The sequence below is a fragment of the Zosterops lateralis genome, assembly GCF_965231275.1.
Source record: "Zosterops lateralis genome assembly, chromosome: 9".
Classification (NCBI taxonomy): domain Eukaryota; kingdom Metazoa; phylum Chordata; class Aves; order Passeriformes; family Zosteropidae; genus Zosterops; species Zosterops lateralis.
In genome coordinates this window covers 1,367,911-1,624,900 of record NC_139769.1, presented here as the reverse complement: position 1 = coordinate 1,624,900, position 256,990 = coordinate 1,367,911, and the positions used below count along the sequence as shown (strand labels likewise).

Genomic DNA, 256,990 nt, shown 5'->3' with positions numbered 1-256,990 from the left:
TTTTTCCAGCCTGTCCTCCCACTGCCATCCCATGATTTTCCTAATGGCCAGAGCAGCAAAACCAATGGATCTGCTCTGCAAAACTGCAGGAAATGCAGCGAATCTGAGCTGCTCCAGCCAAAAGAGAAGATTTGGGGTGTGATCAGTGCAGAACCAAGGGATTGGATCCCTCACTGTCCACATCTGTAATCCCAGAGGACGCTGCAAATCCTGCCCCACAGCTCCATCAATAATTCCTGAGCCTGGCATTTCCATCCTGATGGAAAGGACATCCAATCCCTCTCCTCACCTCTCCGTACTCCCTCCGAAAGCCAAAATCTGCATATTCTGAATGCTCCATCTGCTCCGGCCACTCCTCGGGCAGCAGCTGCTTCAGGGAGGGGAAAAATCGGTACCCGGGGAAAATTTGGAGCAGGGGCCAGTTATTTTCCATCATTTTTCCCTCTCAGCTTCAGGTCAGGTTGTTTTCCCGCACTGAGCCATGAGGGATTGCTGTGTTTGGAGCAAAATCTCCTTGTTTTATTCCTGGCTGAGCTGGAGAGGGGAACATGCAGTGCCTGGGGATTTTTTGGAAGGTGAGGGAATTTTTTGTCAGAGCCACAAGAAGATTCCAGAAGGATTGTCCCTGTGAGGGACACAGGTGTCACCCCGGGGAGGGCTGGGAGGGGCTTTGTTCCAGGAGCTTTCTCCTTGAAAATGTCTGGAGCAGGGAATTTGTGCTTGGCAGGAATTTGGGAAAACCCTGCCAAGGAACAGAGAGAAAATAGGGAACAGGGTCATACCAGGAAACCCAAAAAAAAAAACGGGTTTCAAGTGATGATCTTCACCTCCAGCTCTGCTCTGAAGGGTCTCCTCCACTCCTTTGGCAGATCCAAAAGGATTTAACCTGCCTTTGGTCAAGGGGAAGGAGCAAAAACCTTTGGAATTGCATTTGGGAGCAGCCCAAGGGCAGCCACAGGAGTGACCCAGCACAGTTTCTGTTTCCTTCACAGGGAAAATGTTTCTGTGCCACAAACAATCCCGAGCCAATTCCCAGGGAAGCTGGGCAGTTTGCAGAGAAATGGGAATTTTTTGGCCCTGGCCTGACACTCCCCAGGAAAGGCCTTTGCAGTTTGAACCAGGCAATTTCAGGAACCGTGTGCAGCTTCTGAGGTACAAATTAACATCCTGCAGATTCATTCTGAAGAGCATTCAGCAGTGCAGCTCTTTTATGTAAGAAAATGAATCAAATGTGTCATTTTCCCTTTTCTGTGTCGCTTGCAGCTACAGTTAAAATCCCCCCCCCCTTTTTTTTTTTTTTTATTTTAATCTGGGATTGATGTTTGAAGCAGCAAAAACTTCCTGTGCCAAGGATTTGAAACCTGATCACCTTTAAGGTCCCTTCCAAGCCAGGCCATTCCATGATTCCCTGATTTAAAAGCACAGAAGGGATCAAATACATCCTTCAAATCCTTACCCAGGCCATGATTTTATTGTGGATATTCCAAATTTTGTGTTCCCTGTTGGAGAAAAGGGAATTAAAACGCAGGTTTGTGGTGGGAACTTCTGCAACAGGAAGGATCCCATTCCTCCAATCTTTGCTCAGCTGGGAAAGCAACTTCAAAGTCTAATTCAAACCTTTAATTCAAGGTTTGAATTAAATCTATTTGGGGTGTGCATTCAGGTTTTTCCCTAATAAAACACCAGGATTTCAGCACCTGCTGTTGACAAGGACACTGCAGTGCTGGCACACAGCCCCAGCAACACCAAAATGACCCAAAAAACCCCCAAAAATTCCTTTCAGGAAGAGCCAAACTGTGGGTTTGGCAGGTGCCATGGTGCTCACTAATGACCCCAAACAAACCAAAAAAAAAAAGACTCTGAGAATTGTCAGTGGGGCCTGTCATTAATTAATGACTCCCTGGCAGCTCAGAGCAGGGCCAGGCACTGAGAGCTCTCCTCAGGAAACTGCAGAACCTCCTGCAATAAGGCAGCGCCCTGCTGGGAGGGGATGGATGGATGGAAAAACAAGGGATGGATGGAGGGAAGGACAGCCCGGGGCTCTGGCGGATGCTGATGAAAAGCCGTGGGCAGCGAGCTCTGAGAGCCTGGGAGAGAGAAAGGTCACGGCAGCGCCGCCTCTGCACTTCAGAGCTAATTAAAGGGTCTCGTCTGGCCCTTTAATCACTTTTTTTACACACAGCCCCCCCTTTTCCCCCTTTTCCCATCGTTCTGGATGGGCCCTCTGGGGATGCAAATGAAGCTCCTTTCCTATCCCTGAAAATTGGTTTAAGACCAGCCGTTTCTACCTTCAGATCCAAGAGGGGAGTTAGGGATGGGTGACAAACACAAACCCACCCGGTGCTGCTTTCCCAGCGAAACAAAGCAATTTCCACATGGATCCAGCACTTGGCAAAGGAGAAGGAACAACCTGGGCTGGTGGAAGGTGTCCCGAGGCTGGGGTGGGGTGAGATGGGTTTTAATCTCCATCCAAATCCAAACCATTGTGGGATTTTAGAATTCTGTGAATGGGGTTTTAGAATTCTGTGAATGGATGGGATGGGAAAGCCAAGGAGCAGCTCTCTGTTAGAGCTCCCAAATCCACCCCAGGTGGGCAGGACACGCAGCTCAGGCTGCAGAGGAGCACTCAGAGCCTCATCTCGAGCTTCCAACGATGATTAAAGATCTGGCAGGGAAAGAATTGTTTAATCTTGTGCCTGCCTAATGTCAGAAGCTCGTCGGAGACCGGCTGCTGTTGGCAGGAACAGCTTGGAATCCCTCTGCTCCAGCTGGGCAGGCAGGAAAACTCCAGCTGGATGGGCAGGGGAACTTCAGCTGGGGGCCAGGAAAACTCCAGCTGGATGGGCAGGAGAATTCCAGCTGAATCATCAGGAGAACTCCATTCTGGGTCATCAGGAAAACTCCAGCTGGGTGGGCAGGAGAACTTCAGCTGGGGGCCAGGAAAAGTCAAGTGGATCACCAGGAAAACTTCAGCTGGATGGTCAGAACTCCAGCTGGATCATCAGGAAATCTCCAGCTGGATCACCAGGAGAACACCAGCTGGATGGGCAGGAGAACTCCACCTGGATCATCAGGAAAACTCCAGCTGGGATAGGACCACATCCCTCCTCAGCACAGGGACCAGCAGGGACAGTGATGGACTCGGCCCTGCTCCCCATTTGTGCCCCCTGAACCATCCCACACACCCTGGAAACAGCTCCTGCCTGGAGCAGGGATGAGTCCAGAGGGATTTCTTCCAACAGCTCCAGCTAAAGTGAAGGATTTGGGGGTTTCTTTTTGTTTTCAGTCGACAGTATTTTGAATGTGCTCTGAAAGTAAAAAGATTGGTTTAGGGTGCTGCTTGTCCTGGAGCTGGGGAAGGGTCTGGAGCCCCAGGAGGGGCTGAGGGAGCTGGGGAAGGGTCTGGAGCCCCAGGAGGGGCTGAGGGAGCTGGGGAAGGGTCTGGAGCCCCAGGAGGGGCTGAGGGAGCTGGGGAAGGGTCTGGAGCCCCAGGAGGGGCTGAGGGAGCTGGGAAGGGGCTCAGCCTGGAGAAAAGGAGGCTCAGGGGGGACCTTGTGGCTCTGCACAAGTCTCTGCCAGGAGGGGACAGCTGGGGGGATTTGGGATCTGCTCCCAGGAAACAGGGACAGGAGGAGGAAAAGGGCTACAAGTTACCCCAGGGAAGGTTCAGCTTGGATATTATGGAAAATTTCCTCATGGAAAAGGTTTTGCAGCCCTGGCACAGCTGCCCAGGGCAGTGCTGAGTCCCCATCCCTGGAGGGATTTAAAATCCCTGTGGATGTGGCACTTGGGGACATGGGGCAGTGCTGGCCTTGGCAATGATGGGAAACAATTGGAGCTGATAGTCCCAGAGGACTTCTCCGAGATTAATTGTTCCAGGATTTCTGATTTTATAACTGTGGGAGCCTTTTTCTCTTTTTCCCATCAGCTGGATGTGAAAATAGCTGTTGAGCTCTGCCCTCATCCCTGTGAGGATCCAATTCAATTCCCTGCCTGGAGCTGGGAGAGATTGCTCTGAACCCCTCGGAGCTCTGTGGCCTCTCTGGCTGAAAGAGGGAGCTTAAAACTGCACAGATGGAAATTCAGGAGATCTGAAGATTATTTTCCTGCAAGTCCTGCTTTGTGTCACCTGCCCAGACCTTTTCAGTGGTGACAGCACCCAGAAACACAAGCCAGAGTTGCCAGGCTAAAACACAGAAATGTTTCTCGTTGGTTTAAAAATCTGCTCTGTTTTTTTTTTTTTTTTTTTTTTTTTTTTTTTTTTTTTGATAGGCAAAAAGACAGTGGAACCTTTCCTGCCAATTTGAGATCCCTTTTTTTCCCACTCCAAAAAACCAGTCCCAGGATTAGGGGCTAAAATCTTTATGGCCACTGCTTTGGTGTGGGTTTAGGGAGCTGGTGTTAATTAACTGAGCTCTTTACAGTGAGGAAAATCCCTTCCCTGGGCACTTCCCAGACTCTCCCTGTGAGGGTGGGCAGGCCCTGGCACAGATTTCCTGTCCCTGGAAGTGTCCAAGGCCAGGTTGGAGCAATCTGGGATAGTGGAAGGTGTCCCTGCCCATGGAGAGGGGACTGGGGAATCCCTGAGGTCCCTCCCAACCCAAACCATTCCAGAATGTTTTTCCAGGAGGAATTCGACCTTTAATATCAGGATTTCTTATATCTGTTCACGAGTTGTGTTTATTTAGACAAAATTTTAGCTGCTTCCTTCATCAAATCCAAAGACCTTCCAGCCTTGGCTGTTTTGCAGGATGAATAATCCTGTCAGTGGCTATTTATTCCCAGGATTCATCAACTTCCAGACACAAATCCAGATGGAAAAATTGGGCTGGGGGCAAGCTGTGGGTTCAGAGAGGAGAATATTCCCTCTCAGCACCTCTGAGCCCCGAGCCCCAGCTCCTCCTGGACCCTCCCAGGGTTTGGGATGCTCCCAAAGGACTCAGTGGGATGAGTCAGCTCCGTGTCTGCCAGGCTGGTGCTGAGGGGGAGGAAGAGGAGTCAGGAGCCTGTGCTGATCCAGGGAAGCTGCAGCACAGGAGAAAAGTGACAGAAGCTTCTTCCCTGGAAAATCCCCCTTTTCCTCTCCTTCCTGCTAAAGCCAACACCTGATCCCTCGGTGGCACCTTTGGGGCTGCCAGGAAAGCTGAGGCAGTGGGAACATCCAGTTTTTCCAAAGCAGGCACAAAATAATCCTAATCCACCTTCCACCTGATATTTTTTCTGCTCTGTTCCATGTTTTTTTTTTTTTTTTTCCAGAGCATCCAGCACTTCCCAGCTGTCAGGGATGATGCCCATGGCTAAGGATTCAAGCCCATCCTCCCTCCCTCCTAAAGCCCAGGCTGCAGAGAAAATTGGGAATGTGAGACCTCAGCCTCACATCCCAGGAAGTGCTGCAATGTTCTTTGCTGTTGTCTTTAACCACAATATTTGGGTTTCCAGAAATCATCCATGGAATTACCCTCCATAAATCCATGGGATTATGGCAAACCCTTCCCTGTTCCCATCTCCTGCACCTGCCTGCTGCTTTATGGATGAGAAATTCCAGTGGTTCCACTCCGGCCCTGGCGTTGCTCCAGGGAATTGTCTGCCTTTAAAAACTGTCCAGCATTTCCAAAGGAATAAAAGGATTCAGGAGCTCCATGGGATCCTGCCCTTTTCCTAGGAAAGCTGGTTGATCTTTTTTAGGGAAGGGAGCTGCCTGGATTGGTGGTTTATCCATTTCCATGCAGGATTTGGGAATCCACAGCAGCTCCTGAGAGTGAAAAACCTCATCAACACCTCCCAAAGGGATTTTTGGAGTGGTGGGAAGCACATCCTTCACTGCACAGCTGCTGCTGCACACATTTCTCCCAAATAAATCCCTAATAAAGCTCCAGGAAGCAGAGGAGGGATGGAATGTCTGCCCTGCACCTCTTCCCTCCTCCCTCTCAATATCAAAACCAACAATTCTACTCCTGGTATGAAATGGAGAGAGAAAATTCCATTGCCTGATCCCACCATCTGTTATATCCCATTTAATTCCTATTTATTTGATACCCATGAGCTTCTTCATCTCCTTCAGCTGGAAGGACAGAGGAGAGAGCACAAAGATTCATTAATTCTGCCCAATTAATGAATTAATTCATGGATCTCTTACAGTATCTGGGGTATTTGTCTCTTTTCCCTGTTCCCACCCTGTCCTGTTCATCTCCCAGCAATCCACAGCCTCCCTCAGTTTTCACCTGAATCCTTTTTCCTGCCACCAAGATCTTTATGGAAGAGGAGGGAAGATGACAAAGACATTTGGGGTTGATGAGCTGAGGGCACAGAGAGGGAAAAAAGTCCTGTGAGGAATCCCTGGCTGGCTTTGCTTGGTGTGGGCAGTGCCAAAAATCTCCTGGTCCTCCCTGGAAAGAGGGATTTTGGAGGGGGGAGGGCATCAGCTCCAGAGTAAACCCAGAAAATCGTGGAAAATACCCCAAAATGGTCTCAGTGGAGGTTCTGAATCTGCCCTGGGGGTGAGGGAGGGCATCAATTCCAGAGTAAACCCAGAAAATCATGGAAAATACCCCAAAATGGTCTCAGTGGAGGTTCTGAGGCTGCCCTGGGCATGCTGGAGGCCACAGGAACCAGGAGCCCCTTCTGTTTATACCAACCATTCTCATTCCAGCATTTCCTGCTGCTCCCTTCCTGTTCTAATGGGAAATGTATCCTTTGACAGGATCTCACAGAATCCATTTATCCTGCTCTGTTCCAGCTCTCCTGCCACATTTATCACTCAAGGATCTGAGTGCACTCTGCACAACCACAGACATCTGCCAGCTTATTTTATTTTTTTATTCCCTCTCAGTCTCCTCAGGAGAAAAAAAATAATGAAATGAGTGCAACAGTTTTATTTTAGGAAGTTGGACTTTTCCCCCAGCCTCTCTCCCACGGACGTTGCTTTAGTTTTGGGTTTTGGTTTGTTTTTTTTTTTTTTTAGCAGAGAAAACAAAACCCAACAGTATCCACATCCTCAGGTTTGATCCTGAGACAGTTTTACTTGCCAGAAACAAAGCTGGACCATCCCTCCACTGCCCAGCTCTAGGGAAGGGGTCAGGAATATCAGGAATATTCTTCCTCTCACCAGGCAGCTTTTTGGCTGGAGGATTGGGAATGTGGGAATCCTGCACCACAAATGGGACAGAAATGGGCACAAGTCACAGGGAAATTAGAAAAAGCATCACCTGGAGCAGTGAGAGCTCTGTGCCAACGATGAATCCCAAAAATCCTCCTGAGTTACTGCCTGAAGGGATCCCTGTGCATCATCTCTGTGGTGTTGGCACTTCAAAAAATCATGGAATGGTTTGGGTTGGGAGGGACCTTAAACCCATTTAATTCCAAACTCTGCCATGGGCAGGGACACTTTCCACTATCTCAGATTGCTCCAACTCCATCCAGCCTGGCCTTGGACACTGCCAGGGATGCAGGGGCAGCCACAGCTTCTCTGGGAGTTCTGTTCCAGGCCCTCCCCACTCTCCCAGCCAGGAATTCCCAATCTCCCATCCAGCCCTGCCCTCTGGAAGCCTTTCCCTGTGTCCTGGCACTCCAGAACTCTGGAACACCAAGGTTCACCCACAAACGTTCATCCCCTGCCTGCTTTTGGGATCTTGCCAGGGGAGGAACACGGAGAAAGGGATGTTCCCCTCGTTGTGCATCACCCTGAGAATTCCTGTGTGGAAAGCAGCGGGATCCCAGGTTAAAATTTGGGAAAGGAGAGGAGGTGCCTCCCTGCAGCTTGCTGAGGGAGCTGTCCAGTTCCTGATACCCCCTTTGGTGCTGTCAGAGAAATGCAGCTCTTTTTTTGTTTTGGGCAGCTTCCCTGAGGATTCTCCCAGCAATTGGGGAGATTTGGACAGGAAGAGAAGCTGGATAACCAAAAAACTCCAGGATTTCACAGATTCGCAGAACTGTTTGAGTCGAAAAGGACTTTAAAGACGACCTGAAACATGATCTCGGAGCTCCTGTGTGTGACTGCAGAGTGTCGGGGAGCTCAGAGCCGCCTGTGGGCAGGACAGAGGCGGTGAATCCACAGGAGTGGCCACTGGGAAGTGACCTTTTCCCAAGGCTGGCGGGATCTCAGCTGGATTTGTGGATTTGAAGACCTTTGGCATGGTCAGATCTTCTCCATGGTGAGAAATTGGTGCCTGTGGGTGGCATTTGGTAGCTGCAGCAGGGCAGGGGGTGCTGCAGCTCTCAGGATTCCCTTTGGTGTGGACCAGGAGTGCTCAGGGGCCTCTGGAATATCTCAGTGCCAGGAAAGACTTCTTGGAGCTGGCTTGGCAGGCTCGCAGAGGGAGATAAGAGTAACTCGAGCCCACGATCCGATGGCAGCAGGAGCTCCTTCATTTCACTCTCCTGCTCTCAGCATTCCCTCCTGGCATCCAAACCTCCAGAGGGATGTCAGGGAAGACAGGAGGGACCTGGGAGCTGCTGCTGCCACTGCAAACAGCACCAGCCCCGTCCTTCCCAGCAGGGTGAGGCTGTTCCCAGCCTCTGGAATTGCATCCATGGCTCTGAGTCGCTGCCTGAATCAGCATTTGCTGAGCTCTCCTGTTGCCAGGGAGTTGAAAAGCCTGGATGTGCTGCCTGAAGGCTGGGAATGACCAAGAGCAGGATTTGAATTTCCCTGCCCTTGGAGTCTGGAAGAGCAGAGTTTCAGCCATTTGGGAGTTCTGAATCCTGCCCACATTTGTGTTGTTCAGAAGAGACAACTCCTAAATACTTCAAAGATTTGCCTGAGCCTAAACCACAGGGTTTACACCTCAAATCCAGGGAAGGATTGCAGAAGTGACTTCTCTGTGTATTTTCACAGAATTTAACAAGTTTAACACCTTTGCACACCAAACTCTGGACCAGATTCCTCGTACGTGAGCTGCATCCAAGGCAGCAGAGAGGGACAAAAACTCACCTTGGTTCTCCTCACTGCAGCCCAAAATTTTTCAAGGGTATTGGCATGTTGAAATTTGATTAATAATTATTTTTATATTTTACAAGAAACTCCTGTATGTGATAGAAATCTCTCCATCAATTATTAACTCTTAATTTTACCGCACTGGACAGACAATCTTTTCTCCTCTGTAGGATGATGTGGCACAAAACTCTCATTCAATATTGTTCCTTTATTGCACAAGGAGTGGTTTATCAAGATCTGCCGTGGTCTGGCCTGTGGCTCTGTGGGATCTTGGCCCATGGGATGGGACTTGAGCAAGGATCCCAACACAGCAGCCTTCTGTTCCCTGTTCAGAGCCTGCAGTCATGAATCCCTGGGAAAAAAAATCAAGGGCTGGTGTGTCATCCCCAAATAACCAGTTTAACTCTTCTTTCAGCAGATTTGATAATGAATAGATTTTATTTTTCCCTGCTGGACTCTGAGGTTTTGAGGGAATTGGGGTGGGTTCTTTAAGCCTTTTAAATGCTGCTCTTCGGGCCTGAAGAGCAGCAAATTCCTCTTTTACCACATGAGTCAAGTCTTCATGTTATTTACTCCAGCAAACTTGGCCTTTGATGAGGACATCAAACAGCCAGAGATCTCATGTTTAGGATGAAACAGAAGTGACAAACCACACGGAGAGAATTCCCCTTTATGCGCTGGGTGTTTGGGGCAGCAGCTCCCACAGGTGTGACAAGGGACATGAAGCCTTTGGGGTGAGCAGCTCTGGTTTACCAAGCCTCACCTCCCTCTCGGGGGAGAATTCCTCCCCAAAATCCCATCCTGGGCCAGCTGTGCCCAGAGCTTTGTACCCGCAGCCTCCCCTGGGCGTGGAGTCCAGGGAATATTCCCTGGGGACAGACAGTTCCCAAACCTCCACCAGCTGCTTTATCTCTCCTGCCCCTATGGATGCAATGACATGGATAAATTTTTGTCCAATTCCTTGGAATCCCAGCCCAGTTAGGGTGTGCAGTGTCCTCTGCTCCAGGGAATATTCCTTAGGGACAGTTCCCAAACCTCCACCAGCCGTTTTATCTGTCCTGCCCTGCCCCTATGGATGCAATGACATGGATAAATTTTTGTTCCATTCCTTGGAATCCCAGCCTCCCCTGAGTGTGCAGTGTCCTCTTCTCCAGGGAATATTCCCTGGGGACAGACAGCTCCCAAACCTCCACCAGCCGCTTTATCTCTCCTGCCCTGCCCCTATGGATGCAATGACATGGATAAATTTTTGTCCAATTCCTTGGAATCCCAGCCTGGTTCAGGTGTGCAGTGTCCTCTGCTCCAGGGAATATTCCCTGGGGACAATTCCCAAACCTCCACCAGCCGCTTTATCTCTCCTGCCTTATGGATGCAATGACATCGATACATTCCTATCCAATTCCTTGGAATCCCACCCCGGTTCGGGTGTGCAGTGTCCTCTGCTCCAGGGAATATTCCTTAGGGACAGTTCCCAAACCTCCACCAGCCGCTTTATCTCTCCTGCCCTGCCCCTATGGATGCAATGACATGGATAAATTTTTGTCCAATTCCTTGGAATCCCAGCCTGGTTGGGGTGTGCAGTGTCCTCTGCTCCAGGGAATATTCCCTGGGGACAGACAGCTCCCAAACCTCCACCAGCCGCTTTATCTCTCCTGCCTTATGGATGCAATGACATCGATAAATTTCTGTCTGATTCCTTGGAATCCCAGCTCGGTTCGGGTGTGGGGTGTCCTCTGCTCCAGGGAATATTCCCTGAGGACAGACAATTCCCAAACCTCCACCAGCCGCTTTATCTCTACTGCCCTGCCCCTATGGATGCAATGACATGGATAAATTTTTGTTCCATTCCTTGGAATCCCAGCCTGGTTCGGGTGTTCAGTGTCCTCTGCTCCAGGGAATACTCCCTGGGGACAGACAGCTCCCAAACCTGCACCAGCCGCTTTATCTCTCCTGCCTTGCCCCTATGGATGCAATGACATTTCTGTCCGATTCCTTGGAATCCCAGGCCGGTTTGGGCTGGGAGGGACCTCATCTCTCCCCTCATCCCACCCCCGCCATGGGAGCGGCACTAAGCCCGGGCTGCTCCCGGCCCCATGCAGGCTGGCATTGGGCTGGGTTTGCTGCAGAGCCGCTCCGGGAGCTCGGCTTGGCCGGGAGCCGGCCCGGGGGGGACCGGGGGAGGGAGGGACAGGCGGGCCGAGCGGAGCGGAGCGGGGCGGGACGGGCGGAACCGGGAGCGGAGAGCCGAGCCTGGCGCCCGGAGAAGGGGAAGGAACCAGCCGGGAGGGGAGGGGAGGGAAAGGAGAGGAGCAGGCGGGGAGGGAGAGCCAAAGGAAGGGGCGGAAAGGCGAAGGAAAGCGAGGAGAGGGAAAGGAAGGCGAGCAGAGGAGCGGAGCGAAGGGAAGGCGGGCGAGCCGCCGAGCCCAGCCCGAGGCGCTCCCCGCGGGGCCGGCCCCGCTCGCTCCGCAGCGCTGGGGAAAGGCGGCCGCCGCTCCGCCGGGGCCATGGAGCGCTGAGCGGCTGCGGGAGCCCCAGGAGAAGCGGGGGAGAAGCGGAGGAGAAGCCGCGGGGAGCCCCCGGAGCCGCCGCGGCCGAAGGTAAGCGCTGCCCGCCCGTGGGGCCGCGGCCGCCGCCTGGGGCCGGCGCTGAGGCGGCACCGGCTCTGAGGGGGCAATGAGGTCTTGAGGGGACCCTGAGAGGGCTCTGAGGGGGCACTGAGGGGGCTCTAAGGGGCTCTGAGGAGACCCTGAGGGGGCTTCGAGGGGGCTTTGAGGGGACTCTGAGGGGACCCTGAGGGGCTCTGAGGTCTGAGGGGGCTCTGAGAGGATCTAGAGGGGCTCTGAGGGGGCAATGAGGGGGCTCTGAGGGGGCAATGAGGGGGCTCTGAGGGGCTCTGAGGGGGCAATGAGGGGGCAATGAGGGGGCTCTGAGGGGCTTTGAGGGGACCCTGAAGGGTCTCTGAGGGGGCCTAGAGGGGACCCTGAGGGGACCCTGAAGGGGCTCTGAGGGGACTATGAGGGGCTCTGAGGGGGCTCTGAGGGGCTCCTGAGGGGACTATGAGGGGGCAATGAGGGGGCTCTGAGGGGACCCTGAGGTGACTCTGAGGGGCTCTGAGGGGACCCTGAGGTGACTCTGAGGGGACTCTGAGGGGCTCCTGAGGGGACTCTGAGGGGCTCTGAGGGGCTCCTGAGGGGACTCTGAGGGGCTCTGAGGGGCTCCTGAGGGGACTCTGGAGGACCCTGAGGGGGCTCTGAGGGGACCTAGAGGGGCTCTGAGGGGCTCTGAGGAGACTCTGAGGGACCCTGAGGTGACTCTGAGGTGACTCTGAGGGGACCCTGCCCGGCCCTCAGCGGGTCCCGGTCCCTGCTCCATTCCCGGGGCCGATTGTGGGGTCTTTGCCTGGCCCCCGTTAAGTTTTGTGATGGGAAATCACATCGCCTTCAGAGGAAAAAAAACCCAAACAAACCCAACCCAACAAACAAGGCTTGCGGTTTGCCACAGAGCGGCTGTGCGCTTTAATTGCTTTTTAAAATTACTTTATTTCTGCGCTCTCCGCACCTCCCAGGTGTTTTTTGTATATATTTATTTCCCGTTTATTTCTCCCTGTATCCTTTCCGCCTCCAATTCCTGTCGGGGCGGCTCGTTTCCCCCTGGCCGCGGCGAGGCTGCAGCGCCGTGTTCCATTGGAGCCGCAATTCCCGGGATTTGCTCCTTCCCAGCCGCGGGATGGGGCTGTCCCTGTGGGATCCCCCTTCCCGAACAGCCCGGGAGGGATCCCCAGCCCCAAACAGCCCGGGAGGGATCCCAGCCCCAAACAGCCCGGGAGGGATCCCCAGCCCCGAACGGCCCGGGGGGGATCCCCAGCCCCAAACAGCCCGGGGGGGATCCCCAGCCCCAAACAGCCCGGGTGGGATCCCCCTTCCCAAACAGCCCGGGAGGGATCCCCCTTCCCAAACAGCCCGGGTGGGATCCCCCTTCCCAAACAGCCCGGGAGGGATCCCCAGCCCCAAACAGCCCGGGAGGGATCCCCAGCCCCAAACAGCCCGGGAGGGATCCCCAGCCCCAAACAGCCCGGGAGGGATCCCCAGCCCCAAACAGCCCGGGAGGGATCCCCAGCCCCAAACAGCCCGGGAGGGATCCCCAGCCCCAAACAGCCCGGGAGGGATCCCCCTTCCCAAACAGCCCGGGTGGGATCCCCCTTCCCAAACAGCCCGGGAGGGATCCCCAGCCCCAAACGGCCCGGGAGGGATCCCCAGCCCCAAAAGCTCAGAGGGATCTGCAGCCTCGGAACTCGGAGCGGGATGAGCCTTTCCCGGTGCTCCTGTGCCGGAGACATTTCCTCTGCATCATTTCCCTGCCATGTGCTTTGCCTCCCTGTGTTTTTCCTGAGCCTCCTTTCCCCTGTTCGGAGCCTGGGAGGGAGTTGAGAGTTGAGAGAGGAGCTGGGAGCTGTTTGGTGTGGCTGCACAAAGAGGAGGTTTTTCCCCCCTCCTTGGATGGAGGTTGATGAGTTATAAATCAATTCTGGGGAGGAACGAGGTATTTGCTGTGATCTCTGGGGCTACAGAGTTGTTTTGTGTGAGGCTCAGCATCTGTTGCTACAGGGAACATCCCAAGAGATCCTCCACTGAAGAGGGAATTCTTGGTAGGTCTCTCTTGTAGGAGACTCTTTCCAGCAGAATCCATACAATGCCTTTTATTTTTTTTTTTTTTCCTTCTGGAATTTTTTTTCCATACAATATTTTTCCAGAATCCATACAGTACCTTTTTTTTTTTTTTTCCCTCTGGAAATTCTTTTTTCCATACAACGTTTTTCCAGAATCCATACAATGCCTTTTATTTTTTTTTCCTGTGGAATATTTTTTCCATACAATGTTTTTCCAGAATCCATACAATGCCTTTTATTTATTTTTTTTTTCTGGAAATTTTTTTCCATACAATGTTTTTCCAGAATCCATACAATGCCTTTTGTGTTTTTCCCTGGAATCCTGGTGTCCATAGAAAGCAGCAGTGAATGAGCAGAATAAATTGCATTTTCAGGTCATTAATCCAGTGGAACAGGGAACTTTTTTAGGCCACTATGAGGGAGATGCTCGTTTTGAGTGTGTCTCATTATCAGCTCCAGAGAGGGAGCTGATGGTTAAAAAGGTTATGAACAAATCTGTGATCTATAAATCATCTGGAATAAAAGCTTGTTAGCACAACAAGTGCTTTTCCTGGCAGATTAATCGTTGGAATTCTCGGTTTCTCTTGTCATCTCATCTGTTTTAATGTTTCCTTGTGCCTGCTCAGGTGCTCCAGGTACAGCTGGCTCCTACTTTATTCTCCTTTTTGGACATTTTAGATTCCAGGAAATGATATTTTAGTGCAATATTTTCATGTGAAGGTGAAGTAAAGGACAATATTGAGCCTTTTTGGGGTGTTTTTTCCAAAACCATGTTCAGTTTTTTCTCCACCATTTCTGTATTTACTTCCCAGCTCTCCCCACGTCAGATGGAAACCTCTCCTTATTCAGCATTCAAATCCTGATTTATCCATCAGGGAGCTTAACCCAGATTAGCTGAGTAATCGTCTCTGGGAACACACAAGGCTCCTTTAAAAAGTCATCCCAGTCAAATCCCTGGAATTTCCATCTTTGAAATGGATATCCCGGGTCAGAGCTGGGAAATCCTGGCAGGTTTTATTTGGAATGGTTTATTTAACCCAAACATCTTTCCTTGGGAGGATCCACATGGAGTTGTCCCTGATAAAACAGAAGAAGTTTGAAATATTTGGGAAAAAACAGTGACAAAAGCAGTGCCTGGAAACACCTTTATTCCTTTAAATTAAGTGCTTGTCTTTCCAATGTGTCAATCTTTATCTGGTTCCCTCAGCAAATAAAATTGGATAATTGTGGCAGTGGGATAAATACAGCCTTGGCAGATCTGGGGAAAAAAAAATAAATTGGAAAGATGTAGGACAAATAATGAGGTGAAAAAAAACTCCCTTAAACTTGATTAAACCTGTTGCTAACAGATGAGTGGATATTTGTATGAAATATTGCTTTGAAGGAAAAGGATTTTAACATGATGTTATTACTCATGCTCTGAGTTTTTTGTTGGTTGTTTTTTTACTCCTTTTCCTTCAGTTTAGAGAATGAAAATAATTTGTCAGCTTCACTTTGCAGTGTTTTGGTTTGGGGCGATGCAGGGGGATGCTGGAGCTGGCCTAGGTGAATTTCAGCTGAATTTCTTTAATTATAAAAACAGCTCTCAGCTTCAAGCTTGTTTTGTTTTAAAAAAGGAACAAATTGATACCATCCTGTTGCTGCTAAAACAGGGAAAAAGCCAAACTGTGTTTCCTGAATGTTCCATTCATCCCTGAGCCCAAATAATTCAAGGATATACCCATTACTCAGGTTAGAATCTTAGAAAGAGTTTGATGAATGGTACAGAGAAAGTCAATGAAGAACTTTGCTCTTGGTTGTGCAGCAAAATTGAAAAATCCAAGCCTTTGGTATTTAATTTTTAACTGAATTTTTCATTAGATGTCTAATTAAACCAAGGGCTTGTTTGCCAGGGGGTTCTTGAACCACAAAACTTGGCAAAATAATTTCTGTCAATCCCAGAAGTCTGAGAAACTTTTCAAAAGGAAAAAGATAATTTTCAGAGAACAATAAAAGTGAAATTATTGATTCTTTGTATTTGAAACCAGCCTGAGAGAGGTAAGAGGGAACTTCCTGGGAGAGCAGATTGTTCCACGTCTGCCTCCCGTGGAATTCCTGCACTTTGTGCTGCAGCATCTGGCACTGCTGGCACTGATGAGAAAATAGATTAGAGGATGAGGCTGGATTAAAGCCCTGCTTATTCAGGTGCTTAAAAAATGTCATTTTGTGCACCCCGAGTTTGGCTTTTCCTCGTGTTTGGCCACTTAAGGATACACTTTGTTTATAAATAACTCAGGGGAGGAAAATCCAGAAAATTCCCCTCTTTGTTTCTCCCTTTTCTGTCTGTCCATGTGGGGTTTTTGTAGGTTTTTTTTTTTTTTTCCTCCATCCATTTTCTCTCCTGAATTTCTCTCCTCTCTGGAAGCCAAACAAAGAGAGTTGTGGATATTTTTACCAATGGGAAAGAAGTGGAACCGAGGCAAATCCAAGGCCTGGGAGGAGTTAAGGACAATCTTGGTGGTGCTGGAAATACAGGCTGGGAATTGGGACAGCATGGAGCAAAGATATTGCATAGAGTGAGATATTTTATAGAGCAAAATTAGAGGGAAAATTATAAAACTTGGTACCCTGAGGGCTGAACACCAGAAAAATGCTGAATTATGGTCTTTAAACTGTGAGGGCTGGAGCCAAATGGGCAAAATCCCTTTGGATTGGAGTTCAAACCCAGTTTTCCATTAAAACCCACCGTGGTTCTGGAATTCCCTGCTGGGATTTTCCCCTCAGAATTTCCAGGGAATGTCACAGCATTCCTTGGAAATCCTGTGGGCTGCAGGAGGAGTGAGGAAATTCCAGAATTTCAGTGGATAAATTGGACTTATTGCTGGTGACAGGAAGGCAGGAGAAGCCCCCAGGATTCTCCAGTCAGAGCAGTTGAGGGCACTGATGTCCCCTTTGTTTTTTGGTGTCCCTTTTGTTTCTCAGAGTGTCCTGGGAGAGGAGGGAAAACTTTCCCAGAGTTTTTGTGTCCTGGGCTCAGTTCTGATATCTGCAGATTCAAATGGTGTTTTTTGAGGGATATTTGGAATATTCCTCTGCAGACAGCTGTCGAGAACATCCCACGGAGCTGTTAAAGAGTTAACCCAGCCTCGTTTGCTCTCTAATTAATTTGCTGAGGGATAATACCTCACGTTTGACCTGATTTTGGCAGCAGATTTGGTGGGAGCAGCTGCTGGTCCTGGCAGGGGCTTTGCCTCCTGTGCAGGAGGTGTTGGGGAGCACAAAGAACACACAAAATCTTTCTCCAGGTGCTGCTCCCTCCCTCAGCCAAACCTTCCCGGCCTGCAGGAATTAGGGCAGGGACTGTTGGCAATAAAAAGATGATTTTTGTTTTCACTGTTGAAGGCAGAGCTCGCTGTGCTACAAGCCAAGGTGTGGGAAGAGAGGAGAGGGGAAAGAGAGGTCAGCTAAAATAAATCCAAGGGAACAATCCAGCCTTGGAGACTCCAGACAGCCAGGGGAGCACAGCAGAGAGAGGACAACAAATAAACTGATCACTGGAGGGTTTATAAACCAGAGAATTCACCTGAGCTCTCCCAAATCCAGAGGGAATCTCCCCCTGCTGTAGGGACAACAATCCCCGGGTGGTTTTGACACAGGATTTGCTCCTTGGGATTCTTTGGGATGCTCTGCTTTTGTTTCTGTGGGTCTGAACCTGGGAACAAGAAGTTGAGCTTTTGCTTGAGTAAAAACCACCAGATTTTCAGTTTTGTTTCTGCCTGGGCTCCTCTGTGAGCTCAGGTGCCTCTGGCACATCCAAGGAATCGTGTTTCTTCTGGGAGCTGAGGGAAATAAAGGCACTGCCCGGAGCTTGGGAGGAACCTGAGGCTTGTTGGAGTTTTCTCACTGATGTGCAGGAGTCAGCTTTGGTGCCTAAAATCTGAAATGTAAAGAAAAAAAAGAGAAATCTCCCTTGATGGAAGAGAACCTTTTCTAACCTTGTTGTTGCTAAACAAAGCTCAGCTTGTGAGTCACTCCCATGGATGTGGATGGAATATTTGCTGCCTGCAGGATGGGCACTGAGGGATAAATCCCTCCTGAGCTTTGGGGAAGGATTAGTGCCGTGCTCAGATGGAAAAATAAATTCCTGCCATTGATTTTTTTTGTCCCATTCATGCTTTTGGAATTCAGCAATTGCTCGAGGAAGCCACAGACAGGATCCCACTGGAATAAAGAGCACAGAAAATCCCACAGAGCTCCTGGGAAATGTGGGGGATAAATCTCCTTGCAACAGGGACACTTCCAAGGGTGATTATAAACAGTGGGAGCAGGAACTTGGGGAAGGGAGGAATCCAAAAGGATGAATTCTCGGGATTTGCTGTTTCTGGAAGCTGCAGCTCAAATAGAAGCAGAAAATGATCCAGCAGCACAAGAGCTCTTGAGGAGAAAATCAGTGTGAGACATTTGGGAACCTGCAGGGCCAGGCTGCTGTGTTTGATGGATTCTGCTCAAGGAAAAGCAGAGGTTTGGGATGCCCAGCGTGCTCAGGAATACTGATCAGGACTCTCCCAGGGCCTGTGGGGCTGGGGCTAAATCTATTCCTGCCCAGAAAGAAAAAATATCCCATTTAATGTTGGAAAAGTGTCACTGGAGCAGCACAGGATTATCCCTGTTCCATCTGGGAATGGCTGGTGGTGGTTGAGTTCCCAGGATATGGGATGTTCTTTGGAGAGCTTGGATTCCCAGCACTGCTCCTTCCAGAGGTGCTGCTCTGCCTGGTGGGAAAAGCTCTGTGTGGGATCCTAGGAATCCTCTGGAATCCCAGGAAAAGAAGGAAGTTTGTCCCAGAAAATCCTTGGAGAGAGGCCTCTCCAGGATCTCAGTGATGAGGGACAGGGCAGGAAAAACCAAGTGGGATGTGGGATATTCTTGGAGAGCTCAGATATTCCAGAGGTGCTGCTTTTCCCTCTGGAAAACTCTGTGTGGATCTTTTGGGATCCTCAGAGGGAAACAGGAGCTTGTCCCAGGTTGTCATCCCCTTTTCCATTATCTCAGTGATGAGGGACAGGGCAGGAAAGGCAGAGCAAGATGTGGGATATTCTTGGATTCCAGCCCTGCTCCTTCCAGAGGTGCTGCTTTTCCCTCTGGAAAACTCCATGTGGGTGTTTTGGGCTCCTCAGAGGAAAGCAGGGAGCTTTTCCCAGATGATCCCTCTCCTCTCCAGGACAGGCTTCCAGAGCAGATCTGGGGTTCCATCCTGCTGATCCCAAGGATTCCATGGCAAACTCTTGTCCGAGACAATCCCAACGGAGGCTCCTCACGACAAACTCCAGGAGAATTGTCTCCTCCTGCCATAACTGTGATTATTCATCCCAAATAATTGCTGGGATTCCCTTTCCCACTGCTTCTTCCCAGGCTGGGAGAAGGGATCATCACTCCTCAGTTATTTTTATGTGGCTTTTCCTCTCCCTTCTTTCCTTCCTCTGCATTCAGTTCTCAATTCTGCATTTTCCTTTCTGGAATTCATCCCAAAATTCCAATTCCAAGCCCCTTTCCCTGCATTTTCCTAAGGAATCCATGATATCTCTACCTGTACTTCTGCTGTTTGATTTTATTATTTGTATTTTTCCAGTTCTGGGGGACAACTGAGCCCCTGATTTTTCCTTTTCCCTTATTCCTGCAGGAGCCATGGGAACATTGTGGGGTGTTTTTTCTTTTCCCAGCTGCTTGTGGGTCACTGATGAATCAATTCCATTAAAAATGGAAGGTTTTCCATGCCTTTTTTCCCAGAAAAGCAAGAACAAGGCAGTGTTCAAATGAAGCCAGGCAGAAGAGCTATAAAAATAAACATTTATTTCACCTCATTCCCTTCTGGAGCCATATTCCCAGAAATCCAGTTATTTTTTTTTAAAAAGAGGAAAATAATCCAGTCACAGGCAATGAAAGGAAGTAGAAAAATCTTTTTTTTTTTTTCATCTTTCCTTGTTTTTTAATCACCCACTCTCAGCATAAAAATATTTAATGCAAGACTCTTGGTGTGTAAAATAATTGTAATTAATTCCTGAAGTCAGGACTGTGTAGGAAAATTCAGGGAGAATTTCCCAAGCACAGGAGAAGGGATTTTATTTAGACTCATGAAAAACCAGAGAACCAGCTTTATGATTAAAAAATAATGATTTAGTTCTGAGCAGACTCTCCCTGACTTTTAAAAAGCTTTGGTGAGTTTTCCTGGATGAAATATTGGAATTTTTAATTTTTTTTTTCCGTGATCTGAGGTGTTCCTGGTGTGGATTTTGCTGGAGAAATCGAGGCAGCATTTTGGGGGTTCTTTGTTTATAAAACAGGAACAAGGAGGAGAAATCTCCCTAAATCCTTTCATGGAATGGAAGCCAATTCCCCAAAATTCCCTTTTCCCTTCCCATAATTCACTGTATAATCAAACTGGAACATTTTTGGCTGTTCCTTTTCCCATTTTCCTCCTCAGAGTTGTTGAATTATTCCTTTTTTTGCTCCATCCTGTGCTGTCTCATGGATCCAACTCCAATTTGGTGCTTCCCAATGCACCAATTCCTGCATTTTTGTTGAGATAAACCAGATTTTCCTAAACTTTACAGGCAACCAAAGTTATTTTGGTTTTTTATTATTGATATTGTGCCCTTGGGAGGGATTTAATGCTGGGAATCCTGCAGCTGCTTTGCTTCGGATTTCACATCCACACTTCCATTAATTTTTATTTATTTTTTGGAGTTGTGGTTGCACTGATGGGTTTTTAAAGGGTATTTGTAGGTGTGTAACAACTGCCCTTTAATCAGAGGGATGAAATTCATGGAAATTTGTCATTTGAGATGGAAAAAAAAAAACTTGGAGGCAGCACAAAAATGTTCCCCCTGTGTTTATCTGTGACTTGGTGACTAAAGCAGTGTGAGTTTTCACGCTGGAAATAGAATCAAATCATCATTTCCATGATTTTTTTTTAAAGCATAAAATTTCTGGAGAAGGTTTTTGGTGTTTTTTTCCCCAGTTGGAATTCTGTGGGCTCAGTCCAGCAGAGGAGGGGGAAAGGAGAGTTCTCCATGTTAAAATGATCCTGTGTTTGGATGGCTCTGCAGATGAGTTCAGTTCTTCATTCCACCCCTAAAACTGGGGGATTCAGTGGGGAAAAAAACAGGAATTTTTCATTCCTGAGCCTTTCCAGCTGCAGAAAGTTCAGCTTCTCTGTTGCACCCAAAGGTTTCCATATTTTTGGGCTGATATTTGAAATGGGACTTTTTATTTTTTTGCTTTCAGTGAGCAGGAGACAAGTTCCTAAAAATAAATGGATCAAGTGATATTGGAATTTTCATTTATAAATTCTCTGGGAATCTGCCAAAACTTCCATCAGAGTCCTGCAGTCATTTGTGAGGAGGCACAGGCTGTTCCCAAACCCAGGGAATTCAGGTGGGAGGGATGTGGTGAGGGGGAAAAAAATTCCTGACTGAGGGTAAAGTTGAGATTTTCCAGAGAATATTTGGCTGCCCCTGAATCCCTGGAAATATCCAAGGCCAGGATGGGCAGGGCTTGGAGCAGCCTGGGATAGTGGGAGGTGTCCCTGCCATGGGATGGGAGGGGATTTGAGGTCCTTCCCAACCCAAACCAGTCTGGAATTCTGTGATTCCCTGGGGTCAGGGATGTTTGATCCCTGTGGGAATGGAGCAGGGAATGCCCTTTCCCTGTTCCCCTTCCCTGTTCCCCTTCCCTGTTCTCCTTCCCTGCTCTCCAGGCTGAGGAAACTTCTTCATTTTCAAGAAATTGAAAGGAAAGGAGAATGGGAAGGAAAAGAAGGGAAGGGAAGGGAAGGGAAGGGAAGGGAAGGGAAGGGAAGGGCAGGGAAGGGCAGGGAAGGGAAGGGAAGGGAAGGAAAGGAAAGGAAAGGAAAGGAAAGGAAAGGAAAGGAAAGGAAAGGAAAGGAAAGGAAAGGAAAGGAAAGGAAAGGAAAGGAAAGGAAAGGAAAGGAAAGGAAAGGAAAGGAAAGGGAAGGGAAAGGAAAGGAAAGGAAAGGAAAGGAAAGGAAAGGAAAGGAAAGGAAAGGAAAGGAAAGGAAAGGAAAGGAAAGGAAAGGAAAGGAAAGGAAAGGAAAGGAAAGGAAAGGAAAGGAAAGGAAAGGAAAGGAAAGGAAAGGAAAGGAAAGGAAAGGAAAGGAAAGGAAAGGAAAGGAAAGGAATTCCCTCTGTTCTCTTGAGTAGAGGTGTCTGTTCAGTTCTCCAGCTCCACAGCTGATCCAGAGGAAAATAAAAGGGGCTCACTGTGCTCACTCCAACACCTCGGGACTGGCCTGGATTTGTTGCCTTTTCCTGCCTTTCCCAGCAGCAGAGGTTTCCCGTTCAGACCCCGAGGATGTGCAGTTGAGCCCCAATAAATCAGATTCCAGCTGCTCCTTTGCTCTGGCTCCCAGCTCTGCTTCCCAAGGGCTCATTCCCTCCGTGCTGGGGTGGATTATATTCCAAGCTGTTCCCTGCTCCACATTTGCTGCAGGAAAACAGCTGAGGGCCCAGATCCTGCAGTTTTATTTTGGGCATCTTGTTTGTTTTGAGGGAAAAAAACCCATTTCCTTCTATTCTGAGTTTTCAAAGGGAGGAATATCAGCGTTTCCTTATCTCTGTGGAAGTAGATTCATGAGGGGAGCTCCTGAATGTGGGAGAGAGCTGGGGATGAGAAACCTTTGGAAGGGTGAAGGGAGAGGGGGAAAGGGAGGAGGGAAAAGGGAGAAAGGAAAAGGGAGAAGGGAGGAGGGAAAGGGAGGAGGGAAAAGGGAGGAGAGAGAAGGGAAAGGGAGAAAGGAGAAGGGAAAAGGAAAAGGGAGAAGGGAAAAGGGAGAAGAGAAAAGAGAGAAAGGAAAAGGGGGAAGGGAAAAGAGGGACAGGAGAAGGGAGAAGGGAAGAGGGAAGAGGGGAAAAGAGAGAAGGGAGAATGGAAAAGGGAAAAGGGAGAAAGAAAAGGGAGAAGGGAAAGGGAAAAGGGAGAAGGGAAAGGAAGGAGGGAAAGGAAGGAGGGAAAAGGGAGAAAGGAAAGGAAAGGAAAGGAAAGGAAAGGAAAGGAAAGGAAAGGAAAGGAAAGGAAAGGAAAGGAAAGGAAAAGGGAAAAGGGAGGAGGGAAAAGGGGAAAGGGAAAAGGGAAAAGGGAAAAGGGAAACCCTCCTGGAGTCCCTGGTCCTGGAGCAGCAGATTAGGGCCGAGTGCAATTAATAACCAGAAGAAATCCATGAAGTTGTTATAGTAACTGGGAAGTGAGGCTGGAATTTATGATCTGAGTGACTCAGCTCCGGGGGAAGGGATCTGGGAGCCCACGGAGGGAGAGCTGGAGCTTCCCTTTCCCTGCTCACACTCTGCCCATTCCCAGGAAATGGAACAGGCGTGGACAAGGATCTTCCAGCCCTGAGCAGGAAAACCAGCTCATCCCATCCCTCTTGTCTCTCTGCATGTCTCTTGATCCTGGGAAAGTTGGAGAAACTCCCCAAATAATCAATTAAATCCTGCTGGATTTTCCCCCAGGAATACAAGAATGTCCTTTGGCTTCCCAGCAAAATCCCCCCAAAAAATGAGAACTGCAAAATTCCTCCTCTCCTGATGGGAATTCAGGGAGCTGCGTGGGGATTTCAGCATTTGGGAGTTTTGCATCCCCTTAAATCTGCATTTTTTTTATCCAAAGAAAACACATCCTAAGAATAAAATAGGAAAACCCTGGAGAAGTTGGGTAAAATAATCCCAAAAAATGAGAACTGTGAAACTCCTCTCCTGTTGCTCCTTTGGGAATTCAGGGAGCTGGATGAGAATTTCAGCATTTGGGAGTTTTGCATCCTCTTAATCTGCATTTTTTTAATCCAAAGAAAACACATCCTAAGAATAAAATGGGAAAACCCTTGGAAAAGTTGGATAAAATAATCCCAAAAATGAGAACTGCGAAACTCCTCCTCTCCTGATGGGAATTCAGGGAGCTGGATGGGGATTTCAGCATTTGGGAGTTTTGGATCCTCTTAAATCTGCATTTTTTTATTAAAAAAGAACAACCCACATCCTAAGAATAAAATGGGAAAACCCCTGGAGAAGTTGGGTCGTTCCCATGACTTGGAGAATTTTTGTGTTGGATTTTTATATTTGCAGCACTGGTTGCCCAAAAAATAAAATATTTGGATGTTGTTCTTTCCAAGTGGCCTCAAGTTTGGGTGGAAAAATATCCTGGATTAGCTTAAAATGATATTTTTATGTCTCAGCCTCCAAAATCCCAGAATTCCAGACTGGTTTGGGTTGGAAGGAAAATTAAAAATCCTCAAATCCTCATTATCCCAAACTGCTCCAGCCTGGCCTTGGGCACTTCAGGGATCCAGGGGCAGCCACAGCAAATCTGGGAATTCTATTCCAGACCCTCCAGCCAGGAATTCCTTCCCAATATCCCATGGAATTCCATCCTCTGGCAGCTTTTTCCATTTTCAGTCGCTGCCATTCCCCAGAATTGGGATTTTCCTGGTGAGGCTGGATGGATCCAGGTTGGAATTCCACCCTCCTACATCCCAAAATTTCAGATTTTCCCCTTTTTCAATTCCCTCTGCAACCTCAGCATGGAATAATTTGACCAGAAGAAAGAAGATTTTTTTTATGGTGTTACACACAAGGACCCTGACACGGAGCTGATCCTGAAAAATGAGAATTTCTTGTGGGAAGTGCTGGGATTTTGGGATCAGAGGTTACTGAACAGGGCTCTCCTCATTAACTGCAGCCTTTGAAATGATGGAATTGGATAAAAACTTCCCCAAAATGTTCAGCAAGAGGCACTGCCAGGATCACTCCACGTAATTAAAGGAGTTTTTTGATAACTGGGGAAGAAATTACCAGGAGAAAATGCTGGAATTGCCACTTTCACCTCACTTCAGAGCACTTCATTTGGGAGAAAAATCACAGAATGAACTAAATAATTTTTTTAATTAAAAAATAAAAACTGCTGATCATTCAGCCTGGCATCAAAAATAATTCAAATATTTGCCCAAGAAGCAAAATATCAGATCCAGAAGGAAAGAAAACAACCACAGTCTGAGGAAACAGGAACATCTGCTTTGGCTCAGAGGGAAAAATCCTGGAATCAGAAAACTAAAATGTCTCTTTAAATCAGATTTTTTTTCCCTCCCTTTAATCTCCTGTTATAAATTAGTCCTGTCCAAGATGCCACTTCAAATATCCTGAAATAAAATATGGAAAACACGGGAGCATTTCCACAATGCCAAAAGCTTTTTCCTTTAATCTTAATTTCCTTTTATTTATTGGATGGGCAGACAGAAATTTCAGTCTGGAAATTGCTAACATGGGGGAAAAAAAAACAAAAAAACAAAAAAAAATGAGATAAATCAGATTTTGAGCTGACCACGATTGTGTCATGTCTTGTTTGATATTCCCAGCGCTTTGCCTTTGCAGTTTTTGGATGAATATTGAGGAAAATTCAATTTCTCTGCTCCAGAATCCTTTTTCCTGGGAAGGAGAGAACACAGAGAGCAAGATTTAAACATCAGCAGGAATTTATTGTGGCACAAATCCTCAATTTTCCCCTTTTTATTTGGATTTTTTGTGTGTTCCTGTGGTCAGAAAAGCTGGAGAATTGATCTGGAAATGTTTGTTCTGATTGTCAAGGAATATATTTTTCCTCAGGCACTGGAATTATTTTTTTATCTGGTGTTCCATGGTTGTGTTTGGGAATCTGGGAGGTGAGAAAATCAGGATTATCCTGGACACAACCCCAGGATTTTCCCATTCTTGGCTTGGTCACGTCCTCACCTCCCATTTCCTGGAATCCTGCAATGATTTCTGTTGGAAGAGACCTTAAAGCTCATTTTTTTCCAACTTATTCCAATCCCCTTCCTTACAAGTCTCAGCTTTCCCTTGGTTCTCCAAGGTTCTCCTAAAAAAACAACAAAAAAAGTGGATTTAAAAGGCTAAAAAAATGGGCTTGGGGCAATTTTTGGCTCTGCAAAAATGGAATTTTGGCTTTAAGGACTTTGAATTTTCAGCCTGGAATTCCATGATGGAATTCTGATGTTCCCAAGAGGTTTTGAGCTTGGAAAACCTCAAAAAAAAGTGGATTTAAAAGCCTAAAAAGTGGATTTTAGGGCAATTTTTGTCTCTGTAGAGGTGGAATTTTGAGGTTGAGGAGTTTGGAGATTCAGCCTGGAAGTTCTTCATGGAATTCTGATGTTCTTATGGTGTTCCCAAGGGATTTTGAGCTTGGAAAACCTCAAAAAAGTGGATTTAAAAGCCTAAAATAGTGGGCTTGTGGCAATTTTTGGCTCTGCAAAAATGGAATTTTGGCTTTAAGGACTTTGAATTTTCAGCCTGGAATTCCGTGATGGAATTCTCATGTTCTTGTGGAGTTCCCAAGGAGTTTTGAATTTGGAAAGCCCATTAAAAGAGGATTTAAAAACCTAAAAATGTGGATTTTAGGGCAATTTTTGGCTCTAAAGAGTGGAATTTTGGGGTTGAGGGATTTCTCCCACAATAATCCCATTTCTCCAGGGCTTATCCCACAATAATCCCAATAATTCCCATTTTCTGGGAAGCCCAGCAAAGCTTGAGGATGGTGCTTCTTTCCCAATAAAAACACAGGGGGAACATCAAGTTTAATTTAGAAAAAATCATTTTAAAAATCAATGGGGGGAAAATCAGCGTGGCTGAATTTTCTGGGGTTTGGTGTATTGTTAAATTGATTTTTAAATAAGAATAAGAATAAAAATAAGAATAAAAATAAAAGAGTAATAAAAATGAAATAAAATTAATAAAAATAAAAATAAAAATGAAAAATAAAAATAAAAATGAAAAATAAAAATAAATATAACAATAAAAATAAAAGAATAATAAGAAATAATAAGCCATAATAAATATAATAAGTATAATAATTATAGAAATAATAATAATAATAATAATAATAATAATAATAATTCTGATCTCTGAGAGCTGCTCAGCTGCTCTGAGGAGTGGGAGGCTCAGCAAATAATTTTCTCAAGGAACAAGAAGGAGAGAAATGACATTTTTTTAATAGTCTCATTTTTTCCCTGTAATTACCTTGGAAATCCTGATGTGGGGAACACTTGAACTGAATCCTTTGGAGCTGCCAGAGCTGATTTTTAATTTCGCTTCATTTTGGCACAACAGGAGATGAGCTTTTTAGCAAGAGATAAGATTAAAAATCCCTGACATAATCAGGAAAATGGAAATGATTTTTTTTTTCTGCTCAGACTGTGAATGTTCGTCTGGAATTTTCCTATAAAAACAAGGCCAGTGAAGACTCCAGGGAAAAAAAAATGGGTGAAAATTTGTGAAAATTCTCCCCTCAAAAAATCATGAAAATTTAAAAATCATGTTTCATGGGAATTCTGCAGAGCACGTCAGGCCTGAGGACAGCAAAATATGGATTTTTTTTTAAAATTATAAATTAAAGAAATGAAGAGAAATGACAACCTGCTGGAAATCCAGGAATTCCTGGAATTTCTAGGACAGACTGACTGGGGTATTCCCAGCTTTAATTCTTGAATTGACTCCAGAGGAAGAGGAATTTTTGCAATCCTCTTATTTTGCTGCTATCCTGGGAAAAAAAATCCTAATTAAACTTGAGGCACAGTTTTAATAGTAATTAATTATTTAAAGTATTTTTTTTTTTGGCCCAACTTGGTTGGAATTTTCTCAAGCATCTACAACGATCATCCTGCCTTTAACATTATTTTTTTTTACTGGTAGAAAAATGGGTTGGATTTATTCTTGGAGATAAATTTGTGAGTTTGTCCCAATGCCTGATGGGTTAAACCTGAAAATTTGGGGTTTAAACTCAGCCTGGAAGTGAAGACAAAGCTCAGGGCAGCCTTGGGAGAGGCCAGAGGGGGAAAATTCCTTCTACAGAGCCTTGAGAGAGGCCAAAGTGGAGGAATTTCTTCTCCAGAGCTTCAGGAGAAGCCAAAGTGGGAAAATCCCTTCTCCAGAATGTTGGGAGAGGCCAAAATAGGAAAATCCCTTCTGCAGAACCTCAGGAGAGGCCAAAGTGGGAAAATATCTTCTCCAGAGCTTCAGGAGATGCCAAATGACAGGAATCTCTTCTCCAGAGCCTTGGGAGAGGCCAGAGTGGGAAAATCCCTTCTGCAGAGCTTCAGGAGATGCCAAATGAGAGGAATTCATTCTCCAGAATCTTGGAAGAGACCAAACCAGAGGAAATCCTTCTCCAGAGCCTTGAGAGAAGCCAAAGTGGAGGAATCTTTCTCCAGAGCTTCAGGAGAAGCCAAAGTGGAGGAATTTCTTCTCCAGAGCCTTGGGAGAGGCCAAACTGGAAAAATCCCTTCTCCAGAATGTTGGGAGAGGCCAAAATGGGAAAATTCTTTCTCCAGAGCCTTGGGAGAGCTGAAAGTGGGAAAATTCCTTCTCTAGAGCTTCAGGAGATGCCAAATGAGAGGAATTCATTCTCCAGAACCTTGGGAGAGACCAAACCAGAGGAAATCCTTCTCCAGAGCCCTGGAAGGAGCCAAAGTGGAGGAATCTCTTCTCCAGAGCTTCAGGAGAGGCCAAAGTGGGAAAATTCCTTCTGCAGAACATTGAGAGAGGCCAAAATGGAGTAATCCCTTCTCCAGCTGGATGATACTGGTGGTCACAATTAGCAAAGCTATTTAAGATAAGAATTCCAGTGACAGGAAATAAAGGCTGTGACAGCTCCAAGGGCAAATCCAGCTCATGGAATCCAGCAGAGGAGGGATGTGGAGCTGCTGGAAGGAATCCAGAGGCTGGAAATCCCAGTGAAGATGTGTTTTACGAATTTGAGGATGAATTTAGGAATGAAGATGTGTTTTAGGAATTTAGGAAATAGTGGATTTCACACTGGATGAGCTGGGCAGCCTTAAGGTTCCTCCCAACCCAAACCATTCCATGAAATCCCTTTTCTCGGTCACTTTTCCCCAGTACCAGCCCTTGGTGCTGATAGATGCTCTTGCTTGTATTTTGTAGAGTGCTCTGAAATCTTCCCTGCTTTTTTTTTTTTTTTTTTTGCTGGAGATGAGAACAGCTTGGGTTCTCTGAGGAGGAGGGAATTTCTCAGAGCTGCCAGAAGCTCCACAGAGCACTTGAGCTGTCGCTGCTCACAAGAAACGGGAAAAGGTCACAGAAAAGAACAACATTTTCCTCAGCAAGTAAATAATAAAAAAGGGGGAAATTCTTAGGGAAGTGTCCAGGGAGGGCTGGAGCAGCTGAGGGAGCTGGGGAAGGGTCTGGAGCCCCAGGAGGGGCTGAGGGAGCTGGGGAAGGGTCTGGAGCCCCAGGAGGGGCTGAGGGAGCTGGGGAAGGGTCTGGAGCCCCAGGAGGGGCTGAGGGAGCTGGGGAAGGGTCTGGAGCCCCAGGAGGGGCTGAGGGAGCTGGGGAAGGGTCTGGAGCCCCAGGAGGGGCTGAGGGAGCTGGGGAAGGGTCTGGAGCCCCAGGAGGGGCTGAGGGAGCTGGGAAGGGGCTCAGCCTGGAGAAAAGGAGGCTCAGGGGAGACCTTTTCACCCCACAACTCCCTGGGGGAATTTGGGATCTTATTCCAAGGAATGGGGACAGGAAGAGAAGGAACAGCCTCACAGGAGGGTCAGGCTGGATATTGGAAAACAAATTTTCCCTGGAAGGGTGGAATTGGAATAAGTAGCCCCGGGAGGTGTTGGAGTGACTCTGTCTGGAAATGTTGCAGCCTTTCCCTCCCTCCTCATTGCCCCTGCATCCCTGGAATTGTCCCAGGCCAGGCTGGATCACCCTGGGACAGTGGGATGTGTCTCTGCCATGGATGGGCTGAGTTTAAATCTCCCTTCCAACCCAAAGCATTCCATGATTTCATGTGAAGCAGGAGCCCATCTGTTCCTCCTGGGAGAGCCAGACCTGAGATTGTCACTTTTTTTTTTTTGGTGGCTGTCACCCTGTCTGAGTCGGTGCCTCTCCCTGTGAAGTTCTCCTGGATTTTAAGGAGAATCCGATTTGAATTCCAGCTCACGAATGATGCAATTCCCTGTGGGATCAGACAATCTCCTCCATCTCTTTCCTTAGAAAAGCTTCTACAATAATTCACAATTCAGGTTGCCTGGGGTTTATCTCGGAGCATTTTCAGGATCAGCATTTTGCTGGCAGGGAAAATCCTGCTCCAGGAACGTGGTGGAGGTGAGGAAGAAGCAGGTGTGGGACTGTTACTGGAATTTCACTGGGATTTATTTTGGTTTTTCACTCTGTTTTTGTGTCCTGCCTCCGTGAAAAGTGGGAGGAATTGGATTTGGAGGCTGAAAGGATAAACAGCTCTGCTTCCCCAACTGCTGTTCATCCAGGGAATGGGGAAATGGGATTCTGAGCCAGCCTTGGCTGTGTTTTGTGGGAGAGGGGGATCTTTAGGGCATCAGTCTGCTCCTCACATCCCCCTGGAGCTTTTATCCTGCTCGTGGAGAACCCCAAATGTGTGGAAAAAACACGGGATGGAATGTGGGTCTCATATTCCAAACCTTCCCCAACTTGAGGATGTGTTTTGGGAATTTCTATAAATAGGGGATTTCACACTGCAGTGTGAAATTTTTTAAACCAGTGTGGAGGAAAATCAGGAAAAGCAGTGAATCCATGGGGTTTTATCCATGGGGTTTTATCCATGGGATTTCATCCATGGGGTTTTATCCATGGGGTTTTATCCATGGGTTTTATCCATGGAATTTCATCCATGGGGTTTCATCCATGGGGTTCTATCCATGGGATTTCATCCATGGGATTTCATCCATGGGGTTTTATCCATGGGGTTTTATCCACGGGATTTTATCCATGGGATTTCATCCATGGGGTTTCATCCATGGGGTTTTATCCATGGGATTTTATCCATGGGATTTCATCTATGGGGTTTCATCCATGGGATTTCATCCATGGGATTTCATCCATGGGGTTTATCCATGGGATTTCATCCATGGGGTTTCATCCATGGGGTTCTATCCATGGGATTTCATCCATGGGATTTCATCCATCGGGTTTCATCCATGGGGTTTTATCCACGGGATTTTATCCATGGGGTTTTATCCATGGGATTTTATCCATGGGGTTTTATCCATGGGGTTTTATCCATGGGGTTTCATCCATGGGGTTTTATCCATAGGGTTTTATCCATGGGATTTTATCCACGGGATTTTATCCATGGGGTTTTATCCATGGGGTTTCATCCATGGGATTTCATCCATGGGATTTCATCCATGGGGTTTTATCCATGGGATTTTATCCATGGGGTTTTATCCATGAGATTTTATCCATGGGATTTTATCCACGGGATTTTATCCATGGGGTTTTATCCATGGGGTTTTATCCATGGGGTTTTATCCATGGGGTTTATCCATGGGGTTTTATCCATGGGGTTTTATCCATGGGGTTTATCCATGGGGTTTTATCCATGGGGTTTATCCATGGGATTTTATCCATGGGGTTTATCCATGGGGTTTTATCCATGGGGTTTCATCCATGGGGTTTTATCCTCCCTGGCAGCTGCTTGGTGGGAACCCTTTAATTCACTCCCTGGCTGGATCCCTCTGGAATTGCTGGAGTGTTTTCCTACCAGTTTTCAAACACAAGGTCGTGGAACACGAGAATCTTCAGGTGGAAGTTTGGTGTGAAAAGAAAATTGATATTCCACGTGGGATATAGTCCAGGAAAATGGATCAGACCCACCTTCAGAACTGATTTTTCTTTACAATTTATTAATACAAGCAAAGTTTTGCTTTTGTTCAGCATTCCCTGATCCAAAACTCAACCAATCCTCTGGGATATGGAGCTTTTTTTGGCAAATTTGGGAGAATTTTAGAGAATTTGATGCTTTGGGTGCTGGAGAGGAACTCTCTGCATATAATAAAATTCGGGAAATATTCTTAAACTCTCATTCCTTTGGATTTTTTTCCCCAGAGAATGTGTGGATTGAGGTTGAGTGGAGAATTTGGAGGTGCTGCTGGTTAAAATTGATCCTAAAAATCTTTTTCTGATCTTGATGACCATCAATATTATTTATATAATAATCCTGATCAGCATATAAGTAATTAAAATATAATATAATATAATATAATATAATATAATATAATATAATATAATATGTACCAATATATTATATATTGCTCATATTAATAATAGTTTTTTTATTAATAATATATTCAATACAATAAATATTAGTAACATAATATATAACATTAATTCTACGTTAGAATATATAAACATAGAATTTATATATAACTATATATGTAATTATATATTTATATATAAATAATTATATAATTATATATAATAATTATATAATTATATACCTAATTATATAATCTATTATATATAATTATATCTAAATAATTCATACATATTCATACATCTACATGGAATTTTTATATATAAGCAATATATAATTATATATAATTTATATATTTATCTACATAATTCTATACAATACATTTAAATATAAATATATAGTTTATATGTCTTTATAAATTAAAATATATAACAATTTTTTTTTCTTCCAGGTTGCCCCTCTGAAGAAATTCCATTTACCAGAATTTTTTTTATCCTGGGCTGCACTTGAATCTCAATAATGAAGAAAAGCAGAAGTGTCATGACAGTGACTGCAGACGAGGTGAGTTCCTGCTGAAGGTTTATTTTTCCTCACTTTTCTTTCCTTTTCCTTTTTTTCACCTTGTAAAAACGACCTAAAAAAGTTGATTTTATCTTTGGTAAATATAAACTTTTTTGGCTTTGATTGCTGATGGAAAATCTTGGAGGATTTTTAAATAATGAGCAGAAAATAGGAGCAGCACATGAAAAAATGAACAACACAACCCCTGGGAAAGGTTTGGACGAGTTTTATCCATTTTTTTTTTTTTTTGCAGTGTAGTTGGGCAGGGAGGAGCAGGGAATGTTGCTGGGATTTATGGAATATTTGCTCTGGATCTCACTTTTTAAATGTATAAATATCTCAGTGTTTCAACAGCTCAACACCTGCTGTCACGATGCATTTTTTTATTTCAGTATTAACCTAATAATCCTCATAATTCCCTAATAATCCTCATAATTCCCTAATAATTAAACTCCAGCTCCCATTCCCTGGGGAATTGTCTCTGTTTGGAATAATGGCCTGAAGCTTTCATTGGCTGGTTTGTCTTAGGGCTCCCAAAAAAATGAGAAATCACTTGGAATGTGTAGGAAAGGAGTGGAAAATAAATTCTCCTGAGATAGTTCTGGCTGGAGAATTGTGTTTTACCCTCATGGAGGAAATAATTTGTCTGCAGAATTTAGTTCTGGACTTGTGGAGTTCTCTTCTCTTGGGATAATTCTGGCTGGAGAATCGAGTGTGGTTTATTGTTGTGGAGGAAATAATTTGTTTGCAGAATTTAATTCTGGAGTTGTGGAATTCTCCTGGGATAGTTTTGGCTGGAGAATCAAATGTGTTTTATCCTCATGGAGGAAATCCTTTGTTTGTAGATTTTTTTTTTTTTTTTTTTTTGTAGAATCCTTTGTTTGTAGAATTGAATTTTGGAGTTGTGGGATAATTCTGGCTGGAGAATCAAGTGTGTTTTACCCTCATGGGGGAAATAAAATTTTTTGCAGAATTTAGTTGTGGAGTTGTGGAGTTCTCTTCTCTTGGGATATTTCTGTCTGGAGAATTGTGTTTTATCCTTATGGAGGAAATAATTTGTTTGTAGAATTGAGTTCTGGAGTTGTGGGATGGTTGTGGCTGGAGAATCAAGTGTGGTTTACCATTATTTCATGGAGGAAATAATTTGTTTGCAGAATTTTGTTCTGGAGTTGTGGAATTCTCCTGGGATAGTTTTGGCTGGAGAATCAAACGTGTTTTATCCTCGTGGAGGAAATCCTTTGTTTGTAGATTTTTTTTGTAGAATCCTTTTTTGTAGAATTGAATTTTGGACTTGTGGGATAATTCTGGCTGGAGAATCGAGTGTGTTTTACCCTCATGGGGGAAATAATTTTTTTTTTTTGCAGAATTTAGTTCTGGAGTTATGGAATTCTCCTGGGATAGTTCTGGCTTTTACCTTCAAGGTGGAAATAATTTATTTGCAGAATTTAGTTGTGGAGTTGTGGAGTTCTCTTCTCTTGGGATATTTCTGTCTGGAGAATTGTGTTTTATCTTTTTGGAGGAAATCCTTTGTGGAATTGAGTTCTGGAGTTGTGGAATTCTGCTAGGATAGTTCTGGCTGGAGAATTGTGTTTTATCCTTATGGAGGAAATAATTTGTTTGCAGAACTTTGTTCTGGAGTTGTGGAGTTCTCCTGGGTTAGTTCTGGCTGGAGAATTGTGTTTTACCCTCATGGAGGAAATAATTTGTTTGTAGAACTTGGTTCTGGAGTTGTGGGATAGTTGTGGCTGGAGAACCAAGTGTGGTTTATCCTCATGGAGGAAATCCTTTGTAGAATTGAGTCCTGGAGTTGTGGGATATTTCTGGCTGGAGAACCGAGTGTGATTTATCTTCCTTATCAACAAATCCTTTGTTTGTGGCCCGTGGGGATTTGAGCGGCCTCTCTGTTTGCAGAACTCCCTGGATTACCTGGAATGCGGGCTCAGCAAATCCTACAGCACCTCCAGCCACGCCCTGGCCATTGACCTGTGGAGGGGCCGCCGCTGCTGCTCGGGGAACCTGCAGCTGCCCCCGCTGGCCCAGAGACAGACTGAGAGGGCCAGGACCCCCGACAGGGACAGCAGGACCCCCGACAGGGACAGCAGGACCCCCGACAGGGACATTGTCTGCAGACCCACCACGCTGCCCCTGCTGCCACCCCCCAGCATCGCCATCACCACCTACCACGACTGGTGAGTCTCCTGTAGTTTTCTGCTTTTACTAATTCATTCAGTCACTTTCTGGTTTCAAATTGGCTTTTTTCTCTTTCTATTTTTATTAAAAACACACATCTAATTATCACACACACACACATATATATATATATATATATATATATGTATATGTGTTTCCGATTAATCGACTTCTATCGGTTGTTGTATCAAGGATATAAGTTTGTAAAACAAGTAATTTTTATGTCTTTTTGAAATCTTGTTTTGTTTAAAAGGTAAAATTTAAGTATTTCCTCTCCTGAAAATTCTGATTTGCCTTTAATTCTGCTTTTAGTAATTAATTAATTCACTTGTTGGTTTTCTGGGTTTAAGTTGGCTTTTTTCCCTTCTTTTTTGTTATAAACACACATCTAATTATCATATGTATATATATCTGGTTAATCAACCTCTATCAGTTGTTGTATCATGGATATAAGATTATAAAACAAATTATTTTTATGGGGTTTTTTAAATTTTACTTTGTTAAAAACCTTTGTTAAAACCAGAGGATTTGTTTTCCTAACTTTGCACCCAGGTGAGTTCAGGATGGTGTAAAATCTCCCACAGGGGATTGAGGAAAAGGCTTTGACTCTCTTTGTGGGGAAAAAGGCTTGGAAAAACCCCATTGGGATCTAAAGTTAACCTTGAGATAAATCCCCAAGAAAAAAATCAGAATACAAGGTGATTGCTCTGAGGTGAATCCCAAACTTGGAACTGGGGTGAAGTGCCCAAACAAGGGAATTAATCCAGAGGGAGAGGAGAGTTTTCCTGTGCTGGATTTGGATTTTATGGCAAAATAAGGATGTGTGTCCTGCTTGTCATAGAAATATTGAGGTGACCTTAAATTCTGTGCTCTCAATTTTGGGTTTAGAGTCAGTTTGAGGCTCTGGTTTATGAATGTTCCACTCTCAGCTGCATTTGCTGGTTCATGTTCCCATCATTCTCCCAAACTGGAATCTGGGTTTCTGTTAAACTCAGCCCTTTCTGCATTTGTACAACTGCAGAGGATCCCATAAACTCGAGCTAAATTCCAAAGAAACCATCAGAGAGCTGATTGCAAGGGGATTGCTCGAGGTGAGATCCAGAATGGAAACTGGTGTCAAGTGCCAAAACAAGGGAATTAATCCAGAGGGAGAGAGAAAGACAAAGCTTTGGGTGTTCTGTGCTGGAACTGGATTTTGTGCCAAAATCAGGGTGGGTGTCCTGCTTTTCATGGGAATACTGAGATTGTATTAATTGCACCTTAAATTCTGTGCTCACACTTGAGTTTAGGGTTGGTTTTAGATTCTGAACTTTCCTCTCTTGGCTCCATTTGCTGCTTCATGTTCCCATCATTATTCCAAGCTGGAATCTGGGTTCCTGTTAATCTCAGCCCTCTCTGCATTTGTACAACTGCAGAGGATCCCATAAACTCGAGATAAATCCCAAAGAAACCATCAGAGAGCTGATTGCAAGGGGATTGCTCGAGGTGAGATCCAGAATTGGAACTGGTGTCAAGTGCCAAAACAAGGGAATTAATCCAGAGGGAGAGAGAAAGACAAAGCTTTGGGTGTTCTGTGCTGGAACTGGATTTTGTGGCAAAATCAGGGTGGGTGTCCTGCTTTTCATGGGAATACTGAGATTATATTAACTGCACCTTAAATTCTGTGCTCACGCTTGAGTTTAGGGTTGGTTTTAGATTCTGAACTTTCCTCTCTTGGCTCCGTTCGCTGCTTCGTGTTCCCATCATTATTCCAAGCTGGAATCTGGGTTTCTGTCCAGCTCAGCACTTCCCATTTGAACAGCTCTAGAGGACATCCCCAAATCCATTTGTTCAAGTCCTTTGGAAAGAGTTTTCCTGCTGAAAATAGGATTTCTAAACTGCCCTGGAATAGCTGAGACAGAGGAACTGCAGGAGCTTTTATCCAGGTGTTTCACTGCTGGGATAAATGCAACCAAATGAATTCCCTCAGTTTAATGGGTTGGGAATTTGGGTGATAAAAGGGTTGGTTCACCTTTGTGGGCACTGTGTGAACATTCCCTTTTGTGAGGGCAGGAATTTGCATTCCATAGGTTGGGCTTGGAAGGATGGACTCGCTCTGAGCTTGGAATGTGCCTCTGTCCATGGTTTGGGAGAAATAAAGGGAATTGCTGTGGGTTTATCCTGGATTTATCCCTTGGAACACAAGAGGGCATCGCTGCTCCTCTTTCCCAGCCCAGCGGGATCCGTGGATGGATTTTGGTGCCGCTCTCAGGAGCCCTGACAGCGCTGCTCGGGTTGTTGCTGTTTCTGTAGTGCCCTAAAATTCCCAGTTTTCCATTGGAACTGGGAGTTGCTGGTGTGACTGGGATGGAGCTCTGTCCCAGCTCCTCTTTCTGCATCCTCCTCACCTCCCTGAGCACTTACATCAGCTGATCCTACAAAAACTGGGCTTAAAATTCTCATTTTCTATTGCAGTCCTAAGCCTCACTCACTATCTACTTACATTGGCTGATCCTATAAAAACTGGGCTCAACGTTCCCATTTTTTATTTCATTTCTAATCCTCATTCCCTATCCAGTTACATTGGCTGATCCTACAAAAACTGGGCTCAACGTTCCCATTTTTTATTTCAGTTTTAGTCCTCACCTCCCTGACCACTTACATCAGCTGATCATGGAAAAACTGGGCTTAAAATTCCCATTTTTTATTGACCACTGACATTGGCTGATCCTGCAAAAACTGGGTTAAAATTCCATTTTCTGTTGCAGTCCTAATCCTTACCTCTCTATCCAGTTACATTGGCTGATCCTACAAAAACTGGGCTTAAAATTCCTATTTTTTTTAATTTCAGTCCTAATCCTCACTTCCCAGACCACTTATTTCATCTGATCCTACAAAAACTGGGCTTAAAATTCCCATATTTTATTTCAGTCCTAATCCTCACCTCCCTGACCACTTATATCATCTGATCCTACAAAAACTGGGCTTAAAATTCCCATATTTTATTTCAGTCCTAATCCTCACCTCCCTGACCACTTATATCATCTGATCCTACAAAAATTAGGCTTAAAATTCCCATTTTTAATTGAAATTTCAGGCATTGAGGGGTTCTGGACCAGGTTAGCATTGAGCTCTACCCCATTCCAGGCAGTTCTTCCCTATGGAATTCCTCCCACCCTCTCAGGAAACACAGCCATGGAATCATGGAATGTTAAGGTTGGAGAAAATCATGAAATCCAACAGCTGCAAGCTCAGTGCTTATTAGTGATCCAAACCCCAAATGAATTGATGATTTGAAGGCAAAAATAGAATATAAAACAGGGAAGATGTTTCTGGAGGCAGCCAAAACACCAAGGCAGGCAGATCCCAAAGCAGTAACACAAACCAGCTGTGGTGTAATTATATTTAGTGTGGAAAAGGAATAGAATATTCCCACAAAACAGCTTTTATGGGATATGGGATAGAGATCTCCAGGTGACAGTCTGAGCTGAGGAACCTTCCAAGCTTCTTTTCCACAATTTTTGTCCCAATTTCCATCCAAGTTGTTCAAATGTTTCCCCAATCCTGCTCCATATTTTTCCAACTCCAGCTTTGTGATAAGAAATCCAGGCAGGAGGGAAGAGTGAGGGTGTGAAGAATAAATTTGTAGCTACACTTGGAGCATCCAAAAGAGGTTTTTTTCCCCTTTTTTTTTCACTCCTTATCATCTCCTGGGTTAGATTTGGCATCTGGCCACTCATTTCCACCATTTCTCCACGTTCCCCTCAGGTGTGTGGGGAATATTTGGATATTTTGAAAGGTTTGCAGCAAAATTTGATGTTGAAACAAAAAAAAAAAGGGATTTATGGTGAATCCCAAATCGTGAGGAAGTCAAGGCTTTAAGAATCCCTTGAGGAGTTGATCTGCTTTAATAATAAATATTGGAATGTAATTGGAATGTTTTTTAGGGGTTAGAGAGGCTGGTAAATATTTCAGATATCTTAATAAGTACTTTATTAAAATACAGATTTCCTGCCTTATTTATGGCTTTTTTTCTTATGAAATAATTTTATTGGGGGAGCCTGAAGATGAGAATCTTTAAGGAAAACATGAAAGGATTGATCCTATTCCCACATCCACCTGAAAACCCTCCTGGAATTGGGATAAATCTACTCAATTTCTACTCCTGTAGTACCCACATTGTTCTCCAGATGGTGGTGACGGGCAGCAAATTAAAACCAGCCTTAAAAACAAAATCAAACCCAAATTGGGGATAATTTTGGGTTCCCCCAAACCTTCCTCGGGAATTCTGGCCTCACCCAGAGCCAGCTCGTCCTCCCTGGGAGGGAATTCCCTGTTGGGAATTAATTAAATGGGAATTAATTAGGGGGATTGATCAAATGGGAATTAATTGAGGGCTGGATAAATGGGGATTAATTGAGGGGTAGATAAGGGAAGTTGGGATGATAAAGGGGATGAGATTTGCACGGAAAATTAAGGATAACAAAGAAATTCAGAAGGAGATGATGTTTTGGAGAAAAATTATTATTATTATTATTATTAATAATAATAATAATATTTTTTTATTTTTTTAATTTTGTTTTTTCAATGCTGTTCCACACCTTGTGATAATACCCTGAGAAATTGGAGTTTTATTTCTTAGATAATTTCAAATTCCGGGAGGTAAGAACTGAAGGAATGTGCTGCAAGCTCAGAATAGGAAAAAAAAAAAAAAAAAAGAAAAATGAGCTGGCTTCCCGTGTGGTGTAAAAAAATAAAAAACCTGAAGGAAAAAACACTTAAAAACAGAGGTTTAACTTTCATACCGATAATTAGAATTATTTAAATCACAAAATGGACATCACCTAGTCCAACACATGGATAATTTCCATATAAATCATACTGATAATTAAAATTATTTAAATCACAGAATGGACATCACCTAGTCCAACACATGGATAATTTCCATATAAATCATACTGATAATTAAAATTATTTAAATCACAGAATGGACATCACCTAGTCCAACACATGGATAATTTCCATATAAATCCCATCAGGTTTTTGGGGTTTTTTGGGCTAATGAGGAGGATCAATTATTCTGATTGAACATCCTTCCTGCTCCTCATTTCCGGGGGGCATTTCCTTACCTTGGCAAAGGAGGTCAGTGATGTTCCTCACCACATCCCATCATCTGCAGGGAAATGAGCTTTTAATTATTCCTTGCTGCTTTCTGTGGAAATTTCATCCTGAATCTCAGAATTCCTGGGATTTTTTCCAAAAATCCCAACAATATCAGAGATGTCTTGGGGAAATCTTGGAATGGCCGTGGAGGATTTTCTGCTCTGGGATTTTGTTTTCAGTCTCTGGAAATATTTCCTGGTCTGTTTAGGGCTTTTTTCTGGGAATGAACTCGGGATTTGGGGGGATCTTTCCTCAAAAAAGTGGGAAAATCTGGGAATGTTGTTGGGAGATGAGAACCCCTTTTTTTATCTGCAGGTGGATCATAGAAATTAGAGCTTAAATCTATTTGAAATGCCCAGATTGGTGTGGGAAGAGGAAATTCCTTGGATTTGTTGGCCTCGTTGGTGCCATTTTAACACCTCACAGGGACCTGGGGAGGAAATGAGGATGGAGAATTTAGGGAAAATTCCATAAAATTTGGTGTTTCCTCATGTTTGAGGTGTTTCCACAGGGAATATCCCATCTCCTGGAGTGGTTGGGATGGGTTTATTCCCAATATTTTGGAGTGTTCCCACAGGGAATATCTCAAATTCCTGGTATGGTTGGGATTGGGTTATTTCCAATGGTGTGAGGTGTTCCCACAGGGAATATCCCATCTCCTGGTGGGATTGGGATGAGATTATTCCCAATATTTTGGAGTGTTCCCACAGGGAATGTCCCACATTCCTAGTGGGGTTGGGATGGAGTTATTCCCAAGTGTTCCCATAGGGAATATCCCACATTCCTGGCAGGGTTGGGATGAGGTTATTCCCAATATTTTGGAGTGTTCCCACAGGGAATGTCCCACATTCCTGGTGGGGTTGGGATGGGGTTATTCCGAAGAGTTCCCATAGGGAATATTTCATCTCCTGGCATGGTCAGGATGGGTTTATTCCCAGTATTTTGTGGTGTTCCCACAGGGAATATCCTTGGTTGGGATGGGTTTATTCCAAATATTTTGGAGTGTTCCCACAGGAAATGTCCCACATTCCTGGTGGGATTGGGACGAGATTATTCCCAATATTTTGTAGTGTTCTCACAGAGAATGTCCCACATTCCTGGCAGGATTGGGATGAGATTATTCCCAATATTTTGCAGTGTTCCCATAGGAGATATCCTTGTTTGGGATGAGGTTATTCCCAATAGTTCCCACAGGGAATATCCCATCTCCTGGCCTGCTTGGGATGGGGTTGATCCCAATATTTTGCAGTGTTCCCATAGGGAATATCCTTGGTTGGAATCAGTTTATTCCCAATATTTTGCAGTGTTCCCATAGGGAATACCCATGATTGGGATGGGGTTATTCCCATGTGGGATCCAGGCTCAGTCAGAGCCATAAACCCAGGCCATGGTGCTGTGAGACACTCGGGGGTTTGAGGGGTCACATCTCACATCCCACCCCAAATCCTGGAGATCCTCCATCAAAATAAACCCCAAAAATCCTTTATATCCAAAAAAAACCTGGGCAGGCCGAATATCCCAATGTCACAGCTGCTGTGTCATTCCAAATGCCAACCTATCCCAAAAAAATCTGGGAAAAAAAGGTAATTTTGCTCCATCTGACTTTAACTCCGCTGTTATTTCTCAGCTAAAAATACCCAGAGGAGTGTTTTGTCTGCCTATAGTTAGATTTTGGCTCCTGAAGCTCTTGCAGCTTCAAAAAAACTTTTATTTTTATGTTTTCTTGGAGGTCTAAATAAAAGAACTATGATTAATGTGAGGTGTAGTTACCCAGAAGGATTTTAAGATGGATTAATCATAGGTCAGGAATTGAAATTACGGTTATTTTTTGTCCACAACTTTTATTTCGTTGTTACCACCTAATCTTTTCATTCCCTTCCCTTTATTGAATTCATTGAATTTTTTTACTCGAAATACTCCCAAACAACATCCCCTTTCTGTGTGAATTGCAAGATGATCCCAATAATTTCATTAAGGATGAGCCTGTAAGTTCAGAACTGCACGGTTTTGCCTGGAGATAAAAAATGGTTGAAAACAGAAACACACACACACAGAAAAAAAAAAAAAAAAGGCTTTTAATGATTCAATTTTAATTATACACCTCAATGCTGAGTGCAAAAAGACAGCTTGAGGTGTGTGTGGAAAGGGGGAGAAATGAGTCACTGTTCATCAGCAGAAGACAACGAAGCCTCTGAAATATTTTCTTCAAACTTCACCCTCACTTAGAAGAGAAAAATAAATGAAAAGTATGGAAATAGAGTTGATGGAAAAGCTGAATCAGACAGGAGGTTGACAGGATTTTCTGACTAATGATAACTCATCTCCAAGGAAAGAGCAAAGCTGGTTTGTTTTCACCTGCAGGACCTGCTGGAGCTGGAGCTCAGCTGCTCCAGGACCTTCATCCCTGGAGGGTCCAAGGTTTGGGATTTGGAGTGAGCTGAGCCCTCAGGGCCCTCCCCACACAAACTCCTCATCATTCCAGCGTTGGATTGATTTTGGTCAGGGTTTGGTTGGTGTTGTTCAGGGTTTGGTTGGTTTTGTTCAAGGTTTGGTTGGTTTTGTTCAAGGTTTGGTTGGTTTTGTTCAGGGTTTGGTTGGTTTTGTTCAGGTTTTGGTTGGTTTTGTTCAAGGTTTGGTTGGTTTTGTTCAGGGTTTGGTTGGTTTTGTTCAGGTTTTGGTTGGTTTTGTTCAGGTTTTGGTTGGTTTTGTTCAGGGTTTGGTTGGTTTTGTTCAGGGCTTGGTTGGTTTTGTTCAAGGTTTGGTTGGTTTTGTTCAGGATTTGGTTGGTTTTGTTCAAGGTTTGGTTGGTTTTCTTGAGGGTTTGGTTGTTTTGTTCAGGGTTTGGTTGGTTTTGTTCAAGGTTTGGTTGGTTTTCTTGAGGGTTTGGTTGGTTTTGTTCAAGGTTTGGTTGGTTTTGTTCAAGGTTTTGGTTGGTTTTGTTCAGGTTTTGGTTGGTTTTGTTCAGGTTTTGGTTGGTTTTGTTCAGGTTTTGGTTGGTTTTGTTCAGGTTTTGGTTGGTTTTGTTCAAGGTTTGGTTGGTTTTGTTCAGGGTTTGGTTGGTTTTGTTCAGGTTTTGGTTGGTTTTGTTCAGGTTTTGGTTGGTTTTGTTCAGGGTTTGGTTGGTTTTGTTCAGGGTTTGGTTGGTTTTGTTCAGGTTTTGGTTGGTTTTGTTCAGGTTTTGGTTGGTTTTGTTCAAGGTTTGGTTGGTTTTGTTCAGGGTTTGGTTGTTTTGTTCAAGGTTTGGTTGGTTTTCTTCAAGATTTGGTTGTTTTGTTCAGTTTTTAGTTGATTTTGTGCAGTTTTTAGTTGGTTTTGTTCAAGATTTGGTTGTTTTGTTCATTTTTTCATTGGTTTTGTTCAGGACTTCGTTGGTTTTGTTCAGTTTTTAGTTGGTTTTGTTCAGAATTTGGTTGGTTTTCTTGAATTTCTGGTTCCTTTTCTTCGGTTTTTGGTTGATTTTCTTCAATTTCTGGTTCCTTTTGTTCAGTTTTTAGTTGGTTTTGTTCAGGTTTTGGTTGTTTTTGTTCAGCTTTTGATTGGTTTTGTTCAGGACTTGGTTGGTTTTGTTCAGGACTTGGTTGGTTTTGTTCAGGTTTGGTTGGTTTTGTTCAGTTTTTGATTGATTTTGTTCAGGATTTGGTTGATTTTCTTCAATTTCTGATTACTTTTGTTCGGTTTTTCGTTGATTTTCTTCAATTTTTGGTTCCTTTTGTTCAGTTTTTGGTTGGTTTTGTTCCAGATTTGGTTGGTTTTGTTGAGTTTTTAATTGTTCATTTTTTCATCGATTTTGTTCAGGATTTGGTTGATTTTCTTCCAATTTCTGGTTCCTTTTGTTCAGGATTTGGTTGGTTTTGTTCAGTTTTTGCTTGTTCAGTTTTTGGTTGATTTTGTTTCATTTTTGGTAGGTTTAGTTCAGTTTTTCATTGGTTTCATTCAGGATTTAGTTGGTTCATTCAGTTTTTACTTGGTTTTGTTCAGTTTTTGGTTATTTTACTTCAGGATTTGGTTGGTTTTGTGCAGTTTTTTGGACAGTTTAGTTCAGGTTTTGGTTACTTTCATTCAGTTTTTGGTTGGTCTAGTTCAGGATTTGGTTATTTCCATTCAGTTTTTAGCTCATTACTATTATTTAGGTTATTTCCATTTCAGGTTTAGCTTTGTTTTTGGTTCATAACCCCTGGGGAATGGTCAGTGGTGGACGTGCAGGTGGTGCTGGCTGAGGGTTGGCCTTGCTGATCCTAAAGTTTTTTTCCAACCTTAATGATTCTGTGATTCCCCAATTGTGTGATTCCCCAAGCAAAACTCACCAAATAAATCCCATTTTTAAACACTTTTGGCCAAGTTTCTCCCTCAATTTCCCAAACTCCTCATGGTCCACCTGGCCCTGGGGGTCTCCAATGCCTTTGGACCTTTCCTGAGTGTTTCCATCACCTACATCTGAAATATCTCCAGATTTACTTTGTGCAGCAATTCCCTGCTGGGATATTTTAAACAGAGGCCTGGACAACACTGGGAATGTCCCTGGAATAAACAGAGGATTGGGAATGCAGGATCATCCCGAGCTGCAGCCACAGAGCCTTTTTATCCATCACTGGAGATTTTTATCCCTGTAAAAAAATCCTGGAATGTTTGATTTACTTGGCCAGGCCACAGCCACCTCCTCGCTGACCCTGTTTTTATTGGCACTGGCACCGAGCTGCTCTCGAGGATTTTTTGGCTGTGGATTTATTCCTTTAATTAAACCATCGTGGGCAAAGCTTTCTGGGAATTCTGACCATAAATTCCCAAACAAATCCTGCTCTTTCCCAGCTCCAAAACATGAGGCAAAGCTGGAGTTGTTGAACAGGGAATGTTGTGAGATTTTCCCTGGAATTCCTTAGGGAAAAACAGCTTTAAAAAAATCCACCTCATAAACCTGATTTTGGTTAATCCAAGGGGAAGATGGTCTGAGACACAAAGAAATCAAAATAACTGGAGTGAAACTGGAATTACGTTCTGTAAATCAACTAAAAGTCTGGAAAAGAAGGAGGAAAATACAAAAGCTTTGGATTAATGGTGGGATTTTCTGTTCCTCAGCCATTGGGGGAACAATATCAGAGAAATTTATTGGCTCATGAAGATGATTTCAATCCTTTTGTGGCCAGGAAGAGGAGGATGCTCCAGGATTCCTTTTTTGGGGCTGTTTTCAATGGGAATCCATAGCAGGATGAAAAAATGGCCAAGCAAAGTGGGTGCCTGGATTAATTCATGGGATTATTTGGAAGTACCAAGAAGTGACAGAGAAATATTTGGGGTTTTTTTCTTTCATATTTGTCATTGTATTAAAAAATCATGGGATTGTTTAGGTTGGAAGAGGTCATCAAATCCATCCAAGTGTCACATCCACACAGGTTTTAAATCCCTCCAGGAATGGAGATTCCACCTCTGCCCTGGGCTGGAAACCTCTCTCCACAAAGGAGTTTTCCCTGCTCCATCTCTGTATTAACACAAATTTCTCACCAGGATATTCAAAATTTTCAGGTTTTTTTCCATCAACTTCTCCTTTCTCTGGAGTCACCCTGGAGGTCTCTGCCTGTGAGGAATAAATTGAATTATTTTGGTAATATATTACAAATTATTTGTAATCTATAGCTGTGAAATGAGGAAATAATCACAATTATTACAGATTGCTCTGACATATGGGATTACTCACTCTGGATGTATAGAAGGCATTTCAATGTTCTCTGGGAATAAACCAGGCACAATCCCAAGTTGCTAAGCAAATTCCCTTCTTACATCACACCCTGGTGGCTTATATAATTTGATAATAAAAAGTCGAAATGATATAAATTTATAATGAATTTATAAATATCAATTTATTCCCAGTTACCAGGAGAGAACAGCAGAAATACCTGTGAGAAAAAAAGGGCATCACAGCGTGGTATAAAATTGTATTTTTTTTTTTTTTTGTGTTTTGTGGGGGATTTAAGATGGGAAAAAACTGTTCCAAATCCAGTTTAGGACAAATGGGGAAGGGAAAGGCACCAGGTTTGCTGATGTTGCCAAATCCTTCATGCGTGTTGTGAATGCAAATAATTGTCCTGTGCCAGAGAACACCTTGGAAAGCTCAGCTCAGACAGAAACAGGACCTGCCTGACGTCAGGGATTAATTCAGGGTGAGCAGAGGAGCTTCCAAACACTCCACACTCACAGGGAATATTCCCTAAAGGTGCAAATTGGGGTTTTTTTGGGACTGATCTGGAAATTATTCTGGGATTTCTTGGCTTTGTTGAGATTCTGGGTGTTTTAATAGAGGAAAATTTCTGGTTTAGTTCAGTTTTTGGTTGGTTTAATTCAGTTTTTTAGTTGTTTTTGTTCAGTTTTTTTGTTTGGTTTAGTTCAGTTTTTTGATTGGTTTAGTTCAGTTTTTTGGTTGATTTTGTTCTTTTTTTTGATTGGTTTTGTTCAGTTTTTTTGTTTGGTTTAGTTCAGTTTTTGGTTGTTTTTGTTCAGTTTTTGACTGGTTTTGTTCAGTTTTTGGTTAGTTTAGTTCAGTTTTTTGATTGGTTTAGTTCAGTTTTTGGTTGGTTTTGTTCAGTTTTTGACTGGTTTTGTTCAGTTTTTGGTTAGTTTAGTTCAGTTTTTTGATTGGTTTAGTTCAGTTTTTGGTTGCTTTTGTTCATTTTTTTTGCTTGTTTTTGTTCAGTTTTTTGGTTGGTTTAGTTCAGTTTTTCATTGCTTTCCCAACCAAAAATTCCCTTCCCGAAAATTCCAGGGGTCCCTAAACCTGTGGGAATAAAGATCCACACAGGGTAATTTTAAACTATTAAATATAAAAATAAAACAACCTCATCTCCCAACAGGAATCTAAATAACAGTGGATTGTTATTAATTTATTTTTTTCGCCTCTCAAACGTGGGGAATTTGTCATGCAAACCTGTAATTAGGGATGGATTCCTGTTTCTCAGGCAGCAGGAAACATTCAGGGAAGGAGAAGGAAAATCCTTAAACATGTAATTTCCAGAATTTTCAGAAGCTCAGCCTGTGAGGCAGCAGATGCAAAGGCAGGTGTTTTTTTGGGTGTTTTATTTTTTTCCTTAAAAATTGACCAGCTGAACACCACGAAACCTTCTGCTTTTGGGCTGGAAAGATTTTCCTGCGATTTGTTCAACCTTCTGTTCAAAAGAGATGATTAAGGGAGGCGTGAAGATTTTTTTATGATATAAAATTCCAGACTAGTTTGTGTTGGATTTTAAGGATTTTCTCATCTCATGCCATGGGCAGGGACACCTCCCACTATCCCAGGCTGCTCCAAGCCCTGTCCAGCCTCACCTTGGACACTTCCAGGGATTCAGAGACATTCCCATTATCTCTGGGAAACATCAGCAGCATCTCTTCACACATTAAGGGATGTTCCCAATATCCCAAGGGATACTCCCAAATATTTCTTTGCTGTTCTTTTTTTATTCCTGTTAAACCCTGGAGTTTTGTCGTGTATTCTGGAAGGGGGAATTTTGCTTTCCTGCTCCAATTCCAATGGTGAATTCCTGTTTTTCAGGTGAAATCACCATTTTAACCCCAAAATATCTATGGGGTGTTTAAGTTGAGCCTAGAAGCAGATCTGCTGCTACTCTGGGGGAGTTAAAGTAAAACTGGGACCAGGTTGGAGTGGAATTAACTAAGACTCATCTGTCCCTGATGGAATTAGTGGCAGTCACCAATGGGATGGACACAGAGCATCTCTTGGATGTGATGGAAGGGAAATAAGGGGGAAAATTAGTTCTATTTTGTGTTGTTTCCTCTCGTGTCTTCTCCCTTTTTCTCCCCTCCTGTTGTGTCTCCAGAGCTGCTCCATCCCTGCAAAGGTTCCAGTTCTGTGCCACCAGCACATCCTTCCCTGCAGCTTTGGATTTCCTGGGAATCTTTTCCAGCTTTTCTGCTCCCAGCTCTCCTTTCCACATCCCCTCCACCTTCTCCTCTCCTTCCTCCCAGCCCCTGCTGCCACTCCCAGCCCTGCCTGTCATTCCTCATCCTGACATTTTAATCCATTTCCCCATTCAAGCCCCATTCCCTGCCATCTCCTTTTCCTGCCTGCTTCCCTCCTCTCATTTCCAGTTCCTTGATGTTTTCCTGCCATTTTTCTCTTTGATTCCTTTCCTTCATCTCTGCCTGTCTCCCATTCCCGGGGTTCTCTGATTTATTCCCGGTGCTGGCTCATCCTGGCAGCTGCAGCTGCTGCCTCAGGGGCTGAGCTGAGGATCACATCCCTGTCAGTCCTGTGACATTTCCACTGCAGATTTATTCCCTGCTCTGCTGCTGCCTCTGTAACCCAGTTATTTTCCAGTACAAATGACAATTCCCGTATTTTCCACTCTCTCATTCCCTCTTTTTTTTTCTCTCCAGTCACTGTGTTGGTTTACTCCAAGAAAAAGTTGTTGTTTTAATGCGTTTTTTCCTGCCTTTCCTTCAAAATCTTGTTTTCCCACCTTTTCCCAAAGCCAGACTTGCTTTTTTTCCTTTTGTTTCCTCCTGGGAATGTGCTGTGGCTGATTTCCCTGCCTCCTCTTCAGGCTCATCTCTCCCAGAGCTAATGGAGCTGGTTTGCTCCTGGCATTTCTCTCCTGGAAATCCATCATGGATCCTTTCCCAACCCATTTGGCAGAAATCCACCTTAAGTAGGGACAGTGCTGTGAAATTCCATCATGTCCTGGCCCAGTAATGGGTTGTTTTTTTCCCCCATCAAATGTGGTCTGATTTCAGTCTAAAAGGGATTTTAATCCTTCCCTTGTGCGTCCTCAGCTTTAATAAATGTTCTGGAATTGTCCATCTCTCCTGACATTCCCAATCCTGGGCTTGATTTAAGCCAAGGAAACTCTGCTGTGTGTGAGGGACTTTCCAAGTAATTCCAGAACTAACAAAGGAACAGCCCCTGTTGCTCCAGGAGCACATGGATATTCCATGGATTAAATGACAAATTACTGACCAGCAATTAAAACACACAGAGAGAATCTGTGCATTATGTTTTATAAAGAATAATCTTAATTTTCAGATCACTTTGGAAGTTTAATAAAGATTTTATTTTTTGCTGTGAAAGAGGAATTTCCATCAGCCAGGATTTCGGGAAAGGAGACTTTGTACTTGATTAAAAATACGTTTTCCCCTGGGTTTCCTTGCTTGGGAAAAGAAGCCCAAGCAGCACCAGCAAAGCACAACCCCTTGAAATAATTTCTCTAATTAATTTGCTGTGGGGTTGGTGGAATCTTTTTGGGATGCCCTTGGGATGGATGGATGGAGCAGTGGCTGCAGCAAGGGAGGGGAATTCCTGCCTGTTTTTATCTAAATGTGCTCAGAGGAAGAATTTTCCAATCCCTCTGCCCCTGGTTGAGAGTGCAGTGAAAAGTCAACTAAAAGCTTTTCCTTTGCTGCTGGAGCCTGCAGGACACTGCACAATTCCCTTTTCCCTGGTCTTTTATTCCATCCTGCCTGGGAGGACTTGGGAACAGGTAAATAATGGTGCTGCTAAAGAAAAAAACCAAAAACCCTTGTGTTCTTGTTGCTTAGCAATTGCTCTCAGCACACTCAGGATCAGCTTTTGATGAGGAGTTGCAAGGCTTGGAAATGTTGTTTCCCACCCTATCAGTTATTTTAATCAAATGTATTAAAACTCCCAGCACTTCCAGACTCTTCAGTGAGTTGGGAAGTGTGGATGGAATCTCACCCAAAGGCACTTAAAACTTCTGAAAGTTTCCTTAATTGTTTCCTTTTTCTTCCAAGTGGTCTCATTTTCCTGCCAGGCACTTTCCTTCAATCATCTTTTCCGCCTCCTCAACAATTCCTTCATTCTTCTGATCCCTTTTCCGATGGAATTGTTATCCTGGGCTGCAGACAATAATCTGTGCTGATGGACAGATCACTGCAGTCCTGGGGTGCTCCTGGAGTTTTCAGGGAACAGGGATTTTTACCTGGGAATAATTTTCATTTGTAAACCTGGCCCTGCATTCCCAAGGTCAATCCAGGCTTGGGATGAACAGATGGAAAACAGCCCTGGGAGGGTTGGGAGTGATGCTGGGTGAGGCTGGGCTGAGAGTGAGACCTCTCAGTGAGGCCCCACCTGCAGAGCTGCCCCAGCCCTGGAGCACAGGGAGGACCTGGAGCTGCTGGAGAGTCCAGAGGAATCCATGGAGCTGCTGCAGGGCTGGAGCCCCTCTGGAGCCAGGCTGGGAGAGCTGGGGGGGCTCCCCTGGAGAGGAGAAGCTCCAGGGAGAGCTCAGAGCCCCTGGCAGGGCCTGAAGGGGCTCCAGGAGAGCTGGAGAGGGACTGGGGACAAGGGATGGAGGGACAGGACACAGGGAATGGCTTCAAACTGAAAAAGTGGAGATTTAGATGGATATTGGGAAGGAATTCCTGGCTGGGAGGGTGTGGAAGTCCTGGAATAGAATTCCCAGCTTTGCTGTGGCTGCCCCTGGATCCCTGGCAGTGCCCAAGGCCAGGCTGGACAGGGCTTGGAGCAGCCTGGGACAGTGGAAGGTGTCCCTGCCATGGCAGGGGTGACACTGGATGGGATTTAAGTTCCCTTCCAACCCAAACCATTCCATGATTCCATGAACCCTCCAGAAGCTCCGATGCCCTGGGTGCTCTCTATTCCCTGCAAACACAGGGAATTCCTGCCAGGATTTTCAGATCCCAGCTTTCCTGCCAGCTTTCCAGCTCCAGTGTCTGGTTCTCACCTGCTCCAGTGTCTGGTTCTCACCTCCTCTTGGCTCATCCTGGAGTGAAGCACCGTCTCTGGCCAGAATTCCAAGCTGTAAATCCCTGGAGAATTGGGAGATGTTGGCTGCAGGGTCCTGTGTGTGTGAAACACCAGAATTGTGAGGGGTGGGAGCTGGAATTCCAGGAAAGCTGTGCTGGGATCTTTCCCAGGGAATTCTGTCAGGGAAATGTGGATCCACTGCCACCAGGAGCTGGAATGTGTTGGAAAAATCAGCTTTCAAAGTGCTCCAAACAACCTCAGCTTGGAGAAGCTCCTGCATTCCAACTCCCTGCATGGGTTGGTCTTTGTATTCCCTTTTTTCCTGCTTTCCCAAGGGAATGGAGCCTTTCTTCCTCCTCTCCCTCCTCACCAGCTCCATCCTCTGGGATTTCTCTGCCCATCCCACCACAGGGCCTTGTCCAGGCTCTGGGGCTGCCAGCTCATTACTGATTTATGGGTGGCCAAATGATGGGACACGCTGGAAAATGGTTTTATTGCTTTTAAAATGTGATTTCCCTCTGTTCTCCCTGCCCTCTGAAAAGCTTTAGGAAAAGGCATGGAAATTTCTCCAATAGCAGATGTGTCCTCACAAACCCCCTCCAATATCCCATTAGAGTTAGAAAGTTCATTTTTATTTATGCTTGGAATTCTATTTTTTATTTCTGTTGGGAATCCCAGATTTTATTTCTGTTTGGGTTTCCATTTTTTATTTCTGTTAGGAATTCCATTTTTTATTTCTATTGGATTTCCAGATTTTATTTCTGTTGAGAATTCCATTTTTTATTTCTATTGGGAATTCCATTTTTTATTTCCATATTTTATTTTTTATTCCAGCTCCAAAGCATTTGTGTGGATTTGATTCCACCTTCAGCTCCCAGGTTCCCATTTATCTCCCCCTGCCTGTTGGTGCAGTAACAAATCCCAGCCTATACCACATCAAAATTCCTAAACCATCCAATATTCCCGTTCTGCTGCTGCCTGAACCTCTCAGGATTAAATCCCTCTGCAGTCCCAGTGCCCTTAAGAGAGGCTTGGGCAGATATTTTGATTTATTTTGGTTTTTAATGACTGGGAATAGGGCTGAGGGCAGGTTGGGTGGGGTGTCTGGGCTCTCCTCTGGAGGGGAATTCTCTGGGATGAGGCTTTGCTGGAAGCTGAGGAAGGAACGCTGCTGTTCCTGTCAGATATTTTGGGATATTTGATGGAAAAGCCACTGGAATGGGCAGGGATTTGCTGTGTAATCGATGCCTGCACTGAACAACCAGAGCACTTTTCCTCTGCCTGACTCCTCCTCCTTTATAAACATTCATTGCATTTGCAGTTTTGGTCACCTAATTCTGACCATATTAAAAAATGCCCCTTTTTGAGGGATTTATTGTGCTCTTACACTCTTCTCCTTGTCTTTAACCTCCTCACCTGAACGTTGCTTTTTATCCTTGGAAAAGCAGAACTTCCTTTCATGGTGTTTATATCCAGAGATAAAATTCCTGGGTTTTTTTTTTTTTCTGTTTTTAGACAGATAGACTCTAAAAATCATTGGAATTAACTTGGGAGGGAGCTGCCAGCTCCCCCATGCCTTGATTTGGCAGAGTTTTTTTGGCTCTGCATCCCAGGCCATCCCAGGTGGAGCCTTTCCATGGAGCGGGAATTCCTGCAGCCTTTGTTCCTGCCGAATGGAATCCCTGGCCTTTGTTTTCTGTTCCCTTTCCGCTCTTCGGAGATATCTCCTGGATATCTCCGCTCTCAGAGCCGGGTGGCAATATCGGGATATCGGACAGATCCTTAAAAATTCCGTGGGAACGCCGGGAGGGGCAGCACAGAATCCTCTTGTCAAAATAACCCCGAGCCAATGAGCGCGCCTTGGGTGGAGCCACCGCCGTGCGGGCACAACTAATTCTCAATGAAAGCCTCGCCTGAAACAGCCCCGAGCCGAGATTCCCATCCCTAAAAAAACCCAAACCCTCCGCTTTTCCCACTCGGGGAGGGCGGGATGCTGGAACAGAGCGCGCTGAATTCTTCATGAGCCACCACAACAACAACAACAACAACAACCACCACCACCAACACGGGCAGCCGCATCTTCAGCATCTCCCCCAGGAATAAAAGAGCGTTTGGAGCCGGGGCTTTGTTCGGGAGATGCTCTGAGCCCTGAGCCACCAGCAGCGATGACAAGCAGGGAACCATCCCGGGAAAGCTCCACTGCCGAGGCCGAGGTTTACATCAGGACTTTCAAGGAGCAGATGCACCTGGAGCTGGAGCTGCCCAAGCTCTCCGGGAACAGACCCACGTCGCCAAAGATTTCTCCTCGCAGCTCGCCCAGGAACTCTCCCTGCTTCTTCAGAAAGTTGCTGGTGAATAAAAGCATCCGCCAGCGCCGGCGCTTCACCGTGGCGCACACATGGTAAGCCCCTTGTGGGGTTTAAACCGGCTTTAACCCGGGTTTTACAGCGCTGGAGCTGCGGGGAGAAGGAGAGCGGGTTGTTCCTGGGTGAATCGAGCAGAAAAGCAGGCGGGGGATGGTTCATGCCGGGCCTCCATCGGCCCTTCTCCCGGAGAAATCCAGCCCTTTATTCCCGGGAACAAAGGCTGCAGCAACTTCCCCAGGCGCCCTGTGCTTGTGTGGGAGAGCCCGGGGTTCCTCTGCACAGCCCGGGGTTCCCCTGCAGAGCCCGGGGTTCCACTGCAGGGCCCGGGGTTCCACTGCAGAGCCCGGGGTTCCACTGCAGGGCCCGGGGTTCCACTGCAGAGCCCGGGGTTCCATTGCACAGCCCGGGGTTCCACTGCAGGGCCCGGGGTTCCATTGCAGAGCCCGGGGTTCCCCTGCACAGCCCGGGGTTCATTGCAGAGCCCGGGGTTCCATTGCACAGCCCGGGGTTCCATTGCACAGCCCGGGGTTCCACTGCACAGCCCGGGGTTCCATTGCACAGCCCGGGGTTCCACTGCACAGCCCGGGGTTCCATTGCACAGCCCGGGGTTCCATTGCAGAGCCCGGGGTTCCCCTGCACAGCCCGGGGTTCCACTGCACAGCCCGGGGTTCATTGCACAGCCCGGGGTTCCACTGCAGGGCCCGGGGTTCCACTGCACAGCCCGGGGTTCCATTGCAGAGCCCGGGGTTCCACTGCAGAGCCCGGGGTTCCATTGCAGGGCCCAGGGTTCATTGCACAGCCCGGGGTTCATTGCACAGCCCGGGGTTCCCCTGCACAGCCCGGGGTTCCACTGCAGGGCCCGGGGTTCATTGCACAGCCCGGGGTTCATTGCACAGCCCGGGGTTCCACTGCACAGCCCGAGGTTCATTGCACAGCCCGGGGTTCCACTGCACAGCCCGGGGTTCCACTGCACAGCCCGGGGTTCCACTGCAGGGCCCGGGGTTCCACTGCACAGCCCGGGGTTCCACTGCACAGCCCGGGGTTCATTGCACAGCCCGGGGTTCATTGCACAGCCCGGGGTTCCACTGCAGGGCCCGGGGTTCCCCTGCACAGCCCGGGGTTCCATTGCAGAGCCCGGGGTTCCACTGCAGAGCCCGGGGTTCCATTGCAGGGCCCAGGGTTCATTGCACAGCCCGGGGTTCATTGCACAGCCCGGGGTTCCACTGCACAGCCCGGGGTTCCATTGCAGAGCCCGGGGTTCCACTGCAGAGCCCAGGAATTCATTTCTGTGATCTGTGAATTTATTTCATAGCCCATTAGCCCGGTTTCAGAACCGATGGGGGAATTTCAGGACTTGTGGATTCATGGCAGAGCCCAGAAATTAATCTCACAGCCCATGAATTCATTTCAGAACCCAGGAATTCATCCGAGAGCCCATGAATTCATCTTGGAACATGTTCTAGAACCCAAGAATTAATCTCAGAGCCCATGAATTCATTTCAGAACCCAGGAATTCATCTCACAGCCCATGAATTAATCTTGGAACATGTTTTAGAACCCAGGAATTCATCTCACAGCCCATCAATTCATTTCAGGACCCACAAATCCATCTCAGAACACATTTCTGAGCCCATGAATTCACCTCAGGACCCACAAATCCATCTCAGAACACATTTCTGAGCCCATGAATTCATCTCAGGACCCGTGAATCCATCTCAGAACACATTTCTGAGCCCATCAGTTCATTTCAGAGCCCAGGAATTCATCTCAGAGCCTTCAGGACACGTTTTTTCCTTCACTCTCCCAGCTCAGGGTGATTGGAGCAGGGCACTCTCGGAGTTAAATCCTAGAAAAGGCTTTGAGACAGTTTTTGCTGGCTACAAATCTCCCTCTTTTCCACCGTTTTTTCCAGGGGAATTCTGACTGAGAGGTTTCTTTCCCATCCCCACAAATCTCTCACCCCAAACAGTCGATTTGGGTGCCATTACAGCTGACTGGGGCTGCCCCTGAGGGTCACTTACCCTGCCTAAACCATAAACAACCATCAAAAAAGTCAAATAAAATCCAGGAAAATCCGTCAGGATCTCCCTGGTTCATTTCCTAAATTCACTCTGGATGCGCTTTGCAGGATCCACCTTTTAAATCCCAAAATACTCACCAGTTGAATGTGGGAATTGAACCAGAAAACTTTGAGTAATGTGAATTTTTTAATCCTCCCTCACACAGCCATTTATCCATTACTTCCCTATTCCTTTAGAATTCTGCAATCTTAAAGATTTCTTGATTTATTTTTTAGTTTATTTGTTTGTTTTGGGGTGGTTTTTTGTTGTTGTTGTTTGTTTTTAATTTAAATTCAAGCAGTAATAACAACCTCAAGCTGGTTATGGGCTGTAGCAGCTCCAGGGGGTTCTTGGGGATTTTAATTGCTCGGAGTCACCGGTGTTTGGGGTTATTCACATTAATTCCCTGCAACATCTGTCATGGAGCTCATCTGATCCCAGCAGCCTGTCCAGGGAAATGAGGGGAAAATGGTCCAGCTGGGAATTAAGGGGAAGCACAATGGGACCAGACTCAGCATCTGTGTTGTTTGGTTAAAATAAAAAAAAAAAAAAAATTCAAATATTTCATTTTTGAGATGGGACTTGGATCAACTTGGGAAGGAGGTGAGATTCCTCTGGATGGAAAAAAGGGAAGGTTTTCAACTCAGATTTTAAGGCTTTTTAATATCAGGTGATTTGGGAGTGTTTTAAGCTTAGATAAGAAAGAAATAAATGTAGAAATGAAGAAAATCACTCTTAAGAGGCTCCAAGAGTGTTTGAATGTCAGCACACCCTCAACACAAACCACACACCAAAACCAGCTTTGATTTCATTTAAAATATTCCAAATTTTAATGTTTCCCTGTGCTCCAGCATTTCCTTGGAGTGTCTGGAGGGTGTTCCCTGTGTGCTGTGGGTCCAGCTGAGCCCCTGGATGTGCTGGGGGAATTTTGGGATCGGGATGCAGGACGTGGATCAGCCTCACCTGTGCCCAGCAAAATGTCACTTATGTAAGGTGGCCTTGGTGGGAGCTGGGGAGGGAAGGAATTGCCTCAGGAATAAATAGGAATAAATGGAAATAAAAATAAATACCAGGCACACAGCAGTGCCAAGCCAGGGAATTAATCTGCATTGGATTTTATGGAATCTGTAACTTTTCCAGCCTCCTAAGCAGGGAATTCTTCACTCTGGAGGTTGTAAATCAGCATTTTCACCACATTGATGCCGTTGTTTGAGGAATCTTCTGCTCCTTTTTCTTGTTTTCAGTTTTCTGCCTTCCCTCACTCCTCTTTCCTTTCGAAATAATGGCCTTTTCCAGGTGTTTTCCTGCTTTTCTGACAATACATGGCAATTTCCTTCTCCTGCTGGTGCTGATGGAATCTGTGTCACCACAGAGTGCTGCCATATCCAGTCACATCTTACCCAGAAAAAAAAAAAAAATAGAAAAGCAAATGTTGAGGTTTTGTGGGGTTTTTTTTAAGAATAAGGCCATGATTCAGGTGTTTCCATGATCCAAATGATTCTTTTCCTCAGGGAAAAAGGCTGTTCCCACTGGCCACGATCCACGTGTGTCACCACAGTGACCTCCATCCCTGCCTGCTCCAAGCCCTGGATCCCAAATGCCTCATTCCCATAAAAGAACAGCACAAAACCTCTGTAGGTTTGAGATTTTTGTAGAATTTGAGATTTTCCTCCACCAGAATCCACCAGGCTCATTCCTGTCTTGGATCTGGCAGTTTTGCCTCAGAGATCTCAGAATTCCATCAGCTCCTTCTTCCTTTATTTATCCAAGGGATAATTCCCTTCGTATCCCTTGGTGCATTTTGGGGGATTTTGTGGGAAGGAAGGGAGGCAGAAGCCATGGAAATTCTGGACACGGTGAGTTTCCTTTGGAGTGACTGGAGAGGGAACAACATCTCCTGGAGACGTTCCCCAGCTCTTTCTCCTGCCAACCAAACCCCAGCACGTTCCCATTCCACACCCCACAATCTGCCCTCCCTCACCCCATCCACACCTTGAGGATTCCAAAGGAATAATTTAAAAATATCTTTGATTTTTTTACACTTCTTCCATCTCATTTTTGCCAAGCAAGGACTTTAAATCATCCATTTTACCCCCACAAGAAGGTCCTTCCCAGAAATATCTTGGAAGATCCCAAAATTCAGTGTTTTCCAAATGCACTCTGCAGTTTATAACACAGGTTGCTTTGTTTTGCTGGATTTGGCCTTAAAATTATAAATAATTCCTCAAGGAACTATTGGACAGGCTTGGGATAGTGGGAGGTGTCCCTGCCCATGGGAATGAGATTTAAAATCCCTCTGAACCCAAACTATCCTGGAATTCCATTAATATTTCTCCAACCTAAATAATTTATTCAGCTTTTATTTATTCAGGCTCTGGTGAGGTTTTAAAGAAAGGATTTCTACAATATGATGTTGGTTGGTTTTTCTTAATTAAGATTTTTGTATGGTTTTTCCCCAAATTAATTGACATTTAGCTTCAGTAATTTTATAATTACCTGTTACCTCATGGATGAAGAAACCTGTTACCTCATGGATGAAGAAAATACAGAACAGAGCAGAAATTAAATCTTAGGAAATTTTCCTCTGCTTTTTCTCTTGGTTGTCCCTCAGTGCATCTAAAACACAGCCAGCAAATTGCTTTTCAAAATATAATATCAAATAGAAATAATTTTATTTTATATCCATTTTTTTTTTTTTTTTATTTTTGCAAACCTGCTCTGTTTTCATGGCACACCAATCTCCCTTGGAGGAATTCAGGGAGTTAAATAAGATGGCACAATCCAGTTGAGATTTTTCCAAGCCTGATGAGTAACAACGGAGCTCTCGAATTCCTGGAAGCTGCAAAATTTCGTGGAGGCAAATGGAAATGATCAAATTATGGTGTTGGGTTTTGTTCTGTGATCCTGGAGCCAAAGATGGAAGAGTTCAATGGAGTGGTGCTTGAGAAAGGTGGGATTTTGGAGAGTGTTTGGCTGGAATTGCTGAGGAGAGCAGGAACTGATGAGAGCCATGAATTTCTCCTGAGGTTTGGTGCTGGTGGAGGAGCTCAGATGCTCCTGGTGGGTCCCTGGAATTGATAAGATCCATTAATTTCTCTGGAGGTTTGGTGGTGGTGGAATTGATGAGATTCATGAATTTCTCTGGAGGTTTGGTGGGGGTGGAGGAGCTCAGGTGCTCCTGGTGGCTCCATGGAATTGATGAGATCCATGAATTTTTCTGATGGTTTGGTGTTGGTTGAATTGATGAGATCTATGAATTTCTCCAGTGGTTTGGTGCTGGTGGAGGAGCTCAGGTGCTCCTCATGGCTCCCTGGAATTGATAAAATCCATGAATTTCTGTGGTGGTTGTGGAGGAGCTGAAGTGCTCCTGGTGGGTCCCTGGAATTGATGAGATCCATGAATTTTTCTGATGGTTTGGTGCTGGTGGAATTTATGAAATCTATTAATTTCTCCAGTGGTTTGGTGCTGGTGGAGGAGCTCAGGTGCTCCTGGTGGCTCCATGGAATTGATGAGATCCATTAATTTCTGTGGGCGTTTTGTGCTGGTGGTGGAATTGCTGAGATCTATGAATTTCTCCGGTGGTTTGGTGCTGGTGGAGGAGCTCAGGTGCTGCTGGTGGGTCGCTGGAATGGATAAGATCCATGAATTTTTCTGGTGGCTTGGGTGGTGGTGGAGGAGCTCAGGTGCTCCTGGTGGGTCCTTGGAATTGCTGAGATCCATGAATTTCTCTCATGGTTTGGTGCTGGTGGAATTGATGAGATCTGTGAATTTCTCCAAGGGTTTGGTGCTGGTGGAGAAGCTCAGATGCTCCTGGTGGGTCCCTGGAATTGATAAGATCCATGAATTTCTCTGGTGGTTGTGGAGGAGCTCAGGTGCTCCTGGTGTCCCCCTGTGCCACCCCCTGCGTGTCCCACTCTGCTGGGGTGGCCCTGCCCAGCACTGTCACTCCAGGATCCCAAATCCAAGCTCTCCTGGCCACCTTTTCTCAAGCTTTGGCCTGGAGGAGCTGATTCCTGCTTTTGCCACCAAGCCAGTGTCTGTCACTGGTGCTGGGTGATCCCAGAGGTGTTTCCCCACCTCGGTGATTCCGGGATTTCTCAGGATGTGCTGCTGGAGCCATTTCCACTCCTCTCTGTATTTAGCAGGATGCATTCCCATATCCCAGTGTTGGGAACACCCTTGGCTGTGCTTTGATGAGCTGCTGCTCTGCTTGTGTTTCTCACCCTCTGTTGATGTGATTTCCCAGTTTCTTTTCCCAGTTTGGAAAAAAAGCAGGATGATTCTGCTGCTCCCAGGCTGGGGCTGGGGTTGGACGCGCTGCGTTTCTCAATTCTCCACGGAAAGTTCCAGGAGAAACAAACTGAAGGGAGTAGGGAAAAGGATTGGGGGGGAAAACCAGAGGGTTCCTCACTTTTTTCTCAGCAGAGTGTGTTCTCCCATCTGTCTCCATCTCCGAGGAGAATTCCTCAGCACTTGGAGGAGGGATTGTGAAGGACACGGAGGTGAGGAGGAGACAAACAAGCCCACACAACAACCACAGAACCAGCTGTGCCATCCCTGCATCTGCTCTCTCCAGGGAAATTGGCTCCCAGCCCTGGCTGAATCCATGGAAAACAGAAAGGAGCAACTTCCTTCATCCCCCAGCCACATATGTGGGAAAAGATGGTGATAAAATAGTGCCCAGCTGTTCAAAATCCCAGAAAAAGTCAACAGATCCTTGGATTAATAATTGGAGTTGGATGAATTCAGCCGTTGCCTGGGAAGGGGAGAGAGCAAAGGAGCAGATTTTTTCTCAGAGAAATTATTTTCAGAGTTTTAAATAGCTTTTAATGCCTTTAAATAAGTTTGAATCCCTTTAAATAAGTTTGCAGTGTCCAAATCTTTGAGGAATAAACATTCCCAGAGGATCTGTGGTGGCTGGAGAATCCCTGGCCTCCAACCCTCACACATGGACTTAACTGAAGTGAAATTTTCTGTGGCAAAAGGGTTTCTCCAGGAGGTTTTCCTGCTGGCTTTGGCTTTGTTGGAAGTGTTGCTGTGTGGAACTTCCCCACGTTTGTGTTGTGTGTTTTGGGGATGTTACACTTCCCACGTTTGGGCTCTGTGTTTTTGGGATGTGCTCTTGGCTCCTCCTGGGCTTGCCATGACAGACTGTGGCAGACACATTCCTGCTTTATCATCCTTTGGGCACTGTGGGTTGGCTTCACTGCAGATCTCAACATCCCTTCATCCTTTTGGGGTTTTTTTTGGGTCGTTTTTTAGCTTTTTTGGTTCTGAATAGTCCCAGTGTTTTACTTGGATTGTCTGGTGTCACCTCAGGGGTTCCACAGGGATCAGGGGACTGTGAAATCATAAAACCAGGATGGTTTGGGATGAGAGAAACCTTAAAAATCATCCCACTCACCCCCTGTCATGGGTAGGGACACCTTCCTCCATCCCAGGTTGCTCCAGGCCGTCACCTGCACTGCCCTAGGGGAACCTTTTCCGATGGATTGTGGATCTTTCCATAAAAAAAATTACCCTAAACATCAACTTGGGGCCGTTCCCTCTCCTCCTGTCCCTGTCCCCCAGCTGTCCCCTCCTGTCAGGGACTTGTGCAGACCCAGAAGATCCCCCTGAACCTCCTTTCCTCCTATTTTATTTTTTTTCCCTACGATTTTCTGTATATTCTTAAAATGTTTTGTGCTGCAGCTCCGTTTCCAAAAGCTTTAATGAACTCTCCAGGTAAAAACTGCAGAATGATGGACAACCTCATTAGGTGAAAGTTGCCTTCTCTAACAATAAGGGAAAATTAGCTTTTCCATGTTATTGGAGCTGTTATTCCTGGGCTAATTGGTGCAGCTGAGCCCGGTGTATTTCAGAGCTCATTCCACAAAAATGAGGTTTAAGGGAACTCAGCAACATTCAAAGGCATCCAGGCCTTGTTGGTTCAAAGGTATTTTCAGATTTTTGTCCTTTAAAACATCGTAAGAAGTCAAATTATGTATTATTAATTAGAGTTGTTAATGCAGCAAACCTTGGGAATGTGGATAAGGCTCCAGGCTGGAATTCTGGGGTGTCTGTGCAGGGCCAGGGCTTGGGCTGGATGTTCCCTCTCAAGGTATCCTATGGTTTTATCCTACCTGGATTAACTGTCCTCTTGCTTATCTAGGGATTCTTTTATTCTGTTTGTTCTGAGGAAGGTGGAGAAAGAATGGAAAAGCATCAAATATGAATTGTGGAATTTTGGGAAGGGGTTGACAAGGAGCACAGGACAAGGCAAAGAGGGAAAGGGAGAAGGGAAAGTAAATCCAGGTCTTGTGTGCTGTTCATACATCCTAAAATTCTGGGAAAGGAAGGAAAATTCACAGCATGAGAAACTCGTCTTCCTCATCCTGCCTTATCTCCAAAACCTGGGGATTTATCCTGGTGGATATTGGAGTGCTGGACAGCATTTTATATTTGAGTTTTTTCCTTAGTGACTGACTGAAGGAGGAAAGTTTTGAGAACAAATGGTAATTATAGACCTGGGATCACTATAAATTAATGATGGCAGGAGCTGAGTATCCGGCTGTTTTCCAAAGCTTTCACTTGTCCTTAGGGAATGTGTCCTTTTCAATCTGGATTGCCAGGCTGGCTCCTCTTAACAGACTCTTCTCTGGGGCTGCTGGAGGTCGGGGCTGGGACAGGAGGACAAATGGCCCTGGTGTCACCTCCCCCGTGGACTGAGCTCCTTCCAGCTGGTGCTGGGCTCAGTTTTCCCTTTTTCCAGGAGTTTCCTGTTGGATTAAACCCCTGGATCCATTTGTAAACAAACGCAGGGAGATGTCACAGGGCGTTGATAAATGATGACTTTGGGTTTGGTACCGTTGGGTATCAATTTCATCTGGAGCCTCCACGGGAGATGGATAAAAGCAGCAAATGGATTTCTGAGGCGGAGCCAGGGACAGCATTTATGGATTTGGTTTTCCCCTCAAAGACAGCTGGGAACAAAGGAGGAATTATGTCCTCACCACAAAAAAACAAAAAAAAAACAACAACCCACAGAACCCTCAGACAACTCCACTGTCGTGTAAGTGATATTTAGCAGACAAATATCCATAAATTTGGAGAGGAATCCATGAGGAACAATCCTGCTGCCTCAGGAGATTTCTGTGGGATCCAGGTGATCCTGTTGGGATAATGGCAAAGAGGGAGTGAGAGGGAGGAGGTGGGGCAGGATGGAGAAGATGCACACTGGGATGAAAACTGGGGTGATAAACAACCCCCACTCTGTACAAACCTGATCTGGAAGGGATTTCCTGAGAATCATCCTTCCCAATGTCTTGGCCAGCTCCAGTCTGGGATCCAGACTCAGGTGCTGGTGTTTTTTCCAGCTTTTTCTTCCCTATAAACACAAGTTCTGTTCTCCCTCCCTGCCTCCAACCACAACACCACCACCACCTTCCCCAGTCACCCAGACTGCAGACTTTGGTTTTTCCAGCCGAGGTTGATGGAAATCTGCTCTGCTGCACTCCCAAGCTGCCTCCAGAAGGAAGAAGAAAAGTGCTGAAACGTCTGAAACGTCATCCTTTGCTATTTTTACAGCCTTTCCCAGGAAGCAGCTCCGGCTTTGCCGTCTGTGTCCCCATCGGGATCCGCCAGATCCCGTTATCCCTCTTTGGCTTGGCCTCGTCACTTGTTGTTTTACAGGGAAAAAAAGCTGGTGTAGCAAATTGTAAATGCCTCAGTTGGTTGGCCTGGGGTGAACGGGGTGGGATTAATCCTCAGGAATGGGAATAATCCTCGGGAATGGGAATAATCTGCAGGAATAGGAATAATCCTCAGGAATGGGAATAATCTGCAGGAATAGGAATAATCCTCAGCCGTGCTTGGAATCCATCAGGAGCTTTGGGGAACAGCCTTGGATTGGGATTTCGTGGGTTTGAATTCTGTAAATTACAGAATCCTTGGATGGTTTGAGTTGGGAAAAAGCTCATTCCATGGGCAGGGAGACCCTCCAGTATCCCAAAGATGCTCATCCAGCCCATCCTTGAATAATTTCATGGGGAGTCCACACCGCTGGGATTCCTTGGCAACAAGAACCAGGTCTCCAAGGAAGGTTAAAGGAAAAAAAAAATCCGGGCTCTGTGGGCTGGAAATCCCTCCTGAGAGGCTGTTCTGTGGTGTTTATTTGTATTGTTGGGAATTCACATTTCCCCACTCACAGCCTTGCACAGGGAACACTCGGAATCGCCTCCAGCCGGGCTTGAGGTGGGCTCAGATCAGCTAAAACTCATTAAAAGGGCTCCAATCGATGTTAATCACAAAGCAAAACTTGAAAAATATTGTGAATTAAACTCACGTATCTGTTGTTGTAATAACAGATGGAAAAATGAGGAATTCTCCTCATGGGCTGGGCTGACAATTGGATTTGTCAGAGAATTCCCATCAATCCCAATCTGGATCACTCATCCCCATCACTTCTGTCCCTGGACATCATTCACACTCAAATACCATTCACACTCACATTTCAGACCCATCTTTTTATTAATTTTGCTCTTAATTAACTTATTTTCGCTCATTATTTAAATCTCCAAAGCGCAATTAAATAGAAAAAACCAGGATTTACTTCAGTGCTGGAAGGTGGGAGAGGAACATCAATGGTGGGACTTGATCTTGGAGTTCTTTTCCAACACTTCTGGTTGTGGGATTTTAAGGAGCACGAAATAATCAAGTCCAATAATTAGAGTTGCTTTATTAAGGATGTAAATAATGAGGTTGGCAGCAAGCTCAGAAATATTTAGGGTTGGTGTTTTCAATACTCATTTAGAGTTTTGTGCGTGGCAACACGAGGGAAATATCCACAAAATCTCAAAGAGGTGGAATTTGAGTGAAAAATCTACACAACCAGTGACTGGACAGTCGAAACTGGTGTGAACTGGGAGAGGTCAAGCTGGAGATTCAAATCTCAGGCATTTCATTGTCTGTTGATTGGGTTTTGTATTTATTTATTTATTTGTATTCATTTAGTGCTTCCCACTGTATTTCATTGCTAAAAATCAAATTGTCAAGTTGTTGGGGAAAAATTTCTCTCCTAAACCAGGTCTTGGTTTTTCTGACTATTATTATTATTATTTCTGAGTTCTCTCTGTGGAGGCAAAGAGAAAGAAATGATTTCAAAGCTTCAAAGCAAACATTCCCTGTGCAATCAGCACGGCGGGTGGGTTCACTCAGACGTCCTGGGGGAAGCAGCGATTTGGGGATGAGTGACAGCAGCTCTGTCACCTCCCAGTTCCCTCCTTGGTGACAGGAATGGGGCCAGGGATGTGACACAAACTGGGGATGGCACTGCCCCAGGCACAGCAGCCCCCGTGGCCGGGTGGGATTTTTGCAAACAGAACAAGCTCAGCTCCAATTTTGCTTTCCCTTCCATTCATGGCTCAGGGAAAGGGAAGAGAAGAAAACTGAAGAGGATTATTAAATGTGTCTTTTAGCCCAGGATCACTCCAGGCAAAAGTAGGGATGCCTTAAGGAATCTCTGGGAAAAAAATAGATAAATTGTGGTGTTTAGAGAGAAAAACAGAATATTTAATGTGGTTTTGTTCAGTTGAAAACGACTGGGGGCTTGGGGAGAGCATTTGGCTAAATAGTTAATGAATAATTCAGGGTTACTAATTTAGGAACTCTGTCATATAGATTAAAATCCAGCGGTTTGGGCTGTAAACAGAGAGAATAAACACCCAGCATTTAACTAAACAACAAATTCAGGGGTTGGAGCCTGTGGACCTTTGAAGGGCACCAGCTCTTGGCTGGGAGAGGGACAATTTAATTAGCATGGATTTGTTTTATTAGTCAATACTAAAATCTCTCCCCAGCAGCTGTAATTCTAATTCCATAAGATCATATTCCTAAAGCACGAGGATTAACGGGGAGAAAAGTTGGGATCCAGGCACAGAAGGGGAATTTCAGGAGCTCCATCTTTAGCCCGTAATTCCATGGAATGGCTTTGTTGATCCCATGTTGTGGTTTGAAAGCAAAACGAGTGAGAGGCTCCAAGTCAGAAATACAATTTAATGAGAAGAAAGGTAAAAAGGTAAAAAATAAAATAAAATCAATGCAATAACACAAAGGAGCACTGCCAGAGTCAGAACACACCCTGAGCAGGGTGGTGGGAGCAGTCCAGGTGAGGGGCTCTTCCTGAAGCAGTGATCCCACAGAAAGGTCTGGGAGCTCTGCTCCTCTGGGAATCCAGTGGCTCAGGGCTGCTTGTCCTGTCCCAAATCCCAGATTCTCTCCAGGTGGGAATGCTTGGCTCCTCCCCCTGGGCATTGGGAGCATCTCCCAATGGGATGAGGAGTCGTGCAGTGGCTCCTTGATGGCCCATTAAACAGAGAGAGCTCCTGGAGGGAGTTCCCTGTGAGTCCTGGGCAAGGCATTGATGGGCCATGAGCAGAAGAGCCCAAAGGAGGGGCCTGGGAAAACACTGCCCCACCTGGTTCCAGCAGCTCATGGGGATGGGCATGGAATAAATATTTTTACCCAGGACATCCCAATATCTGAGGCATTTTCGGTGCCAGGCCTGACAGGCAGCTCCAAAACAAAGGCGAGGACGTTCCCTGGTGAGCTCCCAGCCTTAATTAACACCATTAACCAACACAATTACCACAGAGAAAGGTTAAAAAGAGATAGGAGAGATAAAAGCAGATCTCCAAGAAGGACAAGAATGAAAGCAGGGATGTAAATGTTCAATCTTGGGATCAACAGCCACAGATCCGATGCTTTTCCCAGCTCCAAGTGCCCCATTTTCATCCTGGATCTCTTGATCTGTAGAAATTCAAACGCTGCATTTCATTCAAAGGCAGAGGAAGAATTCCTGAGACTTGGAGAACAGAGGACTGTGAGGAGTGTCACTTTCCCTTGGGATTTACAGGAATACAGAAATCTCCAGAAAATGTTTGTTGTGCTTGAAAATAACCCTTTATTTCCCTTTATTCCAGTGTGATCCCAGTGGGAATTACCTGACATTCCCATTGACAAATAACCTTTTATTTCCCTTTATTCCAGTGTGATCCCAGTAGGGAATAATCTGATATTTCTATTGGACAAGTATCTCTTTATTTCCCTTTATTCCAGTCTGATCACAGGGTAGGGAATTTTCTGATATTCCTACTGGACAAATAATTCTTTATTTCCCATTTCAGCGTGATCCCAATAGGGAATTACTTGATATTCCTATTGAAAAATAACCCTTTATTTCCCTTTATTCCAGTGTGATCCCAAGATAGGAAATTTCCCGATATTCCTATTGGACAAATAACTTTATTTCCCATTCTGGTATGATCCCAGTAGGGAATTTCCTGATGTTTCCATTACCTGATATTTCTGTTGACAAAAAACTCTTTATTTCTCATTCTGGTGTGATCCCAATAGGGAATTTCCTGTTGTTCCCATTACCTGATGTTCCCATTGATAAATAATTCTTTATTTCCCATTCCAGGTATCCCAGGGTAGGGAATTTCCTGACATTCCCATTTGCCATCCCCCTAGATTGGGATTCCTGTAGCTTGTGAGAGTTGAGTGGATGGGAGAGCAGCTCCCAAAATCCCACTAATTTTACCTGAGACAAAAATAAAAAGCAATGATTACTTAGAATTTCAGTGCTGTCCCTTCAGTGGCCTTTTTTGAGACAAACATCTCCTTCCAATCCCTTTTTCCTTGATTTTTGCTGCTCCAGCTGTGCCTTTGGGGTATAATTTTATTGATTTGTTTATTTAGATAGGGTTGAGGGGTTTTTTTTTCTGAGGATCTGCTCTTCCATAGGGCTTTCCTGTGGATGTGGGAGCTGGAATTGGGAGGATTTTGTGGTGCAAAAATCGATGTGTGCAGCTCCATGCTCTGAATTAAATTGATGTGAGAACTGTGACTGGTTTTGTCACCACTAATTCCTGCCTCGAGCAGGATATTAAAGAGGACAAATGAATTCAAAACAAAACCACCACCAACCACACATTTTTTTTTTATTTGACTTCCTGAATGTTCAATTAATTGTTGACAAGAGATTTTTATTTTTTTTTTTTTTTTTGAGTAGATTGGGTTGAGGCTGTACTTTAAATTAAGCTTTTGTGGGTTTGTTTTGCATGCAGGGAAGATCCTGCCCGAGTTTGAAAAGGTCACCACCGTTAATCATTTCAGGAAGGCAAGAAAATATTCGAGTAATGACTCAACTGAAAGGAATAACCAAGATTAAAAAGCTTCTTAGTGCTTAATAACTGTGATCTTGATTAGTTCATGTTTCTGTGACAAAGGTTTGATTATTGAGCTGGAAAATATAAATTTTTTTAAGGAGTGTTACTTGGTTTTAGGGTTTTTGGCTTGATTCCACAATTAAAAAATAGGAGATTGATGAGAAGAAGGAACACCAGGTACCTGATGCAGCCATTCCTGGTCTGGAATTGTCACAAATGTCTTTTCCAGGAGATCATTTTGGGGATGGAAAAAATTTGTCCCAGGTCTCATAGGAGCGAGATCCTGTTTTCATTCTCAGGCTGCTTTATTTGTCAGCACTTTTAGTCATCCTTTCAGCACCACTCAGTGAGCTTTGAAAATGAGCCAGCAGATTTCCAGAGAGCTTGGCATTTATGTTAAACAGCATGTAAGGATATCATACAAATAGAAAATTGACCATTTTTGAAGGAATTCAGAGTTACTTGTTCTTGTTTCCCTTCCCCTCACCTCAAAATCTGGGATTTCTGGCTAAATTTAGCCAGATTTCTCATCACAATATTAATTTATTGTATTTTTTATTATCTGCCCTGTGTTTAAGTGTATTTTTAATACACCAAATGATCAGGACTATTCATATTTAGTAAATACAGAGGTCTAGAAGAGTTTCTTTTAAATAGTCCACACTTCCATTCTGCATTTCATTCCATTATTCCTGGTAATACTTTTATCTTTCACTACTCTAAGATGATTTTATTTCTGTATTAATACCTGCAAACAAATGTTGACAATCAGCATAACTATTTTAGCTAAAAGAGAGCTGTTTTCTTATATTAATCCTTCTATATTCTAATCCCACGGGGGCTTTTTTTTCTGCTGTTTTTTTTTTTTTTTAATTTCCTTTCAAACCCATCTGTTTTTTCACCCACGTTTCAGGTGGGAGTGTTGAATTTCCATGCCTGGAGTATCCCTATTGTGCTAATTTCTCCTGATAAACGAGAGAATTTGGGATGCTTCAGACACACGAGCCAAAGAATCCAATTTCATCCCAGTCTCCTGCTGCTCTTGCATCTCTCTAATGCATTTTCCTGTAGACAATTTGTTTAGCTGAGGATTTAATCAGCTGGAACATCTATTTTTGATCTTGCTTTTTTACCAGGCCCAGCTTCATAGGGAGTGCATGAATTTGCACTCGAGCCGAGGTGAAAAATGTCACATTTCTAATCTCCAGTTTAATTTTTCAGATTTATGAGGTGCATCTTTATATTTTTTCAGTATTTTTAAGGCGCTGGCTTGAGCTTTTAAAGCATTTTCCCCTGGTTTGCAGTGCTCTAATCCTTTGGCTGAAGTGGTTTTGATTGGTGTGATACCTGTGGGGCTCCCTTGGATTTACAAGATTAATCTCCAGGTTGGAGTCTCCCGAGGACAGAGCACAGGAATGTTCTGGGCTGGATGTTTTCTGCATTTCAGGGGCTTCAGCAGCACCCGGGGGGTGCCTTTTGTCCCTTTGGAGTCCCAGTGGGGTCTCAGTGTGCAGGGGAAGGGCAGTGCTGTCCTAGTGAGGCCTTGGAATTTTAACTTTTTGATTTTTCATCTCTTTGTCATCCTGTAATTCTTTGCTGTAGAGCTCTAAACCCCAAATAGAGTGTGAGCTGCTGCTTTCCCAGTTTGGTCAGACACAATAATTCCTCTCCAGGCCTGGGAATCAAGGACACCTCAGGCCTGAGAGATGGAAACAAAAATGAGTTGAGGGGAGCAAATTTGGGGTAAATTACTTCATTATTGGGAGATTAACCAAGAATTACTTCATCACCTGTAATTGAGAGATTTACCCCAATCTGCAAATGGCCCAAACTTATAAAAGTGTCAAAACCCAGACCTTCATCCATTTTTGGGTGTAGCCCCTTGGGGAATCTTTGTCTGCCCAAAATGTACCTGAAGGCCCTTCAATAAATAGAACTGAGGTTTATTTTCTTAATTTGTTTTATTTTCTTAATTTGGCCTCTGTTTTTAGGTAGTCCCAAAAAGGCATCCCTGGTGTCCCAGTGGGGTGAGTGGTGACACTGCTCTGCCCTGGCAGGGACAGCACAGAGCTGGAAATGGCTCTTGGCTCCTCTGGGGTTTCATTCCACAGCCTGAGGCATCAGCAGTGAGCTGGGAGATCCTTAAATCCTCCAGGATTTGGTATTTGGGGATTTGGGGGACCAGGAGCAGGAGCTGTGCTCACTCCCAGCAGCTCCAGAGGAGTTTGTGTCCAGAGGGACAACGGGAGAGGACATGGAGCAGGAAAGGGAGGCTGATGGCAGAGGGAAGGAACACACATTAAATATTATTTAAATTAAGAAGAAACGATTTTAAACCATGGTTAGATGGAGTATTGGGGAGAAATTGTCTCCTGGGAGGGTGGGGAGGCCCTGGAATGAATTTCCCAGAGAAGCTGTGGCTGCCCCTGGATCCCTGGAAGTGTCCCAGGCCAGGTGGAGCAGCCTGGGGTGGTGGGAGATGTCCCTGCCATGGCACTGGGTGGGATTTAAGGTCCAAACTTACCCCAGGTTGTGTTTGTAGGGTTTTTTTGGGTTTTCTTTTCCTGGCAAACCAATATTCCAGGGCACCACGCTGTGTTTGAAGCAGGAACAGACCCAATCCAGTAATTACACCCAAAAATGTTTAGGTTTATCTCCTGTCTTTAATTGAGTTTTGGTCCCTTAATAAGCCCCCTGTGGATAATTCTGAGGAAAAGTGCAGTGTGATCACTTTATTTCTTCATTCTCAGAATGTCTTTGCATGGAACCACCACAGCCAAACCTGTGACTGCTGACAGCACTTTGGATTTTGGAGAGCTGGATTTTATGACTTTGGGAAAACAATTCCCAATTTCCTTCAGTTCATGCATTAAATTTTAATGGCTGAAAATATCCATGGAGTGTCCTGATGGAGCACAAGTGCAACTTGTTCCAGTTTTGTTGTTGAAATAAGAATTGGAAATTCAGCCACTCCAAATTCTGAGTCGTTGTGTGGGTGGGGGCATTTGATCTCTGATAAAAACGAGGCTGAAATTCAGGAATTTCCAACAAAAATCCCAATTCTTTGTTTTGCTTCCAGCACAACTTGGCCAAGCATTCTTTTCCGTGCCTATGGGTGAATTTTGAACTCAGCACAGCACAAGAGGAACCTGCAGTTTCATTTTTAAGTTCCTTTATTATGAATGTTCACAGCCATCCCATAAATTCTTTTTGGGATTTCAGCAGTTTTTCCCTAATGGAATTAATAATATTGCAAGTAGGAATTATTTGTATCAGTGGGACTTCAGTGAATGCTCTGGTCAGGATTTATGAGCACTGAGTGTGGCTGGTTTGTTGTTTTCTAGTCCAAACCATGGAAAAAAAGGGTTTTGTGGAAGTTCTCTTTGACCTCACCACAATTGCCAGGCTCTGGTGGGAATGGGAGTTTGGAGAATTTGGAGATTTTGGTGGAAATCGGAGTTTGGCGCTTGGAGAATTTGGTGGAATTTGATGGAAATTGGAGTTTGGAAATGGGAAAATTTGGAGATTTTGGTGGAAATTGGAGTTTGGAGAGTTGGAGAATTCAGAGATTTTGGTGGAAATTTGAGTTTGGAGATTGGGGGAATTTGGAGATTTTGGTGGAAATTGGAATTTGGAGATTTTGAGATTTTGGTGGAAATTGGAGTTTGGAGATTTGGAGTTATGGAATTTGGAAAGTCTGGTGGAATTTGATGGAAATTTGAGTTTGGAGATTGGAGAATTTGGAGATTTTGGTGGAAATTGGAGTTTGGAGATTTGGAGTTATGGAATTTGGAAAGTCTGGTGGAATTTGATGGAAATTTGAGTTTGGAGATTGGAGAATTTGGAGATTTTGGTGGAAATAGGAGTTTGGAAAATTTGGAGAATTTGGAGATTATGGTGGAAATTGGAGTTTGAAGATCTGGAGATTTTGGTGGAATTTGGTGGAGACTGGAGATTTGGAGTTATGGAATCTGGAGATTTCTGCCTCCTCTTGTCTGCTGATCACACCCAGAGTGGGGAATTTCCTCTTCCTGGAGGAATGACCATCCCAGCGCTGTTTCCTGTGGGATTTTGTGACTTCCCATGGGATCTTTACAGCCACCTGCCAGGTGAATCTGCCTCTGTATCAGATCCCAGCCACCCCCTGGAATCTGTGGGGACTCCTGGAAACCAGGAATCCTGAGAGATTGATCTTCCCCCCATTATTTGAGCGCTTTGATGGCTGATTTTTCCCTTTGAGGAGCGTGACTGTTGCGATGATTCACGGCTGCTCTCCCGGAGCCGTTCCAGCCAGGAATCACAATCACAGCTCTCCTCTTGCTGCCTGTTTACCGCACCAAACATCCACGGCACAAATTGGAATTCATTAATCCGCCTGCATCTTCCCAATTAGAATTGTTAAATTAATTTTCAGGGGGGTTTTGGAGTCAAATTTCATGGGGATGATCTCGGTGTGCACATCGCATTTCACCACTGGCCTTGTGCTGGAAGCTTGAGCTGCTTTCATACTGAAATCTTGATTTTAGGCCAGCACAGAGGATTGATATTTTTGCCTCCAGCACTAAAAAAGAATTGTTTTGTGCTTTGTAATCTGTTACAACAACAATTTGCTTCTTCTTGCAATACATCTTTTTTATTTGGCTGGCTGAGCAATATTTTCATTTGTAACCTCTGTGTCCAGAATGGAAAATGGAACACCAGAGCAGCCTGAGGAAACACCCTCAGAGCAAATAATTTGCATTTTCACAGGTTAATTTTAGGAGAAGCTTAAAGAATTTTGCTGTGAAAAAAAAAAAAAAAAGTGTGGTAGACAGGAAGAAGCAAAGCAAGTTTTTCATCAGAAAAAAAAAAAGGCAAAAATAGCAAAACATCAGGGGAGATTTAAAAATTGCTATTATTTACTCTCCAGGCTTTCTCTTAGTTCCATGGAAATTGCAGGAGAAGGAAACTTTTTCCCATTTAGAGCAAGGAATAATTACAAAACCTGCAGCAAGGAAGAAAAATCAGGATTTGGGCACTTGGAAAAGGTTTGGAGGGAGGATGGGGAGGACCTGAGCTCCCTTCCCTGGGCAGGCTGGGAGGTCTTTGAGCCTGAGGCTGGAAAGTTCTGGATTAATTAGGACCAGCTTTGGATGGTGAGAAGAGATCAGAACATCCTGGAAATGTTCTTCACTGGGGTGGTTTTCTGCTCACAGCAGAGGGACAGGGGGAATTCCAGGGAATTTCTGTGGGGAACTGAAGGAATTCATGGAGCAGGTGGGGTTGGGGGATCTCAGGGATTGTCCACCATGGCAGGGACACTTCCCACTGTCCCAGGCTGCTCCAGCCTGGCCTTGGGCACTGCAGGGATCCAGGAACAGCCACAGCTTCTCTGGGAATTCATCCCAGCCTTTCCCACCCTCCCAGGCAGGAATTCCATCACCAAATCCCGTCTTAAATCCCCCCTTTTCCAGCTTAAAGCCATTCCCTGTATCCTGCCCCTCCATCCCTTATCCCAAATCCCTCTCCAGCTTTTTTTTTTGGAGCCCCTTCAGGCCCTGGCAAAGCCGCCCCAGAACAACGTAGTACAAATAGTAAAACAACAGCTCTGAACACAAAAGAACATTTCTCTTTAATACCATTACTCATTTATCTATTTAAAGACCTTTTTTTTTTTTTTTAACGCAGGTGAGTACAAATCTCATTGTACTCCATAAATCCAGGGAAAAGGAGGCTCTGGCAGCAGTGCCAGGGTGTTTTCTGGCAGATGCTCTCCACCTCCCACCTCTGCCTCTCTGGGCTTTGTTGGCCCACACGACTCCAAAGGAATAAAAGCTGCATCTGCTCTAAAAAAAAAATAAAATATAAAGCTGGAGAGGGTTAGAGTGCAGTGGGAAGGGAGGGTCGGAGCAGTCACATCTCAGCTTTGCCTGGAGGTTTTTTTTTCTGTAAAAAATCCATGTTTTTGGTGAATTTGTTGTGTCAGAGATACCCTGCACAGGCTGATTAGTCACTGCAATTAAAGCGGCTGAGCCTCCCTGGGAAGGCAAAAGTCCCCTGAATTCTGTGTGTGCTGTTTGAACTGCGGGTCAGGGAGGGAAATAATTGCTGGCAGATTGATGGCTGCACTCCCAAAAGTCACGGATCCATCGCTGCTCTCTCGGTGTGGGATGTGAAACGTGGCAGGAATATCACCAGGGAGCAGCAGGAAAGGAAAGGAAAGGAAAGGAAAGGGAAGGGAAGGGAAGGGAAAGGGAAAGGGAAAGGGAAAGGGAAAGGGAAAGGGAAGGGAAAGGGAAGAGAAGGGAAGGAAAGAAAGGGGAAGGGGAAGGGGAAGGGGAAGGAAAGGAAAGGAAAGGAAAGGAAAGGAAAGGAAAGGAAAGGAAAGGAAAGGAAAGGAAAGGAAAGGAAAGGAAAGGAAAGGAAAGGAAAGGAAAGGAAAGGAAAGGAAAGGAAAGGAAAGGAAAGGAAAGGAAAGGAAAGGAAAGGAAAGGAAAGGAAAGGAAAGGAAAGGAAAGGAAAGGAAAGGGGAAATTCTGCTCCTCTAACCTTCTCAGGTGAGGCCCCACCTGCAGAGCTGCTCCTCTCAGGACCTGGAGATGCTGGAGAGAGTCCAGAGGAATCCATGGAGCCCCTCTGGAGCCAGGCTGGGAGAGCTGGGGGGGCTCCCCTGGAGAGGAGAAGCTCCAGGGAGAGCTCAGAGCTCCTAAAGGGGCTCCAGGAGAGCTGGAGAGGGACTGGGGACAAGGCCTGCAGGGATGGAGTGTGAGGTTTTTATCTGAGCCAGGATTAATACACAGGAGCCACATTTTCATGTTCAGGTTTGGTGTTTATTATTTCTCATCTATATTAGAGCCCCACGAGCTGTGAGCTCTAACAAACAAGTTAGAGAAATGAGGTAAAATGAGTCCCTCTAACTCTTTCCAAGGTTATTTAAGTACTAATCACCCAATAATGAGATGACACCTATATTATTTATTATAGCTGACACCTATATTATTTATATTATTTATTATAGCTGACACCTATATTATTTATATTATTTATTATAGATGACACCTATATTATTTATATTATTTATTATAGCTGACACCTATATTATTTATATTATTTATTATAGCTGACACCTATATTATTTATATTTCTGACCCAATAATGACCACCCAAGACCCGCAATGGGGACCTTTTTCACCCAGTTACAGAAAACCCCCCAAACCCATGGAGAAGTAGAAGAAGAAGGACCCAGACAATGCTCAAAATCCTCCTTCTTTCCCCATATCTATTACTTTATACTGATTTTTCACCCTAAAAGTCTTATCCCCCTAAATTATATCCATGGTTGTATGGAACAACAATGGAATTTTTTAAAAAATCCATTAGAATTGTGTCTTGTGCAGCACTGGAGTGAGATTGGGTTTGCTTTATTCCAATTATTGAAATGAGTGGTTTGTGAAATCCAGGAAATTCTTATTTAATTCCATTTTTTTTTTTTTTTTGCATTGAATTGAGGAACTGGCAAATGGTGCTGGAATTTTCACCTGTTTTCAGCGCTGGGAAATGGTTCCTGTATCCCCAAATTCTGTATATCCAACTCTGTGATGCCAAAACCCAGCAGGATTTTCCGGGCAGGATTTAATTTGGTATTTCTTCCTTACTCAAATATAAATCTTGGTGTTGTTAATCCAATTCTTTGGTCTCTGAATAGAATAAAAGCAGCCCTTTATGTTAGGCAGGACCTGGATCCAAGGTTAATTCGAATTTTATGGATAATCCCTCACTCTGTTCTGGACACAATTGGATAGACCTTCCCAGAATTTGAACATCACATCCTTAATGAGGTTTTATTTTGTTTAAAAAGCATTTTAGTGGCAATGGATGAATGTTCCCAGTCAGGTATCACCTCAGGAGTGTATTGCCTTGATGGTTTTATTTTTAATTTATTAAGACATTACTTTGTCTTTACTCTTGGGTTAAAAGTTAAAAGCTCCTTTTCTTCCCGGGACACTTTGTCCCTTCACCCAGGAGTTCATTCAGCGAGGGAAAACCATGAAATTCTCTTTTAAAAAAATAGAAATCTAATATTTTATTTATTCTGTCATGCAATTCACTGACCATTTTCAGGCATTCAAACAAAGATTTTATTTTTTTTTTTTTTGCTCTTAAATCCTCCCTGCTGCAATTTTCCCTTCCCTGTTCATTGTTGTGGCTGCAGATCCTTATTTTGAACCCAATTCCTCATCCCCAGATGGGCAGGGCCCCGTTGGAGCAAAGTTCAGTGCCAACAATTCCAGAAATTACTGGATAATTCCCTGGGTCAGCAATAATGGCAGCTAATTCAGGGCACTTTGGGAGATTGAATTAGGAATTGAAGTGGATCCTTTATTAGGAGCAATTTCTGAGGGTCTTCCTTTCCATCCAGCAATAATTCTTAGGGGAAAAAATGCTCCTGACACCTAAAACCAGACACACAAAATGGGATTTTCAGAGCTGTTTTTAACAGGGAGCACTGGGAGTTTGGACCTTTAGAAATACACTTTTTTTTTTTTCTTTTTTTTTTTTTTTTAATATATTTAAATCAAACAAGATTTTTTTTTTCTTTTCTGTGTTGATGTAACATTCATTAAAGGAGGTGCCAGCACCCGGGTCTTGTTCAGTTGTAAATAAATAAGAAATAAATACTAATTTGGGGTTGAATTACCCCAAAGAAAATGGGGAATGCAATCAGCAAAGCCCAATAAAGGAAATAAATGCCTACCACTAAAATAATTCCCTTTTTTAAAAGCATTTTTATGGGTGGAAATTTCCATCCTGTCCTGCAGTTGTCTGAGTTTGACTTTGTGAAATGCTGGATGTGATTCCACCCCTGGAAAAGAGCAGGAGCTGCTCCTCTTTAATCATCAGGAATCAATAGATTTTAGTGAAAATCTGACAATATTCAGTTCTGACAGGGGCTTTTCCATAGGATGGAATTGCTCTTCCAGGTTTCTTCCGATCCAATTCTGCTGGAATCTTAAAACCTGTTTTTGTAGGGATTTTAAAGGTTTAAATTGAGGAAAATGTATAAACTGAGGGTGTTGTTGGGATGTTTTTCCCCAAGAATTTTCCTTGCTTTTATTTCACTTTGCTTTGCTTTCCCTCATTTATGGTTCTGTCGTTGTCAGGACTTGGGAACTCAAGCAGATTTCACCAGAAATTGGGAGGTTTTAAACGAATTGAATTTAAATTTTTAATTTAATCACGCCAAAGTCTGAACATCTTTGGCTGCAGACACATCCCAGGCATCCAGCTGATGATTAAAACCCAAATAAAAGGTGGAAAGGGCAGAAAAAAAAAGACTGAAAACAGAAAGATTTGGGGTTTAGCCTTTTCAAATTCATTTTAATTGGTTTGAACTCTGTGGATTCTGTGGCCTGGAGTAGGTTCAGTCCCAAATCCTTCTCTGTCTTTTCCAATTCTCTGTGACATTTTAATGTCTGTCACTTGCTCATCACTTTAAAAACAGTGGTGGAGGGGGAAAAAAAAAAATAAAAAAACCTGGGAAATAATAGGAAAGCAACGGTTGTGTCAAGAAAATACTCGAAATTCTGCACTTTAATTATTGCCTGAAAGGCACAGGTGGGAGTCATTAACTCCAAAATAACCCCCCAAAAAAAACAACACACCCCAAAGCAGCCTCTTTGAAAACAGATAATGGGGAAATTGCAGGTGAATTCAGTAACGAGAAAAATGAGAAAATTGCATAATAAGGAAAAGATTGACAGGAGGAAAAATTCACTCGGGAAGGAGCAACAGGGAACAGGAAAAGGGGGGGAATGTTTGGAAATTCCAGTGGAGATTTCAGATTGCACACAAAGCCTGAGATAAAAACAAAATGTTGTCAGGGGAAAACCACTGGAAGGGCCAAGTGTGGAGATTCCTGCCTGGAAAAGGGCATTTTATCTGCACTCCAGAGCTTTTATTGGGGTCTTAATCCCAGGAATGTTTGGGAATTCCAATGGAGATTTTGAATTATGAGCAAATATAATGAGGGAAAAAGCACTGGAGAACCCAGGGATGGAGATTCCAGCCTGGAAAAGGACATTTTGTCTTCAGAGCTTTTACTTGGGTTTTAATCCAAGGAATGTTTGGGAATTCCAATGGAGATTTCAAATTATGAGCAAATATCATTAGAGAAAAGCCACTGGAAGGCTCAACTGTGGAAATTCCTGGAAAAGAGATTTTTATCTGCACTCCAGAGCTGTTATTGGGGTCTTAATCCAAGGAATGTTTGGGTATTCTGTGGAGATTTTGAATTATGAGCAAATATCAAGAGGGAAAAAGCACTGCAGAACCCAGGGATGGAGATTCCAGCCTGGAAAAGGGCATTTTGTCTTCAGAGCTGTTATTGGGGTCTTAATCCCAGGAATGTTTGGGAATTCCTTGGAGATTTTGAATTATGAGCAAATATCATGAGAGAAAATCCACTGCAAAGTCCAGCTGTGGAGATTCCTGCCTGGAAAAGGGCATTTTATCTGCACTCCAGAGCTGTTATGTGGGTTTTAATCCAAAGAATGTTTGGGAATTCCAATGGAGATTTCAAATTATGAGCAAATATCATTAGAGAAAATCCACTGGAAGGCTCAACTGTGGAAATTCCTGGAAAAGAGATTTTTATCTGCACTCCTGAACTGTTATTTGGGTCTTAATCCCAGGAATGTTTTAGCAAGATGGAAAATGAGCAGGTTTGGAAAAGAGGGAAAATAGGATGGAGAGAAGTAAAAAAGGTTCAAAGATCTGTCCTGGGCTGGCAGGGGGTGCTCAGTGTCCCCCCAGTCAGGGCCGTTGCTGGTTGTTTTTGTGACATGAAATGGGGGCTGTGACAAGGGAGAGCTCAGAGCCAGCTCAGGAGCCTTTGGAAGTGCTGAGTAACTTTTTTAATAATCAAAGTCATTAAAATATGATGAGAAGGGAAGGGGGAGGGCTCGTCCTGGCTCGTCCTGGCTCATCCCTTTGTTTGCTGCTGTCTGGGGGCAGATTTCCCTTGGATTCTTCCCAGGATATTGAAACATCAACTGCCCCCTCCAAAACCCCCCTGGGTTGGGATCCAGAGTGGGGAAGGGAAATTTCCTTGGGATTCTTCTCAGGATATTAAAACATTGATATTAAACACCAGGATGTCCCAAACCCCCCTGGGTGTGGGATCCAGAGTGGGGAAGGGAAATTTCCCTGGGATTCTTCCCAGGATATTAAAACACCAAATTCCCCCTCCCAAATCCCCCTGGATGTGGGATCCAGAGTGGGGAAGGGAAATTTCCCTGGGATTCTTCCCAGGATATTAAACTCCAGGATATCCAAAACCACCCCTAGATGTGAGATCCAGAGTGGGAAAGAAAAATTTCCTTGAGATTCTTCCCAGGATATTAAAACACCAAATTCCCCCTCCCAGCCCCCCCTGGATGTGGGATCCAGGATGGAGAAGGGAAATTTCCCTGGGATTCTTCCCAGGATATTAAACACCAGGATATCCCAAACTCTCTTGGATCTGGGATCCAGGGCAGGAAAGAAAAATTTCCCTTGGATTCTTCTATTAAAACCCCTGCATCCCCCTGGCTCCCAAACCCCCGGGTGTGGGATGCAGGATGCGAGCCCGGCTCAGCTGTTCGGGCGGGGAGAGGCGAGGGCCGCTTCCTGCGGCATTGTTGTAACCATGTAGTAACCATGTTGTAACCATGACTGCACGGACGTCAGCGGGAAAACAGCGCCGGGAACAGGCACAGAACAAAGCCGAGGGTCCTCGGCGAGAGCGCTGCCATATGCACGGCCCGCATTTGCATAGAGATGAAATGATCCTGTGGAGGGCAGGGACAAGGAGCTCTGCAGGGCTGAGATGCTCTAGAGACACGGGGGTTTATTATTACAGGGGTGGTGGGTAAAGAGGGCTTTGCCTTCAGCCACCAGCAAAGCCCTAAAGAGAGAATGGGGAGAGAGAGAGAGAAGAGAGCTCAGGGGGAAAAACGGGGTAAGAGCAGAGGAAAAACGTGGGGAGAAAACAGGAGCAAGTGAGGGGGGATGGGCCAAGAGAGGTGAGGGAAGAGGGTGAGAGGGCCAGAGGAGAGAGGTGAGGGCAAAAGGGAGGAGAGCCAGGAGAGGAGAGGAGAGGAGAGGAGAGGAGAGGAGAGGAGAGGAGAGGAGAGGAGAGGAGAGGAGAGGAGAGGAGAGGAGAGGAGAGGAGAGGAGAGGAGAGGAGAGGAGAGGAGAGGAGAGGAGAGGAGAGGAGAGGAGAGGAGAGGAGAGGAGAGGAGAGGAGAGGAGAGGAGAGGAGAGGAGAGGAGAGGAGAGGAGAGGAGAGGAGAGGAGAGGAGAGGAGAGGAGAGGAGAGGAGAGGAGAGGAGAGGAGAGGAGAGGAGAGGAGAGGAGAGGAGAGGAGAGGAGAGGAGAGGAGAGGAGAGGAGAGGAGAGGAGAGGAGAGGAGAGGAGAGGAGAGGAGAGGAGAGGAGAGGAGAGGAGAGGAGAGGAGAGGAGAGGAGAGGAGAGGAGAGGAGAGGAGAGGAGAGGAGAGGAGAGGAGAGGAGAGGAGAGGAGAGGAGAGGAGAGGAGAGGAGAGGAGAGGAGAGGAGAGGAGGGAAGGAGAGGAGAGGAGAGGAGAGGAGAGGAGAGGAGAGGAGAGGAGAGGAGAGGAGAGGAGAGGAGAGGAGAGGAGAGGAGAGGAGAGGAGAGGAGAGGAGAGGAGAGGAGAGGAGAGGAGAGGAGGGCAATCCTCTTTTTCCAATCCATTCTATCTCTTTTTGTGTTGAATATTCTAATTTACAATGACCAACAGGCATGAGATACAAAACCTACAGACTTTGCCTGCAGCCTGTGAGAACTACTACATCACCATGTCATTTTATATTCTAAACTCTATAGACTCCTTTCTTATGTTCCCTGATGCCTTTGCAGGGTGGAAAGGCGACATTCTTGTCTTTTTATTTTCCTGTCTCAGCTCATCCCCATCCTCCTGCCTGCCATGCTCACATCTCCAAACTGGCTTTCATTCCTATTTCACTCAGGTTTTACATCTACAGTATTTCTTACCATGCACTCATATTCATAAGTCCTTCCTGTCCCATCTTTCCCAACAATCTCCGAAAAAAAAATAAAATTGAAATTGGAGCTGTAAAATGAACCGAGGGAATGGTGGCAGGGGGGTCAGGAAGGGGATTCCAGAGGGATGTTTTTTTGGGGCAGGTTTGTTCCCAGTGAGGTTTTGGGATCTGCTGATTCAGCAGCTTTGGTGTTGCCCCTCTCTGGGATAATCCTGAAGGGAATGGGATGGGAAAGCATCAAAGTCCTGGGAATGCTCTTTAAATAGTTTCTATGGCTCTGTTGGACCTGTAAATAAAAATGCTGGGAAAGGGGGGACAGGTGGAAAACAGAGAGGGATGAAGGAATGGCAGTAGAGGGGAAGGACCGAGGGGAGGGAAGCAAAAAAAGGATCAGCAAAGCTCAGACAGCACAGCCTGACCTCCCTCCTCTCCCCTGTCCCATCACAATTCCATTCCTTGGCTCCTCCATGCCAACGTTGGGATATTTCCCACCTGGAGGAGCCTGGCAAGGTACAGGGATTGTCCCTGATGGCTCCCGTGTGTTGGTGCCTTAGGATTATCATAAAAACACCGAAAATCGAATTTTTTTTTTGTTTGTTTGTTTTGTTTTGTTTATGCCTCCCAGTTCTGTTCCAGTTTTCCTTGGAGGGGAATGAAAAAAAAAATACTGGGATTATACAGGAATGATCCCATTGGAAATGCCCAAAAATTAAATCCCTCCTTGTTTGCAGGGGAGTTGTTTGGCAGGAGGTCAGAGCAAGGAGAAATCATTCCAAGGTGTCCTTCCAAGGTAGAAATCATTCCAAGGAAATTCCCAGGTGTCATTCCAAGGTAGAAATCATTCCAAAGAAATTCCCAGGTGTCATTCCAAGGTAGAAATCATTCCAAGGAAATTCTCAGGTGTCATTCCAAGGTAGAAATCATTCCAAGGAAATTCCAAGGTGTCATTCCAAGGTAGAAATCATTCCAAGGAAATTCCAAGGTGTCATTCCAAGCTCCCTGGAAATTTGAAACCCACCCCCAAGCAACAGGTTTTTTCCTCCTCCTTGAAAATTGAAAATATACCAATAATTCCCAATTCTTTATCCGTGAAAACTGAAAGTTTGCTGGTAATTAAAAAAATAAATCGGCAGGAAGTTTAATTATTATTTTGAATTATTTGACCTTTTATAAAAGACAGTTATCCATGTTTGTGGGTAAATATTGTTGTCGGAGCTTTTTTGTGCATGAAATAAATTGTCAGGAAGTAAAATTATATTGAACATTTTAATTTCTTGATGTAGTGAGAGGAAAACGAAGTTTTGAATAAATTTCCAGATTTATTTTTTTTTTTTTTTGTGCTGCTCAGAGAAATCCAGGAAAAATTTACTTCAGGGAATAAATTCAGCAGAAATCCTGGAAAATTGAAAAGTTCTTTTCATTCCTGTGGACTTTTCCAACCTAAAAACTGGACATCAGTTTCCCAGTCAGGAATATCCCTGTGCTCAGGTGACTTTCCTGCTCTCTTTTAAGCAAAAAGTGCATTTTTTTCCCAGTTAAATTCAAATAAATCCCATATCCATGGAATACGGATTCCATGGGAGTGCTGCTGTTGGGATTCTCCTGGCTGGAAGGAGCATTTGGGAAGTTTTTCCCTGTGCATTGAGGGCTTCCAGATCATCTCCAGCAGATCGAAGTCCCTCCTCGTGGAGCGCTGGGTCTGACTCATCTTCAGCTGAGTCATCCCTAATATTGAACCATCCTTCAAAGGAAGGAAATCTTGGGAAACTTTTCACTCCTGGCAACCCCCACACCAAAGACTCGAGTCAATAAATCCAGCACAGAGGAGGTGACATCAAAGGATTCCAAGTTTTCTTTGGCAAAACACGTCCCCAGCACGAGAAGGAAGGTAAATCCCTTCCCAGCCATGCCAAAATCATGGATCATCTGCATCAAAGGCATCAAAAGCTTCCTCTCTCCATAATTTTTCCTCACTGGGAATTGTTGCTGAGTTCTCCAGAATTCCCTGGTGCTCCTGAAGGTGGAGTTTGGACTGAGCAGGGAGAGAGGATGGGTGGGATGAGCTCCCCCAGAAATTTGGGAGCAGAGGAAGTGGCTGCTGCAGGGATTTCCTGTGGAGGATTGGCTGGATGAATCCCTGGATTTGTCCAAAGGGATTCCTGCCGGCCCTGGGCCAGCCTGGGAGAGGAGCTGGAGTGAGGAACATCCTGAGTGCAGCTCAAACATGGAATTGTGGAATGGGCTGGGTGGAAGGACCTGAAATCCCATCCCATTCCACTGGGACACCTCCCACCGTCCCAGGCTGCTCCAAACCCCAGTGTCCAACCTGGCTTGGGACACTCCAGGGATCCAGGGGCAGCCACAGCAAAGCTGGGAATTCTATTCCAGGACTGCCACACCCTCCCAGCCAAGAATTCCATCCCACTATCCATCTAAATTTACCTTCTTCCAACTTACAGCCATTCCCTGTGTCCTGTCCCTCCATCCCTTGTCCCCAGTCCCTCTCCAGCTCTCCTGGAGCCCCTTCAGGCCCTGCCAGGGGCTCTGAGCTCTCCCTGGAGCTTCTCCTCTCCAGGGGAACATTCCAAGCTCTCCCAGCCTGGCTCCAGAGGGGCTCCAGAGCTTTGGAGCAGCTCCAGGATCTCCTCTGGACTCTCCAGCAGCTCCACATCCTCCTGGTCCCATATTCTTGTTCCTCCTGGTCCCATATTCTTGGTCTTCCTGATCCCATATTCCTGGTCCTCCTGGTCCCATATTTATGATTCTCCGGATCCCATATTCCTGGTCCTCCTGATCCCATTTTCCTGGTGTCTACATCTTTAAAACGGAGCTGCATTGACTCAAATCCCTTCCCTGGGAAGTTTGGAAGTGGGATTTGTACTACTCCATCTGCTACCTGAGGAGGAGGGCGAGAAACGCGCTTTAATGAGGAGAACTTTGGGAAGACAAACATATGGACTTGGGAATTGGATGGATTCTTTTTTAATAGTTCAGAGCTCTCTGAAATCATTATAATTCCCAGGGAAAAAAAGGCAAAAGGAACAGCTCTTTAATTGGACCTGAACAAGGTGATGTGAAGGGAGAACTGGGAGTACTGAAAGAGCTTCCCGTGGTGGATTCTCCATCAGGGAAGTGGAGTTTTGCAGTTTTCCCCTCCTAAATCAACAATTTAGGAGAAAAACGCCAGGAATTTCTCAGCTGGATTTTTGAAGTGTAACAGGATTGTAGAAATGTGGGGAAATGGAACAACTGGGGACTTGCAGCGTGGTTACAAAACTCACACTGAGCTATTTTTGTTCCATCTCCAAGTGGATTGAGGTGGAGTTACAGAGTTGGGAAACAGAACAGATCCATTGGGGAAGATTTATTTGCCACTTGTAGTTTTTCTCTGGCTTCCACCTTTCCTAAAAAAAATTCCCTTTGGATGAGGAGGTCACACCCAGCAAAGCTGCATTTCCCACCTCAAATTTTCCAGGTTTTTCCTTCCTTTTTCTGGCTTTGCCCCAGAAATTTCTGAGCTCCTTTAAAGCCTTTAAACCGAAATTTTAATGAAATGCAAATAAGGCAGAGTTTGTTTTAATTTAGATTTTAAGAATTCATGGAGTATCCATTCCAAACTTAGGGAATACAGCAGTGGTGTTGCCACAGAATTCCAGTGGTGCTTTTTATCTCTTTATCCTCTTCCAGACCTGTATTTTTAAGGATTCTGATCATAGGCATTCTGAAAGAGCTAAAATTTGATGGTTTGTTCTCTCAGAGGATTTAAACAACTTTGGAAAAGAGCTTTGCCATAAATTATTCAAGTAATAAATATATTTGGGGAGCATTCAAGGTTGGAGGGGACTTGGAGCAACCTGGGGTAGTGGCTGGAAAACTTGGACAGGAGATGGAATGGGATTTAAGCTCCTTTCCATCCCAAATCACTCCACAAAACACAGATTTTATCTTTTCATACCCAATGTGAAATCCATGACTTGATATATTTAACATTTTCCCCCAAATTTCTTACATTTATGGCAAGGTTCTTAATTGCCAGCTCTGGGATTTGGTGGTTTCCTTGAGTTTCTTCCTCAAAGAAATCTGGGAAAATACAGGATAATAATCAGGTGCTATTTTCTTATATAGAGATACATATTAAAAAATACATATAAATATATAAATACAGATGTAAAATCCTGGAATGACAAACACATCCACAGCCAACATGCAGCTGTTTGGGGAAAAAAAAAAAACCATTCCTCAATCAGGGAAACAATTGGGAAAACAAAAATCCTGTGCTGTTTTTAGGGCTGTCTCCAGAGAAGGGCTCATCAAATCTGCATGAATTCCATCCCTGTGCTGTGTTTTCTCTGGAATTTCATGTTTTCTCTGGAATGTGGCACTCTGCACATGCAGGCAGGGGTCAGGGGGGTCAGTGCTCTCACCAGCTCTGATGGATTGGGTTTGGCAGCTCCGTGGCCTCAGGGCTTCCTCAGGAGCTTCCTTGGAAAGCAGCTGGGAAAGAGGAAATCTGCCTTTTGTGTCCCTCCTGCAGCTTTCCCCTGGAAGTTTCTCCTTTTTTTGGTGTGTTTTCATGGATTAGCTGGTGATTTGAAACATCCATGGAAAAGGCAGAGCAGCTGTTCCTGTGAGGTGTCCTTGTGTTCCTCCAGCACCTGGAGGTGCCACCGGAGCTCCTTTGGCTCCTCCAGCCTTGGCATTGGATTTATTCCAGTGGGATCCCACCAGACACTGCCAGGCTGGGAATTGTCACAGCTGCTGGTGCTGAGGGGATGGGGATGTCACTGAGAGCTGCTGTCACCAGATCCCACAGGGATTAAACCTCTGGGCTGGAGAAGGGAAAACTCCAGGGAGAGCTCAGAGCCAATTCCAGGGGCTAAAGGGGCTCCAGGAGAGCTGGGGAGGGACTGGGGACAAGGCCTGGAGGGACAGGACACAGAGAATGGATTCAAACTGAAAAAGTGGCGATTTAGGTGGATATTGGGAAGGAATTCTTGGCTGGGAGGTTGGGGAGGCTCTGGAATAGAATTCCCAGCTTTGCTGTGGCTGCCCCTGGATCCCTGGAGGTGCCAAGTCCAGGTTGGAGCAGCCTGGGACAGTGGGATTGTCCCTGCCATGGCAGGGGTGGAATGGGATGGGATTTAAGGTCCCACCCAACCCAGACCATTCCCAGATTCTGTCTGCACAGCTCAAGCAGGGAATGCCACAATCCTTTTTTGTTTCCTGGATTTTTTGACCTGGAAACCAAATGTGAGCATTTACATCAGGTGGGGATGGATCCTGGAGTTCCTGAGCTCCTGCCTTTTCCTGGCAGAGGTTTGCTGGGAGCTGCCACAGGATCAGCACTCCTGGAATGCTTTTTAATCTCCTGTAATCAAATCCATCATCAACATCATGAATTCCCATCCTGCTCCTCTCCTGGTTCTTGTGGAAAACCATCCCAAACTGCTCAAGCGCTCCTAATTCAGGGTTTTCCTGCAGTATTCCAAGTAATTCTCTTTTGATCCATGTGTTAATCACTAATTTTGATGGCATTTGTTTTACCTGGAATTGCCTTTCCCCAAAGTGTGGAAAAGCTTTGTCAGGGAGTTCTCTTGGCATAAATTTCAACCCAGGAAAGGATTTTCCTGAACTTTTGGTGGTTGTGTTGGAAGTTTCCCACAATCGACTGGGGCTGGAATTTCACGTGAAAACTGAACTTTGCGTTCTCATTTGATTTTCTGATTTTAGTTGAATGCTAATGAGCCTTTAATTATCATTTCTGAGAGTTAATGACTGAGATAATGGGCTCGGGGCTGTTCCCCGTGGTGCTCCATGGGGGATCTCCAGATTCCTGCACATCCCCGGGATGAGCAGGTTGGCTGCAGCTCCAGGCTGGGAACAAACCCTGCATTCCCCAGCTCGGGTTGTTTGAGGAGGAATGGAGGGACAGGTGCCAGTCTTCCCTCTCCAGGGACAGGATCCAGGGAATGGCTGCAGCTGGGCCAGGAAAAGTTTAGGTTGGATTTTGGGAAAAGGGGATTTGGGGGGACACTGAGCAGATCCCCAGGGAATGGTCACAGTCCCAAGGCTGCCAGAGCTCCAGGAGCCTTTGGGAAACAGGCACAGGGTGGGATTGTTGGGGGGTCTGTGCAGGGCCAGGAGCTGGATCAGGGATCCCTGTGGAGCTTTTCCACCTCAGGACACTCCATGATTTTATAATTGTGGAATTCCTTTATCCCTGATGTTACAGAACCACAGAATGATGAGGTTGGAAAAGACCTTCAAGATCACCAACTCCAAACCAAATGTTCTGCTCTGGCACCACCTCATTCCTGTCCCTCTCCACCCCTCCTTGCTTCTCCCTGATTTTGAAAGCACAAGATTCATCCCAGTGCTGGACAAACCCAACTTTCCATCCCCATCCTCACATTCCCCGTGAAACTTCCCCAAACCTGTTGAACTGGGCTGATTAAACCCAAATTTCGAATTCTTTTCCTCAAGACCTTTGGTGCTCGTCCTGCTGTGGCTGCTCCAGACCCCACTCTGCCTTCCCCAAGTTGTTTTCTTGTTGCTTTTCTATGGAAGAAAAAAAAAAAAAAGAGGATTATTCTGGTTGCAATTTCCATGGAAACAATTACCATAAAGTATTGATCGCCCAGGATAGATTGGGAAGCAGGAAAGGATAGAGGTTGTCTCCATGGAAACACGGACATCTCCAGCTTTTTATTCCTTAAGAAAAAGAATTCTTGTGGCTCTCCTTTAAACAAGTTTCTGGTCCAGTTGAAAATAATTGTGTCCTCGTAATTAAAACCGTTGGTGTAATCAAGAATCTGTTCTAACAACGTTCCTAAATTGCGAGGAAAAGTCTGGAATAGCATTTTCCTAAAAAAAAAAAAAAAAAAAAAAAAAATGAAAGGATTTGCATCATTTGCACAGCATTTTTCACGTTGAAAAGTAGCTGAGCCACATCATTGATGGTCTGTGGAAAACGGGGCAAAAATTGGGCTTTTCTTTCTGGAATTTAGAGGGGGTTTTTTGTCAGATTTTACTGTTTTCTAAGATTTTAATGGATTGATAAAGGAATCCCCAAGCTGGGACAGCTGTGGGTGGCACAGGGGGTTCAGCTCCTCAGGTTGGGTTTGGTTCAGGAAGAGCTGAGGTTGGACTGGAATTCCAATTTCAGATCTTTTATTCCTCATCTTTGAACCCTCAAGGCTTCATTGCTGGGGATGTTTTGGGGCCACTTCAGAAATTCCTCCAGGGAGATGATGGGAGAACAGATCCTCTGTTGTTTCAGGAATGTTCAAATCCCAGAATCCCAGACTGGTTTGGGTTGGAAGGACCTTCCAGCCCATCTTGTTCCTCCCTGGGCACCTCCCACCATCCCAGGCTGCTCCAGGACATTCCCAGGGATGGAGAATCCACGACCTCTTTGATTGAAAATTCCCCAAATTCACAAATATCCCATCCTGACTGCCAGCCTGGAAACCATTCCAAGCTTTTCCCTGGATTGTTTGGTATCAGTGGAGACTTTAGAGGGGCTTTTAGAAATCTGGTGGGATAAATGTTTTCCCAGAGGAAAAACCCTTGGAACATCCAAATCCCCGTGGAGGAGTTTGGGTTTGGGATGAGTTGGGCTTGAGGGTTCCTTCCCACATGGAATCACCATGGAATGATTTGTGTGGAAAAGGCCTTTAAACCCATCCAGTCCCACCCCTGCCATGGGAATGGATTTTTTTCTGTTTATAGCTAAATACTCCTAAAAGCTGATTTTTGTTTTTATGCCTTTCTCTCCCTGTTTCTGTACCAGACTCCAGCACTCCAGTTTTTCATAATTCTCTTTTTCAAATCAAAGGTTCAGAGCTGACCTCACTTCCAGATCCTGCTTTCCATCATTCCTTATGTTTAGATCTTAATTATTCCCAGCAAATCCAATATTTTTCCTGCTTTATCCCACCAACCTTTCCTTTCTGTGCTCTGGTTCCCTTCATCTCTGTGAGAGCTGATAAATATTTAGTGTGATATAAATAAGTACCTCGATGCCACATTAAACATTCCATCAATTAAAATTCCTGCTAATTGAAGGCAAAACTTGTCAGTCTGATGGAAAATGAGTCCATTAAGGCAGGAAAAAATGGCTTTGAGGAAGGAATGGAATTGTTTTGGCAGCTGTGAAACAATTGCAGCTTTTTCAGACTATATATCATTCTTTTCTCCCCTTTTTAAGCTTTTTTTTCTATGCAAATTGAGGGTGAGACCTTTGCTGGGGATTTGAGAATTCCATAAAGGGGGATGTCCAAACTCTTCCTTTTCAGCAGGAAACAAATCAGGCTGTGGAGACAAAACAAAGATTTTTTTTTTCTTAATATATATATTTTTTTTCATTCCAGGATATTATTTTTCACCTTTTTTAGCGACATCAGGAATGTCTGGTTTTTGTAACTTGGATTTCAAATTGGATTTATGGAGTTAATCCCTGGCTGGAATCACAGAATCCTGGAATGTTTTGGGTTGGGAAGGACCTTGAGGATGATCCCATGGGCAGTGACACCTTCCCACCATCCCAGACTGCTCCAAGCCCCATCCAACCTCAGAGAAAACCGGGAATACTCCGGGTTTAATTTTAGAAATGAGGGAAAAGAGGGAATTACTACACAGCAAGAGGAAAGGGGGAAGTGAGAGGATCCAGGAAAAGCTGAGGAAAAGCAGGAGCTGGAAGATCCACGGGTGTGTGGGCTGGCAGAGAATGTGGCTCAGCAGGAGATGGAGCAGCCTGGGATGTCAGAGGGGTGGAGGGATGACAAGGCAGGGATTTGGAGCCCAAACCTGCCCCTGGAACTGGGATTTGCTTCCCAAATTCCTGGTTTAGTCCAGAGTTTAGTCCTGGTTTAATCCCAGGTGGTGAGGTATGGCAGGAAGCAGAGTTTGTCCTGGAGATCTGCAGGGAAAATCAGAGTTTGTGCTGGAGTGAAGGACTTGGAGATGTCAGGGATGAACATTCCCATTCCATGTCCTTTTTCCTGGAAAAATACAAACAAAAGGATTATGGGGAGGGCACAGAAGATTTCCTGTGCTGGGATAGGAGGTGGATTTGGGCTGATGTGGGGTCAGGGAAGGGATCAGCCCTGGAATTTGGGATGTTCCTGCTGCTCCTGGTGCTGAACCCATGTGGGTGAGTTGGTTTCCCTCTCCCAAAAGAGACAGTGAGAGCTCAACCTCTGCCCCAAAAAGAGGAGGAGCACTGGGAAATCTCCAGCTGGGAATTCCTGATGTGTTGCCCTGTGGAAGCAGGAGCTGCTGGGGAAGGAGCCTATTCAGAACCACTCATTGCTCCCTAATTTAAGCAGAGTTTTCTGCCCAATGTCTCCCAATTTTTATGTAATTCTTACCTTGGGAAGTTGGTTTTTTCTCAGTCTCCCCTCTGGCATTTGGTGCAGTTGGAGATTTTTCCATCCCAGACTGGTTTGGATTGGGAAAGACCTTAAAGCTCATCCCATCCATGGGCTGGGACCCTTCCACTGTCCCAGGCTGCTCCAGCCTGGCCTTGGGCACTGCAGGGATCCAGGGCAGCCACAGCAAAGCTGGGAATTCCATCCCAGCCCCTCCTCACCCTCCCAGCCAGAAATTTCATCCCAAAATCCCATCTAAATCCACCCTTTTTCCAGCTTAAGGCCATTTTCTGTGTCCTGTCCCTCCATGAGATGAATATTGCGAGATCCAGAGGAATAACTCGTTTTCTCTTGGAAAAGGGAATGTGTCCCTTATCAGGCTCAGCAGAATTCCAGGATTGGAGATGTCAGGTGGAAAAGAAACAACTTCAACAACTTCTTCTTCTTCTTCTTCTTCTTCTTCTTCTTCTTCTTCTTCTTCTTCTTCTTCTTCTTCTTCTTCTTCTTCTTCTTTCTTCTTCTTTCTTCTTTCTTCTTTCTTCTTTCTTCTTCTTTCTTCTTCTTTCTTCTTGTTATTATTATTATTATTAAGGCTGCCCCTGAAAGTTGAGGGGTTATTTTTGTGTTTGGTTGGAAGGAATATCTGGAAAACTTCGGGATGTTTTCTGTCTGTGAAATTCCAGAATCCCAGAATCACTGAGGCTGGAAAAGCCCTCCAAGACCATTCATTGAGAATTCCAGAATGGTTTGGGTTGGGAGGGAATTTAATCCCATCCCATTCCACACCTTCCACCATCCCAGGCTGCTCCAAGCCCTTTCCAGTCTGGCCTTGGACACTTCCAGGGATGAGAACTCCAGAACCTCCCTGAAATCCCCAAATCCCCAAAAAAATAACCCACCCAAACATTCCAATCACTGGGAGAAACTGCAATTCTTTCAAGGATCTTCCCAAATTCAAGAGCCTTTTATTCCTCTGGGAATTGATCCCCCCCTTGGAAAAACACCGGGAGTAAAAAAGTAAAAAAATCTCCTGCTCTTCATCCCTGCTGTTATTTCCCTTCCTTTGTGTTGTGTTTGCACAGAGGCTTCACAATTCCATTTGCTGCCTCCCACACGGAGCTGGTGCCTCCCAAATGCAGCAGGTTCCTGTGGAGCTGGGAGCAAATCCTCCTGGATTCCCAAAAAAACAAAAAAAAAAGAGGAATTTAGTTTTCAGTTTTATCTGAATCACCAGAGAGAGGATCAGGATGTGTTTGGATTTTGGGATGGGATTTGTCGCTGGAAAAGGCTCTAAATTCATTTTAGGTGTTGGGTTTGGAGTGGAATATTTGTGCTTTGCCATAAAATATGAAATTTATTAAGAGTATGGAGGTGTTGTTTAATCCAGGTTTTACCTCCCACTTCCCAGCTCACATCAAATTATTTGGTTCTGAATTACTTTGGAAAAGAACTTTGTGATAACAGAGCAGGGGTTGGGTTTGGGGAGTTGTTTTGTGCTTTCCTTGTGTGTGGTTTCCATCATTTTATCAGGAATTCCATCAGTTGGAATAATGAAATTAATATAAAATATTCCTTTAATGCCATGAAATTGTCACCAAGAGAAAGTAGAAGAGATTATGGTTTATCCTTGGAAGATTTTATTTAGATTTAATTGAGAATTCCCGTTCCAAGTGCAGCAACTCATCCCAAAGGTTGGGAATTGACAAATTCCATGAGATCCTGGGAATGGATCTCATTTGGCTGGAAAAGCCAAACTGGTGGATCCCACAAAACTGGGGTGGGAATTACATCCAGAGGCTCCCATAAAACACGAGGCAGGTGAACAACATTTCCTGGAAAAAAGAAGCTTCAGATTTCTGCGGATCAGTTCCTTGGGATTGAGTTTCCTGGGATTGAGTTTCCTGGAATTCCACCCATTTCAGGAGCTGTTCCCGGGAATATCTTTAATATTCACGGCACATTTTATGTCCTGAGAACAGCGTGTTATGGATGGGTGTTATGGACATTGTAATTGTAAATTACAGCCTTTAGCTGGGTGAAATTCCTAATTAACTCCCTAACGAGCTGCCAGGGCAATTAGCAAAGGCAGAGCTGGATTTCATGGATGTGAGTGGGGAAACTTGGCTTGGAATTAAATTTGGAAAAGGAGAATTTAATGACCGATGTTTCATTGCTCCAGTGCTGACTGGGAGCCATGGATCCCATCCTGTGGGATTATTTTTTTTAGGAAAACAGGAATTTTCCTAAAAAAAAATCCCTGTACTTGCCTTTGGCCACATCTCCAATCATTCTTGATTGATCAATCCTGGATTTTTCACCTTCCTGAGGCAGATTTCCAGGGATAGGAAATTCCCAGGAATTCCCAGCTTTGCTGTGGCTGTCCCTGGATCCCTGGAAGTGTCCAAGGCCAAGTTGGAGCAATCTGGGATAAGGGAAATATCCCTGGGGTGGGAATGGAGCTTTGAGGTCCTTCCCAACCAAACCATTCCAAAATTCCATGATATTCCAACAGGATTTAATTGGAGCCCAAGGTAATTAGATTAATTAGTTTCCTCTCAAATAGAAGGAGTTAAAAAGGGGAACAAACCAGCTGAAAACACAACAAAATCCTCATTTCAGTTTTCCACATGGAGAGGACCAAATTCCTCATAAAAACTGGGACTAAAATCCATCTTAAGGCAGATTTATCCCACAAACTGAATTATTCATGGCAGGGAGGGGCTGCAGGGAGATTAATTAATTAATTAATTCTCCCCCTCAGCCTCATTAGGGCCACTGGAAACCCCCTGGGTGGAATTCCTGTCGTGTCCAATTAGCAGCTCATTAATCCAGAGGTGATTTTTCCTTGAGGAGGGATCCCATCCCATTCCTTTGGTTCTGCTTTTATTTATTGGGATCTGATTTCATTAACTGGAATCTGATTCTGACTCGTTTCATTCTGGTTTTAAGAATTTGGTCTCATTTCCAGACAAAACAGTTTCCAGTTGTTCTCCAAATCCCATCAAAACAAACATTTCTTGGCCTAAAAACTGGATTTTCCCAGTTTTTATGTCTAAACACTCCAATATTGGTGCCTGGAGGTTTCTAGTTGGGCTCCTCATGTGGAAAACTTGGGGGGAAAAAAAAATCAGGCTCAGGCCAAGATTTTTGTTCTCTTAAATTCAGGAATAATTTTGCAGCTGAGTCTGATCCCCCCTGGAATTGCAAAATTGGAGGTTTCAGGGCTTCCCTTTGGAGATGTTGGGGGAGTTGTTGGAAAATCTGGATGTGGGATATGAAATCATGGAATATCCTGAGCTGAAGGATGTCCAAGGATCACTGATCCAACTCCTGCCCTGCAGGACAATCCCAAAATCCCACCGAGACAATCCCAAAATCCCACCTTGAGACAATCCCAAAATCCCACCAAGACAATCCCAAATCCCACCCTGAGACAATCCCAAAATCCCACCTTGAGACAATCCCAAAATCCCACCCTGAGACAATCCCAAAATCTCACCAAGACAATCCCAAAATCCCACCGAGACAATCCCAAAATCCCACCAAGACAATCCCAAAATCCCACCGAGACAATCCCAAAATCCCACCAAGACAATCCCAAAATCCCACCCTGAGACAATCCCAAAATCCCACCCTGAGACAATCCCAAAATCCCACCTTGAGAGCTGGGATTTTCCAAACCCTCCTGGGATCTTTGGGAATTCCATTCCCATCCCATTTCCTGTCACCCTCTGGGGGAGGAATTTCTCCTGATCTTCCCAAGGGAATCACCTCCAGTGGCTGAACTGAGACAAACTGGTTTTGTTTCTCCACAATCCCCATTTCCCTTCCCTGCAGATCCATAATTTGATCCAATTTTCTTTATCATCCAGATGGAATCACCCATGGCACAACATGAATTCCCTGAAATCCTTGGGAATTTTTGACATTCCCATCCTTCACCAAAAACAAAAAACAAAACAAAACAAAACAAAACCAAAAAAAAAAAAAAAAACAAAAAAAAAAAAACAAACCACAAAAAACCCAAAAAAACCCCAAAAACAAACAAACAAACAAAACCCAAACAAACAAAAAAACCCCAAAAAACAACAACAAAAAAAACCCAACAAAAAACAACAAACCAAAACCAAACAAAGCAAACAAAACAAAACAAACAAACAAACAAACAAAAAAACCCAAAAAAATCAAATTTTCAGTAGAGTTTTCTATTTCCAAATGGTCATTTCAGATTTGACTCCTCTCCTGAGCTGGGATGGCTCCCAGGCCACTCCTTTGGTACTAAAGAGATTAAAAACTGTGTTTTGAGAAGAAATTTAGGCTCGTTTTCAACATCAGGCACAATAATCTTTATCCATAAAAGCCTGAAAATTCCCTGCCCTGTGCTTCACCTCAGCTGCTTCAGCTCAAAAGTGTCAGGATGTTTCCTCGGATTGAAAATTCCTCTATTTATGGTGGAAAAAAAACCCACCCTCTAAAATGCAATGTTTAATCCAAAAACGTGAAGGGCAGGGGATAAATCTTCCTCATTTCCAAACATTTATACGAGGGAAAGGAAAATCCATCCAGATCCAAGGGAAGAATCTCCAGAGAACAAATAAAACTTCGAGGCTGTGGAAGAATTTTTTTTTTTTTTTTTTTTTTTTTTGCTCTGCGAAACACCAAGTTACGATTTTATAACTCTTGTTTTTCGGCTGGTTTTTAATTTGATAAATTTGTTTTTAATGTTTGATTTCCCCTTCGAGCGGCCCAAGAGTCAAATTGAACAGGAATGTTTGATGATCTGCTCAGTGCAACAGCAAAAAATACTCTGAATTTAGAGGAATATCCAAGGATCAAACCCAAGAGTGTGGCTGGAGAATAACTCGAAATTACAGATTTAGAGAAGAAATAATTTCATGGGTTTTAATATTTTTTTGTATGAAGAAAACAGCAACTTCACGGTAGAATTTCAGAGTGAATTCTTTTAAATTTCAGCTTGAATTCTTTTGAATTTCAGGGTGAATTATTTTAAATTTCAGGGTTAATTTAATTTAATTTAATGCTTTTAAATTTCAGGGTGAATTCTTTTAAATTTCAGGGTCAATTCTTTTAAATCTCAGGTTGAATTATTTTAAATTTTGGGGTCAGTTCTTTTAAATTTTAGGGTGAATTATTTTAAATTTCAGGGTTAATTTAATTTAATTTAATTTAATTTAATGCTTTTAAATTTCAGGGTGAATTCTTTTAAATTGCAGGGTGAATTATTTTATATTTCAGGGTGAATTCTATTAAATTTCAGGGTTAATTCTTTTAAATTTCAATGTCAATTCTTTTAAATCTCAGGTTGAATCGTTTTAAATTTTGGGGTCGATTCTTTTAAATTTTAGGGTGAATTATTTTAAATTTCAGGGTTAATTTAATTTAATTTAATGCTTTTAAATTTCAGGGTGAATTCTTTTAAATTGCAGGGTTGATTCTTTTGGATTTCAGGGTCAATTATTTTAAATCTCAGGGTGAATTATTTTAAATTTCAGGGTGAATTATTTTATATTTCAGGGTTAATTCTTCTAAATTTCAGGCTGTATTCTTTTAAATTTCAGGGTCAATTATTTTAAATTTCAGGGTCAATTCTTTTAAATCTCAGGTTGAATTATTTTAAATCTCAGGTTGAATTCTTTTAAATTTCAGGGTCGATTCTTTTCAATTTCAGGGTGGATTCTTCCAAATTGATCTTTTCAGGTGATTTTTAAATAGAATTCCATTGGCACCTCTTTAATTTCAGTGCCACAGAGATTTTCTCCAGGAAAACCACTGAGGCATCATCACCACACCAGGACTGGCCAATATATTTCCAATTAAACTCTCCAATTCCTTGATCTAATTCTGTTATCCCAGAATCATTTGGGTTGGAAAAGATCTCCAGGATCAATCTCAACCTCCAGGAAATAAATCAAATTTTCCCCCTTTTGATTTTTCAGGTTTATCACCTGAAGGTTTTTGATTCTCTCAGATTTTTTTGATTCGTGTCTTTTATTCTCTCAGGTTTGTCACCTCAAGTGTTGCTTTTAACCCTGGCTCAGAGCATTCCCCAAAAAAATTCCAAATATTCCAATTGATTTTTCTTTCCAAAGGCCACAGCAATTCTTTTCCTCAGCACAATCCCGTGGGTTTTATTGTTTGGGTGGACACAGATATTTCCCTCCTCCGATAACGGAGACAAACGTGTTTTCCTTGGGTTCCATCCCTAATAAAACAGTCGGGATTTCACATCTCAGGGAACTGGGGGGGGGGGGCTAAAAATAGCCACCAGGCCTTGGGTTTAATTACAGAGTTTTCTTTTTTTCCCGAGGATTGTGTGCTGGAGGTTGGAAGGGTTTTGTTTCCAAGGAAACAAACGCTCGGCGCTCACCGCGCATCCTTTGGCTCCTGCAGGAAAATGCCATCACCGTTCCTGAGAGAGAGGGGGGGCTTGGGAGGGGACATCACCCCTCTGACTGCACCTGAAAATTCCTCTTTTCCTGGGAATGGGAGGCTCAGGAGCAATTCCAACAATTCCAGCTGCTGTTGGAATTTCATGGAAATGGGTGGTGGAAATAATGTCCTTATCCCAATCCTGGTGTCTCAACTCCGTGATGCCCCAAAGGCTCTTGGAGGTTGTGGGGCTGCAGGATTGACCAGGAATGACAGCCCTGGGCTGAATTCCAGCTCTTCTTGCTCATGGAATATGAAATTCCATCATAAATGAGGGAGTCAGAGTGGTTTTACACTTTTATGGAATGAGAGGATGCAGGGAATGACTTCCCACTGCCAGAGAATGGAGTTAGGTGGGATTTGGGGAAGGAATTTCTCCTCCTTGGGAGGGTGGGGAGGCCTTGGAATGGCTTTCCCAGAGAAGCTGTGGCTGCCCCTGGATCCCTGGAATTGTCCTGGACAAGGTTTGGAGCAGCCTGGGATAGCAGAAGGTGTCCCTGCCCGTAAATGGGATCATCTGTAAGATCCCTCCCAACCCAAACCATTCCAGGATTTTGGGAATAGTTGTTTTGATGTGTTGCAGTTGTGATGTGGGAAAAAGGGCAGAGCAGTGCCCGGGGGAGAGAATTCCCAATTCCGTCCCCATTCTCCTGAAAATCAGGGAAATGGGAGCGATAAAAACAATCTGGAAATCATAGAAATGGGCCAACAACTTGGAAAAAATCCAGAATCCAAATATTTTTGTGTGAGTGCAGGGGTTTTTTGGGGAAAACTTTGGGAAGAGCCTCTCTCCTCCCTGCTGTGACATAAGGATATTTAGAGGGTAGAGAATTACAGTTAAATTCGTACCTTCCCCATGTGTGACGTGGAATATTCTGGGAATTGGGATTAAATCCCTCAAAGGCCTTGAACCTCTCCCTGAAAGCTGCTCTGGGAGCAGCATTTCCCCACCAGATCCAAAGGGGCTCCTGCAGAGCTGCAGAGGGACTTCCCAAAGCCATTATTTGGTATTTTTGGAGTTTATTGTCGAGCCTCCTTGGAGAACAGGTGCACCCAGGTGGAATTTGAAGGAATATCCACTTTTTATTCCCAACAAAGCAACTCCAAGGCTTTATTTTTTTCCCTGCCAGGCTCTGCATAACAAAGCTCAGCTTAACTGTGTGCAGTTAACTCTGGGAAATGTTCTGGCACATCCACTCTTCCCAAATTATTTAAAAATTAGTGCTGTTGTGAATGTTCACAGTTTCCAGCGTGCCAAAATCTCCTGCCTGGGCTGAGTGCAGGGAGAAAGGAATATTAATGTGCTGCTGGGGGCTTGGAATGGGAGTTGTTTTCCATGGGAAAAAAATAACTGCTGTCAAGAGGAGTTAATTTTTGTGGCAGAAATTCAGGGTGTAATGGAGAGTGTGCCAAGGAAATGATCCCAGAATTCCAGACAGGTTTGGGTAGGGAGGGACCTCAAAGTTGATATAATTCCATGGGCAGGGACACCTTCCACAAGCCTCATCCAACCTCATAATCCAGAGGATCTGTGGAACTGAATCCCAAGGTTTGTTGTGTTTCCAATGTTTTTGCTCCTATAGTTGTCAGGAAGGGTTTGGGAAACTGAAGATTCAGGGTTCAGGGTCTGTTTTAGAGTGAAAATCAGGGCTGGAGGGGTTTGTTAAAGAGGGATGAAGAACTCAGGGTTGTCCTTTCCTGTGTCCTGCTCCAAGGCTCCTCGTATTCCCAGCTTTTCTTGGGATGCTGTAGGGATGTGACACCTGCAGGTGGGACAGTGCTGACACCAGGCAGCTTCAGGAGCTGCTGGTGCTGTTTGCAAAGATCTGGGATCTTCCTGGGATTCATCTGGGGTCACTTTTAGTGAGGAAATTTGTGGAAAATGGGATTAAACCTCCCTGGCTGCCCTGGGCCTTCCTCCCTGCCACAAAACCCGACAAAATGGGAAAATATTGTCAAACATTTCCATGCAGATGGGTCTGTGCTCCGAGGAACTTGAGGGATGATGGGGAATGAACATTAGGGGAGAGGAGAAAGGAGCAATCCGAGGAAAGTGCTGCTTTCCCTGGCTCCTGGCAGGAAATCGCTCCTTAAGTGGCGCTCCCGAATTGTCAGCTGCTTGTTTTAACACCAAATGTGTAAAAAATCCAGCCCTGCTTTTCTCTCCAGGAGATGGGAAAACTCCGGGAGAGCTGCAGCTTTAGGGCTTGGAGACAGGGGGGGAAAAAAAAAGCCTGTGGGGGTTATAAGTCATAATATTGTGAGCTATTCCAGAGGCAGGGATTTTATTCCCAGGTAAATCAGCGCTGTGGAGGAGCTGCAGGGAAAACAGGAAGGTTTGGGGATGCTCAGGGCCTCCCCAGCCCCATCCTGCTCCTTGTGGAGATCAGGATCTTTGTGGTGGGATCTGAACCCAAATCCAGCTTTGGATGTCCAGGCTGGGGGTTTCTTACTCATCCAGGAACATCCAGGGGCTGAGCTTCCCCCCTGGCCTGGAAGGGGGGAGAGAATTCTGGTGCTGGACAGGGATTTTGCTTTTCCAGAGGGATTCTCTGGTGGAGAGAGCTTGGGGAGCTCGGGAAGCCTCAGGGCGCTGGATGGGAGAGATGGCTCATCCCAGATCATCAGCGTGTCCACAGGGGTCCTGAGCCACAGGGAACTGGAGAAAAGGAGGCTCAGGAGGGACCTTCTGGCTCTGCACAAATCCCTGGCAGGAGGGGACAGGTGGGATCAGGCTCTGCTCCCAGGGAACAGCCTGAAGGAAGGGTCAGCTTGGACATCAGCAGGAATTTCCCCATGGAAAGGGCTGGAATCCCCATCCCAGAGTGCCCAAGGAATTCCTGGAGGTGACACTCAGGGCTCTGTGCTGGGGACAAGGCAGGGAGTGACTCGATGACCTTGAAGGGCTTTCCCAGCCTGGCTGATTCCATGAATTCCAGCACTTTCCCCCTGTTGTTTCATTTCATTTCATCCAGAGAAAAGCCAGCACTGCTGCTCCCCTGACTGAGGGAATATCTGCATTCCAAAGATGAGCAGCACCAAAGAAATTTCATTTTAGGCCCCAAGTTTGTGGTGGTTTTTGCAGCTGGAATCACTTCCATGCTGGGAACCTGTTGGATCCCTGGAGGCTGAAAATTTGTTGTTTCTGTGTTAAAAGGCTCCGACCCTCAGGCCAGCACCACATTTGACTTGAGACCTTGGAACAGGATCCCAAAATTGAGTGATGGGACTGGGATTGTGGGTGTGTGGTTTGAATGGTATTGTGTGATCTCACAAGGTGAAAAACTTAGATTTAAGATTTTAGTACATAGTGATACATGTGAGTCAAGAAGGAGGATTTTGGGCATTGTCTGGGTCCTTGTTTCTCACCTTCTTTTCATGGGTTTAGGTTGTTTTCTGTAACTGGGTGAAAAAGGTCCCCATTGCAGGCCTTGAGTGGTGATTATTGGGTCAAAAATATAAATAATATAGATGTCACCTATAATAAATAATATAAATAATATAAATAATATAAATAATAATATATAATATAAATAATATATATGATATAAATAATGTAAATAATGTAAATAATATAAATAATATAGGTGTCACCTCGTTATTGGGTAAATGTCATTTAAATAACCTTGGAAAGAGTTGGAAGCTCTCCATTTTTCCTTCATTTTCTAACTTGCCATTTAACCCTCATGAGTCCGTAAATAGATAAGAAATAACAAACATCCAAGTCCAAACTCAAAACCAACATTTCCCGTGTACAAACCCTGACCTTGGCAGAGAAAAAGAAACCAGAACTGTCACAGGAACCCTCCACATCCCTGCAGCAGCTTCTCCACAAACTGGGAAAGCTCCAGAGGCTGGAAAGAGCCAAAGTGGAACATAAAATTCCATCTCCCAGAAGATGGAATCGAACAGGAGGTCAGGGTTTAATCCAGGTGGGAACCTGGGAATGTGCTGGGAGCAGGAGCTGCTCATTCCCAGCTCCCAGGGCTCGCTGTGCTCCATCAGGGAGTGCTGGAAGGGTGTCAGCAGAGCTGGTGTTGATGGAAAATAGATCCAAACATTCATTAATTGCCAGCTCAGCCAGCCCCAGACCCCTCTGCACGAAGCAGCTGCCGCCGTTGAGTCATTTGGTTGGAAACTCTTCAGGAACTTTGCGGGGACGAGATGATTTTCCTTCTTTTTTTAATATTTTTTTACATGTTTTTATTCCCTCTGCTCCTGGTACAGCTTTTCCTGCCTCTGTCCCACTCCCCCCACCCCAGTCTGGTGGCTCTGGCTCTCAGTTTGGTGAAGGGTTTGCTTGGAAACTCCTCCTCTCCCTTGCTGAATTCCTGGGATGGAGCATTACCTGCTGGAAAATGGGGTTTTATTGATGGGGAGATGGGAATGGAGGTGTTGGTGAGAAGGATGGAGGTGATGTGTCTGTCCTGGGGACACTTTGGGGTTGGATTTGTGGAGCTCAGATTGGGGTGGGTTGGGAGCAGAGCTCCAGAAATGGCAAATTCCTGCTGAAAAATGATTTTGAGGGATCCTGTTTTTGGAAAACAGCAAGTGCTTGTGCCATCTCCTGAGAGTTTTTATCCAGAGCTCTGAAAACTGAGAGGAACCTTCTGGAGGGATTCCAGAGGAAACCCCAGAGCTGCTGCAGGGCTGGAGCCCCTCTGGAGCCAGGCTGGGAGAGCTGGGGGGGCTCCCCTGGAGAGGAGAAGCTCCAGGGAGAGCTCAGAGCCCCTGGCAGGGCCTGAAGGGGCTCCAGGAGAGCTGCAGAGGGACTGGGGACAAGGGATGGAGGGACAGGACACAGGGAATGGCTTCAAACTGAAAAAGTGGAGATTTGGGTGGGATATTGGGAAGGAATTCCTGTCTGGGAGGGTGTGGAAGTCCTGGAATAGAATTCCCAGTTTTGCTGTGGCTGCCCCTGGATCCCTGGGATGTCCAAGGCCAGGCTGGAGCAGCCTGGGACAGTGGAATTGTCCCTGGAAGGTGACACTGGATGGGTTTTAAGCTCCTTTCCCAACCCAAACCATTCCAGGATTTAATGCTGCAGCCCCTGGCACACCAAATCTCCTCCAGGTTTCTGTACCACCCTGCTGCTGGTACAGCTCGTTATTCACCAGATAGAATTCCCAAATTTCTGAAGAAAATGAAGATTTTCTGAAATTTAGGGTTTATGAGCTGATTGCTGTGAGTGGATCTGTGTTTCAGGATCTGAAATAAGTGTATTTTTCAGGACTTGGTGGGGAATGGGGGTGTTTATTGTAAGGCTTGGCAAAGTAATATTCCTGGAGCTCTTGGGCAGCCTGTTCAGAGGAAAAAAAGAATGGAATTAGAATTGCAAATCAGGATTTCATCATCCTCAATCAGCGTGGCCAGCGAGGAAGGAATGAATGAAAAGCTGCTCAGGAGCCCCAGCAATCGCTGCCATCCCAAATCAATCAATGGTTCTGTGCTCCCCACAGTGGCACTGGCATGTTCCAAAAAACCCCCAGGAATTTCAGTATTTGGGAAAAAGGGTCGATGCTGCTGAGAAAAAGAGACAAGAAAATGTCAGGAGCAGCGTGGGGGAAGCTCCTTTTGGGGTGGTTTTTGATGATCAGTTGGGGTGGTTGTGTCTTATCCTGATTATTCCATAATTAGCAATGAGGGGGAAGAAAAAGATCCCTGAAAACGTTATTAGGGTTTCTTTACCTGGGGTGAAAACCCCAATATTACCTCAGTGTAAATCTTGACTCTGGGAAGACAGAGCAAGGAATAAACTCCTTTTTTTTTTTTTATTCCGTGCTTCTGGTTAATCTCAAAAATTCCCAAAATATCCTCTGCTGTTTTTCAGGCTGCTGTGAGGACAGGGAACATTCCTGAGCCTCTCCTGCTGCTGATTGAGGGAACAAAGGTGCCCCAGCTCTGGAGGCCTGGAGAGTCTCAAGGCAGCAGGAGAGCAGGGGCTGCCTTATGTAACTTTGCTCAAAAATGTGGGGGGAAAAAAAAAACAACAAACCAAAAAATCCAACTCCATTCCGGGCCAGTTTTCCGGTTTCTGTGCGATTTTTCAGGAAATGTTTGAAGTTTCCCTGGAGGAGCAGCAATGTTGGGGCTGCCAGGATGGCCCGGTGGGAGGAGGATCCTCGTTAGCAAAAGGCCAATTAATAAACAGACGGAATCTGGAGATCCAAATGAACAATTTGGGCATTTGGGAAACGTGGGGGAATGGGAGGCCCAGTGGGTTCTGATCCCAGCCCTGGGGTTTTGTTCATTCCTGTCCTGTTGATCCTGCAATTCCTGGGTTTTTACTTGGGATAATTATTGAACTGTCTAAGAAACTCCAGGAGGAAAATCCCAGGGAATGATTATCCTCCTTCCCACCCCGGCAGCCTGTGATTACTGCCACAATCCCTGCAATTCTCCACGTCAAACTGGGGGTGCTGGATGCAGGGAAAGGCTGGATTGTAAAGGGAGATGCCAGAAAAATGGGAATGGGGAGGGAAAACACACAAACTCAGAGTGGTGGGGTTGGAAAAACCAAAGTGGCCGCTCCAGAATTAGCAGAGAATTAATTTTTGGATTTTTCCCCTGAGAGCAATGAGGAGAATGTGGTAGATGTTCATTCCACAGGGTGGAAGGTGGAGGGACAGGACACAGGGAATGGCAGAGGGTTAAATGGGATATTGGGATGGAATTCCTGGCTGGGAGGGTGAGGAGGGGCTGGGATAGAATTCCCAGCTTTGCTGTGGCTGCCCCTGGATCCCTGGCAGTGCCCAAGGCCAGGCTGGAGCAGCCTGGGACAGTGGAATTGTCCCTGCCATGGAATGGGATGGGATTTAAGGTCCCCTCCATCCCAGCCCATGGACATGTCTGTGGATCTGTGTGTTCACCTCCATCCATGGACGTTGGGCACCTTTTTCATGGATAAGAGGCAGAATTTGTGGCCTCCACAAAATCCTTCACAACTGAGAGTAAAACTGGCTCCTGCCAAACCCAAGTGGAGATGGAGCAGAGCCAAGGAGAGGTGCAAACTTTTGGAATATTGATTATCTGTGCTCTATCCTGAGCTTTGCCTTACACCTTTCATTTGCTCCTATTTTTATAAAGTTTTTTTATATATATTTTATCAATAACGTCAATAGAACAAAAATACGGATTTATGCCTCATCTCCCAGTTAGAGGAGAGAGTCACACAGTTCTTCCAGCCTGGAAAAGCTTTTCCTGAGCTTTGAGTGTGTCAGAGCAGCTGGGGAGTCTGGGTGGGGATGGAATGACACTGCCACTCTCCCCCTTCCTTGGATTTTTAAATTGGATTTGGCATCTTAATTGCTGAACCAGCTCCTCATTCCTCCTTTCCAGCTGGGAGTTCACTGCAGGGAGGGGGATTGGATTGTGGATCCTCTGGGATCCTTGGGGTGAGCCCTGCTCTGTCCCCTCCTGCTGCTCTGGGAACAGGGAATCTCATGGATCAGTGCTGGCTGATGAAATTAAAATCCCATTTATCCATCACCTCTACAAACCCATCACCTATAAAAATCCCCTTTATTCCCCTTTCCTGACCCCTTTGGTTCCAGCTGATGGATCAAATCCCTTCCTTTGGTTGTCAAGGTGAAACGTCTGGAGACTTCAGGGGCTGGGTGGGGAGGAAAGAAAAAAAAAATCAAACAAACCAAACCTGGTGAAGGGAAAAAGTTCCGGTGCCACTGAACTTGGTCCTTGCCCAGGGGAGGGACCCCACAGGTCCCTTTTGTCACCTTTGTCACCCCCGTGAGGTGCGGGAGGGGCAGAGCTCTGCTGGCACTCCTGATCCATCTCCTGGTGCCTTTCCTTCCCCTCCCTCCCTCCATCCATCCATCCATCCCTCCATCTCTCCCTCCATCCATCCCTCATCCCTCCATCCATCCATCCATCCATCCATCCATCCATCCATCCCTCCATCCATCCCTCCATCCCTCCATCCATCCATCCATCCATCCATCCATCCATCCATCCATCCATCCATCCCTCCCTCCATCCATCCCTCCATCCATCCCTCCATCCATCCCTCCATCCATCCATCCATCCATCCATCCATCCATCCATCCATCCATCCCTCCATCCATCTATCCATCCATCCATCCATCCATCCATCCATCCATCCCTCCCTCCATCCATCCATCCATCCATCCATCCCTCCATCTCTCCCTCCATCCATCTATCCATCCATCCATCCATCCATCCATCCATCCATCCATCCCTCCATCTCTCCCTCCATCCATCTATCCATCCATCCATCCATCCATCCATCCATCCATCCATCCATCCCTCCATCCATCCATCCCTCCATCCATCCCTCCCTCCCTCCATCTATCCATCCATCCATCCATCCATCCATCCATCCATCCATCCATCCATCCCTCCCTCCATCCATCCATCCCTCCATCCATCCCTCCATCCATCCATCCCTCCATCCATCCCTCCCTCCCTCCATCCCTCCATCCCTCCCTCCCTCCATCCCTCCATCCCTCCATCCATCCATCCATCCATCCATCCATCCCTCCATCCATCCATCCCTCCATCCATCCCTCCCTCCCTCCATCCCTCCATCCCTCCCTCCCTCCATCCCTCCATCCCTCCATCCATCCATCCATCCATCCATCCATCCATCCCTCCCTCCCTCCATCCCTCCATCCATCCATCCATCCATCCATCCATCCATCCATCCATCCATCCATCCCTCCCTCCATCCCTCCATCCCTCCCTCCCTCCATCCCTCCATCCATCCATCCATCCATCCATCCATCCATCCATCCATCCATCCATCCCTCCATCCCTCCCTCCCTCCATCCCCGTCCCCGTGTCCCCTCCCTTTGTCCCCGTGTCCCCTCCCGGCCCCGGGGGGGCTGGCAGGGGGAGGAGGGGGCCGGAATTTCGGGAGCCGCTCCCGAGCGGATGCGGCCCCATCTCCCACCCACCCCCTGACGTCTCCATGCACCAGGGGAGCCGCGCCGGGTTTGATGTGGAGCGGCGGGATTTAGATCTTGTAAATCTTGTAAAATTCCATTTTATGCAGAGAGAGAGAGAGACAGACACAGACACGGCAATCCGGCGGCGCCGCGCGGGGCGAGGCTGCGGCTGCCGGGATTTTCCCGCAGGAACAGCAGCAGCAGCAGCACCTGGATGGGGATGGGGATGGACAGGGGTGGGAACCCGAGCGGAGGAGGCACAGCCCCGCTCCCGGGTGACAGCGGTGACAGAGGGAGTGACAGCAGCGCCGAGCACTCCCCTCTCGGCTCACAGTGACCCCTGGCAGGGAGCTGGAGGAGCTTTTTCCAGGCCTTTTCCCAGCCCGCCGCCCGTAACTCCTCACCTGGAATCTCATCTCATCCCTGGCTGTGGATGCTCCGCGGGAGGGACCCGCCTGCGGGGCTTCTGCAGCGTCACAAAACTTTGCCTCGGCTCCCGGAGGAAGGAGGGAGATGTGACCTGGAAAGGAGGAACAGGAAAAAAAAAAAGGGGATGTTGCTGCAGCTTGGAAAAGCTTTCTCTTCCCCTCCTTGTCTCAGGATCACTGCGAGGGATTATACAAATGAGAGCAGGAAGCTGCAGTCAAGAGGGGGGTGCCAGAAATAGATTCATTTTTTTCTTTCTCCTGCTAGAAATGATGAAGAAATTTGGGAGTCCGTAGAGGCTGTTCCACAGGCACCCCCACTCTTTGCTTTCCTCTAGAAAGTGACATCCACCTGCGAGGGGAGTTGCCATGTAAATCCCAAAGAACCAAAACTCCAGGAAACATCTCCGTGCCACTGAGCCAACTCCAGAGAGAGACCCAAGTTTGGAATTAGCAGGACATGCCCTGACTCTTTTCGGATGCCAGAGGAGAAGGACCAGCTGGGAAGATGTTAAATGTTAATATTTTACCCAATCGCCGCCATTCGTGGATTTGGTGAGTATGCCACGGGCTGGTCCCGATCACAGCAGTTCTGCTGCCCACAAGAGCTGGAAAATGGGGATTTTTTTCCTGGCTCAGAAGCAGCTGCTGGATGGGAACATGGATCAGGGGCTTCCTGGAGCTGTGGGTTTGCTGAATATTTTCTCCTCTGCTCCCCCCTGCCCAGGGTTTGACCCTCGCGACGCCTCCCAACGGGGACGGGGTGGGGAAAGGATGGAAAATTTCCTCTTGTCCCGGTTTATTTTCCTTCCCAGGTGTTTATGAACCTCAGTTTCCCTTTAAAAATTAATGAGTCCCTAAAACGTCCTTTGCTGGAGCGATTCCACGGTGCCACCTCGGCTCCTGCTCCCTGTTGCATTTTAATGAGCAGATGGAGCAGCTGCTGCTGCCTCTGCTCAGGGCAGGGCAGGGGCACAGGGACATTCCAGAGGCATTTCCCACCTTGGAGTTGGGAGACAGCACCAAAACCTCATTTCAGAGGTAAAAATCCGCTGGTGTGGAGTTCAGGGCTGGACTCTTTGGGTGGTGTGATCTTCCAGTGTGGATAACTTATGGAATCTGTGGGAATATAAGGAGAATTTTATATTTTTGGTTATTCAAATCCTGCGTTCTGTGATCTCACCTACACACAAATATTCTGGGCTGACAGAGAGTTTATTCTCTGTAATCTCATTATGGTTTTTAATCTTGTCACTGTGGCTCTGGGATCAGCCTACAGGTCAATATTTGTGTACAGGAATAAAAATATCCAGGTGTTGGGTGTGATGGGGTTGGGTTCTCCAGGGCACGTCCTGCTCCTCTTGTGTGCAGTTCCAGGGATAAAAGAATGGGAAAAGAAATGCTTGGAGAAGAGGGAAAATCCAGAGCGTGGATTAAAATTATGGAATCCTGGAATGGGTTGGAGATCATTTCATTCCATCCAGGGACACTTTCCACTGTCCCAGGCCTTGGACACTTCAAGAGGTCCGAGGGCAGCCACAGTTTCTCTGGGATATCCATTCCAGGGAGGAATTCCTTCCCAACATTTCCTCCTCACACCCAATCTAACCCAATTTATCTTGGAATTTTTCCCCTGGCTTCCCCTTGGTGTGTCACAGGGACAGTTGTTGGTTTGGTTTGGAAAGTTCCTCCTGAGGAGGAGCCCAAATAAGCCAAGAAAGAGGAATGGGAGTTGGGAAGTGTTGATTGATTTTCCAGATTTACAAATGAAGGGAAGAGGAGAGACCTTGTGTGTTAATTATGGACAAAATGAAGGCCCAAAGAGCCCAGGAAGTTCTGGAAAAAAATCCTTTGGAGAAAGGAGAACCCCATTTCTGTGGCTGCAAGAGCACAGAGAGAATTTTAGCTCTAGGAACTGAAACAAACTCTGAGCAACCCCAAAATCCCACCGGGGAGATTGTCAGGGATGGGTCTGGGACAGATCACAGCCTTGGCATCCAAAGTTTTGAGTTTCAGGGAAGGTTCAGGTGTTCAAACTGTGCAGCTCAAAGGGAGCCTTGGCAGGGTGTGGGTTTATGAAGGAAGGGATCAAGTTATCCTCAAAAAAATTCACTTCTCACAAAGCCTGTGCTGGCCTAGACTGAGCCTTGCTAAACCAGGCCTGTGTGAGCTCCTGGTCACTGTTCAGAGCCCACATGAATTCCTGGTTGAAATGTCTTCAGGGATTTCTTTCCTCTGCAATAAATGTTCTGGGCTTCTTCAGAGCTTCTCCTTGCTCTGTCCCATCATCCAAAAGGAGATTTTTAATTGGATTTTCACCCTGGCCTAGGGGAATGTGTCCTGCCCATGGCAGAGGTTGGATTAGAGGAACTTTTCGGTTTCCTTCCAAACTATTCCACGATTCCATGGATGTCCTTTAGCTCCCATGTTCTCCCCCAGGCCCAGGGGAGGAGCTGGTGGCTTCCATCCCCTCGTGGGCACTGTGGGGCCTCAGTCACTGCTGCTTTTGGGGTGCAGAGGGGTGGGAACAGGGCTTGGGACATGTTTTGGGGAAATGGGAACTGGGATTGCACCAGCACAGCAGTTCCTGCTGGAGGAATGTGGGAATTTGGGGTTGTTCACAGGGATGGCTCCAAAGTCAGGCTGAACTCTGGCAGGGGGGAGCAGAAACTCTGTCCTGATAGGAAGTGATGGGACCAAATCCCAGGATTTGTGACAGCTCAGGAATCTTGGAGAGGTGCTCCAGAGCTCCCAGATAGCAGCTGGAGTGACAGGTCCTGCTGGGATATAAACACATTTATCAGTGCAGTGATAACCACGGGACCAGGAGTCACCCTGACCTTGACTCCCTCAGCTCCCCTGCTGCAGGATGAGATGTTGCACTGGGATGGGAGGCTGGAGGGCTTTGCCATAAGGTGGTACCAGAATAATTAAATTGTTTGGCTTGGAAAAGCCCCTGAGACCTTTGAGTCCCCCAGCACTGCCAAGGCCACCCATGTCCCCAAGTGCCACATCCACAGGGCTTTTAAATCCCTCCAGGGATGGGGACTCTGGGCAGAAAAGGAAGAGATTTTCCCAAATATCCAATCTAAACCTCCTCTGGGACAACCTGAAGCTGTGTCCTGTTGTCCTGTCCCTGTTCCCTGGGAGCAGAGCCTGATCCCCTCCTCACTCCATGGACAAATTTCACTTTGATTTTTCTATTGACTTTCAAAACACTCAAGGTTTGCTCTGGGAATTAACACTCTCCAGACCTGTGGGTTAAACCTTCCACTCACCTTATTTCCCTGGATTTCAGCTGGATCTTAAACCATTTCAGTTTTCCTCACGGATTAATTCCTCAGCCTCCTATAAATAGGCAGGATTTCCAACAAAGCGATGATTTATATGCAGGAGGTAGATTTGAGAGACAGAACTCTGAAATCTGTAGGCACAATTTTAGAAAGGAGAGGCCAAATATTTTTCCTGCACTCACGAGTGCCTGGAGGAAGCACAAAGAGCTGGCTGTGTCTGCACAGAGACAATGCCTGCCTGAGAGGGAACTGGGGAAGAAAATGATGGGATTTAATTGGCAGCACTGGGCTGGGTGGGGAGCTGGGCACGGAGGGATCCCTGTGCAGGATCAGGGTTGGTATTTAGTGACCTTTCCCTTCTCCTCAGGCTCTGTCTTTTCAACTCGTCCCTGGCTGTGTTTTCCCGCTGCTTTGGAAAGGCAGGAGATAAAGAGTCAGAGGCTGCTCCTGACGTATTTACATTTCCATGTTTCCATTCATTATCTCCACTTCCAGGGAGGGAATCTGGGTAGTTTCACTGGGATGGGAAACTTCTCAGCCGAGTTCACAGACATCTCTGCCTGTCATGCACACAGAGATGTTTTTTCCAGACTATTCCTCTTCCTCCTGCTGCTCCTTGGGGCACAGGCTGAGTCCTCCCTGGCTGCAGAGACCCCTCAGGATGGGCCTGGATGGAGGAGCTGCTCCCCAGCCTGGCTTTGGAGTCTCCAGTGGCATCCCCTGGGAGAGGTGACAGCCAGGGATGAGCAGAAATCCCCAGGGCTTCTTTCCCTGGGTTCTTGTGACTCCAGGAGGACTTGGAGCTGCTGGAAAAACTCCAGAGGAGATCCTGGAGCTGCTCCAGAGCTCTGGAGCTGGGATGGGGGTGCTCACCTGGAGAGGAGAAGCTCCAGGGAGAGCTCAGAGCCCCTAAAGGGGCTCCAGGAGAGCTGGAGAGGGACTGGGGACAAGGGATGGAGGGACAGGACACAGGAAATGGATCCCACTGCCAGAGGGCAGGGCTGGATGAGAGATTGGGAAGAAATTGTTCCCTGGGAGGATGGGGAATGGCTGGGATGGAATTCCCAGCTTTGCTGTGGCTGCCCCTGGATCTCTGGCAGTGCCCAAGGCCAGGCTGGAGCACCCTGGGACAGTGGGAAGTGTCCCTGCCATGGCAGGGGTGGAATCAGATGCTCCTGGAGGCCTTTTCCAGCCTGAACCATCCCAGGATCCTGTGAATGCAAACTCAGCTCTCAGCATTTCTAAGAACTTCTGGGGCTTTTTCCACTCTCACATCTTAGCAGGCTTAGGAATGCAGATTCCTCCTCTGAAAGCTTGATCAGGATTTCTTTCCTAACCCTCTTCTGCAGGGGCTAATAACTGGGATCTGGATTTCTTTTAGCTCCAATTCCCTGGCAGATTAGGCAATCTCAGCCCTCAGCGAGCACCACGATGGAAAAGGGGTTTCTTTTCTTCTTTCCAGCAGAAAGAAGGGAAATTTAATAAGGGAAATTTGGGCTTCCTGCTGACCTGGAGTTTGTCACGCACAAAGAATCCCAGAAGTTCAGGGAATTGTTCTGTTTAAACACAGCTTGTGGTTTCCAGCCCTGCCATCCTGAGAGCAGCTCCCCAACTCCTGCTGAGCCAGGCCCCTGCAATTTATCCCCTTGGAAGGTGGGAAGAGCTTTTCCAGGGGCTGGGCAACATTCCCAGCTGTGCTCAAGTTCTTCTGCACAGGAGAAATCCAGAGTTCCCTTCCCAACAGAGAGCAGGGCAGGTGGATTTGGGGAATTTCCTCTGCTCCCCAAGCCCAAAGCTCAGCCCAAATTTAATCCTAAGAACTAAACAAAGGATTTCTCAGTGCTTTTCCCTGTCCTGACTTCTACAGGAGCTTCTACAGGAATCCAGGTGTGATTAAAAACCTTTCCCTGCAAACTTCAATCCCAAACTTGTCATCATCATCATCCCTCTCCTGTTCCCACTGCCCTGGGAATTCTGGTTCTGGCAGAGGGACTCAGTGCCCAGATCAGACAGGGAAAGTCTTTGCTGCTCGTTTTGAGGGCAGCCACTACAAAAAAAGAAAGATCCTGGAGCTTAGAATTGTGGAATCGTGGAATTACAGAATGGTAAAATCATGGAATTAGGGAATAATGGAATCATGGAATTATGGAATCGTAGAATCATGGAATTAGGGAATAAGAGAATAATGGAATAATAGAATCATGGAATTAGGGAATAATGGAATCATGGGATTATGGAATCGTAGAATCATGGAATTAGGGAATTAGGGAATAATGGAATAATAGAATCATGGAATCATGGAATTAGGGAATGATAGAACTGTGGAATCACAGAATCCTGGACTCATGGAATTAGGAGATAATGGAATCAGAGACTCATGGAATTATGGAATAACAGAATCCTGGAATCACAGAATCCTGGATCACAGAATACTCTGAGCTGGAAGTGACCCAGAGGGTCGAGCCCAGCTTTAATCACAGAACGCCTTCATTCCGTGCACTATGAAATGGGGTTTTTTTAATGAATGTTGGAAATCATTCCCTAAACCTCAAAGAGCCGTTCCATCACCTCTGGGAGCACACAAAGTGTCCTCACCATCATTTGCATTGTCTTGGTTCAGTTTATCACAGAATCCCAGCCCGGTGTGGGCTGGAAAGAGCCTCAAAACCCTCTCAAATCCCGGCCAGGGCTCACAATCTTGTATAAATTGATTTAAAAACCCGACGAAGGGCGCGAAGAAAGGTGAACAAAGCGGCGAAAGGTTCAGGAGAGAGGAAAAAAAAAATAAAATAATAATAATAAAAAAAAAAAAACAGCAAACCCCTGTTTTGGCTGGTGCTGAAGGAACTGCCAGGTTTTGCAGCTTTTCCTCGCCGAGTTCTCCAGACGTGCGGGGCCCTTTGAAAGCTCCCACTGACGTCAATGGAGCGGCGGAATGGGAGCATCGCACATCCCTGCCCTGGCCCCGCTCCCAAAATCCTCCCCAGCGCTGGGGAATCGCCTTGGGCCGCCACAATTAACAATAACCACCTTAGGGATCAGTTAAAGTGCTAACGTTGCTCGTTATATGCTGGATTTTTTAATTATTTTTTTTTTTCCGGGGAGAAAAAAAAGCAAATTTCAAAGTGAGCAAATTATTGCTTGGCTTAAAAAGGGGTTTAATAATCGTTTTATAGGGTCTGGTCATCATTTAATAGGGTTTAATAATCATTTTAGAGGGTTTATTCATCGTTTTATAGGGTTTATTAATAATTTTAGGGGATTTATTCATCATTTTAGAGGGTTTATTCATTGTTTTATAGGGTCTGCTTCTCCCCAGTCCCACTTATTTGAGCGCTTTTGTTGCTTTTTTGATGTAAACTTTTATTTATAAAGTCTCATTTTTTTTTATGTAACTCTAAATTCTAGGACAGAAAATGCCTGCGAGCATTTCAGAGCAGTTTCTCTTTTTATTTTTTTAGCTTTTTTTTTTGTTGTTGGAAGGAAAAGTCTGGGGAAAAAACGTGTTAATTGTCTCAATGTGGGAATGGTGCAAAGGAGCTCAGTCGGGAGCCGAGCTGTGACACTGAGCTGATGGATTCCTGCCGGGAGCCTCATCCCGCAGATCCTGGGGATTTTCAGGGATTGTCCCAGTTCATCCAACCTGCCTGGTGAAATCTGAGCATTGGGCAGCATCTCCTCAGCCCCCGGGGAGGACAGCACTGGGAAATGCTGGGAAAAATGGGAATTACTGGGGGAAACGTGGCCGGGATGAGGCCTCAGGACACGGCAGGGAAGGGAGAAAATCATGTAGGGATAAATCAAATTATCTTTCTCTCTGGGAAGTGAAATTCCCAGGTTTATTCACCCTGGTGATGAGGGGAAAAAAAATGGGATACAGGTTGGAGAACAGGGAAGGGCAGCAGGACAACTCTACAAAACCACTGGATGGCCCTGGTCGGGATGAAAGCACTGCCTTCCCCTCAGCATTCCAGAATCCTGGAATGGTCTGGATTGGGAATGTCCTTAAAGCTCCTCCTGTGCCAGGGACCCTTCCCACAGCCCGGGCTGCTCCTGCTGCTCCTCTGTGGCCCTTGGGAATGCTGGAGAGGCTCCAGTCCACCCTGGAGTCCCTTCCAAAAGAGCATCCCTGAGTCAGGCACGGGCCTTTCTGGGGAAGAGGCAGGTCCTGGCTGACCCTGGGCTCTCCTGCAGAGTGGAAAATGGAACTTTACAGGAGAGAAAACAAAAGAAACCAAAGCCCAGAGGCAGCTCGGGAGGAGCAGGTGGGGCTGTGGCACTGCAGATTTGCCATGGATTTGTTCCCAAAATCAACTGCTGGGTTTATTCCTGAAATCAGATGCTGGGTTTATTCTGAAATCAACTCCTGGGTCTATTCCCAAATCAACTCCTGGGTTCATTCCCAAATCAACTCCTGAGTTTATTCCCAAATCAACTCCTGGGCTTATTCTGAAATCAACTCCTGGGTCTATTCCCAAAATCAGCTCCTGGGTCTATTCCTGAAATCAGTTCCTGGATCTATTCCCAAATCAACTCCTGGGTCTATTCCCAAAATCAGCTCCTGGGTTTATTCCTGAAATAAATTCCTGGGTTTATTCCCAAAATTAACTCCTAAATTTATTCCCAGAATCAACTCCTGAGTTTATTCCTGAAATCAACTCCCAGGTTTATTCCTGAAATCAGCTCCTGAGTTTATTCCCAAATAATTTCCTGGGTTTATTCCCAAAATTAACTCCTGGATCTATTCCCAAAATCAACTCCTAAGTTTATTCCTGGAATCAACTCCCAGGTTTATTCCCAAATTAACTCTGTTTCTCCAGGAACTTTCCAGGCAGGTCCATCCTGAGCAGGGGGAGCCTGGCCCAGCTCTGGCATCATCCCTGGGACTGCAGTGGGAAGTTTGGAGGAATTTTTGGTGTCCCTGCCTCAGGTGTTTGTATTTCCATGTTAATTCCAACTAAACTTGAACAATTCCAGTAAGGAGCAACAACAAAACTAAACCTAATTCTGTGGTGGTTTCCACAACTCTGAAACTCCATAAAAAATTCCCTGTTTTTTTCAATGGAGGCCACAGCTGTAGGTCTGCTGGTGAAATAGGAGTGAAGTGAATTAATCCAAAGGGTTGGATTCCTTTATGAAATATTTTTAAGATGAAACGTGGTGGGTTGATGATACAAACTCTTGGAAATATTGCATTATTTGATGATTATGCAGGATCATTAATTCTATCAATCAATTATAGGAATTATATTAATCAATTATAGGAATACAGGAAAAAACAGAGGACTGGGAAAAGCAAATATAGTTGGAAAAGATGCCCAGGTAGTGGTGGGTGTTCTCTCTCCCTGAGAATTAAACTTTTCCATGGAAAGCTGCCAAAAAAAGCAGATTTACCCTGTTGGAAGCAGCAGATTCTGTGGTGCCTCCCTGGCTGGGGAGAGTTTGGATTTCAGGGGTTTGGGGTTTGGAAGGGCCAGCAGGAGCCAAGCACAGAGCTGGGATCACTGGGATTGTTCCTGGGACTCAGGGAATTCAGAGAGGAGCTGCCTTGGACAGACAGGATATTTTTGGCTTTTAGGAGAGCACAAAATACAACTTGGAGTAGTCGAGTTGAGGCTCCCACCAGGGGAGCTGAGGATGAGAGTGGGCGATCCAGGAGGATCCTGGGGATCCCACAAGGACAGGCAGCTCCAGGAGCCTGGGATCACCCAGGCCTGCAGGGGGTGAGGAGGACTCTGGTGTGCAAAGGTTGGGGAAGTGATAAATAAACACTCAGTTTGTGTGATGGAGGAGCAGAGGGAGCTGGGGAGGGCTGGACGTGGGTAGAGGGAAAGGTGAAATGAGGATGGACCCACAAATGCCGGGAATAACACGAGAAATGAATTGGAAGCCTGGGAAGGACCCTCTGGAGCAGCAGCCTCGGTATCTAGGGCAGCACTGACGTCTTTCCTGGGAAGGCAGAGCAGCTCCAGGAGCTCCAGGCTGGAGGCAGCAAAGGAGGCAGGAAAGGGCTGGGGGGACCCGCAGGGACTCTCAGGTGAGGCCCCACCTGCAGAGCTGCCCCAGCCCTGGAGCACAGGGAGGACCTGGAGCTGCTGGAGAGTCCAGAGGAATCCACGGAGCTGCTGCAGGGCTGGAGCCTCTCTGGAGCCAGGCTGGGAGAGCTGGGGGGGCTCCCCTGGAGAGGAGAAGCTCCAGGGAGAGCTCAGAGCCCCTGCCAGGAATCCTGATATTCCCTGAGGGTGACAAACACACTTTGGTGTGGCACAGAGGGCCAGAGAACACACACAGGTCACTAACAGCTAATTACACAGACAGGTAGCTAACAGCTAATTACACAGGTAGAGAATTTTTAATTGCATTATGGAATACCAGAATGATTTGGGTTGGGAGGGACCTTAAAAATTATTCCATTCCCACCCTGTGCCATGACAGGGACACCTTACACTGTCCCAGGCTGCTCCAAGCCCTGTCCAGCCTGGCCTTGGGCACTGCCAGGGATCCAGGGGCAGCCACAGCAAAGCTGGGAATTCTATTCCAGAGCCTCCCCATCCTCCCAGCCAAGGATTCCTTCCCAATATCCCACCCAAATCTCCACTTTTTCAGTTTAAAGCCATTCCCTGTGTCCTGTCCCTCCATCCCTTGTCCCCAGTCCCTCTCCAGCTCTCCTGGAGCCCCTTCAAGCTCTGCCAGGGGCTCTCAGCTCTCCCTGGAGCTTCTCCTCTCCAGGCTGGGCATTCCCAGCTCTCCCAGTCTCGACAGTCTCTTCCTTTTGGATTCCCTGGATCCCATCCCTGGACCTATTCCCGTATGTTTTCCTGATTCCATGACTATTTTCCCTCTCTCGATGGTTTTAGTGCAGGACTCTCCTCTGCTGCCAGGACCAGAAGTGTGGGATGGGGAATCATTCCCTGGGGTCAGTTTAGACCTTTCCAATCCTGTGAGATTGGCAGCAAATCCCTCCAGGCTGGAATTCCCTGTATCCCAAGTGAAATATTCCCATTCCCCTCATTCCTATAGAACATTTCCCTGTTTTATTTTCGTGGCAGGGCCGCAGCAGCGCTGACCCCGGAGCTGTTCTGTAGCAGCGAGCCCCTGCCGGCTGCTTTTCCATGCAGCTCACACAGGAGCAGGATATTCTGGGATCAGATCCCGGGAACAGCCGTGACTCATCAGCTGCAGCAGCAGCCAGGAGATGAGGAGCTATTTATTACGGCTCTTCCAGGCTGTGAATTCTTCTGAGCAGCCAGTTCAGTTAGGAATTATGTAATTATTCCTCCTGGATGATTTCTCTTATTGGTTTGTAATTACAAAATCCGCGCAGCGCACTCCTGGATTTTCAAATGAATTCTTAGGAATGATTTTAATGTGAGGAGAAGGGAGAGATTCGATCTTCCCTTGTTTATGTTTGTTTTGTTTGGCTTTGTCGGGGATGGGTTTGCACAAACTTCCCCCTTTTATTTTTTATTTTTTTTTTTCTTTTGGTGGAACTGTTTCACTCATCGTTTACTGGTTTGGAAGTTTATAAACAAATGTTTGGGATGAAATCATCTGGTCCTGGAAACTGGCAGGAGGGGAATTCCATGTGGGAGTTCTCGTTGGGTGGGAAGAAGGGCTGGAGCTGGAGCTGTTGGAGTTGTCCTTATGCCTCCCAAATGCTGAGAGGGATGAGGAGATGCAGGAGTTTGGAGGGAGGTGGTGCTGCCCTCCCCCAGCTGTCCCTGTCTCCACAAACACCTGGCACTGCTCATCCCAGGAAAAGCATCCCTGCCACTCCCAGAAGTGAGAGGAAGAATTTTGGCAAAACCTTTTTCCTAAAAACGAGAGGGGAGTGGGTGTGAAAGCCTCTCTGAGGCTGAGGATGCTCCTGGTGGTACCCACAGTCCCTGGAGCTCTGGAGCAGCATTCCCACCCTACTGGGTCCCTTTCTGGCCCTGGGGGAAGCACATCCTCAGTGGGACCAGAATCCTGCTCCGTGGCTTTTAGAAAAGCTAAAAACAGGGAATTGGGGATCTGCTCCAAAGTGTTGGCTCCTGACAGGCTCCACTCATGCTTTGCTCAGGGGTTGGATAAATATTTCTTTGTTTTAATCCCCGATAAAAGAGGGAAAAGCCACATCCTTCCATTTATAACCTCAGAACTGTGCTATAAACTCATCACAGCCTGAGGATTCCTGAAGTCACACAGAGGGTGAGCTGGCAGAGCTTTTGGAAAGCTCTAAATGACATTTTAGTGTCCAGTTATCTTAGGGAAGGCTATTATTTTTACACTGATCGTGGATAATTTGGCTTTAATCTTTATTCTATGCTCTGTTTTGACTTTGCTGGTCAATTTTTATCACTCCCTTAGGAAGAGAGGTTTAAAGATGGTTTAGCAATGAATTTGGAAGGAGAGATTAGTTCCAAATCTGCGGGTGGTGATGGAATGGGTCTGTCTCAGGTGCAGCATTCGAGCTCCTCTTGGCTGGTTCAAATTAGATTTTATTTTTTTTCCCTCCCAAGATCATTTAGGATCATGGAGTGGTTTAAGTTGGAAAAGCCCTCTCAGATCATCGAGTCCAACCTTGCCCCACATCCACATGGATTTTAACTCCCTCCAAGGATGGGGACTCCGCCCCTGCCCTGGACAGCTATGCCAGGGCTGGAAAACCTTTCCATGAAGGAATTCTCTCACTATTCCAGGTGGATAAGGAATAAGCCATCTCATTCCTGATGGTGTCAGAGTCCCTGATCCCCGCTCTTGGTTTTTTTGGGGAACTATTCCCTCTGCCAGCCCCTTCTCCCAGCCATGGGCTCAGTGGCTCAGCTGTGTCCCAGCTCCAGAAACCCCTGGAACATGGTGGCTGGAAAACCTTTCCATGAAGGATTTTTCCCACTATCCCAGGCGGATAAGGAATGAGCCATCCCATTCCTGATGGTCTCAGAGTCCCTGATCCCCACTCTTGTTTTTTTGGGAACCATTTGGGCTCAGTGGCTCAACTGTATCCCAGCCCCAGAAACCCCTGGAACATGATGGGATCAGAGGGATGGGAACAGGGCAGGCTGAGCCCTGAACAAACTTCACCAGGAAAAAAAAAAAAAAAACCGGGGAAAGATCCTGAAGGCAGCCGGGGGAAGGCGCAGGCAGGAATTTCTTATAACTCATCCCTGTGTCAGCTAAAAGGAGAATTCCCAAAAACGTCAGCACTTCCCGGCTGCGGCGAAAGGCCCGGGGGCGTTGGAGCCGGGTGACATCACAGTGAATGCACGGCGGGGCTGACGCCAGGGACAATTCCAGGCTTTGGCAAAGCGGCCAGGGAAAGGCTGAGAGCCTCGGGGTGTGACTCACTTTGGTCTGGGGCTGGTTTGGAGACCGAAAATGTTCTAAATAAACTTTTCCTGGTGGCCCTGAGTGAGGAGCAGCAGGAATTCCAGGGTTCTGTGTGATCCCAGCTCAGTCCTGGGGCTGGATAAATCCCTGGGCAGGGCCATGGGACACTGAGCTGGAGAGAACAGCTGGATCCAAGTGGTGGCACTTTGGGACACTCGTGGGGACACTGAGGCAGAGGTGGCACTGGAGGAGATGCTCTGTCTGTGTCTCCATTTAAGTACATCAAAGAATTCTCTGGAAAATGCAGAGAATAAATATTGGCTGAAGGAATGGAGGTCTGGGAGTGAAGGCTCCAAGTGGGGCTGTATTGAATGTCCCAGTTTCCCTCAGATCACAAAAGGCTGCCGACATTTTTCATCCATGAAGACATTAAGTTGTTTGGAGTGGAGGCTGGAAGAACAAGCTGACCCCCTTTTGCTTTGCTGCATCCAAATTGTGCAGTGTAAGAATTATTCCATTAAACTCTGCCCTCACTCCTGCTTTACCACACCAGTTTGACTCCAGGAAAGAAAGTCCAGCTGATGACAGATGGGATATGATGGGTTTATTTCAGATTAAAAGTGTTAAAAAGTGGATTCTGGCACAAAAAAAACCCCAAACATGTTTTCCTGAGGAAACACAGCAAATTGTCAAAGCTCTAAGGAGTTGTCACCTTCCATGAGATGTGACCTGGCAGTGCAGCAGCTGGGGAGGGTGAATTGTGTGAGGCTGACAAAGGTCAGTTCTTCATCCAGGCTGGGAGGGCCTGGGGCTGCAGGGACCCACAGGAACATCCCATGGAATGATGGAATCATCCTGTGCCATGGCAGGGACAATTCCACTGTCCCAGGCTGCTCCAAGCCCTGTCCAGCCTGACCTTGGGCACTTCCAGGGATCCAGGGGCAGCCACAGCAAATCTGGGAATTCCATCCCAGTCACTCATCACCATCCCAGCCAGGAATTCCTTCTCAATATCCCAGCTAAATTCCCCCTTTCCTAGTTTAAAGCCATTCCCTGTGTCCTGTCCCTCCATCCCTTGTCCCCAGTCCCTCTCCAGCTCTCCTGGAGCCCCTTCAGGCCCTGCCAGGGGCTCTGAGCTCTCCCTGGAGCTTCTCCTCTCCAGGGGAACATTCCCAGCTCTCCCAGCCTGGCTCCAGAGGGGCTCCAGCCCTGCAGCAGCTCCGTGGATCTTTTTAGAGTAAGAGATGGAGTTTCTGAGTATTAACCAGTCCCTCATGTAACCCTTCAATAAACTCTGAATTCCATCCTCCCTTCAGAAGAGGTGGAAGCCCTGCAGGGCTCCAGGCTCCCAGCTGGGGACAGTGACAGCCAGGAGTGCCAGCCCAAATCCTGTCTCTCTCTCCCTCTCTGCTTCTCCAAGTTTGTAAATTTGGCAGTCACCTATTTTTATGCAATTTAATATCTTTTCCGTGGCTTCATTTTCTCTCCTGTTGTTAGAGCAGCAAAGGAAAAGCTCTCCTGGGCATGAATGAGGAGCTGGGTAATGGCTTGCAATGGCTCCATCCAAACCATTGTGCTCTGTCTTGTGAATATCTATTTAATCAGTGGTTTTAAAAGAGCTGATTTGTGCTAAGTGATTTTTCTTTCTTCGACTGCAGCAAGAATCTCATCCTCTTGTGAGGATGCAGCACAGGCAGTCCAGCTATTCTGGGCTTCAATGGCTCCATTGAGGCGGGAAGAGGTTCAAGTAGCAGGGATCCATTGAGATGATTGTGAGGAAGGAGCACTGCAGGAGGCTCTGCTGGGATGAAGTACCAGCCTTTATTAACTCACCCATTCCACTCAATCAGGAGCTGGGTTGTGTTTTCTACTGCACAGCCTCGCTGTGCTTTAGGAGTGAGGCCAGCTCTGGATGTTTTGGGGGCAGGTTTCATTCAGCTCTTGCTCCTGGAGGGAGTTTTGCTGCCTCTCTGCCACCTCAGGACAGTCACAGGGGGACAAGAGCCACCAGTGTGGCCACAGTTGTGTTCTCAGGCTGTCTCAGTGGCTCATGAAAAAGGATTGGGGTTCGTTGTGCCTTTGCTCACTGCAGGTACAAATTTAGCCAGAATTTGGGGTTGTGAGTGGCGAGTTAACAGCGCACAGAGAAGCACTGGTGGGTTTAGAGTCAGCCCCAGAGGACATTCCTTGCAAAGCCATCGTGGACGTGTTGTGAGCAGCAATAAACCCCTCACCTGAGCAGGGTGAGTCCTGTCCCTGAACCCTGCACAGCCTCCCTTGCCCAAACACAGCGGCCCCTTGGCAGGAGGCAAAACCCCAACAGCTCTGGGCCGAGTGCTCAGCACAGGAGGCTTTGACACGAGGCTTGTTGCCCTCTCTTATCTTGTTTGTTCCTCACACGGTCACCAGCAGGCCCTGGCTATCTGTGTGGCATTTGCTGTCCCCTGGGTCAGCTGTTCTGCTGGGTGACACCGGGGTATTAATAGAGAGTGTCACGTTGGCTTCTGGCTGAGGGATATCAGGAGAACCCTGTTGTTTGCCTCTCACACCAGCTCTGGATGGTGATGGTTCCCAGAGGCTGTCAGGGCCAGCAGCCAGCCCCAGGAACATCCACACGGTGCCACAAACATTTCCTGACCTGAGAGCCCAGAAGGACAAAAAGTCCCTGCTGGAGGCAGGGTCACCCCGAGCTGTGACACAGGGACACGTCCAGGGGGGTTTGGAGCATCTCCAGACCTCCCTGGACACCTGCCCAGTGCTCTGCCACCCTCAGTGTAAAGAAATTCTTCCCCGTGTTCAGGTGGAATTTGTGGTTTAGTTTACAGCCATTGTTTCTTGTCCTGGGACACTGAAGGTCTGCCACCAGAGATTCCAGCAGCTTCTCACCAGGTTCAGGTGTTTTCACTAAATCCTCACTAATTTCAAGTGTTTCTAGGAGCTCCTCACTAGTTTCAGGTGTTTTCACTAAATCCTAACTAATTTCAGGTGTTTTCACTAAATCCTCACTAATTTCAGGTGTTTCCAACAGCTCCTCACTAGTTTCAGGTGTTTTCACTAAATCATAACTAAATTCAGGTGTTTCCAACAGATCCTTGCCAGTTTCAGGTGTTTTTCTCTCTAATTTCAGGTGTTTTCACTAAATCCTGACTAATTTCAGGTATTTTCTTTTCCTGTGTTCCATCAATGAACTCAAACATCTCTTCCTCCTCCTTCAGTGCCTCCTCCCCACAGGTCTCAGCACACAAATATTTCCACACCGTGAGTCAATATTTTTAAATGGCTCCACTTTGGCCATCGATTACCTCTGCCCACTCATTCTTCATTAGCTCAGGTCAAACCCTTTATCAATACCCTTTATCAATACCCTAAAACACCCAGGATGGCTCAATTCCTATTAGCTCAAGAAGGAAGCTTTAACTGCAATCAGATACAATGATTTTGTGCCAGGCCCACACATTTGTGCTTACTCACACTGCAAACTTCACCTTCTGTGTAATTAAGCAGTAATTAATCGTAGCAAGTGCTCTGCTCGTATTTGTTCCAGATTTCCAAGTGGCTGTGGCTGCTTTGTTGGGTTGTTTGATGCTCCTGGACTCGAAGACTTGTTTCAGGTTTTAGTTTTGGGCTGATTTTGCTCAGTGCCCCCACATCTCTTCTTTCTTTTGAAGAGCTTTATGGTTTGGAGGAAGTGGCTCCAAAACAGTGATTCCAGCAAAGTGATTTTTCAACATGAAACAAGAGCTTCTAAAGGATCATTAATTAAGGAAGATCAAAATGAGCCCTGGAGCAGGTCTGGAGAAGATTTGCAGGTCTAAGGAACATTAACAATGTTATTAAATGATATTTGGGGTGCCAGCAGTGCTCTCTATCTGTTTTCACATCAGTGAAATCACCCCAAGAGGTTTTGATTTGCTGCCTGACCCCACCATGTGGCACAAACCACATGAAATGTGCTGCAGGATTTCTGCCCTGCCTGGATTTCTGGCCTCACAATCATTCCTTTTAAAGGTTTTGTTGTTGCTGCTCATCACCTCTGACTTCACATTGGAGAAGCTTTTCTTCCTGCTAAATCCAGTTTGCTGTCCCGAGTGATTAAAGCTCTTTGCAGGCCGTGTGATTTAACGGCAGAAAATGAAAATCTGGGGTTTAACTTGTCCCTCTTTTCCCCCGTTTTGTTTTGCAGCCGGAGGAGGAGGAGGGGAGGCAGAGCTGTCCCTTCCGCCTCACTGGCCTTAGGAAAAATGCAAATTTATGGAAATACTGTCTGGGCTGGCAGGCTTTGTGTTCCCTGGCTCTGCCTGCGCCGAGCTGGGCTGGGCATTTCACAGAATTGTGGAATCAGGGAATGGTTTGCATTGGAAAGGATCTTAAAGCTCTCATGGGCAGGGACTTCCACTGTCCCAGGGTGCTCCAAACCCCAATGTCCAGCCTGGCCTTGGGCACTGCCAGGGATCCAGGGGCAGCCACAACAAATCTGGGAATTCCATCCCAGCCCCTCCCCTCCCTCCCAGGGAACAATTCCTGCCCAATATCCCATCTAAGGTTTGTCACTGGAAGCCATTCCCCTCCTCCTGTCATTCCTTATCCCAAGTGTCTCTCCCGCTCTCCTGGAGCTCCTTTAGGCCCTGGAAGGGCCTTTAGGGTCTCCCTGGAGCAATGTTTTGTGAGTTACACTATTAATCCCACCAGGAATAACATCAAGTTGGTGTTTACCCCCATCACTCCCACAGGAAAGCTGTTCAGTGCTCGGGCTGCTCTCGAGGCACAGATTTCCCTCTGATTTCCAGCCTCACTTTATTCCTGTCCATTTTATCCCCTCTTGTTTTTACACCAGCGTTGTCCTTTAGCACAAAGCTCTGGTTTCCTTTGGTGGCCTTTGCCTGTCCCTCTGTGGTGGGACATTCCCAACCATCCCTGTGATCCATATGCCAAAGCCTTCAGACAGAGCAAACACTTTGTGCCAAAGGGCCACAATTTTCCATCTTCCATCTCTTCCCCACAGACAGCAGCAGGTGGCAGATGCTCATGATTTGGATGAGGTAACTTTCGCATTGAGCTTCTGCTGGTCCCAAAATGATCAATGAGAGCTCTAAAATTGCCCTTGGAATCACATCCATGGGCTCTGACATTTGCTATCACAGTGTCCTTTCCTGTGGATAGGAAGGATGGAGAGTGCAGGCATTTGAGAGATGTGAAGCAAAGAAAATGTTGCTGAAATGTACCCAACTGGATTAATTATTGTTAAAGGCCAAGTCTCCAAAGGATTAAATTATCTGAATACCATCTTAGGACATTTCACTGTCTTTTTACTGACAGGCTCCACGGATCCCAATTATGGAGATAAATCCAAAAACCAGGTCAAATAATTATTCCATGAATCAAGTGGAAAGGCTGGATGCATTTCTGAGCACAGCAGTTTTCCATGCACCCATTGCTGGACTTTTGGATACCGTGGAAGGGCTGGGGGGAATTTCAAACATTAGTGCAGGAAATGTGTAAATCTTCCACCTCAAAGGCTGCCTGTTCAGCCCAGGTGAAATGGAAACTCTGTGGTGTCTGTAAGTTGTCACTTTGTTCCTGTCTCCAGTGTGGCTGACAGCAGATGAGAGGAGCTCTGTGAAGTGGGGCCGGATGGAATGAGGCAGCTCAGAGCTTCTTCCCCCCTGCCTGAAAAGGCAAAAGTGCCTCTGGAGTCCTGCCAGGATCTGTGTTTAAGGGCAGGATGGAATAAAGCCTGGCTCTGGCCAGCAGCCTCCTGATGCTCTGGCTCTGTGCAGATCCAGGAATGCTTTGCTGTGTGCTGGAAGCACAGGTCGTTTGTGCATGAGACCCTTGAGACCCCTGCTGAAGGCTTGGGAAGGGAGTTAAGTGCAGATTGCACTTAAGAGGGGTAGGAGATACTTGAAGGTGCATCAATAAAAGATGGAATATAGAACTGAATTCCCCTTCTGTTGCCGGTAATATCCCAGTGGGGAAAAGGTAGGGCTGGACACTGTGTTCCTACTTTGCTGTGTGGAATTATCCCGCCCCTCGCTGGTTCTGGGAAGAGATCAAGGCTTGTCCAGAGGCAGAAGGGCTGGAGGGTGTCCTGGAGCGCCACCAGGAGACACCAGTGTCCCTGTCACAGGAGCCAGGCTGCTTCCTCCACAACAACATCCGTGTGCTGTGGATTGGGAGAGACAGTCTGAGAAACGCTACAGGGCTTGGCTGGAGCTGGGAAAGCTGGAAAAGCTGAAATGACACTGAACAGACAGAGCAGCCAGGCCAGGCTGGGATAAGCAGAGCCCTGTGGCTCCAATGGAAACATCTGTGCCGTGGGACAGCAGCGTGTCACAGAGCAGGTGCTGCCAAAATCCCGTGTCTGGAGCACCGTGCTGTCCCTGTGCCACCTGTCCTCCTGGCTGCCAGCCATTCCTGCACTTCCCAGCAGGGAAAAGTGGCAGCTTTCCCCCTGGGGAGACTCAGCTGGGTTCTTCCATGCAGCAAAAGCACAGCTCGTGCTGGAGGTTTGGTCCTGGTGAGCTGTGGGTGGCTGGAGGGGGCTGGGCAGAAACACCTGGAGGGTGAGCAGAGCTGTCAGCTCTCAGAATCCTGGGACATTCTGGACTGGGAGGGACCTTCAGGATCATCTTGAGCATGGACAGGGACACCTTGCACTATCCCAGGCTGCTCCAAGCATGGCCTTGGACATTTCCAGGGATCCAGGGACAGCCACAGCTTCTCTGGGCAGCCTGTGCCAGTCATGCTTTGTTCTACCTTAGCTGGGTAGGAGGGGAAGCAACTGCTCCAGCAGTTGTTAGCTGGAATGTTTTCAGGAGGAAAAAGCCCTTAGGAAATGGCATTGCTGCTCATGTTGGGAATGATCACGCTCACATCCATATGTCTTTCCAAGCTCTGGAAGTAAAAACAGAGGTGGGGTGTCTGCTGTGTTTGACTGTGCCTTGCATTTTCCAAAGATTAATGGCAGAGAACCATTGGAAGAGGATAAAATGGCCCAGGATGTAAATTTGGAAAAATAACAACCAGATTTTAGCACTCAGGATTCCTTCTCTGGGGGACTTAACCCCATGATGTTCACTTGTTACAGGATAATGTCGAGCTGCTTATCTGTAGTAAACATGAAAAGGATTAAGATTTTTGGAACCCTTCATGCTAAGAGAGAATCCAAACTCATTTTTACCTCCTGCTGTACTTTTCCAACCATCTCCTGGTGGCTGCTCCAACCTGGCACGGTGCTGGATCCAATCCCTGACATTTGCTGTGCAAACCAGGAGCCTCCCCAGGGTGCTGCTGGATGAGTTCTGAGAGCTGGGAGGGCTCTGGAGACTCACCTTTATCTCAGAGCTCTGCTGGAGGTGGATTTGGGTTGCAGAGGGAGCAGCTGCAGCTCTCGGATCTGTTTTGAGCTCCAGGTGTGAGCAGGGCAGAGTCTCGGGTTATTCTGCCTCGGTTGTACCCATTGAGCAGAACAGAAACAGAAAGTGAATTAAAATCACAGAATGGTTTGGATTGAAAGGGACCTTAATGATCAGCCAGTGCCACTCTTAGCCAAGAGCAGGGACCTCCCAGCAGCCCAGTCCGACCTGGCCTTGAACTTCTTTTTTCAGAGAAGACAAAGTCAAGTAAACACATATTTTTGCTTTTGGATACATGCAGAAGCTTAATGATGTGTTTAGCAGCAGCTGACAGCTCCTGGTACAAACACTTCAGTCAGTGCTGCCGGGTTCTGTGCCAGGCAGCTGTGACAGTGCTGGGAGGGGCTGCAGGGGCTGCAGGGGCTGCAGGCTTGGTGTGGGGACACGGAGCTCTGGGGACTGTGGGATCATGGAACCACAGACCAGTTTGGCTTCCCTGGGACCTTAGAAATCATCCCACTGCACCCCTGCCATGACAGGGACAATTCCTCTGTCCCAGGCTGCTACAAGCCCCATCCAGCCTGACCTTGGGCACTGCCAGGGATCCAGGGGCAGCCACAGCAAATTTGGGAATTCCATCCCAGCCTCTCCCCACTGTCCCAGCCAAGAATTCCTTCCCAAACTCCCACCCATCCCTGCCCTCTGGGAAGCCATTCCCTGTGTCCTGTCCCTCCATCCCTTGTCCCCAGTCCCTCTCCAGCTCTCCTGGAACCCCTTCAGGCCCTGCCAGGGGCTCTGAGCTCTCCCTGGAGCTTCTCCTCTCCAGGTGAGCCCCCCCAGCTCTCCCAGCCTGGCTCCAGAGGGGCTCCAGCCCTGCAGCAGCTCCGTGGATTCCTCTGGACTCTCCAGCAGCTCCAGGTCCTGCTGCTGTTGGACTCCAGGGCTGGGGCAGCTCTGCAGGTGGGGCCTCACCTGGATAAAAAAGTCAGGAGCCTCAAGAGGGACAAACCCAGCAGAGAGATTTGAACTCCTAAGAGGTTCCTAAGAGTAACAATGTTTTCCCTAAGTGGGAGAAGGTTGGGAGGGGAAGAAGGTCAGTAATGGCTGTGGAGCTGGGAGCTGTCACCCCAGGGAGCCCTGTGTCCCTGCCAGGGCTGTGCTCTGCTCTGTGTCCCATCCTGGGCCATTAAGTGCTGATGGTTTCAAGCACAGCCCTTTCCACATGGAAGATTATTTAGGAAAAGCAGCAAGCTGTTCAGTAATGGGAAACAGGTGCACAGCATTAGAGAGCAGCCAGGCAGTGGAATCAACAAATTTTTCCTTGTTTATGGTTTTAAGAAACCTGAGGGATGTCTTGGTGGGATTCACAAATCACAAAAAGGAGCTTTATAATTAACAAAGTCTGCCCAAACCTCTGGAAATATTTTGGAAACATTTGATATGATAAAGGTGGTGCTGTAATTAGGAGATGGGAAGTAATGTCCTCAGGAATGACTCTGGGAAGGCAAAGCAGATGGTGAACCTTCTTGGAGAGTCAGTGCTCAGGAAAAGTGTAAATTCCCAACATAACCAAAAATCCCTGAGCCTGCCTGGTCTGCTGGGCTGAAATGTGTTTGTGTTTCATACTGTGGGGCTGTGTGGCTCTCATGGAAACCACTTGACTGGCAATGACTACTCGAATGACTCTGAATTACATCCAGATCATGGCGCATTCCTGTTTCTCAATCCCTTTGCCAAATTTTGCCACATTCCAAGACTACTGGTGGGCAATGCTAATCCAAGGACATCGATTCCTGAGGCTGGTGAGGGATCTGGAGTGGAAATACGAGGAATGGCTGAGGGCTTATTCCTCTTGGAGGAGACTGAGGGGAGACTCACCAGGGTCTGTAGCAGTGGAGGGGCAGGCACCAATTTATTCTGCCTGTGATCAGGGACAGGACCAGGGAAGGGCTGCAGCTGTGCCAGGGGAGGTTTAGGTTGGGTTTGGGGAAAGGTTCTTCCCCCACAGAGTGCTGGGCACTGCCCAGGGAATGGGCCCAGCCCCGAGGCCGCCAGAGCAGCTCCAGGAGGGTTTGGACAGCGCTGCCAGGGATGCCCAGGGTGGGAATGTCGGGTGTCTGTGCAGGGCCAGGGGCTGGATCAATGATCCCTGTGAGTCGCTTCCAGCTCAGGAGATTCTCTGATCCTGTGGCTGTTACAGTAACGCTGCAGCATTTGAGCAGCTGGGGGTTGCTGTTATGAATTCTCTTTGTTTGCAGTGACTCACGGAGCCTGGCTGTGTTTTACAATGATTTCTCCTGGCTCGCCGTTGTCTGCTCATTACCGTGGCTCAGGCACAGCTTTGCACAGGTCCGGGGCCGGTGCCCGCTCGCAGCTAACTCCTGCCACCTGCTGTCTCCTTCTGTCTGGCTTCACTCAGATCCTGGATTTCGGGATGCAGAGGGATAAAGGAATGGAGCTGCAGCTGCCCCGCGGCCTGTGCTGAGCTCAGTGCAGCTCCTGCTCCCCCCTCCGCCCTCCCTGCGCCTCCTCCATCGTCCAGCCATCCCACAGAAATCCAGGGAAAGGCCTCCTTCCTTCCAGCTCTGCACTGCTGAGAGACAGCACTGCCTGGGATAAGGCCCGTCTCATTTCCATCCACTTGGAAAAGATCTCCAAGAGTATCAAATCCACCCATTCCCAGCATTGACCATGTCCTCGAGTGCCACATTTACACGGCTGGAAATCCCTCTAGGAATGGAGACTCCATCACGTCCTTGGGCAGCTCTGCTGGTGCTGCTGTCCCCTTTCCTCCTCTGGAGCCTCTGACTCTGGCAGGACTCAATTCCCTGGAATCCTTTGGTGGCCTCTGGACACACAGTCACCCCGAGAGTGTCTGTCCAGCGCTGGGAAATGTTGGTAAATAGATCTGATAACACAGGTTGGAGGCAGGCAGGGAATGCTGGCAGCTCCTAGAGAGATGTCCTATGGACTGTGGAAGGATTTATAGAGACCTTAGATATCAAATATCTGGCCCTTATGTTTAGATAATGCAATTTATATGACAAATGGGGTGTCTCACTGTGAGTGTTGTTACTTGAGGATAAACTGGAAAGGAAATTTTGGGGGGGGTTTGTACTTTGTACTCCACCATCCTTATTTTTAAGTAAGTAAATGCAGGTTTTTTTCCACTTGGACAAAGCCTGTGGGGTGTGCAAACTTTGGAGAGGACCCCCACAGGCTGTGCATTGTTCTGAACACAGTGATGAAATTTTTCCAGCAGAGCTCGGCAGTTAACTTCCAATAGAAAAAAATAGTGGGAAATGCATCCCTGAGAAGGCAACTTTACAGTCCCATTGCAATTCCAGCAAACGTTTGTTTGGGTGATATTTTTGGCACCAGGACACAGTTCCTGGTGGCTGTTGTGCAAACCAGGAGCAACTGGTGACAAACACAAGGTTGAACTCTTGCTCTGTGTATCTCAGGTCACATTTTCCTAACAGTGGATCATCCGAGGGGAATGTTTTTCCATATTCCAGTTCTTGTAACTATTAAAAAGCAGTGACAGCAGAGTTATTCCTGTGCTTTGAGGATCTTGTACTTCTGGGGTGCCTGTTTACTCCTGGCAGAGGTAACTCCAAACTCTGGGATCAGTCACTTTTTGGGGAATTTTCTGGCTGAGCACACGGGTTGCTGAGCGCTGGATCAAGGCCAAGGAAAAAGAGCCTGAGGAGCCCTGGCGTGGCTGCACGTTGGACTTGAGGAAAGGAATAAAAACACTTTTTAGTTGGGTGAAGCACGTGGTCCCTACGGCAGCATTCCAGGTGCTGGGACAGGGAGCAGGGGAAACAGGCAGCAGGAGCAGCCACAGTATTCCCAGCTGGGCATTGCCTGTGCCAAGCTTCTCACCAAGGCAGCCTGGATGTGTCCAGCTCATCCCAGTGATGTAGAAATCTGGAAACTCACGAAATTCAGGCATTAATACTTTGTGTGCTACCCCTGCTGTGCTTAAAGCTCTCTCTGCAGAGAGGAGGGAGAGCTGGGGTCTTCTCTGCCGCTGTGCTCAGGGAATCTTCTGGATTAAAGAGTGGAGGGATGGAGAAAGGCGTGGCAGGGACCACAGCCTGGTCTCCTGGTGGGACAGCATCCAGTGTGGGATGAGGTGTTGGAGCAAGCGCTCAGCTCCTACTGCCAGGAGACAAACCCTGACTTCCAAAGGCAAGGAAATTCCTCCTGAGCGTGGCTGTGCCACCCTTGGCTTTCTGGGCCATGGTCACACATCTGGTGTTTCTATCAGGCCCAAGTGCCCAGGCACAGGAGGCCAACTCTCATTTTCAGTGTTTACGAGGGGTGTCACTTCCTAGAGTGGCCACGGTGACTTCAGCCACGGGTTGCAGCAGCCAAGTTATGAAACCACAAGAAAGTGGGTGTAAAATGGAAAAGGTGACAAAAAGTTTAATGCTTTTTTTTTTTTTTTTTTTAGTTTTTAAACAGTCTCCTTTTTTTTTGCAGCAGAGCTGTTTAAAATTCACTCAACTGATACCTTGAATGGCTAAAACATGGTTTGGCCATCCAGCTCCCACAGCTGCCAAGTGCTTGCAATTCTTGCAGGATTTCAAAAGTTTGGCTCCAGAGCAGATGGGGACAGGGCTGGGCTGGAGAGCGTTGTCACATTGAGGTGTCTTTAGGCCCTGTTGTGCCCACAAGGAGTGAGGTTTGGCAAATTGAACCCCAGGGCTTGTGCAAAAGGCCTTGAGGGTGGAGTAGGGTGTTTAGAACCATGGAATTCTGGAATGGTTTGGGCTGGGAGGGACCTTAAAGTCCATCCCATTCCATCCTATGGGCAGGGACACCTTCCACTGTCCCAGGATGCTCCAACCTGGCCTTGGACACTGCCAGGGATCCAGGGGCAGCCACAGCTTCTCCAGGCACCCTGTGCCAGGGCCTCCCCACCCTCCCAGGGATGGATTCTCCATCATCTCTAATCCATCCCTGCCCACTTCAGCTGCTGTGTGCTGGTGCTGAGAGCTGTGCTGAGCTGTGAGAAATTCACGCTGAAGGAAGCACGAGCAGGGGCAGTCAGGACAGGAGCCTGCAGGGTAAATGTTGATGGTCCTATGTTGGGAAAGATGGAACAGGAAGGACTTATGGATATGATTGTATGGTAAGAAATACCGCAGATGTAAAACTTGTGAGCGAAATAGGAATGAAAGCCAGTTTTGAGATGTAGCCATGCTAGGCAGGAAGACAGTGATGAGCTGAAGATGGGTTGAAAGGAAAATAAAAGACTTAAGAGTGTTGCCTTTCTACTCTGCTAAGGTATTAGGGAATAAGTACATAAGAAAAGGAGTTTTTAGAGTTTAGAATATAAAATTACATGGTAATGTAGTAGTTCTTATAGGCTGCATGCAAAGTTTGTAGGTTTTGTATCTTGCACGGGTTGGTCACTGTAAATTAGAATACTCAACACAAAAAGAGATAGAATGTATTGTAACAAGGTGATCGTGCTCTCCTCTTGCTCCTCTCTTGCTCTGCCCCTCTGCCCTCTTGCGTCTCCCCTTTTTCCCCCTACTCTCCCTTCTATCTCTCTCTCCCCATTCTCTCTTTAGGGCTTTGCTCCAGCCCAGGCTGGTGGCTGAAGGCAAAGCCCTCTTTACCCACCACCCTTGTAATAATAAAGCCACGTGTCTCTAGAACATCTCAGCTCTGCAAAGTTCCTTGTCCCTGCCCATCCACGGAAAATCCTACAGTCCTCCTTGCACACACACACACAGAAAGGTGTCAGCGAGAGGAGCTGCGGTGCCCGCAGGCCGGTGACACGGTGACAGCCGCTCTGAGGTGACACTGCGGGCCCTCTTGTGGCAGAGGGTGACACTCGCTCTGTGTTTCGTTGGCAGCTTCGATGTGGAGAATGGCCCGTCCCCGGGGCGCAGCCCGCTGGACCCGCAGGCCAGCTCCTCGTCGGGACTCGTCCTGCACACCACATTCCCGGGCCACAGCCAGCGCCGGGAGTCCTTCCTCTACAGATCCGACAGCGACTATGACCTCTCACCAAAGACCATGTCCAGGAACTCCTCCCTGCCCAGTGAACAGTAAGCATCCATTCACCTCAGTGTTTTACCGAGTAAAATTCTCAGTATTTTACATTCTCTAAGAGTTTTCTGTGCTGCTCTAATCCTCAGAGTTCTGTTATGGGTGGTACTGGAGAATTTCATAGCTGGAATGCACAAAACTTGTCCTGATCCAACATCCTCTCCCAATCCCATCCTTCAGATATTCCCATTTTCTCCAGAATTTAGCAGAAGAGTTTTCAAAGCTGTATTCTGGAGAGACAGAGAAGTTGTGCTGTACTTTTCTTTACAGTATTGCTGCTCCCCATCCTGTTTTGGGGGCTGTTTCCTATAACCGAGTGGAAAATGAGCCCAGAGAGATGGCTGAGCTTGAGACAATCAATACCCACAGAGTGCCCTGGATTCCCAGCCCTTTATTTTGAAAGGCACATTTTAAAGTTTCAAAGTGGCCATTAAGCTATGAAAAAAGGCCTCGTTAAACAAAGTCGAACTGTTGCGAAAGTTTTGTCACGGAATGGAAATCTGAATATTGGCCAGATCCATGAGAATTCTGCAAGAAAATATCCCTGCTGTGACTTTAAAACTGAGTAAATATTTATTGAAGGAAACACTCCAAATTATGCAAATAGTGTTTGGCGTAAGCGGTGGGTTGTAGCAATTCCCAGCAGTGTGCTGGGGTGGGGGAATCCCATCATTTCCCCCAAATTCAAGACTGTCTGCTGCTGAAGTGTCCATCCACTGTGGGCATCAAGGCTCTGTTAGCACTTGGGAGTGAGTCTCCATCAGTGTGGAGACAATTTTAATTAAATTTAGACTGTGTGAGGACAAGGGGATGATCTTTGTGGTAGCACAGTGGGGAGAATTCCTCTTTGGGGAATGGATTTAAGCTGAAAGTGAGTAGATTTAGATGGATATTGGGAAGGAATTCCTGGCTGGGAGGGTGAGGAGGCCCTGGAATAGAATTCCCAGCTTTGCTGTGGCTGCCCCTGGATCCCTGGCAGTGCCCAAGGCCAGGCTGGATGGGGTTTGGATCCACCTGGAGCACTGGAAGATATCCAATGGTGGATATAGTGGGACTGGATGGGCTTTAAGCTCCCTCCCAACCCAAACCTTTCAATGATTTTTCACCCTGCCATCTCTCAGTTAGGTAAATCATACAGAATATTCCATACAGGCACCAATACCGTAACTAATACCACAAAAAACCAACCAAACAAAAAGAACCCTCCTCCATTTCTGGCAATGGTGTGTTTTGCTCGCGACTCCTGCTCGAGCCTTCCACGATGGAAACAGCCAGACAAAACCCGGCGTCTGAACAAGGTTAAAGACTGCGACAGAGATCAACAAAAGCCAGGAAATTCAGAGGTGACCTTTCCCCGCACCACACCACGGTTGGTTTTTTTCCGCCGCGGCGCGAGCGTGAGCCTCAACTTTTGAATTTCCTGCCTTTTATTGCCTGGCGTTCCCAGCCCAAAATGCTCGCTCCAGCCTAGTTGTTTTGGATACACACAGTGACCTTTTCCATGAGAAACACGTTTTTTATGCCGTGTTAACTAAATGCTGCGTGGGTTTGTTGGTGAGGGAAACCCCCCTCAGGAAAACCGCTCGTTCCCTGAGGTGAATTTCGCTCAAAGATAAATCTGTACAGAAATTTATACATTTTATTCCATTTTTCCTTAGGCATGGCGACGACCTGATTGTCACACCTTTCGCCCAGGTGAGTTGGTGGCATGTTGGCCTCTAAAATAATTTTTCTAAAGCGTTAAAGCAGAGAAAGAAGGTGACACTTTGCGGTTTTGCCTCCCTCAGGTGCTGGCCAGCCTAAGAAGCGTAAGGAACAACTTCACGCTTCTCACCAATTTACACGGCACCTCCAACAAGTAAGCCTGGATTTTTAAGCTCGTTTAGTTCACAAGAGGACCGGGCAGGGGTAGCGGGGACCGAGCAGGGGCGGCGGGGACCGAGCAGGGGCGGCGGGGCCGGGCAGGGCCAGCGGTGCCCTCAGGGTCCGCCATGGCCGCACGGCCCCGCCGCGGTCTGCGCGCCACGCCAGGGGGCGCCCTCTCCCCTCCCTCACGGCCTCCCGCCCCTCGTTCCCTCACATCCCTCACATCCCTCACATCTCTCATCCCCTCGTTCCCTCATTCCTCATTCCCTCATCCCTAATTCCCTCATCCTCTGGTCCCCTCATCCCTCACTCCCTCATCCCACATTCCGTCATTCTCTCATCCTCTGCTCCCCTCATGGCTTCCTTCCCCTCATTCCCTCATTCCCTCATCCCTCATTCTCTCGTCCCCTTATTCCCTCATCCCCTCATTCCCTCATCTCCTCATCTTCTCATTCCCTCATCCCGCATTCCCTCATTCCCTCATTCCCTCATTCTCTGGTCCCCTCACAGCCTCCCTCCCCTCATTCCCCCATTCCCTCATTCCCTCATCCCTCATTCCCTTATCCTCTGGTCCCCTCAACCCTCACTCCCTCATTCCTCATCCCTAATTCCCTCATCCCTCATTCCATCATCCTCTGGTCCCCTCATCCCTCACTCTCTCAGCCCTCATGCTCTCATTCCCTCATCCTCTTATCCCTCATCCCTCATCCCCTCATCCCTTCATCCTCTCATCCCCTCATTCCTCAAGTCCTCCCTGAGGAGCAAATGATGTGTTTTGTCTTGTGCAATGTCCACCATGAATCGTGCGGGAAGTTTGGGGCCTCACACCACAAAAAAAACCCCCAACATTGAGGGGTTGGAGAGTGAGAAGGAAGCAAATCTGGGGAAGGGTCTGGAGCCCCAGGAGGGGCTGAGGGAGCTGGGGAAGGGTCTGGAGCCCCAGGAGGGGCTGAGGGAGCTGGGGAAGGGTCTGGAGCCCCAGGAGGGGCTGAGGGAGCTGGGGAAGGGTCTGGAGCCCCAGGAGGGGCTGAGGGAGCTGGGAAGGGGCTGAGCCTGGAGAAAAGGAGGCTCAGGGGGGACCTTGTGGCTCTGCACAAGTCCCTGCCAGGAGGGGACAGCCGGGGGGGATTTGGGATCTGCTCCCAGGGAACAGGGACAGGAGGAGAGGGAACAACCCCAGGCTGGGCCAGAGGTGGTTTATTGAATATCAGGAAGAGTTTCTTCATAGAAAGGGCTGCCCAGCCCTGGCACAGCTGCCCGGGGCAGTGCTGAGTCCCCATCCCTGGAGGGATTTGGCACTTGGGGACGTGGGGCACTGGCAGCCTTGGCACTGCTGGGTTGGATTTGGTGATCCCAGAGGTCTCTGTCAACCTAAACAATTCCATGGTCTTTGTCACCTTGCCACCTTGGCTATCCCAAGCATTCCATACGTGCCCAGCTTGGAGCAGAGGCATCATCTCTGTTCAGTCAAGCCATGGTCCTGCCCTGCATTTCCACCACTCCTTCACAGAGCAATAACAATCCCAAGGATTATCCGAGCCGGAAGGGATCCAGCAGAATCAAGTCCAACTCTTAATTGACCCATAGAGGGGTCAAACCCCCAAAATTGGTGTTTTATCAGCACAGGCTCCACCCAGCTGAGCCAATTTCAGGTGAATTGTTCATGGCCAAAGGGCAGATGGCACCCCCAGCTTGGGGCTCTGGGAATAACAAGGATTTCCCAGACACAGCATCCTGCAGCTCAGCTGTGAGGAGGCTGCACAGGGAACTGAATCCCACATCACTTCCTTTGACACTGATTGCTCTGAATGAGGAAGGTGATGCACTCAGGAGGAGGATGTTGTTTTTTCTACCTGCTCAACAGGAGAAACCAAACAAACTCCTTTTTGTGCCTTTGTCCGGAACCACCGTTTCCCCCTGGCTATTTATACTGAGCCAGTCATCCTCATCCTCTGGCCTGCTTGGCCTCAGGAGAGCTGTTCAGCCTCAAACCAACATCATCCATTCCTGGCGAGGTCTGGTGTGCACCCACCCATCCTACTGATCCCACCTTGGGACTGCTGCTTGCTCCCAGGGAAGGATGAGGTGCAGGGATGTCCCCAGTGGGACACCAGGGGCTCACTCCACTCCAGGTGTGAGTGGCATCACCTGGTGCCCACCACGAGCTCACAATCTTTATTTTCTGGGCTTTATAAAGTCCAGCATTTTATCCAGGTGTGAGGTTTTTTTCCTCCTGTTGATTCCCGTTGGCAAATTTTGATGGGAAGGAACTGCTGCATTCCAAGATGGACATTAATAAAAAAACCAGATGGTTTAAATATTCCTTTTTTTTTTTTTAAGCTTTGCTTTTTTGGAAAGCTCAGGCATTTTGGCAGTTCCTAATGAGGAATCTGAAATTGGACAGGGGCGGAAGGAAGTGAGGGTGTAACCTGTAGGACACACAGGCATCTTACAGTGTTCTTTGGAAAACATTCCCAGATTTGATTGAGGTATAAAGTCCTTTGCCTGGCCAAAGTAAAAGTCATTAAATTTTTAAACCATCCTGTGCCAAACATCCCAACCCATGGCAGAATGTGCTTCCAGGTGCCATGGAGCTTCCTGCACAGTTTCCAAAGAACTCTGCTGAATTACAGCCATGCTGCCAGCTCATGGTTTTATCATATGTCTCATGATATGTGATATTTTACTTAATCTTCGGCTCTGGGGATCATGAGAACCTCAGCTTTTCATTAACCCCTCCTCTCCTGTTTTTCCCTCCTCCTCCACCCCTCCTGGCCCAAGCGAGGAAAAAGAGGATGCTGTCCCACATATTTGCTGGAAAATATGAATGTTAAGGCCTGGAAGGAAAAAAAAAACAAACACAACAACTAGCAGTCATATTTTTTTGCACTTTAACGTCAGGGTTCTTGAGGCAGTTTCCTGATTGGAAAAGAGGAGGGGATGATTAATGGCTCTGGAGTTTGGCAATTGCAGCCCAGGCCGCGGTCGGGAAGCATCCGGAGCCTGCCCCGTGTATTGCCCCGCGGCAGGAGGGGAGGAGCGGGCAGCGGGAGAAAAGGACAAAACTCACCGCTCCGATCAATCCCCGCCTGGAAAACGGGCTGGCCAGGCGGATTTGAGGCTGGCGGGAGCGGTGCCGGCTGTAGAGAGGGGAATACCGTATGGAAGAGCGGCTCATCCCTCCCCACCTCCCCCAAAGGCATGTCTGTGCAGCTCAGGCTCAGGAGATCCCTGCAGCTCGGATCCCTCGCTTCTGGCACTGCTGCTGCTGCAGCCGTGCCGTGCTGTCCCTCTCGGGGAGTTTCTGTTTTTCAGAGATTTCGAGATTTGGCTTTTTCAAAGGCTCAGCAGAGGCAGGTCGGGGCACATTTGCAGGGAATTGAGCACCCAACGCTGTGTGTGCCCTGTGCTGAACCCTTCAGGGAGCCTGCACATCCTGCCAGAACAGCCCTGGGATGCCGGGGAGGCTCCTGCCGAGGAGCCCGGCGGGTCGCAGGGCTGGAATTGTGCTCCAGATCCTCACCTGGGCAGCGAGGCCTTCCCGGAGCACTTCTGAAGAACTCCCCGGAGCTACAATTGCAGCACAATTGAGCCGCTCTGCCTGCTTTGATTCGAGCTTCAAAGGAGAGCTGGCGAATAATGGATGGTGCAGTTCAGTGGCTGACTCCGAAATTTGGGGTTAGGAAGGAGGTTGGCGAAGGCAGAGTGTGGGGAAATCTGGCTTCAGTTAAAATGGATCCGAAACTTCTTAGGGAAGCAGAAGCCCAAAGTTTCATTTTTGGTCAGCCTGAAGTGCTGCAGTCAATCCAAACTGAAGTGTCTTGATTTTGGTGTCAACTCTTTATAACTACTTTAAAAAACAAGTCTCTGATGATGGTTTCAGCTTGAAAAATTAACAGTTTTGTTTGGCAAGTCTCACAGGGAGCTGTGTTGACATTGGGAGAGAATCTGCACCTTTTTCCAGTCAGACCCTGTTGGCTTGACTTGAACCAATTTTTTTTTTTTTTTCAAATAGCTTTTGGTCTCTCCAAAATCCAGGAATTGGATTGAAATTCCAATTTCAATTTCAATTGCTGCTGAAATTGTTGCTCAGAGTCCAAAAAGTGTCCTCCATCTGTTTCAGAGCTAAATAATAGTGACTGGAGCATCCTCTTCCTCCCTTCAGGAGCAATTCCAGTGTTACCTGCAGGGTTTAAAGGCACATTTCTGACCTTACCTGTGGCATTGCCTTGCAGCAGTTTGACATCACTTCAGGGTCCATTCCAGACTCTGTAGGGAAAAGCTTTATGGGAAAAGGTCCTGACTGTGGGGGAGCCACCAGAGCCTGGCCCTTGCTGCCTTCAGGCTTATTTTGAGCCCAAAGTTGCAAAGGCAGCACCAGTGGGATGGTGGCACATTTCCCCTCATTTCCAGCTCGTGGAACAGGCAGGGAGCAGCCATCTCTGGCTTTTCCTAACAAATACTGCTCAGCAAATCTTTGTGAAGTGTTTGGGGTTTTTTGGGGGGAGAACGGACAAGGATTTTTAACTGAGGGAGCTGGTAGGGTTTAGAAAGATAAAATCCCACCTCCTGACAGAGAATTCTTTATCCCTCTTAGGAGATCTCCAGCCACGAGTCAGCCACCTGTCTCCCGAGTGAACCTGCAAGGTACGTTTGGGCTTTGGGGATGGGCTGTACACACAACATTTATCACCCAGCTCTGCTCACAGCTGCTTCTCTGCCCCCTTCCCCGGTGCAGTTCTGCCTTCCTCCTGCAAAAGCCATAAGGGAGAACTATCAGGCTGCAAATATTGTTATTTTAATCGTTTGGTTTGGGGTTTCTGCTGGTGTATTAACACAGGAGATGAACATGATTTTGGTTTGATAGTCACGGCCACAGTGGCTGCTGTTGTTGTGAGTCCCTGTGTGCACAGGCCTGGACAAGCCCCAGCCCACGAGCCTTGAACAGGCTCAGACACAGCTGGGTCTTTTTTTTTTTTTCTTCTTTAAATTCTGTTGATTTCAGTTTGTTTCCATGTGATCTGTGTACTCAAACCTTTCCTGGGTGAAACTTCCTTGGCTTTTTGCTGGGAAGGGGTGTCAGGGCAAGGTGGGGTGGGCAGCACTCAAAGGCTGCTGAGCAGAGCAGGGGAAAGACGAGGCTGAGCAACAGAATTAGATTACTTAGGACAGGTTTATTTGCTTTGACATCTGAATTTAGCCAAGCTGAGGGTCTACAGAACCTCACTCAGGATCAGAGCTGGCCCTACTTGCACTAATTCAAAGGTTACTCCAGAGAGAAGGAGATAAGATTTGGAGCAGTGCCCATTTGTAAGGTTTAATCTCAGCCTTTCCAATAATTACATGCTTGGAGGGACTTAATAAAGCTTAATTTTCACAGCGTGTGAAGCCTGGATAACTATCATTTCCTCTCCTGCTGTGTGTTATTTATTCTCAGGGGACACGCAGAGTCCTGCACACTTCCAGATTAGGTTCCTCCAAACTTGTTAATGGGAGATGGAAACCTCTGATGCAAAAATAAAACTGGACAGCACAATCTTAAACTCCTTCTCTTTCTGTCACAGCCAGCAGGAATGCAACTCATCACCTGATTTAAAGCTGGGTCTAACGAGGTTTGAATTTATGCCTGTGTGAAAAAAAAAAAAAAAAAAAAAAATCATGGAAAATTTCCTAGGCTTTCCATAGACCTGTTTATGTAATTTAGACAATCTAATAACGAGGAGAGAATGCCCTTCCAGGAATTTTTTAGGTTCATTTTCTTAACACTTTCCATGGAAAAAAAATGCTCTCAACTTTTTAACACTTTGGGGATATTTTTCTACATTATTTCCAACAAGAGCTGTAGGACACTTGGAACTTTTTAGCTGATCCAAGCTTCTAATGCTGGGAATACATGAAAATTCCTTTAGGAATGAAGTGTTTGACACAAAGAACTGTAGAGCAAATTTTGTGTTACCTTGTAAAGGTTGGATTTGTGGCCCTTCAAATAAATAGGTTTTTAACAACGAATCTTAACTGCTTTTAGGTGAATAAAATTATAAAAAGAGAGTTGGATCATTAGAGCTTCAGTAAATGGTGACACTTTGTAGGTAAGAAGGAGATGCATTTTTGAGGTTAATAGGAAATTGTGTGATTTCCTACATGAAACCAGCCAATATTGGTAGAAAATCCTGGGCTTCTTGGTTAAATCCAGGCCATTGCCTTCCTCTGCCTCTCCACAGCCACTGTCACACACAATTCCTTTCCAGGCAGCAGAAAACAATCACAACCCTTGACTTTCTAAGGAAGTTTCCATTTAATTGAGCAAGAACTGAGACTTTTAAGGAATTTTTTTTTCAGTGTTTGCACCTTTTTTTCCCCCATTTGACGGCTTCTGCTTGGAAATTATGAACAGGAGAGATTTTCCTATCAGAACCCTTCCAGTTCTGTGCCAGCGGTGGAGAGGATGCAGAGTGTTTTTCCTGAAGGTTTTGCAGAAGGAAGCAGTGGTGTTTTGATTGGGACCAGGCTGCTTCACATCTCTCTAGATAAAAGGCAGCATTTGGAACGAACTGGGTTTGGATTCATGAGATCTGTTGAAGTTTGGAGTTTGATTTTAACCCTCCAAAGTCACCCATTGATTCATGGCTTTACCACAACCCGCTGACATCACTGTGAGCATCTTGTGGATGTCTCCTTTGATTTGTCACTAATGGGGTGATTTATATCCTGTTCTGAGAAATACAGAACTCAGGCTTTAAAGCAAACGAGGCTGTGTTAATAAAACAACCCTGGAGGGAGGCAAATTGCATCCAGCATTTGCACTGCAAGGAATACACTGCCAGCTATTTACTCCAGCTGGAATATTCCAGGATTTTCCAAGCAACAACAGCCAAATCTGCTGCTGGTGTTGCATCACTGAGGACCCAGGCCCGTGGTGGTGGAATAATTGAGCTGTGGTGAAATGAGGAAACTCTTTTTTGCTTTCATTTTCTTTATAAGTAGGAAAACTTTTGGCCGGGTTTTTCCTGGGACAAAGGGCTTTGAGAGGCACTGCTGGTGTCACCGTGGGTTTCAGAGCTTTCTTAACCTTGCAAGCACAGCCAGAGAAGGAAGGGGAATATGGATTGAACATCCTGTGTTTTGTCCTTGGTATCAGCTGAAGTAAACCTGGCAGATTTTTCCTGTTATTTTGTTATAACTGCAGCTCACAGGAACGCATAGAATCGCTTTTATGAATTAACCGAGAAACCATAACATGGAAACACAAAGCCATAGCAAAAAAATAAAAAAGTCCATCAGTCCTTAATTAGCTGGGCAGGATGATGGGAATGCTGTGGGGTTCCTGCGTGGTGTGTGACATCCCCAGCAGCTGTGCAGGGCCAGGGCAGGACTGTGCTGCTCAGCCACCTCTGGGTTATAGAAACAATGGCAGACACGTTGTCACACAGTGTCCCTGAGGGTTCTTTCTCCTGAGGGTTCTTTCTCCTGTCCCCCTTTGTTCCTGCTGAGTGTGGCCTCTGCCACAGTTACTCTCCATGACCTTTGTGCCACCTTGGGCTCAGGAATCCATCGGCGCCTTCCCTTCTCCATCCAGCTCTCCCCTCCCCTGGCCCCAGTGAAAGGTCTGCAGTTCCTACCCAGTGATTCAACCAATAACACCTTTAACCAGCAACAAGTCTGGCTTTTCCTGCTCACTTTTGCTCCTTCTTCCATATTTATTCCCCTCAGTGACTCTTATTCCCTCTGAATTAAACCACCTTTCACTGGCTGCCACCGTCAGTCAAAGCCACAAATTTGGTACAAGCTTTTCCCAGTCCATCATCAATCCTGGGGTGGACAGTGTTTCCCCATTCCTGTTGGATCCACTGCCACATTTAATGTCACCAGTGGTGACAGGAGCCAAGCACAGAGTTATGGCTCAAACAGCATCTAATTTTTCCCAGAAAAAAACCTGCAAAACCTGCGGGGTTTGCAGGGACTCTTCTCAAGGTCCCCTTGGATACTCTCAGCACTCACTAATGACAGTTCTCATCACAATTGGTGACACAATATTGCTGCTGTGCCACAGCCCCAGGCTCGGGGGGTGCAGCCCTTTGGGAGATGTCACCCACAGCATTTCAGGGCTCAGGAGATTAAAGCTTTGTTCAAATTCCTCTCTGGGGATGGGAAGGAAGGGTCGGTGTTTTTCTTGCTTGTGCCTCAGCTCTGCCTTCCTGTACCTCGGCACGTTTGTGTGCACTTCTCACATGCCTTTACACGACCTCCAAACTCGTACTCTTTCATTTTTCCTGTGGGTGTAGGACACACACAGAGACTCGTGCACGAACCTTTGTGTAAAGCATAAACAAAGACTGGATAACACTCGTGCTGCAGAGAGCCCCAAAGTTTTTGTATAGGAATGAAAGAACCTTGTGCATCCAAGTGAGCTCTGGGTTACAAATATCTCCAAATCCCAAATAATTATCAGGGAGCTGCTGCTCTTGCACCATCCTCCTCTGCCTGGCACATGCAGGACGGCTCTGGGCACACACACAGAGGAGGGAGAGGATTCATTTTGAAATTCTCTTTCTTTGCTGGGAGTTCAGCTGAAGATTTGACCTTTTGATTTGGAGAGAGCGACTGCAAAAGTCAAACGGTTGTGGGTGCTTTGGGCTTTTACAGGAGCGCAGAGGAACCACGAGTTCCTGAGCAGCTGAGCCACACAGTCACTGCCTGCCTGCAACAAACGGAGCCTTGGTAGCACCTACAGATATTATTTTTAAGGGATGCAGCGCAGATATGATGCAGATTATTCAGAAACTAACAAAAACCGTGTAAGAAATCAAGTAGATTATGAGCTTAATGACCTAAGCCTAAGATGAAGCGATTCTTGTGTCTCGTCACATTAAAAAGAGCGAATTTCTGAGAGGGGCTGAGGCAGCTCCAAGGGCATCCTGAGGCTCTTTCCCCATCCCGAGGCTCTTTGGGGGGAGTTCATTCCTGCAGGGGAATCCGTTCCGCGTGTTGTGCCCGGCAGGCTCCGAACACACCCCCCGAAAGTTGGACTCATGCATCTTAGTAAGTATTTCAGTTATGCTATTGACGTCAATGCAGTCATTAAATAGATTGCCGGCCCTCCCAGCAGAGAACCTGTGCCAAAGAGCTAGAGGCAGACACATTTTAAAAGAAGAACATCAGGTTTGCTTTTAGCGTTTGGAGAGAATAAGGGGGAAAAAAAAGTTTCTTCTGAAGTCACCCCTTTGCAATAAGGGTGGTTGGGTTTTTTTTTTGCTTCGTTTTCTAAGGCTCGTTTTTAGTGAAGGTAACTGGCGTGTTTTATTGGACACACGTTTGTTGTGTTGCTGGGTGCACAAACAGCTCCGAACGAGGCTAAAAAGTCATTTTTGTGACCCGCTCTGGCTGACAAGTGACACTTGTTTCAGGTCCCCTGGGTAGATTTATTTGTGTATCGAGTGACAGGAGGCATCCAGGCAAACCTGCTTAGCCTTTGACTCCCCAAATTCCGCCAGGATTGATTTCATGACATCTATATAAGAAAATAGCCTTCATTTCTCCTCGGCAGGCTCTGAAGACGCACAAGCTAATCACGGCTCCATAGCAACGGATAAAAACTGGTTTTTTTCCCCTCCTCCCCACCTGTGGATGTCACATGAAGATGCTCCACGTGCTGCTGCCATCAGGAGCCTGTCACTCCCCGGGCCAGCTGCCTCCTGCAGCCCTGAGTGTGCAGAGTCCTGAGCCTTCCCTGTGTCCTGCTGTATTCCCGAGGCTCCATCTGCCCTAAGTGTGCAGAGTCCTGAGCTTTCCCTCTGTCCTGCTGCATTCCGGAGGCTCCTCCATCTGATGCCCTGAGTGTGCAGAGTCCTGAGCCTTCCCTGTGTCCTGCTGCATTCCCGAGGCTCCTCCATCTGATGCCCTGAGTGTGCAGAGTCCTGACCATTCCCTCTGTCCTGCTGCATTCCCAAGACTCCATCTCCCCCAGGAGATACCCAGAATCCCTTTTCCCTGGCAGGAAAGGCATCTACTGATACCTTGGAGTGCCAACCTTCACTCCCTGGGGCCAGCTGCCTCCTGCAGCCCTGAGTGTGTGGGAATCCTGAGCCTTCCCTCTGTCCTGCTGCATTCCCGAGGCTCCATCTGCCCTGGGAAATACCTTTTCCTGGGCAGGAAAGGCATCTACTGATACCTTGGAGTGCCTACCTTCACTCCCCGGGGCCAGCTGCCTCCTGCAGCCCTGGCTGTGCTGGACTCCTGAGCATTCCCTCTGTCCTGCTGCATTCCCAAGGCTCCATCTGATGCCCTGAGTGTGCAGAGTCCTGAGCCTTCCCTCTGTCCTGCTGCATTCCCGAGGCTCCATCTCCCCCAGGAGATACCCAGAGTCCCTTTTCCTGGTCAGGAAGGGCATCTACTGATGCCTTGAAGTGCCAACCTTCACTCCCCGTGGCCAGCTGCCTCCTGCAGCCCTGGCTGTGCTGGACTCCTGAGCATTCCCTCTGTCTTGCTGAATTCTTCAGGCTCCATCTGCCCTGGGAGATACCCAAGGTCCCTTTTCCCGGGTAGGAAGGGAATCTCCTGATACCTTGGAGTGCCTACCTAAAACAGGCTAGGAGAATGAAGAGAATAAAATTGAGTGTTTGTTGGCCTTCAGTATTTATTTAAGGCTTTCAATAAATACACCCTGGGCAGTCAAAAGTCTCCGAGGGGGCTACACCCAAGATGGATGATGGTCGTGATTTTTTTATTACAGTTATAAATCTGTTCCATTCACATAGCAGGGGTTAATCCTCCCAAGTGCAGCTTTAGGTGATGAAATCATTGACTCTCAGTTTGCCCTCCCAATTCCGCTGTTGTTCACATCTCTCAGGGCCTGAGGCAGAGAGGTGTCCTTGAGTTTCAGGATTAGAGAGGAATTGTTTTGTCTGAATAAAATAGGAGAACATCAGCAGACAGGCCGTGGAGTTCTAGAGCTGTGCACTAACGCAGTGTATGAAAAAGCAGTGTATGAAAAAGCAGTGTATAAAAAAAACCAGTGTATATTTTTCAGCAGGATCTGAAAAACATAAAAGCCAAATCCTGAGGCATTACTGGGAGCTGAGGACACACAGATGGCATCCTCAGGCAGGTGAGGCAGGAGGAGCAGGGCTGTTGTAACATCAGCAGAGATGAGTTTTGGAGAGGTCACAGAGCCAAAACCCTGAGTTTTTCTGGAAAAAAAAACCAAACAAACTCTAATTTCATTGATGAGCCCACATTCAGCTACACAGGATAAACCACCAATCCAGCCCAGGTTATTGAAAGCCTTTATCTGGTGGGTGCCTTCCTTGTTGGAACTCTAGAGGTTGGAAATTTTAAGCTTTTTGTGTTAAAAAGTGCTAACTTTTAATTAAATATTACATTTGATGTAAGACTTTAGAATAGGTTTTTAAGATTAATAGTATAAGGGTTGTGAGTGTGTAGTTTAAATAGCATCGTGTAATTTTATAGGGTGAAAAACTCAGATTTAAGATTTTAGTGTATAGTAATACATGTAAGATAAAGAGTTTTAGGTGTTGTCTGAATTTTTTAAACTTTTTTTTTCCCCACAAGTTTAAGTAGTTTTTTGTAATTAGGTAAAAAAGTCTGTACTGCAGGCCTTAAGTAATTATTATTAAGTCAAAAGCGTAAATAACGGAAGTATTACCTTGTTAGTAGGTAATTATCACTTAAATAACTTTAGAAATCACTTCTTTGGGGGTGACCCAGGCAGCTGCAGCCCCTCGGTGGTGGTGAGGGGACCTTGGGAGTGGCACAATCTCATTGTATTTGTGATGTACAAACACATCATCATGTGCATTATCACCATCATCAAGGCCTTTGAAATGCTTCTAAAATACATTTGTAGAATGTGTTATATTTATTACAATGCTTTTAAAAATCCTCTAACCATTGATTTGGCGGCTTATTGGATTTTGCCTTTTTCATTTTTACTTTTTTTGATCAAAAGTTTTTTTAGATACAAATCCTGCTGAAATTCAGTGCAGGGTTGTTTTGGTGTGGGTTTTTTTTTTTTTTTTTGTTTTTGTGTTTTTTTTTTTTTTTTTTTTTTTGTTGTTGTTGTTGTTGTTGTTGGTTGGTTGGTTGGTTGGTTTTTTGTTTGGTTTGGTTGTTTTGTTTTGTTTTTTGGGGTTTTTGGTTGGGTTTTTTTCCCAGTTGATTTCAGCCACACATTCACAATTTCAGCCTCAATAATGTACAAAACTTGCATGACTTTTTAGGGCATTTATACACCCAAGCCAATTCGAAACCTTGTACTGATGAATATGGAATACACCAAGACCTCACACCACAAATCTGCTTCTCACAACCTGCCCAGTGCAGGATAAAGAAAAATAAAAATCCCTTGGCTGCTTCTTACTTCAAATTTAGGACTCCCTGACTCCTCTCTGCTCCTTGGGGCGGCTCAGGCTCTGCTCCCATCCCGCTGCATTTCACAAGGGCCCTGGGGAGACAATGGGGCTGATATCAGCTCTGATAAGATCTGTGTCTCCTTTGTTTGCTGCACAAGCCATCCCAGCTGCTGGGGGGAGATTTTCACAGTGTTCCTGAATCCATTCCAGATGAGAACGAGGGAATGTGTCCTGGATCAGAGGGGAAAAAACAACAGCAAACCAAACAAAACCACCCAAACCAAACCTCTGGCAGGCTGGGTTGGCTTTTTTTTTTTGGTTTTGGTTTTTTTTTTTTTTTTAGGTGGCAGAGCACAGTGTGTGCGTGCCTTAGGGGTGAACATTGTCCTGCTGCTGGTTGAGTCCTTTCAGCTTCCATGTCACAGCATTTCCAGGCACTGGGAATTGCAGTGGCATCCCCAAAGTGCTCAGCAGCAGCTCAGCCTCAGAGCTCTGGAGAAATTTCTCCTTCCTCGCCCAGGCTGAGCTCAGTGCAGAGCGTTGTGTCCTGGACACACCACGGGACAGAGGGAGAGGCTGCATCCAAAATCCAAAATCCAAACTGTGGGGACATTCCCAGGGAATTTCCTGCCCAAATCCCACAGCCAGCCCCAAAGGCCAGGCCTTTGTCCTCCTGCAGGGTCTGGTTCCCAGTGGAAGTTGCTTTCTTCTTGTGTTTTAAAAAGGGTTACTAACGTTGTGTTCTGATTCTCAGCAGCCAAACAGTTTGGTGCATAGTTGGGCAGGAATTCCCAAAGATTTTTTTTTTTTTTTAATATTTATTTGTCATGGTGGGAGCAGGGGTTGGTTCCAGATTGGAGGGGAATATAGAGAGGGGAAAGTGCTGTTCCTGAAGGACAGAATTGGAATTTTCTGTCCTCTGCAGGGACATTCTGCTCACCAAACTTAACTTTACGATTAAAAAAAATAACAATTACAAAGATTAAAACTTTCAGAGCTTTAAAAAATGAAAGAGGGAGCAAAGGGCTGCTCTGGAACGTTTCCCTCTATTCCATATGGAATTGCATCCACTCTGATTCACTCTCAGCAGTTGCCAAACAGTGGCAACTGAACAATGAACATATTGATCGTTTCGATGTTCCAATCACCCAGAAATGCTCTGCTTTTATCACCTATTTCATCTCCTGATGAACTAAAAATGATTTCTGCGGCCAAGCGAGGTGTGCTGATTAATGTAACCGTCATTGTGCAAGCGGGGAGGAATGTTACACTGAGAGTTAATGAAACATTTCATTGTGATATTTGCTCCAAGAGGTGCCTGTGTAAATGGCAGCCTTAAGGATGCTATAAATTGCCAGACCTTTTCTGACAGAAAGGAAACAGCTGCTAATTATTTATGCTTATTAATCAGACCTGTCAGTTTATTCAAAATTCATTCAGTTCACTGTAAATATGGATGATTAGCAACATTTAAATGTTTTAAGCAGTAGCCTTTAGAGAGGATTTAAATACACCTCTCTCTGTGGGATATATTCTCACATTTAAAGGTAGCATTGATTTGCTTTGCTGTGCATTTGAGCACAGAATCATTTTAGGAACTCAGAATTAAAAAAAACAAAAAACAAAAAAAAAAAAACAAAACAAAAAAACCCAAACAAACAACAAAAACAAAAACAAACAAACAAACAAAAAACCAACCAACCAACCAACCAAAAAAAAATTCCCCACCCCAAAAAAACCCAAAAAAACCCCCAAAAAAACCAACAAAAAAACCCCAACCCCCCCCCCCCAAAAAAAAAAAAAAAACAAAACAAAAAAAAAAAACAAAAAAAAAAAACCACCAAAAAAAACCCACTTCCAAAATCCTGCAGGGTGTTGATTTGACAATTAATATATTTTAATGTTGAAATCAGGACTGTGCCTCTGCCAAAAACATGAGCCAGGAGCTGGGACCCAAGGTTTGCTAGGATCCATTATTCAGTGCTGAGGAACTCCGTGGTTAAATTGAATTTTAAAGGAGCTGTGCATTTTAATGTAAATATTCCAGTATAAATATCCTGCTGTCAGAATTCTCCCTTTCCAGGAGCAAATTAATCATCTGTGCATGCTACACTCCTCCACCACACCTTCACACTCTTCAAAAGCTTTCTGAAACAGATTTTTCCCTGGACCTCAAAGCCTCCAAACATTTAGAGAGAAGCTTTTGGCTGCAGTTTGCCAGGTCCCTTGGAGCAGATTCCAGACACCCCAAAGTTTCCATTCCAAGGGGTCGAATCCAGTCAGACCTTTCCTGCCTTAAGCGTGTGTTTAGGGAGGTTTGTCAGGCTTAGCACTTCATAGCAAAATGCTTCTGAAATGTCACACTTTACAAGCAATGTCTTTTTTTCTTTAAATACCAGCGATTAGGCTGACAAAAGCAGGAGTTGGGTCAGAGCAATCTTTGTGTTCTGTGAAAAACCAGGGGAAAATTTCTGGGAAGTGGAAAAGCCAGCCTGTTTTCCTGCCCCTCTTCCCTCCCTCCCTGCCTCATTCCCTGTGCAAATTTTACAAGGAGTGACCCCAAAATCGTGTCCCTGCTGTTGCTGACTCGAGAACAGGACGTTTTGGATCCATGCTGGGAGTATTTGTGCTGGTCTGGGACAGCCCAAGAGGATGTGGGATAACGTCTGTGCTGTGGGGATTGTCACTGAGCACAGCGTGGGGCCAGTGCTGCTAAGAAAATTCCAAGAATAAAAAGAATAAACACACACAAGTGCAGGGTTCATTGGAAAAGGACTTTGCTGGCGTTTGACAGCTGTGAAATCTTTTCCTCCCTTTTCTTCCCCAAGATCCTCTTGAAGAACAGAACTCCAGGGAGAAGTTTCCAGTTGAACTGGAGCGTTTCTGGTTTAGACTTTATGGGACAGGATCCCCCATCCAGCTCCTCCTCAAATCCTGCTTGGGCCTCCATCTGAATCCCAGCTCTTCAGGCAGGGTATTTCCCAAAATTCCAGTTGCATCTTCCTGAGTTTCAATTTATTGCACAAAACTTTTCAACATTCCAAAAGCCAAAAAGCTGCTCCTCTCCCTCTCTAGGTCAGGAAGGAGGGAGCCCAGCAGAGGTGCTGCTCACACCACATTTTCCAGCAGCAGCTGCTCCTGCTTTTATAACACTCCCAAATGTGGCTGTGAGTGCTGCTAGAACAGCTCCTGGTGCACGTTGCCTCGAGTGGGGAGTCGTGTGCTGAAATCAGCCTGAAATCCACCCAAATTGTGTCAATTGTGCTGAATTTGCTGCACAGAATTCATGGCAGCGTGAGTGACAGCTCAGAGACCTTGGCCAAGGCTGACACCAGGTGCCTCTTGCGCTGCTAAATGGAAGAAGTTCTGGAAAATGCCCCAGAGTATAAAACTTACCCCTGGAATAATCCCCAGCAGGCTGAGCCATAGCTGACCTTCAGTGGGGAACATTTCCATTTCCAAATCCGTTCAATCTGATATTTGAACTGGAATTGTTAATAAGAGGTGCTTTTAGTGCTGACATTTTGATTTCCTTGAACTCAGATCGAGGTGCTTAAATAAATGCATTTTGAGGGCTTTAATCAAATGGTTTTTGAGAGTGAAAGGCTGTTCTTAGACCTGCTGGCTGCAGCCATTTGGGGAGTGGTTACACTTTCAAACCTGTCTGTCATTACTGGGCCACATTTGTCCCCATCTGCCCCTTCCAGGCATTTCTGTGGTGCCAAAAACCTGATTTGGGTCAGGACTGACCCCAGGTTTGAGGAATGTTGTTGTACAGGACTCACAATCCTCACATTTGGCTAAAGTAGCTCAGATCTAGAAAAAAAAAAAAAAAAAAAAACAAAAAAAAAACCAAAAAACCCTACAAATAAATTAATATCTGTTGTTCTATAATACCAAATGCTGATTATGGATAACAGTAATTAAGGAATGAATCTGATGTTGTTTTCCTGGTATAATTTGAGGGCAGATCTGGTGCCGTGTCTCAAACACACCTTTTAACCAGGCAGGGTGTGCTGGCCTCAGCTCACAGGTGGAGATCAGCACGTGTAGGGTTTAATATGGAACATTAAAAGCTGTCAAAACAAATGATGCTGCTCTGCAGAGCTCCTGCCATCTCCCTCTTCCTCCCCACCCCATTCTCCCGTGGGACTCACTCCGTGATTTTCAGCAGATTATTCCAAAAGCTCTACGTGCACTTGGGGAAACAGAGAGGCCAGTGAGTCACAGGCTGTGCACTGAGGGAGATGAATCCCCAGGATTAGCCATGGGGATGTTTGAGCTCTGCTGTCAACCACTGAGGGTTTTGAGTTTGGGGCTTGAGGCTCACCCCAAAATCAGAGTTATGGTGTAGGGGGAGAGGGGGTGGACAGAACCTGTGGGTTTTGAGGAGCCACCACCTAGCTCAATGCAAATTATTCATCATTTTTAAAAGCTGGAGGATTGTGGATTAGGAAATTGAGATTGTCCAAGCTCTGTGTGCTGGTCCTGCCCCCTGAGCTGGCGCCGTGTCCTGCTCTGCAATCCCAGATCCGCCGATAGCGCTGACTCACGGCCTCGCTCCACGGCCCCATCGGCCCAAACAGGACATTTTTTGCAACATTCTGCATTCTTGGGTGACTCTGCTGCCTGCAGATATCCCTGGATTTCGGCTGGGGGATGACAGTCCCAGGCATTTCGGTGAGGGGTAAATTGAGGGCACAGAGTTCAGCCGAGGTGAATCAGCGAGCTCAATATTTCCCCCTTGGGTACATAAAATATAAATTGGAGGCAAACAGATTAAAATTCCAAACTAGAGCAGGTTTTAAAGATAATGCTTTCAATTAATTACATTTAGCCACCAAAAAAACCCCCACTGTTTTGTTGCATTTTATAATTAATTTCATTGAAATGGTCAATGAAATGTAAGGGGTGACTTGGTGTCCTGTCTGTCCATGGCTCAATCAAGACTTGGGGACACAAAGGGTGCTGTGTGTCATAAAGAATTCCTGTGGATTATAGCTGGGATGCTTCCCGAAGCCACATTCTCAATTTTCATATTGAGAAACATCAGGAAATTAAACCGAGAGGAAATAGAGGTGAATTTAGCATTAAATTGTGACCTTTTGACCTTCCCAGGAGCCAAGGAACCTGATTTAAACAGGTCTAACATTTTACCAGTGGCCTGTTCTATGTGGCTCAGGTGGTGTGAACAGCCTTGCTCTGCCCCTTGTTTAACATTTCTGAATAATTTTCCTCGTGAAGAGCTGAGGATTATTAATAAACCTTGTCTTTGCATCCAGTGCTGGTGGCCAAGTGGAGCTTTTCAGGTAGATCCAGGATTGTGCTTTGAACTTCCAGGATTCATCCCTGAGGTTCCTCCTCCCTTTCCTACTCCAGCGTTTATTTCACCACAAAGGACTTTCACTCTTGACAGACTCTTTAGACCAGAAGTTTTATTATCTCCAGGTTAAAACCAGATTTAATGGCTCCCAGAGGGGTCTGGGGATGAAAGCAACACCTGGATTTGGGGGCAGATCCAAGCGAGGACCTTCCTGCCCGTGGTTTGCCAAACTCTTTGTGAAAGGGTGACACAGAGCACAGTTAATCCTCTGCCTCTCTCAGGGTTTGGGGTTGTTTTTTCCTCTGGTTGAGCTCAGATCGTTGCTGTGTGGTCTGGCTGGGGAGTTCCTTCCGTGCCCTGGGCCTCTTGTGAAAGTCATCTCGAGCTTTCAGGGGAGGAGGAGGGTTTGGGGCTCCTGCAGGGGTGCAGGAGGTGTTTTTGCACAGATAGGAGGATGGAGGAGTTTGGGACAGGGAGAGCCCCTGGGGGCTGGCACCAGCAGAGCCCCTCTGCAGCACACCCAGCTCCTGGTGAGAATCCCCGGCCAGGCTGTGGCTGAGCCAGCTCCAGAACCGGAAACCGTCCAGCCACAACAGCCCAGGATGGTGCCCCACCTAATTAAGGCTGTTGAAAGGCACGGCTAATTAGTTTAGGTGGAGCAGCTCGTTTAGGATGTTGCTTCCAGGATCCAAGTTGGTTTCCCTGCACGTGTGAGCTCCTCAGTGCTCTCCCACATGGAGCAAATGAGATAATGCAGTGCCCAGGTAAATCCTAGGTGGGTACTGAAGTCATTGCATCATCATATCCTGAGTTTTCCAGGCCTTTCTCACACTCCTGCACTCACGTGTGCCCGGCAAGAAAACACTTCTGCTCACACAGTGAAATGTTCTTGCTGTGACCCAGCCTGGCCTCGTTTAGTTAGAGAAACAAAAACACAGTGTGGGCACGCTGTGATTCGCAGGAAGTTGAGATTGGGGATTGAAATCTTCAGGCTCAGCTCTAGGGCTGGGCTGGAGCATCCCAAAACCATCCAGACCCATGGGCATCTCCATCCCAGCCTGCAGCTCTCTGGGCTCTTTTCACTGCTCTGTGGGGAGTAAAGCTGGGACGGGGCTTCACTTAATTTAAAAATCCACCATGACCTTGGAAATTCTGTCTTCAGCAACGTGCTCCAAGTGTGTTAAATTCCCTACAAAGTCATTCCCAGTGTTCTCCCTGCAGCTCCCTCCCTTGTGAGCACTGTCCATCTTCTGCACTCCTTGTTAGACCCCGAATAGGAGAATTCCCCTCCTGCTTCCTATTTTTCCTCCTGTCTCCTGATGAAGGCAGGGAGGAATCAGCGTGGCCAGTGAAAGGATGATGTGCCAAACCCCGAGATCAAGTTGGAACTGAGGAATCTTTCCTCAGTTCGTTCCACAAGCCAAGATTAGATTCCGCCTCTCTTGCCATTTCTGCTTCTCCCTCTCGGTGCACCCAGGAATTCCTACTATGCAGGCAAATCCCATTCCCGGATTCCCCGGTGATGGCGCTGCTAAGTGACATCTGACGGGATGCTTCCTGCATTTTGTTACTTCCATTTGGCACCAGAAAAAGCCGCTCTGTCACTTACCCCCCTGATTTGTGGCACCTCGGCTGCATTGTTCCCTGCAGGGGGAAAGGACACTGGGAAACGGGATTGCCTTGTGGTAAAACTCATCCCACCCTGCAGGAGATGCTATCTCCAGTCGAAAATACTTCCTCAGAAAGTCTCCGGTTTTCCTTCCTCGTTAGCATTTCAGATTAAACCTTTAGGCTTATCTCCACATCAGAAATTACCTCTCTGGGAAGCTTCAGCAGCTTCTATCAGCCACCTTTAGGTGTTCTTGGTTGTTCACGCCTCGTTTTTTGTTTTTTGCACCTCATTGTCATGCGAAAGCTGCAGTGGAGCTTGGCTTTGGGAATCTGCAGCTTTCATGGCTTTGGGAATCTGCAGCTTTCATCTCTTCCTGTAGCGTCTTCAAAGCTGAGCTTTGCACTGGCTGATGTACAATCAGACACATTAAAACACGCCAAATTTGATATAAAAAGCGCTTTTGGAGTTTCATTCAGGAGCAAGGCTTTTTATTTGCTGCTCCTTTCCAGGTGTTCCCAATGTTGGTGTTGTTTACTTTGTGTGGGAATGAAGGTTCCTGGTGAAATATCTTCTGCAATGCCCATTGGAGCTCAGGTCCTTCACTCCCAGCAACATTTGGGATCTTGGGAAGACAAGGCTTGAGTAGCCCCATCTCTGCATTTTTCAGTCTGGTTTTAAGGTGTCTGTGGAGGATATCCCAAAGTCTTCCTGAAAAACTACAGCTGGACCTGCAATGGACAATTTAGAGGTTCATTTTCTGGTGCTCAGCCAGGCCTGACCCAGCCGGGCCTATCCAAGGTGGTGTCCCAGCTCCTGGTTGCCTCATCCCCATCCTCTCCTGCAAGGGGTGATGCTCTTGGCACTCTGGGTGCCCTGCTGCCCACCCCAGGGGATCCTGGCTGTTGCATTTTATCTTCTTTTCTGCCAGAGTCGGGATTAAATGTTTGAGACATATTTCTTGTTTGGACTCAGATGTTTATCAATCCTTATCTACATTACAGTTTCACAAACTGTGAGTTCTCCAGCACTTCTAGCTAACAGTAAAACTGGAGCCCTATCTCTCTCTCTACAAGGCCTTTTAAGGATAAACTGTCTAATAAGGAAATGACACCTAAATTATTTGTACTTTTACCCCAATAACCAACCACCCATGGTCACAATGTGGACTTTTCTATCCAATTACAAAATCCCACCCAGACCATGAAGAAGAAAGTGAAAAAGAAGGGCTCAGCCTCTGCCCTAAATCCTCCACCTTGCTTTATATCTATATTACTGTATTCTAAACCCTTAAACTCTGAGTTTTGCACCCTGTGCTATCACACACTTCTATCCAAACCCCACAGCTACAATCCCAGGGCTGTCACTCAATTTTGGGAGCCTTTTCCACGGCCTCAGGTCAGTGCAGTGTTTGCTTGGGGGGTCAGTGCCTGTCAGCACAGAAAGTCTGTGAAAATTCTGAAATTTTCACAGTGCCCTGGAATTCCCAGTGCCCAGAGTTCCTGGGAACAGCTGGCTGATGGCACTGAAGGACTGGCTCAGTGGGCAGCTCCATCCCCACCAAGCCTGGCCAAACCAGGCTGGAGATAATGAACCGCAATCAGCACTCTGTGCACTAATTGCTGGGCAATTCTGGTTCCTCTAACAGTCACTGGGGCTGTCAGGGAGCTGCCAGCCCGTGCTGGTGGCCTTGGTGACCCGATTCTCATGACCTGGGTGGTGATCCAGCACTGGTGGGTGCAGGCAGGACTCTGCAGGTTTGGCCAGTTCTGCCCTAACCGGCTCCATCAGCCCGCTCTGGGCTGACCTCTTGGGATGAGCTCCCTGGAAATGCTCCATCTCTGCTCCCCAAGCAGCAGCTGATGTCCTGCTGCTCACCTTGGGCTGGATTACAGGAATTGGGATCAAACTGGGGCTGGCCAGCAGCAGGGCTCTGCAAGAGCTCCTCTGTTTGCTGCCCAGGCCTTCCACTCTTGCTGCTCTCAAGAGTCTGTCCTTGTCGTGAGATTCGTTTCACCCCACTTCAGCCACCTAAAAATTATAGACCAGTCTTAAGTGGTGGCTGCTTTTTGAAGAAAAGCTCCAGAGCAAACCATCCTGTTGTGCAGGAAGATCAGGAATTCAAGTGGAAGCCAACTCGGTGAAGCAAGGAGAGGGAAAATGCAAGAAAAGAGCAGGCAAAGAGTGAGAGAGGAACAAGGGAGACATGGAAAACTTTGGGAATGTGGAGGGTGTTGGGTTGACCAAAAGCTGATGGAGCTGTGAGAGATGAGGGGACTCCAGTGGGAAAGAAAATACAGAAAAAAGTGTTGATCCATGGCTGAAACAACCTCATGGTAATGCTGCAGGAAAGACCAAAATAGTGGTTTTTTTGTCTCAGTCTTCATCCTCCAGCTTGCTTGGGAAGACAAGGGATGAAGGACAATGAGGGAGCAGCGGGCTGGGGACAGCCTAGAGGAGGTGGAGGTGTCCAGGTCCTCATCATTGGACTGATCAGGCTGGAAAAGCTGTGAGGTCAATGTGAGTCACTCATGAAAACTGTGGTGCTTAGGAAGGTGACAGCAGGAAAAAGGTGACAGCAGGAAAAAGGTGACAGCAGGAAAAAGGTGCACCTTTTTGAGAAGGGTGGAGCAGACTAGGGGAACTGTGGACTGGTCAGACTCTTCTCATCACCCAGAGGTCACTGAGGGTGTCCTCTGCAGTTTATTTCCAAATACATGACAGACAAGAAAAGAAAACTGGGCATGGTGGAGGCAGACTTGCCAAAGCAAACTGTGTTGGAAAGGCTCCACCTCCTCCTCCACGGGCTGGAGGGTGGCCCTGGGGACGTGGAGTGCTGTGGGTGGCTGTGCAGGGAGCACTTAGGCACCATTTCCCACAACATTCCCACATGGCAGCTGCTGACAGGGCTGGGCATGGCTGGACACTGGGCTGGGGGTGAATTCTGCATGTCCAGTTGGTGGCTGATGACAAGGAGCTCTGGGGTGTCCAGCAGTGCCCTGCAGCTGCTCCAGCATCAGGGAGCTGCTGGTGCTGATGCCTTGGGAAGGCTGGTCTGGAACAGAGACTGGGCAGAGCTGGAGAATAAAGTAGGGATTTATTAAAAGGCCTTTAGGGTACACCTTGGGCAGGGCTACACCCAAGGTGGACACAAATGGACACAAAATAGTCACAAAACGATCACAAAATGGACAGATGATCACTTGGTCTTACAGTTTTATAAGTTTTGGTCCATTTGCACGTTGGGGTTTAATTGTCCAATTCCAGCTGCAGGTTGTGAGGTCTCATCCTTCTTGTTCCACCCTTGTTTGTGCTTTTGGGGCTGAGAGTTGTCCTTGGTGTGCAGCAGGAAAAGGGTTTGTTTTGTGTCCCTGCTGTGTGCAGAGCTGAGTGACACTGACTGTGAGCTCAGAGCTGCACCCCTGGGCACCACAGAACCTGAAATACATGAAAGACAAAACTCAAGGCATCAGTGCTCAGCTGGGATGGTCCCACTGTGTGTGGTGACCTCTGGGGGTCCCTTCCTGTGGCCGGGGCAGAGCGGAGCCTCCTGCAGCGAGCAGAGAGTGACAGCACCTCCGGAGGGTGATTCAGCCCATCCCAGGGCACTGAGAATAGACCAGGATCACCCCTTGGAGCTCCCAGCCACTTTCCACTGCTGTGCTGGAGCTTAGGTGATTAACTTTGGGCTGGCTAAAGATAGCCCAGCTGGGCCCCCCAGGGCAGTGACATTTCTGCAGGCTGAGATTCCTGCTCGGATTACCCCGCAGCTGGCCCGGGGCTCAGGGCTCAGGGCTCAGGGCTCGCTGTTGACTCAGAAACATCACTGCCACTATGGCACTGAGGGGCTGCCGGGCTCTGCTGGCCCAGCCGAGTCACACTGCAGGAATTCCTGTCCTCCCTGGGAGCCTCTGCTTCCCAGCTGGGCCCTCTTCCTTCTTGGGATGCTGCAGCCCTTTGGTTTTGTGGCATTCCCCGCTGACAGGAGGGTTTTTCTTTCTCCTTTTCATTCCCCGTGGTGACACAAGCTGGAGCTTCTTCCTTCTTGTCACCATTTTTATGGCATTCCCTCCATCCAGGAGATTTTTCCTTCTCCTTTTATTCCCTGTGGTGACAGAAGCCAGGGCTTCTTCCTTCTTGTAACCATTTTTGTGGCATTCCCTGCATCCAGGAGGTTTTTCCTCCTCCTTTTCATTCCCCTGGTGACACAACTGGAGCTTCTTCCTCCTTGTAACCATTTTTGTGGTATTCCCTCCATCCAGGAGGGTTTTTCCTTCTCCTTTTCATTCCCTGTGCCTTCTCTTGGTGAGACATCTCCTCCTGCTTCCCAGAATCTTCCAGTTTGAACCTGGATGTGTCCTGGATGTTCTTGGCGAGTGCTGTTTAATCACTGCCATGACGTCTTCAGCAGCTCTGGAGCCGTTTTTCTTGGGGCTGAGTTTTCCCAGCAGCTGGAATGGTGTGTCCCAGAAAGGACCTGTCTTTAATTAGGGAACTTAGAATGCCAGGCTCCTCAGCAATCCAACAACAAAAAAGAAAAAGTTCATTTTTCCTGCTCCCTGTTGTTTGAAAAAGAGAAAATAAAATAAAAATGCCCCCCAAAACCTTGGCTGTATTTTGCCAGAGGCTGTAGCTGATGTCAAACGCTCTCATCCCCAATTTCGGTGTCCCACATTATTCCTGGCAGCTCCAGCTCACTCATTTCCTGGCATTTTTCGCAATTAGCAGTAGAAAGCTTTCACTTCATTTTTTTTTTTTTTGTCTCTATCTTCCCCTCTCATCTCTGAGCCCAGCCTGAATACAGGCCCCATTGTTCCCGCTGCTTTGGAGCCCCTGTTAGGATTTCACCCTCGTTCCCCCACAGCTGGATCCCCTCCAGTGCCACCTCCTCAGTGACCCCCTGCCAGTGGCTTTGCCAGTTCATCCATCCCCTCTCCCTGCTGGGATTTCGCTTCCCGGGCCTTTCCTCCCACATCTCATCTATTAACAGAGAAAAATCTACATTTCCAAAGTCCTATTTTTTTTTTTGTTGAAAGAATAACTGGGAGACAACTCTGCTCTCATTGACATGCAGCTCCCGTGCCCTCTCTGGCTGCAGCATTCCCAGCTCCTGCCCAACTCCAAACCCAACAAAGAGCCCTTCCTCTGCCTGCCACCTCCCCAGAGGGAGGCTGCAGGTGTGAGAAACCCGAGAGGGGGGCACAGCTCGAGTGACTGGTCGGACTGGAGTCCCAAAAATACGACGAGGGGAGAAGGGCAGGCTCGTCCATTTGTTGGGGAGTTGCTCAAGAGCGCGGCGGCTCCACCTGTTCCGCGGGCGCTGGGGCTCCGCGCCTTCCCGAGCACATCTGCACTCTTATCTTGGCCACAGATATAATTAGGCTGCGTGGCACACGGTGGGATGGTGAGGAGGAGGAGGAGGAAGGGGGAAGTGTAGCTGAAGGCTCTGTGGTTCCCATGGTTTTTGGTCTCTCCTGGTTCCTGGCCCGGCAGATCGCGAGTGTTCACAAGAGGAGACACATTGGGATGTGAGGCTGGGCTTGCTGGTGTTGCTTTTCAATCATATCTTTTTTCTCCCATGTCTTTTGTGCTCCTGAAAAAAAAAAAAAAAAAAAGGTTGGGAATCTGTTCCACAGATCCCCTGAATATTGGAAAGAAATTCAGAATTACAAGGTTTGTTCAGTGCTTTGCGCTTTGGGAAGTGGTGCTGTAAGATTTGGACATTTCATTGCAGGTTTTGAAGCGAATCCTTCCATGGGGGTTGTGCTCTCTGCCTTTGCTTGTTTTCCATGTGAATTTCCAAATCTGTCCAACAGAAGGATTTCCACAGGAATATTCTCTGGATCTGGTAGAACAATGCTTTTAATTCAAGGAAATAGCTCTCAGAACTCACTAACAGGATACATTAAACAAATAAATCACCGGGTGTCAGTTATTCCCTCGGCATTGTGAGGGATAAATATGTAAACATGTCCACACGATCCGTGAGCAACCACAGCTCCATTAGGGAAGGCAAAGGGTGAATGGCTCCCAGCCTGCACAAGGCCCTTTTCCATCAAGTTCTGGCAGGTCCTTTGTTGATAAACCTGTTTTACTCAACGTGCTCCGGGGTTTTAGAGTGATGCTAGGCACTGGTAGTAATTAACTAATGTGGGGCAATATTCCTGTTAATGAACCTGGTGTTATGGAGGTGAAATAGCCATTTTCTGACACTGCTTAGTAATTAATGTGAGGTGATATTCCTGCTAATGAACCTCCTGTTGGGAAGGTGAAAGAGCCATTTTCTTTTGGGAAACGGGAGGGCCTTTGGTCATCTGGATCTGTGGGACTTTTATCTGGGCCATGGCCTTGGTGCCTTGATAAATCACTCTGAGCACCCTCCTTCTCCTTCTCCTTCTCCTTCTCCTTCTCCTTCTCCTTCTCCTTCTCCTTCTCCTTCTCCTTCTCCTTCTCCTTCTCCTTCTCCTTCTCCTTCTCCTTCTCCTTCTCCTTCCCCTCCTTCTCCTTCTCCTTTTTCCTTCTCCTTTTCTCCTTTTCTCCTTCCTGTTCCCCTACCCCTTGCCCTTCCATTTCTCTTCTCCATCTCCTTCTCCTCCTTCTTTTTCTTCTCTTTCTACTCCCTCTTTCTTTTTTTCTCCTTCTTCTGCTCTTTCTTCTTCCCCTTCCCCTCCCATTTCTTCTCCCTCTTCTTCTTCTCCTTCTCCTTCTCCTCCTCCTCCTTCCTCCCCCCATCTCTTCTTCATCTCTTCCTTCTTTCTCTTTCTTTTTTCTTCTTTCTCCTTCCCTTTCTCTTCTCCCTCTTCTCTCCTCCCTTTTCCTGCCCTCTCTCCTGTCCCTGGAGTTAATCTAAGCCCAGGTGGGATCAGCTGCTGGATCAGTTGGGGTGGACTCTCCCACCTTCCCCCCCACACGAGCTCTTAGTCACGAGCAGCCAAGGAGTGAGGAATGCAAATGAGGCCTGCAGTGACATTAATGAGCTTTATCAGCTCCCAAATAATCATCTGCCATTCATGTGATCTGCTCCAGCATCTGCTCTTCACAATCTTTTGTGTCATCTGCAATAATGACAACAATTGGGATAATGTGTAATAAATAGAGAATAATTAAAAGTGGGCTGGTTTAAGGTCCTCTGATGAATGCAGACTCTGGGCTTGTGTCCTATGGCTTCACCTGGGAATTAGGGACATTTTACAATTGTGTCCTGAATGGATTTTCCAGTTGGGAGTCAGGGACTGTGCTGTCAGATGTTTCCTAAAGCAGAGTTTTCATGCACCTGGATAAACATTTTCACCTTCCCATACACGTCCACGAGGACTCCAAAATCCTCATCTCACCAAGAGCTGTGGTGCAGCTCAGGTTCCCAAATCTGCTCCCTCTTCACCCCATTCCCTGTCACTCCTGGAGGGAAGGAATCAATTCCCCCCATAACACTTGGATTTTAATCTTTGAGGGTTTAAGAATGTTTGTCTCATTTAGGTTTTGTTGAGTTTTATCAGCTTGTCCAGCACTGGGTGAACATTTCAGTGCCACATTGTGCCACACACTGGATTTGGGAATAAATCCAGCATCAAAACCTTGCCAAGCCAAAAGGGAGCAACTGCTCTTAATCATTTTCCTTTTAGAGGAACAGATTTTATCCTCAGTCTAAATTGTTGAGGTAAGGTTTAGATACAGTGATAATATTTTATTAAATCACTGGAAAATGACTTTGGTGACCTCGAGTCTCAGCTGTTGTTGCTTCAAAGGCAGCTGGAGTTGGGCTGGGAAGGACGGCCCCAAACACTGAAGAACTTTATAAATAGTCCCAGTTTATTGCAGCCAGGATGCAACGAAGAGTAAATAACTTAGAAGATGTCTTATGGCACTGTAAACATGTGGAATAGGATGGATAGACAGAGTAAAGTCAGGAAAACTGCTGGAAGCTGCTTTTAACCTTCCACGTGAAAGTTTCTCTTGGAATTTTTGGTTGGAGTCTATCAGGGTTTGGGGGTTTTTTTTTAAGTTTTAAGCTCTACATGCCCAAGGTTTACAAGGAAAGTTGTGATCCAATAGAAGGAATTCTTATTTTTGCTTGCAGAAGCAGAAATGAAGAATACAGTGAGCCCAAAATTTGATTTTTAACAGTTAAGGAGAGCTGAGTTTGAAAAGATGTTGGCAAATATTTGTCTTCAACATTTCATGTCCACCAGATGACATGAAATGTCCATGACATTGGACAATCTGTTCATAACTTAATCCCACTGGGAATATTCCTCCTACATTATGGAGAGATGAGTTTCTTGGCAGCTGGAAAGGGAACTTCAGCTGTTCCCCAGGTTTATCAATTCACCTGGTTGGGATGTGGAGTTTTGGCCTTAAAACTCTTGTGGCCTTATGGCCTTTGCACTTCCCTCCAGAAGAAGTCCTAAAGTTTTTATTTGTCAGGACTGGGGTGACAAGAGAGAATCGTGAGGGGATCAGGAGAGAGAAGATAAACCCAACTTGAAATTTTGGCATTTGGATCTCATTTCAAAGTATTTCCTGACTCAATTCTCCTGCATCAGTCCAGGGCAAGGCCACCAGTCCCTCCTGCAGGCTGGGGACTCTCTGCCCACCCTCCTGCCTTGCTGTGGCACTTGGGGACATGATGGGGACAGTTTGTGGGTTAAGAGGGGAACTCTGCAGCTGCAGATAACGCTGGCCTCGTGCCCAGATCCCTGAAGGGAGAAGGATGGCACAGATGGGATCTGGGGGGAGCCAGGGATGAGAGTTTGTCCCATTCACCCCCGTCCCATCCATGGCACTTCAGGGGTCCCCTGGTGAAGTGTGTGCTTGTCCTTACACTGAGCTGCTGAGAAAAGAGGATGTTCCACAAAACCTTTCACTTTCCAAGCATTCAGGAGTGAAAAAAGGCCTCAAGTCCATATTGATGAGCAGCTCTCACTTTCCCCCCTGTGCCCAGCACTGGTGAGGCCACACCTCAAATCCTGGGGTCACTTTTGGGCCCCTCATGACATGAAGGACATGGAGCATGTCCAGGGAAGGGAACAGAGCTGGGAAAGGGTCTGGAGCCCCAGGAGGGGCTGAGGGAGCTGGGGAAGGGTCTGGAGCCCCAGGAGGGGCTGAGGGAGCTGGGGAAGGGTCTGGAGCCCCAGGAGGGGCTGAGGGAGCTGGGGAAGGGTCTGGAGCCCCAGGAGGGGCTGAGGGAGCTGGGAAGGGGCTCAGCCTGGAGAAAAGGAGGCTCAGGGGGGACCTTGTGGCTCTGCACAAGTCCCTGCCAGGAGGGGACAGCCGGGGGGGATTTGGGATCTGCTCCCAGGGAACAGGGACAGGAGGAGAGGGAACGGCCTCAGGCTGGGCCAGGGGAGGTTTTGATTGGATATTTAGGAAAATTACTTCCTGGAAAGGGTTGTCCAGCCCTGGCACAGCTGCCCAGGGCTGGGGTGAGTCCCTATTCCTGGAGGGATTTAAAAGTATATGTGACACTTGGGGACTTGGGGCAGTGGTGGCCTTGGCATTGGCAGTGCTGGTTGAGCTGGAATAGTCTGACAGGGATTTTCCAACCTAAACAACTGTATGAGAAAATGAGAGCACAGAAATGTCAGAAAGTGAGAAAAAGCTTTTAAAAAGGGGCTGCTAAATCACCTCTGCAGTGAGAGATTCCATGTGTTCCATCACCTTACAGAGCTGGAAAAGGAGCAGATGGCAAAACCCACCAAAAATGCAGTTGTTGCAAAATGCCAGCACTGGAACGAAGCTGCATTTCAGGGCACTGCAGTAGAGAAACACGAGGCAAGAGCTGCCTCTGTCCTGGGAGTGATGCCTGAAGTTTTATCTTTCATGTATTTCAGGTTCTGTGGTGCCCAGGGGGACAGCTCTGAGCTCACAGTCAGTGTCACTCAGCTCTGCACACAGCAGGGACACAAAACAAACCCTTTTCCTGCTGCACACCAAGGACAACTCTCAGCCCCAAAAGCACAAACAAGGCTGGGCTGGAGGGAGGGACAAGAAGGATGGGACCTCCCAGCCTGGAGCTGGGATTGGACAATTAAATCTCAATATGCAAATGGATCAAGACTTACAAAAGTGTGAGATTTTGTGACCTTTTGTCCATTTTGTGACCATTTTGGGTCCACCTTGGGTGTAGCCCTGGTCAGGCCCCTGTCAAGGTGGATCCTAAAGGCCTTTTAATAAATCTCTACTTTATTCTCCAGCTCTGCCCAGTCCCTGTCCCAGGCCAGCCTTCCCAAGGCATCAGGAGGGACTGGCAGCAGCTCCCTGAGGAAATGTCACCTCAGCTCTGCTGGAGTGCCACCAGCACCAACCCTCCTGCACAAACATTGGGTCAGATTGAAAAACTGAAACTCCTCTTGTTCCTCACTTCCCTCTTGTGTGTCAGCAATGACTTCACCTGTGCAAACACCACCGAAGCACCGCTGCAATTTACGGGTTTGGCTTATGCAACCCCCAAATATAAACTGAAATGTGAGAGGGTTGAAGATGCCTCCTGAAGTGTTCCAGGAGCCCAGCTCCCAAAATTGCAGCAGTGTTTCTGTAAGTGTCCATGTGCCTGGGCTCTACCAGGAAGGTGATGGAAGTCAGCCACTGGCCTGGCTTTGGGAGAGTTTCTGGCAGGGGGAGTTGCTCTGCTGATGTCAGTGGGGCGCTCACGTTGGGTTCAGGGAAAGAACAACTCATGAAGCATCTAAACTTGTGTTTACTGTTTGTGGGAGTCGCTGTAGCAACAGCAGATACCACTCAGGGACAGAATCCCAGGGCACTTCATCCCTGTCCTCTGCTCTGGAGCCAGGCTGGCAGAGCTGGGGGTGGCCAGCCTGGACAAGAGGAGCCTCTTGAGAGCCTCTTCCAATGCCTAATGTGGCTCCAAAAGAGCTGGAGAGAGATTTGGGACAAAGGCTTGGAGGGATGGGACACAGGGAATGGCTTCCCACTGCCAGAGAATGGAATTAGATGGGATATTGGGCAGGAATTGTTCCTTGGGAGGGTGGGGATACCCTGGAATTGATTTCTCAGAGAAGCTGTGGCTGCCCCTGGATCCCTGAAGTGTCCAAGGCCAGGCTGGATGGGTTTGGAGCAGCCTGGGACAGTGGAAGGTGTCCCTGCCCGTGGGTGGAACTGGATGGGATTTAAGGTCTCTTCCAACCCAAACCATTCTCTGGTATCCAAGAATATTAAATATAAAGAAAGCCAAAAAATATTTGTTATTTTAAGATCATTCCCACACGAAGCTTTTAGATTGGTAGAAGAGCAACTCCTAATGGATTCTGTATCTGGCTGTTATTTTGGGGTAGCTGTGGATCTGAAAATATTTCACGGGGGACTTGGAGCACAAAACACTTGGAGTATTTTAATTCCACCATACTGGCTTTAAAAGCAAATTTAGCTTTAGGAGTGGGACTGTGTGGCCTCTGCTTTCCCAATTTATTTGTCAATAGCTCCAAGTTCATCAGAAAGAGTTTGTGCAGCTGCACAGAGCCAAGGAGGGCTGGTTTGATAAGAGCTGGGGTTTCCGGGGCCATGGGCTCAGTCTGCGTCACTCGGCGGCTTCAGGGACAGTTTTGAGTTTCTAAGAAGGGCTTGAACTGGGCTCTCTTCCTGCTGTGGGCAAGGCCAGTGACTCTGGTGTGTGATTCTGTGAAATGAGCAGGAATGTGGCGTCTGTGATGTGAAACGAGCGGGAATGTGGTGACTGTGATGTTTCCTCTGCCCAAGAAAAGGGAGCCCAGCTCAGCAGCAGGTTCAGAAATGACTGCCCAGTGACCACGGAGGGCAAGGCAGGAGCTGGAGGGCACACACGCCCATCAGGCATCGTTTCACCAGGCAGCCAGCTTGAGAAAATGAGTGAAAAAACAAAGTTTAGATGAGTCAACCCACCCAAAACACCAAGAAGAGCTGCACAGGGATGCAGGTGCTGCATCTCGCTGGGTGCCAAGACCAGAGGGAGCTGTGGGTGGGCTGGCCAGTCTCAGGAAAAAAGCAAATTCTGAAAGAAAATGTGAATGGTGCTTTAGAAAATTCACTTCTGCTCTGGGACAGCAGCAGAAGTCACCTTTTTCCCTTTAAAATGATCCTTAGCACGAGCTGTTTGCTCTCATTTTATTGTGTCTTTGCCATTGAAATGACTTGAGTTGTCTTGAGTGACCGTTTTCAAAATATCCGATTTTAAATCGTGAATCCATTGGCCTCTCAGTGGTTTTGGTGCAGAGGTTTAGGCAGGTGGCAATGCTCGTGTTTTACATGAGTAAACCACAGAGGGATCCCCGCTGCTCCTCAGGATTCCCTCAGGAAACCTCGAGGCAGAAACCGAGGGGAGGAGGGTCCTGATGCACCCTGCTAAAAATTCCCGAGAACACTGCGAATGTGTGAAATATTCACTCTTTATTTAGCTCATCTTCTGAAACCCAAAAATAAATATCAAATACTTACAGCCAAACCCTCTAAGCCGTCAAGTTTCCTAATTCACCTCGATATCCTTGATATGTGATAGCTTTGCTTGTTTTGGCTTTTTTTATCTCCTTTTATTACATAAAACTCAGATTACAGAGCACAGGAATATCGTGAATATCAGCTCTGGGGAACGTGAGCCCTTCAATATCAAGAGCAGATTTCTGTTCTTGGTCCTGCATTCCCTGATGGCTCTTTGGGAGGTGAAGATTGGAAGTGAAGTGACAGTGGCAGCGGGTCCTGCAGACCTGGGCAAGGCTGGAAATCCCCCAAAAGGCTAAAATTAGGGTCTGGTGTCAGAGTCTCTGTGAACCTGTTCCTTCTCCTCCTCCAGGAATGCACACATGCCGTGGCTGTGCTTCCTGAGGAGTCTCAGAGCAGCAGAACACAGGACAGGAACAGGATTTGATTTAAACATATGGGGTTTACTCTGAGATGGGTTTTTACCTATTCCCCAATTTATTTTACCTTTATTTATCAATCTCAACATTTTCTGCAACAAGTGGTTTGAGCCCTTCTGGGTCAACTAATTTACATGATAAAATAGTTGAGAGGGAATACTCATGGTAGAAAGGAAAATACACTGAGCTTTGTGTGATTTTGGCTGTTTTCATCCACTTTTTGATTATGCAGGAATGAGAGAAGTTTCAGTGTTTGGATCTCTGTGAGCACAGAAAAAAAAAACCCATTAACTTCCAACGCCACAAAGACTTGGACTCACCAAAACTTTCAGACGTGTCTATGCCAGGATTATCACTGAATTACCTTCGGCAGGGTTTATTTTCTGTTTACTCTCAATCATTTAATGGAAGGCCCCTATCCAGTGCTGCTTTATTGATGTGGTGAATGACACAGAGGAAGAGGCACCAGCACAGGGTGCAGCTCCTTCCCCTGGGGACACGAGGGACACGAGGTGGGGAGGACAGGGGGACACGTCTGGATCTCCTGAGTGTGTCTGAGCAATCCTGCCCTGGTGATGTCACCGCTACCTGCCACTAGAAATGCTGAATCCATTAGCCCTGACAGATTTATGGGATGAGCATATGTCACCGGGATTATGAGAAGCAGTTACATTCATGGGGAGATTTTATGATTCACTGTATCCGCTCGTGGAAACCTTAACTTTGACACCGGAGCTGCCTGGGAGTGAGCGCCGTGTCCTGCTGGGAGGGCTGGGGATCTCTGAGCTCGGGGGGAGCAGGGGGCAGGGATGGTGGGTTTGGGGTGCAGGGCCTGCTGGGGGGCACTGTGTCCTGCTGGGAGGGCTGGGGATCTCTGAGCTCGGGGGGAACAGGGGGCAGGGATGGTGGGTGTGGGGTGCAGGGCCTGCTGGGGGGCACCGGGCTGTGGGGCTGGTGGGGACAAAGCTGGGGAGCCAGGAGTGATGGGGAGAAGGACCAGGAGTGACAGGGAGCAGGGACAGGAGTGGGGAGTAGGGACAGGGTTGGGGAGCAGGGCCAGCAGTGGAGACCAGGGACAGGATTGGAGACCAGGGACAGGAGTGGGGAGCAGAGCCAGAAATACGGAACAGGGCTGTTGGGATGGGGAATGGGACAAGGCAGGGCTGGGGAGCAGAGCTGGTGGATGTGGGGAGCAGAACTGCTGGGGAGCAGAAACAGGCAGGGTTGGGGAGCAGGGATGTGGGGAGCAGAACTGTTGGGGAACAGAAACAGGCAGGGTTGGGGAGCAGGGATGTGGGGAGCAGGGTTGTTGGGGAGCAGAACTCCTGGGGAACAGAGCTGATGAGCTGCAGGGCTGGTAGGGAGAAAAACTGTTGAGCTTCAGGGCTTTTGGGGAGCAGAAGCAGAAGCAGGCAGAGTTGGGGAGCAGGGATGTTGGGAGGAGAACTCTTGGGGAGCAGGGCTGATAACAAGCAGGGTTTGTAGGGAGAAGAGCTGTTGGGGTTCAGGGCTGTTTGAGTTTGAGGCTGTTGGGGTTCAGGGGAGCAGGCTCTGGCTGCTGCAGGGAGCTGGCCCAGGAGCAGGAGCAGGGGCAGGAGCAGGAGCAGGGGCAGGGGCAGGGGCAGGAGCAGGAGCAGGAGCAGGAGCAGGGGCAGGGGCAGGGGCAGGGGCAGGGGCAGGGGCAGGGGCAGGAGCAGGGGCAGGGGCAGGAGCAGGAGCAGGAGCAGGAGCAGGGGCAGGGGCAGGGGCAGGAGCAGGAGCAGGAGCAGGAGCAGGAGCAGGAGCAGGGGCAGGGGCAGGGGCAGGGGCAGGGGCAGGGGCAGGAGCAGGAGCAGGAGCAGGGGCAGGGGCAGGAGCAGGAGCAGGGGCAGGGGCAGGAGCAGGAGCAGGGGCAGGGGCAGGGGCAGGGGCAGGGGCAGGGGCAGGGGCAGGGGCAGGGGCAGGAGCAGGGGCAGGGGCAGGGGCAGGAGCAGGAGCAGGAGCAGGAGCAGGAGCAGGGGCAGGGGCAGGGGCAGGGGCAGGAGCAGGAGCAGGAGCAGGAGCAGGGGCAGGGGCAGGGGCAGGAGCTGGCTCAGGGGCAGGGGCAGGGGCAGGGGCAGGAGCAGGGGCAGGAGCAGGAGCTGGCTCAGGAGCAGCAGCAGCAGCAGCAACAGCAGCATCCCGCAAGCGGCGGGGGAGGCCGCTGGGGCGGGGGGACCGCGATGACGCTCCCCGAGCCGCAGCCCTGCCCTGCCCAGCCCTGCCCGGCCCGGGGGGCGCTCCGAGCGGCGGGGGCAGGGCCGGGGCGGGGGCAGGGCCGGCAGCAGGGCCGGGCCGGGCGGGGACTCGGTGCCGGCGGCCGGGGAGCGCAGTGCAGGGATGAGGGAGCGGAGCGGCTCCTCCGGCGGCGCTGGCGGCGGCTCGGGCGGCCCCGCCATGGACAGGCGGCCCGAGTACATGTCCGTGTGCCTCTTCGCAGAGGAGCCCTACCAGAAACTGGCCATGGAGACGCTGGAGGAGCTCGACTGGTGCCTGGATCAGCTGGAGACCATCCAAACATACCGCTCCGTCAGCGAGATGGCATCCAACAAGGTGAGCGCGCTTGCGGCACCGGGATGCGGCACCGGGATGGGGAGCGGGGATATGGGATGGGGAGGGGGATATGGGATGGGGAGGGGGATATGGGATGGGGATGCGGGACAGGGATATGGGATGGGGACGGGGACAGGGAGAGGCGCGGGGCTCTCAGCCTGATCCCGAGCCGTCCCCGTCCAGGACAGCAGCTCCAAGTTAGAAGGCGCTGCGGGTTTCCCCGAGGAGACGCGTCCGGGGAGAACTCGCGGCTGGTGGCGTGGGGAGAGTGAGCCCCAGGGTATGAGCCGGGATGGAGAGAGGAGAGTGAGCCGGGATGGAGAGAGGAGAGTGAGCCGGGATGGAGAGAGGAGAGTGAGCCGGGATGGAGAGAGGAGTGATCTGGGATGGAACAGAGAGTGATCCGGGATGGATCCAGGATGGATCAGTGAGTGATTGGGATAGATCTGGGACAGCCACCCGGGATAGTTTGGGCAGCACGATTTGGGGACATCATGGAGCCCCCGGTCTTTGCCGAAGCTCATTCCCGAAAATTCAAGAGGTTTCAATTCCCGCCGGTCCCTGGGAGCCGATGGGAGCAGGAGCCCTGTGCAAACACCCGCGTGTAGCGAATCACCGCGCCAGCGCTCAATTAACTCCATCGCTTAATGATAATAACGGCCAAGCGTAAACACTGTGCTCCGGGATTTTACGGCTCTTTTGGCTTTCGGTGACGTTTTAATTTGGTTTTTGAAGGCGCTGGGCTGGCAGGGATGGACACAGGGAATCACGGAGCTTCCCCCGGGAGCCACAGGGGAGTTCTGAGTTTCTCTGCACAGAACAAAGTGCTGAAATAAAGCAGGAAAACTCTGCGGCGTTTAAAGCCAGGGGAGCAGGAGGAAAGCAGAGTATCCTGACAGGCAGCAGGGAGCAAAACTCGAGTTCTGAGCACTGTGTGCGACTTTTGGGGAGTTGAGGCTCCATGTGCTGAGCACAGCCCCGGCCCCTGCCCCTTCCAGGGCTCCCAACAGCGATTCCATCCCCACTGGAATTGTCACAGTCACAGATTCCCATCCCAGTGCCCATCACATCCACATCTTTGCCCAGTTGTGATGTTTAAAACCCATTTCTGCACCACCCCAATGTTGTTATTGGTTTTTTTTTTTTTTTTTTTTTTTTTTTTTTTTTTTTTTTTCCTAATTGGAAATGACTCCAATCAAGAGATGCTGAATCAGAAACTGAATTTATGAGAAAAGAGTTGAGCAAAGCTCAGTCCCGTGTTGGTTCAGCTTCCTCTTTCTGGTAGCGATTTACCACCATGTGCAGGGGCAAAGGAAGCAGTAAAAGTTTTATAGACAGAGCTTTCAACAGACAAATATTCTTTTTTTTTCGTTTGAGTTTGCATTGAGGGAATCCTGGATGGAAGCAGAGAAAGGTTCAGGCTGCACCTCCAGCGTGAGCACGACGCCTTCAGTTTGAGGTTATTTTTTTTTATTATTATTATTATTTTTTTTTCCTGAGTGACAAATCCAGGGCCTGGTGAAGGTGAAACTAAATTGCTTTTGTAGCACTTTAAAGTTGCCATTACTCGGGGTGCAGATGGCCTGCAGCTGGCTCGAGCAAAAGCTTCCTGAAAAACTTGGTTCTTTCATAACCCCTTTCTGAAACGTCTGCGCTTTTTTTTTTTTTTTTGGTCAACTTCCAGTTTCACAGTTTTCAGCTGCGAAAGAGAAGCATAAAATGGCCTCAACACCTCGCCCTGGGGCTGGAAATATTGTCACAAATCACAGCACGGTTTGGCTTGGAGCCTGATGATTTGGGGGATTTTTTGGGGTTTTTTTTTTTTGGATGGTTTGCAGAGAGCGATCTGGCAGTGCTGGGTCTCTCCTGGATCTTCAGGGAGAAGATACTGAGCATCCCATCTCAGCTCCTCCATTTGTCACCGGCCCAGCAGCAAAGCCGGCAGATGTTTTGAAAACAGGATGCTCGGGCTGCGCGTTATTAAAGAAAAAAAAAAAAAAAATTAAAAAAAAAACGGAAAGAGAAACAGTCTAGATAGGAAGAAAGCAAATGGGCTCGGCATGCTCCCAAGTGCAGCAGCAGAATAAACACTGACCTATCTTCCTGACCTCCGCTCTCGCCAGTTCCTGGCCCCGCGCCACCCAAGCCAAACTACGTCATTGGGGGCTGATAGTAGGCATGGCACAGCTGTTGCAAGTGTGACTCGAATTTCCTGTCTCCTTCCTGACAGACGTAGTTTAGAAAACCCAGAGTTGCAACAACAGCGCGGAGAGAGGCAGAGAGAGAGAGAGAAAAGGAGGTTCTCGGCATCACTGAGCGCTGGGGGGTTCTCAGGAGCGCTGCGGCAAAAAAACAAAACAAACAAAAAAAATATAAGTCAAAGGAGGCAGAGGAGGGGGAAGAGCCATGCGGGACAACAGCCGGGCTTTGAGCTGATGGGGTTCCGAAGGCAGCGCTTAAAACATGTGCGTATTCCTCGTTTGAACGGGAGTGGAGGGCAGGAGCGGCTGTGCTGGCACCAGGGACCCGCAGTGCCACCCGCAGGGATCCCGGAGAGCTGGCACAGAGGGGACTCTGCTCCCTCCGGTGCTGGCAGCCACTCCTGAGTGTAAAACAGCCCAGGTTCTCTGCAGAGCTAACCCTGCACAGCGCCCTTACGCTGCTAATTTAGAGAAAAGTCATAACCTGCAAAAATACCTGTTTGCTGCAACCGTGGAGGGAGTTTATTGTCTTAACCCTGAATTTCCTAATATCTTCTGCTGGGAGCTGACAGGGCCCTGCAGCTTTGCAGGGAAACAAAACAACCTGGAAGGAGCTCTGCAGGCACTGAGGGAGCAAACCACACTTATTTACATTATTGTTACATATATATTCTTATTTCTCCTGCATTTATCACCCTGTCCAGCTTCCAGCTCAGGCAGCTGCTGTGTCAGAAGGGTTTGTGAGTCAGTGATGATAAAGGAGGGGGGATTTTCTGTCCTGGCATTAGGCAGCTGTGCTGTCCTCAGCCTCACTTGGCTGCAGATGGGACCTGCTCTAGTCCCTAATTTGGGATCTGGGGCAGGATGTGCTCAGCGCATCCCCTGGATCAGAAGAAGGAGCAGGTTCTTTTTCCCAGCTGAAATGCTGGCCCTGCAAAGCTCCAGGTTTTTTATGGGGCCATCACAGAGTAAAATGGAGAAGATGGATTGTTCCTGCAGAGCTGCAGCCCAAACCTGCACAGACCTGAGCAGCACCTCGGCCTCTCCATAAAAGACCAGGCCAGGTCAGGGCTTTCTGCAGCCCGTGGAGTCCAGAGAACAGAATTGGTGCTCTCTGGGGATGTTCAGAGTTTAAATAGACAAGAGTGTGAGTGGTGTCCTCTCATGACTTTGCAAACTCTTCTTATCTCTACCCAAACTCTCCCTTGGAAGACTCTTCCTTGCAAAAAAATCCTTAAACTCCCTTATTACAACTCTTAAAGATGTTTTCTGTCATTCCCAAGTGCTGGATGACTCCAGCCTTGCCCATCCAGCGGCACAACCCTCCCGCTCTCCAGATAAACACCCCCCATTTCATTTCTCTGGGATTTCAAAGGGCATTTGGGTCAGAAAAGCAAAGCCGCACCTCGCTTTGGGGAGAGGGCGGTTAAATAAACATCTGGCCACCAATGTAAACTGTAAACTGCCGGCCGAGTGGATGTGCCGGGCTGCACAACGTCCCCTCCCCTCCGGCCAGCCCTGGAACCCCCAGCCTCGTCCCCTTTTCTTTCTTTCTTTCTTTCCTACGTGATGTTTCCCTTAAGTGGTGCCGAGCTGTTTAGTCTTCCCCTGGCTTTGCGCTGGAACTTCCTTTGTTTAATCGCCGCACAAAGAGAGGTTTGTTCGCTGCGGCAGCCGGCGGAACAAAGACACTTCCACGTCTCCTGTTTTTTTTCCAAGGATGAATCACTGAGCCCCGCTCACGGTGCCGGTATTCCCGGGGATTTGCCTGGGGTTTTTTTTGGGGGGGGAGGAAAGCGGCGCTCGGGGCATCTCCAGGCGCTCCCGCAGCGCCGCTCCCGCAGCAGCATCGCGCACATCGGAGCGGCTTTGACGTCGATTTTTAACCATTCCCTGGCCGTGCAGGACCCCCCGAGCCGTGGAGATGCTGCAGGAGGTAGGAGGGAGGTGTTTTCTGGCTCCTTTTGGGGGTATTCCCCCCCAGCTGGGGCGGGTTTGGGCCATATCAGGGATGTCCTTGTGCTAAAGGACAGGGCACTGCGTTCCTGCGGTGCTGCAGGAGAGGGTTTGCAGCAGAGGAGCCCAAAGGGGTGAGCAGGGAAAGCTGCTGGGTCAGGAGAGAACAGCTCTGACCCAGCCTAAAATACCCCCTTTGGGTTTTTTATCCAGCTCCCGTGTATCAGCCTGATCACCATCATAAATTGACTTTAGTGTGGTTGTCTCTGTGTCCATTCCTGTGCTCATTCCCCTCTCAAGTAAATCATTCTAGGGGTGTCAAATATGCCCTAAAAGCAGGGTGGGATATTGGGACCAGGAGTATTTAATAATGTAATTTAATAATGTTTTGTCCTTGAGAGCCCTCTGGGCTGTCAGTGCAGATATCGCGGTTAAAGTGCGTCGGATGTTTTAGAAATTGAAATGCTGGGAAGCTGCAGCTTTTGGGATGTGTGGGGACAGGGTTAGGGGGTGGTGTCACCATCTGGGGATGCCCTCCTGCAGCAAAGGGATTTGGGGTGCTGGATGCTTTCCCATCTTCTAGGGTGTTGTGGGAAATGTGTGGGAAAAGCCCATCCGAGGGGGATCCCGTGGCCATTGCTGGTGCAGAGATCAAGGCTTTGCTGGTAGAATTTTGGTTCAAATCTTTCTCCCCAAAGGAGCATTTTGGGGAACTGTCACCCACCCTCCAGGCCACAACAGTGCCCAGGACCTTCTGGCATGTCCTTTAACCAATTCTGGTTTATCCTGGGATGTGATGGGGTTTTAAAAAGTTCTGCATTCTCAGACTTTTACGTTATAACACGTCAGGGTGGGGCTTAAATAAATAATAGCTCAAAGGCAGGTTCAAAATGAATCATGAGCTGAGGGCAGCACTGGAGAGTGACTAAACGTGGGGAGCAGGGACCTCTCTGGAGTGTGGGTGACATCCCAGAGGAGCAGCATCACTTGAGCTGAGCAGGATTTCAGGGCAGTCCTGATCCTCCCCCTGGTTTGGAGTGATTTTGGGGCCAGCCTGACTCCAAACTCCTCGTTTGCTCCAACTGAGCACAACATCTGCATGGAGTGAAATGAATTGAGAAGACGTTGAGTTGTCAAAGGCAGGACAAGTTGTGGAGATGTTTTTGGGGCTGGAGATTCGCCCTCAGAGCTCTGAGAGGGAGAGATTCCCCCGATTAAAGCCCGGCTTAAAGCAAACAAACCAGAAGTGCCTCACCTTGCTGCTGGTTTAGCTCAGCTGGGCCAACAGCAGCAGGAGGATTCTGAGGAGCATTTGCCTATCTCTGTGTGAGAAGGAGTTTTCATTTCATTTTATCTCCATTAATTAGTGCCTCCTCTATGGGTTTGATGCTTGCATTAGGCTCATTTTCATTTTGGCACCACCAGCTGCCACGTTTTTGGGGGGGATGCTGAGCCACACCAACTTCTTCCCTGGATTTTCACTGCCCTCCTTCCCAGGATTCCCTCTTTATCCCGTGTTTTCTGAAGAAAACAAACTTCTGTTGATTCAAAGTTGCCAGATTTTTTTTTTGTTTGTTTTTTCTTTTCCAACACGAGCATCTTGGAAAAGTCTTCTCAGGGCACAAAGTTATTTGAATTTTCCAAAGCCTGTTCTCCTACTCAGGTAAAACCCCAGCTGGATTTGCCTAAATGATGACTTCAGAGCTTGATTCAAATTTAAATTAGATTTAAATTGCTGCTTCATACGATTAACAAAATCCAGTGTTTAATTGCATCGCTCTCCTGTCAAATGACAAATGCTCCGTTTAGTTGTTTTGTGTTTTTTGGTTTTTTTTTTGTTTTTTTTTGTTTTTTTTTCTGATTGAGGATCTAATCCAGGTTATTCCAGCCCAAATTCCCGGCATGTCCTGGCTCTGCAGAGGAGCAGGGATGGCTGTGTGAGCACAGGGGAGGCTCTGGGCTTTGTGGGCTCTCCTGTGCAGTGGCTCAGCTTCCTCTGGCACCGAGGCTGTGGTTTGCAAGGGTGTGACTGACACAAGATTTGGGGCTGAGATCTGCAGCTCCTGCAGCGCTCTCTGCTCTCGGGGCCACAGATGTTGTCAGGGCTTTCCTTAAACCAGCTTCGTGTGGACAAACGAGCTGCTGGAGGTTTGCATTTTGTGCTGCTCCCCTTCCTCAGGGTCCTTTTGCTCTCAACATTTCCAGCTGGTAAAATTCTTAAAATGATGATGCAGGATGAGTGTTTTGGCTTGTTTCTGCTTTTGTTTGCTTTGCCTCTCCTCAGAGGGAAGAGTAAAAGCAGCGCTGGGATGAGAAATTGGTGTGGACACTGAGCATGCTGCTCTGGGAACTGATCTGGGGAGTTATCCCTGGCCTGGGATGTGCCTTTTGTCTGGCTCTTCCTCCCCAAAGTGCAATTTGTGTCACAGAATGCACCTTTCAGTGGGGGAGAGAGAGGAAATCCATACAAAACCCAACCAGATGAGCTGTAGGCTCCAGATGTAGCTGCCAAAAGGAATTGAGTAGGAGAGATCTGTTCTGGATATTGGAAAAGCATTTTGGATGGAGCAGAAACCAACCAGAGCTTCCTCCAAGGGATCCCAAAGCTTCAGACTGGGCCAAACCTCCCTGCTGGGCTTTTTCCACCCAAGGAGACCAAAAATCTGTCCTTTGTCCCATCACACAGCCAGAAATGACTGTCCAAGGCCAGGCTGGACAGGGCTTGGAGCAGCCTGGGATGGTGGAAGGGGTGGAATGAGATGGTTTACAAGGTCCCTTCCACCCCAAACTACTGTGGGCTTCTCTGAAATCTTAAACTCTGCCAATCCTGGTATTTCACATCCATCCAGACAAAGGATTTGGTGTTGGAGACAGGGATCCATGAGCAGTGGCATTGGAATATTGAGACTGGGATCTGTGGGCAGTGGTGTTGGACACCCCAGGACTGGGATCCAGGGGGAATGTTGGTGTTAGACACTCCAGGACTGGAATCCATGGGCAGTGGTGTTGGACACTCCACTCTCTGGGATCCAGGGGCAGTGGTGTTGGATACTGGAATCAGGGACAATGGTGTTAGACAATCAGGATTTGGATCCATGGGTTTGGGATCCACAGGCAGTGGTGTTGGACACTCCAGGACTGGGATCCAGGGGCACAGTGATGGAGTTGGACACCCCAGGACTGGGATCCAGGGGGAATGTTGCTGTAGGACACTCCAGGACTGGGATCCAGGGGCACGGTGATGGAGTTGGACACCCCATCACTGGAATCCAAGGGCAGGGGTGGAGTTGGACACTCCAGGACTGGGATCCAGGGGGAATGTTGGTGTTGGATGTTCCAGGACTGGGATCCAGGGGCAGTGGTGGACTGGACACCCCAGGACTGGCATCCAGGGGCAGGGATGGTGTTGGATGTTCCAGGACTGGGATCCAGAGGCAGGGATGGTGTAGAACCCCCCAGGGCTGGGCTCCAGGGGCACTGGTGGTGTAGAACACCCCAGGACTGGGATCCAGGGGGAATGTTGGTGTTGGACACCCCAGTACTGTGATCCAGGGGCAGTGGTGCTGTAGAACCCCCAGGACTGGGCTCCAGAGCCCACAGGAACAGGCAGGAGCAGATCCAGCCCCGCAGGGCACTCGGGGATTTCTCCAGCCCCAGCCCCATGCCGGGCACACCTTGCCCAGGATGACACACGGATTTTCAGGGAATCACAGCTTTCCCCATGAGCGGAGCCCTTCCCCGCGGCGGCCCAGGGGGATTTTCCTCCCTGGGCGCTGAGTAACACCCGGAATTCTGGGGAATGGAGCAATCCAGTCTCGCCATGAGCCGCACGAATCAATCCCGGCGCTTTCTGTCCTTGGGCAGGCTCCTGCAGGGAGCTCTTCCTTTCCGGCATTGGGAGCAATTTGCATATTTCGAGTTCATTTGGCTGGAAATGAGCTGGAAATGCCCCAGTGCTGCTGAACGCTCAGCTCCAGCTTCCAATTCATCACTTTTTTAAAAGCCCCGTGTTGCGTAAAAACCCAACCTCGTCCCACCCAAGGGAGGTTCTGCCTCTCTCAGAAATGCTAAACTTCACTGGGAGGAAAATCTGAATATTGTTCTGTCTACATCAGATAGATGTTCTCTGCTTTCATGAGCAGCCACATGCTGATTTATGGCAACCTGCTATTTATTTATCAACATTTACATTGTGGATTTCTAAATTAATTCTAATAACATCAGGCCAACAAGTTGGTCATGATGTTGCTCCTTTAAAGTCTTCCTTTGAACGTCTCTATAAATCAAGGCTGCTTTGATGTGAAATTGGAGATTTCATAAGCCTCTGTTTACTTTTTGGCTTTCCAAAATCAGCTGAAGGGAAAACAAAAAGAAAAAAAAAAAAACAACCCAAACAACAAAAACCCCAAAAAAAACAAATAGTACTTTGTATCTCATTAAAAAAGAGTTTCTGGCGCATTAAACGTGATATTGTTTTAGGAAATAAGAACTAGAAAGAGCTGCAAAAAGAAATTTGATTTTTTTTTTAATGACTGATATTCGACTGCAGCCATCCCACTTTTCTCCAGGCACTGAAATAGGGCTGAAAACTTTCTCCTTTAGTGCTGCTCAGTGTGAAACAGGCTCGTGGTTCTCGGGTTGGTTTTTTTTTTTTTTTCAATTTATTTAAGCATTAAATGCACCTCCCGTCATCCTCCATGGAGTACCCAGGAAGGAAAATCGATGGGAATTATGAAGTAACAAGGACAGCTGCAAATTTGTTTGCCACGGTCCTTTCTGTAAGTGATGTAACAGCAGGAAAACACAGATAAAACGAGGTTACTGCAGCTCCAAACCCAGGAAATTTAACTCTTGACTGCCAAACTTTCGAAGAAATGCTCCACAATTCCAAAATCCAGGAGTTTGAGACATCAGGAAGAGAGGGTTGGGCATGACAAATATTCCTTCAGTGGAGTGACATTAATCCCATATATTTTTTTATTGTTTTTAACCTGGAATAGAATGTCACATCCATCCCAGACAAAAGCATTCCACGCTCCCTGTCTCAGATGAGTAATTTCCCTCCTGTGTGTAACTCATTTCCCACTCAGGCAGGTGAGGGGTGGCTTTCCCAGCCCCCAGAGCCTCAAATCCCAGGACAGGAACTGCTCCCTGCAGTCCCACCGAGGCTTTAATTGCTAATTACCCGGGTAATTAAACCAGGAGGATTCAGCACCTCAGCGAAAGTGACTCTGGACCCACAAATCCATTTTTTGTTCTGGGGATTTTGAGGAGAAGCCGGGATGGGATGGGATGGGATGGGATGGGATGGGATGGGATGGGATGGGATGGGATGGGATGGGATGGGATGGGATGGGAGCTCTGTGTCAGCAGGGTGGGTCAGGAACAGGGTTTATAAACACGGGAGATGTGCAGTGAGATTCCTCCATCAAAGTGTGGGGTAGGATCCTTCTCTGCAGAGCTGCTCTTTTATCTCCAAATCTCCCTCAGCTCCTGCTCAGGACTCTGAGTTTCTTCTTTGCATAAGGGCTCCTGGCCTCGGGGAGCCCCAGCTGGGCTGCATCGACTTCAAAGGGTTTCCAGATCCCTGCTCCCATCTTTCTTCTCCCTGTGATGCGCCAGGAACAGCTCTCCAAACTCCAGAGGGAACAGGAATAACAGCAGGATTCCTCACTGGATAAAGTGGGAGACTGGAAAGGGCAAGGGCTATGGCTGTTCGTGGCCCTCCTCAGGAGAGGAGCAGAGTTGTTCTTGCCATAAAGAGCCAGGAAAGTGGGAATTTCCACACTAAATCGTCAGGGGGGTTTTCTCAATCCCCATCGGGGTCGTGTCATGAAATCCCAGATTGGTTTGGGTTAGGAGGGATCTCAAAGCTCATCCCATCCCACCATCCCAGGCTGCTCCAAGCACCAAAGTCCAGCCTGGCCTTGGGCACTGCCAGGGATCCAGGGGCAGCCACAGCAAATCTGGGAATTCCATCCCAGTCCCTCCCCACCCTCCCAGGGATGGATTCCTGCCCAAGATCCCATCCATCCCTGGCCTTTTATCAGTTTAACACCATTCCCTGTGTCCTGTCCCTCCATCCCTTGTCCCCAGCCCCTCTCCAGCTCTCCTGGAGCCCCTTTAGGCCCTGCAAGGTCGTGGTGAGGTCACCTTGGACCCCCCCCAATATGGCTGGGCTCCTAAATCTGTCAAATTCGATCATAAATTAGGCCAAATTTTCCTTTTCTGCACAAAAACAAAGCACATTTGGCTAGGATGGGGTGACAGGGCAGCTGCCAAGTGTCCCCAAGAGCTGCCATGCCCTTGGTGCCAATGTCCCCACCCTCCCAAGGCCCCTCTCTGAGGATTTCCATGTCTGGAATCAAAGCTCAGCAAAGGAATAAAGGTCGGGAGAAAGCCTGAGCAGTGAGGGTTTGGTGTGGGCAGCAGGAGGGGAGCTGGGACAGAACTTTCCCACTGGTTATCAAGAAAATTCCCACCCAGAAAGGAGCTGGAATGTGATTCCCTGGAGCAGAGTGGGGTCACTGCTGGTAATCCAAGAATGATTCAATTCTGGGAGACTTAATTTGGTGCAGATGAGTTCTGCACTCACTCCAGAGCAGGGAGAGCAGGAAAGCTCCACTCTGGGATCCTGGGGCTGCTCCTCTCACGAGGCTCCAGATGCTTCCAGACTCACTGGGAATGTTGGCTGTGCCTTTGGACATGGAAAATGGCACCTGGGCTTCATCTCATTAGTGTCATCTGCACTCCTCCCATCAGCTAAAGGGGTTCATTGCACGGTCCTGTGCTCAGAATTTGGGGTGCAGGGAAGGGAGGGCTGAACCCATTTCCTGATTTTCTTCTTTTTAAGGCAACCCCCCCTCCAGATTTGAGGTGAGCATCCCCTCCTCATCCATACACTCCTAATTCTCATCTCTCAGTGAGTTTATCAGCACTAATTTCCTTTGGAAAAAGCGCGGGGATGATCATTAATTACGAAAATTAATGAAAACAACAGCGCGGGGCCCATGGCGCAGATGGGCATCACCATAATTACCTGTGGTGCTCTCCAAAACCCCAATCCCTGTTTGCTCCAGTTGGAATTTTCTCCTCATTCCCTGCAATCCATTTGTTTTTCCCCATCACTGTCACATGGATTTAAGGTCAGGATTGCTACAAGGAGGGGGGGATTGTACATGACATAAGCCATTGATCCCTGCAGAGGAGCAGTTTTTTTTGTTCCCTGCAGAGCAATTCCAGAGCATCCTGACATCAAGGAAAAAAAATCCCAAAAAAACCCGCCAGGAGAGGTGGAACATCCTCGGTGTTTTTGAAAAAAAAAAAAAAAAAAAGAAAAAAAAAAGGGGGAAGATACGTGATAAAGTAAATCCTGCTTAGGTGCCAACATGGGATGACAAATCCCAATAAACTTTGCAAATCCTGCGGGAATTCCCACAGCTCCGGGAAGCTCAGAGAGCTGTGGGTTTGAGCCTCACAGTCCTTTTGGCAGCGCTGGGATTCTGCTGCCCGTGTTTATAAAGGGCTCGAAAAGCGAGGGAGGTTCTCAAATTCCTTCTTCCAGATGGGATCCGAGAATCCCGAGGATTTTTTTTTTTTTTTTTTTTTTCTCCTTGGGTGATCTTGTGGCGGTCACTAAATTGCTCTGTGGAAAGGCAGCAGGTACCCCTTGTGCTATGTGGGGTAAAGATGTTTTTCTGGGCTGTTTGTCCAGCAGCTCTCGGTGATCAGCGATGGGAAAGGGACCATTGTGAGGAAACCTCGGCTGGATAAAGTCAGGGATGCAGGGAAATGTTGCAGCACAAGCTGTGGGAGGTGTCCTGGCTGCTGCTGGTCACCGCTGCAGGGATGTCATTGTTACCAGGAGGGGACATGGGGTCAGGGCTGTCCTCCCCTCTGCCAGCTCTGCCCCGGGTTCTGCCCCTCCTGCTCCTTCCCCCGAGGGTTTTCTTGGTGGTTCCAAAAGGGGTTTTGTCCCTCGTGGTTGGCAGGAGGTGGAGTGGAGATCCTGGGGGGCAAAATCCATGGCCCGGCGCTGGGGGATGTGTTCCTGGGCAGCCAGAATCCTTCACATCCCAATCCTTCCTGTATCCCCTGGGATGACAACTTTCATATCCCAGTCATTCCTGTATCCCATGGGACACCAGCATTCACATCCCTCTCCTGTTCATATTCCATGGGATGCCAGCATTCACATCCCAGTCCTTCCTGTATCCCATGAGACAGGATTTAAGCTGCTTGACTCACCTGGAATGTGAGGTCTCACTGTGTGATGGTGAGAGTAGGATTGGATGGGATGTTGGGAAGGAATTCCTGGCTGGGAGGGTGGGGAGGCCCTGGGATGGAATTCCCAGATTTGCTGTGGCTGCCCCTGGATCCCTGCAGTGCCCAAGGCCAGGCTGGAGCAGCCTGGGACAGTGGAAGGTGTCCCTGCCATGGCAGGGGTGGAATGGGATGAGCTTTAAGGTTCTCTCCAACCCAAACCATTCCAGCATTCCCTGTTCCTGTGGCACTGGCAGGCTGCTGTGGCAGGGGACAGCAGGGACAGAGGTGTCATTGTCCCAGCAGGTCCCACCCCACCTTTGGGCTGCACGGGTGAAAGGAGCTGCCATCAGCTCCCACCTCTGCTAACCACGAATTTAAGGAGAAGATGGGTCACAACTTCCTTTGCTCCAAGATTGGGCAGGAATCCCATCTGGACGTTCTGGAGCTGTTCCCTGTCCAGGCTGGGCTGTCAGAGGGAAGCAGGGCTGGGGATTTTGGGCTGTGCCCACGCCTCACGTGTCCCCCAGCACGTGGGGCAGCCTCGTGCCTCCATCCTGAGAGAGGCTGAGAGCTGGGAAAGCAGCTGGAGACACCAGAGGCATTCACAGCAAAGGTGGCCCTTTTATTTTGGGAATTCTGGCCTCTGGCATGCGCTGTGTTCCTCAGCACAATCACCAAGGACGTCCTGAGCAGCGGGAGAGCTGCACATCCCAGTGATCCTGTGCTGGCACCAGGGGATTTTCTTTGGATTCCATGTCAAGGACAGCTCCAGCTTCCTCGTCCAGGGATTGCTTGTTTGAAACAAGAACTGCAGAACTGATTAAATATTGAAATGTGGGTTGTGAATCACAGAATGGCTGGGGTTGGGAAGGACCTTAAAGCTCAGTTCCACCCCCTGCCTCGGGCAGGGGCATTACAGATGAATTCTTTTAAGAATGAATGCATGAATTTATGAATTGCAGTTACAGATTTAAGGGGATTGGTTTTTAGATATCTCTCATCTGAAGCATATTTCAGCTTGTAAAGGGACATTTTGCTGCGTTGCTGCATTTTCCCTTTTACCACGGGGGAGGAAAAAACCTGATCACGCCAGAAACGTGAAAACTATAAAAATCCATCTGGGAATACTTTGAAAACCTCCACAAGAACTAGGATTAAATCAAAGCAGGGATTAGACAGGACCCTGCTGCCTCCTTTCCCCTTATTTAAATATTCCAGGAGCTTCCTCCATTTTAATTCCCCCATAAAAAAACATGGCTGTGTCCACGGAGCCGCCAACATCATCAGCATCATTTCCCATCTCAGCCGAGCCGCTCTCCCACAGAGCGGGGACCCCCTTGAGGAGCTGAGCGAGCAGCACGATCCCAAATCCCCCCAGCGCTTCCAGGCACGCAGCCGGATCCATCCCCATCCCTTTGTGCCTTCCCAGATGTCAGCCCTGGCTCCTGCATCCACCCCCGGGCAGGCTGGGCTCAGGGAGGATGCGCTGCCGGGCTGTCTCTAGGCTGGGATTAGCCACGGGCTTTTTGCGGGATCTCCGCCTCGGATGAACGCTGGTTTTATTTTTGGGGGGGGATTGGGAAAGGCTCCTCTGCTGTCGGAGAGGTGATTTGTCCAGGAGGATTTGTGCTGGAGCTTTCCAAAATGCCTGAAGCCAACTATTTGTTATCCGTGTCTTGGGGTTACATCAAGGTGGGTTTCGTTGCTGAAAGGATTATTAATTACCAAATTATTAATGGCTGACTTTATTTATTTTTTGGATTCTTTGTGTTGCTCGGAGAAAGCTTCAGTGAGGAAAATATGCCTTAAAAAAGCTGATTTCTGTGTGTTTTGGCTATTCATGTGTGTGGTGTGCATGCAGAGTCCATGGATGTCATTTTTTGGGTGGGGGGGGATTCGGTGTTGCAGGATGAAATGATGCAGCAGTGAAAATGATGAATTATAAAATCAGCAGATCCTTCAGATCTGAAGGATCCCAGCATGAATATCTAAGGGAATAATGCCTGAATCCCACATTTTGCTGTATGATCTTCAGATTTAGGGCATATTTCTCCTCTAGATATGCAGTTTAATTATGCATTTGTTTAATACAAAACGGAGCAAATTTAGAAAATGCAGAACAAAAGAAGGTTTAGGGCTGGGGAATCTCAACCTGAGCTAAACCCCTGATCTTTCAGAGAGGTTTATCTGAGCCCTTCTCTCCTCGTTTGTGACGGTAACAATTAATGAACATCTTTAGAGGAAATTAATTCCGTGGGCTGAAAAGAAATATCCAGTCATGGTGATGCCGAGCAGGATGGAAATGAAACCATCTGTCGCCGACTCCATCCCCGGGATCCTGCGTGCTGGGGGAGCCTCCCGTGCTAACAATGTGTGGGATTTGGGAAAGGATTCCATTAAAAAAAAGCCATTTTTCTGTGCTCTCCCCCCGGCAGTTCAAGAGGATGCTGAACCGGGAGCTCACACACCTGTCCGAGATGAGCCGCTCCGGCAACCAAGTGTCCGAGTACATTTCCAACACTTTCCTGGGTAAGGAATGCACCCCCAGCTTTGGGGTTTTTTTCTCTTTTTTTTTTGGCTCAGGGAAGGGTTAAGAGCAGCCCCCATTCACAGCTTCCCTCTTTGGGTTTTTTCACTTTCCAATGGCTGCGGGCAGGGGGAGAATGGGCTTGGGGTGAGTGTGTCCGCTGAGGAATTCCTTCTGAGCCCTGGGATGGTTTTGGGGCTGCTGGTGGCTGCCTTATGCAATGCTGGGGTTTTTGTGGTGACCTTATGGAAAGGACAAAGTCACACAGAGCTGGCTGCAGCCACTGCCTCCTTCAGCTGCCTCCTCCCTTTGAGGCTCAGGCTAAACCATCCCCAAAATGTTATTCATTGCTCTGTGCAGATTTGCTCCTTTTGCACCAGAAGCCAGAGGGTGAAGGGAATATTTTGCATTTCATTCATTCTGCAGGAGCTCACAGCTCCACGGGCATGAATGAATCCTCTGTGTCAACGTTTGTTAAGGATTTTCTCAGGAAGCAGCTTCAGGATTTGTGACCATTTACATCTAAAATGAGGAGCCTCATATTTACAGACATCCCTGAATCCAGCAGCTCCAGAGGCTGTGGATGCTGGGGATTCATACCTGGAATTCGTTCCCTGTGTGACACACAATTATTCCCATCAAGGATTTTAAAGTGATTCCAATGTCCAGCTGTAACTGCTGCCTGCATTTAGGACACTCAACATTAATAATAATCCATGGAAGTTTGGAGCTGCTGTGTGGGAATGCATTGATTTTATTGCTCAGCTGAATGCAGAGCATGAATTCAAGCAGGGAATGGGGCAGGATTGGGATGTACAAAGGGGCTGATCCAGGGATTTGGCTGGTTGGTGGTCAGCTCTTCCCAGCAGCAGGAATTGCCAAAGTGGCCACCAAAAATAAACCCACAACCACTCAGGTTAATGGAGCCTGAATCCCAGCAGGGGCTGGTGAGCCAGAGCTGCTGCTGGGGTTGTTTTATTCCCAGAATTCCAGACTGGGTTGGGTTGGGAGGGACCATAAGGATCATCCAGTGCCACCCCTGCCATGGCAGGGACAATTCCACTGTCCCAGGCTGCTCCAAGTCCTATCCAGCCTGGCCTTGGGCTCTGCCAGGGATCCAGGGGCAGCCACAGCAAAGCTGGGAATTCCATCCCAGCCCCTCCCCACCCTCCCAGCCAGGAATTCCTTCCCAATATCCCATCTAAATCCACCCACTTTCAGCTTACAGCCATTCCCTGTGTCCTGTCCCTCCATCCCTTGTCCCCAGTCCCTCTCCAGCTCTCCTGGAGCCCCTTCAGGCCCTGCCAGGGGCTCTGAGCTCTCCCTGGAGCTTCTCCTCTCCAGGGGAGCCCCCCCAGCTCTCCCAGCCTGGCTCCAGAGGGGCTCCAGCCCTGCAGCAGCTCCATGTCTGAATTCCAGCAGCTCCATGTCTGAATTCCTGCTGTTCCCCATTTCCCTGGGCAGGGCTGGACAATGCTCAGTTCGTGCCTGGTGACAGTGACAGGGACATCCCCATGTGAGGCCACCCAGGGCCTGGCACTGCTGAGTTTGGGCCAGGCTCTCCAGATTGGGCCAGATTGCAGCCTGATTGCTCATCGTTAAAAAAAAAAAAAAAAAAAAAAAAAATTAGGGAAGCTTTTAAAAAGATCATCAGTTGTTTCAGGAAGCCGTGCTGGTACAGGTTTTATGAATTAGTTCCTTCCTCCCCTAAAATTTAATTAAATTAATTGAATGCCCAAAGTAACAGGAGTGTGCAAGTGAGGAGGTTGGACAAACCAACAAAAAGAAATGTGTGGGCAGGACACTCCTTTATCTCCCAAGCTGGGGATAACTCAGAGATATTAAACCCAGATCTTATTACCTCAGTCAGCCTTTTGATTTCATCAGGGCAAGGAGAGACAGGACACAGGGAATGGCTTCCCACTGCCAGAGGGCAGGGCTGGATGGGAGACTGGGAAGGAATTGTTCCCTGGGAGGTGCCCAACACCCCTGGCAGTGTCCAGGGCCAGCTTGGAGCACCCTGGGATGGTGGAAGTCATCCCTGCCACGGCTGGGAATGGAACCAAATCATCCTTAAACTCCCTCCCATCCCAATTTCTTCTATAACTCCGTGACTAAAGGAGCTGGGAGGGCTCCAAGAAGCAGCAGAGGGTCCAGCCCTGCATTCCCAGCAGGGAGCTGGCGTGGGAAGGTGGGAGATGAGCAGCAGTGGTTTCTCCCCACGTCACAGGGGGTCACACAAGCCCCAAGGGCTGGGCCCTGCCACTGCCACCCCCGTGGGGACACTGATGTAACAAACCAGGGATTTCTGCTCCAGGATGGCCATTTGATGCTGCCTTAGTCACTGCTAAGGAGATTATGGCGAGGAAAGTCCTTCAGTGGTTCAGCAAAATCCAGGGAACACCCACTGATGTCAGCCAGGCCGTGCTGTGAATAATGACTCCTCTCCTAATTGCTGCTTGGGATTTCAGAGGGGTTTAATTAAGCCCAGGCTTGAAGTAATTCCTGCCTGGAAGCCTCGTCCTGCTGGAGGTGCTCAAGGTGTGCAGAGGTTGTGGGAAAATCCATGAAAAATGGTTTGGATGGAAGTAATGAGCCAGTGGATCTGTGCTTTAATAAATCAGTGTTAGGGCAGTAAATAACACGGGGGTTTAAGATTTATTCATTTGCTAAACACATCCCCACAGCCAAGTTTGGGCCCTCTTTGTGTGCAGTAAAACTGTGATTGTCCCTGAGAATGGCAATGGGAATTTAGCCTGTGCTTTGGATGTTATTCCATATATATTTGTAAAGGCAAAATCTTTAATAAATCAGTGACACCCATTTTGTTACTGGTTTTAAGAGCAGGGGGTGTTGAGTGTTTAAGAGCAGAGAAAATAGATGGGGTTTTACCGTATTCAGAGAAAAATGTGTTGTTTGAACATTCTCCTGAAAATAGGGAATAAAATGAATTGGGGATTTATCCCTAAGGAGAACCTTTCAGCCATGGAAAATCACAGAATCATTTAGGTTGGACATCATGGGGTCCAACCATTCCCAGCAGTAACCCACGTCCCCAAGTGCCACATCCACACACAGAGAAACATCCCTGGATGTGTCCAGTGTCCCCAAACCACACAGTGGCTACAAGGGAGCAACCAAAGCCTTTATAACTGGGTTTTTAAAATATTTTTGCATCCCAGAATGAACAGACCCCTGGCAGAACCCCCAGGGTTTGAGGTGGGCAGAGGAGGCAGCAGCTCCAGGGCTGGTTCTGGGGGATGTGCTGGGAGCTCGGGTTGTGCTGACTCATTTCCCCCTGCTCTGTTCCAGACAAGCAGAACGACGTGGAGATCCCTTCTCCCACCCAGAAGGACAGGGAGAAGAAGAAAAAACAGCAGCTCATGACACAGATCAGCGGGGTGAAGAAATTAATGCACAGCTCCAGCTTAAACAACACCAGCATCTCACGGTTTGGGGTGAAGACAGAGAAGGAAGATCACCTGGCCAAGGTAGGGGAGATTCCTGCTCTCCTGGGAGAATCTGGAAACTGGGAATGGATTGTTCCCCCCTTTGGAATTAGTATCCCTGAAATGATAGGGCCATTAGGAATGCTGTAATTAATGAGCATATTTCATATTTAAAAATATGTGAAAATAAGCCCTAAAATGAAAAGAAAAAAGGTGAGGAAGGCTGAGGAGAGCAATTATAAAACACAAAATCAGCCCTTCACAGTTACTCTGTGTTCATTAAGCTCACACGTTCAGCACTCACCTAATTACAAAGAACCATTAAATTTGCATATTTGTGAGCTTTTGGGAAATGCAGAATTGCCCGGGAAAACCCTTCAAACCCTTCTCTTTTGTTTGTGCTCTCCAAAAAGGAACTGGAAGACCTGAACAAGTGGGGCCTGAACATCTTCAACGTGGCCAGGTACTCGCACAACCGCCCGCTGACCTGCATCATGTACGCCATATTCCAGGTGTGTATTCCTGGAGTGCAGAGCCCCAGCCTGATTTAATCCATGATTTAATGTCTGATTCCTCTCTGCTCTGCTCTGCCTGGCCCAGCCTGACCCCACACTCAGCCTGGTTGTTTGTGCTCTGATCCCCTTCAGGAGCGGGATCTGCTGAAAACCTTCAAGATCTCATCGGACACGTTTGTGACGTACATGATGACCCTGGAGGACCACTACCACTCAGATGTGGCCTACCACAACAGCCTGCACGCTGCTGACGTGGCCCAGTCCACCCATGTGCTGCTCTCCACCCCTGCCCTGGATGTGAGTGCCCTGCCTGCCTTGGCTTTGCACCTGGGGTGGGCACTGGTGGCTCTTCCCTTTGCGCCAGCATTAAGAAATCTCAGCCTATAGAATCTCTGCTTCAGCTTTCTTCTGAGGCAGTGCTTTGTCACAGAAAAGCACAATTTGTTCCCCTCAGTCGGTTTCCCCCAGGTGTTGGGAGGTAAAACCCCCCCTGACAGGTTCCTGTTGCTCCATCCTAGGCTGTCTTCACGGATCTGGAAATCCTCGCTGCCATTTTCGCAGCTGCAATCCACGACGTGGATCACCCCGGGGTCTCCAATCAATTCCTCATCAACACAAGTGAGTTTTTGTTCTGAATCTCTCACTATTCCATCCAATGGGAATGCTTTTTCCATGCTACAACTTGCAGGCTGTGCTGTCCTGTCAAAATAGTGTGCAGGAAAGGAGTGAGACAGTTTTGGAATCAATCAGGAATTAAAATGACAAAGGGAACCATTGTAGCACAATTTGTAAAGTCAATATTTACCACTTGCTAACACACAATAATTCTGCCAGCCCTGAGTGCAAACTTCACCATTAAGATAAGATAAACAATCCTATTGCTATTGAAAGCCTAATATTGGGCTTTGTGTTGTGTTCTGCCACAGGCCAAGCATGGATCTGGGTTCCAGAATCCGGGGGTTGTTGTCTTTTGGGAAGGGTTTTTTGCAGGATTCTGTTGCCAACCATTTTTAACTGAGTCAACTGAGAATTATTTTGTCACTGGGACTGAGCAAAGGCTGAGTGCTGGGGGCTGGCACTCATGGAGCTAAAAACAACCCCAGAAATCCTAAAATCATCCAGTGTCCTGTGGGCAGGGACACCTTCCCCAGACCAGACTGCTCCAAACCCCACCCAGGGCTGGGGCAAGGAAATTTCCCCCATTAAAACACCTCAGTGCCCAGCACCAGCTCCTGTTGGCTGTTGGAAATCCCACACTTGGTGTTCCTTGCCCAGATTCTGAGCTGGCCCTGATGTACAACGACGAATCCGTGCTGGAGAACCATCACCTGGCCGTGGGCTTCAAACTGCTCCAGGAGGAGCACTGTGACATCTTCCAGAACCTGACCAAGAAGCAGCGCCAGACCCTCAGGAAGATGGTCATTGACATGGTATGGCAACTCCCTCCTCCTCTAATTAACCAAAAATGGGTGTTTTTTGTGGCTTCCCCTCCTGAAATCCTGGTTTTTTATCCCCTTTCTGGGAAGGTGTTGGCCACTGATATGTCCAAGCACATGAGTCTGTTGGCTGATCTGAAGACTATGGTGGAAACTAAGAAGGTGACCAGTTCAGGAGTTCTCCTTCTGGACAACTACACGGACAGAATACAGGTGAGCAGCCAAATTCCCTGGATTGGGGTGGATTCCCTGGATTTTGGTCAGGATGAAGCAGCCACACTCCCCCAAATTCCCTGGGTTTGGGAGTGTTTTGGTCAGGATGAAGCAGCCACAGTCCCATTTTTACTGTAGCTTTGATCATCTAGAGAAGCTGAATTCTCAGCAGTCATTTTCTCCTGCACTAAAAGGAAGCCCAAGGTGGTCCCACAGTTTTTAGGTGACCAGAATTAGGGCTTTTTTTCTTTTCCAACACTTAGAACTGCAAACATGGCCCATTCTGAGGTTGATTTTTGAGGGCTCCTAAATTTCCTTGCTGCTTTCCCCCATTTATTTCTCCTGTTGCAACACTTACAAAAATTCAAAATTGGAACAAAAATTTCATTTGGAACTTCGTATCTAAAGCAGCTATGAGTGAGCTGGAATTACTGAACAGCCTGTTCCCTCAATAATTCAATCCTTCATTTCCAGAAGTGACCAGGAGATGTGGGAACAGGGCTGTGCAGTGGGCAGGACAAGATACATCCTGCTCTGCTCTCCACTTTGATGACCAACTCCTGAAGAACAGGCTCCTGGGAAAACTCTATAAATTTTTATTTCCAACACTCTGGCGCTGCCTAAATCCTTGTGGCCACTTAGTCAGGCTGGTTTTGTGCGTGTGTGGAAGGGATATTACTCATTCCATAAAGTGGGAGCATTTCACCTCTTTCCCTGAGAGCTTGGAAGTGGATTTTGAATGGTGGGAAGCAGCTGGATCCCCAAACAAACCTGTGTGATGTCATGGACACTTCCACAGCTGCGCCAGGTGTGAGGCTGGAGCTGTGTGAGCACCAGAGAGCTCGTCTGGCTTTGGGGCTGGGGCAGCTGAGCTCATCCCCGGGGATGGAATCGCAGAATTCCAGACTGGTTTGGGTTGGGAGGGACTTAAAATTCATTCCATCCCACCCCAACACCTCCCACTGTCCCAGCTCCAATGTCCAACCTGGCCTTGGGCTCTGCCAGGGATCCAGGGGCAGCCACGGCAAAGCTGGGAATTCTATTTCAGGACTTCCACACCCTCCCAGCCAATAATTCCTTCCCAATATCCCATCTAAATCTCCACTTTTTCAGTTTGAAGCCACTCCCTGTGTCCTGTCCCTCCATCCCTTGTCCCCAGTCCCTCTCCAGCTCTCCTGGAGCCCCTTCAGGCCCTGCCAGGGGCTCTGAGCTCTCCCTGGAGCTTCTCCTCTCCAGGGGAGCCCCCCCAGCTCTCCCAGCCTGGCTCCAGAGGGGCTCCAGCTCTTCAGCAGCTCCATGGATTCCTCTGGAATCCCTCCAGCAGCTCCACTGCTTTAACCTGCCCCAGTGCAACGTTCCTGATGTTTTTATGGTCTGTTTCATAATCAGGGAATCTTTTAGTTCAACGTTCTGCAGACCCAGCTGGAAACCCTCCTGCTTTTCCAGGTGATTTTTCTGAGTTTCCTGTGGGCTGTAATTGCAGGTTCTCCGGAACATGGTGCATTGTGCAGACCTGAGCAACCCCACCAAGTCCCTGGAGCTGTACCGGCAGTGGACGGACAGGATCATGGAGGAATTCTTCCAGCAGGGAGACAAGGAGAGGGAGAGAGGCATGGAGATCAGCCCCATGTGTGACAAACACACGGCCTCCGTGGAGAAATCCCAGGTAATTGTGGCCCCGAGCTGCAGCTTCTCCTGCCTGAGCTTGAGATGAAATTCAGCTGCTTCTGCAGAGCAATTAGGAGAGGAGCCAGCGGTTCAGAGCGTGGCTTCTGATCCAGCCTGACATCCAGCTGTGCCTGGGGCTCTCACAGCCTGCAGAGCCTCCTCCAGCTCCTCTCCATCCCCCTGGGCATCTCCTCACTCCCTGCTCGTGTCCCAGTTTCCACAGGGAGTTGGGTCATTTTACTGCCCAGGCTGGGAAGGGCAGTTCTGCCCCTCAGCCCCTCCTGACCCCACTGATGTTGTGCCCCACTGATCTGCAGGGCTGGGATCCACCTCAGCACCCTGAAAAACTCTGGATGTCCCTCATTATCCAGGACAATCCTGCAGTGCTCATGTCCAGTGGAATTAGAGGCTTTTTGGAGCTGCCCCGTGCAGGGTGAATCCCAGAAATGTTCATTTCTGTCCCTAAAAAACATAAAAAGGAGCTGGATTTGCCTCTTTTCTTTGGAATGAACTCGCTCATCCCTAGTTCTGATTCATAAAATGGTTTCAAGGTCAGATTTTGTTCTGACCTGTGTAGCACAGGCCATAAAATTTCGCCTGGATAATCTGGAATGAAACCAGGAATTTATGTTTGTCCAAACAGATTCCAGCCTTTATATAATGCTGTCTTGGTTGTTGTTTTTGAATGACTCCAGCAAGTCATCACTGAGGTTTTTCAGCTTGAATAAGTAACAAAATTGATGATAATTATTTCCAAATGTCCTCTTGGGCTCAGCCAAGTGCTTTCAAAATTATTCACTCAACCGCGTGGTGATTTGCTTGGAAAAATCTGTTGGATTTCTTAACCCAACAAGAAATGAATCCTTCAGCCAGGCTGGCCCATGTGCTCCACGTGTGAGCTCCAATTCATCCTTTGCTTCACATCTGCACTTCCCAGAAGCTTCCAAATGGCTTTTTTTGCCATGCAAAAAACACAGAAATTGTACAAAATGTCCATCATGGGTGGCAAAGGAGAAAGGGAGGTGGTGTGTCCGTGCTGGAGGTTTCCAAATGACATTTTTGGTGTGCAATAAAGACAGAAATTGCACAAAATGTCCAGCATGGAATGGCAAAGGAGAAAGGGAGGTGGTGTGTCCGTGCTGGAGGGAAATAAGGAGTGGATTGGAAAATAAGATGCCAATATTTCAAAGCTTGAGACGCCCTCTCAATATTTCAGGATCAGCGCTGAGCCTTGTGGCCAATTATCCCACGATTTGAGATGTTTTTGAAGGAACAATGACCTGAAACAAAGGTTTTAAACCAACAGTGATTAACCAGTACTGATTTTCACCCATTGGTGCAGGCTTCCAACCCTCCCAAACTCTTTTTTTTCCCCCCCTCGTGCATCAGGAACTTTTCACCACCTTTTTTCTTTTTACTGGGAGCCGCCTCCTCACCCCCTTCCAATTCGTGGTGCTATTGACATCCTGTTGTGTCTGCGGGAACCAGGAGCCATTTCCAAAGCAAACACCTCGAGCAGGTCGAGCCCAGCGCCTGGGAGAGCCATTTCCCCAGTGCACACAAAGCCCGTGGAGCAGGGACAGGCCCTGCCAAGAGGGAAGAATTCCAATCCCTCCGTGCCCCGGCTCCATCCTGGACGCGGTTCCTCCCTGAGTCACGGCGGCAGCAGGATCAGAGCGGGGCTGAGCTCAGCGGAAGGGCTGACGGGGCAGCTCTGCCCTCACTCTTTCCACTCCTGGGACGTCACTCCAGGCAGCATTCCCGGGATCAGCGGGGCCTCGTCCCCAGGGAAGCTCATCTGGGGTGGCTTTGGCACGGGGCAGGAGGAAAATGGGAATCGTGGAATAGCTTGGAAACTGCAGCCCACGGGAAAATGTGCCCAAAGTTGGAGGTTCAGGCCATAAAGGCTGATCCCTTTGGTGTTCCCAGCTGTCAGGAGCTCTGGGATAAGGCCACAAATGCAGCAGCCTCCTTGTGTCCAGGCACCTGGGAATTCTGTCTGAGAGGAGCAGAATCTCTTGGTGCTGAGAGCCCCATCCAGTCCAGCTCCAAGGCAGGGACACCTTCAACTATCCCAGGGTGCTCAAAACCCATCCAGCCTGGCCTGGGACACTTCCAGGGATCCAGAAGCAGCCACAGCAAATCTGGGAATTCTATTCTGCACCTTCACACAGGACAATTCCATCCCAGTATCCATCCAGCTATTTTTCCTTGTGCTGTCCCTCCATCCCTTGTCCCCAGTCCCTCTCCAGCTCTCCTGGAGCCCCTTCAGGCCCTGCCAGGGGCTCTGAGCTCTCCCTGGAGCTTCTCCTCTCCAGGGGAGCCCCCCCAGCTCTCCCAGCCTGGCTCCAGAGGGGCTCCAGCCCTGCAGCAGCTCTGTGGATTCCTCTGGACTCTCCAGCAGCTCCAGGTCCTCCCTGTGCTCCAGGGCTGGGGCAGCTCTGCAGGTGGGGCCTCACCTGAGAGGGGCAGGGGAGGAGAATTCCCCCTCTCCTTTCCTGCTGCCCACACTGGGGGATCAGCCCAGGGCTCTGTCCCCTGAATTTCCTGCTTTTAGTGAAACTTCCTGCAAGGTTTGATTTTGGACAAGGCACCAGCCCAAGCCAACATTGTGTGCAGGTGCAGCTTTGGGTGTCAGATAATTGTGTCTGCATTAGGCTCTGCTGGTTTGGGTATTTGGCTCATAAAATGAATATAATTTGAACTTTTCAGACATCCACCTCTCCCTGGTTCTTCCCTTGCCCTGAGTGTGTTTGTCCCTTTGCTTTCCAGGTGGGATTCATCGACTACATCGTCCATCCCCTCTGGGAGACGTGGGCTGACCTGGTGCAGCCCGACGCCCAGGACATCCTGGACACTCTGGAGGACAACAGGAACTGGTACCAGAGCATGATACCTCAGAGCCCATCCCCTCCTCTGGAGGAGCGGGGCCAGGACTGCCAGGGCCTGATGGAGAAATTCCAGTTCGAACTGACGCTGGAGGAGGAGGATTCGGACGGGCCCGAGAAGGACACCGAGAGCCTCGGCTACTTCAGCAATACAGAGACGCTCTGCGTGGCCCAGCAGGGGGAGGAGGAGCCCCAGAGGGAGGCCACCATCGAGATTGTGACAGAAGACACCTCCCCAGTGGACACATAATGGCCCGGCCCTGCGGGAGTGGCTTTTAAACACTTGCGGAGCCTCCGACAGCCTCTGCAGCCGGGGCTGAGGCCTCTGCCACGGGGGACAGATCCTCCAGCTGCTTGAGATTGGAGTCAGGGTAACAGATGGGGTAGGGAACGATTGCTCAGGAAATGCACGGGTGATTTGCGTTGTGGTTTGAGCCTCGTCAGCCCAGAGCACCGCCTGCTCCCGGAGCTGGCTTGGGTCGGGCCCGTGGCGGCGCTGACACACAACTGAGAGATTTTATACTGTTAGTTTTGGAGTTTATACCAGTTAGACTGATAGAAAACTACTGATCAATAACTCATATCCGACCTGTCCACCCGACCACCTGTCTGCAGACCTGTGTGCCTTCTTTGTAAACACTTTCATGTCTTTTCGAGAGTCTCTTAATCCAACACACGGAGCTTGGTAGTTCAAAAGCGACACGAGGTGTTTTCAGAATTGACGGCGACTTTTTTGGATTCTTCCTGTTACCGAGAAGCAGTCTTCCTTTTTTTGTTTTTTTTCATGGGCAATACCTGTCACTTTATTGCAGTTAATCACTTTGACAGACTAAACAGAAGGGGAAACCCTCTGCTTTGCATTACTGCACCTTCAATGTGTTCTTAATCCCCCCCTCGCTGACCTGCCGGGAGTCGCTCGGTGCCGTCGCGCGCCGTTCCCTCGCTGGGAGCAGCGGGATTTTCTTCCTCCCCGGGGTTTGGGTTTGTGGTGAGCAGGACAGAGGGCAGGTTTTTTTTGTTTTTGTTGGTTTTTTTTCCCCCCTGGCACAGCTGAGTCCCTTCCCTGAGTAAGCGTGGCAAGGCAGCAGCGTGTGACACGCCTTCCCCCTCGGCAGCTCCCTGGAATTTGCACGCTCGGATATTTGTGTTTCTCTGGCCTCTCGTCCACGTTTTCCCTAGGTTTAGGTCCACCATCCTCCTCCTCCTCCTCCTGCACTGCCTCGAGCTCTACCACCTCCATTACTGTTTATAACAGTGTATTTATTACCGACTGTACATACTGTAATGTTTTTGTAAGTTATTAATTTATATGAATTAGCATTGCCTGTCGGCGGCGATGTTAATGGGGTAGAAAACTCGGAATAAGAGTTGCCTTTTTTTCTTGTAACCTTTTGTATTGCATAAAGTCCAAGAACCTGAACATAGCTGAAGAGACAGACACAACCCAGGAAGGGCATTCGGGTGGCAGCCGCCCGTGGGGAGGGGACACCACGTCCCAGGGCAGCAAATTTGGGAAATTTGCCAGGAAATGCAGAGAGGGGGAACAGAACAAAGACCTCCCCACGCCCGGGCCGGCTTTTCAATGTCACAATGTTCCAATTTCTGAACAACCCAATGTGAATTTCTATGACAAAAACCAGAAAAAAAAAAAATAAATAATGTGAACTGATGTAATAATTGTGCTGTGAAACTTCCTCTGACAAAGCTTGTCCGGCATCGTGAGCGGTGTCAATCTCAGTTTGTAAAATATGTTTCAAGCTTTTTGGTCCAACTCGTGACTAATTAGTTCATGACAATAGCACAGTTGTGCATGATCAATGGGTTTGTTTGTCTGTTGAACACTGCATTGTTCCAGGTGGTTATTTTATTGTTCCCCAAAGTTTCACACTATGTATGTTATAGTATTCTATATTGTGTTCAGACGCATTCTTAAGAGATTTTTATATGAAGTGAATAAATGAAAGCATGACCCACCCTGTGGCTCCTGGGAGGATTTTGTCAACAAGGCAGCGTGGGCTGTGTCACCACAGACAGAGAATGGGACCCTCCAAACCCAGAACCCTCCTGTGGCTCAATCCCAAAACCATCCTGTGGCCCAATCCCAAAACCTTCCTGGGGCCAAACCCCAGAACCCTGATGTGGCCAAAACACAAACCCCTCTGATGGCTGAAATCCAGAGCCTTCCTTTGGCCAAAATCCAAAACCTCCCACAACCAAAATCCAAGACCTCTCAGAGCTGAAATACAGAAACTCCTACAGCTGAAATCCAGAACCTCCCACAGCTGAAATCCAGAACCTTCCTTTGGCCAAAGATCAGGACCCTCCCACAGCCAAACCCCAGAACACTCCTGTGGCCATTCCTCAGAATCTCCCAGAGCTGAGACCCTGAGCCCTCCTGGAGCCAAAACTCAGAACCCTCTGTGGCCAAAATGCAAAACCCTCTCATGGCTGAAACCCAGAACCTCCAATGTCCTAAACCCAGAACTCTTCTATGTCCTAAACCCAGAACCCCCAATGTCTGAAATCCAGAACCTCCAATGTCCTAAATGCAGAACCTCCAATGCCTGAAACACAGAACATCCAATGCTTGAAACCCAAAACCCTTCCACGTCCTAAACCCAGAACCTCTAATGTCCTAAACCCAGCACCCTTTGATGTCCTAAATCCAAAACCTCCAATGACCTAAACCCAGAACCTCCTGTGGCTGAAATCCAGAACCTCCCATGTCCTGTATGCAGAATCTCCATGGCCAACCCAGCCCCTCCCATGGCCACCAAGCCCCTCCCATGGCCACCAAGCCCCTCCACTCCCGTGGCCCAGCAGGAGCCGTTTCTCGGGCCGGGCAGAGCCGGTTCCCGGTGGCAGAGCCACCACCATCCCTGGGACGCCCGGGGCCCTCGCTCGTCCTTCCTGCGGGGCCGGTGGCAGCGGAGGCGACAGGAAGGCGGGCGCCGGCAGCTTTCATGTCCCTGCCTGACCCAAAACAAGCCGCTTTCCAGTAAAAAACATCCTGTGCCAGGGCAGGAGCTGCGGGAGAGCCGCGCCCTCGCTGCGGGTGACAGCGGCGGTGTCCCCTGGGGGGCTCCACAGGCTTTCCCTGGATTTACTGGCTCTGAAGTGGCAGGAAAACAAATGAAAATGTGGAGCTCATCCCTGTGAAAACAAGTGTGGAGCTCATCCCTGTGCCCGCATTCCCATCCAGCGCTCCATGGAGCAGCCACTGCCAGGTCACCTCCTGTCACATCCCTCCTGGCCCTGCAGAAGGGGCTCCAGCCACAGGATCCAGAGGGTTTTCCCAGGGTCTGAACCTCTGAAACTCCTTGGTGAAAATTCCTTGGTGGAAACTCCTTGAAGGGCGACTAGTGATGATGGGCCCCAGCTCAGGGTCTGCCCCTCCCTGGGACACGGATCTGTCCCCTCCATGCTGCCACCATTAACCACAGATGTCACCACAGCCCCTGAGTGACAGCTGGCATTGTCCCCAAGGACACCATTCCTCACCGAGGCCACGGAGCTGGGATTTCAGGGGGATTTCCAGCAGCCCTAAACCCACCCACGGGCATCAATCCCAGGGATGAGCAGTGGGAGCAGATCCAGCCCCACAGAGCTCCTGCCACTGCCAGGAAACTCCTGACCCTCAGGTCACCCTTGTTCACAGAGACTGTGATGCAGAGAAATAAAATAATAAACCAGCCCTGCTGCTTGTTCCCAGCTCAGCCTGCTCCCCTGGGGCTGCAGCTGGGTTTCCATGTCCTTTTTGCCCCCCTGGTCCATGGGAGTGAGGGATGAGTGTGGCTGTTCCCACCTGAACATCCCAGTGATGTGTGACAAGGCCAGAACAAGGGACAGATGGGACAAAAAGGCCTCAAGTGGCACCAGGGGAGGTTTAGGTTGGATATTTGCGGAAATTTCTTCGTGGAAAGGGTGGTCAGGCATTGGAAGAGCTGCCCAGGGCAGTGGGGAGTCCCCATCCCTGGTGGGATTTAAAATCCATGTGGATGTGGCACTTGGGGACACGGTCAGTGGTGACCTCAGGGGGCTTTTCCATCCTCAGTGATTCCCTGTTTTCCTGTCCCTGCTCCACAGCCCCGTGTCCCTCTGTTTGGGCCATTCCCAGGCTCTGATCCAGCCATGAGGATCTGCAGAGCTCCAGGACCCTTTGGCAGCCGGGGGGGTTTGGGTGCCCCTGGGGCAGAGCTCACCTGGAATTCCCGAGGATGGGAGGAGTGAAATTGGGAATCGCTGACAACTCTGCGGGCAAAACCAGGAAGGAGCCGGGGGCAGGAGCACAAAGCAGAGATTTTATCAGAGCTGGAACGGGCCCAGGGCTGGCAGCTCCCATGGGAGGGGGAGATGGGACACCCAGCCTGGCCCTGGGGACACTGAGGGGACACGGGGGTGGCCGGGGAGGACAGGGCAGGGCAGGTTGTGGAGCTGATGGGGTTTGAGATGAGTTTGGGTGTTTGAACTCTCCCAGATGTCCCTTTGGGGGTGACACCAGGAGCCCAAAGCCAAGAATCCCGAGGTCTCCCTGTCCCCAATTTCCTGCTCTGCTGAGGGAATTTCTGTCACCCTGGTGTGGCACTGTCCCCACCCGTGTCACTGCCCTGCGGGGGACAGCGGGGACAGCGGGGACAGCAGAGCTCTGCCCGCGGGGGCGCAGGGAGGGGACGGCAGGACGCGGTGTCTGCACATCTGTCCGGGCCCTGCACATCTGTCTGTCCGGGCCCTGCACATCTGTCCGGGCCCTGCACATCTGTCTGTCCGGGCCCTACACATCTGTCCGGGCCCTGCACATCTGTCTCTCCGGGCCCTGCACATCTGTCTGTCCGGGCCCTGCACATCTGTCTCTCCGGGCCCTGCACATCTGTCCGGGCCCTGCACATCTGTCTGTCCGGGCCCTGCACATCTGTCTGTCCGGGCCCTGCACAGCTGCACAGCTCCATCTGCCGAGCTCCCGGCGCTGCGCAGGGCGAGGGACGCTCCAGGGCCGGGAATTGCCCCGGGAATGGGGAATGTTCGCTCTGGGGACACGGCGGGGCCGGGACGTGCCCTGCAGCTGGAGCCCCTCGCAGCCCGAGCCTTCCACAGCTGGATCCCGGCACAGCTGGATCCCGGCACAGCTGGATCCCGGCACAGCTGGAGGCAGAGGCTCCAGGGCTCCACTGGGGGGACTCCTCTGCCTTTGCTGCCCCAGATGTTTCCCCCACCTCTGCCCCCTCCCCATCCTGTTTTTTTAAAATAATTCAATATCCTTTATTAGCAGTGGCCCAAAGGTGATCAGGACAATTCCCAAAACCACCTTGGATTTGAAGGAAAGGCTCCCCTGGCCTTTCTGAAGCTCTGGGATTGTGGCAGGGCAGGATTTGCTCCTCTGGATTTCTTTACTCGGCTGCGAAGGAGGCAAAAGCTCCGTTCCAGCCCCAGGAATCAAATCCTGTGGGAATGGGGAGGGCAGGGGGATGAACTCCCAGCTCTGACCCCCAGGCCGGCTCGGGGGCACAGGGGGGTGGATCCATCCCCATCCTAAAGCACATTCAAACCCAATATACCAAAAATATTCAATTTTGGACTCGATAATATTTCATGGTGTGAAATGGGGTTGTGGCTGCAGCCCCCCAAACCTCAGTGAGTGTTCCTGAATAGCTTTTTTTCTCCAAAGTAAGTAAAGATGAATTAATTATCATTATTGTGGAGCATCCCGGGGCAGCTGCAGCTCGTCCCCATCGGGGGGTGGTGCTGATTACCCTGATTAGGGCCGGGTTATCAGGGCTGGGGTTGGGGTCAGGGGTTGATCCTGGGGCAGGAGCAGAGCGAGGTGGGTGGGATCCCCTGTGGGGTGTGCAGGGGTGTTCCTTTGGGGTTTTGGGGGCTGTTGGATGTGGTTGTGGGGGGAATTTTTTGGGTTGGAGCAGCTCCCAGGGGGGTGTGGGACCCTCCCTCTCACAGCCCGGTCACCTCCGGCTCTGGGGAATCCCTCAAAAGAGGCAGCGCTGGTTCTGGAGGGGTTAAATCCCTCCCGAGTGTCCTTTTTGTGTCCCCATCACCTCTGGGGACACCTGAGCCCTCCCTGACAAGGCTCCCTGCTGGCCCAAACGCGAGGTTTGGTGGCCCTGAGTGGCCCTACAAACACTCGGCTTTAGGGGATTCCTGTCCTGCCCCAGTTCCTGTGACAGCGGTGACATCCCACGGGGATTGCTCGCTCCGGGGATGGGTTGGGCTCCTCTGGGGTTTCAGGGCTGGGGGTTTGGGGGGCACAGGGAATTTTTGGAGCCCCCCTGGTGGGGCTCAGGGGGGTCATTGCTGCAGCTGCGATCCCGCTGCTTCCCTGGGGAGCTCCTTCCGTGCTGGAATGTGGCTGTTCCCTGTGCCTGGGGCAGTGAGCGTGTCCATGGGAAATTCCCTTTTCCCAGCGCCGTTCTCCAGCTCTGCTCCTCTCCCTCCTGTGGCCCGGGCTGGGGGCTCGTTCCCTCTCATCCTCCTGGGATGGAAGTGGCTCCTTGTGCCTGGGAAAACCCAGGATTCATGGAGCAGGAGGGAAGGGAGTTGTGGAGCTGGGAGCTGCTGGTCCAGGAGCTGCTCCAACCCTGGGCACCCCTGGGATGAGCTGGGGGCTGGCAAAGGCTTGTTCCCATGGATCCTCCAGCCCTGGGATGAGCTGGGGCTGTTCCCGTGGATCCTCCAGCCCTGGGATGAGCTGGGGCTGTTCCCGTGGATCCTCCAGCCCTGGGATGAGCTGGGGCTGTTCCCGTGGATCCTCCAGCCCTGGGATGAGCTGGGGCTGTTCCCGTGGATCCTCCAGCCCTGGGATGAGCTGGGGCTGTTCCCGTGGATCCTCCAGCCCTGGGATGAGCTGGGGCTGTTCCCGTGGATCCTCCAGCCCTGGGATGAGCTGGGGCTGTTCCCGTGGATCCTCCAGCCCTGGGATGAGCTGGGGCTGTTCCCGTGGATCCTCCAGCCCTGGGATGAGCTGGGGCTGTTCCCGTGGATCCTCCAGCCCTGGGATGAGCTGGGGCTGTTCCCGTGGATCCTCCAGCCCTGGGATGAGCTGGGGCTGTTCCCGTGGATCCTCCAGCCCTGGGATGAGCTGGGGCTGTTCCCGTGGATCCTCCAGCCCTGGGATGAGCTGGGGCTGTTCCCGTGGATCCTCCAGCCCTGGGATGAGCTGGGGCTGTTCCCGTGGATCCTCCAGCCCTGGGATGAGCTGGGGCTGTTCCCATGGATTCTCCAGTCCTGGGATGAGCTGGGGCTGATCCCATGAATTCTCCAGGCCTGGAATGAGCTGGGGCTGTTCCCGTGGATCCTCCAGTCCTGGGATGAGCTGGGATTCTCTGGATGTTCATGAAATGCTCAGGTTGCCCAAAGCACTACGTGGGGCTGTCCCAGGAGTGTTTGGGGTGCAGCCTTTTGGGGTTCAGGTGGTGCCATCTGGGAGTCCCAATGGTGCCATTGGGTTTTCAGGGCCTGGGGGATGGATTGATCCCCTCTGTGCCCTCCTGAGCTCAGGGAGGGTTGGGTGAGCTGTTCCTGGGGGTTCTCCCCTCTCCCAGCCTCCTTCCCTGCTGGGGCAGGCCCTTATGAGGAAGGAATGCTGTGAATTGGCTCCAGGGAGAGCTCAGAGCCCCTGGCAGGGCCTGAAGGGGCTCCAGGAGAGCTGGAGAGGGACTGGGGACAAGGCCTGGAGGGACAGGACACAGGGAATGGCTTCAAACTGAAAAAGTAAGGATTTAGGTGGATATTGAGAAGGAATTCTTGGCTGGGAAGGTGGGGAGAGGCTGGGATGGAATTCCCAGATTTGCTGTGGCTGCTTCTGGATCCCTGGCAGTGCCCAAGGCCAGGCTGGACACTGGGGCTTGGAGCAGCCTGGGACAGTGGAATTGTCCCTGCCCGTGTCTCCTCTAACCCCAATTTTATAGGGAAAGAGGCAAAATGCTGAATTTCCCGGGAAAATCCCATCCTGCCGTGCCCAGGACAGGTGGGGCCTCTCCCAGCCTATTCCCAGTGGGATCAGCTCAGGGCTGAGCCCCATCCAGGTTTAATTCTGGCCCCTCCAAAGGAACGTGGGGCGATACAAACAACCCCTGGCTGCTCTTAATGCCGGGGATTTGCCAGGGCCACGTCCTGCCCGGGGCCGAGGATTGGGGTTTTATTTAGCAAATCCCATCGCTGCTCCTCCGCCGCTGTCACATGGAGCTGAGGCTGACTCTGCCGAGGGATGAGTAATGCGCTCCGTGACTCATTCCCTGCCTTTCTTATTGGGATTTTTTTATTTTTTTTATTTTTTTTTTTAATCTCCAGGCCCTTCTCGTCTCATGCTGGCAGCTCCTGGCTCGTCTCCTTCAGGAGCTGCTGGAGATTTCCAGCGCTTTTGGTGGGAATTGTCCTCATGGCAGTGTTGGGAAGGGGTTTGGGAGTGAAATAGAGGGTTCCAAAATTTGGAAGGATTAGATTTGGTGACATCTGCCCTCCCCAGGGACATGGGAATGCTCCTGCAGGGACCAGGCTCTCCCTGTGCCACCTGGATTTTTGGGAAGGGCCTGTTCCAGGAGCAGCTTTGTGGGGTTCATTTTGGCCACAGGAAAGGGGAGTTTCGGTCTGGCCCCGTGGCAGGAGGTGTTTCACAAGGCTGAGATTTCCCTGGGTGGATCCAGGGATTCCCACGGATCCAGGGAAAGCTGGAACTGCCTGGAAGCAGCAGCAGCCAAAAGATTCCCAGGCCACCCAAACCCGGTGCTGAAATGGGAAAATTTGGTGAAAAGGACTTTTTTTATCCATATCCTGGCCTGGGAAGGGATTTGCAGGGATATCTTGCCTCTCCTTGTTTGGTTAAGGAATCTCAGCCCTCTGGAGCTGTGGGAAGGGGGCACTGGCTCTGCCCTGGATGGATCCCACTGGATGTGGGATCACAAAATCCCCAGATTCAGGTTTGGAAGGACCTTACAGCTCATCCCATTCCACCTTCCTTTAGGATTGCTCCAGCCCCTGGCCTAGGACACTCCCAGGAATGGGAATTCCGGTGCCATTCAGCTGCTCCGTGAATTTTTTTGGGGGAATTGGTGTTATTTTGGCACGTTCGAGGAGGAAATTTGGCACGGAAGTTTCTTCTCCATCACTGGGACATCCTGCCACGTGTGCCAGCCTGGCTCCTGGGGCTGTTTTAGGGCCGGGTTTGGGGACAGTGGAACAACATTCCAGGGGTTGTGCTCAGCCTGGGATTACAACAGGAATTCCCCAGGGCTCTGGGCTCCCTTCCCTGTGCTGGAATCGAGGCAGGCAGGTCACAGGAGCTCCTTGCAGGGATTAGAGGAACCATCTGTTCAATAATCCCATCGCTGTGGCTGCTGCTGTGGCATTTCCCACCAGCTGGGATGGGACAGGGACACAGAGACCTCGTTGGGGTCCTGTTCCCTCACTGATTTATCCAGACCCTTGGAGGTGCTTGGATTAATTTTTTAAATTTTTTTAATTAATTTTTAAAAATAATTTGGTTGGTTGGTGGGGGGTTTTTGAGTTGTGTTTTTGTTTTGTTTTTTTTTTCCTAGAGAAATTTAATTTTAATGGGGCAAAAAAATCGATTTTCATTCATGAAAAACTGCAAAAAAAATTTTTTTAATGGGATTTTTTTTTTTTTTTTTTAATGGGAAAAAAATGATGCAGGCATTGCTCCCAAGCAGGGAGAAATCCTGCCAAGGCCGTGGGGATGATCCTAAAGATGCTGATGCAGGGTGAGCGGTGCAAGGGAAGGTTTCTATCCCCGCTCCGCGGTCACGTTGAAAAGCCACATTCGGCAGCGCCGGGACGCGCGGGTTGTCCCCAAAACGCCGCTGCTGTGCCCGGGAGGGACAGGAGGGGACAGGAGGGGCAGAGGCGGCTCCTCCATGGGCCGAGCCCGGGTTTTCTGGGCTGTCCCCGCGGGTGCGGTTTGGGATGCGGGTCCCGGCCGGGGCTGCGCTCCGGGAGAAGCCTGGAGGGGTTGGAGCGCCTTTCCTGCCAGGGGAAAAAATCAGCCGCACTTTGGGAGCTGCTTACAGCCGATTTTACCAGGGGACGGTTTTAAATCCCCAATTTTCTTGGCTAAACCAGGCGGGATCCCGATAATTTAGGCTGAGCTTTCCCCCGGCCTCAGTGGCAGCTCTGGGAACAGGCTGGGAAGGGGGTGAGGGACTTAAATCCTCCCAGGGGCTTTTCCAGGGGGAACCGGTGCTGGGAATGGCGAGGAATGGGGGACATGGGGCGGGGTGACATGGTGGGGACACAGGACAGGATGACACAGGGCAGGGTGGCATCGCAGGGGGACACAGGGTGGCACGGTGGGGACACAGGGCAGGGTGGGCACTATGGGGACACAGGGGTGACATCGCGGGGGGGACACTGGACAGGGTGGAACGATGGGGACACAGGGTAGGGTGGGCACTCTGAGGACAGAGGGTGGCCACTCTGGGGACACAGGATGGGCACTCTGGGGACACAGGGCAGGGTGACATCGCGGATGGGGAGAGGACAGGATGGCCACTCTGGGGACACAGGATGGGCACTCTGGGGACACAGGGTGACACCGCAGGGACACAGCCCAGCCCGGCCCCAGCACTCGCATCCCCCCCCCGCCCTCGCCGCTTCCTCGGCCTCTTTTGTTTCCCCGCTCCGCTTTCCCTTCATGCGAGATTAATTCCCGGGCGCTGCTGGAAGCAGTCGGGGAGAAGAAATTTATTTTTTTTTCTCCCGCATCCTCCTTTCGGGGCTAATTGCTGGCGCCGTGACGTCAGCCATGGATTTATCCCTGATTTATCCCTGGGATGGCTGCGGGAGAGGCTGCAAGGAGGGCCCGGCTCCATCCCCGCGCTCCGCTGCCTTCTCCAGCCGGGATTGATCCTTTTTTTTCCCCCCTCTCTATTCCCAGCCCCGCACGTTTCCTAATCTGACAGCGGCCGGGAATTAACCGGGCTGGCCGCAATAGGATTAAGGGAGGGGAAGTGCGTCACCAGGTGCGGACAGGGGTTCTGGGTTTTATTTTTTTTTTTGGGGGGGAGAGGGTGGGAAAAAAAATCGAGGGGAAGAAAAAAAAAAAAAAAAAAAAAAATCTGGGAAATAGGTTGGAGTGTTCCCGGGGGGTGTGTCGGCAGCGAGCGCGCATGTGAGGAGTGCGGGGCGGGAGGCACCGAGCCCGCCTCGTCCTCCCTTTCTCCGAGCATCCTCCGCGATGCCATCCTGGAGGTGATACAGGCGCACAGCATCCATGGCCTGCCCGTAGCCGCGGCGTTCCTGCTCCTTCCTCCTCCTCCTCCTCATCATCCTCTTCTCTCTCCTCATCCTCCTCTCCCTCCTCGCCGCCTGGGAAGAGCCGGAGCCGGGCGCTGCTGAGCGGGAACCGCGTTCTCCTGTGTTTTTTCCAGGCTCCTTGGGAAAGTGAGGAATGCAATTCTGCCACCATGATGGAAGGTAGGTGATGAGCCGGGCGCCTTCTCCCTGCTCGGGAAAAAGAGGAGGCGCCGAGCCCCTGCCTGGAACGGGGGGAGGTTGATCTTTTCCTAAATCAAATAATCGCAATGTTAATAATAATAATAATAATGATTCAGTCAGATCCTCCCCTCCTCCTAATCCCCGGCAATTGGAGGCTGTGCCGAGCCGCCGGGCTGGTGATATAATATCGAGCCCATCAGGTTATTTGCAATTCCATCCCCGGCCCTGTGTAGGCAGCTCGGGGCTGTGCGAATTCCCGGTTTTTCCACGGAGCTGCCGCTTCCTCCTAACCCGGAGCCGGCTGGATGCGTCGGGATTTGGATCCTGGAATTGGGATTTTATTAATTTATTTTTTTTTTTTATCCCGACGTGCTGCACAGAGGATGAAGCTGGGGGTGTGCAGCTCTTGGTGTTTTTCCCTGGATGGATGAGCATCATTTCAGTGGGGAAAATGAAGGAATTAGAACTTGAGATTATTTTTTTACTAATTTTTCCTTGCCATGTCGTGGAGATGCAGGTCTAGGGAAGGAGGAGGTGTTGGATTGGGGTTTCTTGGCATGAAAAAAAAAAAAAAAAGGGAATGAGGAGGGAATATGGGCTCCAGGCACAGGATGCTTCAGGGAGCCGTGTCTGATCCTGTGTGGGAAAAGCCTCTGGGCATGACAGGAATTTTATCCTCTGTCGCCTGTCTCGGCCGTATGTAAAGCTCTGCTTTATTATTTATCATTTTAATTCCTCCTGGAGCAGGGTGCAGGCAAAGGATGTCTCAGATTTAATGATATTTTAGCAGCACGGATCCTCCAAGGCCGACGAGAGCAAAATATCTTGAATTTTGGGGGGATTTCTGGCCCGTTGGTGGCAGCAGCAGCAGCAGGGCCTGGTTTGGTGGAGCCACTTCCAACCCAGGGATCTTCCTGGGATGACAGGCAGAAATTGGGATGTTTCCTGGAGTATCCCTGAATTTTGGGGCTGCCCCCTGCCCAAATTCACTGGGGATCTGTGGAATTTTGATGAGTTTAAGGTATTTTCCTGCCTTGGGGAATTCAGGTGTCATCACAGCTGCATGTGGGCACATGGAATGGCTTTTTCTGGAATGGGTTTTGGATGCTTTGGTGTGAGGGAAACGAGTTTTGTTGTCCTTTAGATGGTGGGAAAAGCCTTCCCTGCTTTCCCTGGTGCTGATGAGAGTCACAAGCAGAAGAGGTTTTAATTTTAGCCCATGACATCAAACCCATCCCACGACAGGAGCAGGTCATGGCAGGGGAAAATGCCATTAAAAACTTGGCTTCTCCTAAAATCCCAACATTTAAATAGGAATTGGTGTGGATAAATTAAAGTTGTCTCGTTGTAGGCCTTGGTTTGAGTTATTGGTTTGGTTTTGAGGCTGCTTGGGGGGAGTAAATTGGGTTTTTGAGGGTAATTTGGGGGTTTTTTTTGGGTTGGTTTTATTTCTTGAGGATTTTGGCCTGGCAGGAGTTTTGGTCACTGCCCAGCCCCACACTGGGGATGGATCCAGGGCTGGGGCATTGGGCTCTGGCAGAGGTGGAATCACCTTCCGTGACCCAGTCATGCATGGAAAAAAATATTAAATACTAATCACAAAAAGGGAATTATTAAACAGCTTGAAATGTTCCCCAAGCGGTCGATGCAAACCTAGAACAGAGGTTGGAAAATGAGAAATAATTCCTGGGTTTTGGGGTTTTTTTTTGGAGTTTTGCAATAGTTGGAAATTGGTTGGATTTGTGGGAGAGTGGAACTTCAACCTGAGATCCCACTGGAACTCTGGGCCCTTGCAGAGGTGATTTATTGAATATTAATATAATTAACTCAATGGTTTTTAACAAGCTGGGTTTAATTGGGGCTGAAACTTCTAAACCTGGGCAAAACACGGAGAGGTCCTCACAGTGAACATCTTAAAGGGGTTTAATTATTACTTTAATTAATTATTTAAATCATTTTGGGTGCTGAAGTGTTGGATACAGTGCTGGAAGTGGAGGCAGGACCTGAGGCCATCCGTGGCCAGCAGGATGGAGGTGGCTCATGGATTCTTTTTGAATCCTTTTCCTTGGAAAAAAGAGAATTCACCTCACTGGGAATGGTGCAGGATGAGCGATTTTTGCTGGATATGGGCATTATGCTCAATATATGGAATATTTTTTCATTCTTCTGGGAGAAAAATGTTTATTTTTTCACGAATGTCTAAAAATCCCAAAGATATCCCAAAAAACCTCAATTTTGGGAGATATTTCTGGAGCCCAGTCTCTGCTGGAAGCCACTGAAGGTGTCACAGGTGTCTCCAGCAGCGGAAATTCCTCCACCCCCGTGGAGGGGCGGGATGATGGGATGCAGGAACATTCCATGGATTTGTTGTTCTTGGCTCCACTGAGCAGGGTTGGGATGGGGATTGAACCCCCCCAGGTGTGGAACGAGAGGGGTTTGGCCCTTCCCTGGGATTGGGAAAGGCTCGGAAACACCCTGAGCACATTGTGGGGGTGAACATCCGGGCACAGAACGGGTTTGACTCCTTTTGGGATCCTCTCTTGGATCTCCAGGGCGTTGGGAGGGTTTAATGAAGTTTGGGAATCGCTGCTCGGGGAGGAGCTCTGGGATGTTGGGAAGACGGGAGCACACGTGGTTCCTGTGGCAAAGGTTATCCCTGCTTTTCCTGGAGGTGCTCCCTGTGCTCCTCCAAACCCCAAAAAGGGGGAAAACCTCCCCAGAGTGGGGATTTCTCTGAATCTCTTCAAGCTGGGAAGTTTGGTCACTCAGGGAATTCCCATGGGAATGTTGTGTGCAGCCAGGGATAGTGGAAGGAGTCCAAGCCACACCAGGGGTGGGATGAGATGGGATTTAAGGTCCCTCCCAACCCAAACCACTCTGGGATTCTCTGGTCACATCCAAACCGGGAAAATCTTTCTGGAATCATCTTTTAGCCCTGGTGGTCTCTGTTTTTGGATTGCTGGGCCCAGAGGGGCCAATGGCACATCCAAAAAAATCCTTTTTGGTGGTTGAAAATCGACTTTATTTTCAGGTGGTCTCATCTCAGTAAATTTCACTTGAATGTGCTCGGTATTGTCTGCAGGACTCAGCAAGGAAATGGTCTGGGGAGATTTGGGATTTGAGGAGGAGAATTTGGGCTTTTTCTTTGAGAAAGCCACCAGCAGGTTTGATGGAAACAGGATAAAATTCAGGCATGGATGGAAAACCATCCCAGAAAATTCCCAGAACACAGAATCAGGACTTTAATTTCCCAGTGTTTGGTCAGAAATCCACGGCTGAGCTCAGATCCAAAGGAGAACCAGGGCTTGGTACAGCACCTCCAACTTTGCCCTCTGAGGTGGATTTTCCCAGACCTGCTGGAATTTTCTGCAGAACTGGAAAGAAAATGACTTTTTTAGGATAGGGAAGATTTTTTTTTCTCTCTCTCTTTTCCATGCCCAGCCCAGGAAATGCTGAGCCTGATCCAGGGATTTGGCTCCTCTTTTATCTCAGGATGGGCTGAGGGTTGAGGACTTCCCACCACTCTCAAGGCCAAAGGTGTCCTTTAGGAGTTTTGGGATGTTTTGGGGAGAATTTTGTGGAAATGAGGCCTTGGAAGTAAAAGTCTTGGAAAAAAGGTGGGGGAAAAAAGTGAAGAAACCTAAAAAAAAAAAAAAAAAAGGGCAAAATCTGGGGGAGAAAAAAAGAGAAACCCCCCAAAAATATGGCAAAACCTAAAAAAAAGAAAAAAAGGCAGAACTCCTCCTTGGGATGAGCCCAGTTTAAAATGTGCCCTTGGGCACCTGGAATTGGTGCCCAAACACAGGAATTTGGGTTTTCCTGCCAAGGCAGGAATTTCCTGAGTGATTCATCAGCTTCACTCATGTTTTCAGGATTTTTGGGGGAAAAAAAAATTCCAAGTGAAGTCAGGTGCTGCTCACCTTGAGCCTCCCCCAGGGTGGGGTTTTATCTGTTAAAAATGTGGATTTGGAATGGAAATCCTGCCCTAAATGTTGATGTTGAGCCCGCAGAGCTGTTGGAGGTGTAAAATGGGATTTATCCGGAGTTTGTGGCAGGAATCACAACCCAATATTTGGATTGGAGAGGAGGAATATGAAGGAAAATGGGATTTATCCAGAATTTGGGTGGGAATCCCAACCCAATGTTAGGAGAGGAGAAATATGAGGGGAAAATGGGATTTATCCCGAATCTGTGGTGAGAATCCCAACCCCGTGTTGGGAGAGGAGGAAAATAAAGGAAAATTTGATTTATTCAGAGATTGTGGCAGGAATCCTGACCCAAATTGGGAGAGGAGAAATATGAAGGAAAATGGGATTTAGCCAAAATTTGTGGCTGGAATCGTGACCAATGTTGGGAGAGGAGAAATATGAAGGAAAATGGGATTTATCCAGAGATTGATCAGGATTTCTGCCACAATGTTAGGAAAGGAGGAACACAAAGGAAAATGGGATTTTTCCAGAATTTGTGGCAGGAATCCTGACCTGCTATTGGGATTGGAGAGGAAGAACACGAAGGAAGAATTTCTTGGGCAGAAACTGGGCAGGAGGGGAATGCAGAGCTCCTCCCCAAAGCAGTGACCTGGAAGTGTTGGATGCTCCAAACCTGTCAGTGAGGATCCATCTGCCTTGGCAGGGAGGGGCTGGGATTTGCCTCATTCCCATTTTCCCTTCCAGCCGATTTTTTAACTCATTTCTCCAACCCCAGGCCGTGCGCGGGATTTTTTTTTCTCCAAATTTGTGAGAAAAAAAAAAAAGAAAAAATTTAAAAAAAAAAATCCTTGAGTGCCGTGCAGGTGGATTTTTAGGGAAGGAGCTTTTCCCAGGAGGACAAAGTGTGGCCCTGTTTGCTGTGCCAGCCATTGAGGAGCTCAGCTCTTTGTCTGGAACCAAAATTCCGTTGCAGGCGGCTGTTCCTGGGCACTTCCGAAGGGTTTTCTGCTCTGCCTGTGGGAATGAAAGAGGATCGAGGCTGGAAGTGCTTCCAGCTGCTGGGCTTTTGTCCTTAAATCCTCAAAAAATGGATTTACTTTTAGTTTTTAATAATAGTTTTTAATAATTTAGCTTTAGGTGTTGGGGAGTTTTAAAATTTTAATTTTTTTCCCCCTTAAATTTAATTTTTTCCCTTTTAAATGGGATTTTTTCCCCTCTTTAATGTTTTTTTTCCCCTCTTTAATTTTTTCCCCTTTTTAATGTTTTTTTTTTTCCATTTTCAGTTTTTCCTTTTATACTTTCCATTTAATTTTAAATTTTCCCTTTTAAATTTTTTTTTTAATATCTTTTCATTTTAATTTCTTTCTTAATTTTTTCAGTTTTAATACCTGGAGCCAGAGATTTTTGGGGCTGTTCTATGGGAATTTCTGCCTTTCTCCTACAAATGTCTCCTCCCCTGGACAGGAAGTTTTGATTTGGGGTTGGGATGGGGGAATTCCCAGTTGACACTGAATTGGTGCTGACAATGATAAGATTGTTTAAAAGCAAATTTTAAATCCTGTTTCATCTGGGAAATTTTCCTTGCTCAGCCCAGCCTTGGAAAAGCACTTCTGGAATTGGCACTTTTTAATTTGTGTTTAAATTCTAATTTTTTGGTGTTATTTGTGTTTAATTTTTTTTAAGTGATGTATTGAGTAAAAAAAAAAAAAATCTTAAAATTCTCCACCTACACATGGTCAGGAATTTAAAACCTCAAGCTGGGAATAATTTGTGAAAAATTGCAGGAATTTTGGGATAAGCTGGAGCAGGAAAGATGAGGTTTCCCAGCCTGCCCTTGCTTCAGGTGCATCCAGGATTTCAAGCAGCCTCACAAATATATAAAATAAATATATAAAATACTATATCATATTAGTTTTATGGGTATCGTTAAAGGTGCACCCTGCTATTTGAGTTAATAATAATAATAATAATAAATTCATAATTAATAAATAATAATAATAAATTCCTGGAATGGTTTGGGTTGGAATCACCTTCAAGTTCATCCCATTCCAACCCTGCCGGGTCAAGGACAATTCCCAAAAAATTCCCAAAATTCCAGTGGGGCTTTTTTTTTTTTTTTTTTTTTTGGAAAGATACCAACATGAGGTTTTTAATATCAGTTTATATATATTAATATATTTTCAAATTGATATTTCAGTGTGTGGTAAAAGGGAGGGGATGGATTTTGTGGAGATCCTTTGGAAAACCGGGTTGGGAAGAGATGGAATGGCAAAGCCTTAAGGAAGAAAAGAAAAAAGCTTCCAGTGGGATTTATTTATTTTTAATTTTTTGAGGGAAAAATACCAACATGGGTTTCTTATATTGATTTATATATAATAATATATTTTCAAATTGATATTTATGTGTGTGGTGAAGGGGAGGGAATGGAAGTGGGAAAACAGGGCTGGGACAGGTGGAATGGCAAAGGTTTGAGGGGGAAAAAAAAAAAGTTTCCAGTGGGATTTATTTATTTATTATTTTTTTGAGGGAAAGATACCAACATAGGTTTCTTATATTGATTTATATCTAATAATCCCCCTCCTGCCCCTCGGGATTGTTTTCCGGCCCTCAGGATTGTCGCCCTCTGGCCCCGGGGATTGTCCGTCAGGATTGTCCCCTCAGCCCTCAGGACTGACTCTGATTGTCCCTCCAGCCCCTCAGGATTGTCCCTCCAGCCCCTCGGGATTGTCCCTCCAGCCCCTCAGGATTGTCCCTCCAGCCCCTCAGGATTGTCCCTCCAGCCCCTCAGGATTGTCCCCTCAGCCCTCGGGATTGTCCCTCCAGCCCCTCAGGATTGTCCCTGGGGATTGGCGCCCTCTGGCCCCGGAGATTGTCCCTCAGGATTGTCCCCTCAGCCCTCAGGATTGTCCCTGGGGATTGGCGCCCTCTGGCCCCGGAGATTGTCCCTCAGGATTGTCCCCTCAGCCCTCGGGATTGTCCCTCCAGCCCCTCAGGATTGTCCCTGGGGATTGGCGCCCTCTGGCCCCGGAGATTGTCCCTCAGGATTGTCCCCTCAGCCCTCAGGATTGTCCCTGGGGATTGGCGCCCTCTGGCCCCGGAGATTGTCCCTCAGGATTGTCCCCTCAGCCCTCAGGATTGTCCCTGGGGATTGGCGCCCTCTGGCCCCGGGGATTGTCCCTCAGGATTGTCCCCTCAGCCCTCAGGATTGTCCCTGGGGATTGTTGCCCTCTGGCCCTGGGGATTGTCCCTCAGGATTGTCCCCTCAGCCCTCAGGACTGACTCTCGGGATTGGCCCTCCAGCCCCTCAGGATTGTCCCTCAGGATTGTCCCCTCGGCCCTCGGGATTGTCCCTCCTGGGCCCTCAGGACTGTCTCTTGGAATTGTCCCTGGGGATTGTCCCCTGGCCCTGGGGATTGTCCCTCAGGATTGTCACTGGGGATTGTCTCCCCAACCCTCAGGATCTGCCCTCGGGGTTGTTGCCTTGACCCTGAGGATTTTCCCCCCAGGATTGTCCCCGGCTGGCCCTCAGGATTGTCTCTGGGGATTGTCCCTCAGGATTGTCCCCCCAACCCTCAGGATTGTCTCTGGGGATTGTCCCCTCCTGACCCCGGGGATTGTCCCTCAGGATTGTCCCCACAGCCCTCAGGATTGTCTCTAGGGGTTGTCCCTGGGGATTTCCCGCCCCCCGCTCCGCCCCTCAGGATTGTCCCTTGGGATTGTCACCCTCTGGCCCCGGGGATTGTCCCTCAGGATTGTCCTCACAGCCCTTGGGATTGTCTCTGGGGATTGTCCCCCCAGCCCTCAGGATTGTCTGTGGGGATTGTCCCCCCCAGGCCCTGGGGATTGTTTCCCCGCTAATCCTGGAGGGATTGTCCCCCTTGGTCCTCGGGATTGTCCCCCTTGGTCCTCAGGATTGTCCCCCTGGATTGGCCCTGGGGATTGTCCCCCTGGCCTTCAAGGTTGCCCCCCCCAGCCCTCAGGATTGTCCGCCCTGTCCCTGGGGATTGTCCCTGGGGATTATCCCCTGGTCCTCAGGATTGTTCCCCTTGGGTTGCACCCCCCAGCCCTGGGGATTGTCCCCCTGGCCCTCAGGATTGTCCCTCAGGGCTGTCCCTCAGGATTGTCCCTTGGTCCCTGCACTCCCAGGGTTCTCTGTGCTCAGGGTCCAAATCTGATCTCGGGGGGAAGATGGGAGCTGAGAGATTCCCAAGGAGCCTCTGAGGAGGGATTTGTGTCCTTCTGCTGCTGGATATTCCTGAAATCCTGCAGGGATTGCTGAGATTTGTTTGGGATGCATCCTGCTGCTGGAATTCTGAAACATTCCTGAAACCCTGTAGGGATTGTTGGGATTTTGTTACATCCTGCTGGTGCTGCACTGGGTTTTAAGGAGAGTTTTTCTCCCCAGTCCTGAGCTTTGCTTTGGCCTCAGGCCTTGCCCTGTGTCATTTATTCCATCTAAATGTGGAATATCCGTAATTTCTGTGGTTTGAGTGGTATTTTTTGTGGTATTCCCACAAATATCCTGGGAATATTCTGCATTTGGAATCTTGTCCTTGGTACCTGAGTGATTTGAGCTGAGCTTTGCCCACAGAGTGATGGAGGGTTTTATATCTGGCTGTATTTAATGCCAGGGAGGTTTGGATTGGATTTTTGGGAATATTTGTTCATGGAAAGGGTTTTCCAGCCCTGGCACTGTGCTGAGTTCCTCATCCCTGGGGGGATTTAACAGCCCTGTGGATGTGGCACTTGGGGACAGGGGACAGTGGTGGCCTTGTCAGTGCTGGGGATGGTTGGATTTGTTCTTGGGGGGCTTTTCCAGCCTAAAAATTCCATGATTCCAAACCAGCCCTCACTGTGCATGGAGCAGGATTTAGCTCCAGGGCTCTGGAATTCTCCAGTCCTGTGAATATTTGGGGAGCTGGCAAAGGGAGGAAGGTCTGGGAAGGTCCTGGGAGCTGAAATCCCACTGGGAATGTGGGGCTGGATCCTGCTCTGGGCCAGGGGGACACAGCCCCAAAGCCAGGGGTGGCCCCAGAACCTCCTGGGGTTCCTTCCCATCCATAATGGGAGTTGGAAGAAAGGGGTTGGATGTGAATTCAGCCCCCCTTGGGAAGAGTTCAGCTCATCAGAGACTGAATTTAAGGCTGGGAATGGGGCTGGATTTGGGATCAGCCATGAGATTTTGGGGTCACCTCTCTCCACTGGAGGGAGATCCTTCATTCCCATTTCTGGACTGATCCTGTTACTCCTTCAATGCCTTCCTGCTGAAATTTCTGATCAGGACCAAACTCTTCAGCATTCATTTGTGTTTTTTAATGAAACCCAAACCCACGGTTGTTGTTGCTCACTTTGATTTTCAAGGATTTCCTTTCCTCAGGGCGACAGGCAAAATGCCAGCAGTGTCCTGCTCTGGCAGAGTCTGATGGAATATCCCTTTTTCCTCTTTTCTTTTTGTTTTGTTTTCCAACAGGGAGGAACTGTTGTAAGCCTGGGGAGGATTATAATCATAAAATCATGGAATTATTCCATTGGAAGGGACCTTAAAGCTCATCCCAGGAGCAGAGACACCTCTCACTGTCCCAGGGTGCTCTGACCTGGCCTTGGACACTGCCAGGGATCCAGGGGCAGCCACAGCAAATCTGGGAATTCCATCCCAGCCTCTCCCAGCCAGGAATTCCTTCCCAAAATCCTATTTGGGATATTGAGAAGTCATTCCCTGTCCCTCCATCCCTTGTCCCCAGTCCCTCTCCAGCTCTCCTGGAGCCCCTTCAGGCCCTGCCAAGGGCTCTGAGCTCTCCCTGGATCCTTCTCCTCTCCATGTGAACATTCCCACCTTTCCAGGTGTTGGATTTGTGGCTGGATCCTGGTGGATTTGTGCCACAGCCCTTCTCAGGGCAGTGCAGGACCAGCCTTGGGGTGCTGCTGCCCCAGGATCTCCTCCCTGGAACAGGATCTGGGATTACACTTGGAAATGAGGGAAGCTGAAATATTAATGCTGTGTTGGAGGGCTCAGGTTATCCCTGAGCTTCTTCCAAGCTCTGCTGCAGAGCAGGGGCAGGGGAGGCCTTTGGAATGTTAGGAAAGCATTAATTAATTACCCAGAAAAAAATTGGACGAAATTAAAAGCAACAGTGGCTGCTGCAAGGTGGTGACTGGGGCTGGGGTTTTGTGGTGCAGAGGGTGAAGTAATTGAGAATTTTGGGGTGTTCAAAGGACCAAAAGTGCTGATTTTTATACCAAAATGGCCTTGATTTCATTCTTAAAAATGAAACAGAGAGAGTTTTTCAGTGTTAAATAGTAAATTATGTTTCTCAGGTGGAATTCTTAGAGATAGAAGGAAAAAGGGATTTTAGAGGTGGATAATGCCCTGGATTTGGAGATCTTTTTTGTGTGTCTTTGAAATGAGATGAACTAAAACCAGAGTTGGTTCAGCCTGGGTTTGTTCTGGCAGTCCTAGAACCTCCAGTTCAGAGAATTCCACATGGAATTTCTGTGGTGGAAGGCTGTGATCTTTATGAAAAGATTTGATTAATTTTTTATAAGGCTGAGTCTTGCCAGGACAGGTCTCTGGGTGCTTCAGCCCTAAAACCACCCAAGAGGGGACTTGAGGAGCAGAGGGTGCAAATCCCAACCCTCAGCTCAGAACCTGCACCTCTGGATGGGGAATTTTCCTGTGGCAGGGGAGCTCCTGGGAAATCCTAATCCTGGGAAATCCCAGCCTTGAGCCCTGTCCTCTCTCTGAGCTGTGTCCCTTTGTGGTGTCACCCTCGGGGAAGTCACTGGGGTGAACAGGGTGGGATTTTTATGGGGGATCTGCTCTCAGCATCCCTCTCCAAAGGCAGAGCCCCTTTTTGTTCTCCCTTTCCCAAATATCCCTGTTTTCCCCTCAATCCAGGCAGATGGAACTCTTACATAACCAAGCTGCTGAGCAAATTTCAGATTGGGTTCTGCTTCAGAGGAGACCAAACAACAGCTCAGTCCTGGGGGTTTCTGCCCTTCTTGTTTGGAGGATGAGGATTTTCCAGCAGGGAGATTAATGGGAATATTCCTCTGGTATTTAGGGACTCGCCTGAGCCTTGGTGGGGATGGTGAAAAGGATGGATTTGGGAAAGCAGAGCCATCCAGGAATGGGGCAGGATGGATGATCCTGTGGGGTTCAGCTGGTTTTATGGGATATATGGATCCTACAGGGTGGAAAACTTGGGATAGGGGAAGCTGTCCCTGCCTGTGGGGAACAGGAAAAGCTTTTAAATCCCCCAAACCATCCTGGAACTCTGCAAAAAGAGGGAAAAGCTTGGAGAAACCCACTCTGCTCCATCTGCTTTCCAAGGGTTGTGGTGGTAGTGGCTGCTGCTCCTGGGGGCTCTGGAATTCCAGGATTTCCCAGCTGGCTCTAGAATCCTTGATCCCAGGCATTGTGCAGATAAAAACCAGTGCTGAGCACAACCAAGATCAGGGTTTAAACTGAGTTTTAACACCCAGGAGGGTTTTTCCTCCTTTCATCAGTGCCCACAAACAGCATGGGAAAGGAGGGAGTTATTAGGACAAATATTGGGATTATTAACTGGGAAATATTACCTATGAAACAATTAACTAGGAAATAGTAACTGTGAAACAAATATTAGCTGTGAAACAATTAACTGGGAAATATTAACTGTGCAATAAATATTGAATGGGAAATATTACATGTGAAAGAAATATTAACTGGGAAATATTAACTGTGAAACAAATACTGAGTGGGAAATAATAACTGGGAAATATTAACTGTGAAACATGTTAACTGGGAAATAATAACTGAAATAAATATTGAGTGGGAAATATTAACTGGGAAATAAATATTGACTGGGAAACAACTGGGAAATATTAACTGGGAAACAAATATTAAGTGAGAAATATTAACTGGGGAACAAATATAAACTGGGAAATAACTGTGAAATAAATATTGACTGGGAAATAATAACTAGGAAACAAATATTAAATGAGAAATAATAACTGTGAAACTAATATTAACTGGGAAACAAATATTGACTGGGAAATAATAACTGTGAAACCAATATTGAGTGGGAAATAATAACTGGGAAATATTAACTGTGAAACAATTAACTGGGAAATAATAACTGTGAGATAAATGTTGACTGGGAAATACTAACTGGGAAACAAATACTGACTGGGAAATAATAGCTGTGAAATAAACATTAACTGGGAAATAACAACTGAAACAAATCCTGACTGGGACATATTAACTGTGAAACAATTAACTGGGAAACATTAACTGTGAAATAAATATTGACTGGGAAATATTAACTGTGGGACAAATATTAAGTGAGAAATAATAACTGTGAGGCAAGCATTGAGTGTGGAATATGAAGTGGGAAATAACTCAGTCCCACACACTGGGAGGGAGTTAATAAGTGTCAAATGAACAAATAAATGGCAGAAACAAATGTCCCTCCACACAAACCTCCTGGCAGCTCCTCAATTCTGTGATCCCCTGGCTTTGGCTCTTCCCTTTTTCCTTCTCATTTCTGGATTGCAGCCTGCAAGGGAACGAGGAACATTTGGGGGGATTTATTTGAGGGGTTCTATTAATAAATTGCCTTTCCCTTTGTGTTCCTCTCCCCCTCAGGATTGAAAAAACGTACCAGGAAGGCCTTTGGCATACGGAAGAAAGAAAAGGACACTGATTCCACGTAAGTTGATCAGAGCTCATGAGATTTTAATGTGGTTCACAGCAGGCGGGAGCTGCTCCCCTGTGCCAGCACAGGCAGGAATTTGGGGCATCCCAGGCCCGTTGTTATCTTTGGGATGGAGTTTTGAGCAGCAAACACATTCCAGCTGTTTGTCCTGCACACCCAGAGAATGTGGGATTTCCTGGGAGCTGCTGCAGAGTTCTCTCAGTGTTTGGTGGATTTTTTGGGGGACCAAAAACGACTCCTCGGAGTTGGAGCAGATTCATCTCCTCACAAAGTGCTCTTAGAGCTCCTTAGAGATGCAAATTCGATTTTCATTGATGTTTTGGTGCTTGGGGCAGGTGCAGGGGCTGGTGCAGCACAGGGATTTCACTTCCCAGGAAACATCTGGCAGGGGATTCGGCCCACATCTGGTGGGGGATGCTGTGTGAGGGGGTTAGGAAAGGGGCTGGAGCCCCAGGAGGGGCTGAGGGAGCTGGGGAAGGGTCTGGAGCCCCAGGAGGGGCTGAGGGAGCTGGGGAAGGGTCTGGAGCCCCAGGAGGGGCTGAGGGAGCTGGGAAGGGGCTCAGCCTGGAGAAAAGGAGGCTCAGGGGGGACCTTGTGGCTCTGCACAAGTCCCTGACAGGAGGGGACAGCCGGGGGGGATTTGGGATCTGCCCCCAGGGAACAGGGACAGGAGGAGAGGGAACAGCCTCAGGCTGGGCCAGGGGAGGCTCAGGGTGGATATTTGGGACAATTCCTTCCTGGAAAGGTTGTCCAGCCCTGGCACAGGTGATTTAAAAGGTTTAAAATCCCTGTGGATGTGGCACTTGGGGACATGAGGTGGCTTTGGCAGTGCTGGGAATGTTGGATTTGATGATCTCAGAAGGCTTTTCCAACCCAAGCAATTCCCTGGTTCTCAGCCACCGTTGCTGTGGCTTTGGGGTGGCTGTCCCCAAGTGCTGTGGCAGAGGAGCCTGTGCCACCACGTCCTGGGGACAGCAGGGGACAGGCAGCAGGGAGTCCCCTCCTGCTGCTCTGCTTTGGTGTTCTGTGTCTGTAGCAGAAGCTCTGAGCTTTTTCCTTTTATTCAGTTTGGATTTGCTTTCCTGAGCTATTTTATGTCCTGGTGGAGTTGTTTGGAGCTTTCCCTTGCCAAGGGACACATCCAGGTGACCCTGATGGCACTGCCATCTCTGTTTGGAGCTTTCCCTTGCCAAGGGGACACATCCAGGTGGCCCTGGTGGCACTGCTATCTCTGCCGGCCTTTTCCTGCTGCAAAGAGGGGCCGAGAGCAGGGGACACACAGAGCACAGCCCTAAAGAGGGATGAGCATCCCTGAAGTGACATCCTGCTGTCCCCAGGGATGGTGGCATCCATCCACAGAGCTGTGGGACAGCCAGAAGCTCGAGCTGAGTGTGATTTCATCCATAATTTATCCGGGAATGAGGCTCCTCTGCATCTTCTCCTCCCGGAAACCCGCTGGAGCCGGGGCTGGGCGCTGCCTTTATCCAGCGCTGAGATTTCCATGGCTCCGTTCCCGGCAGGTTGGGAACAGGCTGGCAGGGCCAGGAGGGATCCCAGGGTGCCGGGGAGGTCGCAGAGAGGCCGCCCCAGGAGGAGGAGGACGCTGCAATTAGCAGCAGCAGTGATTAGCACGGCGGGGTCACGGCGCGGTCGCGCCCCCGAGGGCTTTGGGCGCTCTCCAAATCCCCGGCGGCTGCGGGGATGGAACAGGGAGGAGGAAGGGAGGGATGGAGAAAAGAGAAATGGAGCCGGGAGAAGGGGAGGGATGGAGCAGGAGAAGGGAAGGATGGAGCAGAGGAAGGGAAGGGATGGAGGGAGTGATGAGCCGGGAGAAGGCAGCGAAGGAGGGATGGATAGAACCGGGAGAAGGGAGGGATGGAGCCCGAGAAAAGCGAAGGAAGGGACGGATGGAGCCAGGAGGAAGAACGGAAGGGATGGAGCCCGGGAAAACGGAAGGGAGGGAGGGATGGAGCCGGGAGAAGGGAAGGATGGAGGAGGGAGAAAGGAGAGAGGGATGGAGGAGGGAGGAATGGAGCTGGGAGAAAGGGAGAGAGGGATGAAGAAAGTGATGGAGCCGGGAAAAAAGAAAGGGATGTAGGCAGGGATGGAGCCAGGATAAGGGAGAAGGAAAGGATGGAGGAGGGAGAAAGGAGAGAGGGATGGAGGAGGGAGGAATGGAGCTGGGAGAAAGGGAGAGAGGGATGAAGAAAGTGATGGAGCCGGGAAAAAAGAAAGGGATGTAGGCAGGGATGGAGCCAGGATAAGGGAGAAGGAAAGGATGGAGGCAGGAGAAAGGAGGGAAGGGGGATGGAGCCAGGAGGAGGGAGAAGAAAAGGATGGAGCAGGAGGAGGGAGGGATGGAGCAGGAGAAGAGAAGGGATGGTGGCATCGTCCACCCCCTGCTGTCACCCCCAGCCGTGGCCGGGCCACCACAGCCCCAGGACACCGCCCTGGGGTCCCTGGAGCTGCTGATGGGCCTGGGATGGTCCTGCTGGAGATGCTGCTCTTCCCCCACCTGGGGAGGGTCTCCACAGCAATTCCAGCTGGGATGGGAGCAGGGGGGCACATCCCCTGTGCTGGGGATCACACACAGAGGAGGAAATGTAAAAGCAGAAGGGATTTCTGCCACTTCCAAAGGATTTCAGAGACTTTCGTGCAAAGAGATGGAGCCCAAATAGCAGAGGTGGGACACAAGCGTGGATTAGCTGGAAAACTTTAAGGGAAAAACTTTTAAGGGATAAAACACAAAAGGATGTGACACCAAGGAGCTGCCAGCAGGGTTTCCCTGGTGCCCCGAGTCCGGTGTGAGCTGGTGGCACATCCCTGGCGGTGCAGGGAGCTCGGGATGGGTGGGAGGTGAATTCCACGGACATTTGCATTCCTAAAATCCCTGGGATGTGTCTGCAGAGCCAGCCCGGATCCCAAATCCCATAAACAGTCGGGGATTAGGGGTCCCTGGGGAGCCTCAGCAGTTTCCCGATCCATTCTGTCCTTCTGGCAGAGCTAAAGCCTGGAAATTCCTCCAGACGGGATTTTTGTCACCTGCAGAAGGAGGGACATGGGGCAGGGCTGTGGCTGTGGGAGAGGGGCAGGAGCCACCTGGGACATTTCCAGCCCCAGCAGCAGCAGGAGCACTTTATTGACTGATAAACCTAAAATTTATCAGCTGATAACATCAGGAAAAAAAAAAATTCTGTACCCTTGCGTGGGTTCCACAAGTAACTCAGGTGTGTTGACAATGTCATAATTCCAATCTTTGCTGCCATGAATTAATTTAAAATACAATTTCCACGAGTTAATGGGGTGAGGTTTGGGCACTAACCCAGCTCTTTCTGTGTTCTTTGCAGAGGGTCACCAGACAGGGATGGCATCGTGAGTATTGCCCAGCCCTCTGCTCCCCCAGTGTCACCTCCCCTTCCACCCCCACCACCATCTGTGGACAGTTTTCTGCTTCATATAGAAAATAAACGTAAAAAATCTGGTGTAAAAAATGGGAAAATCCGGATTTCCTATAAAAATATCAACAGAGGGAGAGCTGAGGAGTGCCAGGGGCAGAAGGAGCAGGTGTCCTGCCAAAGCCCAGCTCCTCATCCTCCTTTCCACTCCTGCTAATTGGCTTGGGCCAGATTTGCTGCCTGAGGACTTCAGGGGAAATTGCCAGAGCAGCTGTTTCGAACCTCTATTTTTATTTTCTATATTAGCCTGAAAACAAGGTGATGTTTGTGGTTTGGTATTTTTATTTTTATTATTATTTTTTTAATTATTGCTGCTTGTATTCATGGTGGTAGACAGAAATATCCCTGCTAGAGCTGGGCAGGAGATGGGCCCTGTCTCCTTCAATGTTTGATATCAAAAATATGCTGGGTTCAGACTGGGCTTTATTTCTTCAGCAAATCCAGGAATCATTTTTGTTTTCCCCCCAATCTGACCCAAAATCCTTGGCTTTGGGCCCTCCCTGTGTTTTTAAGCTGCTTGTTAGGAAATAGAGATTAAAGCAAAGGTAATGCCTTCAGCAGGGCTCTATTCAGCAGAGATAAATTAATAAATACTAGATTTAGGCTGGATAAATTAATAAATACTAGATTTAGGTGGATAAATTAATGAATAGCAGTTTTAGGCTGGATATATTAATAAATGGGAGGTTTAGGTTGGTTATATTAATAAATAATGGCAGGTTTAGGTTTGTTATATTAATAAATAATGGCAGGTTTAGGCTGGATAAATTAATAAATAGCAGGTTAAGGCTGGACATATTAATAAATAGCAGATTTAGGTAGATATATTAATAAATGGCAGGTTTAGGTTAGATAGATTAATAAATAGCAGGTTCAGGGTGGGTAAATTAATAAATACCAGGCTTAGGCTGGATGCATTAATAAATACCTGATTTAGGTTGGATCTATTAATAAATAGCAGGTTTAGGTTAGATAAATTAATAAATGGCAGGTTTGAGATGGATAAATTAATAAATGACAGGTTTAAGATGGATAAATTAATAAATGGCAGGTTTAGGTTGGATATCAGGAGGAATTTCTCCACACAAAGAGTGGTCAGGGAGGTTTGGAGTCCCCATCCCTGGAGGAATCCAGGGAACACCTGGATGTGGCACCTGGTGACAAGGTGGGGACAGGACACAGCTCAAACCGGATGATCCTGGAGGATTTTTCCAACTTTAATTCTGTGAATATCCAGGGAACACCCCCATCTTTCCAGCAGAAATCCCATGGGCAGCTTTTCCTTGCCAGGTGTGGGCAGAGGGACCTCAGGTGTCCTCTCCAAGGACACAGAAATGCAATTTTTTTAGGGAATAAAATGAAGCTGCTGAAGGTGATTGAGGTGGAGACATTTAATAACATTTTTCATCCTCCAGACCCTTTTCCACAGAATTTTTTGCAGCCACTGGAGTGGCCAGGAGGCAAATCCTGACTGCTGAATAGAGCCCAGAGGAAAATCCACCTTTAATCCTGGTGGAGCCACAGCTTCCTCTCCTGGCAAATTCATGTTCTCTAGCTGCTAAAACTTAGTTTTAAAAAGAAAAAAACAACAAAAATCCAGCCAAGGAGCAGGTGTTTTAACCCTTTTTCTGCCACCTCCACCCTTGCAGCAGCCCAGCCCTCAGCCCAATGATCCAAGTTCCAATAGCAAAGCCGAGGGCACGCGGGAAGGAGGAAGTAAAAACGGGGTAAGGAAAACTGAGCTCGGCTCCCAGCTCCCACAGGGCTGTGGAAAACAGGGAGTCACCCTTGGCTTGGAATCCTGAGTGGAGGAAAAACACTCTGGGGTCAGCCAGGCTGATGGAAATGGGATTAAACACCAATGGATGGGGGAAAAGCAGGAATCTCATGGAACAGAATCCAGAATTCCCACAGAACAGGATCCAGAGGAGGTTTTCTCACAAAGCTGCTCCATCCTTGGGCAGTGTGAGGGGCTGGATCAGGGATCATCCTGGCAGGGAGCTGGGATAGGAATGTTCCCTCTGGAAGCTCAAGGCAGCTGGATTATCCCATTTAGAGCCCCAAAATTATGGTGGCCATGGGACTTTGGGTGCCCAGAGACAACCAGGAAAGGGTTCCTGAGGTTCCATAGGATGCCTGGAGCCTCTTCCAAATGGAATTCCCTCGATCCCAAGCAGCAGTTCCTGTGTGTGTTGGTGTTTCATGGCATGGACTCATCCCAGACCCTTCCCACTGCTCCATCCCAAATTCACAACCCCTGCCATGTGGGATAATGGGATCTGAATCCTCCTTTTGGGATTGCCCTTTCTGGGGAAGGGGGTTCTCTCCCAGGATAAGTTTCCCTGCTCCACTGGCGTTGGGAGCTTCCAGCACAGGGAGAAACAGCCATTTCCCCATTTTCCCTGAGGAATGTTGGATGTCCCCCTAAAGAATACCCCCCCAAAAAACCCCTCTCCTTTCATCTCTGTGGGATGGGAGAATCCCAGAGACAGGGAATGCTGTTGGATTTCTGATGTGGGTGTGGGATCCTGCTCTGGGATGTGCTGTGTTCTTGCTTCCTCCATTTAAACCACGGGAATTTTCCTTTCCAGAAGAAAACCAATGGAGCCCCAAATGGATTTTATGCAGAGATCGACTGGGACAGATATGTAAGTGTCCCCTGGAGCTTCCCTGCATCCCATGGGAATCCCAGGCTCCTCCCACACTCATTTTGGGCTTTTGGGGTGGAATCAGCTCTGTCCAGACACCAATTCCACACCTCAACCAGAATTCCCAGGAATGAGGTGGCTCTGGAGAGCTCTGTCCTGGCCCAGGGGAGGTTGCAGTTTATCCAGAGAAAACTCAGAGTCATAAACAAGGATTCAAACCTTTCCCTCTGCAAAATTAATGGTGGAGTTTGAGGTGCCCTTTGCTCTGTGTGGCCCCAGGGGCTTGGGCTGTGCAGGAGGGAAGATCTGCTCCAGCTTTCCAGGAATTAACATTCCTAATTTTCCTGGATTTGTTGTTTTTTCTTCCTATCCAGAACTCACCTGAACTGGATGAGGAGGGATACAGCATCCGACCCGAGGAACCAGGATATATCCTTTGGGTTTGGCTTTGCCTCTTGGGTTGCAGCCTGGAACAGGAGCTGGGCCTCACAGGCAGGCCCCTGGCTCTTTTTATTTCATTATTATTATTTATTATTAATTATTATTGTTCATTTCCACCTTTTGATTTTGATTTGGAGCTGGCACTCCCCACAGGTGAAGCTGAATTCCCCAGGGAATTACCTGAGGCATTGGGATTGTCTTTGATTCACTGCTATGAAATGAGGAATGGAGGAAACATCCCATGGGATGGAGACAAAGATGTCCATGATTATCCTGGAGAAAAGGAGGATCAGGGAGGAGCTTGTGGCTCTTATCAAGGAGGGGACAGCCAGGGGGATCAGGCTCTGGTTCTGGGGAACAGGGACAGGAGGAGAGGAGGAGGTTTAGGTGGATATTTAGTGGAGGTTTAGGTTGGATATTTGGGAAAATTCCCTCATGGAAAAGGCTGGTCAGGCATTGGAAAAGCTGCCCAGGGCAGGGGTGGAGTCCCCATTCCTGGAGGGATTTAAAATCCATATGGATGTGGCACCTGGGGACACGGGGGATGATTGGACCCCATTGTCTCATAGGGCTTGGAAAACAGGGAATCACCCTTGGTTTGGAATCCTGAGCAGAGGAAAAACCCTCTGGGGTCAGCCAGGCTGATGGAAATGGGGTTAAACACCAATGGATGGGGGGGAAAAGCAGGAATCTTGTGGAACAGAATCCAGAATTCCCGCAGAACAGGATCCAGAGGAGGTTTTCTCACAGCTGAGCTTCCAAGGAAGCTGCTCCATCCTTGGGCAATGTGAGGAGCAGAGATGTGAGGGGCTGGATTAGGGCAGGGAGCTGGGATGGGAATGTTCCCTCTGGAAGCTCAAGGCAGCTGGATAATCCCTAGGGACAATCCCATGAAATCCAGACCCTGGGCTGGGTTTATCCCCAAAAACAGACTCTCCACATTCTCGGGATGCAGCAGTGACAGCCCCAGCATCATCTCCTCCCTTAATTTGGGGTCAGCATTTTGGCATCACTGAGATTCCCACTCTCCAGCAACCCTGGGAACCCTGAGGAAGAGGAAAAATTCCTTAACTGAGCTGTACCTACCAAAGGAAAGCACTTCTACTCCTCGAGCGAGTCGGAGGAGGAGGAGGAGGCGCACAAGAAATTCAACATCAAGATCAAGCCCCTGCAGGCCAAGGACGTTCTGCGCAGTGCCGCCACCGTGGACGAGCTCAAGGCCTCCATAGGCAACATTGCACTTTCCCCGTCCCCCGTGGTGAGTCCCTCCCACTCCCCAGCCTTCCCCAGCTCCCAGGGCACTGCTGATCCACAGGGATCATCCCAAATTCCTTGGTGCTCCACTTGGTTTTGGGGTTTTTCTTTTGGGATCTGGCCGTGCGGAGATGTGGCTGCAGGTGTTGCTCAGATGTTTCTAGTTCAAAATATCTTAAAAATTCCCTTTCCTGCTCCCAGAAGAGATCAGGATGTATTATTCTCTGGTTTTTTTAGTGGTTTTGGTGGGGGTTTTTTTTCCCCTCCTCATTTTTTCAATGAAGAAAAAGGGGATTTTCAACCAAGGGAAACTTCCAGTCGTCGTCATTTAGGGTTTTGCTCCGATTCCCCAAGCCAAGGGAAGCATCTGTGGCATTTTCCATGGGATTTTAGGGATGTTTCCATGGGATTTTAGGGATGTTTCCATGGGATTTTAGGGATGTTTCCATGGGATTTTAGGGATGTTTCCATGGGATTTTAGGGATGTTTCCATGGGATTTTAGGGGGATGTTTCTCACCCTGGAGGTGAATCCAGGTTCCTGGAAGGAAAGGTCATTTTTTCCTTAGTCCATCCTGGCATAGAGACCACCCCCCTCTGCTTTTCCTAAGGCTTGTTCAGATTCCTTGTTGGCTCATCCCAATCTGTTCAGCCATGAAAAAATTGGATTCTGGGCTTTCAGGAGCTTTGAGTGTGGGCTTTAGTGACTTCCCAGACTGAGCTTTCTGTGATTTATAAATAACCTGGATCTGAAGTGTGAATGGCTCTCCAAGCCAAACTGAGATAAAATCCCTGTGATTTGTTTCTGCTTCCCAACCAGGGAGTTTCTGTCTGTTGGCATTCCAGGACTGGAAATGGCAGTCAGATGCTTTGGAAGCACAAAAAAAAAAAAAAAAAAAAAGGGGGGGAAAAACCCAACCTCAAAATGAACAATTAAAAAATTATGAGGATAATAATATTAGGAAAACCAAATTCTCGTGGAATGTGCATTTTACCAAATAGGATATTTTTTGTCTCCTCTTTTCCGTGGGGTTTTTCCTGCTGAGGGTTGGGGTTGTTTGGGAAGGGGAGAGGAGGCTCCCAGTGTGGGTTGGGCTGGGGGATTTCAGGGTTCAGGGGACACTGCTGTGCCTTGGGATGATCCCTGGGGCTGGAGCCTCCCTGTGGAATGAGCTCAGGGAAAAGCCAGGCTGGGCAGGAGGAGCCCAAATCCGGGTGTGGAGCCAAAGGGAGCAGATGGGCTGGGAGTGGAGCTGCTCTGGATCCTGGCACGGGCCTGGAAAGCCCCAGAGCCCCGGGCAGGAGCTGCCTGCAGGAATCTGGCATCCACAGGAATTCCAGGTTTCACTGCCAGGTCCCTGCCCTCCTCCTGGGCTTGGCTTCTCTCCCAAAGCAGCTACAAATCCCTGCTCCAGCACCACTGCTGGGAGGGAGACCAGAAATCCCATGGCTTGGGCTGGGAGGGACCTAAAATCCCATTCCATGGGATATCCCATGCTCCAGCCTGGCCTTGGGCACTGCCAGGGATCCAGGGGCTTCCCTGGGCACCCTGTGCCAGGTGCTGTGCCCATAGTCATCATCCTTCCCTGCTCTCTGCATTGGGAATTCTGCTGCTTTCCCTGGGAATGAAGCAGGCTGGGAATGGCTAGCAGGGCCTGTAAAGATAAAATCATAGAATTCTTTCCTTAAGGTTGCTCAGACACAACTTTTGTATTCCCAAATGCTCCCTCTCCCTTCCCCTGTGCCGGGTGAAGCTGGAGCACTCCTGTCCCTCTGCTTTGCTGCGTCTTTAACCTGACACAAACCTTTGATTCTTCTTTATTAAAAATCCCTCACCTCCTCATTCTCTCTTTTTTTTTTTTTTTTTTTTTTTTTTTTTTCCTTTTTTCTGCCTTCTTTTAGAGGAAAAGTCCGGTAAGAAATACCATTTTTATCTCCTGGAATATTTTAACCCAGCTGTGTGTGCTCTTGTCCTGTCGCTAGGGCTGAGTGGCCAAAAGCAAATAACAAATTCTGCCCTTCTAGAGTGAAGTTTAATTTCCTTTATTGCTGGCTTAGAGCACCTTAAAATAGAATGTGTAAAAATAGAGCTGGGCTTGGCTCTGAGCGTGCTTTGGGTGCAGGAATTTGCTCCAGGTGTGTTGAGGGCTCAGTTTTACCTGGACTGTGGCACTCCCAAAGGTAGGAGAAGGCAGGAATCCCACCCGTGGTGCCATTGGGGTTTCTCCAAGGGAACTCAGCTTCCAGTGGGGAAATCCTCCCCATTTCCCAGGGTTTGGGTTCCCCTGGGGGGCTGTCCCTGGAGGTGTTGGTGGCTTTGGGGACCTTGGGGTGCTGACCTGTCACTCTCTGACCAGGTGTCTCTTCTCTCCCCTTCTCGCTGACCGCAGCGGCGCAGCCCGGTAAGAACCCTGCAAATCCTGGGATTGGGATCATGGAGGGGGCTCTGGGGTGGGCACAGGGCATGGGGACAGCTGCCAGTGGTGTCACACACCCCGTTGTGTGACCCCAGTGATGGTGGCACCTCGATAACACCAAGGGGTGCTCAGTGATGGGAATCCCTGGAGATCCCACTCCAGTTCTGGGATGTCCCTGCTCCCGTGGCTGGGATGATTTGGGTTTTTGCTCCATGAACCATTGGCACAGCTGCCCATGGCAGTGCTGAGTGCCCATTCCCAGAGGGATTTAAAATCCCTGTGGATGTGGCACTTGGGACAACTCCAAAGGCAGAGGTGGCTTTGTGTGGCTCAGATGTTTCCTGTAGGGTTTTCTGCTCCCTGGAGTTCAGCCACCTCCAGGAAATGTCCCCTCAGACCCTTTTGCTGGGGTGCTTTGCTCCTGGGGTGACAACTGCCATTGTCACAACAACATCCCACTTATTGCTCTGTTTCTCCTTCCAGGGGACGATTAAAAGGAATTTATCCAGTAAGTATCTCCTGCAACCTGTAAAAACAACACTCACTGTGCCTGCTGGAGGGGTGGGGAGGGAAAAAGGAGTGAGTTAAATTTGGTTTAAAGTGGTCCTGGCAGAGCTGGTGGCTCCCAAAAGTTTTCCTTGGAGAAGGGTGTGCGAGACATCCTTGGGATACCTGTAGCAGTGCAGTTCCTTGATTTAATTCTTTACAGAAATAAATAGGAATTAAAAGCAGATTTTTTCCTGCCAGGATCTGCACAGCAGGGTGGGTGGGACACCAGGGGGGTGCTCTGGGGTGGGAATGACTCTGATCCATGTCTGTCCTGTCCTGTCCCAGGTGAGGAGATCACACGGCCCCGGCGCTCCACGCCCACGCCAGACCCCGCCAGGTCAGTGCAGAGCCTGGGCTGGGACCATCCAAGGCTCCTCATCCCAGGGTGGGTTTGGGACATTCCCCTTGCACTGTGCCTGCTGGGAAGCTTTGAGGGTTTAAATGGGATAGTGGGAAGAATTTGGAGGAGGAATGGAATTCCCAGAACAGCTGTGGCTGCCCCTGGATCCCGGCAGTGCCCAAGGCCAGGTTGGACATTGGGGTTTGGATCCCCCTGGGACAGTGGGAGGTGTCCCTGCCATGGCTGGGGTGGCACTGGATGGGGTTTAAGGTCTTTCCAACCCAAACCATTCCAGGATTTTGGCAGGACTGAGGGGCTGGTGGTGGTTGGGATGTTCGATGCCCATCCCTGTTCTCCACCAAAAGCTCCAAGGACATTCCCTGCTGGAAGCCACCTTGAGCCTGACCTGTACAGAGCTCTGGCTGAGCTTTAGCAGGGGGATGTATTGATTTAAGACAGCAAACATGCAAGTTTTCATGGAATAAAGCCAAATCTCACTGGGAATGTGCCCTGTGCAGCTCCAGGGTTTGACTCAAGGTGTGTTGGACCAGAGCATGGCCCAACATAAACTAAGGTCCAATTTAGGTCCAATATCTAAACTTTCTTTTTAGGTATTTATAAACAATATTTACATACAGAGCAAAGCAATTTCCATTTTTTTTTTTAAGTGCTAACATTTATCCCTATATACTTTTAAAAAGACATCCTTACTACACTTCCACATTTCCAGCTGGCAAAGTGCTTCACTTGCCCCATTTCACATTTAGTGAAACAAGGCAAGTGAAGTTTAGAGTTTCAGTATTGAATTCTTATTCCTACCTCCAGAAAAGCCAAATAATACAAAACATCAGGACACTCTTTGCATTTAGACTTTCTAGGTTTTCTTTCCCCCTCACCCCACAATTTTTCTCTGTAAGTAGATTCAGCTCTTACTTTAAAAAACTCAAAAAATCACCCATTTCTCGTGGTATTCCACTAAAACTTTGAGGATTATAGACTCTAAAATTTGACCTTACACCCTCAGAGTTCATGACACGATGTGCAATATTTTCTTTGCACTTTGTGTGAGTAATCTCTGCATCACCCAAAAGCTTCCAGAAAATGAGAGCTGACATCAGCACCACATCTATAAACAGCTGCAAACAGAAATTACACACAGAACTCCTACACACAGAACTTGAGATGGTCCAGATCTCAAGAATCTCTTTTTTTTAAATCCTTTTCCATGAAGTTTTGACTAATCCTAAAGCAACTCAGTGTCCCAGCAGCTGCTGTGGCACCACAAGGTGCCACCGCTCTCTTTTCCCTTTTCCCCACCCAGAATCCTGGGTTTGGCCAGCTCCTCTTTAGCCTGGGATTAAAAAAAACCCTTGAAAATGTTTGTGTTTGGCTCAAAGATGGGGTGAGAACACAGCCCTGCCCCTCATGGCTGCTCTGTGTTCACCCCACAGCAAGAAACCCCCCGGGGAGGACGCGGCGGCGCTGGCCCCGCTCTTCGGGCCCCCGCTGGAGTCGGCCTTCGAGGAGCACAAGTTGGAGGGTGAGTTTGGGGCTGGGGCAGGGGAATTTGGGGACATGGTGGGTGAATTTGGGGCCGTGGTGAGTTTGGTGGTGGTGTTTGGGGCTGAGACAGGTGAGTTTGGGGCCAGAGAAAGTGAGTTTGGGGCCATGGTGGGTGAGTTTGGAGCCATGGTGAGTTTGGTGGGTGGGTTTGGGGCCATGGTGAGTTTGGTGATGGTGTTTGGGGCTGGGGTGGGTGAGTTTGGGGCCAGAGAAAGTGAGTTTGGGGCCATGGTGATGTTTGGGGCTGTGGTGGGTGGGTTTAGGGCCATGATGAGTTTGAGGCTGGGGCGAGGGAGTTTGGGGACCTGGTGATTTTGGGACCAGGGTGAGGGAATTTGGGGACCTGCTAAGTTTGGGGCTAGGGTGGGTGAGTTTGGGGATCTGGTGAGTTTAAGGCTGGGCTGAGTGAGTTTGGTGGCAAGGTGAGTGAGTCTGGGGAGAGGGCGAGTTTGGTGACAGGGTGTTTGGGGCCGTGGAGAGGGAGCTTGGGGATCTGGTGATTTTGGGGCCAAGGGTGAGTGAGTTTGGAGCCATGGCAGGTGAGTTTGGGGACCCGGTGAGTTTGGTGGCAGTGTGACTTTGGGGCCAGGCTGGGTGACTTTGGGGCCAGGCTGCGTGACTTTGGGGACTTGGTGAGTTTGGGGCTGGGGTTGATGAGTTTGGGGCCATGGTGGGTGACTTTGGGGACCTGGTGGCTCTGGGACATGGTGGCATCTCCTGGCAGGGCCATGGGCAGGGGGGGAGTCCCCATCCCTGGAGGGATTTCAGAGCTGTGTCCCTGTGGCACTTGGGGACACTCAGGGGTGGAATTTGCCCTGCTGGGCTCCCTGGGCTCTGAGGACTTTTCCAAGCTGAGCAATTCCCTGATCCCCATGTTCCCAGCCCTGCTGCTGGAGGAGGAAGGAGCCCAGGCAGGGGTTGAAGGATGGGCAGCCTCAGGCTGGGGTTAACTGGGGCTGGGTGGAAACAGAGCAAGTGCTTAAGTCAATTAGTTAATTATGAGGTCTGGGAGAGATCCTGACAGGGAACAGCTCAAGAACAGCAAAACTCAGGATTTTCCAATCCAACCATCACCCTGCAGCAGGAGAATTTAACTCCATCCAGGATTCTGGAGCAGCTGCTGGACAAACCTTGCACCCCTCCATTCCTAGGAAATGTAATTTTCCCCTCCTTTAATGTGGACACACTTTGCTTCCTTCCAAACCTGATTTTTTTTTTTTTTCCTGAAGCACAGGAGCCTTGCAAGGCTTGTTTTCCCCAAAACCAACCCCATTCATGTCCTGGAGGAGGCTGTTCCCAGAGATTTTTTTCCTCCTCCTTGAGCCTCCAGGACCTCAGGGAGTGGCCACTGCCCTGGTAGCCTCGTTATGTCCTGTCATCAATGGCTTCAATTAATTCTTTTAATCAAACCAATGTTTGCAAGCACTCCTCTGCACAAAAAGCTCCAAGAAATCTAAATTATATATAAAAATATCATTCCCCCTCCCTTTATTCCCTGGGAATCAAATAATATTTTTATTTTAATACCTGCTGGGTTTTGGGGTGGGTTTTTTTGGCGTATCTTAAAATCCCAGACCACTTTTGCCATCAATACAATGTTTTCCTTCCCATAAAAAGCCTCCCAGTCCATCCCTGGCATTGTTTTGTTTGTCAAGCAGCATAAGTGTCAAACTAATTGTATGTCCTGCTTCAAAATCAGACAGGATTTTAATTATCCACCCTGACAGAACCCCCTGTCTTTAATTAATGAGGTTTCTGTCACTGTCTGGGCCCTCTTTTCCCAGGGCCTCAGTGTCTCATTTGTGTGTTTGGAAGGAAATATTTAGATTTTTCGTTGCTTTCAAATGTTTATTTTGGATTTTTTTTTTTTTTTTCAGCTGCTCTGGACCAGCCTGAGGTGTGGGGGTCAGTCCAGCCCATCAACACCAACGTAGAGTCCCCAAAACTTCCAAGACCTTTTCCAACTGGAAGTAAGTGACCATAAAAATAAATTTCATATTAGCCAGAGATCAGGTCAAAGATTTGAGTTTTCCTCATCCGGGCTGTGCAATTCCAGAATATTTTAAATTAAATGGGTTTTTTGGGGTTTTTTTCCTCCTCTTTGGGGTGGAGGAGGGAGTGGGATTGATGAGGGATGGGATGGATCCTGACCCTGCACATTCATGCTGTGCTCACTAAACACCAGTTTTTCCAGGATAACATCGGGAAGAGCAGCACAGCCCCCAATCCCTGATTTTTATTGCAGTTTTCCCCGTGCCTGGGGCAGCCTGGGAACCATTTCCTTGGCAGAAATGCCCTTGTAAAGCCCTGCCGGTTAATTAGCCGCTGTTAATTAGCCCCAGCATTCCCAATGCCGTCTTCACATCCCGGATCCACCTGGGGATGGGCACAGGAAAAAGCTCAGAGAATCCAGGTTTAATTAAAATGATAATTTAGGGGGTTGAAACAGAAGCCTGGGCTGAGATGTTAAAAAAAAAAAAAAAAAAAAAAAAAAGGGAGGGGGGGAAATGCCATCAAATCAAAGGAAAATTGCACTTCCCACAGCCAGAGGGGAGGGATGGATGAGATTTTGGGAAGGAATTCCTCCCTGTGAGGGTGGGGAGGGATGAAATTCCCAAATTCCCAGAGAAGCTGCGGCTGCTCCATCTCTGGAAGTGTCCCAGGCTTGGAGCTCACCCCCAGCCTCATCCCCTTTTCCCGGCAATCCCGTTGGATATTCCAGGGGATGTCCCGCGCCTCCTGCCGCTCTCCAGCTGAATTTCCCCCTCTCTGTGCTCTGTTCCAGCCCCTCCGCCGCTCCCCCCGAAGAACATCCCGGCCACGCCGCCGCGCACCGGCTCCCCCCTGCCCCCGGCCATCGGTAACGCCCCTACCGCTGTCCCCGGGGTGGCACTGAGGGGACAGGGCCCATCCTGAGCTCTGGGGAGGGACAGGTGCCATCCTGAGCTCTGGGGTGACACTGGGAAGGACAGGGCCCATCCTGAGCTCTGGGGAGGGACAGGTCGCATCCTGAGCTCTGGGGTCACCCTGGGAGGGACAGGTGCCATCCTGAGCTCTGGGTGGCACTGGAGAGGACAGGTGCCATCCCCAGCTCTAGGGGGGTACAGGTGCCATCCCCAGCTCTGGGAGGGGACAGGTGCCATCCCCAGCTCTAGACAGGGACAGGTGCCATCCCCAGCTCTGGGAGGGACAGGTCACATCCTGAGCTCTGGGGTGGCATTGGGGTGACAAGTCCCATCCTGAACTCTGGGGGGGACAGATCCCAGCCCCAGGGTGGCACTAGGGGAGACAAGTCCCATCCTGGGCTAGAGGGTGGCACTGGAGGGGACAGGTGCCATCCTGAGCTCTGGGGTGGCACTGGGGATGGGACAAGTCCCCATTGCTGCATTTTGGACACTGATTTAGTCCCTGTGCATCCTCTTCCCTTTGGCATTCAGAGAATTCCGGGCTGGGTTGGGAGTTTAAAGCTCATCCAGCTCCATCCCTGCCATGGCAGGGACACCTCCCCCTGTCCCAGGCTGCTCCAAGCCCAATGTCCAGCCTGGCCTGGGACACTGCCAGGGGTCCAGGGGCAGCCACAGCTTTGTGGTGTTTCAGTGGATGCTGCAGTAGAAGCAGCACAGAGATATTTTTGGCTGGTCTCACCCCAGTGAAATTAATGTTCTTTACACCATCCCTGCCTTTGGATCTGTCACTCAGCAAATGCAGTGTGGGATTAGCCTTAATACCCTGCTGAGAACTGGGATTTATTCCCAATTCCAGAGCCTTGCTCCTGCCTGGGGCAGCCCTGCACGGCCTGTGCTGAGGAAATCACAGGATGTGCAGGGTCTGCATCCCTGCTCCTGCATTCCCTGCCCCCCAAATTCCTACTGAAAGGTGGGAAAAGCCCCCCTGGGCAGGGAAATGGTGCTGGGAATGAAGGACACCCCGAGGGCAGGGATGGAAAGGGGCTGGATGCAGCCAGAGGACATCAGGTGTTTCCAAGCATATAATTCATGGTGCTGGCTGATGGAAAAGCAGGATTTGAGCAGGGAAGTGCCTTTGGAGAGGGCACTGCATGGGGCCAGCAAAGCCCCTCGGGATGAAACTCCTTTGCCACAACGAGCTGCCCTGCTCTGTCCATCACCATCTCACCCGTGCTGCCACATCCCGATTTTCCTCTTTGTGGGAGCTGGGAGCGTGTCCACGTCCATCCATTGATCCATTCCCAGCAGCAAATGCTGCATCATTTGCTGGGCTGTGCCTTGTGTATCTGTAAAGCAAGTGGCTGAGGCCTGGTTTTGTCTGGTGTAGCAAATTCCTCTTTTATCCCCCTCACCCTAAATGTGGAACCCCAAAATAGAGGAGCAGGGATGGGCTGATGCTGCCATGAGGATCCCAGAGGGCATTGGTGTGTTAGGATGCCCCTTGCCTGGATGTGAAATGCTTGGCTGGTGGATCTGTGGTGGTTCTGGAGCCAGGTGGGAATGTTGGTGTGTGGTGGTTCAGTGAGCAGAGCCCCCAAATCCCGGTCTGTGCCCCCAAATCCCGGTCTGTGCCCCCAAATCCCGATATGTGCCCCCAAATCCCGATATGTGCCTTCAAATCCCATTCTGTGCCCCCAAATCCCGGTCTGTGCCTTCAAATCCCAAACTCTGCTCTGAAATGCCAATCTGTTCCTGCTTGTGGCTGGAATACACTCCTTGTGTGCATCCTGTGCTGCATGCCCAGACTCCAGCAGTGTCCAACCAGCATGTCTAAATATATATATTTATACCTGAGTGTTTATAAATATATATATACACACAGAGAGAGTGGGGCGTGCCAGAGTGCTGAGTGCACACCTTTGGTATCTGCTGATAATTCAGAGCTGCTGATAAGGACGTGGTGTGGTTTAGAGAACAAAAAAAACGCTGTAAATTTGGGGGGAATTTGGGATTCTTGGCTGTGAGTGCGGGATTCATTCCACGTGCTGGAAAAACCTTCTTGCCCATGAATTATATCAATATCAATAAGAAAAGGTGATTTTTTTTAGAGCCTCTCCTGTAGAAATAGAGCCCTTAGAGAGTAGCTCATCCCTCTCTCAATGCCCGGTGTAAAATAAACCTCCTCTGACCGCAGGAGGGGACGCGGCAGCAGCAGAGCCCAAACGGGACAAACCCCCGTCCATCAATGACTTGGACAGCATTTTTGGCCCCGTGCCGTCCCCTAAATCTGCTGCTGCCACCGCGGAAGACAAGTGGGTCAATTTTTCCGATCAATCCCCGGAAAACGCTCCTCCGGAATTATCACCCCGGGATAAATCTCCATCTCCTCCTCCGGCGGCGGCGGGCGGGGGCAGCCCGGCCGAGCATCCTCCCCGCCCGCTGCCCTCGCCGCTGCAGCTGCAAGACGCTCCCAAGAAGCTTAAGGATGATTCCGCCGAGCCCGTCGCTTCTCCCAAAGATTTTGGGCCGGGTCAAAGAGGGACCCCGCCGCCCCCTCCGCCGCCCACCTACCGCGCGGTGGTTTCATCGCCCGGCCCGGGCAGCGCCAGCGGTACGTGCTGTGAGCTGGGCTGTGCTTCGCTGTGGCCCTGGTGACCCTCCTGCCCTGCCCTGCCCTGCCTTGGATGTGTGTCCCGCCCAGCCGTGTGTCCTGAGCTTCCCGTGTCCTTCCCCGAGCTCCCAGGGGGCTCAGAGCATCCCTGGAGTTGTTCTTCCCATCCCTAAATTGGGTACCGGGTTGTTGTTGTTGTTGTTGTTGTGGTCTCAGGTGTTTGAGGGGAATTGTCTGAGCAAGGCTTGGAGCCAGGGTTTGTTTGGGGTTTTTGGTTTTGGTGGTTTTTGGGGGTTTTTTTAGGTTTTTTTTAAGTTTTTTTTTTTTGAGGTTTTTTTTTTTTTGAGGTTCTTTTTTTTTGAGGTTCTTTTTTTTGAGGTTTTTTTTTTTTGAGTTTTTTTTCAGTTTCTTTTTTTTTTTTGAGTTTTTTTTTTTTCTTGGGTTTTTTTTTTTTGAGGTTTTTTTTTTCTTGGGTTTTTTTTTTTGAGGTTTTTTTGAGGGTTTTTTTGAGGGTTTTTTTGAGGGTTTTTTTGAGGGTTTTTTGAGTTTTTTTTTTTTTTGAGGTTTTTTTTTAGGTTTTTTTGAGGGTTTTTTAGGGGGTTTTTTTAGGGTTTTTTTTGAGGTTTTTTTTTTTTGGGAGGGGTTTTTTTTGAGGTTCTTTTTTTTTGAGGTTTTTTTTTGAGGGTTTTTTGAGGGTTTTTTGAGGGTTTTTTTTGAGGTTTGTTTTTTTGATTTTTTTTTTGAGTTTGAGTTTTTTTGGTTTGGTTTTTATTTTTTCTTTTTTTAATCACATCCTCTCATCCCGGTAATTCCCAGGTGTGAGCAGTGCTCGGTCCTTCCTGGCTCTGGGCATGGGGAGATGTGTCCCAGGCCCTTCCTCTTTCCCTCTGGCTCTGCCTGCCTTTACCTGCTTAATTCTAAATGTTCATTAAGGCAAACGAGCCTGGGGAGGCTCACTTTACTCACAGCCCTTGCTTGAGGAGCTGCAGCCCCAGCCCAGCTCGGCCCCTCTGCTCCCCCCTGCATCCACCTGAGGTGATTTTTGTGGGAATCACCCCACAGAGCCTCGAGGAACCTGCACTGGTGTTGGGGTGGCTGTGCAGGGCCCCAGTTCTGTGTCCCACCCCTGTCACCCTCCTCATGGGAGCCTGGACTTTGTGTCACCTCCCCTGAGTGTGCAAGTGTGGCTTGGCTTCAGTGCTGGTGGCTTTTCTGTGCTGGCTGGGGGGTGGGTGGGGTCCCTGTGGGGGCTGCAGTGTCCAGCTGGAGCTGGAATTTCTCCAGGATTCACCCTGCACTGCTCTCCAGCCCCTTCCCAGCTGGGGAATGGAGATGGGATGGAGAAATCTCCATCTCCATCACGGGCTGGAGAATTCCAGAGGCTCCCCACGTGGGGGTGGATGGATGGAGAGGCCTCACTCAGCCTGTCCCAGAAGATCCACATCCTTTCTCCAGGAATTCCCTCCTGTCTCAGCCTGGATTGCTTTACATCCCCTGGTGCAGCAAGCTGGGCCACCAAAGTGTGGGCACAGCCACACAAAAATGGTGCAAAACCCTCCAAAAGCTGCACTGGGGTGTGAGGCACAGATCCAGCACCTGTCCTGCTCCTCCCACCTTTGCAATGCTCATTTTTGGGTGCTGTGGAGCCACCCCAGGATCTCCTCCTGCCTTCAGCTCCCGTGGGTGTCACCAAGGCAGGGCTGGGTGGAAGGTGGAAGGGTTGGGTTGGATTGGAAGGGATCTCAAAGCTTGTCTTGTTCCAACCCCCTTCCACCACCCCACGTTGCTCCAAGCCCAACATTCCAGCAGATTTCTCATTCTGTACTGGTTTCCACATGCTCTCAGTTGCTGGGGTAGGAAATATCCATTCCCTGGATGGAAGCCACCACATCTGCCCAGGCTTTGGCTGCCTGGTGGCCACAGAGCCCTCCCTGCAAGGCTCCATCCTGTGACAATCCTCAATGTCCTTTTCCCTCAATATCTCCCATTTTGTCAGGTTTTAGTGGGATAAGGAAGGAAAAACTCAAACTTTTGGCTTCGAAATAAAAGTGGCTTGAATTTTGGAGTTGTGCACAGGAATGACTGGAATTTACTGCCTTTAAGCCAGGCCCTCTCTTGTCTGAGCCTGCCCTCCTTCACCTCTTCTTGTTTCTGTAAATCCAGCTTTGATCTTTGCTTAATCTGAGCTATCACCCAAAAAAACACAGGAAATTATTCTCTTATAAGTGGGAAAAAGATGAAGTTATCAGTCTGAGCCTGATGCTGAGCTCCATGGAAGCTGGTGACAAACACTGGGTCAGTTATCTTTGGGACTGAGATCTGAGTTCTCTCCCATTCCTGCTGCCCTTCCTGTCCTGGTGCCACCTCTGCACAGCCCCAGTTATTGCTGGGCTTCTCCTGGAAGGAATTCCTGTGTGTGGAGCAAAACAGGCTCTTGTGAAGCTGTTGAAATCCCCTTTTGCTGACAGAAATCCCCTTTTGCAGTGAGCCCTGGGATCAGCACCCCTTTAGGAGACTCTTCCAGAGGGTTGGGAGCTGTGTAATGCTCCCATTAAATCCCAGAACTTTCTTCTTCCACTCTTTGCTCTGTGATGAGGATCTCTAATTCCCATCTGTGCCACTTCTGGAGCAGAGGGTTCACTCATCATCCCATCCTTCCTGCCCATATTTTTTGGGGTGATAACGCTGTTATCACTCCTCTGATAAGGATTTCACAGAGGGAACCGGGCATGGAGCAGCCCTCCCCAGGAATCCACGGGCATCATCCATCCTGGAATGCTCTGTGCTGTCTGTGCCACGGCCAAGGGGAGCTCCTGGGGGTCTGGGGTGGGCAGCAGAGCCCTCGGGGCACTCACGGCTCCCTGTTTTTGTTGCAGGTTCCTCGTCCCCGGCTCGGCCCGGCACGCCGCTGGCCACATGTGGCACTCCACCTCCGCCACCGCCCCGACCCCCGTCCCGGCCCAAGCTGCCCCCCGGCAAACCCCCCGTCAGCGATGTGGTACGTGGGGACGGGCTGGGGACACGGCCGGGGGGTGGCGGGTGACATTCCCGGTCTGGAGTGGGGCGATGGAGGGGACGGAGTGACCCGCCGTCACCGGGATGGGCTTTTCTAGGATTTACTCGGGTAAATTCCCCGTGGGAAGGGCTATGCCCACCAAAGCTCTGCTACCCTGGTGATGCTGGATGGGTTATTCTCATCTTTGTTCTGCCAGCCTGGTGGTGCCAGGTGGGTTGTTCCCACCTCTGCTCTGCCAGCCTGGTGATCCCAGCTGTGGGTTATTCCCACCTTTATTCCTACCTTTATTCCCACCCCTGCTCTGCCAGCCTGGTGATGCTGGATGGGTTATTCCTACCTTTATTCCCACCTCTGCTCTGCCAGCCTGGTGGTGCCAGGTGGGTTGTTCCCACCTCTGCTTTGTCACCCTGGTGGTGCCAGGGGGGTTATTCCTACCTCTTCCCACCTCTGGTGATGCCAGGTGGGTTGTTCCCATCTCCCACCACCCTGGTGGTGCCAGCCCTGGCTCGGCAGCCATGGCAAGGGCAGGGAATGGGCTGAGGTGGGAATGTGCCCCAGGGAAGGATGCAGGGGCAGAGCAGTTCCAGCCATCCCAGCCCCAGCTGGGCTGTGCTGTCCTTTGTGGCTGCTCCAGGTAAGGTGTGAGGGGTTTAGGATGGTGATGAGGGTATGAAATGCCCCCTAAAGGACCCCTGGGGGGCTGGGAGCTGGTGGGCACTGCTCCCCTCCCCATGCCCAGCCCATTCCATGCACCCCACAGCCTCTGGAGCTCCCACCCTCGGTGTGGAAGGCTGGGAATTTCAACACCCACCCCACACGATGGTGGGGATAATCTCTTTTCCCAGCTCCAAGCTAAAACGCCATTGGTGCTAAAACAACTCAAGTTATTCCCTTTTTTTTTTTTTTTTTTTTTCCTCCGGGACACCAGCAGAGCAATCGGGCGGGTCCAGGCAAAATTTTCTTTGTTTGATGCAAACGTTTCTGTGTGGATTTTGTTTAACTTTGTGTTATTTTATGTTTCTCTCCAGTCCAGGCCTTTTAGCCCTCCCATCCACTCCTCCAGCCCTCCTCCGATAGCACCTTTAGCCCGTGCTGAAAGTACTTCTTCCATATCTTCCACCAATTCCCTGAGTGCAGCCACCACTCCCACCGTTGGTAAACACACACAGCGCTGCTGTTCTTTCACCTTTCCTCCATCCTCGAATAATTCCCGAGGCCTTTCCATTCGCTAGAGAATCCTCTGGGCTCGGATTCCTTTAGTTTTCATCAGGGTTTTAAATACTAAAAAGGGTTTGAAGGGGAGGGGGGTGATGGATCAGGGGGGTGATGCTGTAGAGGGAAGTTTTTCCAAATGTTGTGGGAAATGGATGTTTGGTGGAAGTCAAGGGAATTAGAATGTAAAATGTGTCTCTGGGCTGTAAATTGGGGCAAAAGAAGCTTTTTTTTTTGCAGGGGATGCTTGTGCCTGGAGGGGAGTGGGGCTGGAAGCCAGACCTTGGGAGGCAGGAATATTAAATCTCTCGGAATGCCTTAAATTCCCCCTTGCCCCTAAAGCAGTAACAGGAAAAGGGGTTTGGAAAAGCCTCTTCCCAGCCCCCCGGGCATGTCCTAGAGCAGAACCAAACACAGTTTCCTTTTAGAGGAATGTCCTGAGAGAAAAGTGGGGTTTGCCAAAACCCCGGGGCTGAGATGAGGAACGGGAATCGAGTCTGGCTGGCAGCTCCCAGCTCCAGGTGCTGGGTCCCCCCACGCCATCCCCCCTGTCCCCTCCTGTCCCCTCCTGTCCCCGCTGCCAGCGCTCCCCCCTCCATCCCTGCCAGCTCCTCACTTCCTGCAGCTCCATCTCCTCCCAGGAACATCTCCTCCTTCCTTTGTCTTTTCTTTCCAAACCCTCTGGAAAACCCAGCCTGGCGGGACTTCCCGTGTGCTCTGTCACTGCTGTCACCTCGGGGAGCGGTGGCATTGCCACCAAGCCTGCCTGTGGTGGCTGCAAGATGCTGGTGACAAGGTGCTGGTGGTAGCACAGCTGTCCCCGTGGTGCTGGTGGCACCGAGCCCTCCCCGTGGCTTTGCTGGAGTCTCCGGGTGCGTCTCCATCCTGTCGTTGCTTCACTCTCAGGTGTTGTGGGTGCTCCGTGTACCTGTTCGGGCTGTTGGTCACTGTCACAGCACCTTGCTGGATCAAATGTCACCTGGACAGCGAGTCCCCTGTGCCACAGGCCACCACTGGTGGCACTGGCAGTGGCCTTGAGCGGTGCCTGAGGGCACGGTGGGCACAGGGACATGGTTTTAGTGGCCCAGGCTGAGGACAGGGATGGTCCCTGGGGCTGCAGGAGGGCCATGGGAGCCACCCAAGGGCTGTTCCTCCCACTCAGTTTGGATTCCTTTTCTTCTCACGTATTTTTGGGAACAAAAGCTGCTGTTTGATGATTTAATGACCTCCCCGTGCTGAGCAGAGGTTGCTGGGCTGGGGGGAGAAGCAAGGATCCCACACTTTCCATGGAGGTTTCCTTGGAGAAGAGCCAAAATTGGGGCCCTGGGGCCAGCCCTGACTGGGCAGCTCCAAATGGGGCAGCCAGGAGGAGCATCCCAGATTTTGTAGGTGTTGCACTTCCATCTCCATACACAGACTATGCTGAGTGGGAAGGGATCCACGAGGATCATGGATCCAACTCCTGTCCTGCACAGACCCCCCAACAACCCCATCCTGAGCATCTCTGGCAGCCTCGGGGCTGTGCTCATTCCCTGGGGAGCCTGGGCAGTGCCCAGCACCCTCTGGATGAGGAAACTTTCCTGTTGGCATCCAACCAAAACCTTGGGAAAAGCTGAATAAGGCACAAGCAGAGACAGACAGGGTTTGGGATCTGCATTGGGAAAGCATCTCCTCCAAGGCCAGGGCAGGCACTGGAGCTGGGTGAGCACCCAGGAAAATCCACAGCAGAGCAGGGAGAACCTCCAACTCCCAAAAGATGAAAAGCTGGGGTGGGAGGTGTGCAGGGATGGGCAGGGTGGGATCAGGGACCACTGCAGGTCCCAGGGGGGCTGGGACACCCCAAAGCAGCTGGGGCTGGAGTCTGTCTCCACCACCTCCCCCATCTCCCATTCTCTGGGGCAAAGTCTGATGGATTTGCCCGGAGCACGGGCAGGGCTGTTCCATCTCCGTGTCCTCCGTGCTGTTCTGGTGTGCTTTCCTCGTTTGGCTGCATGTCAGATTGTCCGGACAATTCCCGGCAGAGCAAGGAGCTGTTTGATTCCCATGTCGGTGCCCCCTCTCCCGTCATTCCCGTGTCTCTGCCTCGATACAAGTGCGCTGCTTGGTTCCACTTGGGATCCGTGTTTTCATTCTTTTTGTGTTCTTTTTCTTTTCTTTCTTCTTTCTTTCTTTTTTCTTTCTTTCCTTTTTGCGTTTCTTCTGCTTGTGTTATCAGAGGATGATGCTTTTATTGACAAACTGCCCGCGTTTGAAAGGCGCAGTGAAACGCCGGCAGGTACTGTACTAGCAGGGAGTTTTTCCAAGCAATCCGCCTCCGGAGCACCTTGCATGACAGTTTCTCAGTGACTCAAAGGACTTGGAGGTGGAAGGAAGGTTTGGCACCTCCTCAATTCCAAAAAGTTCATTTAGCAGCTCAAAAAAGCTGTTTCACCCCCACCCCCCGGCCTCACATCCCGAATTATTCCAGCGTGCGGTGGCTTTGGAAAGGGGAGTGCAGGGAGTGCTGGTTGTGATGGGAAAAGGGAAGACTCCAGCTAGGACCCGCTGCTGTGTGTGCGTGTGTCCGGTTCTCTGCAAGTGTCGTGTCCTGAGATGCGAGTGCAAACAGCCACGTTGTGTCCCTGTCCCTGAGTGTCACCGTGGGGCGGCCCAAGGAGCAGCATCCCACCGGGAATGCTGAGCAGGCCCCGCTGGCGGCAGCGCATGAGCCGACAAATCTTCTACCGCAGCCAAAAAAACCATCCAAACAAACAAAAATAAGAGCCAGAGCACCCCTCCAACCTGCTCACCCAGCGGGGGCAGAACGACTCTTCCATCTGGGCTTCCATAGCTTTGCTTCCCCGCTTTCTGTCCCCCGAGCCAGCGGCCGGTGTCGCGCCCCTGTCCCCGCACCGCCTCGTCCCCTCCCCGTAGTGACATTAATGACCTGCTCTGTGACTCACACTGTGTCCTTCTCTCTCCCTCTCCTTGACCTTTCCCATCCCGCTTCAACTCCTGGCCATACAGAGAATGAACAGCCTTCCCTCGTTTGGTTTGACAGAGGAAAGTTTTATTTGACTTTCGAAGGTAAGTAGCGCACAGCACGCCCGGTAACCACCACTCGCTCTCCCCTCGCTCTCTTGCTCCCGGGGTTCCCTCCCAAGGCTCCATCTGATCCAGCTTTTTCCAGGCTCCATCCAATCCAGCTTTTTCCAGGCTCCATCCAATCCAGCTTTCCCGTGCGGAATGCTATGGCTGCTTAGATGACATCGCCAGTTCCGAACCGGAATCGTTTTTGATTTGATTTGTGCCCATTTGTTCCGCTGATCTCTTTTTTTTTTTTTAATTATTATTATTTATTTTTTTCCTCGTTGATTTCCTTCTCAAAAAAAAAAAAAAATTATTAAAATAATTCTGCTCAAGCGAACCAAAAAAACCCAAAGGAACATTGGGAATATTCCCAGATGGAGGTGAAAACCAGGGAGCGGAGCCGCTTGCACTGCCGAGGAACTTGACTCTGCCACCCAGGGCTTCTCCCCGCTTCCCATCTCAATTTTGGGCAGGAAAAAGCTCCGGGAACAGCCCCTGAGCTTGTGCTGCTGGAGGGGCTTGGTTGGAAGTGGTGGAGGTTTTTGGGGAAAATCTCGGTGTGGGGCCCATGGCACCTTCTCTGAGCAGTGTCACATCCCGGGGAGGACAAAAGGGTGAAAGTGAGTGGCCGGTCCCACTGGGCACTGAGCCAACCTTTTCCTTTTAACACCAGGAAGAAAAGCAGGAGGTTTGTTTGTGGCAGGGAGGGATTCCCAAAAATCCCAGGGAGGGAAACGCCTGGGAGCTGTTGTGGTGCCTGCGGGCAGAGCTGGGGGATGCTGCTGCTGCCCCAGAGGATGGTTCCATGTGTGAGTCTCAAAGTGTCCCCTCCTGCCCAGGGTGGCACTGCCTGGCTGGGGACAAAAGGAGTGGCCCAGGGTGGCCCTGCCTGCCACGGGCTGCCTGAGACCACGGAGCAAACCCATCCTGGTGCCGGTGATGGCTGAGCAGAGCAGAAGGAAGGGGTCAAGGTGGTGACCAGGGAGGTTGTGTCCTTCCTTTCCTCCTTTTTCCTCGATCCCAAGGTCCCCACTCTGACAATTCCTGCTTTGATGTCCCCACTCTGATGGCATCTCCCAGCTTGGACCTGGAGGAGCTGCATCCTCCTGCTGCTCAGGGCAGTTTTGCTGTTTCCAGTCCAAATCCCTCTTTGGGTTTCCTTTCTCAGGAGCTTGTTGGGAGCTCTGGGAAGAGCTGAGGATGGCAGGGACAATGTTATCTCTCAGCAGGAATATTCCAGCTCCACATTCCCCCTGCTCCCTTCCTGCCCTAGCACTGCACCTTTGGGGCTTTCCTTGTGCCTTGGAATCTTAAACTTGTATTGGAATTCTTGGTTCTGGTGGTGTGAATGGCCTGGAGCACGGGGTGGGATAATCCTGGCACTGCAGGAGTGTGGCACTGATCATCCCACAGCCCAGCAAGGAGCTGCCTCACTTCCACACACTGGATTTCCTGGTTTATCTCTAAATATCTAAGCCAAACTTGAAAATAAAATAAAATATATATAAACTTCTTATGCAGGGAAGTGAGAGCTGAGTTTGTTGTCTGGAACTCAGGGCATGGAATGCCAGAAGGGATATTATGGTTTTGTTTTGGATTTGGGTTTTTTTTGTGTGGCAAGATCCATGTGCTTGATGAACATGGGGCAGTTTGTCCCTGTGTGGAAGGAGGTGTGGTGGTGCTGTCGTGCAGAGTCGTGGTCTGGGATCTCTGGCTAATCCACAGCTGCATTTTCCACCTTTTGTAGGGACAAAGAAGGCAAATTAAGCTGATCTGATGTTTGGATCCATAGCTGGATCCAAAGCTCCATAAAGCAGATTTTTATTTTCTCTCTGATTTGTGCAAATGAAATGTTTATAAAAATGACTTTTGAAGGAGGAGCTGAAAAGGCAGGTTTGGGGTGGAGTTGTGCCACAGCAACTCGATTTGTCTCTCAGGTTTCTGGACAATTATTCCAATGCTTACAATAGTTTATACTTCTCTTTTTTAGTGAAAACTTGAGTGTAAAAATTAATTTATTCTCTGAAGCCACAAAGAGAAGGATTTATGGATTCATGAGGGAAGAGAGGAGGGAACCAAGAACCCCAAATTCCTCTCACACCATCTTCAGACCATTAAAAATGAGGATGTTTTGTTGTTGCTGCTGCTCATCTGGATTCACATTCCACAGCTGAGCCTGGGGATCCATGAGATCTCCCTGTTCATTCCTGATTTTTCATCCTGGAGAATCAAAGATAACGATGCAGAGGAACAGAGGAAAAAGGAGAGATGAAAAATGAGGAGAAGAGTGTGGTGGTGTGGGAGACCCCTGCCCCACATCCCATACCCTGGTCCAGGTTAAACCCAGCTGGAATTTGTGCATTTGGGAAGTGGGAATTTGGGAATCATCCTTCAAATAATGATGATTCCATTGCCAAGCCCTTCCCTACGAGACAACCCTGAGGCTCCTCTGCTGGTTGACACCTCCAGTTCCCCCCTCCACAGCCAGACTTGGTGGATGTTTTTGAATCCCATCTGTATTTTGGGGTGGACGCAGTGGGAATATCCCACAAATATTCGCGATATTGGCTGGGTGTGATGCTCTGAGTGTTGCTGCTCTGGGTGGGGAGCAAGGATTTGCTCCCAGGCGTGTCTTTGGGAAGGACTTTTAGAAAATGTGTTGTCCCATGTCCCCTCAGCCATGAGGTTTTGGGGTGTGGTGTTCTGGTTTTTGGGTTTTGGGGAGCTCCCCGTGCCCTCATCTGGAGCTGTGTCTGTCCTTCAGTGGGAATTCCATTGGGGAATCCCTGCTGGATATCCTGGCCTGTGGCCTCAGGAGCAGGAGGCTCATTAGGATAATGAATGTGTGTGGCAGTGGGTCTGGTGTGTGTGTGTGTGAGATGTTCCAGCTGCCCATCCCAGCACAGCTGGATGTGATCCCTGAGCATCCCCATCCTGGGCTGCAGCTGGAATCCTGGATTCCCCTGAGCCTCTTGGGGTGTTTCACCACCTGTGGCTGCATCAGTTTTTTAGAAGGGAAAATCCCTCATCTGAGCCTCTAGGAAAGAGCACTTTGGATTTATCCTTCTAATCCTAAGAATTGAGAGTTTTCCATGAACACACAGGTGCCTTGGGAAGGTGTGAGGATTGCTCCTTGTTGGTGCAAACCATCATTTCTCCCCTTCATCTCCCCAAACTCCAAGTGCAATTGAAGTGACAGAAGTGCTTTCCTCGGGAGATGTTGCAAATCCCAATTTCCTGCTCCCAAACCCCTGTTATTCCCAGGGGCAGCAGCAGGGAAAGAAGGGAAAGGATCATTTTTGAGGATGGCCCGAGCAGAAGAGCTCACCAGGAACGTGACACGTTTTGCTCGGCTTTGCTTCTCCCTCATCCACTGCCTGTGGAGGTGCTGCCTTTCCTGGGGCTGGCATTGGAATTCCTAAGGCTCTGGAATTTCTACAGCTCTGGAATTTCTACAGCTGTGGAATTCCTACACATCTGTAATTCTGTAGCTTTGGCAGGTGCTCAAAGGCTCTGAGCAAACCCAGGGCTGGATCCATCCCCTCTTGCACCAGTGATGGTGATGGAGTGAGCTCCTCCCTGCATCTGCTGCCCCTCTGGAGTCTTTGCTGTTCTTTTTTAGCTGGTTTGGGGTAAAAAATAATCCTCGTGCTTCACCTGGTGTACAGGATGTGGTGTTAAAAAAGGTTCTGAAATGGTGCATTGCAGGAAATGGGTGAGGCTGAGGGGCAGTGACCACTCCAGGATTTTTTGGTGTCTGTGGGATCAACACTTTGGACATCTGGGCTGATCTTTGGTTACTTTCCACGGGGAAGAGGTGAGGGCTTGGCTGTGCCAGCCCCTTGGTGGTGGGCACAGGACTTGTGGCCCCACAGAGGGTTTCCAGCACACCTGGAGCTCCTGAGGAGCACTTGCAGTGATGAGTTCATCCTCAAATGTCTTTTGGAAACAACAATTCCTGGCCAGCAAAGGGAAACCCTGCAGGGCTGAATTATTTTAGAGCCTGGTGAGTGCCCATGGATGCACAGCACCACAAAGCAAACCTTCCCCCTTTTCCAAACCACGGAATCCTAGAATGGTTTGGGGTGGAAATTAAATCTCAGCTTGTTGCAGTTTGTTCCATCTTCTGCTGTCCCAGGTGATTCCTGTCCAAGCTGGCCTTGGACTCTTCCAGGGATGGGGCAGTCACAGTTTTTCTGTGCCAGAGCCTCTGTTTTTCCAGGTTTCTGATGATTTACAGATTTCCTGTGGGGCACTGAGGGTTTTGTGGAGCGAGTGGGGTGTGGAGGATACCCCGACACCCACAAGGCTCAGGAGAGTAGAACAGAGAGTGCCAGGGATCCCCCTCAGCATGGGGGGACATCAGGGGACACTGCCAACACCCCGGGGACAGCCTGGTGACACAATGAACGCCCCTCAGCCCCGTTTTTGGTGGGGCCCCAAAAAAGCGACTGTAAAAACTGTCATGCAAAGCCTGCCGCGTGGCAGCCCCGCATGCCGCTCCCGCCTGGCCACCTCCATCCTTTTCTTTGCTTGCTTTTGGCAGCCGAGCACGGGGTGGGAAGGGGAAAAAAATATCTTTTTTTAAAATTATTTTTCCAAAACGTTTCAAAAGCCTCATCCAAAGCTCGGTGTGGGGTTTTTTTTTGGCCATGATTTGCCCATTGAGTCAGGCTGTGGGGCACGGCGAGCTGCTGTGGTGGCCTGGCAGGTGTCAAGGGGAGATTTTTGTTCTGTTTTAGGCTCGTCAAGAGGTCCCAGCCCCCTGACCATGGGGGCACAGGACACGCTGCCCGTGGCCGCCGCCTTCACCGAGACCGTCAACGCGTATTTCAAAGGGGCCGACCCCAACAAGTAGGTGCTGATTTTGGGGTGGATTTTTGGGGTGCAGGATATCAGCAATTGATGGAGAGATGGGAACACTGATTCATGATCAGAATTCAATTTTATTCAGGTTTTCCAAGAACTTATCTCAGTAAGGTTAATAATTTCTACTACAATAATTAGGTTAAAAGGTCATACAAGCGACTCGTGCATTTTTCAATATCTTTATGGTAGGGGGTTGATTGATTCTTCTCCCTTAAGCAGGTTTTTAATCCCGTCTTCTCATAAGCTCAAAGTTCTGTTTGTCCTCGCCATGGCATCCTGGTCACCAGACTAGATATATTAATTAAGTCTGTGTATTCCCACAGTAGGAGAGTGTCACTAGATGGGCACAAAATTATCACATTCACACCTTCGAGTTGTGAGAGGAGATAAAAGGATGTTTATTTTGGTTTGGGGTTTAAACAGGGCGCTGGTTTATTTACCAGCAGACCCAGACTCATTGGATCTTTGAGCTGGATCTCAAAGAATGGAGCTGTTTTCCATTAGACACCATGCTAAAAAACTCTTCTAGATCATTGAATACTTAAAGAGAGAGCACAGAGATTCTTGAGGCTTTTCAAGTGTCTTAACAAGTATAAGGGACCTCCTTGCACTGTGCACAGCTTTTATTCTTTTGTTTTGTATAGTTTGTTATTTTCTTCTTTAATTAAAACCTTTTTTGCCTTTTCAAACCACCTCTGATCAGCCATCTCACTCATTATTTTGAAGCCTATTTATTTTTTAGGAAGTTGCTAGCAGTGCTCAAAGTGTGATGAATCCTTGTAGGGTTAATGTGGCCTCACACAAAAAATCATCAGAGAAGGGAAGACAGGATGTGATGTGGCCTGGGGTGGCCAGAGGCAGGACACTGCTGTGGTTTAAAAACATTTCAGCTGTGGGAAAGGGAGGTGAGGGTTTTGTGTGAGGGATCCCAGAGAGTCTGAGCCTCTGGTGGCCTCAGAGAGAGCAGAGGCAGCACAAGGGCTGACAGGGATCTTTTATTATCACCCTGCTTAAAGCTTCTTATTTCTTCTGCCATGCAGCATTTCAGTGAAATTCATTTGTCTTCAGTCTGGCCCTTTTTGGGTTTTATCTGTTTAGAAGGTCTTAAAGTACAGGTGGGAAAACCCTGCAAGTTTCTGTTGGGTTGGGAAGGGTTGGGAAGGGCTGCCACCCTCCCTGTGCTGCTTGTGCTCTCTCTGAGGCCTCGGCTGGGGAGGTGAGGACTGTCTCACCCTGTGCACGGTGCAAACCTCCCCTCATTGCTGCATTTTGAGCTGCCTTTGCTCCCCCCTGGCCGTGCCGGGCGCTGCAGGTGCATCGTGAAGATCACGGGAGAGATGGTGCTGTCCTTCCCCGCGGGCATCACCCGGCACTTCGCCAACAACCCGGCCCCGGCCGTGCTCACCTTCCGAGTGCTCAACTTCAACAGGCTGGAGCACGTCCTGCCAAACCCCCAGCTCCTCTGCTGGTAAGGCTTTCTGCCCCCCTCAGCAGCACCCCAGGGAAATCCTCGAGTGAGGTTTGCAGAAATGGATGGCCTGAAGTGACTTCCTTGGGAGGAGGCGATGATTTTGGGGAATGAAACTCTCAAATCTTTAAATGCTTGATAAAATCTCAGGATGGTTTGGGCTGATGGATCATCAGGATTATCCTGATAGGTATCAGGATTGTCTTATCCCATGGGCAGGGATAAGATACCCCAGGTTGTCCAACCTGACCTTGGGCACTGCCAGGGATCCAGGGGCAGCCACAGGAAATCTGGGAATTCCATCCCAGCCTCTCCCCACCCTCTCAGCCAGGAATTCCTTCCCAATATCCCATCTAAATCTACCCACTTTCAACTTAAAGCCATTCCCTGTGTCCTGTCCCTCCATCCCTTGTCCCCAGTCCCTCCCCAGCTCTCCTGGAGCCCCTTTAGGAGCTCTGAGCTCTCCCTGGAGCTTCTCCTCTCCAGGGGAGCCCCCCCAGCTCTCCCAGCCTGGCTCCAGAGGGGCTCCAGCCCTGCAGCAGCTCCATGGATTCCTCTGGACTCTCCAACAGCTGCATGTCCTCCTGCTGTTGGACCCCAGGGCTGGGGCAGCTGTGCAGGTGAGGCCTCACCTGAGAGGAACAGAGGGGCAGAATCCCCCTCTCTCCTCCTGCCCACACTGGAGGATCAGCCCAGGACTTGGGGAAATCTGAATCCTGGTGCAGATGGATCAGGACAAGCTGGAGTTGTGTGGGAGGGAGCCAATATTCCCCTGGAGGTGGGATTGAGTATAGTCCAGCTCTCCCCTGCCCAGGCAGGTCATCCCAAGGGTTCATTCTCCTCTGTGCAGTGACAACGTGCAGAGCGACTCCAGCTCCAAGGAGTTCTGGGTCAACATGCCAAATCTGATGACTCACCTAAAGAAGGTATCGGAACAGAAACCTCAAGCCACCTATTACAATGTGGATATGCTCAAATACCAGGTAGGCTGTTTTTTTGGTGAGATAAAACTGTGCCAAAAAAAAAAAAAAGGCAGAATTATAGCTGTAAAAAATGGTGTTTCCCTAGTGCAGAGTGTGAGGTGGGGGCTCATTGTCCCACTGTCCCTTCTGTGTTGGGTTGTCTGGCTTTAAGCCCAGCACTAAATTCAGTGGGAATTCCAGGTCTTGCCCCTAAATGCGATGTCGGCGTCTGTGGGATCGACACAGGGAAGGGAAGGGAGAAATGGGATTTCTCCCTTCGGCCCTATGGAAACTAAATGTTTTTTCTGTCATTTTGGAAGGTGTCTGCCCAGGGTATTCAGTCTACTCCATTAAACCTTGCAGTGAGCTGGCGCTGTGACCCTGCAAGCACTGACCTGCGCATCGACTACAAATACAATACTGAGGCCATGACCACACCTGTGGCTCTAAACAACGTCCAGTTCCTCGTCCCCGTCGACGGAGGAGTAACCAAACTTCAGGCTGTGCTTCCTCCTGCTGTCTGGTAGGGATTGCTCATCCTGTCCCTCCCTAGGATTCCCATCCTGATGCCAGGAGGGGCTGTGGGTGGGAGCTGGGGGCACACTGGGAACTCAAACCTGCCCTCCTCTTGGAGGAGGAAATATTTAACCCCACTGGGATTCTCTTTCTCTTGCCATTCCCACAAGAAAATGGTCTGAGATTAAGGGATATCAGCCCTTATTTTGTGTTTTGGCTGCTTTATCCAGGGTTTAGAGGGAGGCACAGCCAGGCCCTGGCACAGGGTGACCAGAGGAGCTGTGGCTGCCCCTGGATCCCTGGAAGTGTCCAAGGCCAGGCTGGAGCAGCCTGGGATAGTGGAAGGTGTCCCTGCCCATGGCAAAGAGTGGGACTGGATGAGTTTTAAGGTCCCTTCCAACCAAAGCAGTCTGGGATTCTGGGATTCTGTGGAAGGAAGGGTGGCTGTCACTGCCAGAGGCATTGGCACGTTTCCATCTCCCTTTCCCATTGCTCACCTGCAATCCTCACAACAATCTAATATCTAATACAATTAGATAATACCAAATATCTAATGCAATTATTCTGTTTGAAAAAGCCTTCCAAGACTATCAAGTCAATCCATGAACCAAACACTGTGAAACCCAAATCCAAGCTCCCAGAATTGCTGCTGCTCCAGAGAGTGGCACCAGAGCAGTTCCCTCCAATCCCCAACCATTAGCAAAATTCAAATTACTCCTTGGCACTTTCTTGATTCCTACAGAAATGCTCTTCTCCATGTGTTTGCAGGAATGCTGAGCAGCAAAGGATATTGTGGAAGATCCCTGATATCTCCCAGAAGTCTGAAAATGGAGGTAAATCCTGCAAATATGCATGTCATTAACTGGGACTCCTTCAGTTAGACCCTGCCCCACTGGTGGTGCCAGCACACAAGCCCAGACACTCCCATTCCTGCTGGGGCTTGCTGGGGACACAACTATTGAATTTGGGAGCTTAAAAAGCAGGGCTGTGTGCCACCAGGGCTGCTTTGCCAACCACCTTGGCATGGCCAGGGCCATTCACACAATCCCTTTCTGTGACTTAGAGATGGGGCTCCTGAGAGGCATTTGAAAGATTTTTATCCCATTTTCAGTCTCATGTGAAGGGTGAGGCAGTACAGATGTTACAATTCACACCACAGCAATCAGAAGCCAAACTACTTCCTAATTACAATCCATTATAAGCTCTTTTTTTGGCCTGTCAGCTTTTATTAGACAATGTTGCTGATGCTTCTGAGCTAATCATCTATTAAAATACCCCACGTGGGTCTTGCTACAATAGTTCTATTTCTTCAGAATATCTAATTATTTCTCTAAAATATCTAATCTATTTGCAAGGTCATCACTTGAAACTTGTTTCCATTTCTCTCTCAGCAATGTCTGTTCTATCCTGTGGCATTTCTAAGTCAGCATTTCTTATCTCAGAGTTTGCACACAAGGCTGTGTGAGCCTCTGCCAGGCTTTGAGAATCCTCTGTAAATCCATTTCCCACATGCTGGGATGCCATGGAAATGCCATGGAATAGGACAGACATAATTGAGAGAGAAATAGAACTGGAAACAAGTTTCAAATAATAGCCTTGCAAATAAGACCAGATACTTTGGAGAAATAGAACTGTGAAAGGTGCATTGTAGTAGGTCCCGTGAGGGGTGTGTCCTGGGTTGCAGTGTGGGATGTACACAAAGTATTTATTCTATCACCATCTTCATGAACTGTTGGAACCAAGTGGGGCAGTGCTCTAGTGTTTCCAAGCCCCTGCCTTTGGGCTCTTCTGCTCATGGCCCATCAATGCCTTGCCCAGGACTCACAGGGAACTCCCTCCAGGAGCTCTCTCTGTTTAATGGGCCATCAAGGAGCCACTGCACGACTCCTCATCCCATTGGGAGATGCTCCCAATGCCCAGGGGGAGGAGCCAAGCATTCCCACCTGGAGAGAATCTGGGATTTGGGACAGGACAAGCAGCCCTGAGCCACTGGATTCCCAGAGGAGCAGAGCTCCCAGACCTTTCTGTGGGATCACTGCTTCAGGAAGAGCCCCTCACCTGGACTGCTCCCCCCACCCTGCTCAGGGTGTGTTCTGACTCTGGCAGTGCTCCTTTGTGTTATTGCATTGATTTTATTTTATTTTTACCTTTTTACCTTTCTTCTTATTAAATTGTATCTCTGACTTGGAGCCTCTCACTTGTTTTGCTTTCAAACCACAACAGGGTTATTTTAAATTATTGGCTTTAGGGCATTTACAGCATTATGTGGCAAAAGCTGATAAGCCAAAAACCACTTCTTAATGGATTGGAATTAGGAAGTAGTTTGGCTTCTGACTGTGATGGCGTGGATTGTAACACCTGTATTGTCTCACCCTTCACATGAGACTGAAAATGGAATATAAGTCTTTAAAACGCCTTCCAGCTGCTCCCACCTCTGGGTCAGCAAAGGGCATTTCCCAACCCTCCATGCTCACAGGGGTCTCTTTGGGGTTTCCATACAGGTGTGGGCTCTCTGCTGGCCCGGTTCCAGCTCTCGGAGGGGCCGAGCTCCCCAGCCCCTCTGGCCGTGCAGTTCACCAGCGAGGGCAGCACCTTGTCCACCTGCGACATCGAGCTGGTGGGCGCCGGCTACCGCTTCTCGCTCATCAAGAAGAGGTTTGCGGCAGGTCAGTGCCTCCCTGGGGATGGCCATGTCCTTGTGGGTCCCCTGGGGCTGGGACATGATGCTGGCAGTGCTGGTGTGGTGTGTGGGGACAGAGAGGACAGCAGCTCCCCTGTGTGAAATCAGTCCTGCTGTCGCTTACCAGCCGTGGATTGCACGGCTCATTCCTGCTCTGCATGAAAGGCAAGGGCTGGGATCTCCAGGGCGTCTCCAGGAAGAGTTTTTGTCCCGTTGCTGCAGAGAATAACGAAGATTTTTCCTTGTGTTTGTTGCTCCAGAGAATATTGAAGGATTTTTCCTTATGCTTGTTGCTCCAGAGAGTAACGAGGATTTTTCCTTATGTTTATTGCTCCAGAGAATAAGGATTTTTCCTTGGGTTCTTTGCTACAGATAATGTTGAGAATTTTTCCTTGTTTGTTGCTCCAGAAAATATTGAGGATTTTTCCTTGTGTTTGTTGCTGCAGAGAATATTGAGGATTTTTTCCTTGTATTCCTTACTGCAGAGAATATTGAGGATTTTTCCTTGTGTTTGTTGCTGCAGAGAATATTGAAGATTTTTTCCTTGTATTCCTTACTGCAGAGAATAATGAGGGTTTTTCCTTATGTTTGTTGATGCAGAGAATATTGAGGATTTTTCCTTATGTTCCTTACTGCAGAGAATATTGACGACTTTTTCCTTGTATTCCTTACTGGAGAATATTGAGGATTTTTCCTTGTGTTTGTTGCTCCAGAAAATATTGAAGATTTTTTTCTTGTATTCCTTACTGCAGAGAATAACGAGGATTTTTCCTTATGTTTATTGCTCCAGAGAATAGTGAGGATTTTTCCTTGGGTTCTTTGCTGCAGAGAATAATGAGGATTTTTCCTTGTTTCTTGCTGCAGAAAATATTGAGGATTTTTCCTTGTATTCCTTACTGCAGAGAATATTGAGGATTTTTCCTTGTGTTCGTTGCTGCAGAGAATAATGAGGATTTTTCCTTGGGGTTGGTGGAGGTGGGCAAAAACCTCCTGGGAATCAGGGCTGCTCCCTTCCCCCCAGCTGATTTCTGATCCCATTTCCAGGTAAATATTTGGCGGATAACTGATGGAAGCTTATGCAAGTCTCTGGAAAATACTCTGGAAAATCCCCAAGGACTGCTGTGCGTGGAACGGGTTTTAATTACAGTTTAAGGAAAATGAACTAAATCCTGCACTCGGGACATTTCTGTTGGAAGTGTCGACGACTTTCAGCATTTTTTTTTTTCCTTGGAAAAACACCGTCTTGACCAGTCCTCCAGTATTTACTTCTAGATGTAACATTGTTAATGGTTTTAAAATGTAATTATTGTATTTGTAAATTGTACTCATTCCAGTAAGGCTGTATTTTGGCAGTTAGACACTTGAGTTTTAGCATTTTACCATTCATGAAATGGATGTAATTTAAACTGTGGTATATAAATCTAATAGTAGTACTGTTGAATGGCACAATGCTTACAGAGGTAGATTGCATTTTGTCAATATATACAATTTAAATACGATACTGGTAGCTGTTATGAAGGGGGTGCCTCATCAAAAAGAGAGTTCAGTAGAGCCCACAGGCTGATTTGATTTTCCTTCAGTCCTTAGTACGTCTCATAGCAATCAATAAAAAGCTCAACCTTCAGGTTTAGCTGGTCTAACTCCAGAAAAAATATTGTTGGGAAGGTGGAGGTTCCTAGGACAATCTCCCAGGAAGAAAAAAATTTCACTTCTCACTCCAAATTTCCAGCCCCATGTTCTCTTACAGCTGCAGATTCCCTGTTGGGATCCCAGCAGCTCTTCCCTGCCCCATGCCCAGATATTTTGCAGGGACACAGATGAGGAAAGAAGCAGCAGAGAGTCTGGGTGGTCACCCTGAGCTCACAGCACTGGCACAAAATGTCATTGCTGGGTTCAAAGATGTGTTTTCTGAGCTGCCTCAGGACATTGGGTTGTGTTTTTACGTTGCTTTGCTGGCTTTTTTTCTGCCTTTCCCCCCGATTTTTGAAAGCTCTACGGGTTTAGAAAATGCTTTAAAGAATTGCAGCTGCACCTGCTTCTCTATTTTAGCACCCAGGCAGGAAAATGTGGATGGAGAAACACTGGGAAACAATTCCCTAGGGAACAGGAGCAGGAGCCCAGCTCAGCATCAATGGGAGCAGCTCTCTTGTAGAGATGGGAAAACACATGGAAGTCCTGAACTGGAGAATGGAGGATAAAATATTATCCCTCAGTGTTTTCCCTTTCCCACTGTGTGCTGCTCATTCCCGTGGATTTCAGTCTCATCCTGCTCCTGGCAACACAGTGAGAGCGTTGGTGGCACTCGTGGTGCTGCAGCTGCTGAGCTCAGCTTGTCAAACAGGAGGATTTGCCAAGATCAGGAGCAAAAAATGAAAGAATCTTGGTGAAATTAAACACTGATGTACACAGGAGCATCCACTGAACGGGGTGCTGGGGCTTTGGGACTGTGTGAGGTGACAAAAAGTGCTGATTTTATGAGTGTTGCCAGGATTAGGGTGATGCATTTCCACTGGGAAGGAGCCTGGATGTGTTGGGAAGTGCTCACAGAGCAGTTTGATGAAGGGACACAGAGATCTGTGCCCATCTGAAAAGAAAAGAAGGAAAAGTGGGGATATTTCAGGTGTCAGGCTGAAATATGGGGGGTGAGCTGTGTGTGAGCTGACAAAAGGCAGCAGCAGGAAAGGAAAAGCACAATTCACTCCCACAGCTTCCCACATCCTCACGGGTTTGGGGAGTGCACTCCCCAGTGTTCCACTCCATGATTTTCCCCCTGAACAGGAAATTATGTATAAAGTGTGGAGTTCACCCCTTTCTGACACAGAAATATAGGGCAAGCCCTAAGAATCAGGTTTATGGTGTGTACAATTGTTCCAAACTCATCCTTCCAAAAGAGATTTTTGGCACAGACCAGAAGAAAAAAAAAAATGGATTTATAATGTAAATATTACCAGAACATAGAGATTTTACTTTATATTTCATTTGAAAGACAAGGTGTTTACATTAGCATTGGGTTTTTTGAGTGCTTTTTGAACAGAAAAAACCCATAACCCAAAGGCTCCCAAGCTCATCCTGTTTGAGCTGGTGAACAAAACAGAGGTCACTTTTTTTTGGGATGGAGCCCTCATGGCCTGGGGAGAGAGATGGGAACAGTCTGGGACATTTTGTCCTATTTCTGGGACATGTGGGATGTGTCCCAGCCCCACAGGGACACAGTCCCAGCTCCAGCCACTGGCAGGTGACACCAGCCCTGTGACGCTGGGACCAAAAGCAGCAATTTGGGACAGGTTTGTCCACACTGCTCTTGGCAGCTTTTGGCACAGTGTTTTCTCAGAGTGCCCCATTCAAGCTCTGCTTCACCTCGGTTTTTAGGCAGGAAAATCTGTGTATTTTCAGGGAATTAATCAGTTTGGGGTTGCCTGCCCACTCGCAGAGAGCAGCTGCAGCAGCAGGGAGGAGAAATGGCAGGGATTTGGTTTTGTACAGATCCCAGACTGGGTTGGGTGGGGAGAGATCTTAAAAATCATCCTGCTCTACCCCTGCCATGGGCAGGGACACCTTCCACTATCTCAGGTTATCCAGCCTGGCCTTGGGCACTGCCAGGGATCCAGGGGCAGCCACAGCAAATCTGGGAATTCCATCCCAGCCCCGCCCACCCTCCCAGGGAACAATTCCTGCCCAATATCCCATCCAGCCCTGCCCTCTGGCAGTGGGATTGTTCCCTGTGTCCTGTCCCTCCATCCCTTGTCCCCAGTCCCTCTCCAGCTCTCCTGGAGCCTCTTTAGGAGCTCTGAGCTCTCCCTGGAGCTTCACCTCTCCAGATGAGCCCCCCCAGCTCTCCCAGCCTGGCTCCAGCACTCCCAGAGGGAAAAGCCCCACAGCTCTTTTCCCAGCAGGGATTTTCCCAAGCCAGGCTGAGGCTGGAGAGGGGGCTCAGCCCTCTGGCACTGCCCAGCCCTGGCCCCCCTGAGCTCAGCAGCACCAGGATCCATCTGAATAAACAGCAGGATAAATAAAGGAGGCATTAAATCATAAATATGTGGATGCATGAACAGAAAGGCTTTAGCTCAGTTCCTTCCATGGACCTTTCCTTTT

At 48.2% G+C, this 256,990-nt stretch overlaps 2 protein-coding genes across 3 annotated transcripts; both read left to right on the top strand.

The window, feature by feature from the left end:
- Window positions 1-32,168: 32,168 nt before the first annotated feature.
- Window positions 32,169-194,806, top strand: PDE4B (phosphodiesterase 4B; the record flags this gene model as incomplete). Of its 2 annotated transcripts, XM_083867568.1 has the most annotated exons (16): window positions 32,169-32,210; window positions 34,122-34,399; window positions 130,947-131,141; window positions 132,801-132,837; window positions 132,930-133,000; window positions 137,606-137,655; window positions 167,612-167,724; window positions 182,582-182,675; window positions 185,986-186,164; window positions 186,536-186,634; window positions 186,770-186,934; window positions 187,156-187,255; window positions 187,913-188,067; window positions 188,164-188,286; window positions 189,770-189,952; window positions 192,727-194,806. In XM_083867568.1, 16 exons carry the CDS (start codon window positions 32,169-32,171, stop codon window positions 193,090-193,092), a joined length of 2,250 nt encoding a protein of 749 aa, XP_083723694.1. In that variant the 3' UTR covers window positions 193,093-194,806. The 2 variants fall into 2 exon arrangements, with proteins under 2 accessions (XP_083723694.1, XP_083723695.1); XM_083867569.1 differs by lacking the exons at window positions 32,169-32,210; window positions 34,122-34,399; window positions 130,947-131,141; ... (2 more) ...; window positions 137,606-137,655; window positions 167,612-167,724 and adding an exon at window positions 181,731-181,838.
- A 9,003-nt stretch (window positions 194,807-203,809) lies between these two features.
- On the top strand, window positions 203,810-256,528 carry SGIP1 (SH3GL interacting endocytic adaptor 1). Its single transcript, XM_083867761.1, is given in 25 exon segments — window positions 203,810-203,824; window positions 204,233-204,278; window positions 216,855-216,918; window positions 220,272-220,296; window positions 222,971-223,027; window positions 223,402-223,456; window positions 224,545-224,726; window positions 226,623-226,634; window positions 227,111-227,122; window positions 227,621-227,645; window positions 227,972-228,023; window positions 229,478-229,566; window positions 231,467-231,559; window positions 232,375-232,449; window positions 234,690-235,114; window positions 237,946-238,104; window positions 239,151-239,277; window positions 242,341-242,400; window positions 247,146-247,257; window positions 248,585-248,740; window positions 249,591-249,723; window positions 250,023-250,225; window positions 250,987-251,051; window positions 252,720-252,884; window positions 253,943-256,528. Coding segments are annotated over 24 exon segments (2,379 nt in total). The 5' UTR covers window positions 203,810-203,824; window positions 204,233-204,268; the 3' UTR covers window positions 253,966-256,528.
- The last annotated feature ends 462 nt before the right edge of the window (window positions 256,529-256,990 follow it).